The sequence below is a fragment of the Gigantopelta aegis genome, chromosome 10, assembly GCF_016097555.1.
Source record: "Gigantopelta aegis isolate Gae_Host chromosome 10, Gae_host_genome, whole genome shotgun sequence".
NCBI classification, from domain to species: Eukaryota; Metazoa; Mollusca; class Gastropoda; order Neomphalida; family Peltospiridae; genus Gigantopelta; species Gigantopelta aegis.
In genome coordinates this window covers 7,493,248-7,781,605 of record NC_054708.1, presented here as the reverse complement: position 1 = coordinate 7,781,605, position 288,358 = coordinate 7,493,248, and the positions used below count along the sequence as shown (strand labels likewise).

General features: G+C 37.7%; 8 protein-coding genes across 13 annotated transcripts; 2 read left to right on the top strand and 6 right to left on the bottom strand.

Annotated features, from left to right (window-relative positions):
• Nucleotides 1-8,216: 8,216 nt before the first annotated feature.
• LOC121383288 (non-neuronal cytoplasmic intermediate filament protein B-like) lies at nt 8,217-37,093 on the bottom strand. 2 transcript variants are annotated; one of them, XM_041513208.1, is made up of 12 exons: nt 36,476-37,093; nt 28,590-28,776; nt 26,633-26,728; nt 25,331-25,486; nt 24,165-24,290; nt 23,500-23,720; nt 22,614-22,699; nt 15,568-15,585; nt 13,159-13,289; nt 12,050-12,160; nt 11,311-11,433; nt 8,217-10,165 (listed from the first exon to the last, which is right to left on the bottom strand). In XM_041513208.1, exons 1-12 carry the CDS (start codon nt 36,970-36,972, stop codon nt 10,124-10,126), a joined length of 1,794 nt encoding a protein of 597 aa, XP_041369142.1. In that variant the 5' UTR covers nt 36,973-37,093; the 3' UTR covers nt 8,217-10,123. The 2 variants fall into 2 exon arrangements, with proteins under 2 accessions (XP_041369142.1, XP_041369144.1); XM_041513210.1 differs by lacking the exon at nt 15,568-15,585 and having other exon boundaries at nt 36,476-37,092.
• Nucleotides 37,094-157,601: 120,508 nt separating this feature from the next.
• Nucleotides 157,602-167,648, bottom strand: LOC121382924. Its single transcript, XM_041512604.1, has 2 exons — nt 166,349-167,648; nt 157,602-157,759 (listed from the first exon to the last, which is right to left on the bottom strand). Exons 1-2 carry the CDS (start codon nt 167,646-167,648, stop codon nt 157,602-157,604), a joined length of 1,458 nt encoding a protein of 485 aa, XP_041368538.1.
• Nucleotides 167,649-170,534: 2,886 nt separating this feature from the next.
• Nucleotides 170,535-191,416, bottom strand: LOC121383372 (guanine nucleotide-binding protein-like 1). 2 transcript variants are annotated; one of them, XM_041513363.1, is made up of 14 exons: nt 191,310-191,416; nt 186,869-186,945; nt 185,812-185,974; nt 183,060-183,147; nt 181,362-181,490; nt 180,354-180,494; nt 179,274-179,487; nt 177,139-177,231; nt 176,450-176,602; nt 175,378-175,430; nt 174,603-174,728; nt 173,211-173,382; nt 172,220-172,360; nt 170,535-171,187 (listed from the first exon to the last, which is right to left on the bottom strand). In XM_041513363.1, the coding sequence occupies exons 2-14, from the start codon at nt 186,939-186,941 to the stop codon at nt 170,985-170,987; spliced, it is 1,749 nt and encodes a 582-aa protein (XP_041369297.1). In that variant the 5' UTR covers nt 186,942-186,945; nt 191,310-191,416; the 3' UTR covers nt 170,535-170,984. The 2 variants fall into 2 exon arrangements, with proteins under 2 accessions (XP_041369297.1, XP_041369298.1); XM_041513364.1 differs by having other exon boundaries at nt 170,931-171,190; nt 172,222-172,360.
• A 177-nt stretch (nt 191,417-191,593) lies between these two features.
• Nucleotides 191,594-215,939, top strand: LOC121383091 (alpha-tubulin N-acetyltransferase-like). The gene is made up of 11 exons (XM_041512866.1): nt 191,594-191,793; nt 195,801-195,867; nt 196,443-196,534; nt 200,268-200,439; nt 202,570-202,717; nt 203,149-203,205; nt 203,497-203,672; nt 204,538-204,623; nt 205,407-205,534; nt 209,352-209,469; nt 210,192-215,939. The coding sequence occupies exons 1-11, from the start codon at nt 191,702-191,704 to the stop codon at nt 210,376-210,378; spliced, it is 1,323 nt and encodes a 440-aa protein (XP_041368800.1). The 5' UTR covers nt 191,594-191,701; the 3' UTR covers nt 210,379-215,939.
• Nucleotides 215,940-222,761: 6,822 nt separating this feature from the next.
• Nucleotides 222,762-234,614, bottom strand: LOC121382940 (calcium channel flower-like). The gene is made up of 5 exons (XM_041512626.1): nt 234,405-234,614; nt 231,778-231,850; nt 231,126-231,251; nt 230,401-230,508; nt 222,762-229,001 (listed from the first exon to the last, which is right to left on the bottom strand). Exons 1-5 carry the CDS (start codon nt 234,526-234,528, stop codon nt 228,905-228,907), a joined length of 528 nt encoding a protein of 175 aa, XP_041368560.1. The 5' UTR covers nt 234,529-234,614; the 3' UTR covers nt 222,762-228,904.
• A 2,803-nt stretch (nt 234,615-237,417) lies between these two features.
• Nucleotides 237,418-259,632, bottom strand: LOC121384050 (exonuclease mut-7 homolog). 4 transcript variants are annotated; one of them, XM_041514243.1, is made up of 18 exons: nt 259,508-259,632; nt 254,517-255,220; nt 253,496-253,549; nt 252,543-252,682; nt 251,946-252,043; nt 251,307-251,380; nt 250,630-250,668; nt 249,572-249,729; nt 248,641-248,824; nt 247,845-247,906; nt 246,359-246,495; nt 245,647-245,756; nt 244,066-244,342; nt 242,406-242,578; nt 241,792-241,956; nt 239,817-239,870; nt 238,634-238,762; nt 237,418-238,004 (listed from the first exon to the last, which is right to left on the bottom strand). In XM_041514243.1, the coding sequence occupies exons 1-18, from the start codon at nt 259,530-259,532 to the stop codon at nt 237,633-237,635; spliced, it is 2,955 nt and encodes a 984-aa protein (XP_041370177.1). In that variant the 5' UTR covers nt 259,533-259,632; the 3' UTR covers nt 237,418-237,632. The 4 variants fall into 4 exon arrangements, with proteins under 4 accessions (XP_041370177.1, XP_041370178.1, XP_041370175.1 ...); XM_041514244.1 differs by lacking the exon at nt 259,508-259,632 and adding an exon at nt 259,278-259,372; XM_041514241.1 differs by lacking the exon at nt 259,508-259,632 and adding an exon at nt 259,103-259,366.
• Nucleotides 259,633-261,078: 1,446 nt separating this feature from the next.
• Nucleotides 261,079-263,566, top strand: LOC121384477 (dolichol phosphate-mannose biosynthesis regulatory protein-like). Its single transcript, XM_041514886.1, has 4 exons — nt 261,079-261,134; nt 261,930-262,019; nt 262,930-263,032; nt 263,460-263,566. Exons 1-4 carry the CDS (start codon nt 261,132-261,134, stop codon nt 263,516-263,518), a joined length of 255 nt encoding a protein of 84 aa, XP_041370820.1. The 5' UTR covers nt 261,079-261,131; the 3' UTR covers nt 263,519-263,566.
• A 1,455-nt stretch (nt 263,567-265,021) lies between these two features.
• Nucleotides 265,022-276,641, bottom strand: LOC121384476. Its single transcript, XM_041514885.1, has 10 exons — nt 276,502-276,641; nt 273,303-273,398; nt 273,045-273,118; nt 272,401-272,461; nt 271,968-272,043; nt 271,436-271,504; nt 270,973-271,044; nt 269,796-269,937; nt 267,443-267,530; nt 265,022-265,161 (listed from the first exon to the last, which is right to left on the bottom strand). Exons 2-10 carry the CDS (start codon nt 273,385-273,387, stop codon nt 265,058-265,060), a joined length of 771 nt encoding a protein of 256 aa, XP_041370819.1. The 5' UTR covers nt 273,388-273,398; nt 276,502-276,641; the 3' UTR covers nt 265,022-265,057.
• Between the last annotated feature and the right edge of the window lie 11,717 nt (nt 276,642-288,358).

Genomic DNA, 288,358 nt, shown 5'->3' with positions numbered 1-288,358 from the left:
CCTCTGCCTTGGTCCATCCTCAGTGGTCATGGTGCCCCCTCCTCTGCCTTGGTCCATCCTCAGTGGTCATGGTGCCCCCTCCTCTGCCTTGGTCCATCCTCAGTGGTCATGGTGCCCCCTCCTCTGCCTTAGTCCATCCTCAGTGGTCATGGTGCCCCCTCCTCTGCCTTGGTACGCGAAATATTTTCTTTTGCATTTTCCATATAGCCAAGATGACTTTTATGACTTCGACTTTGGCCGCACATGTTTTTAAAACAAGCCATGCAGCATGCTACTCATTCAGAACAACATGACCTGTGTTAGTTAGAAATTAAACACAACTAATGGTCCAAGCCAACATATAGACCTTGCTTTAATGGACTATTTTAATAGTTTTAAGAGAAAGCAATGCAGTTTTTATTTACTAGGTGGGACCAGTAGTCTATGGGTTGAAGCTTTTCATTACAAGCACATTTCCCCGTTATTATTTGGACGATCTCTTAATTTTGTATTCAGCTAATGGCGAATACGAATTCAGCTATGATACAAGTCTCTGTTCAGTGCACCGAATATTCGAGAATATCATAACACTCCTAAGTTACTCCACTTCCATATAATGACAAAATTGTTCTAAAAGCTTTTTTTAATATTTTATCAATTAATATCAAAAACTACGAGCGAGTTTTAACGGTTCAGATGGGAGATGTTTGGCAACTAACCCCAAAATCTCAACGATAAAACCGTTATCCGCGATCAGTGAATGAATGAATGAATTAATGTTTAACGACACCCCAGCACGAAAAATACATCGGCTATTGGGTGTCAAACTATGGTAATTCAAAATATGAAGTGATTATCCGCGATCAAGACAGTATCTCTGCACATTGCAGAGTCGAATGGACATTTGAAAAAATAGTGAGTGATTCCATAAATATCTATCTAGTGCCTCGCCTATAAGAGGACAGCCACTCCCAAGGAGATCAATTACTGGACAATACATCTTTCCTGCACCGCCCAAAAGAGGACTGCCACTCCCAGACTAGTTTTCCAAATCAAGACTAGCATAGGACAGAGCTCACTGGAATAAAGATTTGCTGTGAAGACATGCACTCATGAATAACTATCAAAACTGATGATATCAGGTGTTTGCGATGAGGACATCCTACCCTACTGGTGGCTCCCGTTATGAGTGTGCCACCAAAATTGTTAAGTCTGTCACTTAATTAAAACGATGAAAAAAAAAGTACAAGATTTTTACCAAAGAGATGAAAAAGATGCACAAGTTCAAACCATGAAATAGCATCAGCCATCATTTTAGTCAGTGATGCATCGTATTTGGTAGATATAGTCTCCAAATGTCTATCAGAAAACATTTTGAATGCTCTTAGGAGTGCGTGGACATCGTAACCCTAATGGAACAACTTACTAGTATGTGCCAGAATGATATTTGGCAGTGTGTGAAACATGCATACAATGAGCATGCCCTGAGGTATCTTAGAAGTTGTAATATTTAGACATCAAAATCTGGAGCAGAAGGTATATTGCTCGACATAAGGGAAAATTGACTATTGGAAAATTGAAGTCATCCTCTTTGACATACAGCTTCGTTTGGAGACCTCTTAAGCATTCAACCTTAATGTCTGTTCCTATTTTTGAAGACAAATGTTGGATATGATCAAATTTTTGACATTCATAAAAATTATATATGTAGGTATTGAAGCACACATTCATGCTTCTTTTTAATTTACTAACCTTTTTTCAAGGTTATATATCACGGTCAAGGCCATATCCTCAAAATGCAGTATTTTGCATATATTTCCGTATTTTGAGGAAATGTGGCTGTGAATGGTGCGTATATTGCATTTTAAATAATAAGACTAACCATAATTATTATAAAATAAACAGGTAACATTTAATTTTATTCAGTTTCAAGGTCATACATAAAAGTTAAATCTATGTCCTAAAATAACGCATATTTTGCATGTGTTCTTATATGCTCACATCTATTCTTTGATAGTTAATGATAACAAGAGCAACATATCCAAATATCAGTAGTTTCATTTGATTATACAATCCTGAATTCGAACGCTGTAACATTGATTTTCGAATTTTATCATGTCACAACACTACTTATTGGAATTACATTGTACATTGGGGTAACAGCCGAGCCAAATAACCACGATATCAAAACGTAGTAACCTGATATTTGTTTTTATCATGCGACCGCTTTCAAGTTATATTTTTGTAATATGTTTCAGTCAAAAGCGGTATAGAAACTACTTCCCGAAGTTGGACAATAGCAGGTGCCCCAAAGCATCTTGGGAATGGCATAGCCAGCCTAAAATTTATGTGTTTTCAAATTTTAAATAAAATACTTTGATTATATTTCAAAGTCTGTTGTGTCACATTACAATTGTTGCACCCTTTTCTATGAAAATAAACTTAAGTTTATGTGTGACCTGAAGATCTACATCATTGGCTGCTAGTGACTCTGGCGTCAGACGCTGTTCCCAATGTAAACATTCTTTGCAGAAAGCTACTTGCGTTTTTGTTTCAAAATGCTTAAAACTACATTCCCTGGAATATTTTTATTATTTAAGCATATAGAACAGAAAATCCAATTACGTTTGGTGCATATATGACGCCGCACTCCGCATTGGTTTCACTACGCTGGCTTATCCAATCTAATTAAAATTAGTTCCACTATTACATGTGGATCTAACAGCAGCCAGTTGTAGCTCATGTCCACCAATCAAAACCTTACTTGCAGAATCATGCCAGTGATTTCAAAATAATTTGAAAATATTCCGAATTATCCTGAGGGTATACGATATGTTTCATGTGAATTACGAATGCCTTATTTAGACCAGTAGAACTAATTTTAATCAGATTGCTAACAACACTGCGTAGTCTCCAATGTCTAGGTAACAGTTCGTCTGTAAATAATAATTTAAATATTGACCAATCACACTTCGCCTTTTATAACGTTATTTGGGAGCATACAAATTCTAAAAATATCGGGCGAGTCTATTTCAGTGGCCGCAGTACAGCGAACCATGTCAATACGTACGGGATGGGTTATCAGTCTTCAGTTTTACATTAAAAATTATTTATTCATTTATAAAAAAACAACTAAATAAGTCTTCAGTTTTACATTACAAATTATTTATTTTATAAAATAAAACATGTTTTAAGGCATTCGTAATTTACACAAAACATGTCATATACCCTCAGGATAATTCGGAATGTTTTCAAATTATTTTTAAATCACTGGCATGATTCTGCAAGTAAGGTTGATTGGTGGACATGAGCTACAACTGGCTGCTGTTAGATCCACATGTAATAGTGGAGCTAATTTTAATTAGATTGCTGGCTTATCCAGGTCAAAAACAAAGCTAGTATTTTGAAAGTGGGACACTTTTGACGGGCTCGTACCGATCTCGGTTTTCATTTGCTTATCACAAGTATAGAATTCCCCAACAAGAGATCACGCGAGATTTCGCAATTTTTGAACAAATGTAACTGTCTTGATTGAGGGGTCGTCTCATATCTCCAAAACAGTGGTCGGTGAGTGAGGGATTTGCCTTGAAATTTCGACAGTGGCCAGCTGTTGGCATACGCGTTACATGTAAGGGGGTGTTACTAATTACGTAACGCTCTAGGGGTAGAGGAAGAGGGTACTGTGTTCGATTTACGTACCATTTTTCAAGACTATATGTTATATTTATTCATTACTTAGACCTAAAAAGGTGGGTTTTTTTAAATGCGCGGTGAGTCTAGGATCGATCCCCATCAGCGGGTATACAAAAAGACCATGGTATGTGATATCCAAGGCGCGTGTGCAGGGATTTCAGCGGGCTTGGGGTTATAGACTGTGTTGAGCGAAGTTTATATGGGGCCATGCTCCCCCATAAAATACATTTCAATTTTTTTTTAAGCTTGGGCAAGTAAGGGTTTCGACCTCCAATACCCTCCCCCTGCACATGCACCCGATTCCTCTCTAAGATTATATGTCAAAATTACCAAATGTTAGACATCCAACAGCAGATGGAAGGATAGGATATGTTTTATTTAACGACTCACTCAACACATTTTATTTACGGTTGTATGGGGTCGGATGATTATTACATCAATATGCTTTATCTCTGATGTCGTTAAACAAACCCCCCCCCCCCCCAACTTTACCCTTTCCAAACGAAATAATATTTATTTGAATTTGTCGATTTTAACACGTAAAATTAAGAAGTGAAAACGTTCATTGTCTACTTTAGTATATTTTATTTAAAAAATATATACATGATTAATGTGTTACTAGTATACAAACTAAACTTTGAAAGTTCTACTAACACTTTATAAAAGATCAATTCTGAAATAGGAAGGTACGACTGTCGATAATACGTTGTCAAGATCCAACCGGTTTGAACTAAAGACTCTAGTACCGTATCCTCAACCGAACGTTCTTCGTACAGCGCAAGATTTCTCTTTTAATTTTTTGAGACGAACCCTACAATTTGAAATCGGCAAACGCACGTGTTAACTGAAACTGACAACAGGCTGTCGTTTGTGCTTTGCCGAGCTATGGCGGCACAGGCGACGAATCAAGCGTATACGTTTGACGATATCCGTTCATAGCGAACACACACGACTTATTTAAAAGTGCATTTGAGCTTGTATTTCACATTTGTACATGATGTTATAATATGGTAACCAGATAATGTAACTTTAATTAAAAACACTGGCTAGTTTCGAATGGGAGTGAATAATGGAGAATTGACAAATAAGAGGTAATTTGACGTTACAGGAAGTGTAAATGTTGTATTTATTTATGCAGTTCAACAGTTATTGCTGTAAATGGATGTTTGAAAAATTAGAAAACGATCTATCTGAAAATTGAGCAAACATTCGTCATGCGCTTAACTCATTTCCTAGTGACATGATAACACTTCCTATAAAAAAAAAGTAGTATCGGAAATAGAATAAAAATGATTTTCGTCAATTATTTCTTTCATATTAAACTGACAAATAAATATTTAGTAAATACCTATTTAATGATACTGTACCTAATTTAGCATTTACTTGTTTGGACTCTCAATGATGTACAAGGGGGTGTTTACTCTTGAAATTAAAATAAAGATGTCAGTAAACAGGAGATTTGTGACCTTTATTGGAACAGACTATAACATATTTTGATGAATATGTGTCAATTTCCTAAAACAAACGTTTAATTTAAAACTGCAAGATAACTGATTATTTTGAATTGCAGCATAAATTATTAATTTTGACCAGCATATTTAGTGAATATAAATTCAATATAAATACAGTAGAAATGTACACAATCTTGCAACCACTTAAAGGTGCTATATCAGAAGTTATATGTGATCATTTGTTTGTCATAAAGATTCTCCAATAAAAATGTATTTTCTACTAGTAGATAAAATAATTTCCTATACTCTTAATTATGGGTAGGTGTAGTCTTTAAATGTTAAAGCAAAATTTAATAAAAACATGATTTGCAATAGCTGTCATTATGAGACTTTGAGATAGCACCTTTAATACCGGAAAGTAGATCACAAACTCAAAATGGTTATTCACAGTTTTGCTCAAAAGTTACTTATAAATGTCTACAGATATTTTGTTTTGGAGAGGAATAGGGGTAAACCATCATCAGAAACAGTCCCTCACATATTGAAACAACAATGAAATTGACATATGTTGACGAAACTTTGTTATAGTGTGTTCCAATAAAGTTCACAAATCACCTGTTTACTGACGTATTTCTTTTAATTTCAAGAGTAAACACCACCTTGTACATCAGTGAGAGCCAAAACAAGTAAATGCTAAATTAGGTAGACTATAATTAAATATATATTTACAAAATATTTACTGGTCTCTTTAATATGTAAGAAATAATCGATGAAAATAATTTTTATTCTATTTCCGACAGCACTTTAGTGACATGATAACACTTCGAATTATCAGGTAGGGGTTATCAGGTCGATAGGAAGCATGGTTGCATGATAAAAACATATATTAGATGCCTTTTCTACTACTACTACTACCATTTTCCCACGTGGTGGTAATAATACTAATTCGAGATGAAGGATCAGTGGGCTGACCCCACCTTATATTGTACTGATAATGTTATTTCACTACATTATGTTAAAGACAGAGCTAGTTATCACGAGTAACAGTGTGTGGTAATACAACGCTGTATGCAGTCAAAACGTACCAAAGCGGAAGAAAAGTAATGCATTTTAGGGCCAAAATGCAAGTTTGTTGGAGAGTGAACATTAGACATTCTTTCCATTCAAGCCATGAAACACATTACATGTACCTAAACTAGATACTAAGTGTACCGGTATTTCATTTAAAGAAACTTGGCTGTTTATTTAGTCAAAATAATAATCTTAATAGAGTCTTCATGTTCTTTCAACTTGAATGAACGAAGGATGCACTGAACATATTTTATTTACGGTTATATGGCGTCAGACATATGATTACGGACCACACAGATATTGAAAAAGGAAAATCATTTGCCACCACACAGTGGACTGTCCTTTCGATTAGTAGCATGGGATCTTTTAAATGCACCATCCCACGGACAAGACATCATATACCACGGCCTTTGTTATACCAATTGTAGAGCACTGACTGGCATTTAATGCATTTTGCTAGACGAGTGTTGTGCTACAGTTAAGAGTCTTCACCACAATCTAAACTGAAATGAACTCTTTAGACACATATGCAAACAAAGGACTGGGGAGATTCTAACACATTAAATGTATTTGACCAAACCTTTGACAACAACCTAATCTGTCTTTTCACAAAAACACCAGTGAGGATGTTATGAAAAAGCCCAACAAAAACAAGACTTTCTATCAAAGACATGAAGTTTATATTTAAAAACTGATGCTTGATCAGGATACATTTGGTAAACTATAGGGAATTTTACACAAATTTGTAATTCAACTGATCCAGGTTAATAGTTATACAGACTAACAACAGAAGGACAGAAAGTGTTACACAGAATCCTCAGAGAAAAATATAAAATACATAGAAATATTCATCCCAATATTTACATTAAAATAGCAGCCTTTTTTGTCAATAAGGAATTGCAAGTCACATCGAGCTATTTCTCGTTCCAGCCAGTGCACCACGACTTGTATATTAAAGGCCGTGGTATATGTTATCCTGTGTTCTGTGGGATGGTGAATGTAAAAAATCCCTTGCTACTAATGGAAAAGTGTAGCGGGTTTCCTCTCTAAGACTATATGTCAAAATTACGGAATGTGCTCTACTGGTGTCATTAAACAAAACCCCCTTTTCACATTCAAACTGTGACGTCACGTTATAACATGTTGGTGACCCGTATAGAATTTTGCAATAATATATATTTATAAATAGTAAAAGAAAAATGAAATTATTTGATATATATTTATTGTGGGCATGTAATGTAAGGTATAATCTTTGTATTTCACAAAACAAATTAATAAATATTTTTTGTCATTAACAACTTTGAGACCATCCCTTTAATAAGAAATACTAATTGAACGAGCTTCCGGTAAATACTAATATTTAAGAAAACCCCCATAAGAACATTCATTGGGCATGTAATGTAAGGTATAATCTTTGAGACAATCCCTTTAATAAGACATAACAATTGAATGAGCTTCCGGTAAATACTAATATTTAAGAAAACCCCCATAAGAACATTCATTGGGCATGTAATGTAAGGTATAATCTTTGAGACAATCCCTTTAATAAGACATAACAATTGAATGAGCTTCCGGTAAATACTAATATTTAAGAAAAACCCCATAAGAACATTCATTGGGCATGTAATGTAAGGTATAATCTTTGAGACAATCCCTTTAATAAGACATAACAATTGAATGAGCTTCCGGTAAATACTAATATTTAAGAAAACCCCCATAAGAACATTCATTGGGCATGTAATGTAAGGTATAATCTTTGAGACAATCCCTTTAATAAGACATAACAATTGAATGAGCTTCCGGTAAATACTAATATTTAAGAAAACCCCCATAAGAACATTCAGTGGGCATGTAATGTAAGGTATAATCTTTGAGACAATCCCTTTAATAAGACATAACAATTGAATGAGCTTCCGGTAAATACTTATATTTTTGGTCATTAACAATTTTGAGATTACCCCTTTAATAAGAAATACAAATTAAATATTAATACATCAGAAACAACAACAACAACAAAACTCATTCAGTGTGAAATATTTTATTTTAAAAAGTCGTAAACTTACAATAATGAAACCCTAAATAAAGAGCACCGCACGTACAACACAGAACAAGGTAAGTATTAATAAACTTGCGAATTGCTTGGAAAAGATACAGAATGTTAACAGTACGAACACTTATATAATATTGTCTGAAAAGCAATGCTGTACCGCGACGCATGTTAAAACAGCAATCGTAAAATAAGCTTTGCTTTTTATTTGTTAAATTCGCTGTCTACTACAGTACTAAACTACATACATTATAATAGATGTAAGTTCAATACATCAGTAATTGCTCCGTAATTGATACGAAAATAACAATATCGTTATTAGTATAGCTGGCAAGTCTGTACATATTATGAGAAAATAAAAATAAAATAAAAACAAAGTATAGATTTGTTTTAAAAATAGCTCTAACTATACGCGTATACATGTACTGCGTCTACAACGTCGAGAAAATATATTATAGCTATGTACCTATCTGGAACACGAATAGAAGACTACTGACACAAGGCCAGACAAACGTGATGACGTAGATTCCAGGACTGACATCGTTTGTACCGTGGCCCAACACCATTGTTTAAAATGTCAAAAATATATCGCTGCCATTCCGAGATATAAACAGGAAATGTTTTCGTTATTTTGTCTTCACAACCTCTGATTAAATACAATATGAACAAAGAAAGACATTGTGGTACGATGTTGCCATGATTCGAACAGGCTTAAAATTGTCGAAAACGTTATTTCGTTAGTTTTCTCAACATACCATGAGAATCACTTCTAGGGCCTATTTCACACAGCTCTCTAAGGCAGCGATGTATCATCTTTAGATGATTTAACTTCTTTTTTTTTGCACTGTACTGTGAGATCGCAAAGTTGCGAGGTTTTAGCGAATTAGGCCCCACTACTGTTAAAAGAGTTCTGTCACGCTCACAAATGTGGAATAGCAACAACTGTAATTTTTCGTAACTCGGTTGTATTCTTCAATCTAAAATAACCTCTCGAAATAGCATAAAGCTGTCGTTAAAGTGCTTTCCTAAAACAAAACCACTCACGCTTGGACACTTTAACAGTGCGTTTAGATCAACCCTCGCTATGCAATGACTTCAATTCATTAAAAGTGGACTGAAATACATTTGCAAAAACATCCCCTCGTTTTCTAACCGTGTCACTATAAATAAGCAAGGTGTTAGAACATAACAGTAAATACGCCGATGACTGATTGCTATGCACAATGAAAATATTTTCTTTTCTTTTTAATAAAGTGAAGAAAAAAAAAGAATGGTTATGTTCATTATGTTTGGTGTTTGTTTAAAATCGTATTATTCATGGTATGTTGACAAATATCCAACGAGTACACTGAAGCCCACAACCAGCTGCCTACATTGTACAGCACGATAGTTCGTGTTAACGTCCCAGTAACAACAATAATGCGTGCCAGTATAGTGACGAGTATGCCCAATACGTTAACGAAAGTGTCAAACAAGCACCCACCCCACCCACCATACCCGGGGATACCAGACGTACACTGTATCTTTATTCACAAGAATCAAAAAAAAAAAAAAAAAAGGGAAGAAAAAGAAAAGAACCCAGCAATATGTTATCTTACAGCAGCCACTGTGTCCCAGTCGGCCTATTTCACGATTCTGCTGTCTATACCTCTAAGATGCTACGGGTTGAGCACCATAATCAGAAAGTCTTTTACCAGTACAGTCTAAGCGCGGTTTATAGGATACTATCAGAAGCCAAAATAATAATAATAATAGAAGTAATAATAGTAACAATAAGACTACAAGCTACGATCTGTGAGCCGAGTGGACAGGTGGCAGCCGATAGTTCGCTCTATGCTAATTGGTCTTGGAATGGTGGCAGATCCTCGTCTTTGGAATCAGTTTAACCTGATCTGGGGATCTTCACGATGCAGGTGGCCTTTTCCTGTTGGAAGAAATAACACACAACACATTACAAACACTGATAACATAGACACAGAGGATAGAATAATTACAAATACTGTTAATGAACACACAGAAATACTCAATATCAAAGCCGTGATATGTGCTATCCTATCTTTGGCATAGTGCATATAAAATAACCCATGCTACTAATGGAAAAATTTAGCGGGTTTCTTCTCTAAGACTATATGTCAAACTCAGCAAATGTTTGACATCCAATAGCCGATGATTAAAATAAATCAATGTGCTCTAGTGGTGTCGCTAAACAAAACAAACAGAAATACTCAACTGACAGTATTTGCGCGCCAAATGGATAGATATAATCAGAATTGGAATGCATTATGTGAATACAGATTTCTGTTTAAACTCTTAGTCTACGTGATAATGTTTCTTAGAAAGCGATATTCTAAATTATAGTATTTAGCAGTTCCTTCATAAAATGCTGGACCTCAGACGACTACGTGTTAATATTTTAAGCCCTTAATATAAACAATGATCGGAATCCATTCATACGGAATGAAACTACTACTATATATTTTATTAGAGCCATAAGCTGTATTAAGACTATAATCGACCCCCGCCCATCACCTCGTATTCTCTACTATGTTCTAGAATCTAACCCCTGTTGCCGTGTTGTGTGGATCACTACTTACAGGTGGCATACTACCAAAGACGAAATTTCCGTGTCAAAGTTCGAGGTGTAGCGTCAAATATTTACGGAGTAAAAACAGCTGTGGCTGTGATTGGTAGCAATATGTGACATTGATTATTTGTGCAAATACTATTATCCATTGGCAATAAATAAATAAACTTTTATTTGTTACACAGTTGTTATGCAGTATACACCAGACGTTGAAACTAATGCAGGGTACCCCCGCCCCCCCCCCCCCCCCCCCCCGTAAAAGGAACAGCAATTTTCAGCAAAAATTACGCTTGCTAATAGAAACATTAATTAAATATCTAAAATGGTATATGACCTGCTCCCTCCCATTTTCTTGCAGGTAGATTAAATATGAGGTGCCACACTTTTTAATGGCGTACTGCCTGGATCTGTTGATATATATATATATATATATATATATATATATATATATATATTAGGAATTTATTTGGTCTATTGGAACCTACAACGTTCTGGCTATCGAGCAGATATATGTTTGTCAGCTCCTCGGCCAGGCTCCACAGGTCGATTTCTGCGGTGTCGGAATCACGTGACTTGCTCTTGCTGCGGTTTCCGGTTATGCTATATATCTGCAAATACATTGGATTCATTCAGTTATGCTACATGTCGATATACGATACGCCGTTTTGCAAAGATTTTAAACAACTATCTAAAAATAAAAAAGATGAGAAAGAAAAGAAAGGAAAAGCCAACAAAACACACGAACTTTGAAATAAAACTTTTGTTTTGGTTGTAATTTTTCAAACAAACTGGTTTGAATTTTGTTTTAACTTTCGCTTTACTTGGATTTATAGGAAATATGATCTAAGTGAAACTGTTATTGGAAACCAGCTAATGTTTAGAATGCATATAATTTAAGCAATATCATACTTCAAAGATCAGATTAATTTGAATGTGTATGTGTATGTGTATTTGATGGTGTGAAGTATATAATATGTTTAAATATATTGTTTATACACGTGGATATGTGTAAATGAGTGTGTTGCGTTGTATATGTATTGTGATCTGTGTGTGTGTGTGTGTGGTTCTGTTGTATTATGTGTGTGTGCGCGTATGTGTTGTGGTGTGTGTTATGGTGTGAGTGGTGTGTTATGTGTGTGCGTGCGTACGTGTGTGTGTTCGCGCGCGTACGTTGGTGTTCGGGTGTGTAATATTTAAAGTAAATTAATAAAACGTGGCTCTCACCTTAAACTTCTGTCCAGGTTTCAAAATCAAACCATCTGGGAACTTGTACTCGAACGGATGGGGCTTATTGTCTAAGACCCTTTTGATTTTCCATCCACTCAAATTCACTTCCTGAAAAATAAAACGCATTATCATATTGATGTGGAATGTGTGTGTGTGTGTGTGTGGGGGGGGGGGGAGGGGGTGTGTAGCGACATGAGGTGGAATACCAAGGGAACTTTGGGGGAGGTTTGGATGGGGATCGTAAAAAAAACAAGAGAAGAAAATTAATATATAATAAAATTATAACTATCGCAAAATTTAGGGGGGGGGGGGAGGCCTGGGTCCCTGCCCCCCTAGATCCGCCTATGGTTTCAGACTGTCGACTGTCACAACGAAGTTGGCCAACTCGACGTTTGGGTTGTAATTTCTGGAGTTACGCTCAGATTAACAAGTATCAAGTCGTTGGAGTTAAATACTATGAGAATCGAGTTGTAAGAGCGCTCAGACTAGCAACTGGACAGTCGTAGAAGGCGTGAGAGCAGAAAATTGATCAACTTTGTCGTGGCAGTTGGTAGTCTTAGCCTAGCATAAGTTGATAATTGTAGCCGTAACTATTACAATAGCTAACGATTTGTGCCCTATCCGTATCGTGATCCATATCCGTGTATGTGTCAACACAGCTGAAAGTGCTATGTTAAAGTTACAATAATGTCGATTCCCACCAAAAATATTAAAACAATTTTGCTTTGAAACATATATATATATATATATATATATATATATATATATATGTATATATATATATATATATATATATAAGGGGGAATCTTAAGTGTGTCACACCCATTAACTAGTGACGTCACTGTTTTATGCGCACACATTCAACACACTAAGTTTACCCAGAATGTTTTACGGTTAACTGACAACAGAGACAAAGATGGTGACCATGCCATATTTAGCCACAAATTATTCGGGAAACCCCTCTTGTCGTTCAGTGCAAGACTTGTTAAAAATAGTACTCTACAGTTAATTATTGAACGATTATGAGTGGGATCGATTAATTTGTAGTTATTTATTACTAATAAATATGAAAATAACGAAATATTGAAGTTTCAACGAAACGTTACCGGTGTGCCTCCTCGTGTGTTTCCGTTATGTTCGATGGTGATGTAGCGTCCCTGGGTGTCGACCTCGTTGAAGGCGATGGCTCCACGACACGACCTCTGAATCGTCATCTTCCTCTCGGATGAGCTCATACCTAGAACAAGTAAGCATTAGACACTGTAGATCTCCTGTTCTATACGGGATTCTAGTTAATACTGTCCATATGTCTCCCACCTGGTTATTCGTGGAATCATTTACACAGAGGTCAGTAAAAAGTATTCCCCTTTAGTGACAATGTAACGAACATGTTGTTTTCGGGGAAACGAGTCTATTTAATTTGTTAAAGGAGAAGGAAAAAATTAAAGAACGAAGATGATAACCGTTTTTGAACATAGTATCAAACGTCCATCATTACGCTCGTTTTAGGATTTTGATAAGATAGTTTTAGATATTAATTGTTTTTACTAAAACCAATGGTCGAATTTCTGCAGTAATTTGTACTTGAGGAAATGTTTCTGCCTTATTGGTGTCAATTATTTAAATGCACACTTTTTTGGTTCCTTAAGACTATTGTGTTAAAATGCATGCAAGCCGTTGACGTAATGCTTTATACATCAAGAAATATGTTTAATAAAATTGACGCATAATACACCAACTACACATCTGTAAGATGTATAATGTCATGCATATTTTCATGCAGTTTAGTTTCTTGTTTTTCATGCACACATACATTTGCACTGGCTGTATGTAACCACATTTATAAGGTCATAACATCAACGGCTTCAAGTAAACATTTATGATGTCTCTAATCTAGAGATAATGGACAAACAGACAGACAGTAACATACAAAATATACCATTAAAACATATCATACAGGTGACTCTTTATAGAGACACTATGTACACTTAAAAAACACACATTCATGAACAAGACGAACAACTGGTTTACTTCACTATTTAGTTATCGTCTGCTGAAACATAATGATATTCTTTAAATGTATGAACAAATTTATCCTTGCCCTAAGCACCAACCCCGTAATAAAAACCTGCTTGCCACGGGCCATCGGCAGCACAAACATGCAGACGACACACAGACATGCAGACGACACACAGACATGCAGACGACACACAGACATGCAGACGACACACAGACATGCTGTAGCTTAAGTATTAGTTTTGAAAAGCTCTTTTGTTAGAATCGTTGACATCAAGAATAGGTAGGCCTATTTTACTGAAGGAATAAGCTAGTATAGTTGGTTTTCAATTAAATTTGTAAATGATTTAAAATACAATATAACCATGTACTAAAAAAAACTATTTGAAGGAAAACACAGGGGTCGAAATTGGCTAAATGTGTGTCGGACATTCGGTCCGAAAAGATATAAAATGTACCGGCCTGAATCAAAAGCATCCGGACCAAACATGAATTACAAAAACTAATATGTGAATATAAAGGTAAAATAAATGTTGGCCCGACGGGACGACAGTCAAAAACATCTCCCGGTCGGGACGACAGCTCAAAAGATCTCTCTGTCGGGACGACAGTGTTTCCACCTCTGAATTAAACACTATAGTATAGATAGGATTCTGATCTTTTAATAACAAATGCTAGAAAACATATTATGAAGAGAACTTTTAAAACTCTAGTATTAAGAAACCAAGCTACAAAAATGTCTACTATTCAAAAAGTATTAAAGAAAAAACTTAATGTTTCTACTTTTTAAAACTATTGAAAACGTCGTTTCATCTGTTTCAACTGATCTATCTAACTATTGCAAAATACTAAAACAATGGAATAATAAAAATAAAAAAAATTACTAGAAAAATGTTATGACACTGAACATAAACAACTAATGTTTTATTAGGGTTCATGATGCGGTTTTCACTAGAATTGTATTAGAAAGCAACAAGCATTCAGCTAGATTTCTCCAGCTTACATTTACTGCAGCCGTCTGCGACAACGGGGGGGGGGGGGGGGGGGGGGGGGGGGGGGGGGGGGGGGGGGGGGGGGGGGGGGGGGGGGGGGCGGGGGGGGGGGGGGGGGGGGGGGGGTGGGGGGGGGGGGGGGGGGGGGGGGGGGGGGGGGGGGGGGGGGGGGGGGGGGGGGGGGGGGGGGGGGGGGCAAGTATGTAATTCACTATTCAGAGTTCTTTCCCTTTAATTGCTCGCCATCTCTGGCAAAAAGCTAAGAGCGTTCGACAACCATCGGATGTGTTCAAATTTTGATCTTCAACTTGAGCTAATTTATTATTATCATTTATTGATAATGAACATGTTTTAATAAAAAAAATTCACTCATATACCAAAGTCATTTTGAGATGCATGCATGCACATTTAAAAAAAAATTTTTTTTAATAGAAAATAGAATACATCAGATTGTTGCCGAATATCGCAGGGAATTTCATGCTAGGAACAATATTCAATCATCCTTACCTCCTCGATGATCCATACCTAGTGAAATCAAACGACAAAACTGTTACCTTGTCCAAACTCGTATTTTTGTACCAGATAGCCAATAAATAATTATACACTATTACTGCACCCACTTACCAATAACTGAACCGTTAAAACAGTTATTAGCGAAAAGTGAGCGTATCTGGTTCCATTGGTTCTGTTCGTGACGAGAATCCGAAACAGCCGAACTGTATGCGAAGCTATAGGACGTTGACGTAATTTACGTCAGGGCTTAGGAAGTTTCCTTCAAATACTGTACTGAATCTGAGGTGGCTTTTTTGTTTATCTTTAGTACCATGATACGCATCTAAAAATGTGAGGATAATGGAAACGAATACGAGTTTAAATTCTTAAACTTGCATACAGAACTGAACTTATGAATTGGGTAGTGGAAAGAAGGTACATAAAGAGTTACTTTCTTGGACTTGATGATCGTCTTAGGAATGTTGGTACTTTCTAGGAAAAAAAATCTTAATGTTTGTCCAAATAAACTTTATAAAAGGGTTTCTTTAACAACAGTTTTCTTGATGTTTTTTTTTTTTTTTTACATAAATAGATTTCGTCGTATGCATTCGATACGGGGGATCTGGGGTAGGAATTGTGGATCCTTTTTTGGTTTTCAAACAATCTAAAAATTTCACAGTTCGTTTTAAACAATAAGTGGAAGACAGCGATAACAGCCTCTTTATATGAAGCTAGATGACGCCACCTCTCTCCAGCACTGTTAAGTCCCGATCGTTTGTCTCGTGTTGATGTTAGTTGCTTCCTCAGACTTAATGATAGTCATAAACATATGTTGTACTTTTCGGTAAGGAAATGTTTAGTGCTTAGCCAAATGATCTTTATAAAATGGATCTTTAAAAACAGTTTTCCATAAATAGTACATTTCTTTTCTCCTTCCCTTTTTATTAAAACGGGAAACAATTCAACGTCTAGAGAATTCTTTTCGTGTGCACTTACTGTCGCCATATTATAGTATGATATATAAAATCATGAAGCATGCTAACAAGTTTTGTTTAATTTTGCAATTAATATGTAAATTATATGGTATCAATATGTTAAATGGCTCCACATCATCTGTGAGTCTGGGCTATAAAGTGTTTTGAATGTTGACAATCAGACGATACCTGTGTTTGTTAAACAGCCAGGTATAGCATTTAAACACCATCGATGTAGAACACACACGTGAGACCTGAAGCAACTAGCTTACGACGTCATCAATTTATCTAAACGACAAAACCGTTATCCGTTATCAAGACCATATTTCTGCACAATCCAGTCGAATGGACACTTGGTAAAATAGTTGTTGATTCCATATTTCTCTATCCAGTGCCTCGTCTATGGGAGGACAGCCACTCTCAAGGAGATCAATTACTGGACAATACATTAAAATAAACATGTACGATTGTCACTGATGCGTAGAAGTATAGGATGCACTGAGTTAGACATGGTCACGCATGACGTAATCACTGTTCTGAACGTGGTTCAGGGGCACGTTGTAATTATTCCATATCTCACGGAGTTTGTTTCGCGTGCTATGTATCTTGGCTGTCATTACGTGTCCCGCTTCACTACCAAAACAAAGCAGAACGAGTCTGGACTTAATGAGAAATGGACTGTCAAAAACAACAACGTTAGTTTCACCTTCGTGTAGAGCACCAGTCAAATATCTGTTTGTGGAAAGACAAAAACCGATGCTATTTTATTGCTTCTAAATTTTCCTGGTAATTGTATTAGTGGAATGATATTTTGGTGAAATAACTATAGTATTTGTGTCTTACGGATATCTAAAAGAGTTGATTCCTTTCCACTGAAAACATAAAAAGGGTGGGATCTAGCTCAGTCAATAGAGCGCCCGCCTGAGGTGCTTTCGTCGTAGGATCGAATTATCTCAGTGGACCCGTCTCTGATTGGGTTTCTTCCCGTTCCAACCAGTCCACCATGGCTGGTATATCAAAGGCCGTGGTATGTGCTGTCCTTTCTGTAGGAAAGTGCATATGAAAGATCCCTTACTACTTTCAACTCTAAGACTATACGTCAGAATACTACATACAATAGCCGATATGACATCCAATAGCCGATATGACATCCAATAGCCGATGATTAATAAATCAGTGTTCTGCAACTTTTTGAAAACATAAAATAATACACCACTTCATAATATTTTTTTAATTCAAACTGTTTATTATTATTATTATTATTGTTGTTGTTGTTGTTGTTGTTGTTGTTGTTGTTGATTTGTTGTTTGTGTTATTGTTAGATTTATTATTACAGAAATTTGGTAGAAAAGATAGCTGTTTTAAACAAATACATATTGAAATTTCCCAGAATTCCAGTTCTACTATACTCTGTATACAAAATAAAATACCTATACACGCCCATGTTTAATTTATGGAGTATTTACTCTGGTCAGTAACCGACTTTAAAAGTAATTTCCAGCATGCAATGTAGGCTATAATGCGACGTCAAACAATGTCTAATCTCACAAAATATGTCACGAACAAATCCGAGTATTTTTCAAGTCTTTAAATTGTATACACTAATACATGATAGCGTAATTTGTAATTCACGTAAATTAACTATATAATAGTGTTACTGTATATATGCTAGTCTTGTTTGACACCCAGTAGCCAAATTATTATTTTTATTGTGCTTGTGTATCGTTAATAATTCACTCATAATTATGCTAGGCCAAAACCATTATAGTTCATATGGTTCGAATATGAAAGTAGTTTTATTTTGTCACTGCAGTCACTTTACGCAGTATAAATAGACCGAATAATAATTGATTGTCTTTTAAATGTATAATTTTATTTCGTAATTTTTCTTATATTAAGTTTAATATTTATAAACTATCCAATATTAAAAGTAGGTTTTAAAAATATGCATTCTACAAAATCCAGAACCTTCTGTAAACATGCCATAGCATGCATTATAGTGAAATAAATTTAAATAACATTTTCTGTAAACATGCCATAGCATGCATTATAGTGAAATACATTTATATAACATTTACCTGTGTAATGTGATACAAGATACATGTATTTTGTTTTTACATTACACCTTTGAAAGCACGTAAAACACGCGTGGCTATTGGATGTCTGTGTGTACAGATGGTACAGAGAGCAATAATACACGCAGACGAGCATGAATAAACAATAATATGCTTTGATGATCTGAAATTGAAAGCAAACATAAAACATACACAATAATGACACATTGCAAAATTTATGCAGAGAGGAAAACCATTCAAATACTGGGTCAGTTGAAAACTAAATTAAAAACTGGTTGCATCATGCATTTCAAATCTCAATGTTTTCAGAAGTTTAAAAAAAAAAAACCCAACCACACACGTATGTGGTGAATGATAATATATGAAACCAAAAAATGCAACGAAAAATGATAGAAATCATTTTAAATGATGATTTATGTTAAATGAAATTTACTAAGACACAAAAACAAAACAGAAACAGAAACAAACAAAAACAAAAACAAAACAAAAACAAAGCAAAAAAAAGCAAAAATAAAACCCCCAAACCTCCCCACAAACAAACAACAAAAAACAAAATAAACAAAAACAACAAAAAACAAACAAAAACCCAAGCAGATGACATCACTGTTTAACTGAACGACGTCACATCGTTTACCAGCGTAATACCAGGGATGTTTAACTAGTGAACGTGATTGATGTTTTACTCAAGAACGCCCCCGGACCACCGTCACGTGACCCGAAAAGCACGCAACAGTGATTAATGAGAATCACTCCATCATCTAGTGTGTAAAGAGATCTTTAGCTTGTATTAAATCGCTCACATAAAAAAAAAAAAAAGAAATTGTGTTAGCTCCATAACCAGAGACGAAATGTATAGTGGTTAGAACATAACAAAAAGTATTTATGTAGAAACATATATGATTTAGTATTAGACTAAAGAGAAACGATTTTGAAATTTATCATATTATATTTAGTAACAAGATTTTGTGCTGATGTGAGTTGTTTGCCTGCAACAGAAAACCCCCGATATCTTTATTTGTGTGATCTTGATTTCAAGATATTAAGTTGAATAGTAACCCTTTTGACACTATGCTAAATAGGTGAATCATCAAGTAGTCCCTGCTGAAATCAATGGACCGTGCTCAGATTAATAACCGTGATATGAAAAGAAAGCCAGGCAGGTTTGTACTTATTGCACAAACTTTCCCATGGCCCCGCATAGACTCCATTGTGCACTCGATAGGTTTTTATGTACGATCCGGCGTTATTCGCCTGTAGTTAAATTTACTGACTGCTAGTTTTACAATGGGTGGATCGAAGTGGCTGTGTTTGCGCTCACGTCGATCTGTTAGCATACGTGTGCCTGTAGCAGGTTGTCACTGGGCTGATAACAGGTTCTACTGCTTACAAAACAGACAAGATAGATGTCTTGTTTGAAGCCACAGTTTCGTATTCGAGCAAATCTCGTGGCGGGTCTTTTGAAAGAAGTAATCTTTGAAAAATGTTTATGTTATGTTTAACTAGTCATCGTTTCTTTTTGATATTGTTTAAAAATGTATTATGTGTCATTTAAAAAAAACGTTTTATTTGTTTAATTGAATGTGCTAGTGTATATGTATACGTTTTCACCAGTCTTGTAACTCTTGCCAGACATTGTCTTAATGGTTGCTGCTGTGTCTTGTAACACTTCGAACTTGGTCTTGGTTTGAGATCTGCAACATTGGAGATTATCGCACTTGTCCCAGACCATCCTTTGTGAATAATTATTCAGCTCTCAGACTTGTCAAATGATTAACTGACCTTCTTGATATCCACGTAGATAATGAAGGCTAAGCAGTACTTTAAATGGAGTATTTATTATACAACAGAAGGTCTGTTGTGTGAATTACAACTGATGCCTCCTAAAGCAGGATTCCATTTTAAAACCGATTTAGTTCTTGTGTTATCTCAGATGCTCCTTTTTTGAAGGTTCAAACATGATGGGAGAAATCAGGTAGCGAACTTCAGTAAAGTGCACGATTCAAGGAAAAAACCCATCCTGACCCTCCCAAACTGATTTGTAACGAAAGGAATGATTTTTAAGTGTTGTAATTAAAATTCGTTTTAACTACAAAATGATTTGAAATTGTCTGACAATAGATTCGCTGAAGAGTAACTTAACATGGCTCTGGATTCAATGAAGATGGTTAACGATGAAACAAAAACTATTCAATTAAAAAGACTTGTTCTTTTGCATAATTATATTATGGTTTGAGTATAAACCTATTCAGTAATATTGGGTACATTTTGTAAATTTGATTTACATTTCTTTTTTATGTATGAATTTCGAAAACATTTGTGTTGATGTTAAATTACACATATCTAAATTTAGTAGTCAAAAAGAATTGTATTCAAATACGAAACATTTAAAATACATATAATGTAGACACCTGCAAAAATTAACTTTGGCTATATCCCTTTAACCGTTTTAATTGTGAACTAGTTTAGTGCATATTTGTTAACTTTTGCACTCAGTTTAATGTCGTGGCTCGTGGTTAAATACAGACCATGCAATACATGAATTTAGTTAAGTGAAAACTATAGAGTATAATGTTAACACAGATATATTATACACATATCCCAATAACCACAGCTATTGTTTATACGAATATATAGTAGTACACACACACATAGATCCGTGACTGCAAAGGGCAATGATAACATTTAATAATCTCTGATCAATGTGCTGTAGTGGTGTCGTTAAATAAAACAGACTTTTTAAAAATAATCTTTTCAACAATATTACTCATGTTTTAATCTTTTGAGCCAATTTAAAATGAATAATAGAATTAAGATTTAATTAATTAAAAATATGAAATGAATGAATAAACGATGGTTGATCCATTTTGGAAGACATGAAACAAATTCGATTTTAATATCATTTTAGGTTTCTTTGTAAGGACGCTCTACGCAGGTAAACGTAGCACTGACCAGAAACCAAGAAGCGAATTCCATTCAAAATCCTTTTTTTCTACACTGAAGAAAAAAAGAAAGCCCAAAGCCCAAAACGAAACAAGAACACAAACAAAAATATAAATTATCATAAGACTGCATCATTGCACTAATATTTTCCAGTCCTTTACAGAGTCTGACTATTGTATTTAGAAAATATTCCATATTAATATTTTCTCCCGAGAAATGTCCGATATTGTGCTGCCCCATGGAACGCGTGTTTTCTTGAAATAAAGCCTGCAAGACGGTGGCAGTCTTCAAATAAGAGTTTATTCAATTTGAAGCTTTAAAGTAAATAACAATATGCTAAAAACAATCTAAAATATTCAAATATACATCTCTGCTAAATCTAATATACAGATAAATACCTTTTTGCGTATAACAATACCAAAAAAAAATCAATTACAGTTTTAGCACGGGCAGTAGTGGTACCCTTTGAGGTCGCCAACAATGAAAAAAGCGTTAAAATGCATTGCATTATGCGATGCCCCTAATGATCTGCCTAATTTGATAATGAAACGAATAGTACAAAACTTCTCGGTGGTATGTTCAAATATATCCCACAGAGTTCTATGTCACAACCTATATGACAACTCGTTGCAAAACTTCCACAACTGTTGGACGCTAGAACCGAGTTATGGCAAACACTCAGTCATGCCTTGCATCACACTAAATATGATCACGTGTTATCACATCTCATTTAGGGTTATATATTATAATATATTTGTATCACAAAGACAGTCAGTCGTATGCATCATAACAAGGAAAGACGTTAAAAAACAAAAACATATAGAAACAAGAGTATTGCAAAAGAGTTAAGGCGGAAGAAGCGAAACGGTTTACAGGCTGGCCAAAAAGATGCGAGTAAATACACACTGATACTACAGATATTATAGAGTTAGTTTCTGGTCCATGATTACATGACAGGAACAACCGTATTAACACGTTAAACGTTACTGGACCCTCAATCATCTATATGCAAAACGGGGAATGGTTTTCCTCTCTCTCCTGCCACCTCTGGTGAACTAACGTTGATACTAACTGCTTTGTCCGATCATGTCCGACAGCTGGGAGGTGCCTTGGCTCTGTATACCCATGGCCTGCTCCACGATCTGGCGAAGTCCGGTCCTAAAATAAAACAATCGAAGCATGTCACTGATGTATCTGTATTGCAACCGTAACAGGTTCTGAAACAAAATAACCAGATCTACAGAGGACAGTATCATTCATACTCACAGCTGGCCTCAACGTATAGTGGTCAAGCGAACGAAAAGAAGTTCTCTTTCCAAATAATGACCTAGCAAGGCTCGCAATTCCACTGACTACTTGCCAGTCTTACTTACAGATAATATTGAACATATTCTATGCTTCCTCACCCAACACTTTGAGCTCTTGGTCTGAAGAGTGAAATGGAATCGACTATCGCCACATACACTATTCATATCAAGTAACAACAAACCTGTTATCCATGATCAAAACCATATATCTGCACAATGCAAAGTCGAATAGCAATTTGGCAAAATAGTGGTTGATTCCACGAATCTCTATCTAGTGCCTCGTCTGTAGGAGGACAACCACTATAGAGGATATCCTTTACTGGGCAATACACCCTTCACGCATCGCTCACAGAGGACTGTCACTACCAGACTAGTTTACTAAATCGAACCTAGCACAAGACAGAGTTCAAGAATCTTCCATATCTACTTTTCAATAGATAGAAACACATACCGTGCAACCTTCGATATACTAGTTGCTAAGCACTGGTTGGTATGGGAAAGAACTCTAACCATAATGTTCAAATTTAAAAAAAACCCCGTAAAACAAATCGGTACCAGCGTTTCGTCGTCAATGGAATTACAATTACAGCCTGGATATGTTCTTCCCGGGACATATGATGAGGTACAAATAGAGTTTACACAAACACCGACCTGTTCTCTTCTCCCTCCAGCAACTGTCTGTAGCAGCAGATCTCGAGCTCCAGGGAGAGCTTGGCGTCCATAAGATGACGGAGTTGTTCGATGCACGCCTCCAGCTCTTGCTGCAGACGATCCACGTCGTCCCTCAGTTTCATGCTGGTTTCCTCGTATTCGTTCCTCAGTTCCATCAACTGCCTCTGCAGGTCAGCCACTTCTCCCTCGAGGATTCGTGCCTGGGGAAACCAAGTCACAGTCATTAGATGCCGAATAATAGACTATTACTATAATGCTACATTTATATATTTACAGTCTGTAATTGGAACAGAATAAAATATTCCAGAATAAAAAATAATACCCCCCAACCCACCAACCCCCCCCAACAACAACAACAACAAACTCAAACAAAAATAAAACAAACAGCAACCCTCCCCCCAAAAAAAACCCAAAAAAAAACCCACCCACTAAAATATGTTTGAGTTTGAATTCTTTACAAAAAAATAGACATTGTCAATTGTATGGGTATGGGTACCGAAAATCACAGCTGTTATGATATAAAAATATCAATAAGAAGTTGTTTATTATTTTAATTACACTACATAGTCAAGGCGTATCAGTTGACTCTAAGTCATCTGTGGCACTGTGAAACGACGGCGGACAGTAAACAATGGTATTCTTACTCTGGCCTCGGCATCACTGAGGGCAGACGACTTTTCACTAAGCTGGTTCTTGAGCTTCTTAATCTCGTCTCGCATGTGACTTATCTCCAAGTTATCCTTTACAGCACCGCCTTGGATCTGTCTCAGCTGAAATAGTGAATCAATGACACAGTCAAATAACAATCATATACATACCGCCTTGGATCTGTTTCAGCTGACAGTGAATCAGTGACACAGTCAAATAACAATCATATACACACCGCCTTGGATCTGTTTCGGCTCAAGCAGTGATACAGTGATGCTGTCAAAGAACAATGATATACCACACAACGAACTGCTATACCATCTAGATGTCAAATTAAGTCTATAAAAAAGTTAATATTTCTCAGAAAAGTCCATTTATACATAGGCGTCAGTCGAAACACCATATTAAAGATATCAGAACATTTTAGCAGCAACGTCTCGAGATAAATGAAGACTAGAATGGATAACACATGAAGTAGCCAGGTAAGTATGTATGTTAAAATCACCACACTGTAAGAGATGCTATAATTCCTGGTCTGAATACAGATGCGTCAAAACAGGAGTGAATTTTTGAAACGCCAAATCGTTATCACCTACCATTTGGTCAAAACATAATTACATTCGTTTAGTACAAACTGTCGTGATCTACATCCTGATCTAAGCACAGACGCGTCAAAAGTGGAGAGTTCATGAAACGTAAAATCGTTATTTCCTACAATCTGGTCTAAATGCAAACACGTCAAAGAATACTGCATTCATGTGACCTATATCCTGGCAGAAACACACCAAAAGATCACTGAAATTATATAACGCCAAATCGTTGTGACCTACATCCTGGTCTAAACACAAACGCGTGAAAACTTGATTGCATTAACGTAAGACAAATTGTCGTGACCTACATCCTGGCCTGGTGCTTATAACGTTTTGGAGTCTAGACTCAAAGACTCAGTAGAGTCTGAGTCCTTAAAGTCATTGCAACGCCATACAAATTGTAAACGTGTGACGTCATTAGATATTTGAGTCTAGACTCCAAAGTGTTTTAAGCTTTATGTGAGTAGCTTCCTTACGCACTTAAGGTGATCTTTGCGCTAAGATCGCTTCGTAAAACAGGCCGGAGTCTAAAAGATCTAGGCGTCAAGGCGTGATGTGAAATGTTGACCCACCTGCATGGCGTATCTGTTCTCGATCTCGGTCCTCATCAGCTCCACAGTGTTCTGGTACTCGCTGTTAAGGTCGTGCACGCACTCCTTCAGCTTGCTGTCCCAGTACGACTTCATGTCCAGACCCTGGATCGTCAGCTTCGTCTCGCCCTTGGGCACCTGAGACATCAAAACAGCATACAGTAATAATAACACACAATAATGAATACTCACACAGAATACCAGTTAGTAACATTTTCATTCTAACATCAAAACAACATACGATAATACTCACACAAAATACCACTATCCACGAGTCAGTAATATTTTAATTCTAGCATCAAAACAACATACAATATTACTCAAACAGAATACCACTATCCACGAGTTAGTAATATTTTAATTCTAGCATCAAAACAACATACAATAATACTCACACAGAATATCTCACTATCAAAAGTGTACCACTATCCACCAGTCAGTAATATTTTCATTTTAAATTTGTGAATGTGTGTCAAAGGTCTTGAAATGTGTTGCATGAAATGACATTTTATATAAATCAATTATGATTAAAGGAAAATTATAGCATCGCCACCAGGCCGTGGGGCAACGTTTATTGCTGTGGACTAGTTATGATGATGCAAAACACACGCAGAATGGCACGAGAAAAGTACGCTACTCCGATGTACCAGTCAAACGGTATTAACACAATCATAATACAATGACACAATCAGACAATGACACAATCAGACTACAATGACACAATCAGACCGCAAAGACGATAAAATAACCACATTGACACAATCAGACCACATTGACACAATCAGACCACACTGACACAATCAGACAATAATGACACAATCAGACCACATTGACACAATCAGACAATGACACAATCAGACCACATTGACACAATCAGACAATGACACAATCAGACATTGACGCAATCAGACAATGACACAATCAGACAACATAGACACAATCAGACAATGATACAATCAGACAATAATGACAGTCAGACCACAGTGGAACAATCAGACAACCATACTCCCCCCCCCTCCCCCCCCTCCGCACAATGACACAATTAAATCACACTCATGAATGATCAGTGATAGTTTCTGATCTCTGTGAGCTATCAAACACAGAAGGACTTTACGCACTGACTGAACGACGTACATACACTGATAAAAATTACGTCAATCAGGATATTAAAAAAAGAAAAAACAAAAGAAAAAAAACCCAAAAAAACCCCATGTAACTGTGATTACCCCCCCCCCCCTCCCCCGTGCACTGTAGACTGGAATGATATGAAACGTGTTCGCTGACCTTGTCGAGGAGAGCCTTGTAGAACTCGCACTCCTCCTCGAAGCTCTGTGCACGATTGTCGGCTTCAATATGGCACTGAGTCTCATGGTCCAGATCCTAAAAAACAAGCAGAGTTTAGTTGTAAAAGAGGACGAAGAACATGACACAATCTCTAGATACATTTACAATATCGTTATAAAAAACTTTTGTATTGTATAGGGTCGAAATACTGAAAATAATCCGATAAATGTATTTCACAACTCCAAGGAATTTAAAACATCTGTTTTCTTCATTAATGATACACGTCCACTAAATTTTAATAAATAATACATATATAATTTATAATATATAACCCAATACAGTGTCTATTAATTCGTTAATAAAATTAAAAATTTCAAAGTCACAGGTATTGGTAAAATAACCGCTATCTTTTTTGCATATATATAACACAAAATAATAAGTAAACATCAGTGTTCTGTTTCAAGAACAAGTAGTTACTTTGCTGCTTCTGTGTGTGTGTGTATGTGTGTATGTGTGTGTGTGTGTGTGTGTATGTGTGTGTGTGTGTGTGTGTGTGTGTACATATATATATATATATACTTGAAATTATAGCTGTTTTGGTTCCCAAAGTTAAATAAATATTGAGCAAAGTCTGTTGTACAAAATAACAGTACATCAGTCATAATTTTAAAATTCTAATTGGTTCTTTGTTGGGAAGGTGGGTAAGGGTTGCAATCCATTCGCTAACAGATTTTATATTGTACTAGAACTATGTGACTGAAGGCGTGGAAGGTGTAGTGCAGAATCATATGTCACGTGTTTCAGACAAGCCATAAAACTGAATGACAAAACCATTATCCATAATCAAAACCTTATCTCGAATAGAGTCGAATAGAAATTTGACAAAATAGTGGTTGATTCTGTGAATCTCTATATAGTGCCTCGTCTATAGGAGGACAGCCACTCCCAAAGAGATCTTTTACTAGGCAATACATCCTTCTTGCACCGATCAAAGAGGACTGCCACTCCCAGACTAGTTTACTAAATCAAACCTAGCACAGGACAGAGCTCGTTGGAATAAATACAGCTGTGATGACATGCATGAATATGACGGCATATATGTTTCGACGACCAGGTCAAACATTCTTATCGCAACACTCGTACTTTACGGCTGTTCGGCCCGATTAGTGGTCTAATTAACCTGACACTGATCTTGAAAAACTACACAATACACAGAAGGAAGAGTTCTCATAATAAAACATCAATTCTCTTTTCCATAATACAATTATTGGCGTTTCAAATCAGTTCCATACCTCAACACTAGTTCCCATAATTGCTTTTGACTTGCAGTACATGGCGCTGACGTCCCCGTTCAGACACAACCATATAGTACCATCACAACACCTAAACACCCACTTACAAAATGTTCTTGCGTCTTCTCAATATTAGTAAAATCCAATTTTATCTAAGGTTCTGACAATTTTGCAGAAGGATGTCTATCTATGTGTGGAGGCAAGAGTTTAACTAGCAAGACAAAATGAATGAAAAACATAGGGAGATAATTCATACGTTTGCATCCAGCGTCATTGCCGTGTCAAATCGTTATTTTATATCTGCCTTGTGAAAAGATACGACTTTGCAACATACTACCTACCACAATGCAAGAACATTGATTGCATTGATGGATAGGCACCAGAAACGGGCGGGGTTGGGGGTGGGCAGTAACACTGACTCACCTACTCTAAAGATAACGCATTACCTTCCTTCCAGCTGAAAGGCGAAGTAATATATAACTGCTACTCCCATCTCCAAGCTGCTGGCATCGTTCGGCGCCCTACTGTTTAAAATGAGTGTTCTCCGGTCAGGTTTAGTTGTGTTTGTTTAAACCAATATCCTGGGAGAAGGAGCTGGACAACAGGGGCTGTCCTTTTCAGGATATGTTGACCCATGCAGGCAAAGGTGCATACACAATACTCACAGCTCTAAGTTTCCTGATGTCATCCATGGCCTTGTTGTAGAGTTCTCTGAGTTTGTCATTGTCGGCCTCTGTGTTCTTGATGCGGACCCGCAGAGTTCCCAGCTCGCCCTCGTACTCCCCGATCTGCTGAGTCAGCTGGTTGATCTTGCTCTGGTAGTCCGTCTTGTGACGGAGCATGATGTCGATCCTGTGGAAACATAGCACCAGTTAGTATGTATTCATTCATTCATTTCAACTTAATAGAAAATATATTCATTCGTTTGAACTTGTTTTCGTGCTTATACCAAATTAAGGTTCAAGCACGCTGTTTTGAGCCAGACTGTCTGTTCAGTGGGTTAGTGAGAGAGAAGTCGGTGTAATGGCCTTACACCTAGCAATTGAGTCGTTAAAACTCGCCTTAGGTGGGAGCTAGTACCAGGCATACATCATGTGGCTTAATAGAAAATATATGCATTCGTTCAATTCAACTTATTTTCGTGCTTATATCCAATTAAGGTTCAAGCACGCTGTCCTGGGCACGCTGTCCTGGACACACCTCAGCTATCTGGTGCTGTCTGTTCAGGACAGTAGGTTAGTGATTAGTTGTTAGTGGTTAATGGGAGGGAAGTCGGTGTAGTGGACTTACACCTACCCATTGATATGAGTCCTTAAACTCACTCTGGGTGGGAGCCGATACCAGGATACGAACCCAGTACCTACCAAACTTAAGTCCGGTGGCTTAACCACTACACCATCGATGCCGGTGGAAAATATAAAATGTTGTAATAATATATATATACTATTTGTTGTATATATGAAAATGGTGGATAAAAAGTTGAAAACAATAAGAAGTGTTATATTTATGACATAATAGTTACCATTCTATATAATGTGAAAAAGAAATAGATGTAATACTATTTGTTGTACATGTGAAACTGGTGGATAAAAAGATGCAAATAACAAGAAACAATTATTTATGTATCACATATTACTTCTACCATTCTATATATGTGAAAAAGTAATAGATTCTAACATTAATAAAATGTTTTTATTTAGTGAATATTTTACACATGTATATGCAAATGAACATAATACTTAATAAGACCATAGCTGACCTTTGTTTTTACTCAGATGTGAGGTTAAAGGAGTTAGGAATATGAAGGAGCAGTAACAAAGTCAACGAAAATACTGTTATTATGTTATTAACAACTGCAAGACCCCGGCCATATTCCGCTATCTTAACGCAGTATCGCATGCTGCATTAGCGGTATTCATATAAATTAATCAAATTGGTGTTATTTATTAAGCCCCAAGCAAATACCCTTGGCTCACGCGTATTCATTAAATAGTTTCAAAACCTGTGTTTAGCGTCTGAAGGGGAGTAACTAACAATTTGAAAAACGTAAGAAGTGAATTATTTCCCTTGATAAATATTTGCGTCTGTTGGCGAAAGTCTACGTGACTAGGAAATGTCAGAACGACCAGACGGCTCAGTGGCTACTGATTAGTCTCACAAGGAGAGTCCAACACACAGACACAGATCAACAGGAAACAGATGAGTTTGCTGCCAAGACTTGTATTTACTTATTTAAGCTAGTCCCAGCAGAAGCTAGGTCTGTAAATGTCTCCCAATTATTGTCCATCATTACTCAGTATTTAGTGACACGTTACATACGGTCATTAGTTAGCTATCACGCGATGGTTTAGGTTTCAGAAGCAAAGACTACAAACATATCATTTCATGTCTTGATATGGCTTATTGTTTTACTATACAGCACACCTCGCCGTAATAAAAACTGATGGGAGTGATTAATTCTTTTCCTAAATTAGATTATGGAGAACCATTTAAAATATTATCATATTGATACCATATAAATTCAAATTACTCTCCGTGAACTCCGCCTGTTACCGACCCCGGTCGGGCTGCTGGTGCTCTCTTGCACCTGCCAGTGCAGGCGGTCTCCCGCTCCACCCCTACCCTTTCCTGTCCTGGGCAGAGGAGCCGGCCGAAGCCGACACCTGTGCCCAAGACAGGCGTGCGCTACAACAGCTTGTTCTGAATGTGCACGCTAAAAACTCTGACCTGACCGGACCTGACCGGACCGTGAAATAGAGTCAGAGGAGTGATTGGGAGCGAGAGGGGTAGCTCCATTTAAATGGCGAGGTCTGTTCTAGTGGTACAGTTATAAATGTTAGTAAAAAAAACCCCAGCCTTTGCATACCAACAAGGCATCACACTGTTTGACCAGCAGATATGGTATGTGAACCATATTGTTTATATTAGATTAGATTTTAACGACACCCCAGCACAAAAAAATACATTGACTATTGGGTGTCCAACTATGGTAAAGGCAAAACATTAAGTGATGTTCAACATCAATATAAAAATGCAACTGTTAAATTAAAACACAGTGTAAAGAAGAACTGTGGAACCATTTTGTAGTAGTTATCATTTACGATCTAGAGCACTGACACATGGGGTATTCTTAACATAAGGGATCTTTAACATGCATATTGCCACAGACGAGACCAGGTGTATCATGACTATGCTACTGTAGACAAGATACTTTAAACAGATAGGTATTACCAGGAAACATGCCGTCATGTGCAATATAACTAACAGTCTACATAGTAAGGAAGTCTACCATCCACAGATATGATCCATTAAAGAGTGAATTAATCACGCTTTTAAGAGTCACATCAGACAATACCATAGTCATAGACTCAGTTCTCACAAGGGTGACATTTTCTGTTTCAACATATGAATCGGATGGTGATCTAGCAATAAAGCAAAATCACTCAATAGCAGCTAAGACATGAAATCTACTTCAAGTCTGTTATTGCATCCAAAATCGTAAAACAGTGATGGTACACGGTGCATAAGAAAAGTAAACATTCTGTCATGCAATTGACATTCACCATGAAGTCACATTTAATTTAATCAATGTGCTCTGATGTTGTCGTTAAACACAACAACCTTTAACTTTGTTGTTTTTATTAAACTAACGGAAGCAAAAATGCGAGGTCACCTAACAGTAGTAAAACAGGAGCAGACGGGAAATACTTTGTACTAATAAAATTAACACTTTGATGTTAAATTCATCTCTTTAATCATATAACTTTGTATTTGGGTTTGTTCTATTTTCAGTCTGTATGAAACAGATGATATACATTTTGTACCATAGTTTTAATTGGTCCCTATATTTCAACATCTGATAACTGGATTACTAGACTGCTTGTTATATGATAGTTTCAGTAGCATGAAGTAAATTTATATTTATTCTTTTGCTAAGATTCTCTTTCTTTAATTAAGCCGGGTTTATTCCCCTGAAATTCTGATCAAATGAATAGAGAAATATTAATTAAAACATTGTTATCTACGACAACCCGTTTTGACATAGATTGTAGGAAATGATTCAAAATATCAGACATGTCAAAACCATGGTGCTTGGTTAATGATCAGCTTTCATACATTTATTTGTTAATCCAGTTATATCAAAGAGTAAATTTGTGTCAAGATTAAGGATGAGAACATTCACCCTAAATAGTGATTATGACAGCAGTTTTGTTTAGATATGAAGTTTTCAGACGGACATGTTCAGTTTTTAAGAGATGAGGTTTTCAGACGCACATGTTTCGGATTGCAGACGTGTTTAACTTTGCCCCGAAGGGACGATGACTTGGTGTTACGAACTACACCTCTCAAACCCCGGCTAGACTGCTGATCGATATGTCGTCTCCAAAATGAATTATGACTGTTAACTAATGCTTAATGAGATAATGGATATCACATACGTGTTGGTCATAATACAAGTATACTATAACTGGAAACAGTAATAAAATGCTTGAATCAATAAATATATCAGTAAACGTGAAAAAGTATTAGTATTAGTATGTAGTATTAGCGCTCCAGTTCCCAAGATATAATGTCGATCTTAAAATAGTATTCAAGGACATTCAAGGTCTTGTATACATTATATTTCCTTTTGAAATAGTAGACGTTTTCCTGTTATTAAAAAGGTAAGACTTTGAGCCGGTGTATGTGATTAAATGCTCAAAGAAATGTAATAATACAACAGCGCTGTTTCTATGAATGTTAATTGCATGTAATGCATGATTCTAGACCTTCTCAATAGATTTGTTTTGTACTGGGAATCATTAACAATTAATTGTGAGGTCGAGAGTTCATGACTTTGCCCCATGTTCTCTATTGTCGCAGTCATGGTGATAGTAACAACACAGTACCGGGGCAGACTTATTAATACAAATTATCATAATTTAGAATCATTTCCTTTCTATACGGTCCAGTATCTCTCCACGTCACATTCAACCTGAAAACATAAATTACGTCGACAGTAGAGAACCGAAGACGATCCGCCCACAGGCCGCGCTACCGGCGAAAAATAACCGATCAATAGTGAACGCTTCACTGCACAAACCCGTTGACGTGTCAGAACCAATAAACGTCCAGACCAGTCATTCATGTTCATCCGGCCTCGGTGGTCTAGTGGTTAGAACATCGGCCTTAAGGTTGGTTGGTATAGGGTTCACCCAGAGCGAGTTTAATGACTCAGTGAATAGGTATAAGGCCACTACACCTCTCTCTCACTAACCAACTGTCCTGGACAGACAGTCTAGACAGCTAAGGTGTGTGCCAAGAACAACGTGTTTCGACCTTAATTAGATATAAGCATGAAAATAAGTTGAAATGAAAGTCGTGTTAAACCGGCCTCAGTGATCTAGTGGTTTAGAACTTCAGCTTTAGGATTGGTTGGTATTGGGTTTACAACCAGGTACAGACTCCCACCCACGGCGAGTTCTTACAGTTCAGTGGTTAGGTATGAGGTCACTACACCGAGTGCACGACCAAGTGATTGGCAAAGTGTCATTCGAGTCACACACTGAAATAGTGCACGAACAAGTGATTGGCAAAGTGTCATTCGAGTCACACACTGAAATAGTGCACGACCAAGTCACTAGTAAGTTGACATTCAAATAATACACAGAGCCTAGTGCCCCATGACTCAAAGGTATAGGTATGTGCTGCCATGTCTCTGAGTAAATGTGTATCTGGAGAATCTTTTACTACTGCTAATATGTATATGTGATAGCCTCGGGTTTCATTTCTGTTCTAGGTAGGAAGCCCACACCCACTGAATACTAGTATCATGTCCAGAAAGAAAGAAAGAAATGTTTTATTTAACGACGCACTCAACACATTTTATTTACGGTTATATGGCGTCAGACATATGGTTAAGGACCACACAGATTCTAAGAGGAAACCCGCTGTCGCCACTACATTAGCAGCAAGGGATCTTTTATTTGCGCTTCCAACAGGCAGGATAGCACAAACCACGGCCTTTGTTGAACCAGTTATGGATCACTGGTCGGTGCAAGTGGTTTACACCTACCCATTGAGCCTTGCGGAGCACTCACTCAGGGTTTGGAGTCGGTATCTGGATTAAAAAACCCATGCCTCGACTGGGATCCGAACCCAGTACCTACCAGCCTGTAGACCGATGGCCTGCCACGACGCCACCGAGGCCGGTAGTATCATGTCCAGGTTAACCAGCAGTAATATAAACATGTTTAAAGTCTGGAGACTATGTAATGACCTCGCCATGCAAATTGCATGAGGCTGTGCAAACTGTGTAATGACATCGCCATACAAAACTGCACGAGGGAGTACAAATAAGACTAAAACCTCTGAACATTATAAAAGTTTGTATGTATTGACCCATGTGTCAGAATTGCTTTCATGACTGGTGTGGTGTGAACATAGCAACGTAGCTTCCAACAAATTCAACGAGACTGAGACATTGGAAAATAATTTGTCGTAATATCAACAGGTTCACGAGCAAACATTGTCAACGTGATAATATACTAATGACCGCCACTGTTTTATATTTTTACTTCAGATAAAAGCTAAGTAATATAACTTTTATTGTCGGCTGAGGTTTTATGACAAAAACCAGGCACAAGGGAGGTTGTTATAGAATACAGACACTTAACATAAAGCCATTTGTCATTTCCCAGGTACATTTTAGTTTATTTTTAGATTACATGTATTCGATGAAAGAAAAGACGGACGAGACATGACTGTCGTGGATATAAACGATGATTAATGAAGACGTGAACAGTGACAGCGGCTGGGGAGACGTTTGTAACTCCTCGACCTCATGTGGACTTCTTTCATACAGTTGAAAAACATTTCAAACCGTGGAACTATTCACTAATAATTATTATAATACTAGTTTAGAGAATGTCAGCGTGTGTATAAACAAACGTGTAAATAAAGTGCATTTGAAATCTAACTGTTCAACTAACTTTTTAAAACTTCCGATTTACCACTGTGTAAACAGTGACATGAATGCATGCGAAAACGTGCGCTCGAATTAATATATTTAAGTTTATGTATGTGAGTGACATGTTAGTAATCATGTGTTTTTAGCTTATTTATTGTTTAAGTTTATTTTCTGTCTCCAACTTTTATTTTGAAACTATCTTTAAAGTTGATAAAGGAATAGCTACTTTGGACTTTAGACTAAACCCCCATCTATAAATTTGCTCCTCAGACGTATACCCCTCTTCAACCACACCTATAGCGTCTCCCTGAGTGGCCTAGGACCCCGTGGTCCACTACTAACTGGAAAACTAGAAGTCAATTAAGAAACGCGAGCCAACTCGGTTCCACGTTACAGCGTGTGAACGTATGCGACCTGTACTTCAATCGGACATGTTCTGTCAATAAGGGAATATTTGCCGAGTTAGCAGGCAGACAGGACAGCACGATCGACTGACATTTGATCCTAGACGTTTCTCATTCACCTCTGCATCATTCTCGTTAATAGAGGACACCGTGTTTATTTATTCGTTACAGGAATTTCGACTACAACTTACTGGACAGGTAAGAAGAAAAAAACTATATGGCATTGATATAAAAATAAGCTCATTTTAATATTTATAAAGGAGACGGTTGCGTATTTACTGCAAACGGATCGATATGTATGGTTTTATATATTCACCTATCACAGCTTAACACCCACATAGCGTTAGAATTTCATTTGACAGATATGGGACAATAAATGACATCATAACAAGAATGAAAAGTATAGCTGTTAACAACAGGGAATCGTACATCGGTTTCCGTCGTACGTACGTTGTGACACGTTGTGCATATTAAATATTGGTTACGCATGGTGGAGCGATTTCTCACAGTGTTACAGCGCCATCTACCGGTTTAACGAGGTACCAGGTATACAGCGACCTTACACCCGACAGTAAATTATAATGAATGACGATAAGAGGACATGGTATCTGCCTCGCCTAAGGTGCCCACAAAAGGAAATACCCCGGCTGTCAATCATCCACGTAATGCCTACAGGCTTACTACCTAGATTCTGCTGGAGGTAGAAAAAGGAGGCGTGGTTCAGTAAACAGTTTGCCGGCCGGCATCAGAATTTTGTTTGTACAAGAAGTGATTTAGCTGCAATATTTCCAAATACTGGCAGTTGCAAGTAAAATATAAGTATTGTGATTCTATGGGTTACAATTATTAATCAAATTATATGTTTTCTTGGTTATTTGCCAACAAATTCTACTGTATTAAAAACATTACTTGCCAAAATTGTTTAATATAAATATCATTTCGTATTTTTTTTTATTTCGGCACATTTTCTCGCTCGATATAGATCTTTATAACGTAGCTTCTATATTTGTTTTACGAAGCTAATATCAGGTAAGATCTTAAGAGATTGTTTTTAACTTTTTAATCAAGTTTTTTAAGAAGTAAAATAATGTTTTAAGCAGACCCATAGATTCCCCCCAGCCCGCAAACCAGGCCAATTTACAATTCATATAATTTTGCACATATACATACTATTATAATGGTGCCAAAAGGTACTTACGTGCCCTGGAGTCGATCCACCTCATCCTGGAGACCAGCTAGCTTGGCATCCGTGCCGGCCTTCTCCTTGGACAGCTCCTCGATCACCTTCCTCGCCTCGGCCAGCTCGGCCTCGTACATATCCCGGATGGGCTGCAAATCGAACTTGCCCACCCCTTGCAGCTGGTTCAGCTGGTCCTCCAGCATTTTGCATTTTGCCTCCAAGAAGCGCACCTTGTCAATGTACGTGGCAAGTCGCTCGTTCAGGTTCTGAAGCTGCGTCTTCTCCTTCTGCCGGGTGTCCTTGAAGTCGGCCACCCCAGAGCTGGACATAGCCTGGAACGTGCCGGCGGACAGAATTGGACCGCTGGACATTCTCAGGGAACCAAAGTTCTGTCGGGTCATGGGTCCTCCATAGCTCTGGCGCTGGATGATGGTGGTGTTACCACGCGATCCCACGAACGGCTTGAGAGATGAGCGAATCTCCAACGATTCGGTCTTCTGACTGGTCTTCGACATGGTGAATTCAAGAGAAGCTAACAAATGACAAACGGTGAACCCTCTCCTTTACGTATCCGTGCACAAAATCCAAACAATACCGGCTCCCTCGGATGACACACAACCGACTGACGTTGAACGCTACAGCTGTCAAACCAAATCCGCCGGTAGCCCGGCGATGGGAGGTGACAAATCCATATAAGGCCAGGCACTATTTCCGGTCGCTCATGCTCAGTAGGACCGTCACATTGCACTATACTGTACTTACACGACAGTTTCTCTTACTCATTTGTAAAACTTGCAGAACTCGTTTTAAAAAGAATCAAAAACAAATTTTGCACGCATTGCTGACTACGCATATGAATTTCTTAGTCGAGTAGTAATTCACAATGATCCTTTTCCATGAACGTAGTCGTTTCTTGCTGTCGTGCATATTCTGGGAAACCGGGCCTTTTACACCGACTACTAAACCGATCAATATCTGCCTACTCTCAACACAGACTACTTCAAGGAGAAAGTAAGGACGTGTAGATGGATTGTGGTCGTGGACAGTAATAAAACAATCCACATTATGCCGTCTCACTCGTCTCCATTAACCTGTAACTCTCCCAGAAATCATCAAATGGGGGGGGGGGGGGGGGGGGGGGGGGGGGGGGGCAAATGGTGGTTGGGGTGGGAGACAGCAGTTTTATTTAACTATGAGCCTGCAAACAAATCAATTGGGGAAGGGGGTGGATAGTGAACGACAGCAGACTTATTTCTCTCTGAGTTTCAGGTCAACAGAACATCGTTTTATTTACTATTAATTTTCAGATATCTGACCCCCGCCATGTGAGCATTCATGAACAGCTCCTAATATCACACTCGCCTATTGAGTAACACAGCTGCCTTTCTCTGCATTTAGTTCTAATGTAATATATCAATGTGCAAGCAGAGACGGTAATTTACCGTGACAGAGTGAAAACACAAAATTGTTTAATGACGGTTTGTTTTCGCCAGCTGATAAAAACCGAACAACCGTTGTTAACTCAATTAATTAAATTCCCAGGATAAGGACAGTTAATTACCGGCAGTTTCTGCTTCATTGCAAACGAGTTGCACTAGAAATATGCGTGGGTCACGTCAACCGAAGACACATTTTTATTTTTAACCTGTTGTGGACACAACGACTGCGCAGGCAAACAAGAAGTTTTTAAAAAAGGAGAAAAAAAGCCCCTCGCTTGTTAACAGCAGTAGCAGGCAAGTTGGCAAAATTGGCTACGTGTACCTGTGTAAGATTTTTAAGCCCAGGCTTTACCTGTGTTTGGTGTATCACCTGAGTGTAGCGCCAGGTAACGTCATGCCGCGTCATGGTCTGTTGGCCACACTTAACTATTCATTGGCTGAATATAACCACTGATATGGCAATATTTCTTAAACCGAACAGCTCAGCTTTACGGCTTTTTAGAGAATCGACAATAATAACTGGCTGGACCATAAGTATACCTGTTTTATTGCACCCTCACACCTCTCTCTCACACACATTGTATTTGTATACATGGAACATCTACACAAAAAGGTCACATCTGTGGTTTCTTAGATGAACTTACAAATAGGTTTTAACCATTTAGGAACATTGGAGTCGAGGAGGCGGCGAGTGAGCCATGCACCACACTTTTTTTATAAATATTCCAGCATGCACTTTATACCATTTTCTACAATCTGGCAGGAGAGAATGCCTTGTTCCCTTTAAAGCGACAGAACCTAATTTTTAACTATGGCGTATTTTTCACAACTAAAGCCGTGTTCCAATAACTGATATACATATATATATATATATATATATATATATATATATATATATATATATATATATATATATATATATATATATATATATATCAGACATTACCTAGATTTATTTGGTTACATTATTCATTTCCGTACATCCAAAGTGTTTTCGGTCGTCTTGGTGTTTCTAATACTACAAAATACATTTTCATATTTTTAAAACCGCACGTACGTCTGAGTTTATGGAGACTCTTGTTTTACTCTATTGTACTCTATTGTACTCTACTCTTGTTTTACTCTTGTTTTACTCTATTGTATATTTGTCCAAGTGTGTTACAGGTTTGTAGATTGACTAAACATAGTGTCCATTTTCACGGGTTGAAACTAAGGGTCTGCCTCTTTAAACAGACTACGCCTTTTCATTATTATTAATATTAATAATTATTATATATGTATGGACCCCAGTAAAAAAAATATCTTTGAAGTACCTGTTATAAACCCGCACATATACACGTGTGTGTGTGTGTGTGTAAGAGCTGTGAGGGTGCAACATAACAGGTGTGTATGTGTGTGTGTGTGTGTGTGTGTGCGTGTGTGTGTGTGTGTGTGCGTGCGTGTGTGTGCGTGCGTTTGTGCGTGAAATACGAACCCATCTCCTAAATACTTATAATGTTGTGGACGTAATGTGTGCAACAAAATAAAATAGTTATGTACTAATATTAAAATAATATATTTTAAGAGAACTAGAAAAAAGCAATTAAATTGCTGATTATATTTACAAAATGTAGATACGTTTTGTGATGGCTTCTTTCTGAATATCAGGATCTTCCAAAGCTGGGCGCGGGGGGGGGGGGGGGGGGGGGGGGGGGGGGGGGGGGGGGGGACGCATATTCTTGTCATGTAATATTTAGATTTGTGGAGCCAGTGCCCATTTCGACCATCTCCTCTGTCCCCGCTTCCAAAGCCTAGCATGTGTTCAGAGATTATAAATAAATGTCAACACGGAACCGAATTACGTTGCTGTCATTTACTCGTTTAATCGTAACAAAGTCAGCATATTGTATTACAATCACTGGATCTTAATTAAGATATTGCCAAGACTTTTTCGCCATGACAGTTATTAAAATTACATGCCAGTTACACTTTATTGGTGTCCAAATCAATATAACAATTCAAACGTTAAAGTAAAACAGCGTAAAGAGCTGTGCAAACATATAATATCACAGGTGACTAACAGTAATATTTAGAATTTAATATAATATCACAGGTGACTAACAGTAATATTTAGAATCTAATATAATATCACAGGTGACTAACAGTAATATTTAGAATCTAATTCAGTATCTCGGAGAAATGTCAAAACAAGTTCACATTTCTCCTACCAAATGTATCTTTTCTCGTTTGCTTATAATAATTGCACTCCACCAAAAACAATGCACAGAGCTGTACAAATATGGGTCCACATTGGGGATATTACTATCTTTATTACCCATGTGGTTAAAAATATCTTGGTACATATCAAAGTGATACGTCCCACAAGAACGCCAAGTGGGACGTAACACTTCGTGACGTCATCGAATGGTGCTCTACAACCTTACGGGAAAGTTAACCAAGCGGGTTGAGTGATATAAATTAAGATCGATTATGGGTAATAAATAGTATATTAAACTCGCTACCATTTCGTATCATGTTTATGTCCCTCGTGAAATAATGTCCATTGTCACTCGCTAAAGCTCGTGACAATTGAAAATGATTTCACTCGGGACATAAACATGATACGAAATGGAAGCTCGTTTCATATCCTATAACTACATAGCTGAAGCAGTATACGTACCTGTATCTCTGTGTACTAGGACAAGGGAAACAATATTTATTTAATGCCATTTCAGCATATTTAAACTACCTATGTGTTCAACTACACACTAGTGGGGAATATAATTAAATAGGGATGTTACTATAGGAATATGATTATTAAGGCTCAAACACCGCACTAGGGATTTAACTATGAACCAGTGCCACTGAACATTTGCATGATTATTTACAGGCCTATGCAGCTACACTCTTTGGCTATTAACCTCTATAGATTAAAAGAGCTGTAAACTAGAGACTACAAAACTAATTACTATATGACACATTCTGGACATATACCAACGGTCTAGTTAGCTGCACATTAGTGCTATGTCTGTAAGAGAAGAACCAATTCAATTGTATTAATATGAATGTAACTACAGTCTATTGCATTATTAAATTAGCATATATGTAATATGTGCAATGGACAAAGGTCACTGCGGTACAATTAAATATCTTCTTCTTTTACTACAATTGGACACTATATGTATAATGTTGACTAGAATGAATGGACACGTATGGTGGTACGGCTATAAGCCACTACACTTGACTGGATACCGTGTAGGTAGTAGCGTGTAGTTAGACCTATACACTCGTTAAAATATGTATGCAGTGTATTTATTATGTGACAAAGAACCTGCTAACACAGCGTGTTTGACAAGTCTATTTTTAACAGGTCTTCATTTATAACGTACAGGTCGGGACTGTCAAGGAGAGAGGCGTTCTATACGATGTAGGCGAAACGTAAACATCTGCACTTTTATTTCGCGAGTATTTTTCAAACATCTTCTTGCCCGTACCAGTCGCTTGGTCAGAACCGGTTATATGTGAGTCATACATAACTAGCTGCGAGATACAGGTAACTGGACACATGTGAGCCATATGTAACTGATCGTATTTGAGTCATATGTAACTGATCGTATTTGAGTCATATGCAGTTGGTGATATCTGAGTCATATGTAACTGGTCGTATCAGAGTCATATGTAACTTGTCGTATCAGAGTCATATGTAACTGGTCGTATCTGAGTCATATGTAATTGATCGTATCTGAGTCATATGTAACTGGTCGTATCTGAGTCATATGTAACTGGTCATAACGATCATATGTCATCTGTCGTCTTTGAGTCATATGTAAATGGCCGTATCTGAGTCATATGTAACTGGGCTTAGGTGACTCATACGTAACTGGTCATATGCGAGTCCTGTAACTAGTTATATGTACAACATCTGTAATTAGTTATGTGAGTTATATTTAACTGGCTGTACGTATATGTAACTGATTGCATGCGAGTCATATGTAGATGGTTGTGTACAAGTTATATGTAAATGTTTACTTTATAATCATATTTGAGTCATATGTCTGGTTATGAGTCATATGTAACTGGCCAAAGTACGAAAAAATGGCTATAAAAATAAAAGAAGAACTGATTCAGCAATGGTGCTATTTTGTCCCCAAACTAGTCTGTCCTATGCAATGGACTCTACGTTTAGGCACCAGTTTGAATTCCGTAATTCCTGTTTATATACCAGCTTAAAATCGATCAAGGTCACATTACTACTATACTATACTACTAAACATGTTTATATTAGAGTGTAATTTATAGAATAAAAACTATATGAGAGTAAAATCTTCAAGGTTTCTTTCTCACAAATGTGACACGCAAGCTATAGCACAGGACATCAACAACCGTTATCCAGACCGTATCTCTGGCCAATGCAGTCAAATGGGCATTAGGCAAATGGTGGTTGACTGAATTGATTTCATAAATATCTTTCTAGTGCCTCGTTTATAGGAAGACAGCCACCCCGAGGAGATCATTTACAGGGCCTTGTTCCACGAAGCAAACTTAACACTAAGATCACATAATTACCGTATGCACTTAAGGTGATCGTAGCGCTAAGATCGCTTCGTGGAACGAAGCCCTGGACAATACATCCTTCTTGCAACGCTTAAAAGAGCACTGCCTCTCCCAGACTAGTTCACTAAACCAAAACAACGCGATGACATAGTGACATCAGGTACCGCACTCCCAAAAATGCCATACGTTTACTGGATTACAGAAGAGTTATTTCGTTTGAAAAAGCTTTGTACATTGTGCACCACCGTGCCTCTTGAAAGAGAGTCATTGCTGAAGATGTCGGTGCCGCCTGTAGGCACGTGAAGTCTGGTGGATGATGGAGCAGCGCGGCACTTGGCGGTCTTCATCTTGCACACGATGGATGTCCTTGTGGGCGCAGAGTGACACGTCACGGTATTTCCTTGACCCGAAGCAGATTCATTATCTTACTAGACGACCTGCTGGTCGTGGTGGTGACGAGATACATGGCGTCAAAGATGATGTGATCATTTGTTGTTGGTCATCAAAGAACCATCAAAGAATAACAATGGTGTGTATAATACATCTCAGTCTCTCTCTCTCTCTCTCTCTCTCTCTCTCTCTCTCTCTCTCTCTCTCTCTCTCTCTCTCTCTCTCTCTCTCTCTCTCTCTCTGTGGTAAGGTGGTTAAGTCATCGGACGTAAAGCTGGGTTCGCATCCTGGTACCGGTTCCCACCCAAACCGAGTTTAATAACTCAATGGGTAGGTGTAAGACCACTACACGGACCTGTCTCTAACTAACCACTGACAACTAACCACTAACTGAGCTGTGTGCTCAAGACAGCGTGCTTGAACCGTAATTAGATATAAGCACGACAATTAAAAAAAACACACACAAAAAAACACAAAAAAAACCCCAACAATAAGTTAACACATAGAGTTGTGGACGGGACGTAGCCCAGTGGTAAAGCGCTCGCTTGCACCGCGGTCGGTTTAGGATCGATCTCCGTCGGTGGGCCCATTGGGCTATTTCTCGTTTCAGCCAGTTTACCACGACTGGTATATCAAAGGCTGTGGTATGTGCTATCCTGTCTGTGGGATGAAAGAAAGAAATGTTTTATTTAACGACGCACTCAACACATTTTATTTACGGTTATATGGCGTCAGACATATGGTTAAGGACCACACAGATTGTCTGTGGGATGATGCATATAAAAGACCCCTTGCTACTAATGGAAAAATGTAGCGGGTTTCCACTCTAAGACTATATGTCAAAATTACAGAATGTTTGACATCCAATAGCCGATGATTAATAAATCAATGTGATCTAGTGGTGTCGTTAAACAAAACAAACTCCTTCATACAAAGTCGTAATGTGGCATTGAATGTGAGTAGTGTCAAACTGACTGTCAGTAACACGGTCAGCTTGTGACACCATGAATTGAGAGTCCTGGTTGCAGTCACTATCTTTTGTTAATATTTGAATTATCCTTTAAATGCCGTTAGAGATCAGCTATTGGAGCAAATTGGTTAATATTAACATTACTTCTATTTATTTAGTATAGTACTATTCGATTACATGCATATTAGACCAATGATACACGTATCTCTCAGTATACTTAATAATGACTTATATGTATTAAATAATAAAAGTCAATAACACCTTAATTTATTAATTATTATTATTATTATTATTATTATTATTTACTAAATCATTACTCTCCACCATAATTCTGTACATATCCTGTATATATTTATTATTTTGTTGTACATTGTATTATGCTCATAAGTTGTAAAAAGTTAAAGCAATAAAGAACTTGAACTTTATTTCTTTCCATCAGTACATCTCAGTCGCCCCCTCTTATGTTAAAAGTATATCCAAATGGCTGAATTAAGACAGTAATAAAGGGTTGATGTGATTTTCTCATAACCTCAGACGAACGCTGTGTCATGATGACTCTTGCTTGGGGATATTATATTTGCAGTAATTTACTATGCTCCATATAACTACCTTCAGCATACTTTGATGACACGCGTCTGTGAGTTTCTTGACCTGTAAAGCAACTGAGGTACGATACGTGCAAAATGTCAAGCTAGTCTAGTATAACACGGTAGTGTGGATTTGACCTTGATCCATCTGTGACAGTATAGTGGTATTCAGACTGACTTTCACATACATCATGAATAGATCCTTTTCTAGGGAAAGACTTACGGCTATATAGACCGAATGCGGCGTGTGCGTGCGGTTTAATTGTTGCGTCTAATGCGTCTGCGGCTTACCTTTTAGGCATATACACCATATACGATTATGTTTTTTTGCGGCTGGAGGCAAGCGTTTTGCAGACGCACGCATCGCTCGCATCCAATCTAGACGCTCTCATTAAAACTAATGTTTTTTTTTTTAGCCGACCGCACACACGCCCCGCATCCTGTCTATATGAGCCTTCAAACTTGCTGCCATTTAAAACCATAATTAGCTTGAACCATTCTCCACTCCGAGTGTAGTCTAATGACGCAATATCAGTTTCTCTCGGTGAACCCAATGTGTTTGTTCCCGTTTTAATCAGTACCAATGGCGGACCAAGGAGATATTTTTAGGGATGGGACCTAGAGAGAAAGTGCACATTGATCAACCCATGGCAAGACCATCCCAACATATAATTTTGGCATTCTGAACTGAAAAATGTAAGACATTGTTCAAAAGGGGACACAGATTGTTTTAGGGATGGGGCAGATCCCCTTGTTGGTGCTTTCCTGTCTGTAGGAAGACATAGTTCCAAAAGGGACACTGATTGTTTTAGGGATGGGGCAGATCACCTTGTTGGTGCTTTCCTGTCTGTAGGAAGACATAGTTCCAAAAGGGACACTGATTGTTTTAGGGATGGGGCAGATCCCCTTGTTGGTGCTTTCCTGTCTGTAGGAAGACATAGTTCAAAAAGGGACACTGATTGTTTTAGGGATGGGGCAGATCCCCTTGTTGGTGCTTTCCTGTCTGTAGGAAGACATAGTTCAAAAAGGGACACTGCTTGTTTTAGGGATGGGGCAGATCCCCTTGTTGGTGCTTTCCTGTCTGTAGGAAGACATAGTTCCAAAAGGGACACTGCTTGTTTTAGGGATGGGGCAGATCCCCTTGTTGGTGCTTTCCTGTCTGTAGGAAGACATAGTTCCAAAAGGGACACTGATTGTTTTAGGGATGGGGCAGATCCCCTTGTTGGTGCTTTCCTGTCTGTAGGAAGACATAGTTCCAAAAGGGACACTGCTTGTTTTAGGGATGGGGCAGATCACCTTGTTGGTGCTTTCCTGTCTGTAGGAAGACATAGTTCCAAAAGGGACACTGATTGTTTTAGGGATGGGGCAGATTCCCTTGTTGGTGCTTTCCTGTCTGTAGGAAGACATAGTTCAAAAAGGGACACTGCTTGTTTTAGGGATGGGGCAGATCCCCTTGTTGGTACTTTCCTGTCTGTAGGAAGGGGCGGGATCTATCCCAGACGACAGAGCGCTCCCTTGAGCTGCTCTCTGACTGGCGTTTGTATTGGTATCGTATATGCTCCAACCAGTCACCCTCGATTGGTGTATCAAAGGCCGTGGTATGTGCTGTCATGTGTGGAACGGTGTAACTATAAAATATATTTTGCTACTAATGGAAAATGTAGCAGTTTTGCTCTAAGACTATATGTGAGCATTATCAAATATTTGACATCCAGTAGCCTGATGGTAAATAAATCAATGTGCTTTAGTGATGTCGTTGAAACAAACTTTGTAGAAAAAATATATAAACAATTGCTATTTGGTAAGAGCGGCCCAAGTAGTGACAGCGGGTTTCCTCTCTTGTTATACCAAACGTGACAATAATTGTACATTAGACACCAAGGAACAGTAGTTTAAAACGTGCTGAGGTGTCAATAAACAAAAAAGGCACGTAGCCCAGTGGCAAAGCGCTCGCCTGATGCGCGGTCGGTCTAGGATCGATCCCCGTCGATGGGCCCATTGACCTATTTCTCGTTACAACCCGTGTTTCACAATTGTGGTAACAAAGGCCGTGATATGTGCTATCCTGTCTATGGGATGGTGCTTATAAAAGATCCCATGCTCCTGCTGAAAACAAATGTAACGGGTTTTTTCTCTAAGACTATATCAAATAATAAATCAATTAATAAATCAATGTGCTCTAGTGGTGTCACTAAACAAAACAAACTTTTAACTTTAAATACAAACATTCCTTTCTTATCATTTTCACTATGTTTAAAACCACGAATACCAGCCGCTATAGATTCGTGTTGGCGTGAATGCGACTCAACTACGCCAGGTCGAGTACACGTGTAGTATGTTGAACGAGTTCACACACCTGTGACGGGGAGAACAGAAATAATTCTACTGTAGCAGACACACATCGATCCGTGTGATTGACACGGAATTCGCCAAGCTGTCTATTTTCGATGGATATAAATATATCAGCCGGTATAACATAGTGCTTGGGTCAGTCGATTTGAGGCTTGTAGGTAACAAAATGGCGTCACTGAACATGGACGAAGTGCCCGAAACCCTACCCACCAAGACCTCTTAAAGGTGCTCTAAGAATCCATTTTCATTCTAATACAGAGTTTACGTGATGCCCAGGCGTCAATATACAACTTAAGATGAGGTATACTCACTCTCTCATTTTAATTCTCTCTCTCTCTCTCTCTCTCTCTCTCTCTCTCTCTCTCTCTCTCTCTCTCTCTCTCTCTCTCTCTCTCTCTCTCTCTCTCTCTCTCTCTCTCTCTCTCTCTCTCTCTCTCTCTCTCTCTCTCTCTCTCTCTCAGAAAGATTGAACAAATGACGAAAACACAAAATAAGCGAATTTCCTTTGCTTGTTTTGGATGGTGAAGTTACACCCGTTTTCTAAGTGTTTCGTGAAACGCGTTGCGTGGCCTGGAACGTCGTCGACAGCTGACTTGGCGTATTAGCAACAGCAATATCCGTTAATCTTCGTTAATCTCCGTTGACAGAACTTTCGTAAGTTTACGTTGGAGTAGGTACGAAACGATTATTCAAAATATCCGTAGCTTATGATATTTACTATAGATTTTTATGTAAAGCAGAGCCACTGGAGCCGTTTAAAATACTTGTCAAGCTGTTAGATGTGTCACAATATCGCACAAAATCAAAAGTTTTTATTAAGAAAACATAACGATAGATGTTTAATGTTAGTAGATCGTCTGTTGTGCGAGGAGTTGCAAACTCATAGCCATCGATCGATTTGGGTTTTTCAAGGGCCGATGTGTGTACTATTTCGCCTGTGTGAGACTGCATTTTAAAGCATTTTAAATCTCCCTTGCTGCTTTTTTGATAGGAGTAGTCCTTGTTGCGACAAGAAGATTGCGCTCTCTTGGTATCTAGACCAACTATCCAAATAACCAAATATACTAAATAACCGTCGTCAAATTCCCCCAGAGCATTGGATCCCATAATAATGTAACAGGATTTGTTATGACCTAGGTATTGTTTCGTCTGATCAGTAATCTCAGTATAATGTGATATAAACGTATTTATTGTACTATTTAAACTAGGTGTTTGAAACGTGTGAGTGACAACTGGAAGTGGCATAACATTTGTTTTTAACGGAACTAGAATCATAGCCACCATTCTACGACAGCAAAGAACTGTAACATTAACGTTTGCGAACATTTGCGAGTTGATAATTCGGTTTAACATGAAGTAAGCCAGTTTCCTGGTCTGCTTCCGTGTTGTGTTCAAAACCAGTAACGTCATTTCAATGCCCATTTTCCCATATATACTTCAAAGTGACAGACCATGTTGTGTTCAAAACCAGTAACGTCACTTCATTGCCCATTTTCCCTTATATACCTCAAAGTGACAGACCTTGTTGTGTTCAAAACCAGTAACGTCACTTCACTGCCCATTTCCCCTTATATACCTCAAAGTGACAGACCCTGTTGTGTTCAAAACCAGTAACGTCACTTCATTGCCCATTTCCCCCTATATACCTCAAAGTGACAGACCCTGTTGTGTTCAAAACCAGTAACGTCACTTCATTGCCCATTTCCCCCTATATACCTCAAAGTGACAGACCCTGTTGTGTTCAAAACCAGTAACGTCACTTCATTGCCCATTTCCCCCTATATACCTCAAAGTGACAGACCCTTTTGTGTTCAAAACCAGTAACGTCACTTCATTGCCCATTTCCCCTTATATATCTCAAAGTGACAGACCCTGTTGTGTTCAAAACCAGTAACGTCAATTCATTGCCCATTTCCCCTTATATACTTCAAAGTGACAGACCCTGTTGTGTTCAAAACCAGTAACGTCACTTCATTGCCCATTTCCCCCTATATACCTCAAAGTGACAGACCCTTTTGTGTTCAAAACCAGTAACGTCACTTCATTGCCCATTTTCCCATATATACCTCAAAGTGACAGACCATGTTGTGTTCAAAACCAGTAACGTCACTTCATTGCCCATTTCCACTTATATACCTCAAAGTGACAGACCCTGTTGTGTTCAAAACCAGTAACGTCACTTCATTGCCCATTTTCCCTTATATACCTCAAAGTGACAGACCCTTTTGTGTTCAAAACCAGTAACGTCACTTCATTGCCCATTTCCCCACTATATACCTCAAAGTGACAGACCACGTTGTGTTCAAAACCAGTAACGTCACTTCATTGCCCATTTCCCCCTATATACCTCAAAGTGACAGACCATGTTGTGTTCAAAACCAGTAACGTCACTTCATTGCCCATTTCCCCCTATATACTTCAAAGTGACAGACCCTAGTTTTCATACACTACGGCGTATGTTTCACTATTAGAGCCGTTTTGATAAATAAAATTAGAAGTCGTCTATATTTGATTATTTAGATCATCCATTTTCGTTTATCCGAAGTGTTTCTAGTCATCCAGGTTTTTGTAATACCCGAAATAAATGTTTTTATAATAAATATTCTAAAAACACACTTTCGTCTGAGAAGAAACGATTGTCGAGCCAAACTCTAATCTATTTGTAGACATTATATCCCCGTTTAAAGCTCACAGACTTTAGTTTCACTCTGTTATACCTTTATCCAGACGTGTTACAAGTTTGTAGACATTATATCCCCGTTTAAAGCTCACAGACTTTAGTTTCACTCTGTTATACCTTTATCCAGACGTGTTACAAGTTTGTAGACATTATATCCCCGTTTAAACCTCACAGACTTTAGTTTCACTCTGTTATACCTTTATCCAGACGTGTTACAAGTTTGTAGACATTATATCCCCGTTTAAACCTCACAGACTTTAGTTTCACTCTGTTATACCTTTATCCAGACGTGTTACAAGTTTGTAGACATTATATCCCCGTTTAAACCTCACAGACTTTAGTTTCACTCTGTTATACCTTTATCCAGACGTGTTACAAGTTTGTAGACATTATATCCCCGTTTAAACCTCACAGACTTTAGTTTCACTCTGTTATACCTTTATCCATACGTGTTACAAGTTTGTAGACATTATATCCCCGTTTAAACCTCACAGACTTTAGTTTCACTCTATTATACCTTTATCCAGACGTGTTACAAGTTTGTAGACATTATATCCCCGTTTAAACCTCACAGACTTTAGTTTCACTCTATTATACCTTTATCCAGACGTGTTACAAGTTTGTAGACATTATATCCCCGTTTAAACCTCACAGACTTTAGTTTCACTCTATTATACCTTTATCCAGACGTGTTACAAGTTTGTAGACATTATATCCCCGTTTAAACCTCACAGACTTTAGTTTCACTCTATTATACCTTTATCCAGACGTGTTACAAGTTTGTAGACATTATATCCCCGTTTAAACCTCACAGACTTTAGTTTCACTCTATTATACCTTTATCCAGACGTGTTACAAGTTTGTAGACATTATATCCCCGTTTAAACCTCACAGACTTTAGTTTCACTCTATTATACCTTTATCCAGACGTGTTACAAGTTTGTAGACATTATATCCCCGTTTAAACCTCACAGACTTTAGTTTCACTCTATTATACCTTTATCCAGACGTGTTACAAGTTTGTAGACATTATATCCCCGTTTAAACCCCACAGACTTTAGTTTCACTCTATTATACCTTTATCCAGACGTGTTACAAGTTTGTAGACATTATATCCCCGTTTAAACCTCACAGACTTTAGTTTCACTCTATTATACCTTTATCCAGACGTGTTACAAGTTTGTAGACATTATATCCCCGTTTAAACCTCACAGACTTTAGTTTCACTCTATTATACCTTTATCCAGACGTGTTACAAGTTTGTAGACATTATATCCCCGTTTAAACCTCACAGACTTTAGTTTCACTCTATTATACCTTTATCCAGACGTGTTACAAGTTTGTAGACATTATATCCCCGTTTAAACCTCACAGACTTTAGTTTCACTCTATTATACCTTTATCCAGACGTGTTACAAGTTTGTAGACATTATATCCCCGTTTAAACCTCACAGACTTTAGTTTCACTCTATTATACCTTTATCCAGACGTGTTACAAGTTTGTAGACATTATATCCCCGTTTAAACCTCACAGACTTTAGTTTCACTCTATTATACCTTTATCCAGACGTGTTACAAGTTTGTAGACATTATATCCCCGTTTAAACCTCACAGACTTTAGTTTCACTCTATTATACCTTTATCCAGACGTGTTACAAGTTTGTAGACATTATATCCCCGTTTAAACCTCACAGACTTTAGTTTCACTCTATTATACCTTTATCCAGACGTGTTACAAGTTTGTAGACATTATATCCCCGTTTAAACCTCACAGACTTTAGTTTCACTCTATTATACCTTTATCCAGACGTGTTACAAGTTTGTAGACATTATATCCCCGTTTAAACCTCACAGACTTTAGTTTCACTCTATTATACCTTTATCCAGACGTGTTACAAGTTTGTAGACATTATATCCCCGTTTAAACCTCACAGACTTTAGTTTCACTCTATTATACCTTTATCCAGACGTGTTACAAGTTTGTAGACATTATATCCCCGTTTAAAGCTCACAGACTTTAGTTTCACTCTATTATACCTTTATCCAGACGTGTTACAAGTTTGTAGACATTATATCCCCGTTTAAAGCTCACAGACTTTAGTTTCACTCTATTATACCTTTATCCAGACGTGTTACAAGTTTGTAGACATTATATCCCCGTTTAAAGCTCACAGACTTTAGTTTCACTCTATTATACCTTTATCCAGACGTGTTACAAGTTTGTAGACATTATATCCCCGTTTAAAGCTCACAGACTTTAGTTTCACTCTATTATACCTTTATCCAGACGTGTTACAAGTTTGTAGACATTATATCCCCGTTTAAAGCTCACAGACTTTAGTTTCACTCTATTATACCTTTATCCAGACGTGTTACAAGTTTGTAGATGAACCAATCTCAGTGTCCATTTTCACGGGCTGAAACTAGAGTGTGCGCCTTTAAGAGTGGGGTATAGTACAGACACGTACATTAACGACGAGAGATTCGGGTTTTTCCTGTCCCGATTACTACCCACTCCCCAAATTCAACTAGCGAACGTTTCGCTAACGTTCGCGAACTATTTGATTGGTTCCCGACGTGTCAATTTGGTTTACCATGAAATGCATAGACTCTATGAGACGTTTTTCTGCTCTGTCTGGCTGAACTCATCCCAGGAACATCAAAGGCTTATGTGGAAGCACCGGGATTCCCATCTTTATCGACCAAGTGTAGAAATAAGCACCAAATAATCGTGGCTTAAAATGTGCTGAGGTGTCGTAAAACAAATATAGTCCTTCTAATACTGTTGATTGAACGGCTTTAGCGAGCCACATTATGTTATCACTGTAGTCTCTGGGATCTAAATTGGTGGTGTGCACCCCACAGTGTCAATGTAGGCCTACTACTGCCGTAACTCGACAAAATCGAGTGCTTAAACATTTATATTGCTCGCCATAAATTTAGCATATCGTTGAGGCATTGTTTGAAAACCTAGAAACACGCCCATGCGGAGATCTCTTGCGTGGTTGGTGTGGGGGTTTTTTTTGTGCGTCGTCTTTTACACGTTTCTGTGTCAAACAGTATAAAAATAATATCCTAGAAACTGGTGTTATCGGTTTTTTTTACCTAGTATCGAGAAAGAAATGTTTGCATAACTACGCCTCAGCACATATAAGTTTCAAATATTTTTTCATTGAGATATTTGGTCCAAAATGGTAGATAAGACTCATTTGACTCCTTTTGAATGGCAGCAAGACAACTATTCACCCCACAAACAAAATAGCTGATACCACGGCTTTTGATATGGCAGTCGTGGAGCTTTGATCGTAACGGGATATAGCCCAACCAAGGGGGTCACTCCTGCGACCCATGGCGCCAGTGAGGTCCACCAAGCTCCCAGATTGACAGTGCTGTAACAACTTTGCAGTGTTTACTTTATATTCGAAAAAAACAAATACCAGAAGTTGTAATTTCGATCTTCCGTTCGTGTACTAATGTGACGATCAATTTGAAAGTCTAATATGCCAGTAGATGACAACCCTCCATTACATGGGATGCAAGTTAATCATGCACCTTTTCCCTTTGTACAGCGGATGCGTCGGCTGACCTTTTACGGTCAGAACGTTTAGTACGTTTAGCTAGATGATATTTAGTGTTTGCCATTTCACTGTGGCACTTTCACAGAAAATCGCCGTCTGTTGAAGCGCTGTTATGTCATGGTGTTTAAATGATGTTTTCTGTTCGTTCATTAAAAGTACAACGTGCATGTAGATACAGTACAGAAGACACTTAAAAGGAAAGCATCTCAAAAATGGATTAAGAATTGATTGAATAAAAATATAAAAAGCAGGCAGCATTATGGTAATAATGGTGGGGGGGGGGGGGAGAGAGAGAGAGAGAGAGAGAGAGAGAGAGAGAGAGAGAGAGAGAGAGAGAGAGAGAGAGAGAGAGAGGATAGAAGAGAATAAGAGAATGACAGCGACGAGAGAGAGAGAGAGAGAGAGAGAGAGAGAGAGAGAGAGAGAGGGGGGGAAGGAGGGAGGGAGAGAGAGAGATTACATATGCGCGTGAGTGATTGTTATGCAGAATGAAATAAGTACATTGATGTGTAGAATAGAAAAGAATAAGAAAAAAGATGTAAAGATTTAATGAGGGATTAAATACGATAACATAGTGCTGACTCTTCGTTATACATGTTTTTAGACCTGCACAATGACCGCGAATCTAATATCCTATTCATAACCCAATAGTTGTGCCCTGGGAAACTGAAGCCTATGGAACAGAAATAGACAGTACATTTTAAATCCAATGATAATTCATGACGGCATGACTGCTGCAGTGGGAGATATTCGTTCCTAGAGGGACGTATGGGTATTAAGGGTTCTTTCCTCAGTTTGCTGCAATTCTAACATTTTTACCACTGACGGATCATTTTTTATGACTAAAATTACATTTCAAAACAATTTCCTGTTTAGAATATCAGTGTCTGTATAATCAAGATGCTTATAATTGTCGTCCTAATGTTTTGTACTAGCTCAAACAGGATTTTACTATTCAAACATTTTGTACATGTGTATATATATATATATGGGGTTTTTTTCGTACATGTACAAAATATTTATATATATATATATATATTGGATATACAGACACTGATACTCTTAACAAGAAAATGTATTTAATTAGTAAACTTTAGTCGCGAAAAAGGCTCTGTTAGTCGGAAGGAAATGTTTTATTTAACGACGCATTCAACACATTTTATTTACGGTTATATGGCGTCAAACATATGGTTAAGGACCACACAGATACTGAGAGAGGAAACGCGCTGTCGCCACTTCATGGCTACTCTTTTCGATTAGCAGCAATGGATTTTTTATATGCACCATCCCACAGACAGGGTAGTACATACCACGGCCTTTGATATGCCAGTCGTGGTGCACTGGCTGGACCGAGAAATAGCCCAATGGGCCCACTGGCGGGGATCGCTCCCAGACCGACCGCGCATTGAGCGAGCGCTGTACTACGTCCCGCCCCCATGTTAGTCAGAAACGTCTTATAAGGGCTGCCAACTCAGAACAGTCCCTTTAACAATGTAAACACTTGACAACGTTTTCCATCCATTTACAACGCATTGCTGTATAAAACAACAATATAGCATAACATAAAAGTAGTCTTCCTTTAAGATTGTTGACCCAATTTAAGTAAATTTGTCACATTATAGTTTGTTTGATCTTTTACTCCATGTGCTACACAATAAATACATCATAAAATCTAACGATTCACTGACTTTCAAACAGACAAATTTAATTAAAAAAACATTTAAAGTCACGACTTTCATTAAATACATAAAATAAAAATTAACCATAGCCTTTTACTGGCAGACTTATGTCAAGCATCAAAGAGCCGCAAAGAGCTACCGTTGACCACATTACGCGATAACCTGCCGAGGTTGTTCTACGACACACAAGTATACGCAGGCGCTCCACTGTGTTATTTATGACTTAATCAAAGACTATGACTTTATTAGCGATCGGGCTATCGGTTTCCCTATCCCGCCCAAGAGTCGATCGTCACTACTAGCATATCGCAACCGAGGATAATAATACTAGGAAGCCATTAATTCGTGATAAACAAAGCTTGATAGATTGAATGAATACGTGACCTATCCTGGAAATACAATCTGCGCTGACGTATGTCACATTATGTACCCGCATCAGAACAGCTTACACACTTACTCAGTTACAGTGGTCCGGAAAAGAACATTATAATTTACATATAAATCTGAGTTCATTTGCGTAATGGTGTAGTTAATGCCAAGTACAGAATTAAAATCGACATCAAACGTCTTAAAGGCATACTGTCACGGATTTAAGGACCTTATTTCTCTAAAAATGGATAATAAATAAAAATTACATTAATTGTTGGAAACCAAATCTAGCTATCGCATCACTTTAACTGAACCATGATGGAATGAAATCCATGTCAACCTTCTCAGCAATTTTAGTTTTTGAATTATGGACCATTGCCATAATTCAATTATATTTACAAAATATAATTAATAAATGGAGTATGGTGGGTTATGAAGATGGTTGATTAAAGTACATTTAGGGACAAATCAAATAAGTTTTGTTCGTTATGTTTTCTTAATAAAAACTTTAGATTTTCCGCGATATTGTGACACATCTAACAGCTTGACAAGTATTTTAAACGGCTCCAGTGGCTCTGCTTTACATAAAAATCTATAGTAAATATCATAAGCTACGGATATTTTGAATAATCGTTTCGTACCTACTCCAACGTAAACTTACGAAAGTTCTGTCAACGGAGATTAACGAAGATTAACGGATATTGCTGTTGCTAATACGCCAAGTCAGCTGTCGACGACGTTCCAGGCCACGCAACGCGTTTCACGAAACACTTAGAAAACCGGTGTAACTTCACCATCCAAAACAAGCAAAGGAAATTCGCTTATGTTGTGTTTTGAGAGAGAGAGAGAGAGAGAGAGAGAGAGAGAGAGAGAGAGAGAGAGAGAGAGAGAGAGAGAGAGAGAGAGAATTAAATTTTGTTTATTTAACGACATCACTAGAACACATTTATTTATTAATTATCGGCTATTGGATGTCAAACATATAGTCTACGTTTTTCATTAGCCGGAAGGGACTTTTTTGTATGCACCATCCCACAGAAAGGACAGCCTATACCACGGCCTTTGATATACTAGTAGTTGGGCCATAGGCGTACGGGATCCCATTTTTGTAGGGTGGGGGTGGGGGCAGACTGGCTTTTGCTCGAATCTGGATCACAGCATTTATTCATATTAGCATTGCTACAAAAAGCTATATATGGTTACAAACGAATCACTACGCATTTTCACACGGAGTACCACTAATTTTGAGAGTAGAATGATGGAAATACACGTTAACAAGGTCTCAGGTTAGCACATTTTGCCCGATTATCTGTATAATGTTTGCCCGAATTGGAGGTTGTTCTCCAGCCCAGGAGGGACAGTCCCCCCTGTCTCGTACGCTTATGCGTGGGGCACTGAATGGGACGGAAAAGAGAGACAGACAAGACTTGTTGTTGTTTTTCTTGTTTTCTTGTTTTCTTCAAACGCTCAGAGACATACTTATTCAATGATGCCACCAATATTGTAACACTGGGTCTAGACTGTAGTTTTGATTCACCATGTAATCATACACAACCAGCTGACTAGTCTGCACCGCTACCTACATAATCACATCAAAATCAGAAGCACTGCCTGACTTCCAGTTTACTGATTGCGTCATCTGAAACCAGCGGGGCGGAAAATCCGGTGATCTAATAATTACGTAACTTAATTCCCACGCTAACGGCCAATTGACAGAACGGGAGAAGCCTAACAAGGCAGATCATCTCAGAAAGGCCTGTAAAATTAATATTGATATTTAAAGTCGAATCAACGATGGGTGTGTAAACACGCCAACAGATTATATTAATATGGTCACCTTGAAGTTATCCAAATCGATCTTAATGCAGATAACAAGGAAAGGGATATTTGTATGACTACACCTCAGCACATTGTTTTGCGGCTATTCAGTGCTAGACATATAGGTCACGTCTTTCGATACAGCGAGGAAGAGATCGAACCTCCTCGCCGTCCTCGGTGGACCCATTCTCTGGCTGATCCCCCCCCCCCACCCCCGTTTCGACCAGTGCCCCACGATTGGTATATTAAACGTCGTAGTATGTGCTGTCCTGTCTGTGGGAAAGGGAATATAAAAGACCCCTTGCTGGTAATAAAAAATGTCAAAATTACCAAATGTTTGACATCCAGTAGCCGATGATGAATAGATATGTATGTTCTAGTGGTATCTTTAAACAAAACAAACTTATCTCTTTGAATATGCAGCAAGGTTTATTTTAAGTACCTACACTTTCTTCGATGACATACCACAGTTATCGATATACTAGTCATGGGATATTAATACAGATATATAGGCTTGTTGACGATCAGTTCTACATACCACGGTATGTCAATGGAATACTAAAACTCCTGTGTTGGTGCTGAGGCGCCTGTTTATGATCCGAATGACTGAAACACCTCGAATCTACCCACTGCGTTGCCTGTCGTCTACCCACACGCCGAGACACAGTCAACAACTGTTTACAGTACTGAAACTCAATAGCGTTACCCTTGAAAAGGCTGCAATAAATTAAATTCGCTATAATTTATGTCAGAAACTTGAATGGCCAGTCTGGGTTTTTTTTTACTTTTGTTTTGTAGAACATGTGTATTAGTTATCGTATGCATGATATTGTCATTTTGGTAGTGGATGGCGATATTCCTTCCGTTTACTTTGTAGTCCTCGATATTTGTTTACCTTTTTGCTACATCTCCCCCCCCCCCCCCCCTTCCGTCTCCATCTATCTTCATATTTGCTTTTGCCTCTGTAAACACTGCAACCATCTCTCTCTCTCTCTCTCTCTCTCTCTCTCTCTCTCTCTCTCTCTCTCTCTCTCTCTCTCTCTCTCTCTTCCAATCTACCCCACAAACACACACACACTCTCTCTGTCTTTGTGTCTTTGTTTCTAAAAATCCTTCGCAGATGTCGATTGGTCGAATATGTTGTTAGTAAAGTTACCAATCGCAAGTAAAACATCGACATGAAAGCAAATTTCCGTATGTTATGGACTCGTATCCCTTTTAAACCTTATTTAAACAGCACAACAAAGTTTTACAAATATAAGTTCACTGTTTATTGAAACCTTCACCCTAATTACTTTTTGCTTTTTGAGGTGGTGATGATGGGCGTCATTTTAAGAAAAGCCATACTGTTCGGCAAGGTGGTTCCATTGTATGTCAGTATCAAGTATAACAAGAGGTAAACTATTCTTCAGTGTTTTCGAACATGAAGTAAACGGCTGGTAACCAGCTAATACTAATACTGTCGACAAGGCTGCGCAACACAGAACAATCGTCGCGAGAGGTTCTTACTTCTTTGCCCAGAAGGAAATAAAAATGGAGGAAATTACAGACTACAAATAATTCTGCCAGAGATTGTTGGGTCTGTCATTGGTTTTGTTTCGAAGGCTAACTTTAGGGAATAAAACAAATACAGAAGTAAATAATATTTAAAGAAATAAATACAAAACATAACTCTTCAGGTTGGATTTAGTAAGTTCACAGACATCTATTGATCCGAAATTTTTTAGGTAAAGCCATACTGTCCGGTAAAGTGGTTCCATTGCATGTCAGTATTAAGTATAACAAGAGGTAAAATATACTACTGTGTTTCCTAACAGTAAATTTTTCGTAAGCTCCGAAAACCCCCAACCCCAGTCAGCAATCTCCGGGGTGTTCCGTCGCGTCGTAGATTCGACCTGGCGCCATCTTCCAATATCTATCCACAGAGGCGTCGTCATCGTATCACATTAAATCAGAAACAAATCTAGCGGAATAATATAGGCAAAATGACCGGATTCATAAAAGCGGTCCACGTCTGTTTTGAAAAGGCAGTTAGCTGGTTCCCAGCAGTTTTGATAGATAACCAGCATGCCACCAGCATCAACAAGGCCGAGGACATACTGAGAAAAACACTGCTGTAAAGATATCGCCCTGTCTTATTCCAGCATGAGATTTTTCATCAGAATTTTGTACAATGCTGTGAAGCATCTACATAACCGGTGTAGATAACTAGTCGGTTCCTAGCATCAATAGGGTTAAGTAAATATTAAGAAAAACACTGGTTTAAAGATATTGCCTTGTCTTATTCCGGTATAAGCTTTTCATCAGATCGTTGTACAGTGACACACATTATTTACCTGACTGGTATAGATATCTAGCCGGACCCTAGCATCAAAAGAGCTGAGAAAATCCCGAGAAAAACACTGCTCCAAAGATATAGCCTTGTCTTATTCCAGCATGACGTTTTTCGTCAAATCTTTGTACAGTGATTTGAAAAGTGAAAATAACTGTGTAGATAACTAGCAGGACACAACATCAATATGATTGAGAAAATGCCGAGAAAAACCCTACTCCAGCATGAAGTTTTTCATCCAATATTTGTGCAGTGATTTGAAGCATTTACCTGATAACTAGCTGATCCCTAGCATCAAGAGGACTGAGGAAATACCGAGGAAAACACTTCTCAAAAGACATAGCCTTGTTCTATTCCAGCGTGACGTTTTGTTTCAGATGTTTATAGTGTGACTTGCAGAATTTACCTGACTGATGTATTCATTATTGATGAAGAAATAATCCACTGAATGCTTTACGCGTTCTTTTGTGTGTGTGTAGCATCGATAAAATACCTGGTCCATCGATAAATCTTGAGAGATTACACTGTATTTCACCTCATACTAATTGACTGGACTGGACTGGACTACGTTTTATTGATGAAGCGATTACTTTATCTTATATGTGTTCTTTAGTGAAGAAAATCCATATCATATTTGTCTTCTTACAAATTGCAAACTCCTTGATTATAGGCCCGTATTTATACAACCTTAGACTGGGAGCTTAAAATTACTACAGATTTTGAATACAGGTCAGCTTACCCATTCAGTTTTAATCAAGTCTGGAGTTCTTATCTCGGTTTAAGCTTTGAGTCTAAACAATAAATGAATGGATGAATGTTTAACGACACCCCAGCACGAAAAATACATCGGCTATTGGGTGTCAAACTATGGTAAATGGAAAAATAATGGGTATGTCTAAAAACTGCAGTTTTATAAGTACAGACCTACTTGCCATCACCACACCTTGCTGGGGGGGGGGGGGGGGGGGGGAGGGGACAAGGTGCAGATTCTCTCTCCTCCCAAAAATATTAAAAAGTGCCCTTTTAGTTTAGAATTGCACTATTTCTAACGGGAGAGGTCCGTATGTTAGTGTGCCCCAATTCTTCTCAAACTGCGTTTATCGAATGAATAAAAACGAGTTACTAGCCATGATGACTTGGCACGAACACTTAAACTTCAATTCACTCTTACAAAAGAAATCCTCTATCTTACAGGTGTATTCCGACTTTTCAAATATTTTGTTCAGTCATCATAATGCAAGTTTAGTGTTTTCATAAATCAAGGTAATTGAAATACTCGAGTGGTCCAACCCACGCACCAGCCAGATAAGAGGACACGATGAGCTATATTCTGAACGATCTTGCATGTAAACGTGTACATGCGCAATGCTACGTCTAACATTTCTTAGGGGTGGGATAGGGTGCTATTAATTACTAGTAGGCTATGAAACACTCATCGAAGTTTCTTATTTATTTAAGAACTTGTTTCACTTAGCATTTTGTTCTTAACTAATAGGGTGTCTTTGAAAGAAAAGTTCGTTAGTAATCGAGTTTGTCAGTTACACATTACCAATGTCACGGGGCAAGTATACCGATAGTCGTGGTATATGCTATCCTGCCCAAACGAAAGTTCGTTTGTTGGTAATCGGTAAGAGTTTTCTATATGTGGCAAGATTTCTTCTAATATTAATCCAATGGCATCTGGACAAGTAAAACGTGCTTGAATCTTATTTATTCAGTAAATCATATTAGTAAAGTCACGATTACTAACTTCCTTGCATTATGAGTTTTGTTAGCCTGCTCCAGATAACTAGTCAGACATTTGTGTATTACCGTGATACACGATAGTCAGTGACTAACAACATGCTACACGGGGTACGGTAACAAACATTGTTTTCCTCCTTTTTATAGGTTCATTTGACACTAATGTAGGAAATGGATACAGGCTTTCAATCTTGCACCTTGTGTCTCAGCCACATAACTTTACAGAAATATTTTTCTCGTATCGGTGACTTTATTTTTGTGGGTTTAAACTTTCATGGTTTAGTTACAAAACTCATTTCGCTGCATACTTAAATTCGTGGATCGAAAAGGTAGTATCATAAATTTATATTACATAAACACGTGCATTATGTTTTCGTTGTGTTCTTAAATTCGTTGACTGCACTAAAAAAATGAGACCATCACAAACAAAAGTGATTTCATAGTATACTGATTGTGATGTTATGATCAAACACTGCCTCTGAGAGTTCGGCCTAAACTTTTATGAGTAGTGATAATAATATGTCATTTCTTTTTAAAAAATGTAAAATTCATGACTTTATTACACTGACAGCATTATACGTTGTGGTCGGCAGAACTATCGGCAGCAACAGTGCTGGTCAGATCTTAAAGTGACGATTTAGCCCGACTAGCGCCGACCATAGTGAGCCATAGTAAATTAACCACGTGCCTCAACTCAATTAATTCATTTCATTTTTACTTATTTTAGTCCTCGTGAATTAATGTTAAGGAACACTATCCTGGGCACACACCTCAGCTATCTGGGCTGTCTGTCCAGGAAAGTGGGTAAGTGGTTAGTTGTTAGTGGTTAGTAAATGCGAAGTCGGTGTAGTGGCCTTACGCCTACCCACTGAGTCATTAAAGTCGCCATACCCTGCCCTCCCAGTACATTAACCACGTGCCTCATCTCGATAGTTCCTCGCGTCAAGTTTACACGCTTTTCAAGGCTAATCATTTCTTAACATCAAGTACCGGGCCCCATTCTTTGAATTGGCTGATCATGAGACAAGCATTTCTTAACTTCACTATGGATACGGATCTTCTTAACGTGACACAACCGCAGTACTGGTGCCCTGATCATCTGGAAAGCCACAAGTACCTGTTGAGGCCAAACACTGCCAACAAGAGTGTTCAACACTGCAAACAGGGCCAGTCTGTTGGTGCGACGGATCAGCCGAAAACCAATAAGGCGTTATGAATATGTTTGCTTTGTTTTGTGTCAACACAGACTCCTATTAAAACGGTCGTCGATATTGCTGTCATAACAGAGCTTTACGGGTTTCTTATTACCGTTCCGCTGAGCTTTTGATGAAGCATCGATTACCAATTGGAGGTCTTTCGGCCACTTGGTCATCAGACTGGAGGCCATTACGCGATAACACGCTCTGACACCTCCCGTGACCAAACAGAGCAGGTGTCGGGTTAACAGCCACAGATACGTAGCCAGTATGGCACGGCGCAGGTACAGCCATTCAGTTTGATGGTCATTTCTACTTAAGATACCGAAGTTAAGCAACGTTAAGGACATTCACTTGAATGGGTGGTCACCTGGGACAGTTGAATGTGGCGGGCTTCAACAATGCTCCACAGCTAATTCTGTATGTGGGGAAATGCATGTGTAAGAACCATTGTGCTAATCTACCTCTCAGCGAGTCTCACTCCCACAATTATACCTACACCCTTGTCCTGGACAGAGTTCCCGAACAGCCGAGCATCATATCCATGAGCGAGAGAGAGAGAGAGAGAGAGAGAGAGAGAGAGAGAGAGAGAGAGAGAGAGAGAGAGAGAGAGAGTTTAAACCTGTTTTGGATATAAGGTGTGTTATCATGATGATCTGGTGGATATAAGGTGTGTTATCATGATGATCTGGTTGTCATCGTTATTATTAAGGAAGGATTCTTTTCCCTATCGCCATTGCCGTTGTCATCATCAGGATCATGATCATCATCATGATTATGATCATAATCATCATCATCATCACCACCACAACTACCACCACCACCACCATCATCGATATCATCATCATCATCATCACAACTATCATCATAATCATTACCAACACCATCACAATCACCACCACCATCACCATCACTACCACCACCATCATCTTCATCATCATCTCCTTCATGAGCAAGTCTTTCCTCTCCGTCATCATCATGGACAGATCTAAAAGACTACCTCTGAGGAGGATGACGTAAACCAAGCCTTCTACACTCTCACTGTATTATCTGAAAACAAAAGTAGAGTAAAATACAAAGGATATGCTTTAAAACACCCCTTGTCTATCAAGTACGAGACACCATCGATATACGTTTGGACATTAATTTGTCATTTCTTTTCACATCGAGCAAACACTAACCCTCTTAAATGAGTTTGAAGTCAACTTGTCTTGATGGAGTACACGGAGTGTCTAAAACTGATACTCGCCTACAGTACGCGTGGAGTTAGAGATGGAATTAGTTACGTAACTGAAGAAACACCGTGGCGCCTGTGGCAGACAGATCTTTGTGGAGTTCACTGTACGTCAGCTGTAAAGCTTCTATCTGAAATGTGATAGGTCAAAAGATCGATACTCCTCAGTGGATCTATTGGGTTATTGCCATGGGGACTAGAGGATCTTAAGTTTCATCCTCGTCTAGACTCAACCATATTAAACGGACAAAAATACGTACACACAGACAGACAGACACATACATACACGCATACGCACACACACGCACGCACACACACACACACGTGCACACACACGTAGGCAGGCACACACACTCACGCACACACGCGCGCACTCACTTGCACACACAAACACACACACAGGCTGAGACACAGACACCCATATACAAAGGGACAGACAGACAGACAAACTGCGGTCAAACTGACTGTTGCCGCTGTTCAAGTCGACTGAGTTTTAATATTACAGACTGGTATCGATTGCAGCGTCCTAGTCCAAATGTTCTTGGAATTGTGTTGTGAACATGTGGAATCAATTAAAGTAAAAATAATACACACATACAATGTATCACATGAAGTAGCTTTAAATGTCTGCGGCCACGTTGTTGATTTTGTTGTTATTATATGTATCTTTTGACTACATTGACTTGGAAACAGGCATGTTTTTTATCATTTGTTTATAAATACGTGATTTGTAAACAAGCGGTTTGTAAACAGGTGTATGTCTCAAAATATACATAAAAAGGGGATTTGTAAACAGACGTGTCTTTCATCATATGTAGGCTAAGTAAGTGACAGTTTGTAAACAAATATATCCTTTGAATCCTTCCATCATCTATATGACTTATATACAAGGTATCAGTAAGCAGGGTTGTCTTCTGTCACCTACAGAATGGTTATTTATAGACACGTGATTAGTACCCAGGTGTGTCATCTGTAAACCCGATATATATATATATATATATATATATATATATATATATATATATATATAAAGAAGAGTATCATCCATCATATGTTAACCAGAGATATATAAAGAGCAGTATCATTCATCATTCGTAAACATACTTAGAAAACGGGTGTAACTTCACCATCCAAAACAAGCAAAGGAAATTCGCTTATTTTGTGTTTTCGTCATTTGTTCAATCTTTCTTAGAGAGAGAGAGAGAGAGAGAGAGAGAGAGAGAGAGAGAGAGAGAGAGAGAGAGAGAGAGAGAGAGAGAGAGAGAGAGAGAGAGAGAGAGAGAGCGTACGACCCAAAGACAAAAGAAACTAAACAATTAAACTAAGACCTTACTAGGTCCCTCTTTTATTTTCGGCGGGGCCTGCAAAAATGCGCCCAATTTCCTTCATTCAAACTGCGCACCCTTTCCCTTTAGAGTTAATCCTACTATACGGGACATTCCAAATTTCATAGCACCAAAACCAACCCTACGCCTGTTACCGGCTCCGGTCGGGCTGCTGGCGCTCTCTTGCACTTGCCAGAGCAGAAGATCCCTTCTACAACCCTCCCCAACTCTTTCCTGTCCTGGTCGGAGAAGCCGGCTGAGGCCGGCATCTGCGCCCCTGACAGGCGTGCGCTACATCAGCTTGCTCTGAATGTGCACGTAAAATCCTCTGACCTAACCTGAACTTAAAATAGAATATAACTTTTATTACACTCTTAAAGGTAGAGTAAACTCAAACAAGAGATTCATGTGTTGGAAAGATGCATACCCGGACCACCAACACATACTGACACTTTAACAAATGAAAAACGCGTAATTTTATAGTTAATAAAAAAAACATGATTATTCATGCTAACTGGGGGCAGCCATTTTGTTTCGTTTTTGTGACGTCCGGAGTTATAGCTTGGGGCGATGTTACGTCAGCTCCGTCCATCTGCTCTATGCACAGTGTAAACAAACGCTCTAATTTACGACAAGGCGCTTCGCTTTCATCAACTTGACTTGTAAAGCAACATAAATGACTTGATAGTATAATAAACTATTTAACTAAATATATTTCAATTTGCATCAATAGAACGAAATGGAGTTATAGTATTTTTCTTTTTTAAAAAATCCAAAGAAAAAAATGCATATTATTAAGTCTATTGGTATGCTAAGTTCTAACAAAAACGACCACTCACGATACCCAAGTGATAATTTTCTTTTCTTTGGGACTACGTAATTGGTCAGTTTTGTTATTTTAGATGGGAAAGTCTACTTAATTAAGGGTTTTACAGAATTACTTACAGTAATAAAACAAGACGGCTGATTGATTACGATTAGAGGGATGTCCGTGCGATTAACACACAATACCCTGTGATCTTAATAAAAGAGGCACGTCTTTTTAGTGTGTCTAGACACAGTGTCTGGGGACCGTCTAAATATACACCTGCCAATCAGGAACCACAGGTACAGGCCACGGAAAGAAAATACCAATTAACTAAGAAAACACTCCGATTATTATTTCAGTACGTGGGTTAATTTATGTACAAACCATAATACAGTTATTTCAACACTTTGACAATGGTGGTTTATTTTGTATTAAAAGTAATATATAATTGTTGCTGGCTTACTGGGATGACTATTATTACAGAATATTGCGATGCATCCGCAAAAATCAAGTATGTTTTGTTTCTTCGGTTCGAAGACTAATTCCTGACGTGACACGTTAGGTATTACGTAACCACGAGCTTGCCCGAGGGCGTATTCACTGGAATGGTACAAAATGGCTGCTCCCGTTATATATAATAGCCGTCACATTTAACCGTTTTATTAATTAACTATACGATTATACTTGTTGATATTAAGCAATAATGTGCATTATATATCGTTGAATATGCATACAAGGTCAAATGCCTTGATTGTCCCTTCCTTGAACGAAATTGCTTATACATGTATATGCATGTCCTCAATCTTAAGAACGAAATTATTTAAACATGCATGTCCTCAAATTACTTATATTATTATGTATATTCTCAATCTGAAGAACGAAATTACTTATATATGCATGTCCTCAAATTACTTATATTATTATGTATATTCTCAATCTGAGGAACGAAATTACTTATATATGCATGTCCTCAATGCTAAGAACGAAATTACTTATATACTCTTCAAAAGAAGAAACGCAAAACCACATTGTCGTAACATTTGGAGAATTGATTTAATTATTGAATGGCGAGTCCGATAATTACCAAATGTTGCAGGATTGTTCACAATTCACTCTAGTCCATTGTGAGTAAGTGATAGGACACACCACCAAGGTCAAGGTCATCTGGAGTCAATACCGGGTGTGGCCTCCGCGTGTGTTGACAACTGCCTGGCACCGCCTGCCCATTGAAGCAACCAGAGTACGGATGACGTCCCGGGGGATGGTGGCCCACTCGGCCTGCAAGGCTGCTGCCAGCTCGGGCAGGGTCTGGGGCTGTGGTTGTCGCTGTCGGAGGCGTCGGTCCAACTCGTCCCATAGATGCTCAATTGGGTTAATCCGGTGATATCGATGGCCAAGGAAGGACATTAATGTTGTTGTTCTGTAGGAAAGCCGTTGTGAGACGTGCTGTGTGAGGCCTGGCGTTGTCATGTTGGAACACTGCGTTGGCGTTGGCCATAACTGGAACGATGTGTATCTGGTCAATGTAGCCCTGTGCATTCAGGTTGCCCTGCACGTGGACCAGGTCAGTTCTGCCAGTGTGTGAGATGGCTGCCCACACCATGACATTACCCCCTTATCTGTCCACTTCCTGCACGCAGTTTGCCGCATAACGTTCACCACGACGCCTATACACGCGACATCTTCCATCATGACGTCGGAGCAGAAATCGGGACTCGTCACTGAACCACACCTGTCTCCATCGCAGTTGAGGCCATTGTCGATGAATCTGGCACCACTGCAGTCGGAGTCGACGGTGTTGTGGTGTTAAGATGACACCTCGAACTGGACGTCTGGCACGAATTCCCACCTCACGTAGGCGGTTCCGTACGGTCTGGTCGGATATCCTGCGCAAACCTGGTATTGCTGCGGCTGTGGAGGTGGCAGTAGTCAATCGTTCCCGAAGGTGGCGTACCCGGATGTAGCGGTCCTGCCCGGGGGTAGTGACCCGTGGTCGACCGGATCTAGGGAGGTCACGTGTTGATCCATGTTGCTGGTAACGGTCCCACAGTCTTAGATGGTGCTTGGGGACACATGGAATGCCCTGGCAACGGCCGTTCTGGATTCGCCTGCGTCTAATCGGCCGATGGCATTGTTTCTCTGCGGTTCACTGAGACGTGGCATGTCCTGGATTGTCAACTGTCGGCCAGATACAGAGGCCAGGCAAGCGAACACCCTGCACTTTTATACTGTCGGTGTTCATGTTGCACGTGCAGACAACGCACGTGCAGTGGTGACATGGTTTGCACGTGGCTGCGTTTTTGCGAATATTCACATTTTGGAATTTTATTGTACAGTAGCTGCGTTTTATCGAATGTAACCGTGGCAATGTGTTTGGGACATGCAATGACCTTATATTCACAAAGCATGAACCGGTAGGAAACATAAAATCGGAGTTATAACCCATTTGTACCCTTTTGCGTTTCTTTTTTTGAAGAGTATATATGCATGTCCTCAATCTTAAGAACGAAATTACTTATATATGCATGTCCTCAATGCTAAGAACAAAATTACTTATATATGCATGTCCTCAATCTTAAGAACGAAATTACTTAAACATGCATGTCCACAAATTACTTATATTATTATGTATATTCTCAATCTGAAGAACGAAATTACTTATATATGCATGTCCTCAAATTACTTATATTATTATGTATATTCTCAATCTGAGGAACGAAATGACTTATATATGCATGTCCTCAATGCTAAGAACGAAATTACTTATATATGCATGTCCTCAATCTTAAGAACGAAATTACTTATATATGCATGTCCTCAATGCTAAGAACAAAATTACTTATATATGCATGTCCTCAATGTTAAGAACGAAATTACTTATATATGCATGTCCTCAATGCTAAGAACGAAACTGTTTATATATGCATGTCCTCAATGTTAAGAACGAAATTACTTATATATGCATGTCCTCAATGTTAAGAACGAAATTACTTATATATGCATGTCCTTGATGCTAAGAACGAAACTGCTTATATATGCATGTCCTCAATGCTAAGAACGAAACTGTTTATATATGCATGTCCTTAATGCTAAGAACGAAATTACTTATATATGCATGTCCTTGATGCTAAGAACGAAACTGCTTATATATGCATGTCCTTAATGCTAAGAACGAAACTGTTTATATATGCATGTCCTTAATGCTAAGAACGAAATTACTTATATATGCATGTCCTCAATGTTAAGAACGAAATTACTTATATATGCATGTCCTCAATCTTAAGAACGAAATTACTTATATATGCATGTCCTTAATGCTAAGAACGAAATTACTTATATATGCATGTCCTCAATCTCAAGAACGAAATTACTTATATATGCATGTCCTTAATCTTAAGAACGAAATTACTTATATATGCATGTCCTCAATGCTAAGAACGAAATTACTTATACATGCATGTCCTTAATGTTAAGAACGAAACTGCTTATACATGCATGTCCTTAATGTTAAGAACGAAATTACTCATATATGCATGTCCTCAATGTTAAGAACGAAATTACTCATATATGCATGTCCTCAATGTTAAGAACGAAATCACTTATATGTGCCTGTCCTCAGTGTTAAGTACGAAACTGCTTATACATGCATGTTCTCAATGTTAAGAACGAAACTGCTTATACATGCATGTCCTTAATGTTAAGAACGAAATTACTCATATATGCATGTCCTCAATGTTAAGAACGAAATTACTCATATATGCACGTCCTCAATGTTAAGAACGAAATCACTTATATGTGCCTGTCCTCAGTGTTAAGAACGAAACTGCTTATACATGCATGTCCTCAATGTTAAGAACGAAACTGCTTATACATGCATGTCCTCAATGTTAAGAACGAAATTACTCATATATGCATGTCCTCAATGTTAAGAACGAAACTGCTTATACATGCATGTCCTCAATGTTAAGAACGAAATTACTTATATATATGTGCATGTCCTCAATGTTAAGAACGAAACTGCTTATACATGCATGTCCTCAATGTTAAGAACGAAACTGCTTATACATGCATGTCCTCAATGTTAAGAACGAAACTGCTTATACGTGCATGTCCTCAATGTTAAGAACGAAATTACTTATATATGCATGTCAATGTTAAGAACGAAACTACTTATACATGCATGCCCTCAATGTTAAGAACGAAACTGCTTATTCATGTATGTCCTGAATGTTAAGATATGTGCATGTCCTCAATGTTAAGAACGAAACTGCTTATACATGCATGTCCTCAATGTTAAGAACGAAACTGCTTATTCATGCATGTCCTCAATGTTAAGAACGAAATTACTTATATATATGTGCATGTCCTCAATGTTAAGAACGAAACTGCTTATACATGCATGTCCTCAATGTTAAGAACGAAACTGCTTATACATGCATGTCCTAAATGTTAAGAACAAAACTGCTTATACATGCATGTCCTCAATGTTAATAACGAAACTGCTTATACATGTCCTCAATGTTAAGAACGAAATTACTCATATGTGCATGTCCTCAATGTTAAGAACGAAATTACTTATATGTGCATGTCCTCAATGTTAAGAACGAAACTGCTTATACATGCATGTCCTCGATGTTAAAAATGAAACTGCTTATACATGCATGTCCTCAATGTTAAGAACGAAACTGCTTATACATGCATATCCTCAATGTTAAGAACGAAACTGCTTATACATGCATGTCCTAAATGTTAAGAACGAAGCTGCTTATACATGCATGTCCTCAATGTTAAGAACGAAATTACTCATATATGCATGTCCTCAATGTTAAGAACGAAATTACTCATATGTGCATGTCCTCAATGTTAAGAATGAAATTACTTATATGTGCATGTCCTCAATGTTAAGAATGAAACTGCTTATACATGCATGTCCTCAATGTTAAGAACGAAACTGCTTATACATGCATGTCCTCAATGTTAAGTACGAAATTACTCATATATGCATGTCCTCAATGTTAAGAACGAAACTGCTTATACATGCATGTCCTCAATGTTAAGAACGAAATTACTTATATATGCATGTCTTTAATGTTAAGAACGAAACTACTTATACATGCATGTCCTCAATGTTAAGAACGAAACTGCTTATTCATGCATGCCCTCAATGTTAAGAACGAAACTGCTTATTCATGCATGTCCTTACTTAAAGTACTAGTATCCTTGTTTTTTAACATTGTATGCTGTACGAATTCGTAAATGAGCCTATAACTAATTTAATAAATTTAATAAGGAGTTAACCAAAATACAGGACTCTTTCTAAAGCTAAGTTCAGACTGTCAATTGTTATGACAAAGTTGGCCAACTCAACAAGACGGGTGTGCTGAGATTAAGAACTAATGGGTTATACGATGAGAATCGAGTTGTAAGAGTGCTCAGACTAGCAACTGGACAGTCGTAGAAGTCGTAAGATCAGAAAGTTGGCCAACTTTGTGGTGGCAGTTGGTAGTCTGACACTAGCATTACACGCTTTAGACCGAAATCGCTTATTCATGTATATGTCCCAGTGCGTCCACATTGCGTGGTGTAGGAATTCGTAAACGAGCCTATATAACTAATTTAATAGAAACACTAACCGAAATATAGGACTCTTTCTTTAACAACTGCAGGTGCACAAAATTTATTACGTACATAAATTAATTATTTAAAAATGACAAAATATACCGCAAACATACATGTTCTCGTACTTGAAAATAGCCTTAGTATGCAGCGACCTGCTTGTGCACGCAGGCATGAAATGAAACGGTAATCTGATGCCAGTGTTAAGATTTTATGAAATATTTTCGTACAAATTATGTGTAGCGTGACCAGCCCGTAGATTAGGGCCTACCTAGGTCAGACTGCCACAAACAACAACTCCTTTCCAAACCTTGTTTAGTTGGTGAAAATTTAGTAACGTCACTGCGGTATCGTTTTGCAGACTGGCCAGTGATTTATGAAAATTAAAAATAAATAAATGAATGTTTGTTAAACCAACACCTCCGCGTATTATTTAATCAGCATAATATTAGACATCAAACATACAGCAGTGTGTTACCGGCCTAGTCCCAGTACTCTGCCGTTCGACAGCTAGACGGCCATTTCGACGGTTATGGTCGCTCTCTGTAGTGATATGGCGAGGGTTGAACGAATATCCATATGCGTTTTGAAAGGAGATTAAAATACACCTGCGAAGTCACATTTTTTTTTCAGTAATGGAGAGATGACACCCTACTTAATTAACCCACCAAAATCTTTGGTGTTAAACTGCATACTAACATATATTCACATAAAATTATTATTTAGTGGTGTATTTTAAGTAGGGGAATATCCTCGTGACTCTCCATTCCTGAAAAACAATGGGACTCGGCCATAGCGGACCTTGTCTCCATTATTTTTCAGGAATGGAGAGTTACTCGGATATTACCCTATACATAAAACCAATTTAAAATGTTTCTAACATTCCCGTCCCGGGATCCCCGATAAAGTAAGTGTCGAAATCCTTGGAATAAAACCAACTTTCAATATAGGACAAGTTTAACAGTCATTTAAATGGTCTCAATTCAAAGATATTATGCACCCTCCATTAATTATTTGACATCCAGTAGAATTTAACCTTCTGTTAATTAGCTTCTTTTTTTTAGAATGTCTAGTGTTTTTACACGTTCAAGTGTCCCAGTTTCCTAATACAGTACACACGAAGTGCACTTCACTCTCAATAATCGGCAACATTAAACTTATAACATATTCGGTTGAATGGCGAACATACAGAGGTGCATTTCATTTTCAATAATACCATGCCTGGTGCCATCCTGTCTGTGAGGTGGTGCATAATACTCTTCAAAAAAACGTAGGGGAACTCTAATAGGAATTTACAATTGCCAAAATTGTAAGGTATATTAGCTGTGGGGAATGGTTATATGATAATAGTGAATTAACTGGGTAAACATTACAACCGGTAGTTCAGTATTACAGTAGGTTTTATGACCACCAAAGATCTTGAAGGACGATTTGGGTCAGAAGTGAAATTTGAAAGTTGAAATTTTTGTTTATCAGTAAATCGCAAATTCAAACAATAAAAATGACTAAAAACGAAACAGTAACAACTGTATGATCAACAGAATGAAAAGATTGACAGAAATAATGTTCCACAGTGATTAATGGACCTTCCTGGAAATTGTCAAAATCGAGAATGACACCCCACGCACGTGATGCATGTGCAAATTATGGAATGTGTTTCAGTGTGTTGATAAACAGACCTGAACGTTCTTTACTAAGATGTCTGTGGTCAAAACGTATATTCGGTTTAATAGTTGATATTAACATTAATATTTCAGGTTCCCCTACTTTTTTTGAAGAGTGTATATAAAAGATCCCTTGCATCCAATTGCCGATGATTAATAAATCAATATGCTCTAGTGGTGTCGTTAAACAAAACAAACACACATTACTTTCAATAATCGACCACGGTGAAGGCTGGGTTGTGTGTCCAGAACAGCGTGCCTGGACCATAGTTGGACATAAAACGAAAATTAATTTAAAATATAAAAAAGTGCTAATATTAATTTTACGTGTGTATGGACGTAGGGAACATTAGAAACCCCCCACCCAATTCCGTTATAAAGAGAGATAGTAGTTGTAAACCATCAGACGGAATCATGGCATATTCATATCGGACTTTTCTCCGTGGGTGACCTTGGTGTTTTCACTATGACCTTTCCAGGATCTCTTTCTATATCTGAATGAAAAAAACACCGAACGTTACCTGTCGGGCGTTCCCATGAAAAAGAAATAGGTCGTACCTGGTGAGAGATCGACAAACAAGTTTGAAGAGGCCTGGTAAAAAAAGTGCTAATAGCTGAATTTTACGTGTGAAACTGTGCTGACGTAGGAGTAAACACATTTACGAAACCCAGAACCCATTTTTACTTTATAAAGAAAGATAGAAGTGTTTAAACCATCGACGGAATCAACACATTTCATATACGGACTTTTATCCGCGGGTGACATTGGTTGTTTTTCACACAGATTTTGAGAGGAACCCTTTCTATACATGGGAACTCTTCCGATTAGCCGCAACGATTACCTGTTGGGCGTTCCCATGAAAGCAAGAAATAGGTCGTTGAACCTGGTATGGATCACTCGACGGTGCAAGTGGTTTACACCTACCCATTGTAGCCTTGCGTAGCACTGCAGCAGGGTTTGCTTACGGTATCGTAAAAATCCCATGTCGACTGGGATCCGAACCCAGTAAACAGCCTGTAGACGATTGTCACGACGCCACCGAGGCCTTTTCATATAGATATATAAATATATGCAAGTAACAGAAATAAGATAAGGTTAACAAGAAAAAAGTTGCATGTTACAGAAAGTATAGTTTATTGTACACATATGCAAATACATTGCTTATTATACCTATGCAAGTACATAGGTGTATGGCTGTTGGCTAATCCCCAAACCGCAAATGTGGCGGTAATAAAATATTTTTAAAACCATGTACATGAAACATAATTGCGTGGGAGGTAAATAAAATTGTTTAAGAGAAAATGCATTCATACGTCTTAAAAATACTCCATTTGCATTATATCTGTATATGTAATCATATTTAGAATTGAGGGAAGTGATTAATTGCTCTCCTAACTTGAATTATGTGGAGTCATTTAAGGAAGGAAATGTTTTATTTAACGACGCACTCAACACATTTTATTTACGGTTATATGGCGTCAGACATATGGTTAAGGACCACACAGATATATAGAGAGAAGAAACCCGCTGTTGCCACTTCATGGGCTACTCTTTTCGATTAGCAACAAAGGATCTTTTATATGCACCATCCCACAGACAGGATAGTACATACCACGGCCTTTGTTACACCAGTTGTGGAACACTGGCGGAAACGAGAAATAGCCCAATGGGGCCACCGACGGGGAAGAGTCATTTAAGATACTACTACATTGATACCATATAAATTCACATACTAAGAGAAGCTAAAAATTACTGCCCTTGAACTAGTCTCAGGGGAGTGATTGGGGAGCGATCTAGTGAGACCTGGACTTGAACAGAGAGGTCTTATTTTTCCCACACTAGCTATAGACGGTTGAAATGAATGCAGGTTGGCTATTGATGAACTGCAGACACATGTACAAACCCGTCAACGCGTCACAAAGAAACCCGCGACAACGGGTCTTTATCAATATACTGTTTTACATGAAGGTTAAGCATGCAACACAGGCTTTTGTATTGTACCAGACGAGTCCATATAGTCAAGGTGGTGTTATTTTAGGTGCGGCAAATAGCTCGACCGACTGAACAAATACCGAGATGTAACAGTCTCCCTATAGGAGCCTTCCCCCACCCACCACCAAAGTCAGACGCGCGTGTAGGGATTTTAGCGGAGGAGGGGGCTAAACTGACGAACGAAGTTTAGGGTGGGTGGGTGGGTGTCGAGTCATGCTCCCCGGAAAATATATTGAAAAAAAGAGACAAAATTTGCTTAAGCGTCTCCGAAAACGCAACTGCTACCATCGTTTTCACACCTTCGTACCCCATTGGTTACTGATCTCCAGGGGCGTAGCGTGATGCGAACTTGAGATGGGGGGGGGGGGAAGGGGGAGGGAGGGAGGGGTTGGTGGTGGTTCGAATATGAATCAAGCGGATCAATCTGTCTACAATTTCCCTGGACACATATAGGAATAGCCGAATATTGCAGTGCAAAAAATATATTTTAGACTCAGCTTGAGGTTCGTCCGAACACCCTCCCCATCCTCTGACCTCCTCGGAAGATTCTACCCTAAACAGAATTGCAGCAAAGTTACAAGCTAAGGACAGCACATATTGTTTTTATTTCACTTGTTGTGTATCGAGGACACGGTAAGTACCGCGCATGGAGATTAGGGGATCGATGTGTGCTAAGTAATTTTCTATTCCACCAACATTCGTCAGGGTCTACCGGTGCACGCCACGACTTCGATTTGTCAAATCAACGAAGCCATGCGCTTGCATAAAGTAGTACAAGGCATCTCGTAACCTAGCGACAGTTGAGGCGAAGTAATCTGCTATGCATAAGTATGCAACAGCACAGATGCTTAATAGTACCCGTACTTATCCTATGCGAATTCCTAAACATAATACATGTACGTTGGTTTCTGATTTGCTCGGTTTTAATCACATTAAACAGATATACAGACTGACCGACTGACGATAGCAGATGTGAGAGAGAGACAGAGACAGAGAGAGAGAGAGAGAGAGAGAGAGAGAGAGAGAGAGAGAGAGAGAGAGAGAGAGAGAGAGAGAGGAGAGAGAGAGAGAGAGAGAGAGAGAGAGAGGAGGAGGTGGAGAGAGGGAGGGAGGGAGAGAGAGAGAGAGAGAGAGATGGGAGGAGAGAGGAGGAGAGAGAGAGAGAGAGAGAGAGAGAGAGAGAGAGAGGGGGGGGGGCATGAAAAAGAAAACGAGTCAGAAACGAAACCACGCACACACACACGTACACTCATACGCACACACACATGCACCCACACGCAAACATACGTTAGGATATGTATTTACCACTTGCAGGCGCTCTCAACCACTCACATGGCATTAGAGCTTTCCAGAACTTGACGACAGTGGATTAGGAAGTTTATTTCCAGTTCCCACAAGGCAGTCTTTCCTAATCTTCCTAATCCTTTCAAGTCCTTTGGATATTTACACCGTTCAACATGTCGGTTTTAATTAACTTTCATTTTTCTGGACTGTCTTGTAGCTCATTTTTGCATGAGGAGCGATAAGTCATTAAAGTTTGTTTTGTTTAACGACACCACTAGAGAACTTTCAATTAACAATCATCAGCTATTGGATGTCAAACATTTCGTAAATTTTGACTCATAGTCTTAGAGTAAACCTGCAACATATTTCCATTAGTAGCAAGCGATCTTTTATATGCACTTGCCCAGAGACAGGACAGCACATACCACGGCCTTTGGTATATCAGTCGTGGTGCACTAGTTGGGACGCGAAAGACCCAATCAGAGAATGGGTCCACTGAGGTGATTCGATCCTACGACGCAAACACATCGGGTGAGCGCTCTACCCGCCGAGCTGAATCCCGCCCCCTAGTCGTAAGATTACCTCCCTTCATTATACAAGCATTCTATTTTTTACCCATTCCAAGCAGTGTTTAATGGTTGTAGGCATGCGTATATATCGTAAAATAACCAGTGGGAGGTAGTGAAATCAGGGTACAGTAATATAGTTATCGTCTCGTCATGCCGGACAAAAAAGGAACTTTTAAAACTAAAAGGTCATATTTTCATATTTGTTTCGCGGGTGGCAATGACTCTTTGCCCCTCCCCCGTCCCCCCCCCCACTAGGTACGACACTGGTACATATACGATGGGATAACAAGTAGCTATGTAATTAAAAAAAACCCATGTGTATCTTGGAATATACAATTAGCTATTAAAGAAACACACATTGTGTGAAAACTATAACATACAAGCTATCGTCTAGATATCCTTATCACGTACAAGTCGCGATTATCGATTTTACCGCAGATAATTACACAAGATAAGATACTGTGTGTTTGCAGACGCACTATTACTGACCTATATCGGTCTCCTTGAGACGACGATACAGACGCGGAAAGTAATTATTTTACTGGGAACTGGGAAACTCTTTTTACGTGCCCCTATCCACAGAGGTTCAGGCACGCCCACCACGGATTTAGCCTCTGACTTCGCCAGTGACTAACTCCGGAGCAGGAGGGGGGGGGGGGGGGGGGGTAAGTTTGAGGTGGGCGGAATTTGGAATAAAGCCATTTAGTAAGGTCGACGCGAGCGCGGACCAAATAGCAGACACTTCGTAAACTTGAAGTACACCGAGTGGGAGCCGTGCTCTGATTGGCTGAATTTCGATTCCTCGGTGAAACCTGTATTTTACCTAAGTCTACAAAGAGTAACTGCATCCAAAACATGTCCGGACTCTAAAATTTAACCAAAAATAGTTAAGACTGCTCAGCCAAAAGGTTTTTAAGGTGATTTTGAGCAATTGAACGGGCGCCAAAATAAAATGCGTTAGACTACTTATAAAAAAAATAAACATAAGAATTTAGAACTGCTTCCAAAACCGTTTAAAGTCTAACTAGCCCAAAAAAAGAGGTTGTTACCTATCCTAGGAAAGGTTGTTAGCGGGGATGTCGTCACGGAGAGGCGATGAATAGGGACGAGTCCAGATGGGTGAGGGCGTACCGGTTTGCGGACTTGGCGATGCTCTCGGTGATTGGACGGTAGTCATCCCCGGCAACGGTCTTGATGACGCGGTGGATGGTCGGGTTGTCCATTTCATCGAGAAGCATCCCTTGGTTGAAAAGTCCCTTCCGGCGAACGGTAAGGCAGATCCCTCGCCCATCGTTTATCGTGATCCTACGCACCGAGAACTCTCCCTCAGTTCGTGGCAGAGGTTGGTAGGACTCCGGAGTCGGTCCACAAAGGAGCTGACGGACATCCCCAATGTTGGTCTTGACCAGCCTGGAGTAGCGTGTTGGGAGCTTGCCGACCTGCAGTGACCAAGGTTCTTCAGGGGGCTGGTCGTTCACTGGAGATGATGTAGGTGGGGGCGGTTGTATCGGCGGACTTGGCTTGGCTGTCTGGTCGCCTGGTGACACCATCGCCTTTCGTTTTCCAACGAGTACCAGTCGGGCCTGGGTCTCTACAGCGCCACTCTTCCTGGGTGGGGGTGGCATCGCTGGAATCCCGGGGGTTGAAGTAGTCGGAGTTGTTGGTGGCGACTCCATCTGGGCCTGGTTAGGGACCGTGTCCGCCACTGGCGAGTCGTCGACTGTATCCTGCAAAGCTGGATCAGCTGGCCTCGCTGGGAATGACTTGGGCTTGGGGGGTTCAACGGGAAAAGTCGCCGCCGGTAGTTGAGCTACCGGTTTTGACCTCCCCCGGTCCGCCCCTGGCGCGTCCGTCTTCCTCCTCCTTCTCCTCCTAGTTGGTTTCTTTACCGGGTCGCCGTACACCAAAGTCACGGTTGCCCGTGACCCGGTGTACGCGACGCGGTATTCCAGTAACGTCCCGTATGAAGCAATGAGTCCCCCCAGGTGGGGGGGGGGGGGGGGGGGAGGGGGGTAGCTCGAGAGAGCAGGCACACACGTCCTGCTTCATCTTTGCTAAATTTCGGAATGCAAGAATTATTTTACTGTTAGCCAGACTGCTCAACTAACTGACATAGGTTTGGATCAGGTTTTATATTAACATCAGTGTTTATTTAATAAACAACAGTTAGCCACTGGTTCCGTTTAACAATGGGAAATTGATCTTAGGAAACTGTCGCCATGTTTCCAGTTCCCTCCTGCAGTGATTGGGGGCTATTTGTGTCTGGTTATTTATAAGTCATAAAGAACAACAGCTAAATTCTGTAGTCAGAGAAGTAATGATTTAAAAATAAATACACGATGTACTTACTTGCACTTTAAGCAATGGTGACGAGTAATATTAATATGTGATTCATGTCAATAGTAAGAATGTATAATTAACGATCCTTAAAATATTGCTTCGAGTATTAAACAGCAGATGAAGAAATTGATCACAATTTAATATTTTATATTTAATCAACATTCAGAGGTTTTCAGGAAACATCAGTTGTTTTTTTTTTTTTTTTTCTGTTTGTTTATCAGTAAGTATCCGTTTCGTCACAGTTATAGTTCAGTTAGACGTAACAAATGCTAGGTTGATTGTCGTTAATATTAAATATATAAAAGCAGTGGTGATCATGGGCGTTGGAAGATTCCAAAAACTAGTGGCGGAGGCAGGACTAATCAATTGTTTTTAAGGTGTGTGTGTGTAGGGGTATCATTGCCATCCCTAGTTTCCGACGTGTATGGTATAGGAGTTCCAAAGAATCATGTTGTAACCCATGTGACGGTTAAGGCAACGCTACACAGTACGAGTGCCTTGTACAAGAATAGCTGATTGTATAACAGCCCACGAAATCGTAAAGCTATGTTGGGACTCGTATCGTGTACTATCGCCTTTAAGGCGAGGCCACACGATATGAGTGCCTTGTAGGAGAACAACCACGAGAATGACCAATTGCATAGCAAACTATAAAATCGTAATGTTACCCTGACACAATCTGCTATTCTGGTACGAGACACTCGTATTGTGTGGCGTCGCCTCAGCATCTCAACAAAGGCCGTGGTATGTGCTATCCTGTCTGTGGGATGGTGCATATAAAAGATGCCTTGCTGCTAATCGAAAAGAGTAGCCCATGAAGTGGCGACAGCGGGTTTCCTCTCAATATGTGTGTGGTCCTTAACCATAAGTCCGACGCCATATAACCGTAAATAAAATGTGTTGAGTGCGTCGTTAAATAAAACATTTCGTCATCACTGCAGTAGAGCAATCCTCGACCAAACTGTATACAACATAGATCTATTATGTTCAAGGACAGCAGAGAATCGCGATGTTTCCTTGGCCATCAACATCCCCAGATCTCAACCCGATCGTGTATATTTTGGATGACACTGGTAATAGGTGTGTGCAGCATGATCAACTTGACAATCTCAGGCTCAGATCGAGAGGGGATTTCAAGTGTTTCGACCCCCTCCCGCTTTTGAAAACAATGTGTCTGTAAGCGCAAAACGTTTGTTTTTATTCCTTCTATTTGTTTACATGTATAAGTAGTTTTGGCTCCCATTCCTGCAAAAATCCCTGTATTCCTGTCTGAATCTGTACTCTAGTGGTGTGTCTGATACCTGTCTGCCTGCTCGAACACCCTTAGACTCAAGACTCAAGCTGGTACTTAAAGTATAAACTGTAGCATACATATTTAAAGTTTGTTTTGTTTAACGACACAACTAGAGCATATTGATGAATTAATCATCAGCTATTGCATGTCAAACATATCTAGCCTTTAAAACGCATGCAACATAAGTCAAGACATCAAATATGTCTAGAACCTATTAAGGACAATGATTTTGTTTACAATAAAGAGTTATGTTGGTATTTCCCGGTTAAAACAAACAGCAACCCCCCCCCCCCCCCCCACCTCTGAACGTTGCATTCTTATTTCAATTCTGAGATAAAATATTTTAATAGGATCTCACAAAGCACCCTATATTGGAGAGGAAAAAGAAATAATAATAAATATATAAACAAAAAAAAGAGAGCCAGTATATATAAGGAAAGGGGTCAGTGGGATAATATATATATATATATATATATATAATGTCACTGCCACTTTCCTTTCCCTCCTTTGAATTCCGTCTCATTTATTCACGATCCGGCAACTCCTCCTATCTTTCAATTTCTTTCGCTGTCCATCTCCACATCCCAGTCGTGGTCTCTCCAAACTCGACAGGTGCTTGTCTCTTGTGGCTATCTGTGCCACATACCACTCCGATATTTGTTTTATTATGCCAGTTTCAGGCCCAAACTGGTGTTTTGCCTAAAGCACCGTAAGCTTAATTAAGAAGCAGGCTGTTTCACTATACCATGGTCCACCATGTAGTGAGTGTACAGAGAGCTTAAACAACACACGGTCACGTTTAAACCGGCTGTAACTGGCGTCTACGTGAACACGGCATGCAGCATGTTGAATTGAACTATAGCTACTAATCATAACCCAACTACAAGACGATCCTCACACAATATACCAAACCATAGTTCATAGATGCTTGAATTAAAATTGTGTCTTTAAGTTTACAATCAGTTTAGCGTGTAATCACCAGATATGCATGAAGATACACCTTTCTTTAGACAAAAAATCCTATTATTCTACCAGGCACGTGTACGGGTTGGAAGTTATGGTCGAACCTCCCCTGCTCGAAGAAACTTTTCGGTTTTTCAATGTGAAAAGAAGTGAAAATAAAATGAATGTGTACAAAATAAATGACAAGTCTTGTCAAATTAAGTGTGTATACTATTTTGTCTCACTATCTGAGCCTTGATTATAAAGTTACAGAAGTTAGCACACATGTATATTTAAAGGGTTTAGCATTACTAAACATATTGAAGGCAATCTTTTATGTATGGAGAACTCTCTAATGTTAAAAAAGTCACAGTCATCGACTTTTGTCCAACTTAATTATCTGTATCCCGGTGTCTGTAACACTTTAGGTGGCCACAGACCACACTTAATTATCTGTATCCCGGTGTCTGTAACACTTTAGGTGGCCACAGACCACAATTAATTATCTGTATCCCGGTGTCTGTAACACTTTACGTGGCCACAGACCACAATTAATTATCTGTATCCCGGTGTCTGTAACACTTTACGTGGCCACAGACCACACTTAATTATCTGTATCCCGGTGTCTGTAACACTTTAGGTGGCCACAGACCACAATTAATTATCTGTATCCCGGTGTCTGTAACACTTTAGGTGGCCACAGACCACAATTAATTATCTGTATCCCGGTGTCTGTAACACTTTAGGTGGCCACAGACCACAATTAATTAGCCTATATGTTTCTAAGTAGCATTAGTGTCTATAACATTTTTATTAATATCAGCAGGCCCATGAATTTTTGTATGCACCTTTATCTGCCTGGGGGGAACATACCCTGAAAAGGACAACCCATGTTGTCCAGCTCTTTCTCCCAGGATATTGGTTTAAAGAAATACACCCACTAAACCTGGCAGGAGTACACCAATTTTACACAAAAAATCCACTTTTGCATGGACCGGAATTACCACAAACAAGTCTTCAATGTCAACAAGTTACACATGTTTACAAACTACATGCTCTCCCCTGTCAACTTCAGTCAAATAGTTGCCACTTCAAAGCTGTCTGCCATGAAATAATCACAGTCAAACAGCAGACTACTTGCACGGACAAATTTCCGACAACCAAAAGGGAAGACAACTGGGATCTGAGGCCAGGTTGTCCCGCAGTGCAGATTGTAAAGAAAGAACGTGACTGGGAAACTGTCTGGGAGATATGTGTGTATGTCTGTTAGCGAAACACTGGTCTGTCTGGGAGATATATGTGTATGTCTATTAGCGAAATACTGTTCTGTCTGCGAATTATATGTGTATGTCTATTAGCGAAACACTGTTTTTCCCATTTCATATTACAGAATGCAAGTTGTCAATAACGTGACAAATCATAGTGCAGTCATTAACCATATGTCCCACACAATAAAACCGAAAATAAACATGTGGCGTATCGTTAAATGGAACCTTTCTTTCCTACCGATAAAGCAACAAAGATATGTTATTGTATATGCACAAGACAGGATAGTACAGTTCACGGCCTTTAATGATATGAAAAAGGGAGCTAAACAAATCTATGAAAAGTACAGTTTTTCTCCGGTAAATACCACTCAGATGTCTCCAATTAAAGCTTATGTAAAAACAAAACCCATCCCTCTAAATATTTCATTTCAAAAGCGATTAATGACACTGAACTTGACGAAGCGAGATGTGATTGTGTGTGTAGAGCGCCCTTTGTGGTGTGATAGAATGTAGGATCTGGACCCCCCCCCCCCCCCCCCATAGTGAACCCAGCGGGGTACTCCCCATTCCATCCCTTACTTATTAAATATACTTCTCACAAAAAGTTAAGTAACACGCAATGAAGTTTGAAAATGAAATATGAATTGACACTATTCTTTAAATAATTTGATATAGTATTAAACCTTCACCATTCAGTAAACACAACCAAGTATGCCATTGAGCTATCATGTTTGAGAGAAAGTAAGTATAAAGGATACCTCGTTATTAATCTGAAGGGATATGTTATCTTGTGGAAACAGATATCTCACAGTAACACACCAGTATCTGTCCTAGGCAGGCAGCCCAGACTGCTGAATTGCATTTCCGGAACAGCGTGCTTATACCATGGTCGTTTGTCAGAGAAAATCATTATATGGCACATGTTACCTAACTGCCATTATTCGATCATCGGCGATTCCATTTACATGCATATATGTGTGAAAGTATTCAGTGGTATACTGACATATCCATTTACATGCAAAATACATTTAGCAGCATAATGACAACTGTATTCAAGAAAAAATATATTTATAAACAAACCTCAAACATCATGCAGAAAATTCATAAAACACTGTAAGGTAAATACATTTTCTTATTTCGATTATCAGTACCGGTATCCATATATCCAGTGTGTTTCTGATCACCTTAATATTTGTAGTAGACATATAGGATTTTAGATAGTGATCATTTTGTACGTACTAAAGAATATACATTGGGAATTAAAATGAAGTTTGCGATATTACAAACATTAGTGTAGCTAGAAAATTACACTGTATAAACGGATATTGAGTTAGTCGAACATGTGTTACAATGGCAGTGAACTCAGGACCGTCCCTTTAAAATATAAACATGACACGTTTAATTTGTTCACCAAATCACCTTATTAAAGCAGCTACATAGTCATCATATTCCACATTACAGATATTTTGGTGTATTATGTACAAGAGATTGCGTCGCGTGACATCAATCACTCACAAAACTTTATAAAAGCAGTGACAGTATAAAATGTTTACCGCCCCTGGACTCGACCACGGAAAATATTAGAGGTTGTTTCCAGAACCTTTTTGAGGATAGGGTACACCAAAAGGTCTGTTTAATTCACTCAGTCACTCACTCAGTCACTTATTCACTCACACATGTGTATGCGGCACTCACTAGTGTAAAATACCATACTGTGTGGGTGGCACTGATATTATTGCATGCGAAACCAGGATAGTTAGACGTTTCTTGTTATATATGGTCATGATCATAGGTTTTAACGTGTTCATTCAGAGCAAGCTGTTGTAGCGCACGCCTGTCATGCGCACAAGTGTCGACTTCCGCCAGCTCCTTCGTCTAGGAATGGAAATGATTTGGAGGAAGTGGGAGAGGGGGTCGTCCGCGCTGGCTGTGCAAGAGAGCACAAGCAGCCCGACCAGGTTCGGTAGCGGACGAGGTTTGGTTCTTGTGCTGTTGAATTTGCAAATGTCCCGTAGGATTAGGTCCAAAAAGAAAAGGTTGCGCACTTTCGTGAGGTAAAAATGACGTATAATTTGGAGCGGTTCATCAGAATTAAACTATGGAGCTATTTGATTGATTTGATTTAGTTGGTCAAAAGTTAGTTCCTTGCTGGAACCTTGCCTAGCGGGGGGCGTCGTGGTTGGTCTCCCATAGGTGCCCCTTGTTATACCCGAAACTAGCAGCACATATCCTCCTCCATTTTCTGCAATTTACTGTAATGGTGAGTGATTGTAGTGTTTATGTCCGTAAAGGATCTACTCGGGAGTGGCTGCCTTTCTATAGACGAGGAACTGGATAGAGATTCATGAAATCAACCACTATTTTGCCAAACACCCATTCGACTCTGCATTGAGCAGAGATACGGTTTTGCAAGCGGATAACGGTTTTGTCGTTCAGACAAATTGTTTGAGAAGTTGCACGACCCAGCTTTAGCTAAATGTTACTATTGTCACTTAGAATATTTGAATTGGCAGTATACACCCTATGACAGTCAATAAATACATAGTCTTATGCACATAAAAGATGTGTCATACGCTTATACCAATAAAGTATATTGATTGTTATAAATGTGTTTCGTACCTGACTGTGCAGTCGTCTGATGCATTGATACACAATGATCTCAAAAGATTTCACAAATGTCACCGCTTGTGTTCAAACAGGAAAAATGGACGAATTGCAAATAAAGAAAAGCAATTCAGTTAAACTTAGCTAATGTGAATACTGTTCCAATATTTATCCAGCAATTTTAATAAACATTTGAAGTAACCGTGGCCGTCTTTACCAGAAAAGATACTATGCATTTTATCACTTCAGATTTAATTCCTATATTCGATGTATGCTTTCTTAACACACGCATGGAAGAAAATACACCAGTAGATTTTATATTATATAAATCATCATCTAAAACGTTTGAAAATAGCTGTATCAACCAAAATTGTATAGCTTGTTTAAACCTTATTTTTATGGTAAGTGACCAAACATATTTGGATAAGAAGGAGCTATTCTGTGGTATTGCACCCCCCTCCCCTCACCCAACACCCCCATCAACAAACAAACAGGCAAAACAAAACACGAAAAACAACAAATAAATAAATAATAAAGAAACAATAAATCAGTAAATAAATAAATTAAATATATATATATATATATATATATATATATATACTCTTCAAAAAAAGAAACGCAAAAGGGTACAAATGGGTATAACTCCGATTTTATGTTTCCTACCGGTTCATGCTTTGTGAATATAAGGTCATTGCATGTCCCAAACACATTCCCACGGTTACATTCGATAAAACGCAGCTACTGTACAATAAAGTTCCAAAATGTGAATATTCGCAAAAACGCAGCCACGTGCAAACCATGTCACCACTGCACGTGCGTTGTCTGCACGTGCAACATGAACACCGACAGTATAAAAATTGCAGGGTGTTCGCTTGCCTGGCCTCTGTATCTGGCCGACAGTTGACAATCCAGGACATGCCACGTCTCAGTGAAACCGCAGAGAAACAATGCCATCGGCCGACTAGACACAGGCGAATCCAGAACGGCCGTTGCCAGGGCATTCCATGTGTCCCCAAGCACCATCTCCAGACTGTGGGACCGTTACCAGCAACATGGATCAACACGTGACCTCCCTAGATCCGGTCGACCACGGGTCACTACCCCCGGGCAGGACCGCTACATCCGGGTACGCCACCTTCGGGAACGATTGACTACTGCCACCTCCACAGCCGCAGCAATACCAGGTTTGCGCAGGATATCGACCAGACCGTACGGAACCGCCTACGTGAGGTAGGAATTCGTGCCAGCCGTCCAGTTCGAGGTGTCATCTTAACACCACAACACCGTCGACTCCGACTGCAGTGGTGCCAGATTCATCGACAATGGCCTCAACTGTTCGATGGAGACAGGTGTGGTTCAGTGACGAGTCCCGATTTCTGCTCCGACGTCATGATGGAAGATGTCGCGTGGATAGGCGTCGTGGTGAACGTTTTGCGGCAAACTGCGTGCAGGAAGTGGACAGATTCGGTGGGGGGTAGTGTCATGGTGTGGGCAGCCATCTCACACACTGATTTGAACTGACCTGGTCCACGTGCAGGGCAACCTGAATGCACAGGGCTACATTGACCAGATCCTCCGGCCACATATCGTTCCAGTTATGGCCAACGCCAACGCAGTGTTCCAACATGACAACGCCAGGCCTCCACAGCACGTCTCACAACGGCTTTCCTACAGAACAACAACATTAATGTCCTTCCTTGGCCATCGATATCTACCGGTTTTGAACCCTTTTGAGCACTATGGCACGAGTTGGATTCCGAAATCCGACAGCGACAACCACCCAGCCCCAGACCCTGCCCGAGCTGAGCAGCAGGTTTTTGCGGGCCGAGTGGGCCACCATTGTTTGGGACGTTGCATCCGTACCCAGCTTCAATGGGCAAATGTTGCCAGGCACTTAGAATACACGCGGAGTATACACCCGGTATGACAGATGACCTTACCTTGGTGGTAGTCTATCATGCACATGGACTAGAGTGAATTGTGAACAATCCTTATACCAATTATCGGACTCACCATTCAATAATTAAATCAATTTTCCAAATGTTACGACAATGTGGTTTTGCGTTTCTTCTTTTGAAGAGTATATATATAGATATATATAGATATATATATATATATACTCACTTTAAAAACAACAAACAAACAAAACAAAATAAAATAATAAAATAAAACAAACAGACAAACAAACAAACACCTACACACGTTAAACTACTTATTTATGAAGGTAACATAATTTAAAAAAAATACACTTATAAAATAAAATGATTTAACATAGAATAAAACATAAATTAGTTAATTATTTATTTTATGGGAATATGTTTTACTAATATCTATTAAGTATAAAATTCCAATCATAAACTAGCATAAACGATGTCATGAGAAATGCCGAGGGAACACAAAGCTAAATAATAACTATATTCCAAATTTTAAATTATGACCTGTCTATAACATTAGATGCGGTTTTTGGTGTGCTTTGATGCGTATTTAAAGATAACTGAAATCGAATAAGAATTAAGGTTGAAATTTGTAAAATATGTCTAGCATTTCTGTTCAGTGCAATGGTCACGTTTACAAATCATTTGTGATGAAAACATGCTAATATAATACAATACTAGCAAAAAACTGACCAAAACGTCAATTGGTCGTTACTTAATTTTTCTGAGCATACAAAACGGTTTTCGACACTAGGTTAGTTCCTGGAGAATCAAGGCCACAAAGATATTGTCCTAAATCTGGTCGCAGTAACACATCCAGTGAAAATCGATATGCATTAACAAGTTTTCACACACACGCGTAGCTCGGAGCGTTTATTAGAAAGCGAATAGCAGGAAGAGTTAAGACGAGTGAAATAATGGATTGGATCTCTTTGAAGTATCTTTTTTATTTTTCATTTTATTGCTCGTCCTTTATTAAACAGAGTGCAGAGATGAAGTAAATTTTCAGATTCTCCACTGATCTGTCGTCTTTAATAGAACTGGCCATCGTTTCTGAGAGAAATTTCTGGTTTTATCACAGGAAAACCTCATGACAAACAGATGGTTCGTTCTGTTTGCTGTTCGTCAGAGCGTGACAATCATTCCGTTATGGTCAACCAGGGAGTGCATGGCCTAGATTTCTCTCAGTTTCTCATTAGTTATTTAGTTCAATTTAACACTGGCATCCATGGAAATGATGACTAACTTTTATTTATCACAGCCTTAATCTGGTAAGGGCGACACATAACCCGTTAGTTTGATTTGATTTAAATTAATGTCTTGTCCGCACTATCACGTTGATGAAGGGCCATAGGGCCACTCAGCTAAAATTGAAGAAAACCGACCACATATAACTATATACGTAGGTAGTGGTTTGAACTGAATTGAACTCTCTGTGATCACTATACGTTTAGCAGTGTGTTTATATATCATCTTTAAATATAATACATCTGACAAGAAAACCATTAACACATTTAACCATTTGTACAATGCAGTCCAAATGACGTTTTATTAATATTGTAAAAGTATGTGAATGTTACATGTATTCTTTCTGCTTCTTCTAGTTCAATAAAAGCATATGTACACTATTTTCAACAAATGATGAACACGTAAGTACAAGACATAACGCTTATCAGTGATACTTCTAAATATCTATTCTAAAACATTTTAAGTGTTCATGAGTCATCGAATGTATAACCCTAATGAAATAACTTGAGTTCCTGAACGATTTGACGTTGTTTGAAATCGGGATATAGTAAACACACCTAATGAATCTCAGAAGATGCGATTTACAGACACCAACAATTGAAGCATGAGGACTATTACTGACTACAAAAAAGATGCATTTATTTCTCTTGTCAAACAATATGGTTTGGATGCCAGTTTCGCTTTGACAGTATTTGTATAGATCTGATGGGTAATCGATGGAAGGTAATCTGTTATTTCTATCCAAATAGAACGCCATAGTGACTTATGTCATGGACAGGGGGGCCGGCCAAGGCCGGCTCCTGTGCCCAAGACAGGCGTGCGCTACAACAGCTTGTTCTGAATGTGCACGTAAAACCCTATGACCTGACCTGACCATAGTGACCTGAAAATGGCCATAAACACCTTGCGATCAGTGACCAGATATGGTTTGAAGGCCAGTTCGCTTTGACAGCATTCGTACAGATCGAGGTATTAAACTAATTTAGCAGTTTCTTTTATTTCCAAGTCTGATGGATAATCGATGGAAGGTAGTCTGTTATTCCTGTCCACAAAGGAACACCATAGTGACCTGAGGTAATGGCCACAAAATGCTTGCCACCAGTGAGGTAGCCTATATGCACTTACATACAAAAAGGACCTGTTTTAAGGTAGTACAATATGACATTGATAATGAGTTCCACTGTTTGTAAACACATACATAATTATAGTAATAAAGCTGAAGATATGTTTCTTCTTCCTTTACTTTGATACAACTACATTGATGTAACACAGAACGCCCCCGATAAAAAGACAGAATTACAATGTTAACAACTGATATCTGGAATTAATCAATGGCAAAGTGCTGATTAAGTGGGTTTTTTGGTTGGGAAAATCAATATATCTGTTGTTTAGTAGGACATACACGATCAATATTTATTGACTGAACAGTCTGGCATCAACGTTTCGTCAAAAGCTGTCGACTAATAACAGATCAAAATATTGCGCAATAACTCGTTCTCATGTCTTTCATGTTTCACCCTTAGAAGAGAGCGAACGTTTTGACCATAGATAACAACGATTGATAAGCATGATTTACGATTTATGATCAGTAAGTATTATTAATTGCACAATATTTTTGTATTGACAATATTATTGACCGTTTATAAGTGATATTGACAGCTTGAGTACAGTATTGAAGAAATCAAATCGGGTTGATTTTTAATGACGCTTGTGCGGCAATCTTCAGTAGCAAGGTCAACAAAATATTATGTAATATTTTTCCAGTCTGAGCAGGGCACGTAAAGAGCAAATATGTCTTCAGCGCGAAGGCACGAACGACAGTTTATTTTGGAATGCATCCAAGTTTATCGTGATCTGCCGGCTTTGAGGAAAGTTAAAAGTCGTGATTACAGCGAGAGAAATACAAAGAATCAATGCTATGGCATTCTGCTGAAGAAGTATCAGAAGAAATTCCCGGAAGCCACGAAAGATGATGTGAAAAAGAAATTTAATTCTCTTTGGACAAGGTTTAGAGAAAAAGTTATTAATTTGCAACAGCCATGTTCCAGTTTTGATGACACCTACGAATCGAACGTTTGGTATTTTGGAGAAATGGACGTCTTGGAAGAGCAGGACACTCGACCAAACTCTAGAAATACCGCAATGAGTTACACCCAAGACGAATCAAGTTTATTACTGATGAGAAGCTTCTCATATTCTTCTTCTTCTGCGATCCCGGCCATGTTAGATGGGTAGTCCGGTATTGCGGACGAAGTCCACAGTCAGCCTTAACGACGTCACCGGTCCCCACATCTTCTCCCTTAGGTCCACTGCACTGGTCCACGTTTGCTGTCGCAGAGCGTCGAAGGTGGGAAGGTATGAAACTATTTCTAACACTAATAAGAAACGTTTTCACCAAATTGGTAATGTGAAGGAAGGAAATGTTTTATTTAACGACACACTCAACACATTTTATTTACGGTTATATGGCGTCGGACATATGGTTAAGGACCACACACATATTGAGAGAAGAAACCTGCTGTCGCCACTTCGTGGGCTACTCTTTTCGATTAGCAGCAAGGGATCTTTTATATGCACCATCCCCCAGACAGAATAGTACATACCACGGCCTTTGTTACTCCAGTTGTGGAGCACTGGCAAGAACGAGAAATAGGCCAATGGGCCCACCGACGGGAATCGATCCTAGATCGATCGCGCATCAGGCGAGCGCTGTACCTCTGAGCTACGTCCCACCACTGGTAATGTAAGGCAATGAATTTGTTATACTATTTAGAACATGGATAAGATGAGTTTTTCCCAAATTTGTAACGAGTACGCATTGAATAATTATTAAAGCAAAGCAGTGTTGGAATGCACCGACAGACGTGAATTAAAGGACCAATAAGTAAACAAATCTGAACGACAAAACCGTTATCAGCGATCAACACCAAGAGGACAGCCACTGCAAAGATCCAGTACTGGACAATACATCATTCTTACACCGCCACAAAGAGGACTGCCACCCCACACTATTATATTTTTACAAAAAACACAGGATAGAGCTCATTGGAATATATACAGCTGTGTTGACATGCACTCATGAATTACTGTCAAAACAGCGATGATATCAGGTGTTCGCGAAAGTTGAGCATATCCTGCCCCACCGGTAGCACCCACCATGAGACAACCTGCCCCACCGGTAGCACCCACCATGAGACAACCTGCCCCACCGGTAGCACCCACCATGAGACAACCTGCCCCACCGGTAGCACCCACCATGAGACAACCTGCCCCACCGGTAGCACCCACCATGAGACAACCTGCCCCACCGGTATCACCCACCATGAGACAACCTGACCGACTGGCTCGTCATTCACCAAACAGTTGATCGCCTCGTAAGTCAGTTACACAACCAGAAATGTTACCAAATCTGACAACAATTTATAATATTAATACTATAAAGATGTTGACAAATTAGACATATAATTTGCGCTAATTACACGAAATAAGAGTGAGAGCAATGATTTTATTGGTACAACATTATCAGTATTGCAGCCAATACGACTGTTCAGTAATATTGCTTGTCCTTTGTGAATGGAGCACCCTTTAGTTTGCCACAAGACAGCATCTTGAGCGCAAACATAACCTTATGACAGTGATTCACGAGTGCATGCCATCAAAGCTGTACTTATTCCAGTGAGTTCTGTCCGGTGCCAGGTGTGATTCAGTAAACTAGTCTGGGAGCGGCAGTCCTCTTCGTGGCGATGCAAGAGGGATGGAATCTCCAATAAAGGATCTACTTGGGAATGGCTCTCCTCCTACAGACGAGGCACTGTTTTGCCAAATGCCCATTCGACTCTGCACTGTGCGCAAATATGTCCCTGGTCGTCTGTTTTGGTTGTTTTAGTGAGTAATAGAGTTTCATTTCTCCAAAGGCTTAGCCAAAGCACCCCTGTTCGAAACCCTAGACCGTCTTTGATCCACTCTTCCTTTATTCGTGGTAACTGAAACAATTAAAGAAGTAATAACAATATAAACATACCGTTTTAGGTTGAGAGCATGCTAATCCATCCGCATGTAAACAACAACTAAAAGGACAACAGCGGAAGGCGACATGTAATTAAGATTAAAGTTTGTTTTGCTTAACGACACCACTAGAACACATTGATTTATTAATCATTGGCTATTGGATGTCAAACATTTGGTCATTTTATTTGCGCCATCCCACAGACAAGATCGTCCAATGGGTCCTCCGACTGCGACAGGCCGTAGATCGACAGCGCATCAAGCGAGCGCACTACCACTGGGCTATGTCCCAACATGATCAACACGAAGAGGTAACACTACCACTGGGCTATGTCCCAACATGATCAACACGAAGAGGTAACACTACCACTGGGCTATGTCCCAACATGATCAACACGAAGAGGTAACACTACGACTGGGCTATGTCCCAACATGATCAACACGAAGAGGTAACACTACGACTGGGCTATGTCCCAACATGATCAACACGAAGAGGTAACACTACCACTGGGCTATGCCCCAACATGATCAACACGAAGAGGTAACACTACCACTGGGCTATGCCCCAACATGATCAACACGAAGAGGTAACACTACCACTGGGCTATGTCCCAACATGATCAACACGAAGAGGTAATACTACGACTGGGCTATGTCCCAACATGATCAACACGAAGAGGTAACACTACCACTGGGCTATGTCCCAACATGATCAACACGAAGAGGTAACACTACCACTGGGCTATGCCCCAACATGATCAACACGAAGAGGTAACACTACCACTGGGCTATGTCCCAACATGATCAACACGAAGAGGTAACACTACCACTGGGCTATGTCCCAACATGATCAACACGAAAAATGCTTTTATTGATATATTATTTGAGTGTCAAATGGGAGCTTTACATCGTCATGCAGTTCGTTTAAACGATCCATCAAGCAGATTGAGAATGCCGTACAGTTATACATCAACTCGTTATCTTTACAGTCATATACAGCAGTTCCTTCTGGTTCCAGTGATGGCCACAACATTTATCGAAGGTCGCATAACCTCCATTCGAAATTCAGTGAGCTCGAGGTCCCTTGCTGAATATTTCGTCAATTTTCAATGACTCCAAGGTCCCTTGCTGAATATGTAATCAATTCTCATCCCAGTTGGAGACACCATAAGATTTAATTACAGAATATAGTTCTAACTGATAAATAACAATTAAAGTTCAAAAGCAACGATTATTAGCGTTCCATGTACGATTTTAAAACAGCTGCTTCTCTCAGCATAAGTGTGCCTGTTTCTTAACAGCAATACGGTGAAACATATTTTGCAGTAGATATTTTCTAAGAAACATACTTGACACATGGTGAACGCAATGTGAATACAATGTTGTGCGGTGTTTCGATCCGCTTGTGGCCGCCGGATTTTTAAGACATATTGATGTCCATAAAACTGACCAGTGCGTGACAGGCCAACTAATTACACATATCTTACAGTTTACAAGACGAGTCGCCGCGACCAATCTAGTGAATTAAGATTAAACAGTGTTGCTCTGAAGGTGTAATATCGACCAGCTATCATTATTCATGTAGATAACTCCCAGAGGAGGTTTATTTCCATCACGAGTTCAGATTTAAGGTGCCGGTGGAAAGGCTATGAACCAATAACCCTGTTCAGGAGGCCGAACGCTTGCGGTCACTCGCTGGACTGATGTTTTTTTTACGCCTAACGTTAAATGAACGTGATGGGATAGGATATGATCAAAACCAGTCAAGTTTGTGTCCGAACGCTCTCTCCCCTAAACACACCTCAACCATAAACTCTAAAGAAAATAGATTTCAGGCGAGTGTGTAAGGATTTTACCGAAGAGAGGGTCTGTCGAGACTTTGGCGAGCGAAGTTTATTTATTCTCTCTTTTTTTTTTTTTTGGGGGGGGGGGGGGGGGTCGATACACGGTATACCGGAAAATGTATTGAAAAGAAGAGAAGAAGAAATTTATCTCGAGCAGGGGTGGGGGTGGGGTGGGGGTGGGGTTCGATTCCAGAAACCCTCTTCCTGCGCGCCAACCTACATATCCCCGTGATATTTTGTAACCGCATAGCTATGCCTGGGTGATGATGATGTAAGACATGGCGATGTTGTAAGTAAGTTTTCTGTGTAAATAGCTCGAGTCTGGTGGAAGTAATGTCTGATCCAGATTAACAGCTCACGAGGAGTAAATTATGATCTGACGAGCTTAAACCACAGGATCCGAGAACAGCGCTACTAAGACGGTTAAGACTGGGAAAGGCTTCAGTCAACAGATAATTATCATATAAAATTTCCGTTCAGTATTAAAACACGAAGAGACCGCTTAACCTCCATCTATTTATTAGCACAGTAGACAGACCTGTGGTCACATGTATCAGATTCATGGAATCAACCACCATTTTGCAAAATGCCCATTCGACTCAGCAGTGAGCAGAGATACGGCACTGACCGTGTAGTACGGTTTTGTCGTTCAAATATAAAGAGATAAAAACTGAGAGACAAACGGAAGGAGAACCGCTTACAGACTTTTATTCTCCCAAATTACATATCCTCATATGCTTTCCTCCATCCATCCATCCATCCATCAGTCAATCTAAATTCCACCAACTCAAACGCCTGCGAACATCTGATACTATCACTTTGAATGGTGATTCACAAGTGCATTTTATCACAAATCTTTAAATATCCAGTGACCTCTGTCTTGTGCAGATTTAGATCTGCTAAGCCAGTCTTGGGAGTGGCAGTCCTCCTACAGGCGAAGTGGGAAGGACATATCGTCCTGAGAAGTGGCAGTCTTTTGGGAAAAACAGTTAACAGAAAATTATGAGTCGGTCACATCTTCAAAACATCCTTTTGGTTCTGTCTAGTGGCTAGATTAATTTTCAATATGTAAATCCTGTACAGACCGATAGCTTATGACTGTTATCATATTTTAATTACTTTTCTTGCCTCCACGTTGATAAATTGGATGTCTCATTAGATTGGATTTTGAAGTAATACGCCTAGACCTAACAACTGTTACTTTTACTTATAGCTAATCGTAGCTATATCGTCTTAGTTCTATATGCTTAGGTGTTAAAGTTAATCGTTAATACTTCGTACGCGTTAAGCTGAATATTAATCCAAATTAAGCAGTGTATTGTTACTGTTCCAGAGTGTAACAATATGTCATACATCTAACTCATGTAGGCGTAATTAAGGTAATACTGTAAAACAAACGGATATTTATTTGTAAACACATTTTTAATATTTTATATTATTTTCTTTGCTTATGTCGTGATCACCATTATGACCATCTTCATAAATCAAGGCTAATATTCGTTCCTCGTATTCAGCCTTGATACATGTCGTCAAGAAATCGTGCCACAAAATGCTTAAATTTCATTGGATGCGATGAGATCTGATTGCAACGAATCGCAACGCTCCTTATAGATTCCCTTGTTATTGTAAACAAAGATGGCAGCGTCAGCGTCCGTGGAAACGTGTCGTGTTTGTCACGATATGTTAAAAAAAAGGTTTCGGCGGTTAATTTTTGATATTGCTTTCAAGATTGTCACATGTTACCGATGCTGTGATTGGTCAGCGATGTCATCGTGTACGGGACATAATCGGTGTTACAAATTTTCTTCCAATAGAGGGCGCTAGTAGTGGATATCAGTAATCTTGACTACATGTATCAAGGCTGAATACGAGGAACGAATATTAGCCTTGATTTATGAAGATGCATTATGACCCGTGTGTGTGTGTGTGTGTATGTGTGCGCGCGCGCGCGCGTCTGTATGTGGTGCATCAATATTTTCCCAAGCATAACCACTATATTACCTTCTGATTATCAACATTTTTCTCGGAAACAGAGAAGCACACACCACCTTCAAAGTCTATGTAATAGGAACGGGACAACACCAACCAGGGCTCTGTATGTTCTTGTATAATATCAGTTTGCTGTCATCGCTGATTTGACAGTGATTCAGGAGTGCACTTCGTATACGATCTTAACGTACACTCGTACAGACCTGGTTTTACATTGATGGTATATATTCTGTCGATGCCAACCTGAGACTGAGATAACCGTTGAATTTCCTGAAGCTATTTTCTTAACTTAGCTTGTTCATAGGATACTTGACAAGGGAATAATTGAATTTATTAGAGTAGCCTAGCAACAAGTAATGAGTTTCTCTTCTGAAGGGCAGAGGTGTTACTGTCCAGACAGCCTGGGCAGAATGTGAACGACAAAACCGTATTCCGATATCAAAATCGTATCTCTGCACAAGGCAGAGTGGAAAAGATGTTTGGCAAAATCGTAATTGCTTCCACAGTCCACTATCAGATGCTCGTCCTTAGTAGGACCGCCAATCCCATAGCAGATACTTAGCAAGATGTTTGTAAAACTCTTGCATCACCCGTAGGAGGACTGCCACTCCAATGACCAGCTTAGAAAACCCAAACTTGCACAGGATAGAGATCAATGGAACATATACAGCTATGTTGTCATGCACTCATGTCATGGAGAGGGGAGCATGGAGAAGGCATGGGGATGGGGAGATATTTTGAATTATTGTTTGTGAAACATAGAGCAGATCACTGCCTTGACAAAATTTCCTTTGGTTTCCGCCTTAGACATGTTAATGGTTTGTTTTTCAGATTAACACTTCTGCTTCGGTTCGGTCATTCAAGTGCAAACTGCCGAAGTTCGTGACCTCAGTTGACATGACAGTGACACCACAGGTTAGTGCACGGTTTTCGATAACCAAATAACCAAATAGCCCTGGGTGTTCCACTTGCCAGGTATTAAATAACGGCCTGGTAAAGAGCTTTGATTCAAAACTTGTTACCGTGGCGAGTTGACCGCTGGTTTAAATGACGTCCTGGTAATAGGTTAGCTTTAAGGTCGGTACACACGCCTCAACATTTATTTGCGCCGCAAGGGAAACAACAAGATGCGTTAGTGCGCCACAAAGTTAAAGTTTGTTTTGTTTAACAACACCTCTAGAGCACATTGATTTATTAATCATCGGCTACTGGATGCCAAACATTTGGTGATTTTTGACATAATAGTCTTAGAGAAGAAACCTGCTACATTGTTCCATTTTTAGTAAGGGATCTTTTATATGTACCATCCCACAGACAAGATAGCACATACCACGGCCTTTGGTATACCAGTTGTGGTGCACTGGCTAGAGCGAGGAATAGCCTAATGGTCCCACCGACGGGGATCGATCCTAAACTACATCCCGCCACTAGTGCGCCACAAATGCTGATACTTGTTGCCAAAGAACAGACATGCACCAGCTTGAACATCTTGCAACATGACTAACAAGCTTCAAATTGCAAAACAAAATAGCTTCAACATTAATTTTGTGACGCTACATGGTGTTTCCATTGTAGCCCCAAAGGTTGGAGCTTGTATACCGAGCTTTATTGAGAACTCGTGTTTTTGTGGCTAAATAACGGAGAGCCAAGTTAAAGTGATCTTCGATCTGGCTGAGGTAATCGCGGAGAGGTTCGCTGTATCGATCGCGGCAACAAGACGCATCCTGGACTGGTATTTGACAAGCGGAAACAATAATGTGCGGAACAACCAAGGTGCTGACTGTGACGCCTAGTCCGCGACCTTCCAGGGTGAGGTATTTGAAATTAATGCAGATGACTAGTCAGTGAGCACTGGTGGTAAATGCCAATAAACGTTTTACATTTTCCGGAGGATGCATTTTTGTCACTTAGCAGCTACTGAAATGAGTGCTTTTTTATATCGTCGTTAATATGAAAACTTATAATAAAGTTGACATGACATGTTACCACGTGGAAAAGTACAATAGTATAGGCATGAAAACACAGAATGCAGTGCATGAGTTATAACAATATGTGAAATATGACAGCACAGGTACACACATATCTTACAACATGCTCTGTAACAAGATGTCTGTAATTCATTACTAAATTAAACATCTTAAACATATATTATCTACACAGTTGATCGACTAATCGTTTTATTTCTGCTTCAAACAATATTTATTTCTGCCAGTGGAAAATGTAAAAATATCCAGTCAACATTTCGTTAGATACTATCAACAATACTACTTTCAAGTAAATGGCGAAAGACTGGTAACCTTTACGAAAATCCTATCAATATGATTAAAGAAAGATAAACCCTGACAGTTCCTTACTAATTTGGGTGGTATAAATCATTATTTAAGAAAGACCAAAAATTATGGAAAAAACAACAAATCAGGTAACAGCAAAAACCTTATATTGATGAGTTTTTTCCTCCGTCACAACTGGTAAGTCAAAGGCCGTGTTATGTGATAACCTTTTTATGGGAAAGTGCAAATATAAGATTACTTGCTGCCAATGAAATGATGTAAAGGGTTTTCTCTGAAAGAGTTTCCTCTAAAAAGTATGTGTCAGAATAACCAAATGTTTGACATCCAAGGGCTAATGTGATTTTCTGAACAAAACAAACTTTAACTTCTCTATACTGATGAAATACCAAAAGGTTGAGAAAAAGACATAATAAAATGATAGAGAAACGTTTATGACACAGCTGTATTAATTCTAATGCGCCCTGTTTGAATTTAGAAAACTAGTCTGGGAGTGGCAGTCCTCTTTTGCAGGTGCAAGAGGTATGGAACCTCCAGTAAAGGGTCTCCTCGGGAGTGGCAATCCTCTTTTACAGGTGCAAGAGGTATGGAATCTCCAGTAAAGGGTCTCCTGTAGACGAGGCACTAGATGGAGATTCATGGAATCAACTACTCTTGTCAAATACCCATACGACGTTACGTTGTACAAAGATATGGACCTGATCATGTATTACAGTTTTGTCGTTCAAATTGTATCTATTGAAGTAACACTTTGATATACAAGGAACCAAAAGAACTGGGCTGCTTAAACGTTTAAGGTATAAAAGTACTAGTGGATTCGATGCTGGGAAGGACAGGTGTCACTAAACCAGTTTCCACATTAACTTACAGCAGTGCTGACTTCAGCTATTTTAGAGTTGTTAGATAATAGCTTATGTATAGGTTGCAATCCAAGGTTATAAAATTAAAACAACTTTTAAAACGTCTGCTGTCCCTACATGCATGCTCATCCAACATTTGTAACGTTAACACTCTTTAGGTAGTACTATACCAAATAACTTCCGGCTGGGTCAAAGTTCGAGGTGCACCGAACTTTTGATAGAGAAGTGAACACCACAAGTCCTGTGATTGGTTATAAATGTGAGTGTGTTGGTTGTAAAAAATAATAGTTTCATCTGGGTAAAATAAATGTGCAATTTTATTTCATCTAGTACCAATGTGTCAAGTAGCCTTGTGCTTGAAACATGTATGGGGTACCTGTGAAAAAAAGTACTCGAATTTTGTGCGAAACTAGGGTAGTCATAGACGCTACCCGTTATCTCAGAAACGAGCAGCTTGACCCCCATTTTTTTCTGATTCACTTTAAGTGTAAGGGGTGGTAGTATTTATATCCGTGGCGTTTATGTCGGTTGATACGTTGCAGGTAGGAGTTTTAGCCGCATATGTTACTATTGTCGTCTATGGGATTTGATTTGGTAGTATACACCCTTTAAACACTTTTCTTGTTTATCTTAACCAATTACATTTGAAACTGCATGCACGCACATTTCATTTGTATACCATTTGCATACTATTTGCCGCATTTGACACCAGACTATTCAAACAATTCTATCCCGGGAAACCGCGACTTGAACAACAGTGAAAGAAATACAACGACGTCTGAATGGAATGCAAGTGACCCGTGTAGCCTGCACATTAATAGTCCTGCTAAACCTGTTTGTGTGGGAAGAAAATTTCTCTCGTTATCTACAAACAACCAACTGTTTGCGCAAGTATACAGAAAGGTATGCACAAGTGCTATACTGAATAACATTGGAAATGCACTACTTAAAAAGTAATTCTAACCCACCCTCCGCCCACAAGTACCCCCCCCCCACAAAAAAAAAGCACAAAAAAACAACAACAACAAAACAACAACAAAAAACAAACAAAACAACAACAACAAACAAACAAAAAAACAAACCACACACACAAAAAGAGGTGCATATTTATTCGTAATTCATTCAGTTACAACTCATTTATATCCCACCCTTCATTCCAGTACCCCTTCTGTTACCCCTTTTCTATTCATTTATCCTTCCCACTGTAACACAATATTCCATCATCTGGCAACATATTGCCAATCAATTTCACATCAAATTCCTTGTTGCTCCAGTTATATTGCACACTTCTCTATGTTCTGTGGGCATACGCGAACAACATCTTTTGAGAGGTGCAGCAAGGATGCCACATTCAAAGATACGGTATTGATCACGGATAACGGTTTTGTTGTTCCGATTCTATAGGTACACGGTGGCCGCCGATTCTACCACTGCCAAAGAATACTTGGAACCAGTTACAATACTACCCTAAAACTAGCACAGGCAGTCATTAGGTAGTGCCGTTGGGCAGGCAATATTTATTAACGGCAGAGAACGAGGACGTAAATAGGTGTTGCAAAAATTGTGACACCTAAAAAAAGGATTTGGAGAGCACTGACAAAACTAGATATTCCGTAATAAAATAAAGAAAACAAATATGTTGTGTGTCTCACGATTATAAACTGCAGCCAAACAGCAATAGCTAAGATTGATCTTTGATAATGTAAGCGAACAAGTAGTGTCTAGCGTCCGGTCACGGAACTCTAAACGTGGCTGACTCTAAACGGCTTGAACTTACTCTAAGAAATATCACAAGTTAAATGTCATCCAGAAGTTATATTTTGGTGAATCTTTTTTTTATAAAGATAACTGTATTCTTAATTGTACATTAATTTACCATCATTGTAATGATATAGCTACACAATGTAAATTCGGTATACTGCCAACCTGACGGTGTATTTCATTATTGTGTTGATGCGGTCCTCACGCAGGTAACAGACTTCATCGACACCTTAGTCATTGCTTCAGCTTGCCAGCCTTATCTCAGCAATATTAAAATGTATCTAAATGAGAAAGTGCCAGTCAGTCCAGAATGATGTCATCGCCAGTAGATGTCGGCCACATTAAGTAATGAACTCTTTTTCTAGATGGCTCAACGCCACGGTATTATATATATATATATATATATATATATATATATATATATATATATATATATATATATATATATATATATATATATATATATCGATCGTTTCACACAGACATTTTGGTTATTAGCCAAACACGACTGTATTAATAGATGGTCTAGGATTAGATAGTCTGACAGCTGGAGATGAATAGGAAAAAAGGTACATTTAATAGACTGGAACAACCACGATCTAAGCATTAATTCCAATACATTTATTTCTGCCACATTGATTATGTAGTACAGCCATAGTGCTCAAATGTGAAACTCTTCAAGATGGATTGTTCTCGGATCATTATGTTGACGCAGTGTCATTTGTGACGCAGCAAACTTAAATGACAAATATGCATGAGCATGGAAACCTTGTTCTGAATTCGACAATATATCAAAAAGTAATACTTGAGTTTACTTGTCTATAGTCACCACCTCTTTGTTTTCAGTGATAATACAAGTATAAAGAAATTCTTTAACAATGTAATGTACACTTATATATCGACCATATGCAGTCTATTTAAAATAGGAATTGGTGACTTCTTTGGCCTTCCATAGAACTTATAAGTCGATGACAGTGTTTTGTACAATAAATGAGTAAAAGTTGAATAATGACGATTTTGAGTCAGGCATATTCATGCTCCCCCACCTCTGGATTTTTTATTTTATAATTAAATCTGAATTTAGTCTCGCCTTCTGCACTTACAGGTTTTCGTACCCCTCCCCCCAGCCCTGCATTTCGAAACGCTATCAGAGAGGCAGCGATACCACGATGACTTAACAGAAGTATTTATACTGAATGATTTTAATTCAAATTGTTTTTAGTAGTTTACCATGATTTGCAAAAACTCGACAGTGTTAAATAGTTGTTGATAGTATGTTTTCAGTAAAAGTGAAACATTGAAGAAAAAACATAGGGGTCTTTTAAATATTTAATACTTTAAAACATTTCTCACGAACTTTTAAAAACATATTTTGCTTTTATTTTGTTTTCAAAACCTATAACTATTACATGTACCTAGAAACACCAGGTTGTTCCAGTCGGTGTTTGTTGTAATTAGGTTTGACTTTGCAAGGTGTTGCAAGGCCTAACAAATGCTGAATTTTAGAAAAACACATATATACAAAGATTATATGGCTATGATTTGACCTTTACAAAATAAACGAAGGATTTAGTATTGCATACACTTCCTAACACAGACGAATCTGATAACATTTCACAAATTGTAACCATGCAAGTTACGATGTAGTTAGGTATACCTGCTCCAGTCTTTTGTCACAACAGTGCAGTATTGTTTAATAGGTCAGACAGGTACCCATTATAAATACGTTTAACTGCCCATGTACTTTAATATCACATTGACCTTTCACAAGTCCGGGTGGTGTCCTTGATAAAAAAGTTTATTGTATATTTTAAATTACATTAATTTTAATTTTATCACCACCAAGACCAACTCCCAAGCCAAATCATTTCACTTTGGTTATTGTTCTTTCTACAATGTGTCTTATTGTATTATCTTTAAAATTAAAACAAGTATATGTTATCTCTCCGACAGACACCTACTCTGAATAAACAAACCAATACACCTGATTACACAGTACTGACCCACATAGAGTAATTATTATATCCATAGCAGACAATGGTGCTTCGAGTCTGACAACTCAAGTAGCTTTTATTACAAGTACACATACCTGTGTCTCGTAGCTAACACAAGAACGGTGTATTTACACGCCCCGTTAGAAAACACTGAAAAACAGTAATTTACGTTTACCAGACAGGGGACAGGGAGGCAACTGCCCCCCCCCCCCCCCCCCCCCCCCCCCAGTGCTGGAGCAGAACCTCAAATTCAGGCAAAAATTATACATATATTCGGGCAAAATGTGCTCTAACCTGAGACCTTTTACCATGTATTTCCATCATTTTACCGTCAAAATTAGTTGTAATCCACGTTAAAATGCGTAGTAATTCGTTTGCGACTGTATATAGCTGTTTCGTAGTAACGATATTATGAATAAATGTTATCCAGATTTGGGCAGTTTCGTTTAAATCAGGCAAAAGCCAACCTGCTCCCCCCCCCCCCCCCGCCCCCTACAAAAATGGGAGCCCGTACGCCTATGAAAATACATAGTGAAAGCGTATATTAAAGTTTCTCTTGTTAGAAACTCCACGCTTGTATTCACGGTTTAACCAATGAACTATTCGGTGGCTCTAGATATGGGATTTTAAGTCTAATTGATTGTGTCTGCTTTATTGCAGTAATATTTAGGTCACTAGTCCATATGGGTTGAAGGCACAGATTTTCTCAGCTTTGTAGAAAAAACTGTATGCTGTCCAAAATGTTCAATATTAAGAACTAAAGACATATATTGATTGAACTAGTCTCCATATAAATAGCGCTCTTGTTCGCGACGAGAAGGGCGAGGCCTCGTTTTCCACAACCACAGCTATTATTAATATATATATATATATATATATATATATATATATATAAAAAAGCTAATTTAACATATTATTACATAGCTCAGCAAAATGTGATATACGTTTTTTTCCCAGATGACGATATGTCTGTGATTTTCTGTTGAGAGGTATGTAACAGGTGTATGTATGTGTTAGTTGTGTGTGTGTGTGTGTGTGTGTGTATATGTGTGTGTGTGTGTGTGTGTGTGTGTGTGCGTGCATATGTTTGTGCGTGTGTTTTTGTGTGTATGTGTACAACATGTACATGCGCGTACATGTGTGTGTATGTGTACAACATGTACATGCGCGTGCATGTGTGTGTATATGTGTACAACATGTACATGTGTGTATGTATGTGTACAACATGTACATGTGCGTGTGTGTGTGTGTGTGTGTGTGTGTGTATGTGTACAACATGTACATGTGCGTGTGTGTGTGTGTGTATGTGTACAACATGTACATGTGTGTGTGTATGTGTACAACATGTACATGTGTGTGTGTATGTGTACAACATGTACATGTGCGTGTGTGTGTGTGTGTGTGTGTGTGTGTGTACAACATGTACATGTGCGTGTGTGTGTGTGTGTATGTGAACAACATGTACATGTGCGTGTGTGTGTGTATGTGTACATGTGCATGTACGTGTGTGTGTATGTGTACAACATGTACATGTACGTGTGTGTGTGTGTATGTGTGTGTACAACATGTACATGTACGTGTGTGTGTGTGTGTGTATGTGTACAACATGTACATGTGCGTGTGTGTATGTGTGTGTACAACATGTACGTGTGCGTGTGTGTGTGTGTATGTGTACAACATGTACATGTACGTGTGTGTGTGTGTATGTGTACAACATGTACATGTGCGTGTGTGTGTGTGTCTTGGGTGGGGTGAAGGGGTGTGTGTGTGTGTGTCTTGGGTGGGGTGGAGGTGTGTGTGTGTGTGTCTTGGGTGGCGTGGTGGGGTCAGACAAGGAGACACAATAAGAAATGGTTTGTTCCAGTGGGATAAAAAAAGGTCAACACAAAAGCTTTAAAACTTGTGATGGTGGTGGAGGTGATAAAGGAAACAAGTTACAAGTATATATATATATATATATATATATATATATATATATATATATATATATATATATATATATATATATATATATTGTGAATAATCACTGTCGTTATTGGTATTGATTGTGTGTGTGGACACATGTTACACGACGCGGCGCTGTGTGTACATACACGAGTATTTGGGGCCGGGTCCTGGTCTGTAGTGCACGTGTGTTATAACAAAACTATTTACCGTCTGTGAGCTGCAACAAACAACAATATATATGCACTATAAGAAACAGTCATCCCAAATGCACAAAGTGAAAAAAGTTTATTTTATTTAACGACACCACTAGAGCACATTGATTTATTAATCGTCGGCTATTAGATGTCAAATATTTGGTAATTTTGACATAGCCTTAAAAAGGAAACCCACTACATTTTTGAATTAGTAGCAAGGAATCTTTTATATGCACCATCCCACAGATAGGATACCATGAACTTTGATATACCAGTCGTGGTGCACTGGCTGGAACGAAAAATAGCCCAGTGGGCCCACCGTCGGGGATCGATCTTAGACCGACCGCACATCAGGTGAGCCGTCTGTAAGCTACCATAAACAACAGTATACATGCGCTATAAGGAACAGTCATGTCAGAATCACCAAGTAAATAACATATCGTGCCATGCACTGTGCTGAAGACAAATGGTTCGAACCCCACCAAGAGCTGGTTCACACACTCGTGTTTTTACACCTATGACTCTCTGCCTTTCATTTTCGATATACCGAACAACAAAAGAAATGTGATTATTTATTTAGTTTTCTTGAATTTATTTTTAATTATTTGAATCCAGTTAGCTTTTGTGTCTATTAATAATATCAATGTCTTGTGATCCATTTGGAAAGTATTTCCGAATTAATTTTGTAATGAAACAAAATATATTATAAATACCACAATAATTGCGTGTCTTTTATTGTTTAGTAAATATTAACAAAGTTTCACTTTCTCCATCGATTTCGATTCTGTTCTATTCACATGACTGTTTCTACGTCCTCTTTTGCGCGTAGAACTACTTCCTCAACACGTGCAGTTCTTGCGTACTTCCCTGCACACACCTGGCATCGCCGTCGTGGGGACCTAATCAAGCTGCCTACCCCACGGCACTATCTAACGGCAGTTGACCTCTAGTTGGATATGAGCAAAGTTACTGTGTATATAATACCACTTACTAGGAGACCATTGTTGTTTTTCATGACTTTACCCGACACCCACAAGCCGTTAAACTACCACGTGTTTTATGGTTATCGCCTTTAACTATCATTACAACGACAGTTTATCTTTATGCATTTTTATACTGTTGCTGTATAATCGATAGCACGCATAATATGTGAATATATCTGATTTTATTGAAGTTTTATCATGCCTTTGTTAAAAATACACAGTGTCTACGAACAACAATAGATAAATAAATAAAAACAAATTGGTTGTATTTATTGGGTAGTATACTTGTGTTATAAATCTCGATGCGCTATAAAACGCTGACATGTCATTACCTACCCGCTACCCGGCGTTAGCACCCTCCCCACGTATCGCCAACTCGATACGTTATTAGGACAGCGTATATCAGACCGGTTTGGCTCTTTTCCAAAGTGTTTCCTTTCATAAAAGGTGATCTACCTTGAGTCATGCTTATGGCAAGGTTACATTATTTGTTAATTGCTGTTAGACTCCTCGAAACCTAGTTTCTCTTTCAAACGCCTCTTAGAAAGCTATGACGCTTATAGGATTGGCGTGGTTTTAAACCAGTGAACCACTATGGTTATACAGTCGTAGGCGTTTTGGTATTTTAATTTTTTAATTTTTTTTTAATTTTTAAAAACTATTTTTTTTGGTAATTCTAGTACACTAGCTATGTTCTGAACTAAAATACTTTGATTTTTAAAAAAATTAAAATAGGCTAATATAAGTTATTTTAATGTTTATATCCAACAAAGATAAAAACACACATGGACTGATAAATCACGTGTCTGGACGATTTATCCAAAACAGGACTTATTCAGTTAATGCTAATGGATTAACTCCCTTTAACATACGAAACGTGGAGCACCAATCAAATTTAGACCATTCGGTGTCCACAGACAGACACGTGCTCTTGTGTTACGTTCATATAATGCAGTAACATTTCCAGGGTCGTATTATAGGGGGTTCGGGCTCTGAAATGGACCTAGAAGAAATCGGCCATGGCAGAGAAAATCTCATAGCTCAGAAATCACTGTTCTGCAAATCATTGAGGGCACGTCTTTTCACAATCTATAGATTTTATATTTGGAATTTTACTGTAGACCTAACTGAATTAAAGATAGATCAGAATACATCCATCAAATTAATTATGTCTTTTTTTAACCAAGTAAAATCGGGAGCCCTGACCTCTGTCACTGTCGCATCTTATATAAAGGTGCAAGATGGGCATGTTGTGACCGGATTCGCTGTTCAAACAAAACCCACCACATTCCAGAACGTCCTTCGATCGTGGCCTAGCAAAACTCATATAATTGAGCAGACGACATCCGTTTTGTCACGAGACGCGGGGAGAAGCAACACTTGAAATAATCACTTTCACTTATCAGCGCCAACCCGGTGGCTTATGAACAGGTTCGAACAATAAATCATTAAATAGATCTTTTAACATGCTGATTCAGCTTAATGCGGTTTGAACAATTTTAAAAGAGCAACCCTTCCTTCAACTTCCACCTCCAAACAAAAATATAGACTTCTATATTATATATGTAATTTTAAAGAAAAATCTTCTTTATTACTTTATATCCTGTCATTTAATAGAACTACCGGCCTCGGTGGCGTCGTGGCAGGCCATCGGTCTACAGGCTGGTAGGTAGTGGGTTCGTATCCCAGTCGAGGCATGTGATTTTTAATCCAAATACCGACTCCAAACCATGAGTGAGTGCTCCGCAAGGCTCAATGGGTAGGTGTAAACCACTTGCACCGACCAGTGATCCATAACTGGTTCAACAAAGGCCATGGTTTGTGCTATCCTGCCTGTGGGAAGTGCAAATAAAAGATCCCTTGCTGCCTGTCGTAAAAAGAGTAGCCTATGTGGTGACAGCGGGTTTCCTCTAAAAACAGTGTCAGAATGACCATATGTTTGACGTCCAATAGCCGATGATAAGATACAAAAATCAATGTGCTCTAATGGCGTCGTTAAATAAAACAAACTTTACTTTTAATAGAACTGTTCAGCTTTGAACAATGGTCAGTATTTGTACCAAAACTGTTTATCTTGGTTCGTATGAACTACTGGAAATATCCGGCCAAACAACAGTATCGTCAATGAAATGATTAATTCGAAGCACTACCCCATCCAGTACACGTCATGCTCCACTGCACACGTGCGAATTTCCATCCTGATCTCATTGTTAAAGCACCGCGGGGAGTGCAACATATGGAAAAATATATACTCGATAGTATTTATTTAGGTCGTGTCTTTTCAAAAGCTGTTTGCAGTCCCTAACGCTAATTAGTTCTGGTGTTTTATTGAAATTTTTTTTTTATTAAAAAAAAACATTGACGACTATTTTTCACATTTGAAAATAACTTCAACACAAACATGGTTCAAATAGGCCATCTTGTCTACAGCGTTCTCGAAGTGTCGTCTCGAATCACTTCAAATTACAACTGTAACACTATTATATTCCAAAATTAATTAATTAATTTACTTTCATTAAAAAAAAAACCCATATATATATTAGGTGTTGAAAACTAATATATATATGGTAAAAAAAAAAAAATCTATCAATTTTCATGCAAGCGGCATCCATTTTGAAATTTATGTGGACCTAAAATCAAGAATTGTTACGCATGGCCTTATCTGAGCGTCAGGTCGCTACGAGCTACTGGGAACAGTCGTGTGAGACTTCCCGCACGGTTCCCCGGGCACTGGTGTGACACACATGACTAATGGCAAGGACAGCCTCATACCTTGTTATTCCAGTTTTGCTGCTACGCATAAACTTTTAAAAAAAAAAAAAAAAAAAAAAAGAGAAGAAAAAACATTAACCGGCAACGCTGTTGATGTCATATGCATAACAGATAACAGATAACCGTATGAAAATAAAATATGGAAGCCACGTAGAAAATGTTTTAAATAATGAGTTTATACACAGCAGATCCCATATATATGTGGTGTATACCTATGAATGTAGATAAGCTAGAGATTTAATTTTAAACTATAAACATAAACTAGAGGACTACCTCGGCAAACATTTTGTGACAGCCCACGTAAATATCTGGGAAGCAAAGTGTTACTTGATTTTGATATAATAGAATGATCTCATTGGGGAGGAGACTGGAATGATAAGCGTACGAGACGAGGGGTCAAGCACATGTTCACATTCGAACCACCTCGGTGGATCCATTCAGCTGATTGTGTTTTCTCTCGTTCCAACCAATGCACCACGACTGGATAAAGGCTGTGGTATGTGTTTTCCTGTCTTTGGGAAAGTGCATATAAAAGATCCCTTGCAGCATTAGAAAAAATGTAGCGGGTTTCCTCTGATGACTACGAGTCAGAATTACCAAATGTTTGACATCCAATAGCCGATGATTAATTAATCGATGTGCTCCAGTGGTGTCGTTAAACAAAAGAAACTTCTTCTTTGGCAAAAACGACGGAGACATTCCGGCAAAATATTAATGAGCTTTCCTGAAACCTTTTCACCATGTATTTCCATCATTCTACTCGTAATATTAGTTATAATTCATATAAAAATGCGTAGTGATTCGTATGCAGTCCTATGTGGCTGTTTGATAGTAATGCTAATGTGAATAAATGTTATCCAGCTTTTGGTATTTTCATTTAATTCGGACAAAAATCAGCCTGCTCATCCAACAAAAATGGAAGTCTTTGACTGTGACTGGCATTTTAGATATCTACCGTCCATATATCTGAATATAAAAGCCAACATGCTTTTGTAATGTGGAATACCCACCCCACCCCAGTACCATTCCATGCAAACGTTTCAGCACCTACACCATGATACTGAAAAATCGGGATCAAATTCATTATAGGTTTAAGCTCACTGTCCTGACCACACACCTCAGCTATCTGAGCTGTCTATCCAGGACAGTGGATTAGTGGTTAGTGAGAGACACGTCGGTTTAAGCTCACTGTCCTGACCACACACCTCAGCTATCTGAGCTGTCTATCCAGGACAGTGGATTAGTGGTTAGTGAGAGACACGTCGGTTTAAGCTCACTGTCCTGACCACACACCTCAGCTATCTGAGCTGTCTATCCAGGACAGTGGATTAGTGGTTAGTGAGAGACACGTCGGTTTAAACTCACTGTCCTGACCACACACCTCAGCTATCTGAGCTGTCTATCCAGGACAGTGGATTAGTGGTTAGTGAGAGACACGTCGGTGTAGTGGCCTTACACCTAGCCACTGAGTCGTTAAAACTCGCTCTTGGTGGTAGCCGGTACCGGGCTGCGAACCCAGTACCTACCAGTCTTATGTCCGATGGCTTTACCCACGACACCACCGAGTCCACTATCGCAATAATTGAACAGCTGGCTGGTACATGTACACATTAGTGATAATATAGTTATTACTACGTGTTTAACAAACCAGAATTAACACAGTTGTCGTTCTTTGCTTGTAACAGACGCACAGGTAACAACAGAAATTGTATTTGCATAGGCGATGGGATCCCCTGTTTTTGAAGGGTGAGAGGGTGGGAGGCTGATTGTTTTGCTCGAATTAAACAAAAATGTCAGAAACTGAAAAACGAAGTTTATTCATATTTGCATTAATATAAACAGCTAAACAGGGTTCCAAAATAACACAAATTACCATAAGCGTACGAAGGGGGAGGGGGGGGGGGGGATACAACAGCCCCCCAGGCCTGGAGAAAATCTTCAAATTCGGGCAAAAACAATAGATATATTCGGGGAAAATTAGCCGAACTGAACACTATTCACTATTTTCATTATTCTACCCAAAATATTAGTTGTAACCCATGTAAAAATGCGTGGCGATTCGTTTGCAACCTTATATAGCTATTTGGCAGTAATGCTAATATGAATAAACGTGATCATCCAGATTTTATCACTTTTGGCTGCCCCCTACAAAAATTTGAGCCCGTACGCCTATGCAGATTATGTAACTAATATTGTGAGTAGAATGGTGGAAATACGTGATAAAAAGGTTTCAGGTCAGCTCACTTTGTTTGAACGTGTCCATCGTTTTTGCCCGAATGATATTATTTTCTCCATCACTGGAGGGGAGTGAGTTGACCCCCCTCCCCGCCCCACGCATCACCACCGTCTCGTCCGCGTATGCGTATTTGTATTCATACGTTTGGGTACATCACTGTACAAATTCTGCTAAAATGGAACCTACTTTCTGTGTTCTTGCATCGATGGGAAATAACCCAGATATAAAAGAAATTCAGTCCACTGAGTGAAATTGGTATCTTGACTGTCGCAACATCAAACAAATGTCCTGCATTGCGGTTTTACATTTTACAACACGCCTCACGACCAATCTCCTGCACAACCAGTACTCTGGTCTTGAAGGCAAATATCGATATAGACAGACGAACGGACGGACACAATGCACTAATTATTTTGCAATACAAAATGACACCAAAAAGTGTAAATATTGATCAAGAATTTACTGTCAGTAAACTATTTAGTATTCTAATTGTTTTCATCACTAATTTGTATTGAAAAACACCTTTTTATTTTACTTACAAAATAACATTTATAGTTCTGTAAAAGATATACGCTATATATTGTTTAAATATTATACAAACATCTAACCATTTCAATTGTTTTAAAACTGCTTTGGTTACCGAAATATAATACATCTATTACATGTATATGTATACGTTACATATTCATGTCTGTGGAGACAAATATTGAATGAAAAAGCTATAAAACTATCTTTATCCGTATCATAGATAATACTGCCTTGACGGAAAAAGACACGAATAGAACTGTGTATACCGAAAATCCTTCCCATTGAAAAGGTTTTGTGTGCTAGGAATTGAATCCCTTACTCATCACAGTGGCTGACAAAAAGACTTATTTACCGTTACCAGCTTAACGCCCTCGACATATTTGAGGTTGGGACAAGTGAACAGAATGCTGGAGTTCGCCGTTCATTGTTCACAGATGCTTGTTCTGTTTGTACCGGAGCACTGACCACTAATGTAAGGGCTTAAACCGACTCGGTGGCCGTGCTTTTAACATAATTTCGTTACATTCTGTGTTATCGTTGAAGCCAAGGTAAACATCCCATGTGATGTCTACATAACGGGCAATATCCAAATTTAATATAAAATGTACTAATATGTAAAAATATTGATGACTCACATTAATAATATGTACATTAACAGAAACTGATGTATATTATTATCACGGAGAGGAAATACTCATAAAATCAAGCAATATGCCGTGTATTATGATATACTAGATTACGATTTTAGGATTAAAAAACAAAAAAAACAACAACAACAAGTTAGTCAAGTGTTTGGTATTGTTGGGAAATATCCCCGAGACACTTCTCACACAACTAAATTGCGTCTAATCTATATTATGTGCAGAGCCCCGTTCCACGAAGCGATCTTTGTACTAGGATAACTTTATGTGTATCACTACCTTATGCACTTAAGGAAATCTTAGTTCTAAGATCGCTTCTTGGAACGGGGCCCTGGGCATCGAAAGAATTGCAGCTAAGGTTATAGTAACTTAAGGTCAGTTTTACAACTGGCATCATAAAATTTACAGCCATTACACAAAGCAAACTTACCGTAGTCGCCCATTAAATGATTAAAATCTTCTTTGCGAAGAATGAATGAATGAATGAATATTTAACGACACCCCAGCACGAAAAATACATCGGCTTTTGGGTATTAAACTGTAAAGAACTGTGCAAAAATACAAATATCACAGATAAATACAATTAAAATTTATAATAAAACTCAGTATCACGTAAAAATTGTAATAAAAGTTCTGGATGGAATCGAATGGATTCCATCACATTTTTTTAGATGCTTACATTCCACCAAAATGTGGCGTACCGTCAGAAGACACCGGCATTGCTCACACTGAGGTGGAGGATCTTTCTTCAAGATAAATGAATGGATCAAGTAAGTATAACCGATGCGAGCACGACACAAGAGTATTTCATCTTTCCTGCACTGCCTATAGGAGGACTGCCACTCTCCCAAGACCGGCTTGATGGCATTAAGCTTGTTCGCAACCGCACTGTCCCATTCATGTTGCTACGTCGAAAAGATAAATTGATAAATTACTATGTTCAAAATCAATATAAGGTACACCAACCCTGGCATGAGGCAAATCCAAAGCAGACTTGGAGGCTGAATCTGCCTTTTCATTACCCCTTCTTTGCGAAGAAATGCGAATTAGTTAAATAATAAATTGGTTACCGACTTTTCGGAACATCTTGGATGTATTAATTGGTATTGTACATCCATAAAATAACTTTGTCAGTTTATTTGCTAAGCGATAATTATCGAATGTATAAGACATGAGAGTTATCTCTCGTATTTTCGTGTCAAGGTCGTATGGTCTAGAATGTTTATCATCGAACGCCAAGTTTCATAAATGGTATTTGCAGAGCTGTCAACCTATGACAATTCTTAGGCGTGAGAAAATTGGAAGTCAGGGGCCAGGGACTGCAGGCTCTTGATCAGGTCCAGGTCCCAAGCCCTGATCAAGGGATCCATGGGGCTAATCACCCTCGAAAAAACGGGGTTTTTGTTTGTTTGTTGGAAGCCCAAAATGGAGATATCTAAAAATCGAGCGAGTGCAGGTTTTAGTAATTATTACGCTTAATGTTAAACCATATAAGTCGGTCATTGGTAGTGATTGTTGGTACAGAACAGTGGGCAGGCTTCATATGCTGTATTACTATTAGTAGGTAACTAATAGAGAGACCCTGCACATAATTCCATTCAGCTCCAAAATACAAATCACTATTATAAAAACGTTTTATTTTTAAAAAGCGTGAGATTGTAGTAGCGTTGCGTGAGAGCGTGATCATTCTTACAAATATGTAAGACTCACGCCAAATGCGTGACAGTTGACAGGTATGTATTTGGTATATATTAGAAGCATTTTTACACAAAACGTTAGTATCCTTCTTAGAAAATTATCAAATCATCATCTAACTGCCAGTTGACATCTACGGCTTACAACAGCCTCGTACCTGTTGTAAATGTTCACAGTAATTTACGACGATAGTAAGCTACGCCGCATCGTGGAACGTGCTGGCGTTCGTAGAAAAAAATAAGAGGTCGCGGTGGTAGGTATTTACGGTGACAGTAGTGCTAAGATCGTTTCGTGGAACGGGGCCTAGTGCACCAGGACTGGTATATCAAAGGTCGTGGTATGTGTTATTCTGTCTGTAGGATGGTGCATATAAAAGATCACTTGCTTCTACTGGAAACATAGCAGGTTTCCTCTCCATGATTAAATGTCAAAATTACCAAATGTTTGGCATCCAAAAGCTGACGATGAATAAATCAATGTGATCTAGTAGTGTCGTTAAAAAAACTTTAACTGTGACTTGCCTAAACCGTGTGAATGCTGCCGGTGACATTATATTAGGTGCAAATACAATACAATGCTGTTCGGGCACTCCTTCGTGACTGGCATATTTCCCGTGAAGCGAGTAGTACTACCCACATTTTCCAGTGCACATGTATTTGTGTGCGTGGGAGGAATGCCTTTTCAAACACGGGTGGTGGTATTTCTGTATGTACCTGTCGTTCCCACAACAACGGTGCTATATTTAATACGAACAAGTTTCAGAATAACAAACCCACGACCATTTAACAAAATGACTGCCCCTGCACTATATCAACAGTTGTAATGTACCTGTTGCTATGCACCAACGTTTCAGACATGTTTGTCCTGGGTTAAGTGTTATCGTCACATAAGTCTTCTTCCCAAAATAAAACTTAAAAACATAAAAGTCAAGATCAACTATTCGACGTGCTTATCTCATTACGGGTCTGTGGGGAACAATAGCAAGTTCTGATCTAACAAGTGTATGTTATGTACCATTTGTTTTGCTGTTCCAACCAGTGTTCCACGACTAATATATGAAATCTGAAAGACAGAACCGTTATGCATGGTCAAAACCGTATTTCTGCACAATGCAGAGTCGATAGGGTATTTGGCAAAATGGTGATTCATTCCATTTATCTCTATCTAGTGTCTCATTTAGTGATAATAGCTGTATATGCATGGCACTGTGGTCTATTAAAGTGCGCCTTTGGTACCCCAGCCTTAGTCCACGTCAGTCCAGTCTCTACCCATCAACCAATCCAGCTTGGGTATTCCTATCCGGAACTTAAACTCCTTTCGGCACAGCTCTCTGGGTCATTGAGACATACAAGCCCCTCACCACGTCAAGGAGTGGACAATGAATGGGTAAGTGCCTCGTCTACAGCAGGACAATCACTGCCGTGGAGATCATTTACTTTGAATCGCTCAAAGAGGACTGCCACACCCAGACTAGTTTACTAAATCAAAACTAGCATAAGGATAGAGCTCATTAGAATAACTACAGGTCATGACTTTTGCTGTATTGTCTACGAAAGAACAATAAGGATAGAGCTCATTAGAATAACTACAGGTCATGACTTTTGCTGTATTGTCTACGAAAGAACAATAAGGATAGAGCTCATTAGAATAACTACAGGTCATGACTTTTGCTGTATTGTCTACGAAAGAACAATAAGGATAGAGCTCATTAGAATAACTACAGGTCATGACTTTTGCTGTATTGTCTACGAAAGAACAATAAGGATAGAGCTCATTAGAATAACTACAGGTCATGACTTTTGCTGTATTGTCTACGAAAGAACAATAAGGATAGAGCTCATTAGAATAACTACAGGTCATGACTTTTGCTGTATTGTCTACGAAAGAACAATGAATAGAATAGAAATGTTTTATTTAACGATGCACTTAACACATTTTATTTACGGTTATATGGCGTCAGACATATGGTTAAGGACCACACAGATATTGAGAGAGGAAACTCGCTGTCGCCACTTCATGGGCTACTCTTTTTCGATTAGCAGCAAGGGATCTTTTAAATGCACCATCCCACAGACAGGGCAGTACATACCACGGCCTTTGATATACCAGTCGTGATGCACTGGCAGGAACGAGAAAAAGTCCAATGGGCCCACCGACGGGAATCGATCCCACACCGACCGCGCATCGAGCGAGCGCTGTACCACTAGACTACGTCCAGCCCCCTAAAGAACAACGAAGACCCTATATATGGGATGTCTTAGTGCGTGTGCTTTTTTTTTTACTAAACATTTTATACCAAATATTTCAATAACCACAGTTATGTTAAGACACCAAATAACTTTTGATTAAACAATGCGCTGGGATTATTGGTTTGAAAACATTACTTTTGTTTCCTTCACAAAATATTACATAGCGAAATGTCTTAAAGTGATGTACCAGGAAGAATACGACAAAACTAGTATTTGAAGGAAACATCAAACGAACAACCTCCCACCTAGACTAGCAAGTTTCACCAAGAAGAAACAACGTGATGTGTATCCATTGTCCGACAGCGTGGGCAGACGAATACTGTTTACTGTGATCACCGCACGCTCTGATACATTGGGTTTTACAGAGACACGACAGGACGTACCACGGCCTTTGATGAATCAGTTATGGAGTACCAGTTAAGAAGTCACACGTCAAAGGAGTGGCATCAATCACGAGCTTACAAAGAAACACTAGTTTCAGGTAGAAAACTAGCTTCAAGAAGAAATCTTGTCACTTCTAATTGTGACAGCCATTATATTTCGTCACTCCAAAGAGCAACAGTGACCTCTGATGGGAGACGAACGCCACGTCGACAAATTATCCCGTGTAAATATTCGCACATGCATTTAGGATGAAGTGTCACTATCGTCTAACTTCAAGAATATCTCGTCAACTTATAAAAGTTAAAATTCTAAAGTGACGTGACGTCACAATCAAAGTCTATGGTTCCAGCTTAAACCTAGATGTTCCTAATTGTTGTTATGTCATTCCTAGTTATTAAAACTCAGTGATTATAAAACAAGTTTTACAAACTTACGATCAAAGGCTAACGTTACTAAAAAGCAAGTATTTTCACCTGTAAGTAATTTTCAAGCTTGTATCTGAACCACGAAATTATGCGGACGTTAATAATTACTAGCTTTGTCTTTTTAAAAAAGGAAAACAGAGAAAAAGAAACAACTAGTAGTATTCTACAACTTATTTATATTAAACGTTTATAAATACACAAAGTATACACAAGCTATGTGTTTAATGGCAATGGAAGCAAATCAAATCGTTTTTAACAAATTATTTACTTGTCAGTCGTAAACACTATGCGTCTATTTGCAAAAATATGGTGTGTCCACACGAGTAACATATTTCAACCATTTACAAACTTTTCAATTGGTCTGAAACCATTTTATTTGGTGTACAGGAACTTTTTTCTCGATCGTATATAAATCTGTAATGCACTACGCTGACCAAACACAAATGGGTAAAACAAATTGCTAAGAGGATCCATCACCCAGTAAACCTAGCTTGAGAGTTTTTGTGCCCGTGGTATTATTATATGTAGTCCTACATTAATACAGTTTATATATACAAGTTAAGACAAATCTTTAAATATATTTTTTTCATCCGCAAAAATTACAAACTGCGATGTCCATGCAGGCCCATATGAACCGAGGGGTGGGGGATGTGGGTGTAGGCCTCTGCCCCATACTTGAGGACAAACACATACGTTTTTTTGTGCTCAACTCTATATAAATAAATATTAAAATATGGCTTATGCCCTCCAAACACCCACACACAAGGGACCGTGCCCTCTTCGCTGGAGATTGTGCCCCCTCCATATATTGTTCCTACAACCCTGCCATGGTTCAAATCCTTTCAGAGAACGTTGATTTAGAATACATTTGAAGGCTGCGTAGGAATACAATTATAACCCAGTCAGGACATATAGCAGTTAAATTATCTTCTTCTACCTTAATCATATGTCTGACGCCATATAACCGTAAATAAAATGTGTTGAGTGCGTCGTTAAATAAAACATTTCTTTCTTTCTTCTTCTTTTGCGTTCAGTTTCTTTATGCTCCTTGAATTCAAATGGTCAGTTTTACCGCCTCCATGAACTCCACAGTCATCAGCAGGTCGTCTCTTTCACCCAAAAGTTTTTCTCCGATTGGTCTGGGTTGTGGCCAGATGTTTTTTCTGATACTGTCATATGTTGGACATCTTTGCAGTACATGCTCAGGAGTTTGGGGTTCAGTGTTAAGTGGCATTGAGGTGTTGTTACCACTTTGAGTTTGTAGAGATGTGCACCGAGTCTGCAGTGTCTTGTCCTCAGTCTGAATATCATTGTTTGTTCTCATCGGTTGTCTAGGGCCCACAGCTCAGGGCCGTAGCTTCAAGTAGAGGAGCATGCAGAAATGTTCGTTTATCATTCTGCTACTTTAATTTATTACTGGTTTAATTTAGTTGGGTTTTTTATTTATGCACACGTGACCAAACCAGTGAAGCTAGTAAAAACGCCCTTCAGCAGTATTCATACACAAAAGATTCATAAGTGTCAGATGTACATGGAGAAGAATTGCTGGGAGCATAAAATCACATACCACACTGACTGACAACAAAGCACATACAAAACGTACTTAAGATAATACAATACTCTGATCGTGTCGGTGTCTGTCGCTTTATGACAATGGGTTCATGACCAGTGAATGTTTGTCAGATCGACTGAAGAGCGATGCTCATCTTCAGTGTTGTCAAGGTTTTCAATATCATAATAGGTTTGCCATTTAGATTAAAATCTTTCTGACAAGACAAATCAACAGTTTCTTCTTCCTTTTCTTCTTTGTCATCATCGTCATCGACATCATCGTCATCGTCATCATTTTCTTCTTTGTCATCATCGTCGTCGGCATCATCGTCATCACTTTCTTCTTTGTCATCATCATCGTCGTCGTCATCACAATCATGTCATCATAATTATCATCATTACCATCATCGTCGTCGTCGTCATCATGATCATCAAAATCATGATATCACCATCATCCTTTATGTCGTCGTCATCAACATCATCATCACAATGTGTTTTTAACACTGGATCACTTAATTATGTGTGTTGGAAAAGCAATCCAGTGTTTTTAAGTTTGAATTTTCTGTGTGTACGTGTGTGTCTTTGACTTGTTAACTCACCCCACAGGGGCTTGTGGTGATCTTTGCAGCGTCTATCTTTACAATGTGTATTTATTTAAATGAAATGTACTAAAAACCACTGCACGTCCCCGTGGCTCACTCTTGTGTAAAATCGAGCATCATATAAAATCTGACCCCTCTCCAGACCCCACACGCCAGTTATGAATAAATGACGTATTCAAGTTATGCTGCACACACAAACAACGTTTACTCTAAGCTTGTTTCTATCCGTTTCTTTTGTCACCCACGAGAGCAAACAGGACAAATTAACCACGGGTGACAAACAGAGGTTGTCACGGCGGCTTACATTACGACACCGTATCTGCTGTATACCACACGGCAACAGCACAACAATTCATATGCGTTATCGATACCCTCCCCCGAAAACCACCACCCTAACCCCAAAACAACAACAAACAACGACAACAAACAAACAAACAATAAACAAAAACAAAATCATATCAAATGAATGCCAAAAGCAGAAGCAGAACTCTATTAACATGCCCATATTCCACTTGAGTTTCGGGTAGGTCTATACAAAAACCGGTCTCCAGCAGGGGCCAGTGGCCTCACTTGGAACAAACAAAGAAATGGTTTATTTAACGACGCACTCAACACATTTTATTTACGGTTATATGGCGTCAGACATATGGTTAAGGACCACACAGATTTTGAGAGGAAACCCGCTGTCGTCACTTCATGGGATACTCTTCCGATTAGCAGCAAGGGATCTTTTATTTGCGCTTCCCACAGGCAGGACAGCACAAACCATGGCCTTTGTTGAACCAGTTATGGATCACTGGTCGGTGCAAGTGGTTTACACCTACCCATTGAGCCTTGCGGAGCACTCACTCAGGGTTTGGAGTCAGTATCTAGATTAAATATCCCATGCCTCGACTGGGATCCGAACCCAGTACCTACCAACCTGTAGACCGATGGCCTAACCACGACGCCACCGAGGCCGGTGACTTGGAACAAATGCCAAAAACAAGTTATTTTTTCAAAACTCCGATATGTATACAATAGTCTATGATATAATTATTTAAAAACAGAAAGCACGAAATCCCGCCATGATGTTGTAAACCGGCCCTTTCATTCCGTTAAGTAACGTAGCATAATATGTTTATAACGAGATAATCAAAAGCAAGGAAAAGCCATTATTCATGATAGTTTGGTTCTGTGCATTGTTTAAAGTGGTGAAGTGTTGTTCTGCTAGTTAGTTACATATCTTTAAGGCGAACGTAATGTTTATTCCAGGATCAGACTATCAACTGTCACGACGGAGTTGGCCAACTCGATAGTTGCGTTGTAATTTCCTCCACTCCCAACTGACGGCGGGTGCGCTCAGATTAACAACTATTCGGTCGTAGTAGTTGTATACGACGAGAATCGAGTTCTAACAGCGCTTAGACTAGCAACTGAGGTGGTCAACTCCTTCGTGACAGTTGGTAGTCTGACACTAGCAGTAGTCTTGAAAATGTGCGAGTCTTTAGGGAATGCGTCACCCCAACTGCCTGTTTGGCCAGATGGTGATAAGGGCCCACATGATGGAAGATCCTTCAGCCAGCCAGACACTGATTTTGAACTGTGTGTCATGTGCCGACGGCTAATCAGTTTGCATAACTAACCAGGGCGTGGATGACAATATACCTCTACACACTTATATTTCATACCTTAAATACTTCGTTTAAGGTCTCATCAGTGTGGTTAAAGTATGGAAAGAAACAAACAACGTAATTACAGTGGAATAGGATAGGTCAGCCATCGACATGTGCTGTGGGTGGATATCTTCAGGGCAAAAAGTACAGAGCTGTCGTTAAAATGACAAATGGAATAAATCACATAACAATCACGTATAGTATTAAATACCCACCAAATCAGACAAAGCAGTGTATAACTGCAATATTAAATACATGGATAATAACTGAATATATATGATATGGATAATACTTGAATATATGTATATTTGTTTTCAAAACTCGTTTTAACCAGAATTGGAGAAAATGAAGATTATTGACATAAATTACTTTTTTTTGCTATAAACTATGGGGGTTGTATATATTGTTTTATTGTAAAATTGATTAAATTCCTTTATATGGCTAACATAACTTAAACAAAAATCGTTTTCTCAAATTGAATTTAAAAGTTTGTTTGGTTTGATGACACCACTAGAGCACACTGATTAATTAATCATCGTAATTTGGACGTCAGACATTTGGTCATTCTGATACGTGTCTTCAGAGGAAATTTGCTACATTTTTTTTTCATTAGCAGCATGTGATAAATTATATACACGGCACATATTTGGAAATCTGGTGGAGTTAACTTTAATTTACCATGTATAGTTTAAAACTTGACTGTGTTGTCGTTCTATATATAGTGAAATCAAATATGTAGTGAAATCAAAGATATACGAATGAGAAGTTTATCTCGGGTGGATATTAAATTGTTAAATGCCCAAGAAATATTTTATAATGCAATTCCCCACAGACAGGACAGCACCAATGTGGTAATGTGGTGAACATAACTTCACTTGACCATGTATAGTTTAATCTTGACTGTGTCATCATCCACTGCAGCATGTAATGGAATCAGACACAGGATTGAAAACTATATCTCGGGTGGATAAAGCATGACTGTTTTTAAAGGGACATTCCCGAGTTTGCTACAATTGTTAAGATGTTATCGACTCACAGAGACGTTTTAACGATTGTAATTACATATCAAATATATTTACAAATATTAAAACCACCAGAAACACATTGAATATACAGACACTGATATTCAAAACAAGAAAATGTATTTAATATGCAAGTTTAATCGTAGAAATATTTTATTAGTCGGAAACATTTTACAATGCAGAAAACTCAGGAATGTCCCTTTAACATTCAAATGGCTGTTTTGTGGTCCTTTGCAAAATATTTTTGTCTGTTCTAAGATTAATACAACAAAACGACCACATGGGCTATCTGGACTATATTCTTCAAGTTCAAGTTCTTTATTTGCCTTAAGTTAAACTAACTTATCAGCATAAATACATACATATATAATCACGGTATATATACAAATATACAAATACAGGTGGAGAGTGATTTAAGAATTAATGGTAAAATTAACATAGTATACTAGTAATAGTGGTGGGATGTACATATATATGTGCTCTATAAACATTATCGTGGTATAGTGATAATTCTAATTCTAAATATATAGGTATATATTGATGTATACCAGATGAAATATGATTAATATACTTGCTAATGAAACGGCAGGTTTGTGGATGTCATATTTTAAGTAAGCTTCAGTAAATCGTCTCTAACTTTATTTGCCAAAACTAAATATTTTCCCAGGTTATTGATGTCTTTATTGTTTTCAGTTGTTAATAGTTCAATGGGATATCTGGACTATATAAGCACTCAATTGTAATTAAATGTACGCAGTCAGCACACTAGTAAAACCTGCTTGTGTTCTGCTATTTATAAAGCTCTTTGTACTGCCAGCTAGGGTATGCGCTGACCTGCACCGCCGCCTACACAGTGGTGTGTTCGAGTGCTAAGCCCCCACGTGCACCGCCAGCAGACGACAGCCGGGTTCTTTCTCCGGGAGTGTTTACCCACCGAATTAGACGTGCGCTTGCACACCGTACACCCGAGGAATCCAGGATGTGTTTTAGCTCCCGTGACATCATAGTGTAGACAAACATATATGTACATTGTTTGTAACCTTGCAAAGATAAAACAACTGGCTAATACGTAGCTCGCAAGGTTGTGCAGGTGTAATTCGGAGATAACGCGTGGGATTTTTTTGGTGGGGCTTTTTTAAAAACAATTTTGAGTATTAGGTCAGGTCATAAGTGTTAATGTGCACATTGAGATCAAGCTGTTGTAGCGCATGCCTGTTATAGGCGCAGGTGTCGACTGACGCCGGCTCCTCCGTTCAGGACAGGAAAGGGTTTCGATGAGCATGGGAGGAGAGACCTCCCGCGCTGCCACACTAATGCATTGTTAACTGTGCAGCGAGACTGGATGGGTTGGTATGGTAGCTATGCTATGAGATATGCTACTATATGAAGTGTGGGTTATTTTTTTCTCTCTAAGTATGAATTCTCGTTTAATACCGGTATTTGTGATACGTAAACAAAGAATTAAACCGATGTACTGGGTAGTGGCAGGGTTCCTTAAGACGAACCACGAGCTAAATTAATATAATAGTTTTGTCGTTCAGAACTGTAGTGAAACCTTTCTACACCGGACACCCATTGGGACAACTAAAAACTCCGGTTTTAATGTGTATCCGGTTTAGACAGGTTATGTTCTGTACTGATATTTAAACAGGGGCAGTAAAAAACGTCTGGTTATGAAAAAATTCCGATTTATAGAGGGTCCGGTTTCGAGAGGTTTCAAAACATAAAATTTAACGCTATGCATCAATTATACCGAACAACAAAAGAAAAGCAAACCGGGTCATGGTCAGTTGTATGTAATTAGAATAGGTTTACTCGATTACAGCAGGTCATGGTCAGTTGTATGTAATTAGAATAGGTTTACTCGACTACAGCAGGTCATGGTCAGTTGTATGCAGTTAGAATAGGTTTACTCGACTACAGCAGGCCATGGTCAGTTGTATGCAATTAGAATAGGTTTACTCGACTACAGCAGGTCATGGTCAGTTGTATGCAGTTAGAATAGGTTTACTCGACTACAGCAGGTCATGGTCAGTTGTATGCAGTTAGAATAGGTTTACTCGACTACAGCAGGCCATGGTCAGTTGTATGCAATTAGAATAGGTTTACTCGACTACAGCAGGCCATGGTCAGTTGTATGCAATTAGAATAGGTTTACTCGACTACAGCAGGCCATGGTCAGTTGTATGCAGTTAGAATAGGTTTACTCGACTACAGCAGGCCATGGTCAGTTGTATGCAATTAGAATAGGTTTACTCGACTACAGCAGGCCATGGTCAGTTGTATGCAGTTAGAATAGGTTTACTCGACTACAGCAGGTCATGGTCAGTTGTATGCAGTTAGAATAGGTTTACTCGACTACAGCAGGCCATGGTCAGTTGTATGCAGTTAGAATAGGTTTACTCGACTACAGCAGGCCATGGTCAGTTGTATGCAATTAGAATAGGTTTACTCGACTACAGCAGGTCATGGTCAGTTGTATGCAGTTAGAATAGGTTTACTCGACTACAGCAGGCCATGGTCAGTTGTATGCAATTAGAATAGGTTTACTCGACTACAGCAGGCCATGGTCAGTTGTATGCAGTTAGAATAGGTTTACTCGACTACAGCAGGTCATGGTCAGTTGTATGCAATTAGAATAGGTTTACTCGACTACAGCAGGTCATGGTCAGTTGTATGTAATTAGAATAGGTTTACTTGATTACAGCCTGTAATTCGCTTCAATCTCAGTATCTGTTACTCCCTACTTAAACACAATTTAATATTATATCTAGATATTATATTCGCTTTTCTCTCGGTGTTCGAGGCGGGATTTAGCTAAGTCGGTTGAGCGCTTGTCTGAGGTGTGTGCGTTGCAGAATCGAACAAACTCGATGGATCCATTCAACTGATTGGGCTTTTTCTCGTTCCAACCAGTGCACCACAACTGATCTAAGGCCATGGTATGTCTGTGGAAAAGTGCATATAAAAAAAAAATCCCTTGCTGCTAATAGAAAAATGTAGATGTAGCGGGTTTCTTCTGATGACTACGAGTTAGAATTATCAAATGTTTGACATCCAATAGCCGATGATTAATTAATCGATGTGCTCTAGTGGTGTCGTTAAACAAAAACAAACTTTAAACTTTCCCCTGAATCTCAGTGTGTGTTACTCCCTTCTTAGCAAAGCAGAATTTAATATTACAGCTGGACTTTATATTCGCTTTTATCCTGGTGTTCAGTATACATCTGGCGAAAAAAAGAAAGAAATGTTTTATTTAACGACGCACTCAGCACATTTTATTTACGGTTAAATGACGTCAGACATATGGTTAAGGACCATACAGATATTGAGAGAGGAAACCCGCTGTCGCCACTTCACGAGCTACTCTTTTGGATTAGCAGCAAGGGATATTTTATATGCATCATCCCACAGACAGGGTAGTACATACCACGGCCTTTGATATACCAGTCGTGGTGCACTGGCTGGAACGAGAAATAGCGCAATGGGGCCACCGACGGGGATCGATCTCATACCGACCGCGCATCGATCAAGCGCTGTACCACTGGGCTACGTCCCGCCCACATGTGGCGAAATATCGGTTCTTATATACACGTATTATAGACTTACGTACATGAAACGTTTAAAATGCACTAAATATGTATATGTTATATTAATAATATATGCACGAATATTTATAATTCGAAACTTTTATCTTGTTTCCCCATAGCATAACATTTATGTCGTTTCCCATACCAGAAATTAATTATATTAATAAACACATTATAATGTCAGAGGTACTAGTATATTTCGAATTAACAGTGCATGACTTTCACAAATACTCGAAGCACATACATCAAACGTGAAATGTCTACACAGCACTTACATTACTGCGGGATAATTACCAACAGGTTTTGCTGGCTGTGCTACCCATTTCAAAGTTGTTTTTAAAAATGTTGTCACGAAACATTAAACATGCTTAGAATTTTCTTTTGTGATAATATTCATAGCATGGTAGCGGTTGCACAGTTTGACCAACAGTTAACTGAATTTCTTCTCTCACCCATAATAGTTAAACTCATTATTTATATACAGACAATGAATGGGATGGCTGGAATGAATTAATGAACTATAACCGTATACGATTCCCCGATTTTTTAAAATAAGCACCATGCCCCGTGCTTATAAACCTTAAAGTCTAGACTTTAATAAAGTCCAGACTTTAACGTCATGGCAACGCCATTCAAGTAGCATTACGTTAAAGTCTGGACTTTTATAAGCACGGGCCCATATCTGGCATCAAATAACACAAACAACAGAGATAACAAATAAATGCTTAGCAAAAGGCACGTAACCCACCTCAAGCAATAAAACCCTGGGGATTACAACGTATTACATGTAGATGGATATTCCCTAGATACAATATTCGGCCAGAAAAATGCTCAATTTCCCATTCCGAGTGTGGGTAGGGTGGGTGGGTGGTGGGAGGGGGGTTAAAACAAAACATATGTATATGGATACTTTTATACTTTTTATATTCAAACCAAAACACATTTCGTTTTGGTCAAATGAGATCATTAAAGACCTAGCAATAGTTAGGTAGCTACCCATAATAGGATAGATGAATGTCACTTAGCAGTGTGTGTTTGTAAAAATGCCATTGAAATATACGTAGGCCTGTACATATATTATCATTGCCATTTAGGGGATAATATCACTGTGTTTCGTTGTTAACTATAAGGATTTTTTTTTTTTAATAAATCCTGGGGTGGGGGTGGGGGGTGGGGGTGGGGTGGGGGTGGGGGTGGGGGTGCGTACGCACCCCCTCCCCCCCCCCCCCCACACACTGCGTATGGGCCTGGACATGATTTATTGTAATATAGGTTACACTAAAAGAAATATTTTCGTTGGTTGTCAATTTCTTTTGCAAGACATGGATATGATTAGACTTTACATTTGTGAGCGGTGTTTCTGCCTCATGTTGAATTATTTCGAGGAAATCTCCTGGTTTAAATTTGTACGAAAACCACGTTGATGGGGTAGGTCTAGTTTATAACTTGCTAACATAGTTTCACTTAAAGTCCAATCAAGTCAATGACGCTGTCAACTGACAGAATTGTATGACTACGTCAACTTGCTCAACAAAATTGTACGACGTCAACTTACACAACAACGTCAAGTTGTACAGCTGCAAAACAATGTCAATTTGTCGTGTCAGTAAAATCGTGCTTTAGAATTGCGCTGCTCACGTCTAGGTTTTGATTTACATAAAAGTAACACTAGTAATGGCCATAATGCAATCGAGTGGATCTACGAAGGTTACGAACAAACGTCACGCTGTATTTCTCATGTATCTTTCGACGTTGAATGAGCAAAAACCTGTTCATATTTTATTCAAACCAGTACACGTACGGTCTGACTGTCGCAGACAGTATTTTCTAGAATAGACTGGATCATGGTTGACTGGTTCACGACATTAATATAAGCTGCCACGTCTCACTAACGCTTTTTGAAGACGCTCAGACCCCCTCCTAATTAGACCGTGGCTGTTAGCACTCCTACCCCACAAGGTAAGACGTGCAGCTAGCGTTTTGAAGGTCAAAACTAGACTCATTCATAGGAGAATATCAGGTTCTGACATCACAAGTCGTCTGCAAGATTACCATTACCAATTACTGAACGTGATTACCATTACCAATATTTATTTACATGCTCATATACCATTAGAGTTTCGAGCATGTCTGTCCCGAGCCCGATCTCTGGATAGCCAGTGATTTCGCCCGGGACAGAAATATAGGACAATTTTGAATTTTAAGTACCGAAATAAAACAAGGGAGTTTAAAAAAATTGTTTGCGCAGTCCAAATAGTTAGAACTCTGCCTACTTCTATTAGAACATTTATAAATTTAGGCGCTTTTTGGTTGGGCAATCTAAATAAAACCAATATAATTATTTAACCATAACCCCTTTAATGGTTGGGGAAAAGGTGGTTGGGAGGAAAGGTTGGGGTTCCAGTCACAGGAATTACTTAGTGGTAGTTGATAGGAGGGGCAGCACTCATATTGGTAACCTTGGTGTGGCCAGCCGGGGGAGGAGGGAGGATGGCACCCCCCCCCCCCCGGACATACCTTAACTCTCCCTACGGCCGAAACCGCGCACGCCTAGGCGCCCTACCCCTAACTTCCGGTGGTATACCCCCCACCCACCCCTCTAAACGTGATGTAAATTTCCTTTCAAAGAATCGCATCCAGACTAATCAGCAAGCGTCTGCCTCCAGCGGGATGTAGCTTACGGTAAAGCGCTCACCTGATGCGTGGTCAGGTATAGGATCGATCCCCGTTGGTGTGCTCATAGGTTTATTTCTTGTTCCAGCCAGTGCTCTACAGCTGGTGTAACAAAGGCAGTGGTATGTACTATCCTGCCTGTGGGATGCTGCATATAAGAGATGCCTTGCTTCTAATCGAAAAGAATAGCACATGGCGTGACGGCAGCGGATTTCCTCTCTAGTTATTTGCGTGGTCCTTAACGGTATGTCAGACTCCATATAACCATAATTAAAATGTGTTGGGTGCGTCGTTAAATAAAGTATTTCTTTAATTCAGAAAATCGGTTGATGTTACAGGTTTCCTCCAAGACTACCGAAAGTTACCAAATGTTTGACATCCAATAACAGATGATTAATAAATCAATGTCGTTAGACAAAGCAAACGTTTCCTTAAGAAACGCATATGCTGCTAATTGGAAGGATTACACAATGCCGAAGTGTCTTATTACTCAGGAGCGGATCCAGGAATTGCTGTAGGGCCTAAGGGAACAGAGTATGGACCAACTCTTGAACGAGCGACCCCTGGCCCACCCCTTTGGATCCGTCACTGCTACTACTAGATACTTAAAAGCCTCTGATAAAATAGTTTGTTGTTGAAGACGCGTCTTTCCTATTTGTAGAAAATGAACCGCTTATAGTCCGATATTAGTCGACGCCCTCGTACCAGCCGCTCGCCCTTAGGCTATACTTGTAGTCAATAGACCACATTCCTCACACTGTAATATCGCTTCAAATGATCATATTATATATATGTTTATTCTCAATGGGAAATGCAAGGCTATTACGAATTAACAGACGGGTTCGTGCATTCACACAAAAACTATTTTCGCATGGTAATCTTAAAATGATATTATGTGCATACCTAAACCGTGATTTGAATTTAATGCCAATTATAAAATCTAAATGTAATAATGTTGATATAATTTATATACTAGTATATATTTTTATTAAGGACACCACTACAGCATCGGCTATTGGATGTCAAACATTTGGTATTTCTGACATGTAGTCATCAGAGGAAACCCGCTACATTTTTTCTAATGCAGGAAGGGATCTTTTATATGCACTCTCCCATAGACCGGAAAACACATACCACGGTCTTTAACCAGTTGTGTTGGACTGGTTGGAACGAGAAAACCCCAACCATTTGAATGGATCCACTGAGGTGGTTCGACCCTGCGACGCAAGCACCTGAAGCGGGCACTCGACCGACTGTGTTAAATCCCGCCCCCTGTTGATGGTATCAAGTAATCCTACTGACAAGAGTAGTTAGCGGGAATCTCCTTACTGGCTCATATCAGTTGACAGAGCGCTGTATTCTCATACTGAGGGTCTGTGGTTCGAATCCCCTAAGTGGAAGTTGATATATTTCTGTCTGTTTGCACTTTTATCTGTGGTAGACTTTGGTCGCTACACCAGCAAGTATTATTTACAATAACAACGTCGTCAATAAAGAACAGCAGCCAACATTAAACCATTCATGCTTGTGAAATTATTATTATTTCTATGTATAAAATTCCTTGACCATTCGGTTGAACCATCCGTGACAAACGTCCACATTACTGAGATGGCAGGGACCCGGATTGGTTTCACGTGGCACGTTACCCGTTATGTGACCCGAACCGATACACGTCCTCATGTACACACTGCAGGCCATATGCATGACAATCCGTTCACCTGTTACGTAAGACAATAATAGCGTCGAATACAAAACAACAACTGAACCCATCGGGTCAAAAGATTTATTTTTCAAGAAATAATAAGAAATAGCGTTGACTAATTATGAATAAAAACAAACAGTAAATTTGTTAAAAATCAAACAAAACAAAAACATAACTAAAGCTATTTATTAGGTAACGCTCCATTTAAGATCAGGTGCTCGTTTTACGATGCGATCTTAGCGCTAACATCACCTTAAATGCATAACTATCTTAAGTACTTAAGGCGACCGTAGCGCTAAGATCGCTTCGTAAAACAGGTCCCTGGTCTCGTTTCCAGATGATTCTGACTTTCAAATACTTATTATAGTCGCTGTTATATTTCTTGCCACTAGATGTTAGATGGTTACAAGCTACTTAACAAATAAACTTAGGTGGCCAATAATTGGTAGTGACAGACATTACAAGAATAGCATTTGTTATCAGTTTATAACACCAGTGACGATAAATGAAATGGGCACCAAAGACTTATAGTAGTCAGCTGATGAATTCTGCTAAGTAATGGGATCGTCAAAATGTAACATGCAAACACTAAACTCTTTCTTATTACAATACAATTCTGTTACAATTTCATTACTGACCATATGTTTAATGTTCTCACTTTATTATGATTAATTTTGAAATGCAACCAATTATCACATCGCATCACATCATATATAGCAAAGCAGAAAAGTATATTCATAGCATATATCATGGGTACCAGATGTTTTCTCCCAAGCCAGTTCGTCCCCCAGGTCTGTTCGCCCCCAGTCAGTTCGCCCCCAAATAGGATGTCAGTTCGCCCTTACGTGCATAACCAGTTCGCCCCCACAAAGGTAACGATTCGCCATATCATACCATTTCGTATAAACCATACATCATATCGCATAATATATCATATAAACTATTGTAGACTGCAAAGTTAGAGTACAGTTATTAGCATCAGCGTATTTATTGTCTGGGTAACGTACTAATACTAGTAGTTTCCTCAGAGACAAGTTTCAATTGACGCCCAATCCAGCTAGCGGTGACATCAACCATGTGGGTGAGAAAAGAATGTGCATTAAAGAGATTCATCAAACAGGAAAAGCACCAAGACAACATGGTCCCAGACAGGAAACGACCGTTAACCCGGCATCAGTGCATCTCTTACGTGGACAAGCTATACTTTAGTTCACTTTTATTCCCGTCGCTGTGTAGGTTACCACCATACGTGTGATTTGTGGCAATTTTATTAATGCTGATTCTCCCTGTTAGTGATAAATGGGCGGGGATGTAACGCTTGTTGATGCGTTCTGTGCTAATAAAATGCAGCGATTGCGCTGACAGTTGCAATTATTAAAAGTCGGCTTAAGTAAACTTTATTGTACTTAAATCCAACGGACGATGACACAAAGAAATGCGTTAAGCGAGACATAAAGGTGATTTAGAGTGCTATGTGGTAATGTTGCGAAAAAAAGACCGTTGATATAATACGATGTCATCACGTATCATCTAACTGAATGCACGAGTAAATAACACTGAAAACAAAAACCTTTAATCTGTGTGTATACTGTAGCTAAAAATTAGCTCATGTTGTCGTTTTGTGTGAAAATCTTTACCTCGACAAAGATACCATCTGCTTATCTTTAATACCTAACATAATGTATCAATAATGCACAAATTACTTTATTGACAACGAAATAAATACATATAGCGAATCTACTTTTAGGTGCCACGTTTATTTTCTTGCGAAGTAGGCCAACCTTTGTGAATGTATTCAAAGCCCGTGAGCTATATTTTTATATTACGTTTTGTATAATTCTATAGTATCACCACTTGCAAACAGGCAATGACTGAGTCATTCTACAACATTTTCATTAATTCAGTAGTGAAATATGGAGATACCCGTCTGTCACATTTACACTGTACTATCAGCGTCGTGTTTCACATGTAGATCACTATAACAAAAAAACCCATTCAAGTCAAGTGATGAATCATAAATATGATATGCCCATTACCGACGTCGACACAAAAGTTAAACTCCTCCACGCGAAGATATGTTACCTGTCCAGCACATCAAAGGTATAACAACAGGTTTGACATTCACTCCAATAACAACAGAAGGTCACTTGCACCTGGGCACCTTAGAATAATGGGTGGGCGAATAACACAATTTCATATTAGGCGATCTGGCCGAACCGGTTTCATATTAAATATTGTCAACTTATTTCATTCGTGATGTCGATAAGCTCATTAGCATAATTTATGCCATTGTAGGTGTGTTTGTACTTGGTATTAATAAATAGGGTTAATATATGATGAGTCGAGATTGTAGATTTAATACTTTTAAATTGACCACCACCATCACCACCACCTCCAATAACAATGATAACAACACCACCATCATCAGCACATCCAAAACACCACTCATGTTGTATAATAAACCAATATCTAATAATGCTTGGACCCGTGAGAAATGAGCGACGCGATACTTTGTCAAGTCGTTTACCTGAATAAGAAGTGTATGGTGACAGGTAGCTGTAACTGTGGTTGAGACCTATCACATACAACTTGACGGATCATATCAAATGAAACACAGCGAGGTTGCCATCAGATTTATTTATGTCTCCGTTCAGGAACACGATTCCTTTAGATCAAAATAGGTTGTAAAAGTTATTTTCTGTGTACATTTATGTATAAAACTATATCAATATTATTCAATACTAAACCATTGATTAGCACACAATTGCTACACACCACACCACATCACACTGTGTTTTCTGATCCTGTATTACGGTTTTGTCGTTCTGAATTACAGAACGTCTATATACACCGGTGAAGGAGAAATGTTCCTAAAACAAATATCCAAGTCATACAATATGCATACCTTTTAAACCTTTATTTTGTTAATTATTTGTCATATTCCAATAAACAATAATTCTGATTTGAAAGGAAAGTAAAACATAATCAAACTCCCGGCATCTTGGATACTGATTTAACATGTGTTTACGTTTCTCTTGTTTGTTAAATCGCGGAGTATATACATATGTCCACAGCTAGCACAGCACATGCCATAATATTTGAAATGCAAGTATGAGCAACTCAGCATTAATGGTTGGGACGTAACAAAAGACTTCACTGGGAAGACCAAACTTAACTGTGCCATCCAAGCTCGTAGGCATCATATTTGTAGTGCGGGGAAGAGGGAAGAGGGCATTTAGGGTGATTTTCTTCAAATGTCATATCCTGACATCTGGATAACAAACAGCAAAGATTTAGATGATAAATTTCAACTGTTTTAGTGAATATTTTTGTTTATAATTAATAGTATGTGTGTGTGTGCGCGTATGTGTGCGTGTGTGTGCGTGTGTGTGTATGTGTGTGGAGGGGGGGGGGGGGGGGGACTAAATTTTGTGGTTCTCATCTCCCATTTCTCCAGTTCCAGTTCCTTCAGGCCAGCGATCGTAGCCAGACGTTATGTCACTTCTAAATCATGACCATCACATACACGACAGTGAAGAAATACTTTGACGTCTAACAAGAAACCTGCAGGTGTGTGCGTTCAGCGGCTGTCACCAGGTGGACTTTGGTGAAGACACTTGTTGAACTCTGGACACATGGATACATCGACAGGTAGACATGTAGAACCCAGCTGCACGTACAGGTGGAACTGGTTGGGTCAGTCTGGAATGCTGTGTTACTAGCCGAGAGCCGTGCCCTCCGTTTCGTCGTGCAGCACCGGCGACGTGTTTATGAGAAACACGGGTGAAACATGTTGTAGGCACGACCTGGAGGTCGACCTGCCCTCAGTTCACACACACTTCCTGTCAGCATTTGTCTTCCAGCTCTTTCGTCCGGCCGGAAAACAAGCTCAGTGACAAATGACGATTACGAGAATGACGACAACGACAATGATAATGTACTAATTTGAGCTCGGTGACATATGATGATAATGACGACGACGACAACGATGATGATAATGATTACTAACTTGAGCTCAGTGACATATGACGATGATGACGATGACGACAGTGATAGGCGCGGGACGTAGCCCAGTGGTAAAGCGTTCGTTTGATGCGCGGATGGTCTGGGATCGATTCCCGTCGGTGGGCACATTGGGCTATTTCTCGCTCCAGTCAGTTCACCAAGACTGGTATATCAAAGGCCGTGGTATGTGATATCCTGTCTGTGGGATGGTGCATATAAAAGATCCCTTGCTATTAATGGAAAAATATAGCGGGTTTTCTCTCTAAGATTATATGTTAAAATTACCAAATGTTTGACATCCAATAGATGATTAATAAATTAATGTGCTCTAGAGGTGTCATTAAACAAAACAAACTTCTTTTTTACGACAGTGATAATGATGACTAACTCAAGCTCAGTGCTAGATGACGACAACGATGCTAACGATGACGACAACGATGATGATAATGATGATATGATGATAATTCACTCGAGCTCTGATAGATAACGATAATGATCACGATGTCGACGATGACGACTAACTTGAGCTCAGTGACATATGACGATAATGATGATGACGACGACGACGGTAATGATGACCAATTTGAGAGGACTGATAAATTGCACCCAAACTAACATTATAGGGAGCCATTTAAGATATTACCATATTGATATCATATAAATTCACATGCTAAGGCGAGCTAAAATTACTCTCTTTGAACTAGTCTCAGAGGAATAATGGAGAGTGAGAGGGACAGCTCTCCTTAAACGGTGAAATCTGACGACGATGATGATGATGATGATGATAGTTATATAATACGATGATGACGATGACGGCGACAACGACAACGATGACTAATTTAAACTCAGTGACAGTTGACGAACATTATGATGACGACGACGTTGACTAACTTGAGCTCAGTGACAGTTGACGAGCATTATGATGACGACGACATTGACTAACTTGAGCTCAGTGACAGTTGACGAGCATTATGATGACGACGACATTGACTAACTTGAGCTCAGTGACAGTTGACGAGCATTATGATGACGACGACATTGACTAACTTGAGCTCAGTGACAGTTGACGAGCATTATGATGACGACGACATTGGCTAACTTGAGCTCAGTGACAGTTGACGAACATTATGATGACGACGACATTGACTAACTTGAGCTCAGTGACAGTTGACGGACATTATGATGACGACGACATTGACTAACTTGAGCTCAGTGACAGTTGACCGACATTATGATGACGACGACATTGACTAACTTGAGCTCAGTGACAGTTGACTAACATTATGATGACGACGATGACTAACTTTAGCTCAGTGACAGTTGACAAACATTATGATGACGATGACATTGACTAACTTGAGCTCAGTGACAGTTGACTAACATTATGATGACGATGACATTGACTAACTTGAGCTCAGTGACAGTTGACTAACGTTATGATGACAACGACATTGACTAACTTCAGCTCAGTGACAGTTGACGACATTATGATGATGACGACGACATTGACTGAACTTGAGACAACCCAGTGACAGTTGACTAACATTATGATGACGACGACATTGACTAACTTGAGCCCAGTGACAGTTGACTAACGTTATGATGACGACGACATTGACTAACTTGAGCCCAGTGACAGTTGACTAACGTTATGATGACGACGACATTGACTAACTTGAGCCCAGTGACAGTTGACTAACGTTATGATGACGACGACATTGACTAACTTGAGCCCAGTGACAGTTGACTAACGTTATGATGACGACGACATTGACTAACTTGAGCCCAGTGACAGTTGACTAACGTTATGATGACGACGACATTGACTAACTTGAGCCCAGTGACAGTTGACTAACGTTATGATGACGACGACATTGACTAACTTGAGCCCAGTGACAGTTGACTAACGTTATGATGACGACGACGACACTTTGACAGTTGACTAACTTGAGCCCAGTGACAGTTGACTAACGTTATGATGACGACGACATTGACTAACTTGAGCCCAGTGACAGTTGACTAACGTTATGATGACGACGACATTGACTAACTTGAGCCCAGTGACAGTTGACTAACGTTATGATGACGACGACATTAACTAACTTGAGCCCAGTGACAGTTGACTAACATTATGATGCCGACGACATTGACTAACTTCAGCTCAGTGTTGATAGAACTTTATAGTCTATTTTCGAGCTTGTATGTAACATTCAAGCACGCTGTTCTCGACATGCCGCTTGTTCGCCTGGTCTCTGAGGACTAAGACTAAGGGATAAACACAATAATATATAAAAAGAGGACACGCAATGCCGCCATTTGAACAACTCTTACTCAATACCAACACGTGACCACATGTATGCTTCTTCCCCCAGGACGTTATAAATATATATACCCCATATGTAGCATGGGTGATAGGGCTTCAGAATTCAAGTTGGGGGCGTAATAGGCAAATGTGTCAGGCATCTATAACATAACTTGTGTATATGTAGTGCACGTACAATAAAAAGGTAATTGGGGAGGTTGGGATACGGAATTTCATACCTGCAATAAGTTAAAAAAAATAAAAAATATATATATATTTATTTTATTTTTATTTTTTTTATTGTTTGTGTGTGTGTTTTATGTGTTTGTGTTTGTTTTTGTTGTTTTTTTGTTTTTTTTTATTATTATTTCTTCTTCTTTTTCTAACAATGGCATTTTGTTTATTCTTTTTAAAAATGTCTTCCATTTGACATACTTTAACGCTGATATATGTAATACAGATAGGAAACTGCATCATTTGACAGTTGAACGCTTTAAAGTTGAATCTCTCCCCGTCCTATATGCAAATGACATTATTTACCTGAGGCAGGCGAAACTACCTGACGTCGTTAACTTCGTTTCCAGGTCACGGTTAACTAGGGGCGCTTCCCAACATTCCGAGATAAAACCCCGGCTGTCAATTACCTGCCATACTTTCAATAACGCGAAAACAGCAATAGTGAGCTCAGCTGACACCTACCGTGTTTAGTGGTGTTGTCGAGGATAACATCTACCAATCACGTCAGTAACAGCAGGTCAGTGAGTACAATACAACAATTAATGTGGAAAGTAATACGTCGTTTTTTTCTCCCAATTTGTAAATCTGAACGACAAAACCGTAATACGTGATCAAGGCCATATCTCTGCATAATGCAGAGTCGAATGGGCATGTTGGCAAAATAGTGGATGATTCCATGAATCTCTATCCAGTGCCCCACCCACAGGAGGACAGCCACTGCACTCACTAGAGATGCCATCCCGTGTTCACCATCACAGTAGGGGTGAGGCATAGCCCAGTGATACAGCGCTCGCTTGATGCGCGGTCGGTTTGAGATCGATCCCCGTCAGTGGGCCCATTGCGCTATTTTTCGCTCCAGCCAGTGCACCACGACTGGTACATCAACGGCCGTGGTATGTGCTATCCTGTCTATGGGATGGTGCATATAAAAGATGCCTTGCTGCTAATCGAAAAGAGTAGCCCATGAAGTGGCGACAGCGGGTTTCCTCTCTCAATATCTGTGTGGTCCTTAACCATATGTCTGACGCCATATAACCGTAAATAAAATGTGTTGAGTGCGTCGTTAAATAAAACATTTCCTTTCCTTTCCTTTCACCATCACATAGGACTGCCACTCCCAGACTAGTTTACTATATCATAACTAGCACAGAACGAAAACCATTGTAATAAATAGATGTTGTAAGATGTTTCACTTGCTGACTGACTTGTAATAAATACAGATGTGATGGCATTCACTCGTGAAACACTTTTGTAAGATGTTTCACTTGCTGACTGACTTGTAATAAATACAGATGTGATGGCATTCACTCGTGAAACACTTTTGTAAGATGTTTCACTTGCTGACTGACTTGGAATAAATACAGATGTGATGGCATTCACTCGTGAAACACTTTTGTAAGATGTTTCACTTCCTGACTGACTTGGAATAAATACAGATGTGATGGCATTCACTCGTGAAACACTTTTGTAAGATGTTTCACTTGCTGACTGACTTGGAATAAATACAGATGTGATGGCATTCACTCGTGAAACACTTTTGTAAGATGTTTCACTTGCTACTGACTTGGAATAAATCCTAAATCTTTTGTGGACAACACAGCTTTTAAGATTTGCCTGAATAGAGCTATCAAATGATAATCAAATCCGTGCATTTCATACCGTAAGCCAACATATTTAGAGTACAATAGGCGTATAAGGAGCCACCACCAAGACACTGGAATTGGGCAGTTTCCAGGTCAGTGACCGATCTGTGGCGCAGGTCCTTCTATACGTGTAGCCTACGTTGTATTACTGGGAAGGACAGTGCTTGAGTTAAGCTAAATCCTTTCTACTACGTATGTGATTAGCTTCTCAAATCAGCGAACCTTAACAATGTTAGGGTAAAGTGCCATCCAATACGTCTTTCGTTCTAGGGAGAGTATGTTCATATACTAGCGCGGTTTATATCATTACACACAGTAAACGAATGAATGAATGAATGAATGAATGAATGTTTAACGACACCCAAGCACGAAAAATACATCGGCTATTGGGTGTCAAACTATGGTAATGCAAATAAATAAAGTGATGATCAACATCAATATAAAAATTCAAGGTTTAAACAAAAACAGTGTAAAGAACAGTATAAAGAACTGTGCAAAAACACAAATATCACAGAATTTTACGAATACTGAATTTTACTCAAAACTTCAATTGTGTGCTGTATTGGCCATTCTCAAAGAAAATGTTACACCCCTGCACCACGGTGAGGTTACAGCACGCGCAGGGGCACAGTAAACGAAGACCAGAATGAATTAAACGTAATTCTCATGAACATCTTACATCATCAAAAAGTGTGAAAATTATAAGATAGTTTCAAAACATCAATATGTTTGGTGGTGGGGTTTTTTGTTGTTGTTGTTGTGTGTTTGCTTGATGGTTTTAATCTACATTCATATATTTTTAATACAAAATGTAAAATGAAATTGCACGATTACGCGTACAACACAGTCTTCCATTACGTATTTTTCTATGCAATACAATCATCCTACTTGACTGAGAAGCAGCAACAACTAGTGTACGTCTACTTAATAAAGGATGATGTATAACATAAATGAAATATTTCAATGTAGGATCCACATCAGTAATTGGTCTCATTAGCAATTGTTTTGTTGTTGTTGTTGTTGTTGTTTTCACATAGGTATTTATTTCAAGATATACATATTCTTATTACCATACACAACTTCCGGTGTCTTTGACAGCTCTCACGACAGACTTATAGGTTGTGTGTACCTGGCAGATACCTGACACGTAATGTAGTGCAGTGATTAATCTCTACCTGGCTGACCTGTCACTGGACCAGGGAACTGTCCCCGCCCTGGTCACCATGCATCATTTCTCTTTGTTCGTTAAGGTTACACGACAAGCCTAGAAGGGAGATAATCGCTTACCCACTGTTTTGTTCGTGGGTAGGGGCGGACAGACGGATGCAGTACGGGACAAGACCGTTTGAAGTGAGGACACTGACATCCACGTGTTTCCTCACACTGATGAGACATGCACATCCTTCATGGGAATTAGAAAGGTAAACTTCGTTTTGTTTAATGACACCACTAGAGCACATTGATTAATCAACCATCGGCTATTGGATGTCAAACATTTGGTCATTATTAGTCGTAGTCTTCAGAAGAAACCCCAACATCTTTCCATTACTAGTAAGGGATGCCTTTGATATACCAGTCGTAGGGCACTGTTTTGGACACTGAAAACCCAATCAGAGAATGGGTCCTCCGAGAAGGTTCGATCCTGCGACCAAAGCGTTCTACCGACTGAGCTAGATCCCGGCCCTGAAAAATAGAAACACAAAACGTCTCAAGAGGAATGACCAAGGATACATGCGTACTAGAGGTATAAGTAAACTTTGATTTAGAGTAAGCTTAGTTTACTTAAACACAGCGATATTAAGTATTAGCGAAAGACGAGTACCTCCTGTTATATAAATGACAGTTTTAACTTTGACACCCAATAGCCGATGATTAATTATTTAATGTACTCTAGTAGTGCCGTTAAACGAAACAAACTTTAACGTTCTATTTTTCACGAAAGGTGTGCGTCTCGTAAAACATTCATTCATTGATTCATATTTTGTACTAAAGACTTGGTAGTATTCATACCTAATTTAGATGCATGTTAACCCCTGAGTTTGCTGCATTGTAAGATGTTTCCGACTAATAAAATATTTCTACGATTAAACTTACATATTAAATATATTTTTCTGTTTAGAATATCAGTGTCTGTATATTCATTGTGTTTCTGGTCATCTTAATATTTGTTATAAGCCCAAATATTTTTGGAAATAAAATGAAATTTAACCTAATACAAATATTAGAACGATCAGAAACACGTTTAATATACAGCCGCTAATATTTTATGCAGAAAAATATATTTGATATGTAATTACAGTCGTTAAAAAGTCTCTGTTAGTCGATAACATCTTAAAAATTGCAGCAAAGTCAGGAATATCTCTTTAATGAATGAATGAATGAATGAATGAATGAATGTTTAACGACACCCCAGCACGAAAAACACATCGGCTATTGGGTGTCAAACTATGGTAATGCAAATAAATAAAGTGATGATCAACTTCAATATAAAAATTCAAGATTTAAACAAAAACAGTGTAAAGAACTGTGCAAAAACACAAATATCACAGATAGATACTGAATTTTACTCAAAACTTCAATTTTGTGCTGTATTGGCCATTCTTTAATGATGTCAAATCAGAAAAAGTGATGGCAGTTCTATACCGTGCATATAATTAGTGTGCATATGACATGTGGGTTAATGTATTATTTTATATTGTAATTGTTCCACCTTTTATTACGTTATCAGCTGGGAGATTTGGGATGCCCATGGATGTCCTACCTAATGATGTCTCTCCATGAACAGTTCAGTCACACAAGCTGTAGGAAAATACAATGGAGCCTAAAGAGGTACAAGGTCTTTCACTGAAAGATTATTTGTCTGTGCAAGCGAAGATGTTCCTGCCTTCATTATATCCTTGGGTTGAAACTGGAAACAAGCTTTCACGCAATAACTGCAGGTGTCTGGCTAGACATTCCCAGTCTGGAGCTCCACGCGGTAAGACGTGTTTGTTTCGCTTGTGCACACTGCACGTGCTTTCGTGTGCTCGACTTGGGGGTCCTTCATTTCGTTGTTTTTGTCAGCGAAATGAAGTTTTCTACTGGGATGTATGCGGCCATTGGAACTGATTGAACGCTGGAACGCTTCTCGTTTCGACATCCTGCACCACCAGGTTGGATTCTTTTTTAGCGAGATTCCTTGCCTCCACGTCATGTCTCCGTCTGACTGTCGAATTGTATTTTTCGTGACTCGTATGACGGCCATTCTGCAGAACGCCACGGTTGTTCGCGTTTAGTCTCTACATGTCCGAGCCTGTCCTAGCAGCACTGGAAGATTGACCGCCCCTCTCTAAGAAGAAATAGGAAGCGGGGTCGGCCCCTACTACTCTTTTTCTAGACTTTACCTTGCTTTATAGTGATACCATCTCGTATCCTCCGGAGTCGGGCCCGTCCGCACCACTATACCAAACCATGACGACTGGACTATACCCTAGTCTGATACTCTCTCTCGTTCAGACGGATCCGGCTTCTCAAGATCTGTATTTCAGCACAGCACTACACCTTCAACGTCTATCGACTGTCAATCTAGGGGTTTTCTTGACGGGATGCAACCCATCTCGTCCCTTTAAGCTGTGCACCCAAACGGCCTTAACGAGGCCACTTTTTTTTAATATTATTAAATAGTCCGAGGCCACTTTTTTTTAAATATTATTAAATAGTCCGATCCTCTCTTCTTTCTCTTATTTAATTTTGGACTGTCCTTCTAAAATGCTCCAAATTATATAAATATTCGGCCGAGCAGTCAATTCTTTTTTCTTTTTGGCTTGTAACCTTTTTTTCTTTCTTTTTTCTTAATCTATTAACTTCTTTACTAATTGCTATTTTCAAAATTCTGCCCAAAAAGTGGGGACACATGCACTCCCCCCCCCCCCCCCCCCCGCTTCCTACGCCAGTGTGTAGTAATAACAAATAAAAATAGAATGATTGTTAGAAAGGCTGTTCTACAAGTCATTCTGGGGTGGGAAGGGCAGTGTAGATATCGGCGCCGATTTCATTTCATGCTTGATGCATTTTAAAAAGCGCACATAAAACTGTTTATTTAATTTTATTCAGTGGATTGAGAGTATAAAGGGAAATTGTCTTCGTCCCCCATAACAATTTTGTAAAAGCCCTGGTTTGTTATTTTGGTCCTGTTGTAAATCGCGCATCCCTACCGGCAACTTGTGTGTAACAAGATCTCTTTATGAAAACATGACTCACACGACATTATAAATGCGTACCGGTTACATTTACATATTCAATGAAACGTGTCAATCTCCCTGGTGTATACTGTACAAAGAAATCACTGAAGTACTTCTCAAGAATATTTGTGCATAACACAAAGGCGTCTAAATTTTAATGGACCAATTGTGCATCGTCACTTTGCTGTTAAGTATAGCGTCAGTATAATAATTTTGACTTCTAACTTGTTTGATTCGTGATCTTCATCATCATCAAAACAAAACAAAAAGCGAAAAACAATGCGAAAAAAAAGCGAAAAAAATCACACAACGATTCTTGTATTCTAATATCATATTGTAAAAACATGATAATGGTTATACCGGTATTATGACCATCACAATTTTTGGGGCATAACAAGCCGTGTGTGTGTGTGTGTGTGTGTGTGTGTGTGTGTAGGATTGGCAGTTGCCTCACTCAGAAAAATACGAAAAAAATTCCGTATAGGCTAAAAACGTCTGCAATAAGGCCTCTATAACCAGTGCCCTGGTTAATATTTGTTTTACTCTCAGCTTTCTCTCGATATTTTAGGCTAGGTAATATTAGCTGTTTGGACTGTTTTGTACCGACATGCTGGCTAACATGACTTATAAATAAATATATGCTGAGTTAGCTTCCTTTTTTTTCCTGCATAGTACACTGTATTTAGAAGACCTTCTACAAACCTGTATATATAATTGCTTTTCAAGTACGCTGTGCACATAGATATATTTCTTGTTTTCAAGGTCATCCACTCAAAAATAATGGGTTGCTTGCGCATGTGTCGTAGTGACCTGAGCAAGAGTACGTGTATGTGTGTTTTACCATATATGGATATAACAAGGTCCCAGTGGAGTCTTTACGTCCACACCAACACAACTGTGCGGGACTGACAAGCGAGTTATTGATATGTTAAATATCGTAGTAAAAGCCTGACGTTGGCTATAAAATTATATATAATCACACACACACACACACACACACACACACACACACACACACACACACACACACACACACACACACACACACACACACACACAGACAGACAGACAGACACACCAGGTCTCGATATTTCAAAGAAAACTTTTGGACTATTTCTTTCCCAGTCACGCAAGGTCAGCCCCGACTGTTCTCATACACAAACATGAACAATCAAACTCTTTAAATACTTTTTTTTTCAAATGCTTTAACAAAATCGTGCTACACCTTAACTATTTTCGACATTAGACCCAGATAGCATAAACACGTTGCTTGTCCAGTAAATATGTGTGACATGAATTGTCATCTCCGCAGCAATTAAGTATCCGGACAGACGATATACTTCTTTGCCTCAATGTCCGGATTTGAAACTGACCTCAACGTGGATGCCCCAAAAATAAAATAATAATAATCCTACTCCACACACCCATATATAGCCGCGTCCTTGAAGACTCAACTTATAACGAATACAATACATAATACCCAACAGTAATTGAACGTGGAAAACTATTTTTAAACCCTTTGAAGCATGACCGTATAAATTGAGATTATTCCACCAAGTTAAGCCAAAATTGTGCGTTGAAAACATTAATCTCCCATGCAATATTGTATGTAGGTTAATACTGTGGACCGTTATATGAAAGGACTTTTGATTATGAGGTGCTACAGAAATGATCCCACATTGGAAGCAGATAGTTTTTCGTAGTACATACCACCTACAGAATATACATACCACCTACAGAATACATACCACCTACAGAATATACATACCACCTACTGAACAGATCTAACTTGCATACCAATTTCCCACAAACTCAATGGGGCACGTATATTATAGTAATGTATATGCCCAGCTCTGGCGTGTGATAATGACTGAAATAACAGTAACTGAATAGCACGAAAAGTGTTATGTGAATCGGATCATGGGATTAGCCCAATGATACGGAGTTGACCTCTCTCGGTTGTGTAACTTGCGGGCAATAAAATCATAATTTGTCGTCAGCTGTACCCCAGTTAACTGGCACGGCAAGAATGCCATTCTCACGAGGGGAGCGAGTTAGTATGGAAATATGTTCACCCGCCAGTAATTTCATAATGTGTTCCTCAATTCAACTTTGCTATTCGATATTTTTCCATCGCAGGAACGGATCCAGAAGGTGATCACACCTCTTCTGTCAGTCATTTAGAATTTCCGTAAAATGTTTTGTATTTGTTTTGTTATGTTTTTTCATTTGATTGACAATATATCGTCTATTTTTCATATGGTGAAAATATTTCATATGAATTCATTTACATTTTAATGAAAAGGTCTTCCCGTTAGATGGAAAATATATCACCTGTTTTTCATATTATGGTTAAAACATTTGATATGAAATAATTTACATTTTAATGAAAAAGTCTCCCAATTTGATAGACAATAGGCCTATATGACCTATTTTTCACATGGTTAAAATATTTCATGGGAAATTGTAAAAGAAAAGGTCCATTAAAGGGACATTCCTGAGTTTGCTGCATTGTAAGATGTTTCCGACTAATAAAATATTTCTACGATTAAACTTACATATTAAATCTAGTTTCGTGTTTAGAATATTCGTGTCTTTATATTCAATGTGTTTATGGTCGTCTTTCTATTTGGAAGAAGCCCAAACTGGACTTTGTCTTCAAATAATTTCGTACGTACGAAAAAACTATATTTTAAGAAATAAGATGAAATTTAACTTAGTACAAATATTAGAACGATCAGAAACACGTTTAATATACAGCCACTGATGTTGTATGCAGAAAAATATATTTGATATTTAATTACAATGGCCAAAAAGTCTCTGTTAGTCGATAACATCTTAAAAAGTGTAGCAAACTCAGGAATGTTCCTTTAATGTTATGGACAGTATGTCGCCTATATTCCATATAGTCAAACTATTTGATATCAAATCCTTTAGAGTTTTAACGGAAAGGTCTTCCAAAATGCTAAAAAACAATTTCAGATAAGGAAATCCTACTGCATCTGCGTCTCCCCTTGGACACGCTTGTGGGTCTGCCGGTGAGTCAGATTAATTGATGCACAGCAAAAACCTTTGGGGCAGGAAGAAACTGTGCATGATTTTAATTAGGCATACTTTGCACTTAGGCAAAAATGATACGTCCTCCAATATTTTCTTAATATAGTTGTATTAAATATTGTGTAGGAGGACTCTTTTAGAAATAGCCTTAATATAATATTTGTAGTGGCTCAAACACGATTTTATCTTTCACTAATTCCATTCGTACGAAAAAATAAATGATGAAATGAGGATGACAGACATTAAAACCCCCAGAAACACATAGAATATACAGACGCTGATTTGCTAAACAGGAACACGCATTTAATATGTAATTTTATACTAAAATGTTTAGTCATTAAACGGTTCTATTAGGAAACATCTTATAATGGCAGCAGACTCAGTAAAACACATTCAGTAGAGTAGCGTGGAGTGGACCTGAGGGGGTTTCAACATGAACCTAGCGTACCCTTTTCTCTACGTTTTCCCTGAAGACCCACATGAATAGCACAATACTCATCTGTAAAAAACGTTTTTAGCCCTCAGCCTGCGCCATTGTCACAATGGCTCTTTTATTCCCCTGCAACAACCACCCTGACTTGGTGACGTGGTGGTCGCTGTTGCAACGGAAAAAAAACCTTTTTTACAGCTACTAACGGTGGCATTGTATCATCCTTGTCAAACAAGTAAATCTATTGATATGATGCCAGTAGAAAGATGTCTAGGTTTATATATGTATTTGTGTTGTATTTGTAACTGGATTACAAGCAACTCTACAGGCCTGTAACTGCAAGTTGCATGCGTGCTGTTTTGCTATTGTTTAGATATCATTATTACAGGGGTCGAAATTGGCTGAAATTATGCCGGACCGAATTAAAACCTGCCGGACCAGACATGTGCATAAAGTATAAACGCAAAGTGACTGACGGTGCGAAGGGAGGGCAATAAACATAATTTTCCGGCCCGTGAAGATGTTAAGCGGTAAAAAGTAGTCGGTATGGTAGTATTTCGACCACTAACTGCTATACATTCCATACATGAAGAGATGTAGATAGATAAAAATATAAACACATATGTACACGTATATGTAATCGGGATGTACATTAACACACTAGTGATAATGTAATTGAACATATAAGGCCTAGGCTATATCTATTTTCCATTGATGACTCTAAAAAGACCTAAAAATGTTTGTCACGTTAGTTTTTAAAGTTTTTATTAATAAAAATGCCAAAGGCTATATGCGAACTCTGCTGGAACACTAAACCCTATTGGTTGAATGGGTGATATTTTTCTGAGCATGGTTATACTACCTTGTAAAAGTTAGCCTTGCGTGAAAATGAGTTCTATACACCATCACGTACGAGAACAAAAAGCCATTGTGACGTCACAGTTGTGGCTGTAAGCTCTTCAGAATTCTCACAGGCAGGTAACTTTTCCAGGGAGTTTTGAATAATAATAACATAAACCCGACTCACGCTGTTCACATTAGAATTATAACACATTCGCGTCCGGATGGGTCGACGAGATGGATTCAAACAGCTCACGGGACTTTTACTGCTGCTATGGCAACTCAGCGTTGTATATTTGAACTATTTCCTTTGAACGAATACAATAAACTACAATAAAATAACTCGTACGTACGACTTCAGAACTCGTACGCGTTAGACCTAAAGGGATTACAGTGGCGGTTCTAAGGGGGGGGGGGGAGGCAGGAGGCCGCCCTGCCCCTACATTTTTCTACAGTTATATTTATATTTTATATTTCATTTTTTTTTACGTTGCAGAATTCGAAAAAATTCCTTTTGTGGCAACGTCATTACTCCCCCCCCCTCCCTGGATTTTTTTGATATGTCACTGGATTGTCCTGATTTGTGGTAATTGTGAAATGTTTGCAATTAATAAGACCGCTGTAACGATTGCAATTACACTTTCAATAAATGCTCTTCTTTAGAACCTCATTGTCTCTCTATATAGTGTATTTCTGGCCGTTCTCATGTTTGTAGTAGCTTACATTTTAATCTCCTTTTTCGTACGAAATTATTGGGAGAAAAAACAATCCAGTTTGGACTAACTAGCCTGCCACAGATCTATATTATGAAGACCAGAAATATTAAATATACAGACATCGATATTCGATACAAGTAAGAGTAGTCGTTATAAGGCTCTGCTATTGGGAAATATCTTACAATATCAGCAAAATCATTACCAGTATACTTGTACCTCCTCACGACCAAGATAGCACATACCACAGCCTTTGATGTACCAAACACTGGTTGTCTGTGGTTTACACCTTCCCACTGAATCTAAGCTGTATTAGGATACAAACCTAGTACTTTCAAGCCGTAAACCCTTTCATATCACCATTGAGCTGCAGAGGTCAGTCATCCGATATCAGGGGTAAGTTCAGTCTCCCGTTTCTCGCAAACGCTTGCAGACGTTTAGCGAAAACTGCTGGATGAACTTGGGCCTTCCCCTTGTTCAGTGACAGCGAACGACGCTACCGTCAGCGGATAATTTGAATGGTCAACCATGTGATCATTTGGTTTAACGTTTAACCTAAAAATGATAAGTAAACTTGGACTAAATCACTACCTTAACTTATAGAGCAGCTATAGTAAAAGAAAAGTATGTAGTCAACAAGGACTAGCGAACGTTTTTCTGCCCAGTCTGGTTGAACTCGGCTCTGGATTAATCAATATCTATTTTGAGAATCTGTTCAAAGTACTGCTGGGTCAAGTCATGCCAGGGCATATCATCGCAATGATATATAATTTAAAAATTGATTCCAGTACGAGTGACCTATAGATCTACGACCATACAGAGAAAAACTAAATCTACTTGCTGAGTCAGTCCTTCTGGTCGACTATCTGAACAGACTGAATTGATCAGACAGTTAACAAACCGTGCTCCGCTCACCATCGTGAATAACACGGGATTCAATCGCAGTAAGTGGCGGCCAATATGGAAGCTGCAATGGCCGACGTACGTCATTATTGTATTTGGGAACTCAGACTACCAAAGAAATGAAAGCGTCTGCCGGCTGGAGTTGAAGGTTAAGATCATTTCGTCTGGGACTAAATGCTTCCAGACTAATAAACAGTGAACTAGACTTGACGAGTTTGAGGTTAAGAGATTGATATGTCTTATAGAGGCAGCAACGGCCCCCTTTCTTGCTGGCTAACAGTTTTAACAAAACTGGTAACCGATTTTAGCTCTGAAAATATAACCTCAAATTATTTAAGCTAGTCAAAGTGTTGAAACAATCTAAAATATGTTTATACGATATAATAATAAGAACAGATCGACCAATATTATCAAGCATACATTTTGACTAAGTGAACCCGTGACATTCCCCCGATACTGGATAATAAATCAATCCCAACATAAGTCCTAGAATTACTGGCATAACAAGGACACCAACCAAATTAGCTTTAGCTAGGATTAACTGTGGATATGACACAACTTTCTTTTCAGGCTAAATATCATATGACGTTAACATTAAGCAAACACAACTGCGACTAAGAAAAAGACGACGAAGACGACGACGACGATGATGATGATGATGATGATAATTCTTATTATTATCATCATATTTAATTTCCATGCCTATTTCCAGTTAAAGTTTTGACATGCTGTTTGGGAAATCCCTTCATAAGCTCCTCCTACCTACTGTCAGCAATTAAATATCCATTTTCCACAGGCCGGTAGGATATTTCCAAATGAGCCTATGGGTACACTCTTTCTGGGTTATATGCCTGAGGTAGCTCAGTGGCCGAGGTGCGATGGGGATACAGGATCGTTTTCATCAGTAGCTCTGCCCCCACCCCCCACCCCCCCCTACCACCCCCTTTGTTGCTACACTTTACAATGATCTTTTTGCGCTCAGGTCTAGTCGACTACCGTGCACACATCGTATTAATTATTGCGTACAAAGATGAATTCCATAAATACAACGGCAATGAAAGCAGCCATTTTTGTCACTTAACATAGACGTTGCTATATACACGACGACCGTGGATATAGCCTTGGCTAATGAAGGCTGGCTATCTACACGGCAGGCATATTACGGTGGTAAAGCCAACTGTAAGGCCACCATCCCATCTAAACTTCCCCGTGGTGAGCACGGGTTACATCTAGTAACCATATATCAGACACCAAATAGCCGTATATCAGTCTGTTTGTTTTCCGTTTCTATCACTCTGGTTAAACCAGTTGAAATAATAACCGCGCCACTGACAATAGAAAGCGATCATGTCCGATGCGTTACATCACTACATTATCGACATCATCCGAGGAGCTGTCACGTGCGAACCATAGTCGTACATTCCAATTACGCCTGCTTGGATATATCCTTGTTTATTTGTTTACAATTACAGTAAAAGCTGAACTCCAAGTAATAATACATTCCGGTTAGACAGTTTGGCTGGTCGGGGCAAGGTCAGATCGCGTGTTAATGGTGTAGATATCACAGGTTTAATACCAGAACTCGTGGGCAAACTGGGGACGTAAAAAGTATATTTAATTATAATATATTAGTGTCTGGGATGAGCTTGTTCGTACCCAAATGGGATTCAGTCACGCTATTCTGTCATCCAAAACAAGGCTTGGCTGGTTAATCAAATACACTACTCTTTTTGTTTTGTGGAATACAGGTTTTGTTTGGGTTTTTTTATAAGCATCAGACAAAAAAAAAAAAAAAAATAATAATAATAATAATAATCTTCTCATATCCCATTTGGAATGGAGAACAATATCTGGTTCTTCTGAAGGAGTTGAACATTTGACCTATCTCAGAGCAAGCAGACGACCTACCAACGAGTTAGGATCCGTATTTGCCGAAGAGTAATAATATACCATTGTTTTAATGAAGTTGGGGGGGGGGGGGGGGTGGGGGTGTGTTAGATGTAATTTTATGTAACAAGCTTAGTTGTCTTTAAAATACAATAAAAAAAAACAAAAAAAAAACAACAACATGCAAACTAACAAGCAAAAAACCACGATTAAGATTGAAAGACATTTCTGAAAAAAATATTTTAACATATTTAGCATAGCATAATGAATATTATAGCTATTTCTGAAATAACAATAAGGAGTGACACCATTAATGTTATATTTTATGATTGCCTGGGTTTAGTTTTATTCACATCTGGTTCATTAACATGCGTGCATGTAGGAATTTATGCAAAAGGGGTTAGATGGACAGCGGCTGGCGAAGTTTAGGGGAGTCAAATTATGCTCCCCTAGAAAATATATTGAATTTGTTTTTAGAGAATTTACTTCGACGTCGACTCCTACACCCTCGCTCCGCCCTGCACACAAACATTTCAAACAGAGATTAGAATATGTTTTTGATTTGTCAAAATAGACGCTTAATTGGTTTTGGATATTGCAAAGACATTTTGCCTAAGTATACCAATTATTAAAATGTATCCATATGCAATGGCTGATAACATAAATATCTCCCCTCATGTGATCTTCCGTGGAACTATCCTTAGAACCTAAGACCGACAAAGGGTTGCAGGAAAAACCATTGTAAAAGTATTGAATCTGTTCAAATCCCGAGTGATCCGAGAGACTTTTCTTCCAGTTGCCATAGCAAGTCTTCAGAGATATTATTCTAATTTCTTGTTAGATCCAGTTGTTCAATGTGGAAAATGCACAATTTGCAGCGAAATGAATCACAAGGCCACCACTCGAAACAAATGACTGCTAACAAAGAACCCAATAACTATTGTGAGGGGGAAAAATTAGATCGATCTGGCGTCTGGTCAGCAATTTGACCGAGGTTGGCCTTTTTGTACCAATATCAAACTGTCTTGTTGCTGAAGTCGGTGTTTGTAATTCGTGATTTGACATGGTGAAACAAGTCAGTCTTTGTGCATTGTGTTTGCATGCACAACAAGGTCAGTATTACGTGAATGGTGAGTGTTCATGGAAATAAATTAAGATCCAACATTGTTAAATTTACCCCCCCCCCCCCAACAAACAAACAAAACAAAAACAACAATAACAACATATATCTTATTAACGTTTTTTTTTGTAGTATTTATTTATTTATTTATTTATTAAATATAAATTACTTATTTGTTTGTTTATTTATTATTATGTGTGGTGTCTATCTCATTAAACATTATTAGTACAGGATCCTCAAAAGATCTATACGTGAACCCCTATTAAGTATATCATATAATTCTGGGTAGTCAGCCGTTGACAAAATAATCCGTCCAGTTTCGAAATGCCTGCAATGGACATCCATTACAGACGAGACGTTTCGTAATCGTCTGGTTTAGGTTACGTCTAACGTTCTATAATAACCTTATCATACCGGAAGTGGGTAAAGGCTTTTTCTATTTATTGAATGATAAATGACGGGAGGAATCACGTTACTAATATTACTAAAATATTCAATCAAGAACCAACCAATCAACAAACCAACCAATGAACGAACCAACCAACCAACCAGCCAATGAACAAACCAACCAACCAACCAATGAACAAAACACTCAATGAACAAACCAACCAACCAATGAACAAACCAACCAATGAACCAACCAACCAATAAACCAACCAACAAACCAACCAACCAACCAACCAACCAATACATAAATAAATAAATACATCATCATCAACCACCCAACCAACCAACAACTAACGAATCATCATTACACCTTCATCATTGTCATCATCATCATTACACCTTCATCATTGTCATCATCATCATTACACCTTCATCATTGTCATCATCATCGTCATCATCATCATCAGCAGCAGCAGCATCTATATTTTATAACATAACACAAACAGTCTAAAAGCATATTACTTTTTCAAAGCACGAGAGAACCATCCATCTCCCCCAAAAATCAGATGTCCATATTTGACATTTTTACGATGTTCTAAATAACAATTTTCAAAGTATTTTATTCACGGCTTAATTTAATGCAAATATATTTACATAACTCGGTTACACTGACACGAACGGGGCATAACACTTCAACCCCGACTGGACGGCAGTTTCGGGACGGACACCCTTTCGACCTTGGCCTCCGGGAGTTTATTAAATGTTTAGTCTATTTTCACAGCAGGGTTTCTGCGCCATTCCACCATTGACATGCATTTGCGTGCGATAAGCACGGTTGGTTTGACGACACCGGTCAGGTTACACGCTGGTTAATGTGAAACCGTCCGACACAGGTGTTAATAGCCAGTCATTACCTGCAGGTATCTCCAGGTCTCTAACAACAATATATTGCTGGCCAAAGAAATGTGGTCCGTTGACATGTCCAGGATAAAACCAGTACTCAAGTTATTGTTATTATTGTTATGGACTTAATACACACATGGCATGGTGGCAGTCAGAAATATTTGGTTCAAACCGAATACTTCAGTCCACCTTCAACAATATTGTTGTAAAACGGTAAATGATGAATCTGACAAAAGACGAATTCCTCGAACATTGTATTACAAATGTGGACAATAGAGTTCATAAAGTTATAATTCGTCATCGCCTACTGTCCCCTGCCCTGTCTCTCCCGCTTCCGACGCCATGTGCGTTGATGATCATAAACAAGATTTATATACCCGGTATTGTGAAGTTTGCTACACCTGGAACATACAATGACAAATAGTCTGAGCGTAGATGTGGTGGAGTGTTACCTGGAAGAAGTAATAGGAATAGTATATGTGTGCAGCTGATACCCTCTATGTGTGTGATCTGCTTGTTGATTTGAATAGAAGGGCAAAATTTTATTTTTGGATTATTTAAAAAAAAAAAAAAAAATTCATTGAGGGACCCCTACTCATTTTACGACATATATTTTTATTAGTACACAGAAACGTAATAGGTGTTGTTGTTTTTTCTATGAAAGTTGCAGTGACCGAGGTACAACACAAAACATTTGAGCTACCCAAACTTTATAGTTGCTTCACTGTCGCTACCACCGACATCTATTCATGGACACATTTACTCAGTCTTATATGTATCTCTGATCACATTGCGTTGATATGAGCACTCGTGGGAAAACAGACATATAATTACCGTATATCATATTTTTATTTTTATTTTTGTTTTCGTATTGCGACACTCCAACCCTTTTGGAGCTTTGAATTTATATACGTTTTATATGAATAGGTATCGGAAGAGGTAAGAGGGGCAGGGGGACACTGCACCCATAACTGAATTAATATATAGCTGCATCGCCCCCCCCCCCCCCCCCCGACAACTTCCGCAGCCTATGTTCTGAACCATAGTAACAAGCGATGGGCACGCATGTTAAAATGGAAACACGAACTATTTACATGCAACAATATTAATATCAGTGATGTTTAATATGTTGGAAAGCAGTAATCATTAATAATGATATAAAACCCATTTTTATTTTTTAAAATTAGGTTAAAGCTTGTCGTTGTTAGCCGCATTGTAGCGACTGCTAGATGATATGGAGGTACTAAATGTACCCTGTCGATACAGCTCGCAGCCGGACATATAACATGCATGTGAGTGTTACTTTCATAAAACGTTCCCTTCTGGGGTTTTATTTTAATATATATATATATATTAAAACATTACAACCACATGGGTTATCTACTGATAAAGAAGCAAGGGATCTTTTAAATGTGCACTTTCCCATAGACAGTACAGTACATACCACGGGCCCTGAAGAACCTGACGGGCGAGCGCTCTTCCTGTGAGCTATACCTGGCCCCACACTAAGACCAAGGGAGATGTGGTGCCTCATACTGAAACAAAGGGATACATGGTGCCGTGCACTGAAACCAAGGGATACGTGGTGCCTCACACTGAAACCAAGGGATACGTGGTGCCTCGCACTGAAACCACGGGATACATGGTACCTCGCATTGAAACCAAGGGATACGTGGTGCCTCACACTAAGACCAAGGGAGACGTGGTGCCTCATACTGAAACCAAGGGATACGTGATATCTCACACTGAAACCAAGGGATACGTGATATCTCACACTGAAACCAAGGGAGACGTGGTGCCTCACACTAAGACCAAGGGAGACGTGGTGCCTCACACTGAAACCAAGGGATACGTGATATCTCACACTGAAACCAAGGGATACGTGGTGCCTCACACTGAAACCAAGGGATACGTGATGTCTCACACTGAAACCAAGGTATACGTGGTGCCTCACACTGAAACCAAGGGATACGTGATCTCTCACACTAAAACCAAAGTATACGTGGTGCCTCACACTGAAACCAAGGGATACGTGATGTCTCACACTAAAACCAAGGGAGACGTGGTGCCTCACACTGAAACCAAGGGATACGTGATGTCTCACACTGAAACCAAGGTATACGTGGTGCCTCACACTGAAACCAAGGGATACGCTGAGCTAGCATTGTATTCAGAACCACTGCTCTAGGCACATTTACCATGTTTGAAATATAATAACAGCTTATTTAATAGTAATTATGCTTTTGCGCTGCATTCGAAAACTATTTTCGTAAATTTCTCAAGGCAAACACACACCCGTGTAATAACCTTTGTATTACACACCTCGTCTACTCCATTCACACCGACTGCTGCGTCGACAGATTCCCACCCGGACGTCCTTGATAGATAGCCGGCGTTCTGGCGTTGAGACGGACACCCTTGAGTGATCAGCACAGAACATGTTACACATTAAACAATTATGAGAGAGATACAATCAATTTAATAACGTGATACCCTCCAACAAAAGCTGCATTGTTATCTCGGTGCTGCCGTAATTGAAAATAGTTACACACCACAGGAGTCCTATCCGACAAACAAACAGTTTATGTTTACTCCAATGTACCAAGAACCCACCATTGGAATAAGATACAATATCGTTTTGCAAACAAACGACAGAAATGTGTATCATCAGAAGAGTATTTTGATTGCTCATCAGATATTCATAAAAATAAAAATAAGATTTTGAAAACATACTGATTACTTATTTGGGAATACCGAGCTGAAGAACACGCTACTAGTATATACTATAAAGGTTTGTTGATAATGTATTGTGCATGAACCGTAATCTGTGTTTTAAACAGTTAAAGTTTATTTGGTTTCACAACACTACTAGAGAACATTGATTAACTAACCATCATCAGCTACTGGATGTCAAACGTGTGTAATTCTGACACGTAGACTTCAGAGCAAACCCGCTACATTTTCCATTAGCAGCAAGGGATCTGATATGTGCATTTTCCCAGACAGGACAGCAGATACCAAGGTCTTTAATATAGCAGTCGTGGGGGACTGGTTGGGACGGGAAAACCCAATGGATCCGCAAAGGATATTCAACAACATTTGACAAAACATGTGCCTGGGGTTGGGTATCCACATTTGACCTTTTGGTTGTTGTTGGAAGGATATTCAAACACGCTAAAATTAAAATTCATAACATATAAGTGAGAAAAGATTATCTTACTTATGTCTAGTTATTTATTTCCCATGAATCTTACAGTATTGATGATCTTGCGAATTTAGTTTTTCTTAAGGCTCATATAGACTGGATGCGGCGCGTGTCTGCCGCGGCGCGATTGTTGCGTCTGCGGTTTGCGTTTGGGCATATACACTATATACGATTATGTCATTGTGACTGGCCGTATGCATTTTGCAGAGGCACGCATCACACACATCCAGTGTAGACGCTCTCATTAAAACAAATGTATCTCGACTGTTTTAGATGGACCGCATGCACGCACCGCATCCAGTCTATATGAGCCTCTAGTCAAACGGCTAGAAAACTGATATACCCAGGGGCCAAATTTGTCTAGTCTAGTCTAGTCTAGTTGATTGTTAAACTGCGTGCTACCACCACATTCTTTCCAAGTGTTACTAATGAAACTATTATAATGGTAGCAAATCACTAGCAAGATATTAAATCGTTGGTTTACTTGCCGAGTCAACAGGAAATCAATAAATTCTAAAAAAAAAAATCCTCTCATTTCAATGAATTACAATTGCTTTTGAAAGAGAGAAAAAAAAAGGATCTAGCTCAGTCGGTAAAGTGCTCTCTTGATGCGCGGTCGGTTTAGGATCGATCCCCATCGGTGGACCCATTGGGCTATTTCTCGTTCTAGCCATTGCACTATAACTTGTACAAAGGCCGTGGTATGTGCTTTCCTGTTTGTGGGAAAGTGCATATATAAAAGACCCCTTGCTACTAATGGACAAAAATTAGCGACTTTCCTGTGTAAGACTATATGTAAAAATTACCAAATGGTTGACATCCAATAGCTGTTGATTAATAAATCAATGTACCCCAGTGGTGTCGTTAAACAAAACAAACTTTAACTGTTACAAGCGAATGACGGCGAACGCTCTACCACTAGACTACATCCCACCCCGAACTCCACAGAGACAGGCTGATACTTGCAGAACGAGTTTTTTCATTGACAACCAGACGACCTTCCTCCACACTGTTCTATTCTGCTGAATGAATACACTATACGGCTGATGCTTTCTTCTGGTGGATCATATAACCGTATAGTAGTCTGAATGTGTGTAGAGCTTGCGTACATATTGACATTCCGTGGGTCAAAAACGTGTGTATAGTCATAAGGAAAAAAGAAAAGAAAGAAAGAAGAAACATGGCTTGTTTTATTTAACCATAACTTTAGAACACATCGATTAATTAAACATCGGCTGATCGATGTGAAATAATTCTGACACAGTCATCAGAGAAACCCTCCTACATTTTTTTCATTAGTAGTAAGATAATGTTTTAACGCATTTTCCCAAACAAAGTAGATATATACTGAACAGCATTGAAAACGCATCACCAAGAAATGTTCGGATTTCGAACATGAGCAATAAATGTTTTTGTTGTAAACAGCAATAGATGAATGATTGATAATGATAACAACAAAAAAGGATGCACAATCATTGATTAGTTTTAATTCATCTACATATGAAAGACACGTGAGGTCACAATGAACAGTAAATAGCGCGTATGACCACCATCTGTAGCAACACAAGCCATACAACGTCTTCTCATCGACCCGATAAGTCTGCGAATAGTGTTCTGGGGGATAGCATTCCACTCCTGCTGTAGTGCGTTTTCCAGTTCTCTAACGTTATTCATTTGTGGACCACGTGAGATGCGTGGACCAGGGTAATCCCAAAGATTCTCCATTGGAAATAAATCAGGGGACGGTGCTGGCCATTCAAGCAAAGGGACATTATTGATCGCTAGAAACTGTGTTGTAACACGTGCTGTGTGCGCTCGGGCGTTGTCTTACTGAAATATGTGCATATCCCGATGCTGATGAAAGAAGGGAATGACGTGATTTTGCAAGACGTTGTCCCGGTAGTAAATGGCATTCATTCTACCACGGCAAACATGGAGTGCTGTTCGGTGATAACTGATCCCGTCCCACACCATGACACTCCCTCCACCTCATCGATCCGTCTGGACAAGGCAGTCATTGTGGTAACGTTCTCCACGCCTACGCCACACCCGCAACCGACCATCAGCATTCCTTAAATAGAAAAGGGATTCGTCAGAGAATAGTACACCATTCCAACGTTGTAATCTACAATGACAATAGCTTCCTGCCAAACGTCGGCGCTCATTTCGATGTCGATCAGTCAGGATAGGTCCAACATATGGTCGTTGAGCACGCAGCCCAGCAGACAGAAGACGGCGACGCACAGTGTCTGTGCTGATAACCCCTCGTCGATCTTGAACAGTTGGTGCAGTCCTGGCAGCTGACAGCGTTCGATCACGAATAATATGGAGGCGAACAATATGATGATCTTGTCGTCGTGGTGTCGTAACACGTCGTTGGACGTGGACGGTCCTTGGTGGTTCCTGTCTGCTGGTATCTCCTGTGGAGTCTAGTGATTGTTGAATGGTGGCATCCAAACCGCTGTGCGATGACTCTACTATAAATGCCTACTTGAAGCATGCCTAAGGCACGTTCGCGTTCCTCAGCTGTCAACCTTGCCATCACTTGTTTAACGTTCCCTCAAAGACTACTTCATGAATGAAAGTGGCTTTTCAGAGACCATCTTTTATAGCCCCAATCAGCATGATTTGCACATTCAATTTACGTTTTCCATGCTATGCATGCGATATGTTGTGTTTTGGTGTTGTTTTTTCATGGAGGCAATAATTTTTGTAAGTTATTTATCGTCATACATGGTCTATAAGGTAGTACGGTACTTATTCATTGATATTTTTAATGCTGATATACGCCCCATTCACATTTGTTATCATCAACTGGTGGTGCGTTTTCAATGCTGTTCAGTATATTAGTCGTGGGACACTGGTTGAGACGAGGAGAAATAAACAGCTCTTCCAAGAGGTCTACGAACTGAGCACATTGATTAATTAATCATCGGCTACTGGATGTCAAACATTTGGTAATTCTAACACGTAGTCATCAGAGGAAACCGGTTACATTTTTCTTAATACAGCAAGGGTTCTTTTATATGCACTTTCTCACAGACCGGTTGTGATACACTGGTTAGGACGAGAAAAAAGCAAGCACCTCAAGCGAGCACTCAACCGATTGAGATAAATCCTGGCCCCAATATATATATATATATATATATATATATATATATATATATATATATATATATATATATATATATATATGCCTATATTGTCATGGCTGTCCCAACAATTTTCGTAACTGCTGTGACGTGGACCTTTCTGAAGTAATTTTAATATTGGACAAAACACAATATTTATTTTTACATTTAGTAGTAATTATTTGCATATTTGCTTGTATTCAGTAATGTCTGGAACGATGCCATTTATTATAGTTATTGTTTAATGAAATTCTTAGTAGTGCCGTTTGTCGTGTCGCGTACTATAGGCAAAAACGAAATTGCGTAACTATTGTTATTAGTGATCGTTTGGATGCACAACGCGAGCTACATTTAGTTGTATTTCATAATAATTTGTTTATAGTGTAAGAAATTATGTTTGTAAATAGTTGCCGTAATTTATTTATGGGATATTAGTATATTACGATCGCTAAATGTGTTAATTTAATGTTTGACGTCCGTGTTTTGGTCTTGCGGTCTTCGACTTTATTTAATTCCCAAAGTCCTGTGCATATAAAAACTATGACACAACGTTGACATTAATATTATTGATGTAAATATTTCCATAACTGCAAAGTGTGTGTACTTACACACTGAAAACATTCCATGGGCTCATAAATAAGCCTGGGATACATTTCCGTTTGATCGACTGTTTTGACATGGCTGCCGGGATTGACCTTGCCCTTCAGTAAAGTTTATTTTCCTCCAAAACTTCAATCTAATTAAAATTAGCTCCACAATTACATGTGGATCTAACACCAGCCAGTTGGAGCTCATGTACACCAATCAAAACCTTACTTGCAGAATTCTGCCAGTGATTTAAAAATAATTTGAAAACATTCGGAATTATCCTGAGGGTATACGACATGTTTTGTGTGAATTACGAATACCCTAAAACATGTTTTATTTTATAAAATAAATAATTTGTAATGTAAAACTGAAGACTGATTTAGTTGGGTTTTTTTTATAAATAAATAAATAATTTGTAATGTAAAATTGAAGACTGATAACCCACCCTTTACGTATTGGTATGGTTCGCTGTACTGCGGCCACTAAAATAGACTCGCCCGATATTTTTAGAATTTGTATGCTCCCAAATAACGTTATAAAAGGCGAAGTGTGATTGGTCAATATTTAAATTATTATTTACAGACGAAATGTTACCTGGACATTGGGGACTACGCAGTGTTGTTAGTTTTAAATCACTGGCAGGATTCTGCAAGTAAGGTTTTGATTGGTGGACATGAGCTCCAACTGGCTGGTGTTAGATCCACATGTAATTGTGGAGCTAATTTTAATTAGATTGCCAAAACTTGTACGATCGATTAGCTATTTTCTTAGTTAAACGTATCCTAATATTCTTTGTACATTATGGCAAATCATTTTATTAATTAAGTGAAGTAATAACTGTAAAAGTGATTACTGTAATATTAGTGCTTTTAGTAACTATATCCTTGTACGCTGAGAACCTGTTTAAAACATACTGGTTGCTAAGGTCTGATATATCGGTACACAATGTTTGTAAACAACAGTATAAAAATGTTGTTTTTATAATATTCCCAAAGGCTTTTTCATTAAAACTATTTTATATGAAATCAGACCAAAAAAGCAATTGTGTAGTAATAGTCTCGTATTTATGCACATTAGAATTTGTTTGTATTATTAGCTCGAATTCCCAATGTATTTGCAATGCACTTTAGCGTGTCTTTGTGCCTAGTGAATAATGTCGTTTTCACAATAATCCCAAAGGCTTTTTCATTAAAACTATTTTATATTGAAATTAGACCAAAAAAGCAATTGTGTAATAATAGTCTCATATTTATGCACATTAGAATTTGTTTGTATTATTAACTTGAATTCCCAATGTATTTGCTATGCAAAATGAGCGTGTTTTGTGCCTGGTTAATAATGTCGTTTTTATAAATATTCTAAAGGCTTTTTCTGTAAAATTGTTTTACGCAAATTTTAGACTAAAAAAGCAATTAAGAAATGTTAGTTTTATCTTTATGCACTTTAGAGATTCGCAGAATTAATTATTTCAAGTTGGTAATGCTTTTGCTATGGGCTAAACTGACGTATTTACAAAAGTTGAAATTTGGTAGGATTTAAAGTGTGCATTTACAAACTGTAAACTGCAAACGGAAGCTGGACCAAAAAGCATTTACTTTATTTATTGAGCAATTGTGTGCATAACGTAATTATTAAATGAAATGATATTTATTTTGTAACGGTAGATCTCTTCCTAGCGTGACGTAATTTCTGATTGGCTGTTATGACGTCACGTGGTACTTAAGAAAAAGTATAAAAGGCTGACGTCAATGGACATCAACGGTTGTTCTCTCACTTGTTCGCGGTCTGACAAACAAACATTAAAGACATGTCCCCTTGTCCAACTTTCTTACATTGCATACATTTAAACTGACACTGGAATAACTTTTACTTATATTTTTAAAATCAAATTTTATTAACTTTACCATCTTTATTTAATTAACTTGTTTTATGGAAGCAATATTTATAAGCAACTGCAAGCTGTTTACATTTATTGGAGATGGTCCTCACTGGTTTAATATAACTATCTGAAAGGAAGAGATTTATCCATCTATATGTTGGAAACTTACCTGTGAACATTAACTCTATTTCCGTTTACTCATCACCTTTAAATAAATTTATAATTCAGAAAACTGGAAAACTTCGTCTTTGTCACTTGTGGATGTTATTTGTATTCTCTGGACTTTGTTAATATCCTTGGGACGCGGCCACAACACTATATATATATATATATATATATATATATATATATATATATATATATATATATATATATATATATATATATATATATATATATATATATATAGAAAGAGAGAGAGAGAGAGAGAGAGAGAGAGAGAGAGAGAGAGAGAGAGAGAGAGAGAGAGAGAGAGAGAGAGAGAGAGAGAGAGAGAGAGAAAGAGAGACTGTACGTGTATTATTTACAAAATACGTCGAATAAAATCTGATCAATAATCAGATCTTAATACCAATTTTACCTTGAAATCCTCCTGTATCCAGATGGATGATGAACTTTGCAGCTTTAAGTATTTATGAAGGTTTATTATAGCAGTGTTTTGATTAGTCGAGTGTAGGGTCATTAGGACACGGAATAACGTTGCTTTTGCTCTGATCTATTACCTCTCGAAGGCAGTATAGACGCCATGATCCGATTTAATTTAGATACTGTCAATTGATAACAATGAAATATGAAAACAAAATAACTTTTAAAAATCTAATTTTTTCACGCAATTTAAGTACTCTCTCTCTCTCTCTGTAATTTCCTTTTGGCAAGAATTATACGATTATCTTATTATAGGGAGAATCCAGAATTTCATTCGGGAGTGGGAAGACATATAACTAGTCAACAAAATTCTAAAAAGGGTAAGTTTGAGTTACCGAAATCAAATGAGTAGAGCTTCCAAAGGGAACAAGATCTGTTAGAGAGGGGCGGAGGTTATAATAAAGATGCTCAACTACGGATTTTCAGGGCAGTTTAGTGCTGTGTATCAGTGATGATGAATTAGTTTTTAAATCATTAAAAATGACAAGATTTACAAACGCAGTTTCTTTTTTCTTTTTAAGCAAGTATATATTCCCTAATGCTGATCACCTCGTTGAACCCGTATACGAGGTTTCCCACTTGTGATCGAAAAGCTCTAGTCAAATATTTAAAGAGGTGTTTGAGAACACTTTCATTCGCCGGGTATATACGCCGCGTGCTTACATCAATAATACACATTTATAGGTTCTGTTAGTGAACTACTTCTGCTGGTCATAGTTTGGAACCTACCTTTTCCAACACACCGGTTATTAACATAATAACGAAGTACATTCAAGACATACTACAAATGTTTTCAACGGTGTTTGTACAGTTTAAAAACTACACCTGTATAAATGGTCACCGATTTTAATTCGATACCCAAGGTCAGTAATGTGGATGTTTGTAACATCTGATGTAGTATTAATGATGATATGAACCAGTGGTTAAGGCTTCAGAAAAGCAGTTGTGCACTGGTTGGAATAAACCCAATAAGGCGAGCACTCAACCGAGTCAAGGGCTGTACCCTCCGGGGGGAATCTCACTTTTTCTTTTTACTCCTGACAATAGCATACACATCTCAGGGTTTAATTTATATAGTGTTTCATTTGTTTATAAAAAGTAGTGCCCCCCCCCCCCCCCCCCACTAGGATTTTTATCAGGGTACGGGGTCCTGGCGTCTCATAACAAGGATAAATTTCAATATTTTATTATTGTGTTGAGACACTCAGCTACTGTACTATTTCGATTTCCTCCATAGACACTTTAGGTTATTTCCCATTACAATAGTATTAGGTCTGTAGGAATGGTATGGGGGTGGTGGCGCAAACACGTTTTTTTTTTTTTTGGGGGGGGGGGGTTATACAATCACATAGTAGGACAAAAATACCTAAATGGTTTAGGCACGTATATTAAATATATCTCTCTATGAAAATACATCATTATTAAATTTCCCTTGTTGCCGATTGGTGTTAAAGGGACATTCCTGAGTTTGCTGCAACTTTTAAGACGTCATTGACTAACAGACTTTTAACGATTGTAAATACATATAAAATATATTTTTCTGCATAAAATATTAGTGGCTGTATATTAAACGTGTTTATGATCGTTCAAATATTTGTACTAGGTTACATTTCATTTTATTCCCTAAAATTAGTTTTTTCGTATGTACGAAATTATTTGATGACAAATTCCAGTTTGGGCTTCTTACAAATATAAGACGACCATAAACACATTGAATATACAGACACTAATATTCTAAACAAGAAAATATATTTAATTTGAAAGTTTAATCATAGAAATATTTTATTAGTTGGAAACATCTTACAATGCAGCAAACTCAGGAATGTCCCTTTAAAGGTAGGCTTAATGATGAGTATATTAACCCAGTCATTTCAAACATATCATCTAAGGTTATATAACTGTAAATAAAATGTTATATAACTGTAAATAAAATGTTATATAACTAAATAAAATGTTATATAACTGTAAATAAAATGTTATATAACTAAATTCTTCTACTGTATACTGCTCTCTAGTTCCGGTCACATGACTGTAACTTCCTTCTTTTTCCATGAGCGCATCGCACGGAGAACAGGAAGCGGGGAGGCCCGGGCGGGATGAATCTTGAGGACAGGTAATGTATCTATAAAAGAGAAAACACTCAAGTTTTCTCCATTTCTATAGACATTACCTGTCCTCAAACAAGTGCAGCATTCAACAGATGGTGGTGGGTGCCGAGATCCGTAGATGCTTGTGATAACTCCCCAACCGGAAAGAGGCTGACTAGTGGAAGAATAAGGCCAACCTTGGTAAACCCTCCTCCTAGGGATGCCCGTCACAGACCAATGCAGGTGATGTTAGTAACAACAACCAGAATGGTGGCATCCGTCAGCAGTGGCGGTACGGCTCCTAGAACACATGAACCAGGAGGCGGAAGCCACATCTTATGCTGGTTCTGACAGGGTGGGAAGACGTAGCCACCAGGGATGCAGGTGTTAGGTAACCCTCACGTATTGAAGTGTTATAGTTTTTCAATAACAAGCGACAACCTAATGAGGTGCATCCGTCAGAACATTGAACAAAACAAGACCCCCGAATGTTTTCTGTCTAGTACACCAAAGATCTGTTAGTTCAATAACGACAGCCAATAACCACATGCAGTGAAGGGTTAAGGTTATCGAGACAAAAGTTCCGGCACCAGTGCGTGAACTGTGCAAAAGAACAAAAGTCTAAGCAATCCTCACCTGTCGATTCGGTGGACATCTCGGTATGCAGCCCAGAATCAGACAGACATCAACGGCGACGAGGATGGCTTGTATTCAACAGAGTCTGTGCAGCAACAACCGGACCCAGATGATGGAACCCCTCAACGTCTTCTGTGGAGATATCCCTCAGATAATAGTTGGCAAAGATGGAGTCCGTCGCCCAGAAACAGCCAGTGATGATGTGCTGAATGGATGTGTTGCAATGCAGGGACATCGTGGCAGCCAAGGCACGAAGTTCATGCGGATTGGAAGCAGACGGAGCAGGTAAACCCTCCTTCTGATACGCGGTCAGGATAGAAGACCGGATCCAGGTGGCCACCGTGTTCTTGGTAATATCCCTCAACCGACTCTGGTTACAGGAAAGGAAAAGTCTTTTACGATGTTGTCGAAAAGATCTGGTCCTCTCGATGTACTGGTGCAAGGCTCTAACAGGGCACAACGCCAAGTCCTCAACGTCCGCCGGACCAACGATAGAGGAGAGGGCCTGCACAACATACGAGCGAGGCGCTTGGTCTGGTAACTGATTCTTTGCAATAAAGTTCATGAGTAACCCCAAGTTGACTGCACGCCGATCTCGGTGAAAACGTACCAAATCGACATCAAGAGCATGAAGTTCTGAGACACGAGCAGCTGTGGCGAAACCGAGTAAAAACACCGTCTTCCGTGTCAAATCTTGCAGGGAAGAGGACTCGATCGGCTCATAAGGTGCAGTCGATAACGCTCGTAACACCAAATTCAGGTCCCATCTTGGTGGCCGAAACCGGTGTACTTGATCTTCAAGGCGAAAACCTTTGATCATTTTATGGATCTCAGGAATACCCGATAACTTCGTTCCAGTAGTTACATCACGAACAGTAGCGATGACCGAAACGTACCCAGCGATGGTAGACCCCTTCAATCGTAAAGTGGTCCGCAGATATAGCAAAAAATCAGCAAGACGAGGTATCTGTATCGTCTGAGGTTTGATCTTTTTTCTAACACACCATCGGTGAAAGCAAAGCCATCTGACGTTGTAAGCCGCAGTAGTAGATGATCTGTGCGCTTTCAAAATGGCCGCCGTAGACTGTGAAGAAAAACCTTTCTTCCTCAAACTCTTGGAGATAAAGTCCACGCGTGCAGTTGGAACAACTGCGGACGTGGATGGTACAGTCTTGACGTGGGATGCAGCAACAGATGATCCCAGTCTGGCAGCGGTAAAGGATGTGGATCGGCAAGACGTATTAGATCTGGATACCACATCCTGGATGGCCACATCGGAGCAATGAGCAACAGGCGACAATGGTACAGCTGAAACCTCTGAAGCACCCTTGGAAGGAGGATTGGTGGAGGAAAAGCGTACGCGTCCATCTGTTCCCAGCTGATGGCCAATGCGTCGAGATCCAGAGCTTCGGGATCCGGCACCGGAGACACGTAAACCCTCAGCTGATGGTTGAATCGTGTGGCGAAAAGATCGATGTTTGGTGTCCAAAGTCTGTCGCACACCCATCGAAACGCTTCCGGATGGAGCATCCACTCCGTCGGCTGTGGAGACGACGGCCGGGACAAAGTGTCGGCTAGTACATTGCAAACCCCTGGAATATGACGAGCCCGAAGTTGCAACGGAATTTCGTCGACCAGCTTGTAGAGACGATAAGTCAACTGCAGCAGACTGCTGGAGTGAGTTCCGCCCTGACGATTGATGTAAGCCGCCGCGGTCGTACTGTCTGTGGCCACCATGAGAGAGGCTTCCGTCAACATCTGTCGCCAATGAAGGATAGCGTAGTAGACTGCCAACAACTCTAACAGGTTGATGTGGAGTCCGAGTTCGACGGGAGACCACAGCCCTGAAGTAGTCTGGTTGCTTAGATGGGCTCCCCAACCTTCCAGTGACGCGTCGACGAATAGGTGATGAGTGGCTATGAAGGCCCGCATAGAGACACCTTCTAAGACGTTCGATCGGAGCTGCCACCACTGCAGGCTGGAGCGTAGATCGTCTGGAAGTGAGATGATCAAGTCCGGATTGTTGAAACGAACAAACGGGTTGAGAAACATCTGCAAGCGCCGCAACTGGAGACGACCTCTGAGTGTCAAATCCTGGGCAGAAGTGAGGAGACCCAGGAGACTCTGCCAACCGCGGAAGGTCATTGGAGCGGTGAGGGCTATGACAATCATGGTCTGGATCTTCTCCCAACGGTCTAAGGGAACTTGAACGAGGCCCAGGTCGGGTCGAAGCCAAGCGCCTATGAACTGTAGAGACTGTGTGGGAGCCAGTCGAGATTTCTCGATGTTGATAATCCAACCCAGCTGCTTGAGAAAGTCCATGATGAAGGCAACATGTGCAGTCAGCCCTGTCTTGCTGTGACACCTCATCAGGCAATCGTCGAGGTATGGGTAAAAGGATATACCTCTGCGATGCAGGAAGCGTGACATCGGAGTCGTGATTCTGGTGAACAGCCATGGCGCTATGGATATCCCAAAGGGCAGGACTTTCCATTCGTAATGCCGACCCTGTAGCACAAACCGTAGGTAGTGATGGAAATCGGCATGCATCGGAACGTGCAGGTAGGCGTCCTTGAGATCTAGCGAGGCAAGCCAATCCCCCGGTCTGATCACGGCTATGATATCTCGCAACGTTAACATCTTGAAGGTCGGAGGAGGAGACAGATAGCGGTCGTTGAAGACCGCCAAGTTGTGAATCATTCGCAGCTCTGGAGAATCTTTCTTTGGTACGAGAAAGATGTCCGAGTAAAATCCGGGTGTTAATTGTACTTCCGAAATGCTGCGAACGGCTCCCTTCTCCACCAGCTTGTTGACGGACTCCTGTAGAACCTTGATTTGCGCAACGGAATGCCGCGGTTCTCGAGGTGAAGTGGTCAATGGAGGGATGGCAGACAATTGCAGACGATACCCTGTCTTCAAGATCGACGTGACAAACGGATCTTGGCAAAGTGTCTGCCAGTTTCGCCAATAACGGCGAAGTCGACTTCCGACCATGGATCTTTCGACCGGTGTGGTACACACCGGAAGCGTCAAAACCGAATCGTTGTTCTGGTTCAAAATCAGGGGCAGGCGTAGGTTGAAGCAATCTGAGCAGTCCACGATCTGTTGGCTGGCGTCAACGTCGACCAGGCTTCCCCTGGGTCCGAGCTGGCGGACCGGATGGTCGTCTGACCGGAAACCTTCGAGAAGGTTGACCTCGAAAGGAACCTCTCCAGCGTTTAGATGGTGGTTGTGGTGTGAATGTAGACTTCCGCTTTGTAGATTCCAATGTTGAAATAAGTTGCAACGCTTTGACAGTTGCTGTCGACTGTTGGTCCTTATCATTGGCCTTCACCACCTCAGAAATTTTGCCTGCAAAAAGCTTAGTTGCTGACCACGGTTGAGCTAACAGCTCCTTCTTATGCTGAAAATCCAAAGTGGATTTCTTTAAATAAGCCTGGCGACGATATTGCATTAACATCGAGGACATCGAAGTCACCGAAGACGTCAGGAAAGCTAGCATCTGCGCTGATTGCTGAAATAGCGCGTAGCACCGTGCATCTTTTGCCTGGGTGGCCATCGCCGCAAGGAAAACGTCCAAGTAAGATAATACAAACAAGCAACGTCTCTGGGCAGTATCCATGGCTTGTACTTGTTTGTCTGTCAAATCCACGGTTGACGACTTCCCAAGACGGTGAACGTCTTCATCCAAGGACGGAGCTACATCTGTAAAGGTCATGTCAAATACCGGATACATACGGTGACCCCAAGTCGGGAAGGCGACGAAAGACGCTGTGTCTTTAAAAGTGCGGTCTAAATCCGTCGCCACCTCGGATACGAGTGTACCGGCAGCCAAGGAACGGATCACCACATCTTCCGGAGGGACATCAGTCGCTATCATCGGTGTCGGTCCCTTCTTGGACGGCGTTGGTGGATGTGGCAAGGACGGCAACATGTCATAGACTGCCGCCAAGCAATCCCTCATATTCATATGATCAGAAGATTCAGTCTCATCAATGACGGAAACCGCTGTAGGCGCTGCATCTCCAAAGTCTCGAAGCACTCGAGCACAGGCTAATCGATCCGCCGAAACAGAATTCACTGGTGAACCGGACCGTGGACGGTCCCGTCGAGAACCCTCTGAAGCGTCAATAGAAGGTCTGCGCTGCCGATCCACGGAACCCGTAGGGAGACGTGCAGGTCGTGGGGAACGGCTACGAGCCCGGCTCCGTTCCCGGCTCCGCTGCGCCGAAGATGACTTTGAAGATCGGTGATCCTTGGAGGCCGTGGAACGCCTAACTGATTGAGTCGGCTTGTCCGAGGGCTGCGTAGTAACTGCAGGCCTGTCATCTGAAGTCTTGCATCCTGGAGCCGCACCCCCCGAAGAGGGGACTTGAACCGGACCTGGTCCCAAACCCGCCGGTTGTGGTAAGGCCGCCATTGACGCCATAGTCTCTTTCAGCATAGTAGGTAGCATCGAACGTAATACATCTGCTATGGAGTCCGCAATTGACGGCGAAGATTCCACTTTCTTGGCTCTCGCCGAAGCAGCACCTTCAAGTAAGCCGCGAACTCGACAGTAGACAGGCCCGAACACAGGTCGCATCTCGAAGAGAGGCTACAAGGAACACGGCAACCCGGACATAATTCATGAGGGTCGCCGCCTGCAGTGAACTTCTTACAGCGTAGGCACGCTCGTACCTGACGCTGAACATTAACATCTGACATGATAATAAGTTTTCAATCTGTGAAAAGAGAAAGAAAAGAAACCATGACACAAACACAAAGTCGGTCAACAAAGACGCCATTTTGCAAATGGCGTCCGACACGACAACCGGCAATATAATAACATTTCATGTAATTAACACTTGGCAAGTCAAGCGAAATACGCGAAACATACGAAAGGTAACGAATAAGGTGGAAAAAAAAAACATTCCACCTAACACCAAGCCAGTCAATACAGACGCCATTTTGCAAATGGCGTCCGACACGACAACCGGCAATATAACAACATTTCATGTAATAACGCTTGAAAGTCAAGCGAATACGCGAAGAACATACGAAGCTATACGAAGCTAACGAAATATAAGGTGAAAAACATTTCACCCAACACGAATACAAAACCAAAGGTCTTATAAAAAAAGTTGACTCCAAAACAGAGCCAAACAAAAGACGTCCAGACCCTTTCGCGAAGAGAAAAAGAAGGAAGTTACAGTCATGTGACCGGAACTAGAGAGCAGTATACAGTAGAAGAATTTAGGCCATCCCATTGGCTGTTGGGATGTTCGGACCAGACCACTTGCGTGGGGGGGAGGTGCACTTGTTTGAGGATTTTCGTATCACCTAAGTTAAATGGACCATAACTCTGTCAAAAATGGGTAAATCGCCATAAAGTCAAACTTGATCTGTAACAGTACATGATAAAGCTATACACAAAACTTCAGCTCAATATTCTGTTGTTGAAAAAAGATCCGGAAAACTATATGTGGGACAGACAGACAGACAGACAGACAGGACGGAGATCAAAACAGTAGGGATTAATTAACATTTCTTCCTTCATGCATGCCCTGGACAAAATGTTTAAACCATAGCTGGATGTAGGTAAGAAAATAATTGGTAAACATATTTAAAAACGGATAACAACATAAGATGTATGGAAACGGAATAAAAAATGGTAATGGACATTTTTACGGATTGTTTGAATTCTTGTGGGTACAAAGTACTTCATTATTCACCACAATATTTGTTTTATAAAAGGAATAAGAATTTTTACTAAAATAACGACTGAAAAACTCAAAAACAAAACAAATTTGTCTTAATACAGAATTTAACGCTGGTGATCTACTGTATGTAAATCAAAAATAGACAAACATTAGAAATAAAAAAACAGGCTTCAATGTATTACTGTTTTCACACCTTTATTTCTGCTTAGTGTTTCAAAGCCAGTAATATTTTCATTTATTTGAAAACAAAACAGAAAATAACAAAGGACCACTACTCTTTTAACACAGAATAATGCCCACAGAATAATGCCAACTGGTTATAAGAGGTACATGGCTTAGACAGCAAAATGTCTATTTGCATATTTAATCACAAATAAAATTCCACGATTCCCCAAATGACAATACATTATTTACTGAATGATCATAATGCAGAAAGTAACTCAAGCTTGTAATGACATCAAGCCATCCAAATACACACAGTATACCTAAACCTTGTTATACTGCAGTCAGTGAAAATAGTTCCCTGTTCTCTTTCATTATCACAAAGAGAAGATAAATAAATTAAAGGATATACTGAATTTTCTTGTCAGACGATAGCTGACAACAGTTTGTTACAAAATCAAACAGATCATTCATCTTCACCCAGTAATGCAAATGGATTAGATGACACAAAGTTTGTAACAGGTTTCGTCTGATTGGCTACAGGACGTGTTCCTTCATCACTGCTATCTTCGCTGCTATTGGCCGATATATCTTCGTCAGAATTGTCATCTTTGAAGACTTTCTGGGATTCCAGTATTTTCTGTGTTTCAGGATGACTTTGCCAAAATTCTTGAAAAAATTTAATAAAAAATACAAGTTGTATTCAGTTAGATATAATCATACATAGTTCTGTTAGTTTTGTTTATTTGTTTAATGACACCACTAGAGCACATTGATTTATTAATCATCAGCTACTGGATGTCAAACATTTGGTAATTTTGATACAGAGAGGAAACCTGCTACATTTGTCCATTAGCAGAGTTGTATTCAGTTAGATATTACAAAAAGATATAATCATACATAATTCTGTTACAAGCAAAATAGTTTGTTTGTTTTGTTTAACGACACCACTAAACAACTTTGATTTGTTAATCATCGGCTATTGGATGTCAAACATTTGGTAATTTTAATACAGAGAGGAAACCTGCTACATTTGTCCATTAGCAGAGGTGTATTCAGTTAGATATTACAAAAAGATATAATCATACATAATTCTGTTACAGTTTTGTTTATTTGTTTAACGACTTCACTAGAGCAAATTGATTTATTAATCATTAGCTATTGGATGTCAAACATTTGGTAATTTTGATACAGAGAGGAAACCTGCTACATTTGTCCATTAGCAAAGTTGTATTCAGTTAGATATTACAAAAAGATATAATCATACATAATTCTGTTACAAGCAAAATAGTTTGTTTGTTTTGTTTAACGACATCACTAAAGAACTTTGATTTGTTAATCATCGGCTATTGGATGTCAAACATTTGGTAATTTTTATATATAGTCCTAGAGAGAAAACCTACTATATTTTTTATTTAGTAGCAAGGGATCTATTATATGCACCATCCCACAAACAAGATAGCACATACCATGGCCTTTGGTATACCAGTCATGATGCACCAATGGGCCCACTGACGGGGATCGATCCTAAACTGACAGTGCATCAGGTGAGCACTTTACCACAACATCAATGGTAACATATTATGTATCTTACAACTCACTGGTTAAAAACTTAACTGACTTGCTTTACATATGTTTTAAAACAACAAATGATGTCAAACAGCCACTCATGTCAAACAGCCACTCAAGTCTATGTCTCACCTTTTTTCTCCACGTACTCTGGCGGTGTGAAACAAAGCCTCAGTCTCCCCTCTACCGCCAGCCGCAAGATGAAATTAGCCGCTCGGTAGACATCAGGTCTTCCGCCTTTGGCCGTCATAAAACCATTCTTGATAGCCCATGCTGGTCAAAGTACAAAGACTTTGTAAATCAAAGACTCTTGAGATTGTATTAAGTTTCATATTCAGTTACTTTAAGTTGCATACTAGTATCATATTGATGATGAAACAAAACACAAATGACAAAGCACAAAGGTGTGTGGTAAATAATGTATGTTAGACATTAAATAAGTGTAGTTTAAAATGTTCTGAGGTGTTGCTGAACAAATCACAGGTGATCTCTCTACCATAGAGTTACATCTCGTATTGTCGGGCAGACCTCCCCATATTACTCTCACCCCCTCCCCCATCACTCCTCTGAGACTAGTTCAAGGAGTAATTTTTAGCTCACTGTAACATGTAAATTAAAATATATAGAGAATACTAAACTAGCTTGCCTGTCATACCATTTTTATGAAATGAGTGAACAGGTTTGGTATCTGACGAGCGAAAGCGAGTCAGATACCAACACTGTTCACAAGTGTCATAAAAATGGTATGACAGGCAAGCTAGTTTAGTATTTTATTTATTACAAACCAACTGTGAAAAAGCCGGAACGCAGAAGTAAGCAGATGTCGGGACCTACTACATGTTATTTTTCTACGAATTGGGTCAGCAAGTGATCTACGTCATGCTCACGTCACGCTAATATTACACTAGTTAGATGCTGAATGATTGTTATGACATGAGCAATATCTTACACTGGTGTGTAATAAATATATATATATATATATATATATGTCTTAGAGTATTAAATATCAATGCTGAAGATGGCAATACTTAAATGGCAGTTTATAATTTACAGCAATTAATTACTCCTCTTAATAGTTTTTACTGGGGGTATGAAAACAAACACAATAAACCTGATATTGTACCTTCACAAATGCCGAAAGCTGTCCACTCGTATTTGTCCTCCACCTGTGATTTCTTTGGACTGCCTGGTACCTGCAGTTTGAGGATCTTGGGGAGGTTTATCCGCTCAGCCAGGTACAGAACGGCTGAGTAGGGTTCTCGCACCTGGGCTATTGGGTAAATCCCGGACAAAATCTGAAACATATTCACATATATAAGATTTGAAACATAATGACAGTCATAGGAATTGTACCTGATTTAATCTGCTTTGTAATTACTATAAAATATATTGGCAGGGCTTTCTGTAAGGTTCCAAAAACATTAGAACTGGCAACAAACAGAATACATTATGAACTGAAATAAGTACTTCGTTACATAACATCATGAGGACTAACACAGTGAGAGATGAAATGTTCTCAGATGTATGTCTACAACTTTAAGCACAATGCAAGAATTAAATATAGACTACAATAAATTAAAATTTTCATGGTTTGATGTCAGTGTCTTGAGTTATAGCCAAACTCGACTTCTATGCAAAGATATATAGAGGCTATTTCATGGGGGTTTTCGAATACGATTTACCATGAAATGGTCTATTTATTAAATAAATACCTATTTCCTAATTTCCACATCACGAGTTGACATAAAAATCATATTCGGAAAAACACCATGAAATGGTCTATTTATTATATACCTATTTCCTAATTTTTGACAATATCTTTCGCTCTTTGGTAATATCTTTCACTTATCCTATCGAAAACACGTAACGTCATGATATATTTCTTCCTATGGAACTTTGCCAGAAAATTTACTTTACCATAGACTTTTAAAAAGAAATTTGATTAAAATTTATCTTTATTAACATTTATTTAACAATACTGTGGTGCAAACATACCCGACAAAGCGATCCTCTAAAAACTCCCACAAAAACAAAACGAGTCGAACGCCGTTAAATTCTTACACTTACTCTCGATGACACTACATTGTGTCATCATTATTTAGTTTCATATTCAATTTGTTTTATATATTTTATCGTAATTGCACTTCGTATCCCGTTTTTATAGGTACAGTTGTTTAAATTACATTTTTTATTTTTCAAATACGAGCAGATGCATTGGTAATCATCAAATTTAAATACGAAGAACAGAGACAAAGGGAGATAATTTAATCATGCACGTTTACAAAAAAGTAAATATGACTTCTATATTTTCACTGTAGCTAAAATACAGTGAAAATATGACTTTTCACAGGATATGACTTTTATGGTTTCCGTAGATCTATATATTTCATTGCTATGTATATAATAAATGGTAATACTATCATAATAATACTAGGGTATTTCTCCTACACAGTCTAATACTACTTCAACCCAATCTATATGTTTAAGTTGTATTCTCGATATTTCTCCTACAAACCTGTAGTGGTTTCTCCACCAGTGACGGGAAGACCAATCCAGGACAGTCACACAACTTGACGGTAGGTGTGAGGAAAATAGTCTGAAAGTGTTTGGTGTGGCCTGGAGTCCTGGAAACACTCACCACCTATAACATTCAAGTAATCCACATATTAACAAATATCCATTTTATTGTTTTAAACAATGTTTTTACCACTACATGTCATTCTTTAATATTATTTGTCTATAAGCATCACTAATCCAGATCACTTAAAATATATAATACTCCAGTTTAAGTCTAAGTAACTGGGTGCTATTCCACTGATTTGAGCCACAAAATATTTACAATATAAAATGGCGATATACTTGGATAAAGGCAGCTGACTATCAGTTGATAATGATAATGTTTATTATAACTGCAGTTGTGTAAATGATGTTATAATGTTGTGAGGCAACATTACAGCTTTAAAAGAAGACAGACGGAATCTGTATCTTTGTTCTTTTCTCTTTTTTTTGGGGGGGTGGGGGGTGGGTGGGGCATGAATGAATGAATGAATGAATGACTAAATGAATGAATGAATGTTTAATGACATCACAGCACAAACAATCCATTGGGTGTCAAACAGAGGTAAGTTCTTGGGTCTAAACAAAACTAACAATAAATGTTAGACTACTAAATGTTTACAACTGTGCCTTTCTTTAATAACTGGATACAAAATGACCATCATATCAGATGTATCATGAAAGAAATAATATATTCTTTACCACATTTGACATTTTAAACTGTTTTTAATCACCTTTCTTCCAACAAGACCATTTATCATTGATGACTTTCCAACATTAGGATAACCTGTTGATAAAACACAAATGATTCATATAGAATTATACAACTAAAGACCATATTGTTTTATGTTGATCTTAAAAATATAATCATCAAAGTTATGCATTATTTGTAGTGAAAAAATAAAAGTCGAATAAAACAAATTCTACAACCTAAAAGCAGAACTATACTGTGTCCAAATCATGTACCTACTGGGAATACATTATAACCCTGCTTTATTCATTATCACACGTCAATTTTGCAAAAAGCCTATTAAAAAATTGTGTCCCAATATTCAATCAATGAAAAAATAACTCATGAAAATTCCATAAAATATGATTGTTTTTTTAACATCAGCAAAATATCACATTAGGTACGGGTTTGAAATGAGTGAAATGACTTGTTCAAGGGACTATCCTGAGTTTTCAGCAAGTGTTAAAACGATGTTGACCAACAGACTCTCTTTAACGTTTGGAATTACATATTAAATATATTTTTCTAAACCAAATATCAGTGGTTGTATATTAAATGTGTTTCTAACTGTCCTAATGTCTGCACTAAGTCATCTTCATTTTATTTCCTAATATGTATTTTTTTGTTGTACATACAGAATTATTGGGCTACCAAATCCAGTTTGGCTATTTCAAATGTTAGGATGATCTGAAACACACTGAATATACAGACAGTGATATTCTAAACAATGAAATACATTTAATATGTAATATGTAATACTAGTTGTTACGAAATGTTTTTAGTCGAAAACATCTTACAATGCAGCAAACTCAGGACAGACCCTGTAATAAATGACAGGTTACAAAAATTTTATCATTTCCTCCAAGACAATATTTCCTTCTTGTTTAATGACCACTGAGAAAAGCAAAGCCTGCTGTATACACTGGCATAGCCAGGATGTTAGATTGGGTGGGGGACCCACACTATGTATATATGTACTTTATAAAATTTAGTATTTTTTAAAAGGTTTGATTGGGGAGTGGGTGTGTCCCCCTTGCCCTCCCTCCCTACGCCACTGCCTGTATGCAAGTACTTACCGACACAGCCAATCGTAAGAACCCCATCTCGGTACTGAGCATGATGGGTAAACGACGTGTCCACCTCACTCTCGGTCTCAACATGACCAGAGTCAATGTTCGTATCTACTTCATCACTGTCATCATACAGCGACTTCCACTTGTCCAGGTCAACTGCAAAATAGCTCATTATATTACTAATCAGACTGTTAACATGAAACTGGAGCCATACATATTATGTCAGACTGAGTATACTTTTGAATACTGAAGGTCCCATTTTAAAACAATGCCCATAGTCCGTCCCACAGGGATCGCATTTTTTTCATACTATGTAACTTACTACAAGTTATTTATTTCCAAGCTGATTGACTTGTAAATTGCAAACACAAATTGTATTTCTTTGTTATTTCCAAAACACTTTTACTTTTCTTTTTACGTCAAACCAAACTGAAATTATTTACAAAAAAACATTTTAATAGAATGATGGGACGGACTATAGATCAAGTGACATATTTCATTAAAGAACACATTTTTATTTCCAGGCTCTTAACTTTCCCCTAAAAACATTTCTTCAGAGATGGTGGAAGGCTGAATATAAACAAAATTAACTAAGTTATTAACTTTATTTGCATTTCTAACCAACACTAAACCTACAAGAGACTTCAAACCCCATGTGATAATTCTTGGGACAGATCTAGACAATGAGTAACCTTTTCCTTGTACAATCTGTTCACATGCTTCATACAGCTCTCTCGGTCCTGTGGCGGGCAACCTCTTGCCTTTCCGTCTCTTCCTGTGCAACACTGAAACAAGCAAGGTTAAAAAGTTACATTTGGTTTGTTTAAAGACACCACTACAACACATTAATCATCGGCTATTGGGTGTCAAACATTTGGTAATTTTTACATTTAGCCTTAGAGAGGAAACCTGCTACATTTGTGCATTAGTAGCAAGGGATCTTTTATATACACTATCCCACAGACAGGATAGCACATACCATAGCCTTTGATATACCAGTAAATGATAAATGTAACAGATAAAAATCAACCTTCACCGAGAGGATTCGAAACATGGTCTCTCAGTACAAGAGTCCAGCGCTCTACCAACTGAGCTAATAATGAAATTCCCACTAGTTACTGTCAGTAGGAGAACTGTATACTAACACTACCACACTGGCTGGAAGGAGAAATAGCCCAATGGGCCCACCGTCGAGGATCAATCCTTGACTAATTGTGCATCAAGTGAGCACTTTACCACTGGGCTACATCCCGCCCCTCTCATCAAATGATAAATGTTTTACAATAAGACTGGCTATAGGAATTCTTATGTATATAACAAGATGAGAACAAGCACATTACATCAAATGATAAATGTTTTACAATAAGCCTGGCTATAGGAATTCTTATGTATATAACAAGATGAGAACAAGCACATTACATCAAATGATAAATGTTTTACAATAAGCCTGGCTATAGGAATTCTTATGTATATGACAAGATGAGAACAAGCACATTACATCAAATGATAAATGTTTTACAATAAGCCTGGCTATAGGAATTCTTATGTATATGACAAGATGAGAACAAGCACATTACATCAAATGATAAATGTTTTACAATAAGCCTGGCTATAGGAATTCTTATGTATATAACAAGATGAGAACAAGCACATCACCAAAAGGAGTTTGATAATTCAAACAAACCTACATTCAACAAATGTTTTTCTTTTACAGATTTTCCTACATTGAAAAGTATTAGCATTGCCCATAAAATCTACCAGCTCTTTACAAAAATGATGCTCTTTCAAAGGTTTATGGTGACATTCATATAATGTATGTTCCAATCTAGCAAATTCATGATCTTAAGAGACCAAACATCAGTATGAAGATCATATAATGTTTCACAACTGCATCAAATTCAATAAAACAAATACCATACATTCAATTTTACATGACAGACATTATTAAATTTAATGGTTTTGGATTAGACAGTAAATAGACGATTCATCACAAGTGTTTTTTAATATGTAAAATATCAACTGAGTCTACTATGTTAATTGGTATTTGCCGAGGCTCTACAAATACTGATTAATTAGACGAGGTTGATATTTTACATATTAAAAAACACAAGTAGTGAATTCTATTTATCCTATAAAAAGAAAGAAAGAAAGAAATGTTTTATTTAACGACGCACTCAACACATTTTATTTACGGTTATATGGCGTCAGACATATGGTTAAGGACCACACAGATTTTGAGAGGAAACCCGCTGTCGCCATTACATGGGCTACTCTTCCGATTGGCAGCAAGGACATTTGCACTTCCCACAGGCAGGATAGCACAAACCAAGGCCTTTGTTGAACCAGTTATGGATCACTGGTCGGTGCAAGTGGTTTACACCTACCCATTGAGCCTTGCGGAGCACTCACTCAGGGTTTGGAGTCGGTATCTGGATTAAAAATCCCATGCCTCGACTGGGATCCGAACCCAGTATCTACCAGCCTGTAGACCGATGGCCTGCCACGACGCCGGTATTTATCCTATAAGTCTTCTATAATAACATTTTCATTTGATATTTAGTAAATCAAAGTCCTGAAGTTGCCTTACCAGTGAAATGATGTCATCACAATTAACAGAAATGTAGTTTGACTTCAATTAAATCTGATCAAAACGTTATTTTAAGATATACAAGTCTTGTTGGCTGTAAACAAATGACCCATTGACAGCAAAATGTTATTAACTGAGTTAATAATGGTAAATATCAGATGGGTTTATGACATGGATATTATTAGTAAGTTATAGGATAACAAACAGTTATTTTGTAAAAACATGTCATTATGTTCTCACCATCAACATCAGATGTCCTATCGTCATTTGTCGGTTGTTTTGTGTGCGAGGTGAAACAGACGACATGAAGTTTGGGAAATCTGTGTTTGAAGTAATGTTTCCAAGCTATGACTAGACCAGGAGGCACCAGGTCGGTTTTATTTAAGATCAGTATCATGGGTTTGTTCAGTTCTGTGGTCACATGGTCATACAGAGCTGGGGGGAAATGAAGAGCCTGAAACAAAGAGTTTTGTTCTTTACTGAAATATGGAACATGACACCGTAACTTTATAATATTTAATGTAAAGAAAGAAATGTTTTATTTACACACTCAACATATTTTATTTATGGTTATATGGCATCAGACATATGGTTAAGGACAACACAGATATTGAGAGAGGAAACCCGCTGTTGCTACTTCATGGGCTACTCTTTTCGACCAGACGTGGTGCACTGGCTGGAATGAAAAATATCCCAATGGTCCCACTGACGGGGATCGATCTCATACAGACCTCGCATCAAGCCAGCACTGTACCACTGGGCTACATCCCGTCCTAATATTTAATGTTGGCATGTGGTTATTGGTTAAATTAACAAATCATCAGAGCACCTAGTCTAAGGCTGTTCTAAACTAAGCTGGAATCTAAAATAATATCTTCAATCAACATCTGCAGAACATTAAAAAGAGATATGAATATTTTTTATCTTTTCTTTTCTTGTGCAAAATAAACAAGTGCAATAAATTAAAATAAGAAGTGAAAACAACGTATGTGAACTTCTGTATTTATTACATACCTTCTTTTATTTTTTTACAAAAACGGTTTTAATTTAACTACACTTTCTTGAATGTATTATCAATACTCCTTTCAGGGATTTACTTAACATTAAAAATCATGACGTACATGTAACTTGTAAATCAGACATGACTTCAGTAATAAAAAGGCGCTAACTCCCATAAAAATAAAAAGTGCATTCCCCATTTAATAGTTCCAGTCCAGATCACACATATTTGTGATACAAGATAAATTTATTACATGGTTATCACTATACTAAGATTGAACAGGTATGTAATAAATCCTATGAAATACACAAGATACTCACTGGGTGTCTGATATCTGTGATGAGGAGCAATATATCAGACATTTCAGTAACCCTCCACAATTGCCGCCATGTCTCCAAGTTCAACTCAAAGTAACTCAGATCATGTAAGCTGTATTTTTCAAAAATCTTCTCTAAATAACCCTGTTAACAATATACACAAATTCAATAATTCTGAAGTAGGAATTCTTTTTCATATATGTATATAGTCATCTGTAGAATGCTAGTAACAAGAGGTGGTGTATAACAATGGTAACAGGCTGGTTATTTACTTTACTGGTATTGCCCTCCTGTGAGCAACATAAACCACTACAAAAACAACCTAAATGCAAAGACTTGTAATGGCCATGTAGATCAATGCCATAAACTGCTGAGAATATATTTCCTAATAAATCTGGTAAAAATTGAATTCAAGAATCAGCAAGTTTAATGAGCTTTAATACTATTGCATTTTGTTTGGGTAAGAAAAATTGAATTTAATGATATATTTTGAAAATGATTCACTAAATTACTAGGAGATTAAATCCTAAATTTAGCAAATAAAAACATACTATAAAGGCCATACAGGTAGCACATTTCATTAACATGTCTGCTATCTGACATGAACAATCAATGGATGTAAGTTTTTAGGATGAGTTTGACTAAAGGAAAGTCTATTCGGTCAATAACTTTAACTGTCTAAGTGGAAAAAGGTAGAACATTAAAGGGAAATAACTCAATTTTTGATTTCAGTTTCAGAGTGTTCATTAACTGAAAGTTAATTGAATTTTGAATGTTTTAATAGAAAAATGATTCAACATTGAAGTCCTATGGGTCACTGGTCCATTGGCATAATGCTGTTATTCAACTACTTATCTGACAACTCCACTTGCAATGGAAATTTGGATGATATGTATATTATAACATTTGTGTCTTTTCTAACAGATGAGACCAATATGACATCTTATAATGTATCAAACATTGAAATATTTCAATGTCCAATGCATGTTCAATTTGCTTGTATAAAAATACCTTGAAATAAATCTCCTCCTGGCGTTCAAGGTCGTGCTTGGTTATGGTGGTATCCCATGGAGGTCTCTTCGGAATGTCAAGGACAGTCCCTGGTTTGTAGATATCATCTATATCAACCTCCAAACATGTCTGAAAACAATACACAACAGTCTTATTAGAGGTAAAAGTCAAGGACAGTCCCTGGTTTGTAGATATCATCTATATCAACCTCCAAACATGTCTGAAAACAATACACAACAGTCTTATTAGAGGTAAAAGTCAAGGACAGTCCCTGGTTTGTAGATATCATCTATATCAACCTCCAAACATGTCTGAAAACAATACACAACAGTCTTATTAGAGGTAAATATTTTAAACAAGAATATTCTGCAGAATTATTTCTCATCTACCATTCACCTTTTCAGTGCACTGTGATGAACATCCATAGGTGCAATATAAACCAAATTTCACTTACCTAGCACTTATAGTTTGTAAGAAACTGATGTAAAAGTGAAACTTTAACTCAGACCTTTTAACACAAAAGTTGATGCCTTTGGTGGTGCTACCACCATTGGAAATAAAGTTTGTTTTGTTTAACAACACCACTAGAGCACATTGATTTATTAATCATCAGCTAATGGATGTCAAACATTTGGTAATTTTGACACAGTCTCAGACAGGAAACCCGCTACATTTTTCCATTACTAGCAAGGGATCTTTTATATGCACCATCCCACAGACAGGATAGCTCATACCACGACCTTTAATATACCAGTCGTGGTGCACTGGCTGGAATGAGAAATATCCCAATAGGCCCACCGACAGGGATCGATCCCAAACCGACCGCGCATCAAGCGAGCACATTACCACTGGGCTACGTCCCGTCCCCGCCACCATTGGAAAAGTAATACATGCACCTATAATACATGCACCTATAATACATGTCCACCGTTTCACCAATTCACCTTTTTACTTTGTAAAGGTGGGGAAAAACCCACTGATGAATACCCACTACTCTAATTTACCACTCTGTACTTTCAGTCAGTCTAGACTTTTTACCAAGTAATAATATTTTGTCAGTAAACAACTTGGTTTTACAAATATACACTCATCACTTGAAATATTAAGAAAAATTATTCAAAATAGCCCAAAATGCACTTATGAGCATAAAACCATATATCATTAAAAATATATATATTCATGTGTGGACTGTCCTCAAAACAACTTATAAATCTTTCTCAACACTCAAATGTGTCCAGTAGGGCCTCCACGAGTCCAAAATACTGGACTCAAGTACTCAAGGGTCAAACTCGACCTAGACCTGACATTTACACTAAATAATAATGAGACTAAGGAATAAAGTAAAGTAGTATTATGCATCCTAATTCCAGCACTGAACATGGATGCCAAATCATGCCATCGTATTGCATTCAGAAACCAGTGGACATGTTCAGTGTTGTGACGGATGACCAAATAAAAAGAGAAACTAGTGCATGATCATATAATTATTGTGCAACTTATACCGTTGATTATCTACTGCTGAAATTTTTGGCCTACATTGTCCATTGTATTATAGTTGATCATTGTATTCCACCTTGTATGGGTACTCAAGTCCTGTGAATGGACTCGTGCCCAAGTACTCATGGAGACCCTAGTGTCCAGGCACAAGCCTGTGTTAGACAATCAACTATGTGCAACGACTGTCAATAAAACACAAACCTCAGAAAGCATCTTATAGGGACTTCTTGAAAGTTCTTTTCTTTTCTCCAGTTCCTCTTTAGTTTCTTTTAAGAAAAGCAGTCGATACCTGGAATTCAAATGACTCTGTTATGTATTTATGATATTTACACAGACTGACTGCATAAAAAGCAACCTTCAGGTTTCTGTTGAATACTATGGGCAGTAATTACAGCAGAAAACTAAAGCAGCATACTTTCCAATAAAAGTCTCTCTTATCCATTGAGGGATGGATTTAGCTCAGTCGTTTGTGTGCTCGCCTGAGGTGCTTACGTCACAGGATTGAACCACCCCAGTGGACCAATTCAATTGATTGTGTTTTTTCTCGTTCCAGCCAGTCCACCACAACTGGTCAAAGGCCATGGTATGTGCTTTCCTGTTTGTGGGAAAGTGCTGCTAATGGAAACATGTAGCGGGCTTCCTCTAAGACTATAGTATGTCAAAATTACCAAATGTTTGACATCCAATAGCTGATGATTAATACATGTATGTCAATGTGTTCTAGTGGTGTCGTTAAACAAAACAAACTTAATTCTGATAAAAGTGCCCGTCTCTTATCCAGTGACCTCCCAAAACATAGTGTTTTGTTTGTTGAAACCCTCAACATGATCTTATTAGTGGTATTGTAGGTTTTTATTTTTATTTGTCAAATGTTGTATAAAAAGCACCGTTTGAATGAGTTACCTGTCTGTCATGCTTAGCCATCACTTTGGCTGGCTTTGAGTAACCCAAATCACATAGAATCATGCTGTAAATCTTTGAATGACAGTACATTTCACTCAGATTAAAAATCAGGGTGATCCTCATCTTCAAAATATGAGGCTGTTTACTTCAGTAAAGTTCACATCTATATCTACAGAGTCCACAGAAAGCATGATTAGTAGTTGTCAGTGATACTGACAAAAATCAATCACCTACTACAGTAAAGTACGTTTAGAACGAACACGCTTATAACAAACTACCGGTTAGAACGAACTGATTGTAAAGTCCCGATTTTCTCCCCTATATATTAGTAATACATTTTAATGTATAGAACGAACTATGTATAGCGAATTAACTGTTAAAACGAACCAATTTTGTGGTCCCAAATAGTTAATTCCAGTGTAAATAAGTGTTTACATAACGAACCGTGAATACCGGAAGCATTACGTATCAAACCAATCAGTGTAAAACGCTGCAAAGCCGTGGGATCGACCGCACGACCGCACTAAAACAACAGCCTAAATAACTTTTGTTTGTCTGGACTTGGGAACAGGTATCCATTAAGGGATTAAGTCACTAATTATACCGGAACCGTTAAATCTCAAACCAATCAGTGTTAACGGACAGCTGAGCCGTGAGATCAACCGTACTCCAAAAACAGTCTGACACGTTCAACTCAATATATATATACAATGACATGGGCGGATCCAGGAAATATTTTTAGGGGGGGACCAAAAAAGAAGGGCACATTGACTCGTCAAAAGGGCACCTTACTACAAATTTTGATATTTACAATTAATATGAATTCCTACAGTTCTACGTCATAATATACTAGCAATAATGAAGTAAATTGGCGTCACTCGCGTTAGAACCTCAATGGGGCCCCATTGAGACTCAATAACACAGACACATATCTGCAAGCTTGCGCATGTACACGAAAATCTTGATTTCATTTATCTACAATATAATTATTGTTTACTTAAAAAAAAAAATATTCTACAAACAAAAAGGGCACTTGGACATTTTGAGGGCACTTGAACAATTTTTGGGGGGGACGCGTCCCCCTGGTCCCCCCCTTGGATCCGCCCATGAATGATATTAATCAGCGGTAATTAATGGGATTCTCTTTGTTTGTTATAAATCCGTGTCAGTTTTTCGTTCAGTATGCAATCATGACGGACACGAAAACATCACGCAAAAGAAAAGCGCTCGATCTAGATGTGAAATTTCAAATCGTTGCAGCTGTTGATCTCGGACAAAAATCAAAGAAAGACATAGCAGCTGAGTTCGGGATTCCCAAATCCACTCTCAGTACCATCTTGAAACAGAGGGAAACGATTTTTGTCAATCCTCAGTTTCCATCTTGACGGCAATCAACACAGCCCATCGTGCTTGGCGTCACGTGACCTCATCGTGTATCGTGAACTGTTTTGCAAAGGGTGGGTTCAAAAGTGCTGCGTGTTCTGAGAGTTCTGACGACGAAGACGACAACACCCCGTTAGCAAATCTACAGACAGTGTGGAATGAACTCGTGAGAGCCATGCCAGTGCCAGATGGCACTCGAGACAGTCAGACTGTTTTTCCAGAGCAAAGGAGATATTCGATTGCCAGTATTTGACAGCATTGCAGACATTGACTCGGCATTAGAAGTTATGCGTCCAACGCTAAGTAAACAAACCACGATTAGTGATTACGTGACGAAACGTGATTAGGTACATGTAATTCACTAAACTCTTTTGATGTGATCTTTCAGTAATGTTTTGTTGTATTTATTGATTGTAATAAATGATATATTTTTTTATAAATGTCTTATAATCACCAAGGCATTTTTTATTTTTTTTTACTATTATATTGAGTTCAAAATTCAAAATGGCCGACTTTCGGAATAAAAATTACCAACTTCTGCAAATGTGTACAACGAACTACTGTTATAACGAACCAATGAAGCTGGTCCCTTGCAGTTCGTTATAAGCGTACTTTACTGTATCCTAATAACTGCACTTTAGGGTGAGAAGTAAGAAAATCAGTTTACCTGTTTGGGTCATGCTTCAGGTCTTTTAACTCCTGAATTTTTCTCAGGTTACTGTCAATATCTTGTGATATGTTCGTGTCTCCCTCACTGCTCTCCGACGTTCCAGGTCTTTTATTGTCATCGTCCCTGTATTCATCATCATCACTATTCGTATAGAGAGCATCTGCAAATATTAAACAGCTAGATAGTACAATTGTCACTGATTGTTATTAGTTACGTCATAAAAAAGTAATGCTCTAAATATTATGTACATGTACCATAATTATTTACAAGTAACCTGAACAAAAGGAAAGAAATATCACACAGGTGTTTCGATGAAACCCTGACCACGGTTTAATTTAGCATATATAACTGAGGTATTTGGTCTCCAGATCAACTTCAATCAATAAAGGTAGGAACGAGAACATAAATCTCAATACACTGAACCCCTATAAACTGGACACCTGTGGAACCAGGTAAAAAGTCTGCTTTGAAGGGGTATCTGGTTTAGAAATATTACATAAATATGTATGTTCAGCTTCTGCACTGATGTTTAAAAAGGGACTGTGAAAAATGTCCAGATTTGAAGGAAGTCTGGTTTACAGAGAGCCCAGCTTTTAGGGGTTTAACTGTAGTACTGAAAACATCATGGACAAACTCATTAAATGTAATATATTACAGCACCATTTAATTTAATTAGTTAAAGCTGCAATATCACCTCACTTGACACTATATTGTTACCTCAATTACTAATGTAAAATACAAACACAACTACAGTTTTAATAAACGTGTGTGTTGTTACACATGGTTATCGACCAAGAGATTAGAGGTAATGAATTTTTATGACCGATTATTAGACATCAAATAAGTATTCAATGATAAACAAATTCATGTTAAAAAAATAAAATATTATTACTCTACTATAAAATCTAATTTTAATATTACTACCAGTATGACTAAAAGTATAATCTACTTCTACTAGTAACAGAATCTACTTCTACTAGTAACAGAATCTATATCACTTGTAACAACATCTACCACTATAATTATAACTGTACATATAATAATGTACAACAACCTTGCTTCCTGTGCCGTCTTTCTTGAAGTTGTTTTTTCTTCTCTTTTACACTGAAAGGCTTCTTCCGCGGCATGTCTCTGAAAAATTAAAGGGACAGACCCTAGTTTTTAAACACTACGGCATGCTTTTCACCTAAACCCTAGTTTCAACCCATAACAATGGACACTTAAGTTTGGTTAATTTACAAACCTGTAACAAATTTGAATACAATAGTCTGTGACTAAAACGCGATTCAATAATCTTTTCTTGTTTTTTTAAATATGAAAAATGCATTATGTGGTAAAAGAAACACCAGGATGACCAGAAACACTTCGGTTGTATGGAAATGGATAATCTAAACAATAAAATATAGGTAATGTTTGATTTCAGTGATCATAAAAGGCTCTAATAATGAAAAATATGCCGTAGTGTTTAAAAACTAGGGTATGTCCCTTTAATGACAAATTATTTGTCACAATTTTACCAAACAAATCTCAATTATATGGTCAATTACAAGTATTATTTTTCAACAACTTAGTTATAACATCATAATTAAAACGATTCATTGTAATATATAATTTACATGCAGCAATTAAAGTTTGTGTGTGTTTAACGCCACCACTAGAGCACACTGATTTATTAATCATCGGCTATTGGATGTCAAACATATGGCAATATTTTTTATGCACCATCCCATAGACAGGATAACACATGCCACTGGCTGGAGTGAGAAATAGCCTGATGGTCCCATAGATGTGGATTGATCCTAGACCGACCGCACATCAAGTGAGTGCCTTACTACTGGGCTACATCCTGCCCCCTGCAGCAGATGATATTCATTTAGACACATTTTATTGAAAATAGAGAAATGCTTATAGATACTAATATTAAATCAATGTCTATTGAAAATTCTATTTCCACAAATGCCACTTACTCAATTTTGCACACATTTATTGATACAGTGCATGTACATGTACATAGTACCTTTTCATAACGTGCAGTATTTATTAGCGGTCTAAAATATAGTAAAAACCCCACTTTGACAATATCTCATTTGTATAGTAATTCACTTGTGAAAGCAGAGTTCCATGTGTGAAAAGACATTAATGGAAAGTGTGCTTCAAGACAGAATGACCCCACAGCAAGACTCTACACTGCGACCAATTTGGTCACATATGCAACCATATTTTTTTTTTGGGGGGGGGGGGGGGGGCGACTACAACATTTTATATGGTCTGAATCAAAGTTGATATAAACAGACAAGCAATAGTCGCTTTATACCACTAAATTTTGCCTTGTTAAATGCATAGGCAAAATCAATTTTGTGGAGATAAAAATCATTATATCATCGATAATATGATCACCACGAAAACAGACAGCAGCCATGTTTTCACCAAATGATCAAAGTTAAATGTTAACAAGTATATAATATCAGAGCAAAATATCTAAATAGTTATAAAACATGTCTTGGTACACCTTATAAAACACTTCATTTAAAAGGAAAGTAAAAGTTTGTAACAAAACATTATAATCGTATCAAAAACTTTTTTTTAAATGTTGATCATGTGATTAACATAAATTGGGATCTATGTCAACCTTTTATATGCAACATGTAAACACATCATTAGCATAAAGTAGAAAACCAGTTTACTATCGGCTAATCCTGAATATAATACAAAGATTCCCGAATGTATTACTTGCAATGTTACAACTACAAGGCACTTTTCCCATCTTTTCCATGGAAAATACTTAGTACTTTTTTTTTAAAATCCAATTTGTTACAAATAAAATGTGTCATTAATGCATGAATTAAATGCAGAGGAAAAGTCTTTTCAAACTTGTATTTCTGCTTATATCACATATTTATAACAGCATATATATCAATGAATTTAAATAAATAATTTGCGTTTCGTAACTAGGAAGCTTAATTGTCCCTCTGCAGCGTTGCAGTTTAGTAAAGTTTTTAAAATCAGATTATTCGAATTTACTGCCTGATGTAATACTCAACAGACCATTACAGATACTAGTCACCCAGTACATATATGCATTGCACAAATTTCAGGGCTCGACCTTAGCGGTAGCCCGGAATGTTTAGACTTCCAATTTTTCACTAAGGGCTACCAGATATCTAAAACCGGTAGTACTTTGGGCTACCAGATTTTTTTTTTGGGGGGGGGGGGGCACATCCTCCGGTTACTCCACAATTAACAAGAGACTTAAGTCATTGGTGTCTGAAATCCCACCATTCACGAGTCTCTGTAAGTGTTAACGGAAGGACTTTCCTTTGACACTGTCACTAACCATAACCCTAACCATAACCCTATTTATGATAAGTATTTATAATGTTCTTTATACGTGACAGTGCCAAAGGAAAGTCCTACCCCGATAATGAAACATGAAATACTCAACAGGTACGACAGAGCAAGGAGGGAGGGGGGGGGGGGGGGAGAGGGCTCAAGACCCTCAAATTTTCTAAATAAAAAATATCATTGGTATTAAATCTGGAGGCAGATATGAATTTTACTTGTAGAATTCAGGAAATTGCATTTCAGGACGGTGCGACGATTTACCCAATTTACCCAATACTACCCAATACTTACCCAACACTACCTAATATTGTTATCGTAGATCTACATGCATGTTGAAGGTGTATTTTTACTTTTCTCACACCTGTTTTAATTGTTTGGGGGTTTTCTTGTGGGTTTTTTAATGTTTTCTGATCACAGTAATGTGATAAAAATTGTCCATATCATCAAGATTAGAATTATAATTTTTTTTTATATTTACCTCTTTTTTTATTTTATAAAAATTATTCGTATTATAGAAGGGTGAACGAAGGGAGGTAAGTCAATGTACTGGAGTCTGCAGTGTATACAATTTGCCGCAAACAACATGTGTAACTAATATCCAGGTTTAGGGGTTCTTGCGTGATGATATAATAGTTAGTAGTGGTATTGGGTAAGTATTGGGTAAATCATTGCACCCTTTCAGGGGATTCCTACTCGAGACAGCACAGAATGCAGTTGTGTTTATCAAACGTCAAGGTTTCTCTAAACCCCCCCCCCCCCCCATTGGGGCTGTGCTGGGCTCTTCGTCACCAAGAGCTGGAGACCAAAACCAACTGGTCAAGGGCGGTACCAGTTCCAGTACGTCGAGGGAAGTCGCACCTACTACCTGACGTCGGAGCGGAACGGGATGTACCGGCAAAGCTTGCTGAAATCAGACATGGATAATCCAATCGTCCATCAGATTATCAAGCTGATACTTCCGGAAGACTACTTAGCAATACTTCGGGGAGAGTGCTACATCGACCTGCCTCACTTCTTCCCGAAGTTCGGAGCCGATCATCCCATCAACTCGCCATGAGTTCCGCTGCACACCCTCTCCTAGGATATGTACTTTCTTTTTTAGGGCTTAGTTGGACTTTAAAAACATTTTTGGCCGCAGTTCAAAATTTTATGGTGGTTTTTTTTGTAAACAGTCCAACGCAGTTTATTTTGGCAGCCCGTCAAAATTGCTCAAATCACCTTAATACCTTTTCGGTCGAGCACTCTAATTTTATTGTTTGGACTTAAATTTTTGTAGCACATTTTGGTCTTCGATCTTTGATCTAACTACTAAATTTGTATTCCAAATTCCGCCCACCTCAAACTTACCCTCCCCCCTGGCCCGGACCATATAGATCGGACTTTAAACTTTTAGACCTTCATTCAAAATTTTATGTCGAAATTACTTCTTTAAAAAAAAAATATTATTAAATAGTCCGATCCTCTCTTCTTTCTCTTATTTATTTTTGGACTGTCCTTCTAAAATGCTCCAAATTATATAAATATTCGGAAGAGCAGTCAATTCAATTATTTTTGGCTTGTAACATTTTTCTTTCTAATTTTAATCCTACTAATTTCTTTTACTAATTGCTATTTTTAAAATTCTGTCCATTTTAAAGGCCCACTATTTAATTTTTAGATGTAAATTTCAAAATTATCCCCTTAATTTTTTTCTGTCCCGGAGCAAGTCACTGGCTATCCAGAGACAGGCCCCGGGGCGGACATGCTCGAAACTCTAGTGGTATATGAGCATGTTAAAATCATTCGCACTCATGCACTCGCACCCTTTCAGTTTCAGGATATCTAATTTTCTAAATTTTAAGAGTATGAAAATTAATTTAGTATCATTTATTAAATTATCTTCATAACATTTTTAGAATAAAAAAAATTCTTCATTCATTAAATGGACCCAGTTGCAATGGATATATACGCGGGCGGCAGCGTGTTTCTGCAATAAATGTAAGTTATCGCAGTGTACCTAGCCCCAGTCGAATGGAAATAGGTGACATTCGGTTATAGATAACTGTACAGTGTACCATACAACAGCTCTTATTTTTAAACTAGGTACTGTTTTAATGTGTTACATGATATATAAATGTTTTATTTACAAAATACCATTATGAATCTGTATTTACCGCAAGTTAATAAGACGCTAAATCTATTAATAATGTAGTATTTCTTCTTGAAGGAGGAGAAGAAAAACATGTACTGAAAATGGACGCAGCCATATTATAGAACCGCACACACTGTACTGAATAAAAAAATATATATTCACATTAATTCAATATTACTTTAGTATAGTAGAAGACATTGCTACACGCAGCTTACTAGTTCATATTCTGGTTTAATTAATATTTTGATAAACATCTGTATAATACATTTGCTGCGAATCTGGCATGTTTGCTTGGAGAAGTAAACATGGCGACATACCAAGAAAGTTTGTTAGAAAGACAACTAAGGCAGCTATCCATAGTGATTTGCAGATAGTATTGATCAGATTAAGACGTTTTTGGCAATATTTTCAAAAATGGAATTCGATTTTAATATAAATCTTCTGTTGGGAGATGTCATTTCAAAACTTGATAACCGCGTAATGCCCCAAAGACACCCAAATAACAGGTAAGACCGTAAAATACTAAGATAATATAAGATTGAACTTGAAAATTGTTAATCATTTAATAACACTGTCACTATTAATACCGATAGAGTACGATCGCAGTACTTGGCTTTTGAAAAACAAAGGCGAGTGAAAAATCGCACACCTCAAAACTCTTAGACTAGTGAAAAATCGCACTCATCAAAATGCTAAGGCGAGTGAAAACCAAGCATATTGATTATTAATTTATGAAGTAATTGGTACATGTAAATGCAGAGACATATGTTGCAAAAATTAAGCAATAAACAAATAATGTTTTCTTCTAATCTTATGTTTTGGTTCATTAGTGTAGTCTGACTTCTTTTCCCTTTCAAGAATGGAGTTATAATTTATAAAACCGTTTCAGGAGTAGTACTATAGAAATATAATTATGGCATGTATTGTAAACACTGATGCAGACAATTTGATTTTTAAATTACAATATGTACTATTCAGATAATTTGATGCACACAATTATATATATACCTTTTCAATGTTAGATGGTTTGATGAATGTGCAGCTAAACATATAGGAATCAACTTGTTTTGAATTTTATTATTATGCACAATGAACATGATTAGGATAGTTGGGATGGGAAAAACCCACTGGTTCAGAGGTGGTGGTTCATGAACTATGACCCAAGCATCTCAGGTGTGCACTACCGACTCGTATTATTAAAACATTGTTTTAAATAACTCGTGAAATGTAGGCCTACATTTACTTTAAATGATAGTGTTGGTTGGGACATTGACATTCACTTGGCATTTTTAATTCAACAATTACGTAACCAGTGTCCTTCCCTCAACATTTTGTAATACGTCATTTGACCTACTGCTACAGGTTATGAACGGCTCTGACAGCGTTACGTCATTGATCTAGAACAGCCCCAATGTTGTTCATAAAAAAATATACAAACTCTGACAAAATCTGTCATTACAAAGGATTTTATTCCAAACGTTGGATGCCATAATAAAGATAATAAAACCCCCATAATTTTAAACACCATCATCAGTACGTAATAAGTTGTCAAGTAGACCAGCATGTGTGTGCAGAATTCCAAGAGTAAAAATAATCTGACCCTGATAGCTATGATTGGCCAATATGCCACAGAGTACTGCGCATCAAATCATGTTCTAGTCACATGGTCTGTGACTTTCTAACAAACGAAACAAAAATTAAATAATCGGCAATGATAATTGATTACTTTTACTATAGTGTGTACATATATACATATATAAATAACATGCACATTCATAAACCTCTGGCTGAAATACAAATATTTAAATGAAGTTTTATTGGATTTTTTTTTAAAGATAAAAAGAAAAATAATAGACGTAAACAATACCTAGGCTTATTCATACATACCTATTATCATTTCTTTTTCTTCTTTTTATTATTCCGTCTAAATTTCATTGCTTTTTTAAAAAAAGAAGAAGTATAAAATGAAACGATTTTCATTTTCGGGACCTTAAAAGTAGGGTCAACTCAAACAAGAGCCTTATGTGTTGGAAAGATGCATACCCGGACCACCAACACATACTGACACTTTTGCAAATGAAAAACGCGTAATTTTAGAGTTAATAAAAAACCACGATTATTTCTGCTAACTGGGGGCAGCCATTTTGTTTTGTTTTTGTGACATCCAGTGGGATAGCTTGGGGCAAAGTGATGTCAGCTCCTGGCCATCTCCTGTATGTAGTGTGTAAACAAAAGCAGTAATTTTCGACAAGGTGCTTCTCTTTGATCAACCTGACTTGTAAAACAGCATAAATGACGTAATAGTATAATAAACTATTTAACTAAATATATTTCAAGTTGCATTAACGGAACAAAATGGGGTTATAGTAGTTTTCTCTGTTAAATAATCCAAAGGAAAAATGTACACTATTAGGCCTATTGATATGCTACGTTGGAGCAAAAACGACAACCCACGATACCCAAGGTATAATTTTCTTTTCTTTGGAACTACATGTATGTAATTGGTCGGTTCTGTGGTTTTAGATGGAAAAGTATACTTAATCAATAGTTTTACAGAACTATTTACAGTAATAAACCATGTCCATTACCATTTTATGGGCGACAGGTAATATTCCACAATACCGGTATGTATTTTTGTGTCTAGACAGCAACAATTACTTGTCTCGTCTGTTTACCAATCAAATACACACCTGCCAATCAGGAATCACAGGTAGAAGCAACTAACAGCATAGACCAATTAACTAAGAAAACACTCCGTGTAGCATTTCAGTACGTAGGTTAATGCATGGACAAAACATTGTTAATTATTTCAACTTGTTGTGTAGCCACTTTGACAATGGTGTTTTATTTTGTATTGAAAAATAATATATATAGTGCTGGATATACTTATTGCTGGCTTACTGGGATGTGTTTTATTACAGAACATTGCAATGTATGACTATTTATCATCCCGCAAAAACCAGGTAGATTGTGTTTCTCTAGTTCTAAGGCTCATTCCTGACGTTATGCGTTAAGTATTACGTAACCACCAGCTCGCCAGAGGTTGTACTCACTGAGATGGTACAAAATGGCTGCGCCCGATATATATAATAGCCGTCACATTTAGCCGTTTTATTAATTAACTATACGATTATACTTGTTGATATTAAGCAATAATGTCGATTATATATTGTTGAATATGCATACCACTGTTACCAGGCCAAATGCCTTAATTGTCCCTTCCTTTAATTAAGCTTTGTAGGCTAACAGTTATGAACTAATCGAGACAATTTTACTGACTTCGCTGATTTCTGTAACGAGTTCATTTGTGTAGGCTACAGAAGCCGCTATTTAATTCAATCCCTTTTGTCATTTTGTCATAACTATATGAACAGTATAAATGAGTTATCATTATCACACGCTGTGATCTATTACCTTATAAAAATGGACTGTTTCTAATTAATAATAAATTAAATAGGCAAAGAAGTTTTGATCGGATTGGTACATCTTCGAAGATTTCTATTAAACCTGTGTTTTCGGATTTGTATAGCAAAGATAAATACCAGTCATATTTTAAAATCGTGCATGGATGCTACCATTCTCGTAACTTTTTTTTTCTGGTATTATTAAACAGATCTTTCTGTCAGCTACATAAGGTAAATAATGGCAATCAATATACAAAATTATTTTACATGTGCTGTTTGCTAAGTGTAACATGCATTATTTTTCACACTTGTCAGATTGAAATTACGTGTGCTGTACGAGCACGATCGCACCCGCGCACCTTAAAAGGCAAGGTCTGCGATCGTTTGTTGATCAACAAATGGATGTCATTCATTTGATAATTCTTATACTCTGTCTTCAGAGAAATCCCACTAATGTTTTCCATTAACAGCAAGTGATCTTTATATAATATATGCACTTTCAAGCAGAGCGGACAGCACCTACCATGGCTTGTTTACACAAAAATATTGTGGTGGGTTTCTGTGCACACACAGTTTAATGTATCATTGATATGATGATTCATGAAATAATGTTTTACATGTTCATTTTACAATCGATATGAACCAACAAGTGTTTATAACAATGTCAGTTTCATAAAATGTTTACATTGTGTTATTTCTAAAAGACTTTGTTTTACACCAAGCTTGGAATTAAGTACAACAAAGATTTAAAGTGTTTTTCTGATACATGATATAGTGGGTTACCATTAGCCATAAAGGAATTGAACCTGCATGTATTGCACGTTAGCCTAGCCAGCACTGCGTTACATCTGTCTTGACAGCATCCACACACAGTGCCAGGCATAATTATACATAGTAGTTCATGGGTTTGATATATTTCTGTTAATCTCTTATCCTGCTTGAACAGAACATATTTGAGAACTAATTTTATATTCATATCCTATCCCTCACCCCATTCACATGCAATGATATCAGTTGTATGATAAAAATTGATTTGTTAATTTGTTAATTTGATGACATGCCATTCTTTCCTAATTCTAGTATTTTTCTCTCCTCAATTTCTATTTCAGTATTATGCGTGAACTAAGAAGAAATTTACTCCTTGTCATTGACAAAATGGGCGAAGCATCATCAAAGGTATAAATGTTAAATATTTATTTTTAAAATGTTTGTCCCAATTATAAAACAGTAAAATTATCATCATTTATTTATTTATTCAAAAAGTTGTTTCCATATTTCTACTTTTTTAAATAATATTATATGTGCACCTACTAGTTGTTTTAGCAAATGAAGTAATTTGGTAATGGAATGCAAATTTATGTCAAATATTCCACTTCAGTTTCTGTGTTTTTTATCATTTGAAAGAAAACAGTTTAATTCTAATATCTCCAGAATGTGTTACTTGGTTAGACAGTTCTGTAATATTCAGTACAACGGTTTGTACATTTGTATTTAATCTCTTAGACATCATTGCTTTCTGATTTAAACAATATTTATTTCTCTTTATATTAACAGATGGGAATCATTATACAATTGAAATATTAGCTGGTCAACATAGAAAGTACATCATTGCTTTCTCACTTTTATATCATTCTCAAATTTATAGAAGATTTAACAAGAGATAGATCTATGTAACTTACTCTTTTTTCATTTCAACAAAGTAATCCACAATAATTTGTATGGTTTTATGATTTTAAGTTATATTTGTTAAGGCACAAGGTCTGTACACTATTATTACTGGAGGCCGCAAGCTAGAACTATCGGAACATCTTCTGTACATCATGAAGGATGCAGGTGCTAACAAGTGAGTTTCATCTTGATATACTTGTACATGTATGTATAGGGCCAAATTTACAAAGCCTCTTTTACAAAGCTTAAACACCTGCATTTAAAATAAACAGGCTACAGAACTTCGGCCCATACAGTATAATTTTCATTTAGCACCAACAGGCAATTTTAACACAATATGTAATATAATTAAATTTAGTTATAATTTCTCATCGGTCACGTTTTATAAAATAAAATTTGTTAATGATACTATAATGTTAAAAATGTGAAAATAAAAATGTATAAATAACAAAATACAAGTTTATTAATTTATTTTTCCCATTCTCAAGGGAAGTTTTGTTTCTGTGAAACGTGCATTTACTCTTCTGTGAAGTTAATAACAACACCACTAGATCACTTTGATTAATTAATCTTCGGCTACTGGATATCAGACATTTGGTTATTCTGACACATAGTCATCAGAGGAAACCCACTACATTTGTCCATTAGCATCAAGGGCTATATGCATTTTTCCATAAACGGACAGCACATACGACAGTCTTTGTTTTACCAGTCATGGGACTCTGGTTATGATGGGAAAACAAATTGGAGAATGGGTCAACTGAGGGGATTAGAGTCGACGACATCAGGCAATCACTGTACTGACGGGGGGGGGGGGGGGGGATGTAGCTCAGTGATACAGCGCTCACTCAATGTGGGATCGATCCCCATCAGTGGGCCCATTGAGCTATTTCTCGTTCCATCCAGTGCACCACGACTGGTTTATCAAAGGCTGTGGTATGTACTACCCTGTCTATGGAATGGTGCATATAAAAGATGCCTTGATGCTAATCGAAAAGAGTAGCCTATGAAGTGGCAACAGCGGGTTTCCTCTCTCAATATCTGTGTGGTCCGTAACCATATGTCTGACACCATATAACTGTAAATAAAATGTGTTGAGTGCGTCGATAAATAAAACATTTCTTTCTTTTCTTTCTTTCTACCATGGCTGTTAACTGTCCGTCGTGAGACGGATTTCCGTCGTCAGAGAAATTGTTGAAATTATTTTTTCAGTCAGGTTTTTTTTTTTTTTTTTTCAAAATGAAAATCACTTCGACCGTTTTCGGTTTCCATAATGTCAACCCGATCGCTTCGGATGTTTTCTTCGCCCCACTGACCCCCTTTAGGGACCCATCCCAGGGTATAAACTACTATACATTTTGGGGCCGGTGAACGGCCCCATTACCCTAACGTAAATTCCCAATCCAATATCAAACTTTTCCCCAATTAGACCCTTCAACCCAACAGTTTCCCAATAAAGATTCCCAAAGTTGCTCTTATCGTGGACACTTGAACTCATAAAAATGTTTACAAATTTAGCTAATTACATCGACATTGGTTTTCCGATCGATTATGAACACGTGACGAACAACTCTGACCTAGATATGCAAATTAGGTGTATCCTGTTTTGATACAGTCTGTTGTATCGTAGTTTTTAGTAATAATGCCTACATTGTCTGATATAATATATTTTTGGTAGAAGAATATAACTTTTTGTTTTAATCATCCATTTGCGTTAACACATATTTGGGATGTATCGCAACACGTCCAACCCTAGTGGTATATGGGCACATTAAATTGTTATCTATCTATCTATCCAATCCGCTATTTACGGATGTAGAAAGTAAAAGTATTGACTTAATGTTCATCCTGCACTACCATTTGCTGTGCTATTTTAAGCAGACGATCTTATTTTGTAAAAAGGTGTGTACATATGTTTCGTACTTTTTCCCCCAGATATTTTATTATTATTATTTAAAAAAAATTAAAATCATGTTTGGTACGGTTTTTGTAATTAAACCCCCTAAAAAAAACCCCGTTACTACAGTAGTTGTAAATTAAGTGAAAAAACCCTCTAATTTAAATGTGCTACTCACTCCCTTTGAAGTAATGGCCATACCCGATGTCACACCATGTGACGAACAGCACGTGCGAGTTTGAACACTGTTACAATGTAATAGTTCTGCTGGGAGATTATTAGATTGCGTATTATAGATATTGAGACTTAATAAAATTGATCCGGTGAAAAATTAACATTTACCGACCAGTGGTATGTTACTTCTTTATTATTTACGATTGAATAATGGGGTCATTCGAGAACTACTCAACGTGCACTAAGGAGAGTAGGAATTATGGGATGTGTCACAAAACGTAATGGGGGGGGGGGGGGGGGGTTATTGTACAACGTAATGTTAATTAATAAAGTATGCAACCAGTCATTGCTGTTTTATTTTAACATATATATATTACTAAAGACCCCAAAGTAAAATATGACATGGTCACAAAACGTTACACGAGCGAGAGGGGTATTAAAACTGCAAGATTTTGCGTTACATATTTGTTAAATGGACACAAAGATCAACAAAGGACTATTCAACGTTAGCGTAATGCAGTATCAGACATTGGCTTTTACCCCATTTTTTAACGACCATAATGAATTTGCAATAAGACTACGGCAACCCAATGTAAATGTATTTGAATATTTGATTTGCCGTCCATTAGCTGGCGGTCAAGCCTAAATAAATAATATCAAGTAATAATGCAAACTTTAAAAAAAATTTCCATAGCAAACCCCAGCAAATGTCAGCCTAATAGGACTATTTTTATTAATATAGGTTCACTGCAGGACCCATCAATTAATGTTTTTGTCAAAAATAAAAGGGTTTGGGTTGGGAGAAATACATGTTTAAAGTGGACTACAATTGTCATGTAAAACACTACCATTTTGAATGGTGATATAATCATGGCACTGACATCCGCCATCTAAACCCACAACCAGGACAATGCCCTGTACCTTGAAATTTCAGTCACAACATTTTACTTTTGTTAACAGCCATGTTCTACTGATGGAGATACCTGTACATTTAGATCCCATCCCCTTTATGTATAAGACCGGCCTTGGTGGCATCGTGGTTAGGCCATCGGTCTACAGGCTGGTAGGTACTGGGTTTGGATCCCAGTCGAGGCATGGGATTTTTAATCCAGATACCAACTCCAAACCCTGAGTGAGTGCTCCGCAAGGCTCAATGAGTAGGTGTAAACCACTTGCACTGACCAGTGATCCATAACTGGTTCAACAAAGGCCATAGTTTGTGCTATCCTGCCTGTGGGAAGTGCAAATAAAAGATCCCTTGCTGCTAATCGGAAAGAGTAGCCCATGTTGTGGTGACAGCGGGTTTTCTCTCAAACTCTGTGTGGTCCTTAACCATATGTCTGACGCCATATAACTGTAAATAAAATGTGTTGAGTGCATCGTTAAATAAAACATTTCTTTCTTTCTTTCTTTATGTATAAAGTCTCGTGCAGCCAGTGAACCACAACTGGTATATCAAAGGCTGTGGTATGTGCTATTGTGACTGTGGGATGGTGCATGTAAAAAATCCCTTGCTACTAATGGAATAATGTAGCAGGCTTCCTCTCTAAGACTGTCAAAATAACAAAATATTTGATATCCAATAGCTGATGATTAATAAATCAGTGTGCTCTAGTGGTGGCATTAAACAAAACAAACTTTAACTTTAACTTTTATGTATAAAGTTTCTTGTGTATATTATTTAAAAGTTGGACTAACAGATGGAAATTTATTACTGCCAATTAATCTTTGTTTTCGTAAGGTGATTTATTAACTCATATGATAGTGTAGCGTTTCTATAAATGTTTTGATCAATCCAGACCGTGTATGCTGATTAACTGTTTTGTTGTTTATCTAGTGGTAAGGGTGCAGTGATTGGCATTCTAAAAGTGGGTCACAAGAAACTGTTTGTGTATGATAAAAATGGTGTCCAGCATGAAATGCAGCCTCATTGTGTTCTTGATTTCTACGTCCATGAATCGCGGCAGAGAATGGGGTGTGGAAAACAACTCTTTGAGTTTATGTTAAAGGTCAGTTCACTTTTATGTAGTTAATGTTAAATTTCTGTTTATTTGTCTAGATGTATGTAACAATATACATGAACATCATTGGGGGAGGGAGGGGGGGGAGTAGCCCAGTGGTAAAGTGCTCACTTAATCGATTCGCGTTAGTGGGCCCATTGGGCTATTTCTTGTTCCAGCCAATGCACCCCGACTGGTATATCAAAGGCTGTGATATGTGCTATCCTGTCTGTGGAATGGTGCATATAAAAGATCCCTTGCTTCATTTGGAAAATTGTAGCGGATTTCCTCTGATGACTACGTGTCAGAATTACCAAATGTTTAGCCAATTAGCCAATGATTAATTAATCAATGTGCACCATGGGTGTTGTTAAACAAAACAAACTGAAACTCCTTTTTAAACATCAATGAAATTGTATTCTCTATGATATATGAAGGCAGTACTTTGAGTTTGTGTTAGAAGATTGGTCTTCTTGAATGTAGTTTATATGAAATTATAGGAACACAGAAAATGCACCAATCTGAGAAGAAAAAATAATACATTAACTTATTGTGTGTTTTATAGCAATAACAACTGAAAATTATGTGGTGTGTTTTCAATGAAGTTTGGTGTATTACTTTGAAAGTGGATTAGTTTCTGTGTATTTGTAAATACAGAGAACTCTGTCCAAACCAGCATCTGTGTAATCCAGATTTCTGTTTTCACATTTTCAAAGTTTCATCTAGTGACAATAGCTTGGGTGAATATGTTTATACCAGCACTCTGTACATACCTGTACATATCGTCAGTCTCCATTGAATTTGGTTTAGGTTAACACTGTACTCCAGACTTTATTTAATGGGAAATATTTTAAAGGCATGACTGATGTTACTTCTTAAAGGGACACACCCTAGTTACGTTTATTTGTTAACCATTACGGCGTTGTTTTTCGCTATTAAACCCCATTTTTCACAAATAAAATTGCACTTTACTTACATTTTATTATTTAGAATACACATTTCCATTCACTTGAAGTGCTTTTTGGTAATCGTGATATTTGTAAAACCACGAAATGCATTTTTTGCATTTTTTCACAAGACGTGTTGTCGAGAAAAAACCGTTAAGCAAGCGAGGTCCAATCTATTTTTAGAGGGGATATTTCCATTTCAATGTTTTAGACGTTGGTATATCACGTGACCGTTATCATTTTGGTTCGGTTTGTTTTCTCGTGCACGGTTCGCGCAATCAACATCCGATTTGTTGTTCATTTGTGAGATTTTTCTTCACAGTTCGTGAACATTTTCAGTAACAATAAAGTTCAGACAAGTAAGTGTCTCAATACAAAATGTTACAAACCCTTAAAACCAATAATAGTCTTACGATATCTGAAGAGGGGATACAACCAGGACAGAACAGTTGGAACATGTCCAGGAGAGGTGAAACGAACGCACCCCCAAGTCTGTGAAATTTGTCGTGACGTAGGCATTGTTGTGCTTCGAGCGACATCTACCGGTGACATCAGAATACTAACTTTCAAAATTATTTCAAGCAATTGGGACATGGGGATTCCCATGGTATTTATTGATATAAAACCTGCTTTTTCACTCCATTTGATAAAAACGTGATCTTTGTGTGTTACAGGTTTGTAGATTAACCAAATTATAATTTATTTTCGCTGGATGGAACTAGGGTGTGCGGCTTTAATATGTGCCCTTTGCTGTTAATAAAAACAGTGTACCATTTTAACAAGCAACGTCATCTTCTCTCACGCTGCAGATCAAGTGTCACATCTGCTTTGGTTAGGAGAAGGCCCTGTAAGCTGGAGAACGTCTACCCAATCCTTTTGTATTATATATGCTATAAAATGTTTCAATCAATCTACTTTGGTGTTTTACTTTTTCTTTATTTTATATTGTTATTAGGACAGGAATGTAAACCCACTGCATCTCGCTGTTGACAAACCATCTTATATACTATAAAATGTTTAAATCAAGTCTACTTGATGTTTTACTTTTTCTTTATTATATATTGTTATCAGGACAAGAATGTAAACCCGCTGCATCTCGCTGTTGACAAACCATCTCATATACATTACTATAAAATGTTTCAATCAATCTACTTAGGTGTTTTACTTTTTTTAAATTTTATATTGTTATCAGGACAGGAATGTAAACCCACTGCATCTTGCTGTTGACAAACCATCTCACAAGTTTTTATCCTTCCTCGCCAAGCACTACAACCTGAGAACGGAAATACCACAGATGAACAATTTTGTTGTGTATGATGGATTCTTCTCACAGAAACTAGGTGAGTGTGTTGCTAATCATTTGTCAGACTTTGTCCATATGCACCCATTAGCCGATGGGAATTTTTGTGCTGGAGTTTCATTAAACATTCATTTATTCATTCATTCCATCCACATGCAGGTTTGAAAATGTTGCAAGAATTGAGAACAGTCTGACAAGTTATACCTATTTATGAAACTCTTTGAAATATCATGTCAGATTCTTTGTTTGCCTGCTTTTCTTTTGTGTGAAATATTTTCCTATTATACAGGGAACTTTAAAAAACCCATAATTGAATAGCAACAATTAAAAATTGATTTGCAACTACTATTTAATGTTTAAGAATTGCATAATAATCTCTGAAACTTGCGTAGCTAATGGTGACATGATGTAGAACAAAACATTCCCTACACTAACAAGGCAATATTAACTTGTATTGTTATGTTGTTTCAGGCATGAACAATAACCAGAATGCTTCAGGCAAGCCTCCAATGTACAGGACAAATGAAGGTAATCTGGAAATGGAAGTCTTAAAGACAGAGTCATCAATAATTCTTTTACTTCTTATCTAAGATCCAATGTATAGAAGAAATGAAAATAATCTGTAACTATAAGTCTTAAAGACAGATTCATCAATTTTGTTTTCACTTCCTTTAATGGTGGCTAGATTCAGCATAGATGTTTGCTTTGTTTTTTAATTAGTTAATTACATGTATTAAATATAGTACATTTAAAAATGAAAGCATTTCTATGTATTTGCAGCATTTGTAATACTGGTATTTATTTGTGTATAATTGGTAGATCCATACAGCTCGAAGACGTCGTATGTTCCTGGCTATTCTAAGAATGGCTCTCAGTCATCAGGGAAACTGAGCCGTCCGTTATCAGGGAACGTGATTCATCAGTCCGCTGGGAAACCAAGCCGTCCTTTATCTAGGAACAGATCTATCAGTGTAATTGATGGGTATCGGGATGAGGTGTGTTTGCCATGGCTTGTCCCTTGTTATTCAGGGCTGGGAGATAGCTGAGTGGCAGAGTGCTCTCTTGAGGAGCGGTAGGTCTTAGGATCAACTACCAGTGGACGCTAATGTTTTCCCATCCAACTAGTACACTATGACTGGCACATCACGATTGGTGGTATCCTGTCTGTGGTGAAGTAGATATAAAAGTGTTCTATGAGGATACAGTGGGTTTCCTCCCAACCAAGTATTGAATTAACAATACATGTATATATTAGGTGTACATGTAAAATGTGCTGAGTTAGCATTAAGCTAATAATCCTTTCCTTCATTATTCAAAATATTTGAACAGTCATCATTGTTACTAATTTCATTATATTGCATACCTTATCTTAAATAAAATACTATTAGATCAAGAATAGCAACATTTATGTTTTTACATAATAGGTTTTAGACATAAAATATCTATTGTTGAAATAGATACATACATAAATTATGCATGTAAGAATTGATTGCGTTTACTTCCAGATTTAATTTATTCTAAATGTGTGTATTGTATTTAGTGATTGACATAATTTGTTACACACCCATTGGTGAGAACACCATGTGTTATTTATGACTTTACATACTTGTTAATGCATACATTCATGGCCGTTAGATACCATTTATCTCACAGCTCGTTTAAAAATGTATCAAACTCGCTTTTGCTTGTTTGATACATTTTAAAACAACTCGTGAGATAAATGGTATCTAACGGCCACTCATGTATTATGCTCTATATCTACATTATTTTGGAGAACTTTACAAACATATTATCAGCAAACTACACATATTGTGCCTCATTAGTTGAGTTTTTGCAATATATTTACTCTCTTTTTTGTAGGATAATGCAATAAAGAACTTGATGATATCACCAGTACCCACCATGCTTGCACAGAAAACAACGGGACTGGGATATGACAAACAGAAGTAAGTACTGTATTGCATTGGGATATGACACAAAAGTAAATACTGTATTGGACTGGGATGTGACAAACAAAAGTAAGTACTGTATTGGACTGGATGTGACAAACAAAAGTAAGTACTGTATTGGACTGGGATATAACAAACAAAAGTACTGTATTGGACTGGGATACGACAAACAAAAGTACTGTATTGGACTGGCATATGACAACCAAAAATACTGTATTGAATGGGATATGACAAACAAAATTAAGTACTGTATTGGACTGGGATGTGACAAACAAAAGTAAGTACTATACTGGACTGGGATATGACAAACAAAAGTACTGTATTAGACTGGGATATGACAAACAAAAATACTGTATTGGACTGGGATATGACAAACAAAAGTAAGTACTGTATTGGACTGGGATGTGACAAACAAAAGTACTGTATTGGATGGGATATGACCAACAAAAATACTGTTGTCAACTGGGATATGACAAACAGAAGTAAGTACTATATTGGACTGGGATATGACACAAAAGTAAATACTTTTTTGGACTGGGATGTGACAAACCAAAGTAAGTACTGTATTGGACTGGGATATGACAAACAAAAGTACTGTATTAGATGGGATATGAAAAACAAAATTAAGTACTGTATTGGATTGTTATATACTTTTTTGGTATATTATATTTTATAATAAATTTAACATATTTTAGCAGACTATAGAATGTAAATAATTTAATTTGTTGTAATTAAACTTTAACCTTAGTTTTAATGGGGTTTTTTTCTCCAATAATAAAGTGTCCCTAATGGATACGACCAGCAGACAGCTGATGCAGTTTACAATCGGTACAGTCGCCATGGTGCTACACCGTCACCACCGCCAACACTGCAGTTACCCAGAACACTCAGGAAACAGAACAGCAGAGGTAAGATTTTAAAACTAGAGACAGATCTAGACACACTTGGGTGTTGGTGTCCATTTCAACTGTGTGTAACATATTCTGTTGTTAATTACATGAAATAGCATCAAATTGTTTCCATAATTATAGACCTACATGTACGTTGCATGAATTATGTTTCATCCGTTGAGAGCAAAAAGGGGCTACCTCTACTCAGACCTGTCAACCCTCCCGGATTCCGCGGGAGTCTCCCGGTATTTGATCAAATCTCCTTTTCACCTGTGCGGGAGACAGTTTCTCCTGTTAAATGACATTTTTGTAATCATAAAAAAAAAATTGATCCTCTTTTGTCAAAATAACAGAAGGGAAGTAACTCTGCCTTTTTTTCTCATTCGGAAAATGTCGACTACTTTCGGTTTCCGAGAATGTAACAGGCCGAATTGTCCCGACTGTTTAACCTTTGCTGAAGTGAGAATTGTGGGATAGCCTATTTATATTGTTAAAAAAGCACATGGAGTTTATAAAATGACATGTTATTATAATGTTTGTTGTCATCGTAATGGCTACGAAGCGTGTTGCCGCTAATTCAACAGGCTATGTATTGACATTCATTGTTGCCATATAAAAAAAAAACACCTACCCAATTTAGTTCTAATAACACCTCTGAATTGTAAAATGTCTTCCCACTGGATTACATAATGCAACTATGACGAATCTGAACTGCCAGACTCCCGAGTTGACCAATACACACATGCTTGTTAAAATCACATGTCACAGCAAGACAACGAAAAGACCAATTAGCTGTATAAACATACTTGTGTCAGTTAATTTTGTATATTTATGCGGTAAAATGTTGGTTATAAGGGTACACTTCAAGAAATTATTTTTGTACAATTAAAAAAAATTGTGTTTGACATTGACATAAAGTTACTCACGGAAATGGGTATAATTCCGGTATATTTGGGAATACATAATTGTCAGTAATGTGATTTTACTTGGGATTAATGAAAATACAATGTTTAATGCATCATTATAATGATTTTAAATAAGTACCATGCCACCGTTCATCATTATAGTAAAAACTGAATATTACTTTATAAGATTTATATAAATTTGTCTTTAGTACTTAGGTACACTAACCACAAATGATAATTTTGTATATTTATGCGGTAAAATGTTGGTTATAAGGGTACACTTCAAGAAATTATTTTTGTACAATTAAAAAAAATTGTGTTTGACATTGACATAAAGTTACTCACGGAAATGGGTATAATTCCGGTATATTTCACACGATGTCCGTAATGAGGTTTTACTTATGATTAATGAAAATACAATGTTTAATGCATCATTATAATGATTTTAAATAAGTACCATGCCACCGTTCCTCATTATAGTAAAAACTGAATATTAATTTATAAGATTTATATAAATTTGTCTTTAGTACTTAGGTACACTAACCACAAATGATAATGTAACGCAACCTGTAAGAATGTAAGTGTAATACCGTAAATGTACTAATTAATTATTTTTTTTCTTGTTCATGCACTTAACATTTTTGGATAAAATATTTTTTTTTTTTTAAATATGTATTAAATCATAATAATATTTAAACTTAAAAAAAAATAAAAAAAAATAATATATATATATATTTTTTTAATGCCAAGATCTAAGGTTAAGAAGTATATATGACATTATAAAGTATTCATATAACTTAATGTAATAATGATTTTTTTAAATCTTGCGATTTTGGGTTAAATTGTGTGAATTTAAAAAATCTCCTGCTTTTTGACAAAATCTCCTGCTTTTTCAACACGCACCTCCTGCTTTCTCTTGACTAAAGGTTGACAGGTCTGCCTCTACTTTTTACTTTATACTTTTTAATTGCAGATAGCACCTTCTTACTCTCAACCCACAATTTTTTATGCATGGATGTTTTGACTAATTTTTGTAATGAACTACCGTATATCTTCGCCTGTAAGTCGATCTCGGCTATAAGTCGAGTCCCTAATTTCAAGCCCTGAAAAGATATTTTTTTTATTGACCCGTTTATAAGTCGACCCATGAAAAACAACTTATAAATATTGAAATATTTCTTATTTTCAGCACATGAGAACAATAATGTACAATATTTGAACAAAAGAAAATTATTTTACAAACTTCGGTTTTCACGTTTTGTACATCGCAATATAATCAGACTATTCCAATCAAACTATCATTATTACATAGCATCAAAACGAAATATTCCCTTAGTAGAGAGTGAAAGCTGTTTGACTGTTACTGTATGGTACTGTACAGATGGTTTTGTGCACAGACAACAACTTTATTTATAAACACTGACAACAGATCACTACGATAAAACTGAAAGTATCACATTTTGCCGCCATATTAATACATGTAAGGAGGATAACTCTGTTGAAGTACACTGTTTTTGTACCAAATGATGTGTGTTGTACATATACATGTATGTAGTTATTGCTCTAGTGAACTGCAGAGATCAGTCTATTTTAAGGGAATGCTCAGTAATATTCATGAAGTTAATCACCGACAAAACATTGTTTGAACAACCATTAATGCCAGTGACCAGATTTCAAAATAAACTCAGGCAACAGGTAGTTAGTATTGTTTACATTTTTACTATTAGTGATGACTGTTAATTTAACCAAGTGGACTGTTGTCTTTGGCATGTGAGTGAGATCGCACGCTTTTTCGCATAACCAAAACCGTTCTAATGCCAAATAAAATAGGTTATAAAAAATAAATGTGTCAAATTAACATATTTGAGTATAACTACATGGCATACTTCAACAATAAAACTTGTAAAATAATCCCCAAAACAGTAATATTTTTTGGTGAAATTTTTTTACCCTCTTATAAGTCGACCCCCCAAGTTATAAAATAATTTTTGGGTGAAAAAAATTTGACTTATAGGCGAAGATATACGGTAAACTAGAATGTTTTATTCATTAATGTTTTAAGTTTTTCAAAGCAAATAACTGTTTTTAAAAAATCATGCATGGGTGTCATTTGCACCCCCTGAACCCTCTTTGACCCGTTTTGTGTGATATTAGTATATTTGAAACTTGTCATTTATTTTCTAGTAAAATATGGTGTTATCAATAGAACTTGAAGACTTATAATTGGCAGTAATCAGTTAAACATAAGGGGTCGAATTTACGACGCCTGTTTTTCATAAATGCAGGTGTCTAAGCATTGTAACTGTATGTAGTTACATGCGTGTAAGACATAAACAGGCTTTGTAAATTCAGCTCATAGTGTATAGTTATTAACATGATTTTATAGCATTAAACATATGTACAGTGTTTAAGCATTGTAACTGTATGTAGTTACATGCGTGTAAGACATAAACAGGCTTTGTAAATTCAGCTCATAGTGTATAGTTATTAACATGATTTTATAGCATTAAACATATGTACAGTGAAACCTCTCAAAACCAGACATTTTTCACAAATTCGTTTTAAATATTAGTACAAAATCAGTGTTTGACAAATGTTTGAGAAACCTCACAGAAGCTTTGGCTAGAGCCCAATATATTACAGTAATACAGTTAATAATTTCCACTAGCCCAGACCAAACATTCACTAGCCAGGACTGAAGGCTTGTCGAACCCTGACAAAACCGAACCTCTCTGAAATGAATAACCCTTTAAAACCAGACATTCCAGGGCTCGAACTTTGTCTCCCACAGCAATTAAAAAAAAAAAATTGTTGTAACTGTTATAATCTGTTACAAAGAGAGTGTACAACTATTATAGTTATTTACGTTACATTTTTTACCCAAATTATGTCTATGTTTTTACGTATACTGTCGTGTGTTTGTTTTCCAGACAAACTACCTCCTCTAGTTCGAGACAATCCACCTGAGAGCTACTACAACATGCTGAACATGCATCAGGATTATCAAGGAAGAGGCGGCCATCTTAAAGTTTTACAGAATACACCTAGGTACAGTCGGAGAAAGCAGTTTGTTTCTACAGCTAGACTAGACAAAACCAGTGTTGAATTTTTTAATGTGTTATTCAGAAAAACAACCCATAAACTAGTAAATGAATTACCAGGCTGCAAATTTAGCAGGATTCTGTGAATCTCAGATTTTGGGTCAGAAGTGTAAAATTATGAGATGGAATCCAAAAATATTTATCATTTTGTTTTATTACAGTGTTATATATATATTTTTAAACCCCACAATTCAGTGTCTGATTAGTATATCATATATATGATATATATGTATGATGTCCAGACAGATAGTCAGTATTATAACGGGCATGTATGTGATGGTCACAGTGACAGTGTTATATATATATTTTTAAAGCCCACAATTCAGTGTCTGATTAGTGTATCATATATATGATATATATGTATATGTCCAGACAGATAGTCAGTATTATACGGGTCGTGTATGTGAAGGTCACAGTGACACACACAATTAAAAACTTATAATTATGGTAGGCTATTAAAAGTAGTTGGTAAATTATGCTTTTTTAGGCACATATATTCCACAATTGCAGAATTGTGAATTTTAAAATAAAAATATATCACCTTACTAAAAATGTGACATCACAGGTTTTTCCTGTGGACTTCATATGTATACACACACACCACACAGATATACACCATTTCTTGTACATAATACATATATACATGTTTATATATTTTTTCTTTTTCAGTCCAAGTATCCCACGTGAGCCACCGTCCCAGCCAGTGATACCTACAGGAGTGTACCGAGGCTATTCAGCCCCGCCTGTGGTGTACAATCCTTACACAAATGCAGACACAGCGTGGACAGTATTCGGGGTTGTGCCCAATCACAGAACTATAGCATCAAAACACAATGCTCACAACAGGCTCTGGTGACAGCCCATTAGAGTTTGATGTGTTTGGTGCACCAGTTAGCAGCAAGGCTTTGTGAGTTTGTTCACAGGCGCTGGATGCACAGCTAAGTAGGGTTATGCCACAAATTACTCATTGAAGACATCATTAGGGCTCAAATTAGCAGGGGTGGGCATGAGGGTGGGGGTGTTTCTTTCTTTGTTAAAAAGAAGAAAAATTACCATGATTTTAGTTTTTAAAAGTGCCTTCTCTGTCTTACTAGTTATTTAAAGGAAGGTTGAGCTGGCATGAAGGACAGATTTGCTTAAAGTATTCTGTCCCATACAGTGCAAAACAATAAATATTTTACAGCTGTTTTTTGAAGTCATCAATGAAAGATTAAAAAAGAATGCATTGCATGTGCTATAGTCACATATTCACTTGACACTTTGTACTAAGCTGTACAGGTGCTGTTTGCCACAAGTAGTGTACAATTATAGCTTTAGACATTGGGACCAAGACCTGTGCTTATAAAACGTTTACAGTCTAGACTCGAATCTGTGATGATGTCACATGCATGAAGTTTGTATGTCATTGTCATGGCCTTGAAGTCTTGTGTCTAAGCTTTAACAGTTTTATAAACACAGGTCACTAACAAACACACTGTGTTGTCATTTGCTGTTACTTAATGTCACTAGTTACGTTGGTTTCTTATGTTACGTGTTTCTAACAGTCTTGGTAGCCAAGCTTCACCTACATTCATCGATGTAGTGCAATATATAACTTGTAGGTTTTCTTTGGTCTTTAATGATAAGCAAAAGGGTATAGAATTAAAGCTATAATATTGCCACACCACACCATGCTATATCATTTACTTAATAAGCAAAATACAAACATCATTAGTTTTAGTAAACTCAAGTCTTTATTGCTTTCAGCGTTTACCATAAGTAGTCTTTATACAATATATCTCCGACCAGGTTTGTAATGCAGTGAAATCCCTCCAAACTGGACACCCACCGTACCAAGTAAACAGGCCAATTTTAAAAGGTTTCTGGTTTAGCAAGATTATATTCGGTACTGATATTTAAAAAGGGACTGTGGAAACAATCTGGTTATGAGGGGAATTTCTGGTTTACAAAGGGACAATTTTCAGAGACTTCTGGTTTACAGAGTCTGATTTTAGGGAATTCCGGTTTATAGAGAGTCTGGTTTTTAGGGAATTCTGGTTTACAGAGGGTCTGGTTTTGAAGGAATTCCCGTTTACAGAGGGTCATGTTTTGAGGGAATTCCCATTTACAGAGGGTCATGTTTTGAGGGGTTTCACTGTATTTTGGAACACATGACAGCTGGAAAGTGCCCCATTCCTGTGTGTTAAAGTGAATACACTTAATTATGTGACCCAGAGTGACGAATATAGCCAAAGGATATGGAAACAAAATGATATGCACTGGTAAGGAAATTAATGTGGATGGTCTGTTTTGCTTAAACAGTATAAAATATATTTGAGATTGATGCTTTAATGTTATTGACTAAACATCTGCTAACATGAAATTCTGTCCAAGTTTCAAGTTCGTCCAACATTGAAGTGCCTTAAGAGACTGTCCTGAGTGTGCGGTCATTGTGAGATGTTTCTGACTAACAGAGCCTTTTGGTGACTAAAATTACATATTAAATACATTTTCTTGTTTAGAATACCAGTGTCTATATTTCCAATGTGTTTGCGTTATGTGCTAATGTTTGTATCAACCAAGGTTGATTTTATTCATGATTTTTGTTTTTCATGTGTACGAAATTATTGGGAGATAAAATCTGGGTTGGGGTACTATAAACATTAGGTTGACAGCAAACACCTTGTTTATATAGCTACGGATATTCTAAACAGGAAGATATATTAGTATGTAATATTAGTCATCAAAAAGGATCTGTTAGTCGTAAACATCTCACAATGGCAGCAAACTCGGGACGGTCCCTTTATAATACAATGTAGATATTAAAAGCCACTTTTCAAGCTAGTCTGTTTGAATGAATAATTATAATTATATGTTTTGTTTTAGTCTGAAGTGATACGTTCATCCTTCAGAATTGTTATTTTGTGATATCACACTGTTAATTATGACAATAAATCACTTGATTTTTTTACATGACCACATAGATGTATATATGTTGTAATGTAAACGTATGTTATCAGATATTAGCAGCTCCATGTTAACTAACCTGTGGATTTACTATTATTAATTAATATCAATACTCAATAATGTATTCACATTTTAGCTACTTATATATTCATAATGGAATGTAGCTCTTTCTTTTTTCAGTGGTTTTACTGTAATATTTGGTTTTAATAACAATGAATAGCAAATCATAAAATGATTCTAGTAATTTCGATTGTGCCAATATAAATGTTATGTGTGTACAGAGAACCTCTCTAAACCAGACACCAATGGTACGACGTAAACAATCTGGTTTAGAGAGGTTTTCTTCTGTACTCATAATATTAATATTTTAAAGATACAATATCTTCTGTTTTTGTTTCTCAATTTAATACATCAGCAGATGCAGTTTGTTAAAACTCAAATAATTGTATTGTTAACAGAATTTCAATATAAACATATCAAGATATCTTTGATTTCATTATGTTTCCAATTTTAATACCTCAGCTATTAATGAACTATTTTATTGAAGTTTGATGAGTACAGATTGAAAATGTTATGTTTTAAACATGTAAAATTAGCTACTTTCTACAAGCACTTAAAGTATATTCACTTGGTCATTTATGAGCACCATAATAAATTGTAAGCAATTGCTTTTTTATCATTTATTCTTTTATTATAAATTCCATTATATTCTTGCAAAACAAAATTTAGATATATTCAGATGAAACTGTTAATACATGCTATATTTATATGACTTACAAGTGGAATAAATATAAAATATATGTGATTCCTCAAACTTCGTTTATTGATATAAACAAAAATAGGATGAACATCTCGTTAATCAAAATATGTAAACAGATTCATATTACCTCAGATCATCAGGGGAAGGAAATATGGTTTTTCATAAAAATGGTCATTATATACTACAGATACATACTGGGAGAAATTCCATTGTACTTTGTAATTAGTTTGAGAAATTGTAATGTTTTTGTTTTTTCCTTCACAAATTTATATGTATATTCTAGAGCAGTATACTTTTTTAATCTTTTATTTTTAGTACTGGTATGTAGTCACCTTACATAATCAAAACAATAAATTGCCAGCAGAAAAATCAAATTTTGAAATAAAATGAATGGAATATTTGTTTAATGACACCTCATCAAATTTTAAACTACAGCTATGTAATGTCTAAAATTTGGTCAGTAAAAAGAGAAGAAATCCATAGAGGCTAGTCCTAATGATAAAGCAGGAACACATTTTTATATGCATTTTTCTACAAACAGGACAGTAAATATGTTTTTTGATATACCAATGTGGGACTCTGGTTGGGATTGGGGAAAGCCTAAGACCTCTGAGGACAATAGATCCGCTGACCTATCATAGCTCAGGTGAGCACTCTTCCACTAAGCTAATTCCCACCCCTCATATTTAGAATGTTAACAGATTATTGTATATCAACCGATTGCCTGTTTCTGCTAACCACACTGGTGGCGCCTTGCTCATGTGTGCAAGACTAATGAGATTTGTTTTTCTGCCAGCCGAGTAATAATTGTGCTGATATTGATTCAGACAGATATATCATGGATAAATAATGAAGAAGCATCGATTATTCTTAACAGTACACTATGTACAAAGCCAGCCACTTTGTATTATTGAGGATAATCAATGCTTTCAAGTTATTTACTTAACATTAATAATATGTGATAGTTAATGATTTTCTCTTTGAAACGAGTACTATCTCCCTAAGTACAAAAATAGAGTAAATATGACACATGGTCAATGTGACATGTTAACTATAACACATAGTAAGTTTGAAATGTTAACTATGACACTTGTAACTGGAATATTTTAAGTGTGACATATGCTGATTGTGAGATGATATGCTGACTGGTAATTATAACACACCCTTAATGTGATATGTTAAGTGAGACATGGTGATTGTGAAATGCTAATTTTGATGCATCGTAATTGTGACATATGTCAATTGTGACACATGACCAAGTATTGGAGAAGAAAACCACTTGTGCCAGCAATGAGTGATAACTCCATAATTCACTCCCCTACCATGTCTTTCATACATACCATTTGTGAGACCTCAATGGAATGGAATAAAATAACTCGAGTTATTGATGATGACCTGTTACAACTCGTACAAGTGTTCCCCACAAGACTGATATATAATTGCCTTGGTTTCAGAACAACGGATCAGTGCTGGTTCACGTACATATCTCAGTATATCACTCATTTAAAATGGTTACTATATTCTCCTTGATGACTTACTTAATGAGAATTAGTAGGTACTGCTAGTATGTGAGTCGTGGAATTGTTAATGTAAACATTTAATTAAAGTAGAATCTCGTTGGCTCGACCTCGGAAACGGTCGAACACACCGCAATGCTCGAACCAAAAATGAAGTCCCAAGTTTTTTGTTCGGCAAACCCTTATATTAACTGCTGATGGGTCAAACATGTCCAGAGTCGACTATAAGCCTTCACTCGAAACTAAATTATCGGCCCCGTCTGTGTTATGAGCTATATTTCCTTCGAACTGGTGATCCATCAAATATTAAATGGGGAAACCACAGAAAAGGACGAACTATTGCTGCGCTTACGCAGTTGGTTATTACAACTTTGGGATTAATTATTTAGGTGGAATGAACTATAGATGAATCGGGGAATCACAACAATAGCCATGCAATCCTTTCTTTATGTTGTTTGTTAGGCGCCTATCGGTAATGATCTTTCAAGTACAGCTAGTGTTATGGTAACTGTTAGATGAACCGTGATACCAATCAAACAATTGGTGCACAAACGGGCCTTGGCATAAAGCATTACTTTGAACATGTCTGCAAGAGCAGTTTGAAATGAAACAATGTTTGAGTTAATCAGCTGTCATCACTTCAGCAACCACATATTTAATTAATACTGTCAAGGGCTTCTGCATCACAAAATCGGCATAATTTCAAATAAATTCTTTCACTCAGAAATGTTGCTATATAACACATTGATGAAATTTTAAAGTTTGCAGTTACCAAAAATAATATGTATCAAATTCAGCTTTCTGATGTTACGGAAATATCCGATGTTGATCAAATGGTTCGGTCGAACTACCCGATGGGTCAAACACTTTCTCGAGCATCGATGGGGTTCCAGTCAACGCGTTTCAACTGTACTTAAATTGTACCATTGTTACGATAGCTACATACACAATGTATATATGACCAAGTTTGTTTTGTTACTCCGTGTATCTAGCAACAAGATGTCAGCAGTGTGGGTGGGATGTTTGGCAGAAATAGTTGTGAGTGGGGGGTGGTTGTGGATGCATTATCGTTACTTGGGGGCCTATGTGTAATGTACTCAATGTCTTAACATATGCATAATAAGTGTATTCCTATTATTTTTTAATGTTTTACTATTACTACGATGTCTTAATAAAATAATATATTACAACTTTTAAAAGTTTTATAGATTTTTTCGTTGGATTTGTCTATTAATATATATTTATATATGGGATACTGTTCATGACAGGTAGGCTACATTGGATAGGTCATTGTGAAATGATAAAGTGTAATATGTCAAGTGAATGCAAATGTCTGATAATTATTATTCCTTATAGATTATGTGATTTGTACAGCTCAGTAGTAATTTGTAGCACAGACGTGTGACGCATTATATTTCAAGTCACACGGTGGGTATCATCCATCTAACTGTACACTATCAAAATGGCTTACCATGCTCCTGCATCAAGAAGGAAGGGTTTTATTTAATGACGCACTCAACAGATTTTATTTACGGTTATCTGGCGTCAGTCATATGGTTACAGACCACACATATTGAGAGAGGAAGCCCGCTATCGCCACTTCATGGGCTATTCTTTTCAACTAGGGATAGTACATACCACGGCCTTCGTTACACCAGTTGTGGCTGCATCAAAAATGCATGGCCATCTTTGGTGAAGTAGAGAAGACCAAAAAATGAAAAAACAACCACATTGGCTACTCTTACTTATACAGTAGCATCTTTTATATGGCGTTTCCTATAGACAGGACTGTACCTACAATGCCTTTGATGTTCCAAAATTTACAAAATGTGGTTTCAACTGATGCTACATGTATACATACATTCTGAATGGAGGCTGCCATTTTATACTATTGTGCAATCCAAACCCGTGGGCCAATCTCAGTACCCAATTAACTAGTAAAAATAATTTTGTTTTTGTAACCCACTTTGATCTCTGCCATTATCTATGTATCAAACCTATCATCAAAGATTTGTCACCAGTCTATGAAGATCTACATGCAGCATGGAGCATTTCACAATAGTAGTAAAAGATCTTATTTTGATGAAGATTTATAAACTGCTTCACATAGGATACAAAGCTTTATGCCACTTTCTTGCACGCATATAGGATGTTGAAAGAAGTAGCTGAATGTCTTCTGTCCAATTAGACAGAATTTCAAGGAATACCATGATACATTCTTGTATCGGACAGATCATTATTACTCCTTACAATTCTTGTCACAAACGTAAGTGTTTATTGCAGCACACACCACTAGACATATCGAGGGGTTAGTGCCAGAACCACTTATCTTCTTTCCACTTCAATTTGAGAAAACTGCACTGAAAAATCGGAAACTTAATTTTTGCTAAATATTTAGCTTTTAGATGCTAGCAGTTATTTGTTTTAGTATAAACCTTAAAAGTTTTGTCTGCTAATAATAATAAATCATGATGTAATTTGATGAAGAACTATTTAATTTATTCTGGCTCCTGGAACAAACAGCTCCAACCAGCATGCCAGAGCAAGCTATTTTATAAACAGTTTTTCTTACAGTCCAGCATATGTGACAAATTGTGTGAAATCTTAAGTCAAGAATAATGTTATCTTGCAGTGTCCACGTGGCATACAGTAAATGTTTAATTTCGTAGTAGCTCTGAGACACCTAATTGGGTCTGTGTTGTTAATACTTTGAAAATGTACTGGCGGCAGGAAGTAATTGTAAACAATAACAAATTATCTTTGGATGGCAGACACTGGAAATGGTCGTGGGTGTTTCCAGCTGTGTGCACAGTAACCTTTTCCTACACTGAGATGGTGAATTGAGCTCCCTGGTATTGTAGCAGGTTGCTAGAAGCTCTTAATAACTTTAGAAAAACAATTTGTCAAACAAAACAAAGCCTTAAAACCAGTTATAATAGATACATTTGTTATACTAATTATTACATTAAATGTAAGCTATCATACCAGTTATAACATATATATTTATTACACTAATTAAATACGAAATGTAAGCTATCAGAGTAAACTGCTCCATCTGTAGTGTTGAGCTACTGACTGAATTAATAATCAACCGTTAAAATAAGTTAATACGTTTAATGATTTTTAATACACAGTAATTTAACAAAACAAAAGGAATACAGGGTCAGTAACTATATTCGGCATTTTTCCTTAAAAGTTTTCATTCGTTCTAAAGTGTCTGCGTTTTTACATGTTCTAAAACAAATGTTCTTCAACTTAATGATTTAAACAGCAATTTAGAGAGAATAAAATGACAAATATATTTACAATCAATGTGTAATAATTCCTAACAGAATGCGCATTTTCGTAGGTTTTACAAAAATGCACAAAAATCTCATCGTGTGTAAGATGTTTGCATGTAACATAGGTCAGATGTTACTGAAACAATGTTTAGAAGTTATATGTGATAAAAACTTACTAAAATAATATGACATTAGCAAATAATTACCACAATTCTACTGTCCCTTAATTCATTTTGTTGAGTTAAATATGCAAGTAATACTACTAAAGGTACCCGTGTTGAAACTAAAATCTATTGATGGATATACTTTAAATTGCACATATATGCACTGGCGTATCCGGGTAGCCAGGGATTGGGCACAAGAGGACGTTGCCTTCTCGAATATACCTCTTTTTTCACAATACCAACTTTATAATGCGTGTCACCCCATAACGTGTAAAAGCAGTGCCCTCTATCTCCACTCCACCCCCAATAAATAATCCTGGCTACCCTAATATATATACATATATATATATATATGTATATGCCCCGTTAGGGTTTATTGACTAGTTGGATATTGGCATGGATGGGAAACATATATTTAATGGCACACCAGCACATGATATTTTTAATGCCTTCTAGCCTATACTTGAACAGACAAAAACGATTCCTAATAAAACTCGCCATTTTATTGACACTGGTACTCAAACATGTGTTATTCTTAGTAATACACTGTAGGCGAAACGCAGATGGTCAACAGTCAAATTCACAAAATTAGATTTCATTGTTGATAATGTAAACATTTTGTAATAAAACATTTATCTGATAAAAACAATGTATCGATTTACTCAGGCAACACATATAACGTGTGGCACCTTGCATTTTATTTTACCAGCACATATTTTGTCTCGTGGCATTTGAGATAAAATAAATGTGTTAATTAGAAACCCCCAATTTTGTAGAAAGTAAAGTTTGTATTTTTAAATTTTGTCTTAAACAAATGTCAATCTCAGGTGAACTGTAGATGCATTGCAATTGTACATTAAATGGAATTAATTTACTGGAATAGTTTTAACATGGTATGTGCACAAATATTTCACAAATTGCGTGCTAATTATTAAAGTGATTATAAAAGTGTTTTGGTCATGTTGGATTCTGGTTTTATGTTCTACTTGTAGTATTATTAGCACCAGTGTACAGTACACACAGGAGAAGGGCTGGTAGGTGTTTTACTATGGTTAATGAATTATTAAAATCACATATTCCATGTTCAGTGCATTGTTTTTTTTAAATCCTCAAACTCTAGGCGTTTGGTGCTTGTGGATAGTTGTGTATCAACTTTTAACTGTTATTTTTGTTCCCCTAAGTATTCAATTTGGCGTAGGTGGGAAGGTGTATATGTCCCGCCATGATCGTGACTATGTGGATCTACAAAACAAAGCTGGCTATGACACAGCACAACTTGAAACGAATCCGGCAAGTGACATCTTAAAATCTAAGCTGGATTATTATCACATTTTAAGCCAGTGTCTTTCCGCAACGTTAATTTTTAATCCAGACCCCGGCAACCTGATCTGGAAGTTGTTTAAACCATAGTTATCATAATCTTTATCATAAACTAAGGGCAATCAATCATATATCCCATCGCATCTTACCTGTACCACTAAACTATGCTGACATGGGTGGTATACTGCATGTGTGTACAGGAATGAACTACTCTACTAGTCTTATCATATATAAATTTCAAATACATTGCGGTAAATGTAGATTCAAAATAAGACATTTTCAGGTATAGATTCATGTTTTGATTGTCCATGTTTTGAAAACAATTTGTTAATTGAATAAAGACTGTTGATTAAAATATTTAATAAATTGATGTTATAATAATGATAACAGTGAATGCCATTAAGTACAATAAGACCAGGTGTAAAAAATATCCAAATACAGTTTAATGCATTCGTCATCAGCATTGAGGTGGTGCGTGATTAAGTATAATGTTTGTCTAATGCGCTTGTAGAATAATATACATGTACACACACATTTTATTTAAATAGCAGTAACCACTTTGTTATAATGACCAGAGATCTCTCATCATTGGAACATCTGAAATGTTACAATTATTCCAGTTAATGTAGTAATATCTAGATATTTTAGCCCAGAAAATATGAATGTGCATACATTTCAACTACTACAATGAACACCATTTATTATTAGTATGCATATTTATTTTATGCCATTTATATAAAGGGGTTGCTTCTTCTAACCAATTAGTTATAATATGAACTACCATGAACGGACTCCGATTTAAAGAAAAAATACTTGACCTTTATCTACTAATTCATGTTCAACTATATGTCAAATATTATATAATGTCTATAAAATATACAATGACTAGAAAAGTTACAACCATGTGATGATGCCTTTGAAATAATATAAACTAATTTCCCTCTATGCTAAGTAAATTAAAATATTTTATTGCGTATGGTCATAAAACATTTATCATCTTTGGGCCGGCATCCTTTTCACAATAAACAATTCCCAGGCATTTTCATTTTAAATTGCAACTTAAATTTTTTTTTTTATATAATATTCAAATTATCTACAAAATACAGACAGCTCGACCATAATTTTTAACTAAGGTTGTTGCATATGGGAACCATGTTTAAAAGAAAGAAAGAAACAAACAGACAAAGAAAGGAATTTTATATTTAATGACACACTCAACACAACTACACATGTACATGTATGTGGTGTCGGACATGTAGTTAATGACCACAAATATATTTTAGAGAGGAAACTATGGGCAACTATTTTGTTATTAGCACCAAGGGATCTTTAATATATGCATCATCCCACAGACAGGATAGTACATATCATGGTCTGTAACACCAGTTGTGAAGCACTGGCTGGAACGAGAAATAGTCCAATGATTCCGTACACCAGGCCAGCACTTTACTACTGGGCTACGTCCTGCCCCCGGCAAATTAATTTAATTATAATATTTTTTTCTGAAATACACATAGTAATTATTCAGACTAAAATAAGGAAAACAACCTTCCTGTTTAACTAGTTTCTCTATGTCTCTGTTCAGTTAATATTTTCTCAACTGCGTGTTTCTTCTGTAGAACTAAATGAACTCTGCAATCACTTCTGATTAAACTATTTACATAACCAGCATTTATTCAGCAACTAGTTGACAACACACACACATTCCAGATGTCTATCCACTACACACTTCCAACCCATGGGCAGTCCATCTCAGATTACCACCAACGGACTGGTCATTGTCATGCGTAAACAATCACTTCTAGCTACTTCTGCCAGCATTGTTATTTCTTTGTAAGCCAAAACATCCAGCCAGAGATAGTTTACATAAAACACCATTGCTGGATGTAAACACTTAGAGCTAGCATGTGTCATTAGCGTGTCATGAGGTATGGCACCTAGGATTCAATTTCCTCAGAGTTTACAGCCCACAACAATTCAGTGTTGTGAGCTAACGTGTTATGTCTGTCAGCTATGGGTAATACTACAAAATTCTAGAGAGACAGAATAAGGTAGTGCTGAAAACATGGTTTTGCCCTTTTGTGGAAATGGACATAAAAGATAATTGGTTTGGGTTCTGTTCTATAAAAGCATAAATAAATGATTGGTTTGAATGAGACATTGTGAAATGATAGTACACCTTCCCATGATTCTGACAAGGTGATTAACTAATTTTTGTATAATTCATCATGTAATGGGTTCTAGCACTAACCCCTCGATATGGGTAAACATTCATAAATCGAAAGATCATTATTGTCATAAAACATATTCAGTGGACTTGTGTGTATTTAGCTTGAGTATTTACATTGCTGACTGCAGCATTCAAGAAACCAGTTATAGACCATTATTATGTGTTTGAAACATTTCAAAGAGAAAACACTACAGTATTGATCTTAAGACAAATATTGAGTTACTGTAGAGTATTGGAGGTCTGATCACATCATTACTGTCAAACATTAACAGCAGACTATGAGAAAACATGCAGATCTGAATGAAAAAATCATGAACACATTCAAATTGAAGTCTAATGGACGTTTTAACTAGGTCGTGGTGCCATGCTCTCATGAACTGCCATTAGATGCTTCATCTATAAGATTGCCACATCCCTGAATGAAACTTTCTTCCCATTGGGTCTTTAAAGATGCACTGAACACATTTAAAGTACTTGTATGGTGTCAGAGATATTTAGATGAAAAAACCTGCTACACCCACTCATGAGCTACACCTTTTGATTAAAAACGAGGAATCTGTTATATGCATCATCTCACAGACAGGAGAGTGCATACCACAACCTTTGTTACACCAGTTGCGGAGCACTGGCTGGAACCAGAAATACATGTAGCCTGCCTACTGATGGAATTTGATCAGATAGATATGCATCAGGTGAGCGTTTAACCATTGGGCTATGACGTTCCCCAGGTCGCCATGGTGACTGCCAATCCCAAGAATGGTCAGGCAACTCAACCTGCACAAAGATCTTCACACGTTAATATCCAGTGAAACTCCTCTAAACCAAACACCCTCAGAACATGTAAAATGTCTGGTTTTAAGAAGTATCCAGTTTAGAGAGGTTCTCTTCTGTACAGATATTTAAAAGGGGGCCGCAATAAACACCCACTTTTGAGGGAATTCCAGTTTACAGAGGGTCCGGTTTTCAGAGGTTTCACTATTTATAAACTGACAAAAGACAAACCATTAACAAAGAATTGGTGTATTGGTCTACATCATTTTTATTAACATAGGCATCTAAAAATGAAATGACACCCACAACTTGAATTTATTCCAAATAAAAATTGAATGGCTATATGTAAATAAACATCTGTACACAATGTCACAGTATTGCACATAAATAAATTATACAACAGCTATATACACAAACACTGTAACCAATAACTATGGAATCTGTTACAGTTAAACAGTGGGGCATGACAATTATGCACTTAATGTTTGAAAATGTCATTTTACAATCAAAGAGTGGATACATTTAGTTAATGTGTCTTGTATCATGACCGTGTAGAAATAATAAAAAAAACATGATTATTTTTTTAATTTTTTTTTTTAAAAACCCGACACTGATAGCATACAAGCACTTAAGAGCTCCGGGTAGATCTAGGGATGAGTGTTTGGGGTGTGTACCCTCCTCCCAAACTCTATTTAACACATGACAGATATACCGGGGACTGTGATGTCTTGATTGTCTGTGCGTTTCTCAGGAAGACTGCCTAGTATATAATGCATGTTAGTGTAGTTAGGAATTTAGTCCAGGACTGGTGCTTATAAAACTTTTAGAGTCTTAGACTCGAGACTAATAAGTCTAAAACAGTAACGTCATGGCAAAGTCATACAAACTGCATGCATGTGACGTCATTAGAGATCGAGTCTGGACTCTAAAGGTTTTATAAGCATGGGCCCTGGACGGAGGAGCTGGCCGAGGTCGACACCTGTGCCCAGGACAGGCGTGCGCTACAACAGCTTGTTCTAAATGTGCATGTTAAACACTCTGACCTGACCTGACCAGTTAGGAATACTGTATGTGCTCACTTTTTAAGCTGTACTCCTACAGAATACTTCAATCACCTTGGGAGCTATGCTACCATAAACACAAAATACTTTAGCATGTTGCTTATTAACACAGTTTTTACTGATCCATTTAAAAAAAAAAAATTAATTCATCCATTTTTACTCATTAAACTGTTTAACAATGTGTGATTGCAATAATCATGTGTGATTGCAACCATGGTAACTCAAGGAACAAACTTCTTGCTATCGTCAATGAAACTCCTTTGATTGGATGTACAGTCAAACCTCGTTATATCGCCCACTTTAAGACTGATTTTGGCATTGTAGCGAGTTTGGCGTTATTAAGAGTTTTATTATTTCCACTCCGGTAAGTGCACTAAAGCTCAGTATCAGCCCCAAAATACCCTAGTTGTGTTACAGAGTAACAAAAAAATATGCTACACTATTATTACAGCCCTCTTTATTCTGATTAATATGCTTGCAAGTACTGATGAACAAATGCCCAAAGAGAGGCTAAAATAGGGTATGTTATAAAATTTGAGGATGGGGCATTTGTTTACAGTTACGCAACATTTTCAAAACAATTTCTATTATTTATTTGTAAGAGTTAATGAAGTAATTTTGGAAGGTGGCGGGGACTTAACTTTACATACTATTTTAAAAGATTAAAAAATATATATAAATAAATAAAAAAGTAGCAATCTTGATTTTTGATTACGAAATTGTTGAACAACCATCATTTGAGACAAAACTGGCATGTACCTCATGATATTGTATATCGGGTTGTTTTACTGTGCTTTCGTATAGGAATGTGTCACCCAATGTGTTGGCGGATAATGAGGGTGGGGTGTTGGGTAGTTAGGTAAAGCAGAGTAAAGTTATGTCAATTTAAATACAGATGATCTGTGCTCAAACATTTTTAGGCAATATGAGTGTACATAAAACATCTTGGCTAAGCTGGTTTTGTAATGATTTCTGGTTATGTTAAATATTTGTTGTGGTTATGTTAAAAATTTAACCAATTTGTTTGGTGTAAATACATGAATTTACAGAAATTCCTGTGACCGATTGTCACTTATGACCACACAATGTGTACAAGTAGTGTAATTCCCTGATATGATATAACCAGTATAGACATTCAATGCATAAATATAACACATTTCATTCTTATATATGAAACTCTGCCATCGTTCAACATGTAAATATGATGAACATACAGGTAATTACATGTTAAAACATGCACAGATATAAATAACTCAGTTTAATATTTCTTACACAGTAAAAATACAAATTAGTTTTGTGAGCATCTTTTCACTTCAGAAAAAAGAGAAGACAGATTATTTTATTTGATTAATGAACCCAATTTACAACCATTACCAAACACAGTTATGCAAGATAAAGACCTACATACCAAGTCAACTTCATTAAAGGTGTTGGTTTAAAAAGTTACACAGACAGACAGATATACGGGTAATGTTGGGTTTTGTTACAAACTTTAAAACAAAGGAGATAACCTGAAAACTACCTTTCTTGGTACAATTATTAAAAGAGATAAAAGGTCTAAAAAAGAAAAGAAAAAAGGAATCCATGCTAAAACATAAATAGAATTTTTTTTAATAACTGTTTTGAACACATCTCTTTTTCTACGGTCAATGTTTGTAATTCTCAGTCATCAATTGTATCTCTTCAGTATCAATAATATATGATGTAAATTATGTATATACTGTTAAAAGCAGCTTTTGAATTGTATTATTCGGTTCAAACCAGAATGGTTTGTTCATCCAATGTCACTTTGAATACCGGATGTGGTTAATTCCATAAAATATGGATAAACTGAAAACTGAAGTAAATAAATATATAATTTCTTATTCACCATACTGAAGTCCCAGATACAACAAGACTCTGATAAACAGTATGAAAAGTTACCTTTCAAAACATAACAAATCATTTAATTAACATAATTCAGAAGTTATCCTGCATCATAAATGTCTTAATAAAGTTCATATACTGGTAATAAAGTTTAGAGATCTAACATCCATACAAACGATTTATATAATAACTAACACATTAGATTTAATCAAAATTAAAATAAGTCAATAAATGATGGTATTAAATGTACAAAATGACTGGTAAAATTACAAATAAAATCAAATGCACCAAAATGATGTCCAATCATGGAATCAAACATTTTACCAGACTAAAATGTAAGTTGGTGTGATGTTAATGGACTTTAAAATATAATTACAACATTAACGAACTAAGAAAAACAACCCTTTAACATTTTTATTCTACACGTTTATTTTTTATATAATGTGTGGTTTTAAAATGTATATATATTAACTTTTTATTATAAATTATTCATAAAATGTGCCTAAATTTGAATAATATAAAACAGAAATGCTACAAGTTCCACTGTTTCTAAATTCAGTTATACAAGTTCTGTGGTGAAGAAAAATCAATTTCATTGAAAATAGTGATCCAATGAAAACTTCCTGTTTCAAATGAAGCTTATAATAATAAACAAATCCTATGATCCAATTAAATATACAAAAAAAATCATAAAGTAATTATAACAATTAAATATCTTGCATAACAGGTATAATAAAAACTTGCACATCTGCAAAGTTTATAGATAATCATATAAAAACATGTAAATATAAGCTTTATGTCAACGATGGGAGAAATCATTATTAACAGTAACTGAATAAACTAAAACATAATCCACACTAAAATCTTTCACTCAATGCTGATTATTGATAACATGGCCTTAATAATAATAATAGCAGCTAAAACAAATCGCTGTTTAAGATAAAAACATAATAGTGTCAAATGTTCAAATTAACTTTGTATTCAGCAGAAAGCAAACAAGACATTGCATCCAAAGTTAATAAATAAATATTAATAATAACAGTTTTTAACTGACACATTTGAAATCTTTCAAGTGAATAAAAAAATTATAAAATTATCTAACAATACAAGTACGAGTAACTAATAAAGGGAGATAATCCAACAAACCAGAATTTTTTTAACGTAGGCCTGTGTGAATATTAATACTTTTTGTTATCCAGGGAAATCATTGGTTGAAGTAGACTCAATATAAATTACATGGAGATACATCCAGTAGGTTAATTTGAAATGTGGCTGCTATTAAAAACCTATGTATAAATACAATCTGCCCCAAATGCCAAATGTTTGTTTTAACCATGAAGTACACGTACAACATACAACAACAGATTCCATAATTTAAATATTTCAAATTTTGGCAGCTAAGGGAAAGAAACAACCACGTGAACTATGTTTAGTATATAAACACAGTTTATAGGTGCATGAAATATTTACTTCATGTATGACATAAATTGATATTTACAGCTTCCTCTCAAAATTAAAAATAACCCTGTTATAATTATTAAAAAACCTAACTCAAACCAGAAAGTGTTAACTTAAAAAATAAATTATGACCAATACCTTTGGGAGAAAAAACATATTGGTGGGGGAATTCCATTTAAGTACATGTATGGTGTAAACCCTGTGAACATTATGTAAAGTTTACCGTGTGTGCAGTATGTCACGTCTGTTATGTATCTGATGTCAATGTTTAATGAAAGTCACTACTGATGTTCGTTTATCTATAAATATATTATCTAGCACTTGTAATTGTGATGTCATCCTCAGAAAATAATGTATAATCTATATTTTTCTTCTGCACCTTTTGTCACTGTCAAGTAAAAATTGAATTAATGATATATTTAAAGAAACTATGTCAGTGTCCTTTTTGTCATTTTAATTCTTTAACAGTATCCATTTATTTATCAACATGTAAAACAAAAAAATATTTTTAATTGCTTCCATATCAAAAATTACTTGCCAGTTTTGCAAGAATTTCTCAGCTGTCAGTTTGACAAGTATAGTCGTGAAGTAAAGTCATTAACATTGGCCAAGGTGGAATAACTAAATTCTTATAACTGAAAGCATTACTGTCACAAAAATGTTGATTTTTATGCAAAAGAAAGCAACGCTAACATTAGAATACCTATCTATTATGACATAACACTTCGATTGTAAAAATTGCATAGGGAAACTAAAAACAACTCTACATACTAGCAGTTTAATCAACATAATGGTCAGTATTGCAAGACTTTAGGAATTATACATGCACCAAACTGTACGAAGGAATTCCGTTAATAAAGGAAAACGTTTTGGAATAGTCATATCATATATAAACAAAAATACATGACGTTTGGTAACTGAAACATTCATGACGAGCTACCTTACATGTATATGCTAATCTACCAGGGGTTTCCCCACATACAATAACAACAATGGTTCTCCTAACAAAACAAAAAGTAGAATATGTGTGAATAAAGAATTTAGACAATAAATATTTAGACCGTTTAATTATCATTTATAGATATACATTTTCTTTTTTGATGAATATTTAGCCCGACTTCTGACTTAAATCGTGGAAATGCCAGGCTAGGTTGAAAAGAAAATATTGTTAGATAACCCTTACAATTATTTAAATTATCATTATGAATACAAATCAACCTCAGCCTCAAGTATATGGTATCTTCATAGCAAATATTGTGAAACCGAGCAGAAATAGAGAAAACACAATTAAGATTTTCTCATTTCCTAAGCTTTAAGCTTATAACAACACCACAGATCCAAAGGAAAATAAATAATACCAGATACATTCAAAGGTGAATTCACAGACAAACAATATGAACTATGACTAAATGCACAATACCATCTTCACAAGCCATGGCAACAACCCAGCTGCCATATAACCTGATATCATCCTCTGTTGGAAAAACATTAAAAAAATGAATAACATTCCATATTATTATTAACCAACCAAACCATGATCATTTGACATTAAAACTATGATTATCCCTCTCAATAACAAATTTGTTTTCTTTTAATCATGTTTATATTTGTCCAACATTGGCACACACTCATTTCAAATGTATAACAAACAATATGATTGGATCCTACCCTCTTACAGGCATCCAATGAAAATGCATTGTTAGTTGATACAAGTGTGAACCATAGCAGACGGGGAGTTTATATACACAGGCACGGTAGAGGGCTGGGGGGCTCTAGCCCCCCACCAATAATTCCGAATCAAATTTTACAGAACATACCACTGAACTCTCCTAGAAACTTTGCTTTGCACCCTCGATCTCAGTCAGCCCCCCAAAGACTACTTGCTTCTACCGTACCTAATTCAGAGTAGTACTGCTGGCTTGTGAAGACTTGTAATACCAGTTAAGTAGCCACCTAACATACAATATCCAATGACCCAACTGACAATCTGTCCTAAAGCAGAATGGGGTCAATTTGCAGTCTGTGCTTCCTCGTTATTAATTAGATCCGACTTCATCTCCATATCCTGTCCTCTAGCCCGCAAAGCCATCGTCTCGCGGTCAGCTCTGAAACAATCAAAAGAAAAACAATTGTCTATTGATTCAACTGTCTGTACAGTACAGGGATGTTATATCCCCTTAAAGACAAAAGCTGAACTATTTGAAAAGCTCAACATTCTATACTATAAATAAATATAGATTATTTATCAACATTTTTTTTTATCAAATTCAGCCTATTTTAAAAAAGAAGAAAAAACTAATAATAAAAAGCTGAAACGTGAGTACCGATGAGGTACATGATACGTCTGTCAAAAGTAGGTTGTTGTGACCTAGTTATGATACGCAACACACCGCCATCCCAAGTTGTACTTGCATAAAAAATTTGATGATCCTATATAAATTGATAAAGATATGGCCCAGATAAGGATTTCCTTTAATGTGCAATAATGAGTGAAAAGTAGGTCATGGTGACATAGTTAATAGTTATGTAATGGAGAATGTACCAAGAAGTGTAGATTCGCGAAAAATAATTCATGAATCTACACTTCCGAATGCATTCTCCAACTTATCCATTATTAATTTTTTTTTAATTATGTGACTGCTAAATTAACTTCTATTTGATATTTTTTTAATGAAAATATTGGTTAAAATGGCAAAGAATATTGACAAAACTAATAACCCAAAATGGTAGGAACCTTTCGGATCTAACCTGACCAATTCGTTCAACAAAACTTCAGCAGTGGATAGCAGACATTAAGCATGATGCACATGCTAAACGTGTAACCTCTGGTTTCCCCCCAAAAAAATTGTGTTCTGCCGGAATACATTACTATCATTAGTATCAGGTTTACATGTTTATTTGATGATGCAGATGCCTGGCCTCGAGGGCTAAAGCATTGTACTTGTTTATAATGTACAAGTTCTATCAGTAGTGGGTTCGAATCCCTGACCTAAACTCATAAAAAGTTCAAATTGCATTGTTTCACAGGTGTTGATTCTTGAAAAATAATCTACACCTTGAACAACAATGTGACGTCACAGGTATGGATTAAGTTACATGACACCACACCATCCCCAGTTGTACTTGCATGCAAGGTTTGATGATCCTTTATGAATTGATAAGGAAGATATGGCCCAGAAAACTAAACGTTTATGGACGGACGAACGTACATACGGACAGTCCCATACAATAATACAATCGGTCAAAGATGGGCGTATAAAAATCACACTCCTAAAAGCTGAAAATAACTAGAAAAATTTCTGTTGAACACTGCTCACCCAACCTGCTCCGTACAACTGATATAAATATATTTTACGGAATGGATATGTACATTATATAATAAAACGTGATCACATTTGTATGAGTTGGTAAAATAATGGTAAAAAATTAAATCTCTGATGAATAAAATAATGGAATAAGCTGATGAATGGCTACTTGTAATATACTTGGCACTGTTAGACCTACTTGTTGCCGACACTCATCATCATGTAGAAGACGGCTGATGCAAACACGAGGCCACACCCAAAGAATGACGTCAGCGTGAAGCAAAGTGCAACTGGCAGAATGGCTGGTCTACAAGAAAAACACAAAAACATATCATGAGACAAATAGTTCCACTGAGTACTGATTGAGTTAGTCAACAACCCTGCAATGCTGTGGAATGTTTAATTCTCCACGACACTTTTTGGGGGGGGGGGGGGGGGGGGGGAAGGGGAGGGGGACTATATTTGATTTTTATTTTTTTTGCTCTGCATGTTTTTATGCTGTGGACATTTTCTTAATTGCAGGGGTTGGTTATATCCAGAATGAGTGCACACAGACACAGGTCTGACAAGAGAGAACCAGAATGAACCTGACATGGTATAAAATCTGGCTTCGGTTCTGAGATCTTGTTAGGACAGCAGATCTCCCAGTGAATAAAATGTAGACTAGTGATTACCCTAACTTAGATTATGGAGCATATACATTCACAAGTTAGACATGTAACTCTCCCTCCCCAATAATGTTTAATAAATGTATCACATGATACCTACTTTTCCAAGAGGATTATGTGACTGTTGAATGGTTAAATAAAATGTTATCGCATGTATGTGTGTTAACACTGTATGTGTTATAAAAAATAACAAAATTTTCTTATTGAACTGATTTTTATGTATCAAATGAAAATTGAAAGTGAAATATTTACTTACATTCCATACAATAATGCCTTCTGATAGTATGGACGTCTCTCTGAGAAGCGGGTGATTGGTTGGATAAAATCAAGAAATGCACAACAGCAAGGAGCCTCTAGAAGAACCACAAAGAACCCAAGGAGCCTGTAAGAGAAATGGTTTGTAATGATCACAAACATGGAACTGGTCTGTATATCGCATGCACACAGGGTGGGAAGTAGCTTAGTGGTAGAGCACCCTGCCTGAGCTGTGATGGCTCGTTCTCAGATCTTTCAGGTCCTAACCAGTGCCCCACAACTGAACTGGTATATCAGTGGCCATGGTATGTACTGTCCTGTCTATAAGAAAGATCCATCACTTTATCGTTAGGAATAACTTACATGACAAAAACAAGTTTCTTTTTTTCTCTCTAACGAAGCCGGTTTTAGCACCCCCCAAAAATCTAATTTTAACATACATCACTACTCTAAAATATTAAAAACTGGGTGGGTTTTTTTTAAATCCCCAAAATTATACTTTATCCTTTCACATGTGAACATTATTTTATAAACTACTTTTGCTCCCTCACAAAATGTTTTTCTGGGGTTGTTTTTTCCTCAAAAATTAATCCAGTAGTCTAAAAGGGAAATATTATAAATAGTCTAGAGAAGACAGCTTCAAGAATACTCACATTAACAAGATCCCGGATACCAAACATAGTGGAGTAAATGTGATCAGTGAGACGATCCCTGTTATCACAGCAACTGAAAATATATTTAATATATAATTATAATCATCATGTTATAAATATGTTATAATGGCAGCAAACCTTTTTGTTTTCAAAATCTTGATCCGCGATATTTCAAGTCAATTGAACATGTATTAGCACCAACTGTTCAATGTTTTAAAACTATGTAGTGATCTCTGAAACTTGCATAACTAATCGTGACACAATACTCAACTAAATGTTCATTGTCACTGTCAGGATTATAAGACTCCATCATATGCGGTCATGTGGGATAGAAAGAGTATACACGAGGTGGTGGAAATTTCTACCTGGAACGAGGCTTGCAGAGTCCCATGGTCGAAATGTTTCACCACTGAGGGTGTACTTTTTCTATCCCACATGATCGCATATGATGGAATCTTTTTGTATCAGTATCATCTATTCGGTAAATAAACCATTATTTTACACGAATAGACAAAGATGGCTGAACAACTAACTTTTTTATTTGATAATTTTGTCATAAATAAACTATGCTATCATATTTGCCATGTTTGTTTTACGAGTTAAATAAAATTAAACACAACAAATTAACAAGATAGCTTTTATCATGAAGGTTTTAATAACAAAATATTAATTTAAAACAGTGTCTAATGACCTCATGTCACAATCTCACATTAATATGACGTCATAAATTACTAATGATGTCATGTTAAACGAGTGCGCATGATATCCCATGTAGGATAGAAATTTGTTACATAGCTTATTTTCATGGGATAGCTCTGTCCTATATACCTAAGGATGAGACAAAGTCCCATTAACAACTCATGTTAAGCTGTCACCTTCACACTTCAATTTGCAAATGACAGCTGCTACAAACCATTTAAGAAGCAAATCAAGCAGACTATGGATCTGTAATAAATAAATAATAAATCAGATTATTACCTATTATTATCAGATATTGCTTTTCACGTCTTGTAATCCGACTGATAACTGGTCACTTACTAATATATCAAACGAGTCAGAATTATGATGCTATTATTGTCTGTTGTCCTGCTTCGGTGGTTGCATTGTATATGGTCCATATATGTTTTAACATAAATATCTTTCGGGATGTTTTCTAATTCACTTTACTATTTTACTAACATATAAAGTACAGTTTATATGTTAGTAAAATAGTAAAGTGAATTAGAAAAGTAGAAATATAACTCACCAATTATTCCAGTTTAAGATTAAAGCAGATGAGTGCGTGGCCTGTGCAGCTCGTGATGTGTCAAGGAATGTCAGGTGAGTGACAGTGAATAGCCACCAACTGGGTCAAACACAGCTGGCCAGTCTATTGGTTGATCGTCACTGTCCCTGGTCAGAGGTCAGATGTAAAGACAGGTAAATGCATGTCCCTACAGCTCCTAGCCAAAGGTTTAGGTGCATGTGCGTTGTGCATAATAAAATCATTAAAACAATAAAACCCACATGGTTACATATGCACAGTGTAAACAATTGCTTTAATTTACGACAAGACGCTTCGCTTTCATCAACCTGACTTGTAAAACAACATACATGACTTGATAGTATAATAAACTATTTAACTAAATATATTTCAATTTGCATCAACATAACGAAATGGAGTTATAGTATTTTTTTCTTTTAAAAAATCCAAAGAAAAAATGCATATTATTAGGCCTATTGGTAGGACATGTTTGAGCAAAAACGACCATTCACGATACCAAGTGATAATTTTCTTTTCTTTGGGACTATGTAATTGGTCAATTTTGTGATTTTAGATGGGGAAAGTCAACTTAATCAAGGGTTTTACAGAATTACTTACAGTAATAAAGCAGGAAGGCTGGTAAAGTCCATTACGATTTGAGGTTATCACACAATACCATGTGATCTTAATAAAAGACGCACGTCTTTTTAGTGTGTCTAGGGACCGTCTAAATATACACCTGCCAATCAAGAACCACAGGTACAGGCCACGGAAAGAAAACACTAATTAACCAAGAAAACACTCCAACTATTATTTCAGTATGTGGGTTAATTTATATACAAAACATAATACAGTTATTTCAATACTTTGACAATGGTAGTTTATTTTGAAAAATAAACCACATATACACGTTGCTGTGTTACTGGGATTATTACAGAACATTGCGATGCATCCGCAAAAATCAGGTATGTTTTGTTTCTTCAGTTCGAAAACCAATTCCTGACGTGACACGTATTACGTAACCACCAGCTCGCCAGAGAGCGTATTCACTGGGATAGTACAAAATGGCTGTGCCCATTATATACAATAGCCTTCACATTTAACTGTTTTATTAATTAACTATACGATTATACTTGTTGATATTAAGCAATAATGTGCATTATGTATTGTTGAATATGCATACCAGTCCAACAGCCTTGCTTTAGCATTCCTTTAAAGCACTCCCTATTAATCCACGATTTGTACATGAATATATTATAAGAAAACCAAATTATTATGGTTATTTTTCAGTTAGGCTAGTTCACCAAGATTAACTTTGCTACAAGTGCAAGCACTGCATTTGTAGCCAAAGTTAATCTTGATGAACTACAGTCGTCAGGCCTACCTGAACCACCAATAACGCCAATCCCACGAGCAAGCATTCGACACCACCATGCTCCTTTTTTTTCTGGCACGCCGGATTCCTGCTGCTGGGCAGCACTAGCGGTTGCACTAACTAACTGCCCCATTAGCTGATTATTATTCTGTCAACTCATAGTATATTTAGGGTAAATAAATAAAAATAATGATCGCAACGTGTACAGTTGTTGTCACTTTTTTTAAGACTATGATCTGCGCATGTGTAACATTTAGAGTTATGCCCCTTCGCTCGTCTCATTCCGTAATTTTTGTTTTTGCCTGAAAAGAAAGCGAAAGTATCGATCCCAGAAATACATTAAAAATGGTTTGTTTTGTTTAACGACACTACTAGAACACATTGGTTAATTAATCATCGGCTATTGGATGCCAAACATTTGGTAATTCTGACACGAAGTCATCAGTGGAAACCCGCTACATTTTCCCTAAGGCTAATGCAGCAAGGACCTTTTTGTATGTACTGTTTCACAGATAAAGGAGATCTAAGCACACACCACAGCCTTTGGCCAGTTGTGTAGTTCATCAAGATTAACCTTGTGCAAGCACAATGCAGTCAAGGTTAATCTTGATAAACTAGCCAGTTGTGTGCACTGATTGGAATGAGAAAAAACTTAATCATTTGAATGGATCCAAAGATGCCTGATCACAAAAAAGGGAAGATTTCAAACAATATTTTTTTTATAAGGGTTGGAGAACATTTTCTCCATCATTGGAGTAGCCAAAATTATATGTATTAGAGGGAGCACACATATTGAGGTGTGTGTGTGTGTGTGGTCACACTGTCAAAGCTGTTTGTATTAAAGGTGGTGGGGAAACAATCTGGGTGTAAATGGAGGAGAGCATGGCCTCTATGGTGCCTCTGGCTATGCCAACACAGCAATAATAAAATATAAATAACTGGTATTTGTAGCACTTTAGAGCAATATCATGTTAAAATATTAAATCTTCAGTCTCAAGTAATATTTATTACCCCAGCAGGCACTCATAACGTGGAAAATAAAAATCATAATTTCTCACTGAGAAATTATCATGCATTGGTTTAACATACACAACTATTGGACGATTTCACGCCAACAAACTAATCACCATGTCAGTACTAAATATGAAGTCATCACGATTTAGCAAAGCACAACAATGATGTCACATAGTTTACAGCGTTTGCATTTACATCTTTCTGGTTTCAGTGTTAAAATTGTAATAAAATGGTAGTTTAATGCAGTTCATTATAGATTTGTTTTTCACAGAATATATAGAACTTAGGGTTTTGAAAATTATCTGTGAACTGTGAATAAAATACAAAGTTAAAGCAATACCCAGCACAGTAAAGTAGTTTACTTCATTTCTATATTCATGGACGTGTAGCCGATGTAGGCTATATAGAAAATAAAGGCTTTAAAAAAACCCTCAAATAGTTGGGGTAATAAATAAAATAACAAACTCCGTACCAGTTATTATCAAATTTATGTCCCTCGTGAAATGTTAAATTTTAAATTATTTCACTCGGAACATAAATTTGATAATAAATAGTAACTTGTTTATTATCCTCTATTTATATTATTTAATCATATTTTAGAATAGATCATCCACATTAATTAATGTTCTTAGCCTTGCATGCCACTCTTCGGTATCTTTGACCATAGTAACTAATCTACTTCACATACATGTAACAATGGTTTTTTCCCCAGTCTCAGCCAGTGCATCACAACTGGAATATCAAAGGCTATGCTATATGTTGTCCTGTCTGTGACAAAGTGGATAGAAAAGATCCTTTGCTTTGTTTTGTTTAACGACACCACTGGTGCACATTTATTTATTAATCACTGGCTGTTGGATGTCAAACATTTGGCAATTCTAATACATGATCTTCAGAGGAAACCTGCTACATTTTTCCACTAACAGCAAGGCGTCTTTAATATGCACTTGCCCACAGATGGGACAACACATACCATGGCCTTTGATATGCCAGTCTTGGCATAGTGGCTGAGACGGAGAAAACCCCAATCAGAGAATGGGTCCACCGATGAGGTTCGATCCTTCAACCCAAGAATTGCACTGTAGTTGATTACTAAATGGCAAAACAAAATGGTGTCCAAATTTGTCTTCAAAGATACTTTATTATTTTGGCTACATGGTTGTCACAACCCAGTAGTTATCAATATTTTGGTATTTAGCTAAATTATGGCTAACTATATAAAAAAACAACCAAACCCACAATACCTAACAAACGTTTCAAATGTTTGCAAAACTGCTTATGGTGTTAGCTGAAGAGGAACATTACACACTATATATATTTCACAGAGGCAAGTGGGTCCTGAATTTGGACCGGAAAATACATTGTGAAAAATAGATTTTTAAAATGTTGCATTTATCAGCATTCATAATGTAAATTTTACTTGTAGAATGCATGGAAATGTAATTTCAGAACATCTAGTTTTAAAGATGTTCAGGGGAGCAGGCTTCTAACCCACCCGTCTAAAAACTAGGGTGACTCATGCCCTCAAAATCGATAAGTAAGCCCCTCCAGTGTTCACTTGCTTCTGCCCGACTACGCCTAACCTTTATTATGTGCCAACATGTCTCCCCACCCTCCCCTGGAAACTTTCCATTAGATGCCCATGCTGAAACCAATGCAAAGTTGTTTCCATCTTTTTAAAGATATGTGAGGAGAGGAAGTTGCTCTTATAATTTCATCTGAATGTCACAGATAAAAGTAATGTACATACTAAGAATAGGAAACAACCCGAGGTTGTGTGTCGTACTGATTTTTATGAAACGAGTGTCAGGATGTTTGTGTACATGAATCCTAACACAAGTGAGTGTAATATTACATGTGAGTGATGACAAAAATTAAGTCATATTTCACATGCACAGTCTGAGTGTGACACTTTTTATAAAAATTACACTGCATTCAATCTTGTGAGACAGGAGAAAACTACAACAGAACAACAAAAAGCAAAAACGTACATCATAACAAAGATGTATTTCATGTTTTTAAGTACACATTTATTTTATACTTGTCTCAGAAGTCCACATTTAATATAATGCTTTCAGTGGGACACAATCAACATGATTTTTGTCCAATGATAAAATGATGACTGAACTTATAATGAGTACAAAAGTTGTGCAAAAATAAACATTTAAGTAAAATATTTTCCAATGTTAAGAAGTGAAGAGGTTTTACACAGAAAATGTCAAGTTACTTTTCCTGCATGTGACTGTTATACACAGTTTTAGATTTATCGTTTACGTCGAGTACATGTTTGAACTGATCACAGACTCGAGTGAAGTGGGTTCCTTCCCAGAACACTTTCCCACACGTGGCACAACAGAAGAACAAGTCAACCTTGTCAAACATCGGCTTCGGCATGGCGTCAACCTGCAGCAAGACGCCGTTTGAGACGAGACGAACAGACGACCAGTCAATGCCGTAATCGATGAGAAATCGTGACACATTGTCTGGAATACTCTGTTCAGTAGAGTTATTTCCCTTCTTCAGCTGATCCAGCCTCTGATACAGAAGTTTAAGATCAGGGCTTGGAATCTTGATGTAGTTGTCGCCATTGCAAATCTGACAAAAAACACAATGAAAACAAATGTTCATAAAATCATTAAAATTAGTTATTAGGCAGTGTAAAATACTTTTAGCAACTACCATTAAATTACACAATATTTACAATTCCTTCAGTTATAATTTTTAATTGATTTTGTTTTTCCAAATTCAGTATGTTTGTGGTAGTCCTAAAGTTTGTGATACCTAAAAATACATCTTATGTGAAAGAGAAAAGTTAAGTTCTTGGAGAACTAATGTCAGCGAATTTAAAAATGAGGAATTTGTCAATAACCCATTAAAATACATAATGAAACAGCCAAGGATTTAATAAAAATCCTATCTTTGAAACAGTGATTGTTAACTAATAGTTACTGATGTTCCTAGTTTTGTGAAGTAGTTAATGATTTCATTCAATATATAATGGGGTTTTTTTTAAAGATAATTAAAAAGTTGCCAAAGCATGCAGTTAAAATAAATCTTTGTATAAAACACATTAAAAAAGAAGAAAGGGTACATGGAATAACTTAATGGTTAAGGAGATTATTAAGTCAAATCATAACGAGCACACAAATTTCGTGCTACATTTTATTTTATTTTAAAATGATGATTAAAATATAAAAAAGTAAAAACTTATATTTATTATTCACCTGACAGCGACTGAAAATGTCTTCCTGTGTGACAGTGACATTGAAATGATGTAATACTTCAGCAGCTTGGTCTCGCGCTTTTTCCGACTGCACGTTGTAACACATTTCTGGCAATATATGAGCACGTATCTGAAACACACAAAAATAACCACCTCATCTGTATAACAAATCTTGTACATGCTGTTGAACATTTATTGATTTGTCACACTTAACACAATGAATATTAATTATTGAAGATATTAACTAATCATCAAATAACTATCCAACCCTCTTTATTTACTAATGGTCACATGGTGACATGGCCTACTGTACATCTGTCAGTACTGTTTTAACAGCGATATTTGACTTAAACATACACAGACTGGATAAACATCTTTCAGCTCTGGTTTATGGATAAATACCTACATTTATTTGACAAACATTCCTTCATCCAGTGAAGATATTAATTTTGGTTGTCGACCCATTTTTGAAATATAAACATTAAATTCTGTCAATACAACTATGAACTGATAATTGATGCAAATGTATAATTATTTATCTACATGTAAGTTTGTTTTGTTAAACGACACTACTAGAGCACATTGATTTATTATTAACATTTAGTAATTTTGACATATAATCTTAAAAAACCTGCTACATTTTTCCATAAGTAGCAAGGGATCTTTCATATGCACCATCCCACAGACAGGATATCACATACCACAGCCTTTGATATACCAGTCGTGGTACATTGGCTGAAACGAGAAATAGCCCAATGGGGCCCACTGACAGGGATTGATACAAACCGACCACGCATCAAGCGAGCGCTTTGCCACTGGGCTATGTCTTGCTCCCCTAAGTGTACGAAGACAATACAGTTAATACCAGATTAGGGATGCCAAACACCTAAGTGTACGAAGACAATACAGTTAATACCAGATTAGGGATGCCAAACACCTAAGTGTACGAAGACAATACAGTTAATACCAGATTAGGGATGCCAAACACCTAAGTGTACGAAGACAATACAGTTAATACCAGATTAGGGATGCCAAACACAAAAACAAACCCCCACAAAATAAAAAAATTAAAAACTACAACCAACCTGAAAACAATTAGTATAAACTTCTAACTATTATTGTGGTAATACATGGTATACAACGTTCAGTAGAAGTTAACATAAATATTAACTTGTGGTACTTACCATAGCAAAGGGCTTACCACTACTAAGTACAAGTCTTCCCTCTTGTCGACAAATCTGTAAATAACACATCTTGAGTTAAATCACCAAATTCTGTCACTTATGAATATTACAAAAACAAATAATAGACTGTATTGTAAACATTTAAGGTAAGTCCAGATAAACTGGTTTCCACAGTAGAATCTAAAAGACAAACTTATGCAAAACAAATTGTAAAAAATTAACAAAATGTCTTTGTTCCAACTTTTGCTTAGAATATTTGCTGACAATGTATATTATTTTTAAAATTAATAATTTCACTCTCTTTGTAGAGAAAACCCACTGCTACCACACAGGCTACTCCTACTGAAACGTAGCAAGAAATCTTTTATATGCACTTCTCCATAAACAGGACGGCACATACCACAGCATTTGAGGGCACTGATTGAGATGGAATAAAACCCAGGTTCCATTGAACATAGCTAAAGAGGTGAGTGTGGGTGGGTTGGGGAGAGCAGACCCACTCAAATCACAACCCCCTCCCCAACCACCACATTTAATATTTTACTGTCACACCAAAACATGGCCCCAATCCGCCAAAAAACATTGCTGGCTATGCCAGTGATTGATCCTACAACCCATGGCACCTGACACAGGCCCTCTACCACTGCACTACATCCTGCCCTGACTGACACAAGCACTCTACCACTGCACCACATCCTGCCCTGACTGACACAGGCCCTCTACCACTGCACCACATCCTGCCCTGACTGACACAGGCCTCTACCACTGCACCACATCCTGCCCTGACTGACACAAGCCTCTTCCACTGCACCACATCCTGCCCTGACTGACACAGGCCTCTACCACTGCACCACATCCTGCCCTGACTGACACAGGCCTCTTCCACTGCACCACATCCTGCCCTGACTGACACAGGCCTCTTCCACTGCACCACATCCTGCCCTGACTGACACAGGCCTCTACCACTGCACCACATCCTGCCCTGACTGACACAGGCCTCTACCACTGCACCACATCCTGCCCTGACTGACACAGGCCTCTACCACTGCACCACATCCTGCCCTGACTGACACAGGCCTCTACCACTGCACCACATCCTGCCCTGACTGACACAGGCCTCTACCACTGCACCACATCCTGCCCTGACTGACACAGGCCTCTACCACTGCACCACATCCTGCCCTGACTGACACAGGCCTCTACCACTGCACCACACCCTGCCCTGACTGACACAGGCCTCTACCACTGCACCACACCCTGCCCTGACTGACACAGGCCTCTACCACTGCACCACATCCTGCCCTGACTGACACAAGCACTCTACCACTGCACTACATCCTGCCCTGACTGACACAGGCCTCTACCACTGCACCACATCCTGCCCTGACTGACACAGGCCTCTACCACTGCACCACATCCTGCCCTGACTGACACAGGCCCTCTACCACTGCACCACATCCTGCCCTGACTGACACAGGCCCTCTACCACTGCACCACATCCGACACAGGCACTCTACCACTGCACCACATCCTGCCCTGACTGACACAAGCCTCTACCACTGCACTACATCCTGCCCTGACTGACACAAGCACTCTACCACTGCACCACATCCTGCCCTGACTGACACAGGCCTCTACCACTGCACCACATCCTGCCCTGACTGACACAGGCCTCTACCATTGCACCACATCCTGCCCTGACTGACACAGGCCTCTACCACTGCACCACATCCTGCCCTGACTGACACAGGCCTCTACCATTGCACCACATCCTGCCCTGACTGACACAGGCCTCTACCACTGCACCACATCCTGCCCTGACTGACACAAGCACTCTACCACTGCACTACATCCTGCCCTGACTGACACAGGCCTCTACCACTGCACTACATCTGCCCTGACTGACACAGGCCTCTACCACTGCACTACATCCTGCCCTGACCGAGATAACAGAAACAGTGTTAGTACTCTTCACCTGTACGGTTTTCTCGTGGTCTTCGTTATTTTCGAGAATCCTCACGTCCACACCACAACTCCTGAGGTGACGTCCAAGACCTTGCAGCATCGTGTCAACCACCACGCGCAGCTGGTTTGGGCGCATCGGCGGACCGGAGCGAGGCACACACCACGACGTCTCTGTCTGAACACAAACAAAGACAACAACTGTCAGGTTAATAGTTATAACATGGCCATCACTATTAAAATAATAAGTACCAACTTAAGAGCGCTATCATAAAAATGTTAAGTCCAAAATTGGGAAAAATGAAGATAACCATATAAATTACTTGTTTAATACAAAGTGTATGTTTACATTTTACATGGTGACTTTTTAAAAATCAGTACAGAATTTAACCTCTCTAAACCAGATACCTCTTAAAACTGAACGTTTTACTTGATCCCAAGATTGTCCGGTTTAGAGGGCTTTCACTGCATATAAATCAGTGATATATACAGGTTCTAAAAACACTGAACATTGGGGGTTTTTGTTTTGCTGTGATCTGTTTGCATTTGATTTTAAAATTAAAAGTTGAATCCAGTATATTTTATCTTTGTGTTCATTTCTTATGTATAAATGGTTAAAACACAAACCGTTTCAGGTTTTGGAAGTTTCTTTCCTGCTGCCTTGGCCTTTTTCTTGTCGTTGCGTGTTGGTTTGCACCACTTGTGAGATAGAAGTGGCTCTGGGTCAATGTCAAGGTGGTTAGCATCAATGTGCTTGAGGAGGACACCATAAACTTCTAATAGAACATAGGCATCTAGAGCTGCAATTCACACATATAATAAACATTAGTCTTTAGCATACAAAACACCAAAAATCTCTAACAGAACAAAGGCATTAAAGAGGTGGAAATCACACACAAAGATAAACATTAGTCTTCAGCATACACAATGCAGTATTCATTCAATAAATATATTATCTCATGTAAAATGACTTGACTTGAAGATTTTTCCATGCTCATGTACCACGAAGGTTTCGAGCATGTCTATCCTGAGTCCCGTCTGGATGCCAGTGGCCTGACTCGGGGCAGAAAACTTTAAGGGACAATTTTGATATTTAAATCCAAAATAATAAAACTTGGAACTTTAATATAAAAAATAAATAAATTAAATTGCCCTTTCCAAAAAGGTGTCACTAATAAATACAGAGCTCTAGGATTTTAATTTAAATTTAAAACTTTGGTCGCAGTTGGACTGGGCTGCCTAAAAATAAATTAATTTAACATATTTAATTTTACCAATTAATTGCCCCATAGCCTAATCCGAAAAAAAAGAGAGGGAGAGGTTACCAGGAGAGGGGGGGGGGGGGGGAGAGGGACAACCCGCGCCCAGGAAGTTTTGTTGTGTAAAATGAACCACCTTTGAAGGACACATTAGATATTTCTTCTACATTTAAAAAATATATAATGGAGAGTTTTACTTGAGAAAATGTGGAGGATATATGAACCAGAAACAAATTCTGGTGCAAGCCTATAATATAAATAAATATCTGTGTGCCTCATATACCCATATATACTTTTATAATACTTAAAAAATACAGTGTACGTTTGAAGATTAAAACAAGCATTTTCAATGTACTGCTAAAGCAATACATGTCCCCAACAGGCCCAACATGTTTTCTAATCTTCTAAGTTCAAGGGCCATAATGCTGTTAACAATGAGTAAATTGAAAATGAAAGTGAAAGTTGATCTGAAACTGGACATGATATAACTATACACACAATTTCAGCTCAGTATCAAGACACTGGAAAACTAGTATGTGTGACAGACAAACCGATGGACAGAATAGACAGAAGAAAGGGCTGAAGGACAGAAAGAAGGAACGAAGGAAGGAAGGAAATGTTTTATTTAATGACACACTCAACACATTTTATTTATGGTTATATGGCGTCAAACATATGGCTAAGGATCACACAGAGAGGAAACCCGCTGTTGCTACTTCATGGGCTACTCTTTTTGATTAGCAGCAAGGGATCTTTTTATATGCACCATCCCACAGACAGGATAGTACATACCACGGCCTTTGTTACACCAGTTGCGGAGCACTGGCTGGAATGAGAAATAGCCCAATGGGGCCATCGACGGGAATTGATCCAAAACTGACTGTGCATTAAGCGAGAGCTTTACCACTGGGCTACATCCCGCCCCGACAGAAAAATGGAGACAAAACCTATAGTTCCCTCTTGTTGGACCAGTAGGAGACTAATAAACTGTATTGTGTTTTAATATCAATGAGTTTGACGTGACGAACCTGCGTAAACAAGTTGTTCTGTTCTGAGCGGTCTCCTCTCCCAGTCTGACATCTGTTCTATCTTACACAGCGGCTTCCCGAGACACCGACGAACCAGCTCACTCAAACCGCGCTCCTCTTTCTTCTGAAACTTGAACGGTCTGGCCACCATAGCACCTTCGTCATCATCGTCGTCATCCACATCAACATCGTCCCTGTCCACACAGCTCGGACCTGCTACAGCCTCATCTCCTTCCAAGAGCTTTTCATTCAACATAACCGGGCCATCACCAAACATCTGTACAACAGAACACAAACACATGAAAGGTTAAGTGGAGAATCAATCCATTGGTTTGTGGCCTGTTTACAGAAAGGAAAATAATCTGTTAGCATTCTGAGAGTCCTTCTAACATAGTACATGTTTTCACACAGACCCAACAAATTTTAATATCTCCTAAATTTAAGGGCCATAACTCCGTCAAAACTATGAACTCCCCATGAAAGTCAAATTTGATCAGTAACTCTTCATGATAAAGCTATACATAACATTTCAACTCAATATCTTGCAGCATTGTCCAACCTGTCTATTGACTTGAGAATGAGAGATGCAGCATTGTCCAACCTGTCTATTGACTTGAGATTGAGAGATGCAGCATTGTCCAACCTGTCTAATGACTTGAGATTGAGTGATGCAGCATTGTCCAACCTGTCTATTGACTTGAGATTGAGAGATGCAGCATTGTCCAACCTGTCTATTGACTTGAGATTGAGAGATGTAATGCTCTGCTGCAACATTGGCTATTCCTACCAAACATCTGCAAAATATTTTTATATTGCAAATTTCCATAACGAGGATAGCAAATACCACATGTTCATTGAGGGCTCTCAATCTTATGACCTATCGCTCATTTAGTAAGGGACTCTTATCGGTAACATCACACAAATTGAGGCTATAATGTTCAACATAATACTGGTAACTGCAACACTTAGTAGACACAGAAAGATCCATCATTTCGTCACTGACTATAATTTTAAAAGTTTGGCTCTAATGTCCAACATATGGTAAGTGCAACAAATGGAAGAAAGAAAAATTCACAGAGTATAATATTAAATTTTGGCTCTAATGTCCAACATATGACAAGTGCACCACTTGGTATAAAGAGAAAAATCCACCATTGTGACACAGGCTATAATATTAAAGGGACATTCCCGAGTTTGCTACAATTTTTAAGATGTTATCGACTAACAGAAACTTTTTAATGATTGTAATTACATATCAAATATATTTTTCTGCATCAAATATTATTGGCTCTATATTAAATGTGTTTTTGATCATTTTAATATTTGTACTAGGTTAAATTTCATTTTATTTCCTAAAATATTGTTTTTTCGTACTTACAAAATTATTTGAAGACAAATTCCAGTTTGGGCTTCTTACAAATATTAAGACGACCAGAAACTCATTGAATATACAGACACTGATATTCTAAACAAGAAAATATATTTAATATATAAGTTAAATCATAGAAATATTTTATTAGTCGGAAACATATTACAATGCAGCAAACTCAGGAATGTCCCTTGAAATGAAGAAAGAGTTACCTGTTTTGTGAGATCTTCGATGTTTATCACTCGTTTCATTTCAAGAAGAGGTTCCTTCATGCTAGGAAATGTGTTCACCAGCATCTTCAAGTCTCCCTCAAAACCAAATCCTATTAAATATATCAATTTAAATATCATTTTCTCTTCTTACACACAAATTATTGAATTTAAAACAAGAAGCTGAGCTACATTCAAAAAGTCCTAAGCAACAAATAAGTATTGAGCTATGGTTGTAGATAAAAACAACATCTTATCCCTATAATCTGAAATCCAATACAACCTATAGTTACACGGTAAGTGTGACCTAGTTACACTCTAAAGTAGTGACACAGAATGGAAGGAAGGAAGGAAATGTTTTATTTAATAATGAACTCAACACATTTTATTTACGGATATATGGCGTCAGACATATGGTTAAGGACCACACAGATATTGAGAGAGGAAACCTGCTGTTGTCACTTCATAGGCTACTCTTTTTAAGCAGCAAGGGATCTTTTATAGGCAACATCCACAGACAGGGTAGCACACACCACGGCCTTTGATATACCAGCCGTGGTGCACTGGCTGGAACGAGAAATAGCCCAATGGGCCCACCAACGCAGATTGATCCCACACCGACTGCACATCAAGTAGGCGCTGTACCACTGGGCTACGTCCCACCCTATGACACAGAATGGAAGACAACTTGTCTACAAAGGAGCAATATACTTACCAAGTTTGAGAAGAGACTGGTTACAGAAGATGCTGCTGGTGAAGTGAGACCAGTCTTCCGAGTCCATCACAGAGCTGAGGACGTGACAGTCAATAAGAAAAACGTGGTCTCTCACCGCCATCTGTAACAATGCCACTCTGAAATGATAAACATCAAGTGACAAACACGTGGTCTCTCACCGCCATCTGTAACAAGGCCACTCTGAAATGATAAACATCAAGTGACAAACACGTGGTCTCTCACCGCCATCTGTAACAAGGCCACTCTGAAATGATAAACATCAAGTGACAAACACGTGGTCTCTCACCGCCATCTGTAACAAGGCCACTCTGAAATGATAAACATCAAGTGACAAACACGTGGTCTCTCACCGCCATCTGTAACAATGCCACTCTGAAATGATAAACATCAAGTGACAAACACGTGGTCTCTCACCGCCATCTGTAACAAGGCCACTCTGAAATGATAAACATCAAGTGACAAACACGTGGTCTCTCACCGCCATCTGTAACAAGGCCACTCTGAAATGATAAACATCAAGTGACAAACACGTGGTCTCTCACCGCCATCTGTAACAAGGCCACTCTGAAATGATAAACATCAAGTGACAAACACGTGGTCTCTCACCGCCATCTGTAACAATGCCACTCTGAAATGATAAACATCAAGTGACAAACACGTGGTCTCTCACCGCCATCTGTAACAATGCCACTCTGAAATGATAAACATCAAGTGACAAACACGTGGTCTCTCACCGCCATCTGTAACAAGGCCACTCTGAAATGATAAACATCAAGTGACAAACACGTGGTCTCTCACCGCCATCTGTAACAATTCCACTCTGAAATGATAAACATCAAGTGACAAACACGTGGTTTCTCACTGCCATCTGTAACAAGGCCACTCTGAAATTAGAAACATCAAGTGACAAACACGTGGTCTCTCACCGCCATCTGTAAGAAGGCCACTCTGAAATAATAAATATCAATTTGAAAGTAAATACTAATGAAATGTATGTTTAATGACACCCCAGCACAAACACAGAGATCGGCTGTTGGGAGTCAAACAAAGGTAAGTACATCAATATGATTAAGTAAATACTAAGTGATGTGCCAGACATCTTTTAACCATTTCAGCTCTATAGTTTTTGGATAAGTTGTTTTAAAATTAAAATAAATAGAACAGTAATAAGTTTAGCTGGGTATAAAAGGGATAACACAGTGCCAAACTGAATAGTTGCAATCAATCACTATCGCTTCACTAGCCATTTTCTCCTTGAAACCATCTCCCTGCCACACACCTATTCCTGTCTGTCTCTCTCTCTCTCTCTCTCTGTCCGTCTCTGTCTGTCTGTCTGTCTGTCTCTTTCTCCCCCCAATTTCAAGGGAATTTTTTTTCATAAAGTATCATCCCATATGCCTGTGATGACAGTGCTATTATTAATCATATTAAATATACTGCCACCAGGTTCACATACGACACATACCTTGCAGGCGTATTGGCAAAAGCAGGCCTCCATTCAGAATCAATCCCAATAACAGTGCCGGGCTGAAAGAAAAACAAATCGGTAGACATCTTCATTCTTACAACATTCAACATGTAATGTTTAGTAGTTTTGTTAACTACCGGACAAATTTGAAACTCACTTTTAATAAATATTCATAAGTACATACTATAATCTGCGAGTATCTAAATGTCAGATCCCTTTAACCAGATACCCCAATCACTTTACTGCTCTTTTTCACTCCAAAAATAAGAGAACTGGTGCTAGTAAATTACAATTTTTTAGGTAAATTTGAACAAAATTATTCAAAACTAGCATATGAATGTGATTAGTAATTACGTTAATTTTTGTGTGTTATTTTCTGCTTTTTTTAAACCAAGAAAATATTTTTGAAAAAGAAAAAGGACTGAAAATATTAAAGTCTATTTAATAATTTTCACAAGATAGTTGGTTATTACAAACATACTTTTTTTTTTAGAAATGTTTTCTCATCAATTTAGAAAGAAGGAATGCAGGAATATATGTGGAATACGTCACCAGGATCTTATGTCTGGTGGGATTGTGAAAATTAATGTGAGTAAATCATACTTGGGATATGTTTTCAAGCCACTAAACGATGCAGTACACCACTGTTAAATTAATTTAACAGACAAAAGTAAATATATATATTGGGAACTTTTAGTACAAAAATTGGGAAATTTCAATGCCACTTTGTTTTGCCCTATGTTCTGACCCACAGAATGCCTGTATAAATCCCTGGAATGTGTTTAACACTGACCACTGTCAGATGCTGGACACACGTCTTGAGTTTCTGTTTGGTGTCGATGATGGTCACCTGGTCCAGCGTGACGGCCAGACTGTGGTAGTGTTTGTCCATCTCCTCCTGGGGAATACACTCGTCATCCCAGTTCTCATCGCCCTCATTGAATGTCAGACTCGGAACCGGCTCATCAGGCTTCAGTCTAAAACATTCACAACTCAGCTTTAATACTTGCTTTTAAACATCCAGAAAGATTAATATTGCTTGCATTATCCAGGCCCTAATCTAACCTGTGAAATGAAGTTTTCTCTATTAACAGCAGTGAGAAGTTGTTGTTGTATTTTGGACCTAATCCGATTTCAAAAGCAAACTAACACAAAAGACATCAAGACCCTGACTTGTGTAGTGCCACAGCTCTCGTAAGACCTTCTCAGTCCGTGGTTTTACTTTGGTGCCTGACTGTACATCAACACATGTCATGCCCATTTGCAGTGACCAGTCAAGCATTGTTCATTTTCAGTCACAATCATTTCAGTAATGACAGAAAATACTCATTATTACTTTGATATTGAAGTAACAATGACATATTATCATTTCTTTAATACTATCACATTTTAATGAAAATATTTAATTGTTTTGTTTAAATTTTATTACTGGAAGTAATGATGTTTGATAATGAAATATTACGATTCAAACCAAGAGTCTAATTGGGAGCGTTTCCAAATAAACGCGGAACATGACGAAATATTACAAAATGAACTGATAAACGTTCACTTCACCCGTCTTTATCACACTTCTCTCTTTTCTTTTGGGTATGAAGAAGTCATTCTTTTACTTTTTCAGTTGTAAATTAAGGCCTGATTATCTAGTTTAACTTTTGGAACATACACTTTTACATTACCACAAGAAGATTATGTGTATTTTGAGACAAATGTTTAAAGCTACATACTGAGCGAGTCTGGCCCTGGCTTCTCGTACCGGCACTGGCAGGGAGGAATCCTCCAGGTTGTAGTAGTTGGCCCACTTGGCGGCCTCAGTGAGGTCGTTGTAACACATGATCTGCTCCACCAACTGCTGCCGGAGATATGCACTCGACCCAACGGCAGACTGACATGCAAGTAAATATGTGGAAAACATCAAGTAAATATGTGAAAAACATCAAGTAAATATGTGGAAAACATGCAAGTAACTACGTGGAAAACATCAAGTAACTACGTGGAAAATATCAAGTAAACATGTGGAAAACATCAAGTAAATATGCAGAAAACATCAAGTAAATATGCGGAAAACATCATGCGGAAAACATCAAGTAAATATGCAGAAAACATCAAGTAAATATGCAGAAAACATCAAGTCAACGGAAGGACTTGGTTAATTAAGACATTTATAACAGGCTCACCCTGTCCATGGCAAAATTAGCCAATTGCTAATTTTTATTCAAGGTGGCTACAACACTTAGCATTTGGTTAATTTTTATTTATTTTTAATTAGCCACTTTTAAAACATTATTTAAAAGGGAAAACTACATATGTAAAAATTGGCTAAAACAAAGTTTTTTCCAGTGTGAGCCCTGCATAAATAAACACACATCCTGCTTTTTCCTCTTTTTTAAAACATTATCTTACCATGACATGTTTTATACTAACATGACATGGTAAAATAATGTTTTAAGTATAAAGCATTACATTTAATTTGATAAATACATTAATTAAATTTGTTATAACCTTTGGCTGAATTATTTCAAATTTAGTTTGATTGTTGGAACAAATAATAAATTTGTATGTACTAAATGTTAAAATGTCCAGAAATGCATTGATTATAGAGATATTCATATTCTTAGTAAAATTGTAAGTTTAATCCTGTAAAAATATTTTATTTGCAAAAAAAAAAGTTTAAAAGGCTACAAACTGAGGATATTCCTTTTAATGGCTAAAACAATGCATTAGTTTGACTGCCATTAACCTCTAGTTTACTTCACATAACATCAAAAACAAGTCATACACTAACCTGAATCATTTCATCCCAGCTTCCAGACCCAAAACTTTTCTGAATTACAAAACAAAAGATGTTCCACAATTATACTGGTTAATTAATAGATATAATGTTGGTATTTAACATCAGTTTAATATATACTTTCGAAAACCAAGTGTTCAAAGATGATAAATGTGGTACACGTTGGAGGCATATTAATGGATTTCTTCTCCCAATATCATTAACATTTTACATTCTCAGCAATGCATTTTGAGTGATTATACGGGAATGTAGTTTCTTGGTTTTTAAAAATCTAAGCAAAAATGATCAAACCTGAAGGAAAAAACCCAGTCCAAAACCACTGCGAAATAATTCCTTTAAAATTAGGACACCATAGATGGTTGTAACAGGTTATATCAAATGAAATGGATTCCACATTTTCTACACTCCATGCAACAAAAAAGATAATGAACATTTAAATAAATGAGGTAAAACATACACTGAGACATTATGTACCCATAACACACGAGGTTGAAAATATCAGAAATGTACAGCTTGATCAATGTTGGGCTACATAGAAATGGAATGGATGTTATCTAAGTAGTGGACAAATACTGAAATAAAGGATGTAAATATAGACAGACAGAAAAATGTGAATGTACTAGTTAGCATGTAGCACTATCTATAGGACCTGGTATAAATATAGAACCAACCTCGATATACTTCTTGTACATCAGATACTTCAATGCTCCCAGTCCTCGAGCATTAGAAATATTAGGACACACCTCTAGAACAGTGAATATATACATATATTAAATAGCGTATTTAAAGGCACTAACCCTTGTTATTTGGCACTGTAAAACAAGGAAAGTAATGTAACATCAGCACGTTTTAAACTATGTCTGTCTTGCGTCTAACATAACATACATTTTATTGTCAAAGAGACATGTAAGGTACATGGAACATCTGATGTAATCAAAGCAAACCATCCTCTTTGGAATACCCACAAAAAGCCGATACATAACTAATCAAGAAAGTTATGGTTTAACTGTTACACTTGCTTTACTGTAAACAGTTTACTCTGTCCTTTGTTAAATCACTAAACAAGAATTAAAGTTAAGTTTAGGGATTATATTTATAATTAATTCACCAAAAACCTAATTCCGTTAACATTGTTAATTACAGTGTTACATTTTGCTTGCTTACATAGTTAAACAAAAATCAACCAATTACTACTCAAATGTTTTATGCTCTTAAACTCTGTTAGATGGAAAATAAAGATAACCACATACATGCTTAGAATATGGTAGATACACAGAAAAAAAACATCTCGACAAAAACTTCCTTCTTACCATATGGTATCTGGAACAACTTCATCAATCGACAAGCAAGCTTACTAAGGGTCTTCTTTTGTAGTTTTTGCATTTTTACATTTTCTACTCCAGATAAACTGCAATTTAAATAATAAAATATGATTACTGTCATGAACAAGAAAGCCTATGAACTTAATAAAATCTGCAAATTATTTACATTTACTTTTATAATATGTTACATCTTGAAGAGTATTCTATAAAAAAGCAAAATGTCAAAACAAAAAATTGACCTCTGTAAACCTCGTCCCTCATAAAAACATTTTGTCCCTCGGGCTGGAATTGCCGTATCTATACTAAATAGTACAGTACTAATCTATCACTGTTTTGAGGTATAATACAGTGAAACCTGTGAAAACCAGACCCTCTGTGAACCGGAATTCCCTCAATACCGGACAATTTTTGCAGCCCCTTATTAAATATCTGTACAGAAGAGAACCTCTCTAAACCGGATACCTCTTACAACCGGACTTTAACTTGGTCCAGAGGGTGTCCGGTTTAAAGGAGTTTCACTGTACATCAAAACAGTAATAGATTCTATTAGTCCTGTCATTAAGAGTTTAGTTTAGAAGTACGTACTCGACTAGTTGATGCAGGTTTGTCTGTGGGTCACACATGTGGTCAAGCAGCTTGACGGCCAGTTTCTGCTGCTCCGCATTCCCGGCCAGATAGTCCTCCACAACGTTTACCTTGTCTTGCAGGATCAGTGGCAGCACAATCTACAAAGTGACGGTCTTCACATGAGAAACATTCCTTCAGAATAAACACAACTTCACACTGCTGCAATTACCCAAAATCAGATATCATCTGTTACCAGTATGATTATCTTCCAGATAACTAATTAATGGAAGAAGGAAGGCAGAAAATGGTTTATTTAATGACACACTCGACACATTTTATTTACGGCGTCGGACATATGGACACACAGATATGGAGGGAGGAAACCTGCTGTCGCCACTTCATGGCCTACTCTTTTCGATTAGCAGCAAGGGATCTTTTATATGCCCTATCCCATAGACAGGATAGCGAGAAATAGCCCAATGGGCCCACAGACAGGGATCGATCCCAAACCTACTGCACATCAAATGAATGCTTTACCACTGGGCTACGTCTCGCCCCAATTAATGGAAGATGTAACTTTCTAAGTTACATTGGGCCGAATTTACGAAGCCTGTTTTTGACTTACATGTGTGTAACTACATACATTTACAATGCTTAAACACCTGCAGACTTCGTAAATTTGGTCCATTACGTTTATGACAAAAATTCAAGAAACCCTGGTTCTTGTAAAAGATCATTTCTTAATAACAAATACACATGTGTAAATAACATTAAACAATTTAATTTCATGCCTGAAAATAGAAAACAAACTTAAAACATGGCATATCTGTCTAAATCTGACATCTAAAACTGTAATAACTGTTAAGTAAACATCACATTATAAAAATATCAACATATACACTCTGAAGTATTTGGGTCACATTAAAAAACCCACCACAAAACAAAGAAAAAACAAAACAAAACATAATTACCTCCTCCATAGTGAATTCGGACTGTAACTGCAACTTGCTGATACATTGAGCAGCCTAGAAACAAATGTAAAATGAGGTTAGTGAAAGAAGAAACCAGTCTGAAATACAGCAACATCAGACAAGTAAACGTTACAGTACACAGTATCAGCTAACTGAACCCCATGGACAACAGATTAAACAGATACTTATCTTCCTTTAGAACTTGTAAATAATCCTTTATAGCAACATTAGTATAACATAGCCTTGAAATAAGCTGCAACTTCTTAACAGCTTATCCTACTTTCTCCTAGCTGATCTAGTATCATAGTAATATATTAGTGATGGAAATCGGTTGAAATTTCATCACATAGATATCATCATTTATAATCGGTTGGCACCAACTTATCAACTTTCAATTACATAATCAGTTAGAATTATATGAACATAAGAAGGATTTCAATTATAAGGACCATGCACCTCTTGGCGTGTACACCCTACAAATGGCTAATTTTACATTTATTAACTATTTAATATCTTCTTTTTCCATTATGTACACATGAAAACAAACCCAAACACCCGCAGATTTACCCTAATTTTATCATCTGAACTAGAGGAACAATTACAGTTTACATTTTCCTGCAGAAGCGTTTATGTGTTTTTATAATCGATCATCACATCTGTAGAGTCAAAATGATCAATTTTCGATTTGAATCGATCAATGGAGCATCACTTCAATATGTAGAATAATAGAACAATGAAACCTGCATTATGCTAGCAGTAGTAACTGTCTTTTGATATTCCCCTAAGTGACCACTGACCACTTGTTTCACAGTTGTAGTATCTGCATGTATATCCTGGGAACATTTTGCTTTCAAAATCTTGATTAGCGATATTTCTATTCAAATTGAAAACTGTATAGCCATTATTTTAAAAAATTGTGTAGAGATCTCTAAAAGTTGCATAGCGAATCGCAATGTGATACTGAACAAAATGTTCCATGCATACAGCTAGCCCTAATCTGCATACATGTAGATCTACCAACCTGGTTGTACTTCTTGTTGGCCAACAGTTCCTTGACGACTGGCACACAATACTCGTTTCCACTGTGGTTGAGATTAAACGCCTTGACCGCCAGATCTAACAGGGTGGTGTGTGGGGCGGTCACCACTCGCAAGACACTGAAACGGAAACCATGAGTCAGCATGGAATCCGCCGTTCCTCTCACTGTATTGTTTGGCGACTTCAGCCACTGGTCAAACTGTTTTAGGATAAAATACGACAATGTATTTGATTTGCTCGTCAGATAATCACGTGACCTCTGTGTGAGATACAGTGCCAAAGCAAAAGGGTTGGATGCAGTAGAGAAGTATTGTTTGAGAGTTTCCGACGTCCAGTTTATGACCTGACTCTTACTCTTGATACTGTCGTCAAACCAAACGGATTCCAGTCTGTCGTGCCAGTCGTTCATCTGATGTGCCGACGTGCCACCCTGTTTCTCCTGCAGACTCAGCAGCCACGATAGGGATACATCAGAGTTGTTCTTCTGAATTTCTTTCAAAGACTTGGCAGTCTTGGGGTTTGATCTTGACATAGCCATGGGCCAACTTTGTCTGCCAGGTTTACTGTGATTGACTGGATGAGCACTATTGTTTTTGTTAGATTTATATCCACTGAAGGACTTGTTTTTTGTTGTATTATTATTTCTTGTTCTGGAGTGACAAGATTCTTGTTCCTTTGAACTGAAATCTGAAAAATAAATATTAAATGTTATCTTCTGAATTACATTTTAATATTTTTATAATAATTTCTTCTTTGGGGATTCAAGTTCTAACTAGATCCAAACAAATATTTTGTAATAATTTGATTATCAAATATTACATTAAATAAGGCTACTGCTGTAAATATTTTAAACTGTTTCAAACCAGCCAAAATGCCATCATATTCTTGGGAGTAATGATTATTTGGCTCCAAACTGCCGAGCTAGGTGGTGAAGTTGAGTCTTTTTGTAAATGATAAAATTCTCATTCCTGCAAAATTATTTGCTTATCTTGAAAGACGTAAGTTAATAAGTTGAATGTTAATAACTTAATGGTAAATGGGAATCAACATTCAGGGAACTTTTTTTTTTTTAATTTTGAGTAGCGACATTTCTAGCAATTACTGTTTAACATTTTAGAATTGTGTAGAGGGCTTTGAAATGTATGTAACGAATCGCAATGGGATACTGAACAAAATGTTCACTAACATTGGCTAGGTCCTATCAAAAGGTAAGTCTGACTCTCATATAAATTTTATATTGCAGCCACCTTGGATTACACACATTTTGTTTTGCATGAAACATCTTTAATCCTTGACCAAAACTCATAGAATGTGGCTGTAATCTATAATAAAATATCCTAGGCTAATTTATCAGTTTCATATCTGCTTTTCCTCTTTCAATTTATATGGTCGACCACCTTCTGTGTACTTGTCCCAATGCCACATTTCAAAAGGATCTTTTTGCACTCAGGTCCAGTCACCCACGGTACACAAATAATGCTAAACACTGCATACAAAGATCAATTTCATTAATTAATACAACCGCAACAGGGATTGTCATATTTGTTACTTAAAAAAGAAGTGACTATCTACACAGCAACTGTGCATATATAACCTCAGATAATGAGGGCTGGCTATCTACACAATGATATTTTTAGTTCGCCCCCATGTGCATAATCAGTTCGCCCCCACAAAGATACCACTGTGTCGATGTGAATGTGTGGTCTGGACCCATCTGTGTGTGCCGAGCTTCCTCTAGTGCAACCCTATATGTGTAAAAGTGCTTTTTAATTTTATGAAACACTTTATACCTCTAAGAAAAGAAACACACACACACACTTTAAAATGCCTCTAAAGAAACAATACAATAATTGTTTAAAAGTAACAAGTAATTGGGAGTTGGGGGCAAACTGACTAAATGTTTTGGGCAAACTGACAAATAGTTGGAGGCAAACAGTTGGGGGCGAATCGACTTGGGGGCGAACAGGTCAAACTGGGGGCGAACTGCCTTAGAGGTGAAACATCATGGATTCAAAACTTTTTCATGCTTAGAACTGTGGGTTACATCTAGTATTTAAGCATGTTATCTAAAAGGTGTTAACAATTTCATGAATTTGTGAGTGACACATTTCAAACTTTGTCATCTCAAAGACAACTTCAGTGCAGTTTGGAATGTTGACCATAAATGTCAAACCAAATGACTGTGAAAACCAGTCAAAGCAGTTTACAAATGTTTGAAAAAACCTTCCGGGTGAATTTAAGCCAGTTGTGGTGTATGGTAAATGGAAAGAAAGAAACAGGAAAGAAAGAAACAATTTTGGCTAGGAAAAAAAGAAACGGAAAGAAAGAAAGTTTTATTTCATACTTTGTTGACAATTTTATTCTCATATATGAATTTCTTTGTATAATTTAGGTCATAAGCACTTGGTAATGCAAATGTTGTGTCCAACTCCATGCAAAAACTCAGGAATGGACTTGGAACCATTGACACGGTCCTGGCACAAGGATTTGAGTCTCCTCTGGAGGTGAATCTGACCCTTGTTCTTGCGCTTCTTCGAGGCGTTGCCGACTGCATCCTTTTGAAGAACGGTGCGTACAGTGGATTCTTCACGTTGGAACCACTGGATAACTTTCCAGATAGAAGGATGATGATGGCCAACCATGCTGAAAAACTTATTGTTCCACCCTTCACAAATGTTGTTCGTTCGGTGGCCGTCATTGACAGTGGCCTCATGCACATTCCATACAGAAGGTGGAAAGAACTGGGAACTGGGAAACTCTATTAACGTGCCCCTATCCACGAAGGTTCAGGCATGCCCACTACGGATTTAGCCTCTGACTTCGCCAGTGACCAACTCCGGAGCGGAGGGGGGGGGATTGAGTTTGAAGTGGGCAGGTTTTGGAAAAAAGCCATTTAGTGCGGTCAAACGCGAGCGCGGACCGAATAGCAGACACTTTGCAAACTTGAAGTAACACCGAGTGGGAGCCGTGCTCTGATTGGCTAAGTTTCGATTCCTCGGTGAAGCCTGTCAAATACCTAAGTCTACAAAGAATAACTGCATCCCAAAACATGTCTGGACTCTTAAAATTAAACCCAAAAGGTTGAGACTGCTCGGCCAAAAGGTTTTTAAGGTGATTTTGAGCAATTGATCGGGCGCCAAAGTAAAATGCATCAGACTATTTATTAAAAAAATAAACATAAGAATTTTGAACTCGATCGAAAACGTTTAAAGTCCAACTAGCCCAAAAAGGAGGTTGATACCTGCCCTAGTAAAGGTTGGCGTCTAGGGTGTTCCGATGTACCCGGTGGTCTCAAGTTGTGGGAGGAACTGCAGGTAGGCGGAGTCTGCTAAGGCCTTGGTGATGGCTCGGTAATGAATCCCCGCGACGGTTTTCAGTACGCGATGTAATGTCGGGTTGTCCATCTCCAATAGTAGCAGTCCTTGATTGAATATTCCATCCCGGCAGGTGGTGACGCAAACTGCGTCGTGTCCCTCCCGCATCTTGAGTCGATGTACCGCGAACTCCCCTGCATCCGGATTGTCTGGAAAAGGTTGGTAGGCTGTTGCTTTCGGCATGCTAATAAGCTGGCGTACATCTTCGAGGTTGGTTTTAACCAGTTGTTGAAAATGCTGTGGGAGCCGGCCGGCCTGCAGTGACCACGGCTCCACTGGTTGTTTGTCTGGCTTTGGCAGTTGAGAGGGGCGACTTGGCTTGGCTGGCATGGCACTCAGGGGAGTGGTCGCCTTCCTCTTAACCACAGCCGTCTTCCGGGCCTGGTTCTCTACGGGTGTCGCCGGTTTAATTGGCGACACATCTGGAAAACCTGAAGTAAAGGCCGGTGGATCGGGTCTGTTGAATGGTGTGTCACAGATCTCTGTGTCGAACTCCTTCAACTCCTCGTCCTCTGTTGAAGAGACTGCAATGACTGGAGCCGGGGCCACTTCCATCTTCGTCTTCGGGTGAGCGGCGTTGGGCGGTCTAACAGACGGAGTCGCTGCCGGCGGTTTAGCCACCGGTTTTGTCCCCCCCTGCGCCACCGCTGGCGCACGTCTCCTCTTCCTCCACCTTCCTTTCTTCGGTATCCTATCTCCGTACATCAAGGTCACGGTTGCCCGTGACCCAGTGTACGAGACGCGATATTCGATCAGGCTTCCATACGTTGCAATTAATCCCCCCAGGTGGGGGGGGGGGGTAATTGCACAGCGCACTCGACAACGTCTGGTTGGATTGGCTGCATATTTGAAACTCGAGGTGGAAAGAGTGGTGGTGTGCTCCCTCACATCTTTTATATTGATATCATGGGTAATTAAGTTGGAAGCCATCTGGGAGGCCATATATGGGATAAGATAAAGGAATAGATCTGAGGACATAAAGAGATGGGATTATCCTATGAATGGGTCAATTAGAGAATGGCTTCTTAAAGACAATGATAATTAAGACATTTAAAGAACCCATTGGATAGGTCAAGGACTCAATGACAATTAAAACTCAATTGGGTAAGTTAATTGGGAAATATTATATATAAATAAATTTTAAAAAAAAGGAATTTTAGTAAAAATGTAGTGTTTCTTTCTTTCCGCAAATTACCGCAAAAATTACAAGTAGGCCTGTTGTTTGTTCGTTCTTTTACGTGGTCCGGTTTTACTTTCAGTTTGAGTTCATCAAGACCTGAAGTTGAACAGTGACAGTCCACTTCTGTCACAACCTGAACAGCTTTGTCAGCTGTACTTTTCTTAAAAATAAATTTACAAATATAACACACGCTGATCCATATGACATGAACTACAACGAGCATGTCCACATTGTTAACAAGTGATGAAAGTCCCGAGGCACATTAACTTCTAAGCCAGCTTTTTCCCTCTCATGGAATGGCTATAAAAACGGAGGTCGGAGTACATAATATCAGGTTATTATTTACACGGTAACAAAAAACAAAACAAAGACAGCCGTCATGGCTTGTCATGCCTCAAATACATACACGATGATACTTACAACCGACATTATCTTTTGTATTCATCAACTGCCAAGGCTACATCATACATGGTAGCTATGCGTATTGACAGTCTTGAATTATGCACGGTGGCCGTGTATATATAACGTCGCCCTTTCCGCTTGTTGGTAAATACACGCAAAAGTAGGAGTGTTGATTGAACTTAAATACTAATGCATAATCTGGTCTTGTTTAATTTCTGTTAAAGTTTGTATTTACTGCATTTTAAAAACGTAAATAAATTAGAATCTTAATATAAAATGACTTTTTAAACTATAGTTATGAATGAGAACATATTTAATGCAATTAAGTATCGTATAACGTGTTGAGAAAACGATTCCACATTTTACATTACACGTTGGATCCAAACGCCAAGGCTTCATTAATGCTGTCGGGATTTCCCGTCAGTGAAGACAGATCACTGACGTTCTATATAATTTGCCAACATTAAAACACTGTTTGAAAACACATTAAATAAAATAATTTATAACACATAGGATTACGATTTCAGTAAGAACAGCTGTGCTCTCTTCCTTTGTATCTGAATGCCCACACTCCCGTTAAAAACCCTGTCTATACCCCCCCCCCCCCCCGCCCCCGTAGGCACGACAGATCTGACAGTATTCAGAGTTGTCAGGATTAAGACACTTCCTACATATACTAGTAGTGACTTGACTGCACACCATCACTCCATCCCACCAAACCTCCACCAAAAATGTGACATATGTTAATTTCTTAAAATTAACTTTCTCCAAATAGCGGAGACATGATTTGATCACAATCAATTTGTTCCTGATAATATAGGCTAACAATCACCTTTGGAGAGTACGTAGTATTTTAAAATTATGCCCAGTTTTACATGTACTGTTCAGATTAAAGTCCCAATTACAAACACAATATGAGGAAATAGCATTTTTATTATATCAGTCTCTCTCTCTCTCTCTCCCTCTCCGTCTCTCACACATACCCACACGGTGCACGCAGTTTAGATATTGGTTGGCGAGTCTTTTCTGTTAAATTAACCTCTAAATTAAGATGAAATATCTCGTCTGGGAAAAGATCCGGTTCTGCTATTCCACAGAAGTAACCTATGTGGTGACAGCGTCGAAATAACTGCAAGTTAAGACACCCAGTAAATGGGGTTAAGGATTTTAGACCAAACCACTATTTTATAGGTACCATTAGACAAAATCAATTCCTATTGCCGATAATGTTAACGTTTACTAATAAAACTAATATAAGCAGCGTTTCAACACACCCAGGAAGTACAGCAATAGAAAGTGTGGCACCTCACATCTAATCTAGCTGCAAGAAAATGGGGGGTCACGTATCATTTAAGAGATTTAATTTATGTTTTTAATAGCAACTGTCATTTTTGCTGAAAATTGCAGTTCCATTTTTGGGGGTACCCCGCATTAGTTTCAACCTCTGGTATATACTGCATAACAACTGTATAACAAATAAAAGTGTATTTATTTATTGTCAATGGATAATAGTATTTGCACAAATAATCAATGTCACATATTACTACCAATCACACCCACAGCTGCTTTTACTCCGTTCACGTCGAACTTTGACACGGTACTCTCTTCTTTGGTACTATGCAACCTATAGCGCTTCTCCAAAATGGTAGGTAGTATACTCCTTAGCATTTGTTTAAATTTTTCAGTTTTACACGTTACAACATGCAATTCCGAGAAGTTCACCACATAACTCATACTATGTTGTTTATTACACATCTCAAAAACATGTCGAATGGTCTTTGAACAGTGGACAATCCGACATGTGCCTTACTAAGTTACTTCAATTTAACTTTAAGGCGGATACAGGATCGCTGAAAGGGGTAGTATACATTTCGCACCCTCAGGTTCCTGCTCAAATTAGCCAAAGATATTCCAATATTAAAAACAGGTTTGATGTAACAACTTGATATTCAGTATGCTATGCTGGGTCTAGATTTTAACACCCCAGCACACTCTACTAAGTAGTCTGTAGTTGGTGGCTGTAACTACAAGGTGTCCAGTATGTCAAGTGATTGCAACACTTGGCCTAAAGAACAAGGCAAGTAATTCTACAGTAGATCTAACAATTATGGTGTTTTAATAAGCATTTTGTCTCATGGCGAGGTGCATGCACCCATCTAAGTTAATTCATCAAGATGAAAATTTTGGCCCTTCAATTATTGTGACATTGCAGGCTACATATTTAAAAAAAACAAAAATGAAGCGTAGAGTTTACCATATCAAACTACCCTCTAGGTATGAGTCTGTATATATTTAATGATTTGTTTAAGACGTCTTTGATAACATGTCATATAACTCCATCCACCATTTATGTTGTGGATAAGTACAGGTAGGCTTATAGTAATTGATATTTACGAGTGAATGCCAGTGCCAAATGATATATGACAATGTTTTCTTGCAGGCGACCAGCATGGACCAAGCAGCAGGTTGGGGAATGGTTGGTTTAGCTGGTGCCATCTTCTCATACTACACTATCTGGGTAATCATCTTGGTAAGTTGTCTCCCTTCAAATTTGAGTGGAAAAAGCTGTTGTCAAATATAAATAATATCATACTAGAGTTGGCAAAGAAAATAGAACAAGAATTTATCTACCATAAAAAAATTATTATAAGTTTTTTTTTTTTAAGAAAGTTTATTCCTGGAAAACAAATACGGTAGTTCCAGAGTTGGGGACCCTGGTATCACTACCATACATTGATGTTATAGGATAAACAATGTACAAGAATACATATGATATGTTACAATATAGTAATACACACGTTACCACAAAAGGAAAGAAGAAAGATTAGAATGAAGTATAATAAACAAACAGTACCCCCCCTCCCCCCCCCCCCAAAAAAAAAAAATAAAAAAAAATAATCCCAAGCATTGTTTTTCAGCCAATGTTTATCAACAGTGTACTTTACATAATTATCTACCATGAAGATATTCAGTGCTGTTTACAGTGGAATCCACAGATGTTCATGATCTCAATGCATGTTAAACAAAACACTTTAAAAAAAAAAATATATATATATATATAATTATGTAATAAAGTAGTTTTTTTATCCATAAGTGCAACTATAAACCAAGTTTCATTGATGTAGACTACGTTTGTGAGAAATAAGAGCTGAATGTGAAACTAATTTTTAGTTGAACACAAAAGTTGATGCTGTCACAGACTGAAAAATAATACCTCTATCCGACATTTTTACGTCACAAAAAGAAGAAAATTAAAAACGAATACTCTCAGAAATTATAAGTATTGTAGCCCAAATATTTAAAAGTAATAATTTAATCAGTCAGTCCTGACTCATAGTTAAAATAAGAAGTGAAACTACAGCAATGTTTGCAGCACATAAAATATCTACTCATTGATATGTAAAACCTTTTCCCTGATTTTTTTAATTTTTTATTTCCAGCCGTTTGTTGATGTTAACCAGAATATTCACAAGTTCTTTCCACCCAGGATGTATGCTATTGCTGGACCACTGATTGCAGGAGTTGTTGCCCTTGTCCTTATAGGTTATTATCATTATTGTTCACAGTAGGAATAGTTGGGGCTTTAGTTTTGTTGATATATGCTAACGTGGTTATTGTCCCCCCCCCCCCCCCAATCCACCCTGTTTGTTACTTGTTTTATGGTCAATATCAAATATTGTGGTTCATATCGGTGATATGTCACACCATCATAAAATATGAACATGTATAATTTCACTGGGCTACATGTATAAACATGAATGTGGGCTCCAGTTCAATGTCATTAGTTATTAGCTAAAGCTCTTGACTAATGAAAATTTACCCAGGATATAAACTTGATATGGAATGCAAGCTCATTTAATATCAAATACCTACTGTTCTGCCAATCCAGTTAGAATCCAGTTAATAGGTATGAATACTAATAATAATCGGTAGTTTGTAGACATTATACATAAACTGTTTTAATTTTCAGGTTCATTTGTGAAATATTCAACTTTCAAATCCAAACAGAAGAAAAGCAAGACACAATGACATCATCAGTGTAAACTACAAAATATAATGATTAAAAGTTTGTTTTTCTTTGCCATCTTTGTTTTTGAATTACACACAAGAATGGAAGTCATAGGTATAGCTAAACACTTCCTCTTTGTAGAATGAAAAATGTGCTTTAAAAAGAAAGAAGGAAACAAAAACAATTGGATGCAAACTCATCAAATTGGTAGACTTCCAATTACATTGCAATGTAGGTTATGTTTGGTCACCTTCCTCGAGGGGACGGGACATAACCCAGTGGTAAAGCACTTGCTTGATGCAAGGTCCATCTAAGATCGATTGGATCCCTGTTGGTGGGCCCAATGGGTTATTTCTTGTTCCAGCTAGTACATCACAACTGGTATATCAAAGGCCGTGGTATGTGCTCTCTCGTCGGTGGGATGGTGCATATAAAAAATCCTTTGCTACCAATGGAAAAATGTAGGACTATAGGCTACATCAAAATTCCCAAATCATTGACATCCAAAAGTCGATTAATAAATCAATGTGCTCTAGTGGTATTGTTAAAAAAAAAAAACATTCCTTGAATCAAATTTTGTTCTCATGGTAGGGATATAGATTTGAATCTCACCAGCCACATACGGTCAACATAACCTGTCATCATTGACTTGGACTTCATCTTCTGAGCTGGTCAATCTGCTGCAGAATCCTGTACATGAGCTGTCGAGGTGTAGTACCCAACACTCACCTCCGTTTCTCGTCCTAAGGCCATTAGTACTTGGGAAGAACAGTAGGTGGTTGTACGGGAGAAGTCTGTGTAGCCAGACTAGGACCACACAAGTATGGAAAAATGTCACTTGTGAAAGCGAAGTTTTGCACAACCCATTTTTTGTTTATATATTCAGTTTTAGAATGTCATTGACGTGGTTGTTTATATATTCAGTTTTAGAATGTCAATGACGTTGTGAAATGGATAATTCAATAAGCAGTGGATTAAATGAAGTCTTTCTGACATAACCCATAATTGTAGGTTTGTAAAATATTACCTGCCTTTTATCTTTACCTACATGTAGGTAGAGCGCTCGTCAACGGTACGATGGATAGCCATATTGACTGCCCTCCATGGATGTGGGGGGTTTTGCCTCCATTTGATTGCCACTCAACTTGTACATAAATGTCCATAGTATGTACTATTCTGTCAATACAATTTAATCTTTATTGCAGCCATTGTATGTTTACACAGGTTAAGGGGACATATTCCAATTAAAAAATTAAAATTAAATGATAATGTCTGCCACTGGGAATATGTATATAAATTATTCCTTGCATTTTTTTTTAAGGAATAGTCTGTGTTTGCAGGGTTTTCTTGTTCTCTTTCTCTTTCAATTTGATGAGTGACCATGTTTTAAAACAACAAATACCTGTACTTTGAAATGTGCTGAGGTGTTCATAAACAAATAAATACATGTATATTACCTTTCCTTTTTATCTTTACTTGAGAATTACTCTCCTAGTTAACCAAACAATAAAACAAACACAGACTACTATTTACAATATGTATATTTTTAAAAATCCAGATTACATTTCTCCATTAATGTGTTGATCTGAACTGTGATCTGGTACAGCCAACCGACTCGTTAGTTGCTGCCGTGGACTCCCAACATCCTGAAATGATTCTTTCCCTGAAAATAAAATGATCAGATGACAACATAATCCACATTTTGGAGGGGTAGGGTGGTTTTGTTTTGTTCTTTGCAGGCCAACGAAATAAACTTACAACCTTGCCATTTAATGGAAGCTGTCACCAAGTTTTAGCTCCCCTTAGTGAATTAAAAAAAAAAACTTTCACAAAAGGATTAAACCTGAATGCTCAGTATGGTAATATCTTAAATGACTCCCATAATCTAAGTTGGAGGACCAGTTAATCACCCCCTCCCTCAATGTTTTCACTGCAAGGTCTGTTGTAGAACAAAGTGCATGATGCACAGTCGGTTTGGGATCGATCCCTGTCAGTGGGCCCATTGGGCCAGTGGCATACCTAGGGTATGGCACGTGCCCTGGGCGTCACTTGAAAGGGGGCCCCACTGAGCAGTTTCTATTAAAGTCAGGACGTCTAAAAGATGGATATCAGATGTTTGGACAGGGGTGCAATTTCAGTGCTTGCCATAGGCGCTATTTTCCATAGATACACCACTGCATTGGGCTATTGCTCGTTCCAGCCAGAGCTGCAGAGTGCATCATGACTGGTATGTTTTATCCTGCTTATGGGATGGTGCATATAAAAGATCCCTTGCTACTAATGGAAAAATGTAGCAGGTTTCCTCTCTAAGACTATATGTCAAAATTACCAAATGTTTGACAACCAATAGCTGATGATTACTAAATCAATGTGCTCTAGTGGTGTCGTTAAACAAAACAAAAATTGTTGCAGAACAAGAAGCCCAAGTACTGTAACATTTGGCTGATTATGCACATATAAACATCTGTACATACACACTGTTCATTCCAATTTCAAAGGCTGTGGTATGTGCTGTTGTCTAGAAAAGTGCATATAAAAGATCCCTGCTGCTAATGGCAAAATGTAGCAAGCCTTCTGTGAAGACTACATGTCATTATTACCAAATGTTGACATCAAGTAGCCAATGATTACTAAATCAATGTGCTCTAGTATTGTTGTGTATACATTAAAACTTTCAGGAAACCAGAGTTGTACATTTTATCTGAGCCAAACCAACCCAAGGTTGCCAGTACTGGTAAGGGGGCATACTTTTAGTACGTACGCATTTTGGGGGTGTGGGGGGGTTAAAAATTTAACAGCCATTTTGCGTACGGCGGGTGTGTGTGTGTGTGTGTGTTATTAGGGTAAAATTACAATATATATATATATAGTTAATTTGATTATTTACTGATGTTCTAGATCGTCGGCGCCTGTTTGGCTTTGACATCGCGTGTACCCCAAGTACTCAAGATATACAAGGAGATCCCGTACGATTCATACTGCCCTACAATAATGAAGGACATTGATGGGCGTGTGTGCAAGAAGTGTGGAATCTATTTCCCATCAATAGCGTCAGTGACCAGGCATCGCCGTGGAGGAGGGTGTACGGTTGAAACAATGGATGAAGGGCCGGATGTCTATGAGGCCATTCATGATGATCCTGAACACCTCAACGGCGACGCAGTCTTAACTGAGGAAGCAGAGCCTGTATTTGCACCGCCGATCTACAGAAATATTTTTGAGGCCCTTGGTGTACCTTGGGAGGCATTGGATGAATAACACTACAAATTTTCTCATTGATCTAGGCAGTCCTATTGTTTATCAATATTTTGTTGTCATGTGCCCCAAAAAGTTGTACCTACTGGTACTAAGTTCCGACTTTTAGGTTTATAGTTCCGAGTTAGTTCCAGTTTTATAGTTTTGTGATTAAATCATTAAACATGATTTGAATTTTTTTGTAATTAAAACAGAGCAGACGTTCCGGTTTATAATACATTTAGAAACATTTTATTCGTCGTCAAGCGTTGTTTAATACATTTGTACAATGAGCAGTATTCATTAATTATAGTATACAATGATGACATCGACGGTGGCATGGTCTACATTTACTGGTACTGACTGACGATCTTTTGCGTATGTACGCAAGGGGGGGTATGGGCACTGGCGTACGCATGCGTGGGGGGGGGGGGGTGTGTGTGCAAAAAATCGGAAAATTGTGCGTACGTACTAAATGGATGACCCCTAATATTTAAAAAAATGTGATTTTGTCAATATTACTTAAAAAAAATTGCTATGATCCTTTAATGTTTCGTTTTCTTTTTCAATACAATAATAACCAAGGCTCCGATTACAGCAAAACCTCTTTCTCTAAAGATAGCCGTAGCAGACTTCAGTGACACCTACACTTATAGATCCAACAAATATGCTAAATGTATATTATTAAAGTTGTAAGAATAAATACTTACAGAGCTGATTGCATCCGGTCTCTAGTAGAGCTGAAACTTTCTGGTGGCTTGTTTGAAGAAGGTTTACCGAACAGCAACTTTCTTCCATCTAAAAACATCCATCCTGATTAATAACTGTCAACAAGCATTCTGAGAGTACTGCTAAAACAATACATGCCCCCTACTGGGTCCAAATTGGTAAATGTCTATGATGGTAAACTTCATAGTACATGATAAAAGCTATACAAAACAGTTCAGCTCAATATCTTGAGGCATTGACAAAAACACCCCTGGAAAACAAACTTTCATATCTCCTAAGGTCCATGGCCATAACTCTTAAAAAAACAAGAAGGGGCCAATTGCCATGATCTGCATCATGATAGCTATACAATTTTTTTTTAAACTCGTATCTGGAGGTATTATGAAAAAAACATCCTGAAAATTATATGTGACAGACAAACCTATAGTCCCCTCCGGTTGTACTGGTAGGGGACTAATAAATGTGTGTCAAAATCTTAAAGTGTTATGTATCTGACAGGAGTGCTACTTTTGTTGTAAACATGGTAAACTGCAAAACTATGTAACACTTGAAGAGTCTATTCTGAGTTTGTAGTCTGTTTAAAAAGGTTTTTGGCAAATAAAATATTTTGTTATTAAAATTACAATATACAATATATTATTACAATGCTTCATGACATTAAAACGAAAAGTGGTCTACTGACTTTGACCACTGTCAAAATTCTATAGAAAGCAGAAAACGCTGTTTACAGGTCGATATGTTTTTATTTTTCTTAATTCTGGCGAAAATATTAAATTTAAGTTTTAATAGATTAAAGAAATAAAAAGTACCTTTTGTCAAATATATCAAAACTTTACTGTTGAATATGTTTTATTTATTGTGTACGAAGCCAAAACAAGGGTACGAAAAGTGACTGTCGTTGACCTTAGTTCAAAACGAGTAATTTTTGGCTCCCCATAGCATGTGAATTTATATGCTATCAATATGGACAATATTGTAAATGGATCACAATAATGTAATTTTAGCTCCCCTTAACCAGAGTTCGACAAATCCGCTAGCCCGACGCCCGTGACTAGTGGTTTTTAAGTTCGGGCTAGTGAGAACCGCAAAACCACTTGCCCACAGGGCTAGTGGTTTCCACCCCCCCCTCCTTATCACTCGATCGTGTTTTTTTTTTTTTCTCTCGGCTGAAATTTCGTTGATTGTGACGTTTGTCATCGAATAATATCAACAACGCAATCAGTATATAATGATAATCCACTTGAACTAGGTCTGCAAACTGCATCGCCACAGTTACAGCATGCATTGTTTACTTTTCCCTTTCAAGTTTCTGGCACAGGAAATAAGTTTAATGACATGCGTGTTTTGATTGGTTGGACACGTCACGTGGTAGTTAATCTCGCACATATGAACTTGGAAATCTCGCACTTAAGAACTTGGAAATCACCAATTGCGATGACAGGTTAATCTCAATCAAGTAAACCCCGGTCATGCTTTGAATTTCAGTGTTTGTTTTATTTACCTGTTGTTTTCTAATTTTACACTTCGCTGACATGTGGTTATCGGCAATCAGGAAAACAATTTACTTTAATGGTAACGCACATGCAATGACTGCTTAACCTATTTGTGTATCGGTCTTGATAATGCGTCACAGCTGCCGATACAAGATGATACCTTTTTTGTTCATCAATTAACAACGGATTAGATGTCGCCGTTATATTCTTTTGATATCGGTCTGACACGGGATAATGCCCTGTATTTGAGCAATTGGCATCACCGTTCCTGGCGACATAAATAGTAGGACCCTAAATGTATAACCCACTACTGAATACACTGAACCATCTATTACCGTGTGTCACACTGTCGTAACCTCATTTAAATTTAATTATTTTGATCGTGGGTTTAGATATCAACCATGAGTTTGCTCAATTATTTTTCCCCTGGGGGAGGGCAAACGCGAAAACGCGGATGACGATGGATCACACTTGACAAAAAAACAAACGTACAACATGATAAAAAACTGAAAGTTACAACATGTTTTAAGTGTTTGTTTTATTTTACTGTTATACTCGTAAATGTGTAATGTTACAAAAAATTGTATAAAAATCCAGTTATAATTGATCAGGAATTTGGGCTAGTGCTTTATCTTGGTGGGCTAGTGGTTTTCACAAACCCACTAGCCCTGTGGCTAGTCTTTTTCAAAATATTTGTCATACTCTGCCGTAACATGTGAATTTATATGCTATTGATATGGCAATATTTTAAATGGATCACAATAATGTACAGTAAGCAATTAATCACTCCTCTTAATTTTTTTCATGTTGAGGTCTGTTAAAGGTTGGTAGTCACACTTACCGACAATGCGGCTTTGTTGACGTGTTGCTGGACGTCGGTTACCATGACCTGGTAATCAGAAGTAGGAGTGTAGTAATCCCTCGACTGAATCTTCACACTGTCAGGCAGGCGGGAAACATGCACTTCCTTCTTTTCCTTTTCCCTGATATAAGTCAAATACTGGTATACATTATCTACTACACAAAGACAAATCTAATCATTCAATTACACATTATCTACTACACAAACACAAATCTAATCATTCAATTACTCATTATCTACTACACAAAGACAAATCTAATCATTCAATTACACATTATCTACTACACAATCATTCAATTACACATTATCTACTACACAAACACCAATCTAATCATTCAATTACACATTATCTACTACACAAACACAAATCTAATCAGTCAATTACACGTTATCTACTACACAAACACAAATCTAATCATTCAATTACACATTATCTACTACACAAATATAATAATTCAAATGCAGGGCTCAAAATAGGAATTAAAATATAACCTGCTGGTAAAAAAAATTAAGTAGCACACAAAAAGAAATATGGCCTGCTAAGGACAAAAATTACCTGCTGGAAATAAGACAGCATAGGATGAGTGGAGGGTTTGGGACAGTGTGCGGTAAATCAGTTCCATTGAGATTTATTTTAGAGCATTATAAAGTTAAAATACAACAGAATCAAGAATCGGCTACATGGAAGATGAGATTATCGTACATACAAGTGTCACTTGAATAATGACCTGTGATGTTTTAGTAATTTTAGCAGGTGAATTTTTATTTTATCTGCTAAAAAATGGACCGCTTTTCGCACCATTTAGAATTACTGAAATAAGAAATATGAATAAAACATGTTACTCCTATACAAACAATAGCATATATGTTCTTAACTTATTTAAAACTTATAATATAACAAAACAAATATTCTCCAACATACAACAAATACAAAATAGTTACTGTAATATTTTCAAAGGCAATAGTAACATATAAACTGAAGATAGATCAATGTTAATTTATAATCAAGAGTGTACAATTTTGTAAATATTGTGTGCATTTAGACAAGGCACACCAAAGATGAATATAATATAAATTCCAAGGAAAGGAATAATCCGTTCTACAGGAACAGCGACTTAAAGACTCGATAATATACAAGATTCTGAACAGAACTTACAACTCGGCTTGTTTAACCTTCTCATCAAGTTCGTTGGAAATATCATCCCATTTCTGCTTTTCACTTTCCAAGCTGAAAACCATAACGATAAAGTAACAAACAACCAAACAACATGTAATGAGGGGACATTTTGTACTGAAGAACAAGGATTTTTAAAAATGTATATTATACTTGAATATTTCTGCTTCAAACATGAAAATGCTGACCCCAAAGAGGTAAAACCACTTTAACATGCTGCTTTTTAAAACAGATGAAAGAAATAAACATGTAAATATGAGGCAGCTGTACAATAAATAATCAAAATCACGTGGAGCCACTGGAACCTTTGCTCATCTCAATATTAAAATATTAGAGAAGCTATTAATGTTTTTTCCAGAATGCTGCAATTGAAAATGAACCCTTCTCTTGATTGGCCTATGGTGAATTATGCCGAGGAAAGGGTTGTAAATTCTCCAATTCTTACCCATTAATGGATAATTCTGCATCTGCTATTCTTGCATCCAGGTCTTCATTAACAGGGTTTGGTAGTAACCTAAAACAGAAATAATTATTCACTTTAAAGTTTAAAACACACACACAAATCAGTGTCAATGTGTATTCAATACCAAATGACCTTTTGTTGTCCGACATGAAGCTTGTTTATTCTGTTACTGCATATATGGAAATAAGATGATATTTTTGACGTTGAATATAACTTTTAAAAAATAAATAAATAACAAGCAATGAAAATAACCAAAGTGAAATTTATTGAAGTAAGTATATATTTCTAATTTCTGTTTGAAATTGGACCTTCTGACAATTATTTAATGATTATGGTGTATAAGGTGTGAATTAATCATGACCTTTAGACAATGGAACTTTGGAATCAATGCATAAATTTTAGTTTAACTTTTACTATAACTTTCACTGTGCTTAAAAATATGAATACAGATCTATAGTCTAGACTAATAAGCAACTAAGATAAACAAGTTCACAAAACTAGGTGGGATATAAACCTGTCTTTTTGACAAGCTTGTTCAAAGACACCATCCTCCTGTAGTTGAGAAATTAGACTTCCAATGTTTTCTTGTGCTGAAAATAAAACAAAACATTTACAAGCATGTTAAACTAATTTGGCAATGTACAGGGTGAGCTCTGAGCTTCATCATTCATCTCATCATCATTCATGTTCATAATGTCTCTGTGTTAAATGTTTTGGGTATTTTGTTTATTTATAGTTGAAGAATAATGTCATACATTACTATTATTGTTTAAAGTTTTTTTAAATTGATATCATACAAGTGTCCATTTTCTGATTCCTAAACTCGGCATTCCATGAAAATGATGACTATTAGTAGTAGTTTTGATGAAATTGTAAAACACTTGGACCGTTTTCTCTTTTCATGAACACATGACCCAACCACTAAATAGATGAAGTGATGAAAATACCTGTCTTCTTGAACCAGTCAAAGTGAGGACAGTCCTCCATGCCCATATTCTGCAGTGTGTGCTGAAACATCAAATACACAATGCTATACAGCACAGTGGCAACAACATCATAATATGATTATTTGTTTTATTTTTTAAATAATATTTAATATTTATATTATAAGACCATTTACAACATTTCAGTTTGTGTCTGCCTGTCAGTATTTTATTTATATATTTGAAAAAAAAGAGAAGTAAAAAAGGAATTATATCTTCAGAAACAATATATATTCAGAAATATATGTGTATATGTGGCAATTGTTATGAGTTACATAAAGTGTTTATTCATATACAGTAATATACATTTGAATTAAAAAAAGTACCATCATGTATTTCAAATATACATCGGTTTATCCAAAAGTACTCTCGGACTTCAAATAATATTTCTAATGCATATATAACTACTGGTTGTTTCCTTATCATTACTTGGATAAAGGCAAACAAAATTTAAAAAGTATTATACACATGTATGTCTTATTATACACAGTTCAATTTCTATACAAAAAAACGAAGTTTTGTTTCAGTTTTTTTATACCTTAAGTAAAAGCACAATGTAAGAAGAAATGAAAAAACAATCACTAGTGTCATTAAGTTATAGCACAAACCTCTAGACAAACAGAAGACAGCTTAGCAAGCCTAATTTCATCTGGAAGATCAGGATCAATCAACCTGTGAAGTTCTGTTAAACAAAACAACACCACAGCCATTAGTGTTATCAACATATACAAAATAAATGCTAAGTGGGTTTTTTACAATAGCAGTTGACTACATACATGTGGTAAATAGAAATAACTGAAAACTCCACAAAAGTCTCCACAGCATTGCTAATTACTTATTCAGTTCTAAAAAACATAAATTATTACCTGGACCTCTGGAATCTGTGACAGTTACCATAGATACTCGGTTTGGAGCCAAACTTGATCGTCGACGGTTCTTTTTCCCACTCATCCTAGTATTATCTATATGTTTGTAAAAATATAAAAACATACATTTTCATACTGAAACCAGAAAAACTATTTTGTACTGCTTTCTAAGTTCATGCATATACATGTATGTAATATCTATATAGTAGTAGTAGTATATAATATGTAGAATATATATTTTATTAAGTCAGTCACATTATATGATTAATTTACATACTAAAAGGCAATCATTGGACAATGTCATGATGTTGACAACTACAGGTACAATGAACACGAATAATGATAGAAAAACTTTCGACGGATCCAGTATCTACAGCCTGTTAGTTATTGTGGAAGATTTGTTGTATTAGAGTGGAAAACTTTGCCTACCCAGTTGTAGGCAGAAATTCTGTGTTTTTGCTATAAAGGTATTTCTGGTTAAGAGAGTGATCACAACTGTCCAAAGGTCCGTCTAGTTCTTGAATGGCACAGTATTGGCCTATGAGAATGGAACATTTGTGTAAACCATTTAAATACAAAAACAAATTCAGGTAACTCATTTTCTTGACATAACCCATCATGAACATGCAAATGATTAGCCAGAGTACTCTGGCAATAAGAGAGCTAGATGGACATATGGACAGTTATCAACACTCTCTTACTGTTGGAGACCAATCTATATATATTCTGGCCTCAGATTACAGTTATCTTCCCATTTGGTTGTCCAAAATCCGGAAGTTTCACCGCGCAAGTAGTCTGCTGTTTGACTGTGATTATTTCATGGCAGACAGCTATGAAGTGGCAACTGTTTGACTGAAGTGACAGGGGATAGCATGTAGTTTGTAAACATGTGTAACTTGTTGACATTGAAGACTTGTTTGTGGTAATTCCGGCCCATGCAAAAGTAGTGCTTTTTGTGTAAAATGGGTGTACTCCGGCCTGGTTTAGAGGGTGTGTCTGTTTAAACCAATATGCTGGGAGAAAGAGCTGGACAACAGGGGTTGTCCTTTTCAGGGTGTGTGTCCCCCATGCAGGCAAAGGTACATACAAAACTTCACGGGCCTGCTGATATTAATAAAAATGTTATAGCCACTAAGGCTATATAGAAACATATAGCGAAATTAATTGTGGTCTGAGGCCTTCTGTGCAATCGCTGCCTACCAAACAGTAAAATATTTCTGCACTAATAAAACAATAATCATATATGTTTGATGTTAGATACCTTTACATCGATCATTTTCGAGCTCCCTGATAAAAAAATCATATATTAATCACTAATACACACACTACAGGCAAAAAGTTAAAGTATGTTTTGTTTAACGACACCACTAGAGCACAGTGATTTATTAATCATCGGCTACTAGATGTCAAACACTTGGTAATTTCTGACAGTCTTAAGAGCAAACCTGCTACATTTTCCCATTAGTAGCAAGGGATCTTTTATATGATAGACAGGATAGCACATACCATGGCCTTTGATGTAACAGTCGTGGCACACTGGCTGGCACGAGAAATAGCCCAATGAGCCTACTGACAGGGATTGATCCCAGACCGACCACGCATCGAGCGAGCACTTTACCACTGGGCTACGTCCCGCCCTTCTACAGGAAGAAAGAAAGAAATGTTTTATTTTAACGACGCACTCAACACATTTTATTTACGGTTATATGGCATCAAGCATATGGTTAAGGACCACACAGATTTTGAGAGGAAACCCACTGTCATCACTACATGGGCTACTCTTTCCAATTAGCAGCAAGGGATCTTTTAGTTGTACTTCCCACAGGCAGGATAGCACAAACCATGGCCTTTGTTGAACCAGTTATGGATCACTGGTCGGTGCAAGTGGTTTACACCTACCCATTGAGCCTTGCGGAGCACTCACTCAGGGTTTGGAGTCGGTATCTGGATTAAAAATCCCATGCCTCGACTGGGATCCGAACCCAGTACCTACCAGCCTGTAGACCGATGGCCTGCCATGACGCCACCGAGGCCGGTAAACCCTGAGTGAGTGCTCCGCAAGGCTCAATGGGTAGGTGTAAACCACTTGCACCGACCAGTGATCCATAACTGGTTCAACAAAGGCCATGGTTTGTGCTATCCTGCCTGTGGGAAGCGCAAATAAAAGATCCCTTGCTGCCTGTAGTAAAAAGAGTAGCCTATGTGGCGACAGCGGGTTTCCTCTAAAAACAGTGTCAGAATGACCATATGTTTGACGTCCAATAGCCGATGATAAGATAAAAAATCAATGTGCTCTAGCGGCGTCGTTAAATAAAACAAACTTTACTTTTACTCAGGGTTTGGAGTCGGTATCTGAATTAAAAATCCCATGCCTCGACTGGGATCTGAACCCAGTACCTACCAGCCTGTAGACCGATGGCCTAACCATTACACCACTGAGGCCGGTCTCTACAGGAAGAAAGCTGTCAGCAATATGTATTTAACCGGAACATTATTGAAAGGGGGTGTTGTCTTCCTGTAGTGTGTGTATTAAAGATTAATATGTAATGTAGTTTTTTCAGGGAGATTGCAAATGATCGATGTAGAGGTATTTAATGTCAAACATAGGATTGTTGTTGTATTTTAGCTGGAATATTTAACTACCGTAAATTGGTAGGCAGCGATTACACAGAAGTTATATAGACTGCTCTCTGACGGTAAGAAAGTGTTAATAACTGTCAAAATGTCCATCTATCTCTCTTACTATCAAAGTACTCGGGCTAGTAAATTATGTCATAAATTAAATGCGCAAACAAAAAATGTGTTACACAAACTATACTTATGTGAGTGACGCACTAACAAAACTATCGCTGTCACAATTTCTGAGGCCTGGAGTACTCTGGCTAAATCACAAGTATGAAGTAACAAGAGGCTGAGCTGATCACTTCATAGATTTTGACTAAAGTAAGCAACTTAGAAACGATTTATTATTTGTTTGCACTGCATTGAATAAAGTAAATAATAATGTGAAAAACAGCAGATGACTGCAATGGACAAACGCAGTAGCTTTTTCGTATAAATCATGGCATGGGGTGATAGGTCATGGGACGGTTTTCTGATAATAGTGATATTATAAACTTAAGTCTTAATAAAGTTTTACTGCAAAGGAAAACACGTCAACGCTTCTTCCTGAATATATCAAAAGACGTTCAAAACTCACCATAGGTAACTACAACTAAGAAATATACTAGCTATAAATATTTTTTTCTTTCTTGATTTACTATTTATATTCATTTGTCGTTTGACTTGCCATCGAAACTTAAACAAGGCGCCATTTCCTCTAAAGGGTAGTTAACTCTGTAGGATCAAGTTTTTGTTTTTGTATTTCTACCGCAATAAAATGGAGTCCAGTAGTAAAGATTTCTAAGAATAAAATACTTTTTTAAAACAAAAGAGAGAGAACGAGAGAGAGAGAACGAGAGAGAGAGAGAACGAGAGAGAGAGAGAGAGAGAGAGAGAGAGAGAGAGAGAGAGAGAGAGAGAGAGAGAGAGGGAGGGAGGGAGGGAGGGAGGGAGGGAGAGAGAGAGAGAGAGAGAGAGAGAGAGCTAGAGAGAGAGAGAGAGAGAGAGAGAGAGAGAGAGAGAGAGAGAGAGAGAGAGAGAGAGAGAGAGAGAGAGAGAGAGAGAGAGAATTTCTGTAGATTTCTGGTCAACTAGTCTCAAGCAAGTGCGTGGGTGTGGGTGTGTGTGTGGGGATAACTGCCTTCTTCGTTTAATTTTTATCAGAGCAGGGTTAGGTACATTATTAAGGTTGCACTATACCAATTAATTTCCGGCTGGGTCGAAGTTCGAAGTTAACACCACAAGTCCTGTGATTGGTTATAAATGTGAGTGTGTTGGTTGTAAAAAAAATTAGTTTCATCTGGGCGAAAAATGTATGCAATTTTATTTGATGTAGTACCACCGTGTCAAGTAGCCTTGTGCTTGGAACATGTATGGGGTACCTGTAAAAAAAAGTACTAAAATTTTGTGCGAAACTAGGGGTGTTGCAGAAACATCTGGTTATACCGAAAATGAGCCATGAAAGGTACCATTTTCTGCAGTTAATACTTTGAGGTAGGGGTTGTAGTACTGATATTTATGGGTCACAGTTTGGTTGATATATTGCATATAGTGGTTTTAAACACAAACGTTAACATGGTCGCCTATGGGATTTGAATTGGTATAGTCCAACCTATATATATTTTAAAATACTATTTAGGGGCGACAATTCTTTAAATAAGTACTTTCTTAATTCCTGAAAGTTACTTCCCTTATCTGAATTTTTAGTGATATGCACATGGAATGGGAATGGAGGTGTGGTATTTGTGTTCCATAGCAGAACATAGTAGATGTGATGGGTTGTACGAACTATCACCCTCAATGCTCTCGTGGTTTTTTCTCCAACCAATCATCTTCTGGGCTAGTACACCAAGACGGGTACACCAAAGTCCGTCACATGCACTGTCCGATTTTAACCACAGTAATCGGCAATGCCATGGAGATTACCTCGGTGATTTCAATTTTCCGTGACCTCTAAAAAAAAAAAAGTCACTTTTCTTAATTATTTATTTTATTTTATTTTATTCGTATTTCTGAATTCAAGCTTAAAATTTCGTATTACATCTTGGGGGTGCAACTGAGTAGTTAACAGTCTAAAACTCCTTAAACAAAAAAAGAAAGAAAGAAAGAAATGTTTTATTTAATGACGCACTCAGCACATTTTATTTACGGTTATATGGCGTCAGACATATGGTTAAGGACCACACAGATTTTGAGAGGAAACCCGCTGTCGCCACTACATGGGCTACTCTTTCCGATTAGCAGCAAGGGATCTTTTATTTGCGCTTCCCACAGGCAGGATAGCACAAACCATGGCCTTTGTTGAAACAGTTATGGATCACTGGTTGGTGCAAGTGGTTTACTCCTACCCATTGAGCCTTGCGGAGCACTCACTCAGCGTTTGGAGTCGGTATCTGGATTAAAAATCCCATGCCTAGGATCAGAACCCAGTACCTACCAGCCTGTAGACCGGTGGCCTAACCACGACGCCACCGAGGCCGGTAAAACTCCGTAAACAGTTAAGAAGAGAATTTTCTTTACGTTTCTATCATGTTTTCCGGATTTTTTTCTTGGGGAGACCTTTTTACCATGTATTTCCATCATTCTACCCTTAAAATTAGTTGTAATCCATGTAAAAATGCGTAGAGATTCGTTTACCCTATATAACTGTTTGGTAGTAATGCTAATATGAATAAATGTTGTTTTGCAGATTTGGGCATTTTTCTTTAATTCGGGCAAAAGCCAGCCTACCCCCCCCCCCCCCCCCACCACCACCACCACCGTACATAAATGAGAGCCCGTACGCCTATGTATTAGTCCATGGCGTAGCGACATAGGGCTTCCTCTCTGATTATCTGTGTGGTCCTTAACCACAAGTCCGACGCCATATTATAACCGTAATAAAAATATACTGTGCGTCATTAAAACATTTTTTCCTTCTTCCTTCTGCACTGGTGTGAATTACTCTATACTGAATCTACTATCAAATTATGGCCATTTTGACAATATAACCATATCCATCATTTGGCTTTCAGTTCATGCTTTAAACTGTCGTTCTGAGTTTGGAATATATATTCCATTATGAACTCGCCAAAAAAGCTAATTTGGAAATCAAAGAAATACATTTTCAAAGAGCATTCATAAGAGGTCGGAGTAGTTTTCCCTAGATGGCGAGATCATGGTTGTATAGTTTCATCACATGTACGTAGTATTTATTAAATCAGAATATGGAATGTACAAACATTATTTTTGTATGTGTATTTCATTTCTTTATTTAATTTGAGCTGAACAGCTAATCTCTCAGGTTTGTTGTATTGTATAAAACAAATCTCAGATTACGTACAGGTCTGTCTAATATTATGGATAATAAACGACTTAATAAATTTAAATATTATACAGGTTTTTTTCTAGTAATAAGATTTGATATTAAATTTTCTTGTCGTTATGTACTCTTCAAAAAAAGTAGGGGAACCTGAAATATTAATGTTAATATCAACTATTAGACCGAACATACGTTTTGACCACAGACACCCTAGTAAAGAACGTTCAGGTCTGTTTATCAACACACCGAAACACATTCCATAGTCTGCACGTGCATAACGCAGTTACCCCGTACACGTGCGTGGGGTGTCATACTCGATTTTGACCATTTCCAGGAAGGTCGATTAATCACTGTGGAACATAATTTCTGTCAATCTTTTTCATTCTGTTGATCATACAGTTGATATTGTTTTGTTTTTAGTCATTTTTATTGTTTGAATTTGCGATTTACTGATAAAAAAACCCGTCAACTTTCAAATTTCACTTCTGACCTTAATCGTGGTGATAATACTGAACTACCGGTTGTAATATTTGCTCATTTAATTTACTATTATCATATAACCATTCCCCACAGCTAATATATCTTACAATTTTAGCAATTGTAAATTCTTATTTGAGTTCCCCTACTTTTTGAAGAGTATATATAAAGGGCAAACCAATATAAAATGGAACTCGTCTTAGATATCATTAGCACAAGCACAAGCTGTCAGTATTATATCTACCAGTCTACAGTCTCAATAGCCAAATTATAAGATGACAGATGCAATTTAGTAATACATTTTCTAAAATGAAGAGCAATAAATTTGGAAATATAGTATTGCAAAGAGTAGACATTAGTCGGGTATTTGTAATAAATACACATGACTTCATATGGGTATAATATACATGTACTTATGATTTAATTTAACAATGACAAACGTTTAAAGAAGAGACAAGTTTAGACAAAGAAAAACAGGAATGAAAGACGGGATGGGTGCTCAAACAATTATAGAATCAATATAATTTCATTTCAACTTATTTTCGTGCTTATATCCAATTAAGGTTCAAGTACGCTGTCCTGGGCAGACACCTCAGCTATCATGGACATCTATCTAGGACAGTGGGGTTAGTTGTTAGTGGTTAGTGAGAGAGAAGAGGGTGTAGTGGTCTTAGACCTACCCATTGAGTCGTTAAAACTCGCTCTGGGTGGGAGCCGGTACCGGGCTGCGAACCCTGTACCTACCAGTCTTATGTCCTATGGCGTAACTACGACACCACCTAGAAATACGCCCAAAGTGGTTAGAGGCTAGAATTATTTTGAAACCATGCTAAAGATGTATTTTTTACGAGTCACTAATAATTAGTAATTACTTGGTGTGTTTTGTTTCCTGATATTCATAGGTAGCCCTGAGTGAGTGTTATTGTTAACACTGAGCGATAGCAACTTTGACAACTATATATGTTTGGATGGCAGTTAAAACATCTATATATTACTTGAGATTATTTTAAAATTGCCACAATGTAAATGTTACCGAATATATTATTTTCATTTTATTTATTTGTTTATTTATTTTATTTATTTATTTATTTATTTATTTATTTATTTATTTATTTATTTATTTATTTTAAAATTGTATTATTAGTACTTTTTATTTATTTATTTTTAAACAAAATTCAGTAATGCTTGTTTGATGTAGACGTAGTTTGAATTAAAGAATTAACAATTACAATGAATTGCATGTTACATGTATTCAATACCATTTCCGTCTGACTGAAATAAAAAGACGTTCTAGGATACATGAATTGAAGTACATATGAGTGTACTTGAGCAATTCTCTCGTTTCAGATGGTTTCAACGAAAGGCTGTTTGCTCTATACCTTCTCCCCTTCAATTTCAGACTATACTGAGACTGTATATTATAAATTGCATGTAACAAAGTATGTCATGTCATGTCATAGGGTTTTACGTGCACATTCAGAACAAGCTGTTGTAGCGCACGCCTGTCGTGGGCACAAGAGCCGGCCTTGGCCGGCTCCTCCGTCCATGACAGGAAAGGTGGGGGGAGGAGAGAGGAGGGACCGCCTGCACTGGCAGGTGCAAGGGAGCACCAGCAGCCCGATCAAATCGGTAGCAGGCGGGTGGGGGTGGTGGTGGTGCTATGGAATTTGAATGGAGCAGTTAAATGCCAAAGAGAAAAGGGTGCGCAATTTTGATTCAGGGAATTTGGCGCAATTTTGAACGGTCGGTCGAATGGTAAATGGCCGAGCTAATATAGGTTTTGATATTAGTGAATCGAGAGTAGCTCGTTAATTTTAGACCTTTACGATGCTGTGGTGATCCCTAGATTGCCCATAGGGCCCTTATAAAGGGCCTGACCGCTTCTGGTCGAGGCATCACCAAGTACCAAGTCATTACCAGCAGCAAGTATTGGGGGTTTGGGTGGGGGAGGCCGATATTCTTTTGTTCAGCTTCCCCCGGGTGCATTGCAATTGTGTACTCGGAACGGTATTCTTTTGTCTTAACAAAGTATGTGTGGAAAGGCATTAATGGCCTGTTTGCCAATCCATTTCTTTTGTGAAATAAATATAGTTTAAACTAATTTGAGACTAAAAACATGTTTTTACCATAATTAGAAGAAAAAAACACCCTGCAAATTGTGCTTGTGCGCTCCCCATCGACACTATTAAAATATTATATGAACATATAATAGCCTGCATTTACCACATATTTTATACCGGCCTCGGTGGCGTCGTGGTTAGGCCATCTGTCTACAGGCTGGTAAGTACTGGGTTTTGATCCCAGTCGAGGCTTTGGATTTTTAATCCAGATACCAACACCAAACCCTGAGTGAGTGCTCCGAAAGACTCAGTGGGTAGGTGTAAACCACTTGCACCGACCAGTGATCCATAACTGGTTCAACAAAGGCCATGGTTTGTGCTATCCTGCCTGTGGGAAGCGGAAATAAAAGATCCCTTGCTGCCTGTTGTAAAAGAGTAGCCCAAGAGGCGACAGCGGGTTTCCTCTAAAAATGTGTTTGACGTCCAATAGCCGATGATAAGATAAAAAAATCAATGTGCTTTAGTGGCGTCGTTAAATAAAACAAACTTTACATATTTTATAAATTGTTATCTATTGTCCATATTAAAAACAAAGGCCAAACCACAAAATCAGATTCAAGGAACGGGTATACTGAACCTATTGATGTGAGATAACAATTTAATTTCACTGCATGGTTTTCTTCTCACTGTATGGCCAAACCTAGTTCTTTCTTTACTGTTTACCGTGTTTACCACCAATTCATGTCCGTACCGCGCGCTGCATTTCCAAACAACATTCATTTATTGCATGAGGGGGCGGGACGTAGCCCAGTGGTAAAGCGTTCGCTTGATGCGCGGTCGTTCTAGGATCGATCCTCGTCGGTGAGCCCATTGGGCTATTTTTCGTTCCAGCCAGTGCACCATGACTGGTATATCAAAGGCCGTGGTATGTGCTTTCCTGTCTGTGGGATGGTGCATATAAAAGATCCCTTGCTGCTAATCGAAAAGCGTAGCCCATGAAGTGGCGACAGCGGGTTTCCTCTCTCAATTTCTGTGTGGTCCTTAACCATATGTCTGACGCCATATAACCGTAAATAAAATGTGTTGAGTGCGTCGTTAAACAAAACATTTCCTTCCTTCCTTATTGCATAATTATTTGTTTTCATATTTATATGCAAGTAAAGTCCAAGCACGCTGTCTTTGTAAATAGCCATAAGCGTACGAGACAGGGGGAAATGCCCCCCCCCCCCCCCAATTCTGTAGCAAAACCTCAAATTCTGGGGGAAATTACAGAGATATTCGAACAAAATGTGCTAACCTGAAACCATTAATTTTTACCATATACGTGTATTTCCATCATTCTACCCATAAAATTAGTTGTAATTCATATAAAAATGCGTAGTGATTCGTTTGCAACGCTATATACCTGTTTGGTTTAATATAAACAAATGTTGTTATCCAGATTCGAGCATTTTCATTAATTCGGGAAAAACCCAGCCTGCTCCCCACCCCCCCCCCCCCCCCCCACCCCCACCCCACCCCTACAAAATGGGAGCCAGTACGCCATCATCCTACAAACAATATTTTTGTAAATAATTTCAATTTGGTTTAACGTAAGAAGAAAAAGTGTTTTGGAAATAACTACCCCTCCCAAAAAAAACACCCAAAAAAACAACAACAAAAAACAAACAAAAAAACAACAACAAACAAAGAAACAAAGAAACAAAAACATTTTAAAAACCCCACAAAAACACACACCCCCCCCCCCCCCCCCCCCCCCCCCCCCCACTATTTTTGTGTGTGCAATTTAGAAAACAATTGACTTAAAAATAAACAACTATAGTAAATTCCATAGTATAAAAAGGCGTTCAATGTGGGAATAAAATAGGAAACCTAGGCTACACTTATTTATAAGCAATAAAATATCTCTTTTTGTTTCCCCATAAACAGGACAGCAAATTCTATTGCCTTTAATATGCCAGTCGTAGAACACTAGCAATTATATTTAATTTTTAGTGATAGCCTACGTTTAGACTCGTTTTAATCATAAATAACACAAGGACATTTTACAGCATTAGATAGTTGCAAATTGAATATTTTCTCCATAAATCGATATTACATTAGAGTATTTTATTAGACCATTTAAGGTCGAACGTGACATCGCAAGATACAAATCGATCAAGGGATATATTATGTGCCGTCACTCACTCCGGCTTTCTTGTACATGTGAAGCAATAATTGAGTAATTTGCGTGCGAAGCTGTTTGTTTCTCACGACTAGCTAGACTGACCACGGAGATACGTTCCGCCTGCTGGACAGTGGCATGGGAGATTAATTACCGGACTGGGTAACGGGCGATCTCGTGGGATCTCGCGGGTTCCTCGGTTGGATAAAGAACTGTGGGAACCCAGGATGGTGCTGATAGAACAGAATAATGATGAGTCCCTTGCTGAAAGAGCGATTATTTTCAATTGATAGTACGCTGATTTACGGTCTTCAGTTGCAAGACAAATAGATAACATCCTTCTTCAATTATAGATATTGCCACTTCACAAGGGAGAGACAGTGAATAATGAATGAATATTTAAAATGTATTTGTATTATTTATTTATTTTATTTTATCATCCAATATTTTTTTTGTTTTATATACAATACACGAACGAACGCGTAACGGCACCCATGACATATTACATCAATGAAAGAACCGACGATATGCAACATAAAATAAATATTTTGTAGTAGCTTTTTCAAATCTTAGGTTTCGTCGTATTCAAACAATTAAACCATGATCAACCTACGAACAAAACATATAGAACAAAAAAAAATATACGTCTAAATTTCACGGATTAATGCTGCTGAAGTTATTTTTAAAATTCTAAGATATTATGTGCCGTATTCGTCATAGACTCGTACTCATGGAGAATGGAGACCCCTGGCGAGATAACGAAGATCTCATTGTTATAATATTATACGAAATTTATTTCACATTGTTATATACGAAGTTTATTATACATTGTTATTTACGAAGTTTATTACACAGTGTAATAATATACGAAGTTTATTACACATTGTTATATACGAAGTTTATTACATACTATAAGGTGAGTTTTAACAAACGCCTTCCAAGAACTGTAGCTAGTGATAGTAAGGAATGAAGAAACAGTATTTTATTATTTCAACAACATAATATGTTTGCTGCTTTTCAAAGTTATATTATGTCCAATTTTGATTCGGCACATTCAGCACATTCATCTCTGGAAATATGGTTAGAACCTCGATACAAAGTTTAAATAAAATGAGGTGTTAGATTTAAGAAGATAACGTAAATATTTGATTTGAAACTTGTAGTGTGTGGTGCGTGTGTGCAATACTGTCATTTCGTGTAATCATCCAGTTAAATAGATTCTTTAAGTTTAGAAATTTCTTACAACAAGATGTACAATGAGTTATTGCTTTTTCAGGAAATCATTTGCTTGTTGTCAGTATCTAGTATCATCGCATACCTATTAAACTGACGAGATCGCAAGACGGGGGCCCTGAAGTGGAGGAGTTCCCCAGAGGGGGTCGGCTGGAAGCTGAGAAAACGCCTGTACCTTTTGAACCTGTCGGTTATGTCATGACCACTCTTCCCGCGCTTGAGTGCACGAGGTGGTGTTACAATATTATCTCTTTTTGTCGGCGAATTCTGGGAACGAGATAATTACTATGAAGAACGATAACGAGTAATGGGGGTATAGATCACATTGTCTGTGAGTGCTGGTGTAGTGTGGGAAAATACCAGTCACCAAACAGTCAACTGGCCATCTGATGGGGTGCAGTACATCTCGATGAAACCAAAGTGCTGAGAAATAGGCATATAAACTACTAGTATTTCATTGTTTAGATTATCCATTTTCGTACATCCGATAGGGGCGGATTATGCTTTAGGTAAGGGGGGGGGGGGGGGTCCGAAACAGTATGTAACTGTTTATGATTTGAAATTATAAATTTTACGTGGACATCAATTTAGATCTACATGGTGGGTTTGGGGTTTTTTTAGCCCGGGGGGGGGGGGGGGGGGGGTCCGTGCAACTGGGAAACCCCCATAATCCGCCCCTGATCCGAAATTATGTTATGTACTTTTATTAACGTGCCTGTATCCAAACATGGGTCAGGGATCCGAAGCCAATGGCTGAATGACAGCTGTGGCAAATAAAATTGATTGATTGATTGTTTTTTGTATTATGTCAGATTTTAGGATAAATAAAATAACCGTTGCTGCCATAAGCTATCGACTTTATCCTGTTCAGGTCGAATGTCCACTGCCGCTCGACAGAGCCTCGCTGCATTCGCCATTATAACCGAATCAGGATAAAGCTGAAATATTAAGACAGTAACCAATTATTCTCTATTTATACATCGTGAAAATGTATTTAAAAAGTGTTGGATTTGTAATATCACAAAATGCATTTTTCATATTTTTTAAAACACATGTACCTCTGAGAAGTAACGGTTGTGGAGACGAGCTCTAGGCTATTTTTAAGGGGTTTAACCCGTTTTACCGTTACAGACTCTTATTTCAGTCTATTGTAATTTTGTCCATAGGTTCGTAGATTAAATAACTTAGTATCTATTTTCACGGGTTGAAACTAGGGTATGGAACTAACCATTTTAATAAAATAATGTGAAACAAATAGACAACTGAAACCGTTTCTTGAACGTTTGGTGTAACATGTATTAAATTACCAAAATTTACAAAAAAAACAACAACTGTGTTATGAATTCATTCATAAAATTCATGAAGTGATTAATATATTCGTGAGATGACTGTTTCGTCAGTGATTTAATAATATCTCTAAAATTCGTAGGAATTTAATAAAATCTCTGGAAAATAATTCCAGACTTCATGAAGTGTCAAACAATGTATTTATATAAACATCACTAAGTATCTAAGTATAGACATATAATTACAACAAAGCTATCAAATCATTTTAAAAGTTTTTTAAAATAGCATATACATGAAATAATGCCAATTTCTTGTTTAACACTGTTTAGGGCCATCGCAGTTGCACTTGACGAGTTACTATCGTGTACATTATCTTCATTTAACAGTTTGTTGGGGGCAAAGATAACACTGATTCCTATCTGTGTCCAGTACATCGTGCTTGAACCGGAAATGGATATAGACACAAAACATGAATTAAAACGAATTTATTAGAAACGTGTTCGTCGTAACCTGGACATTCCAGACATTCTTTTGTCACAAAATTTTCACTAAATTGAATGCTTGAATGCATTAAATTATTATTATTATTATTATTATTACAAAATAAAGGAAAGGAATGTTTAATGACAGCTCAACACATTTTAAACTAAGTCTGTTAGGTGTTTAACACTGACACTTGAGAGAGAGAGAGAGAGAGAGAGAGAGAGAGAGAGAGAGAGAGAGAGAGAGAGAGAGATAAGAGAGAGAGAGAGAGAGAGAGAGAGAGAGAGAGAGAGAGAGAGAGAGAGAAGGGGTGTTCGCTGCACCACACAGGCTACTCCTTCCTGATCAAAGGGTTTTTATATATGCACTTTTCAATAGACAGGACAATACGTACCATTGTCTAGAGAATAAAATGAGAGAAAAATTAAATTGTCACATAGTCTATTCTTTTCGATGAAAGAAAACAATTCGTCTTTAATATGTACTTTCCCACAAAGATAATAGTACATACAACGGCCTTTGATATACCAGTCGAGGAGCAATAGTTGTAATGTGAAATAACTTATTTATTTTGTACTCGCCGCTTTCTACCTTTGACGAAAAGTATTCAGCATTCTTTCTGGAGGTTTTTCATTTTATTCAACCATTTTCTAAACGAACCATTCCCGTTCCATCACCAACTAGGCGTATGAACATTAAGCGCTCTGCTAATTTATTGATTGTCGTAATTTATGTCTGCGTTCTGAAAAGGGAACAGGGTCACAAACTTACACTGTATGCACAGCCATTTCCACGTATTTTTAGCACAATACAATAGATATGTGCTAAATTTGGTACAAAATCAGTGATGTGTTTTGAGTGGGTGGTGAGGTGAGTGCTCGCGAACAATTTGACTGGTTCCATTGACATGTATTTAACATTATGCGGAAGCAAAAAAAAAAAAAAAAAAAAAAAAAAAAAAAAAAAACACCCAACCACGCTCGAACATTACATATAAAAGTAAAAGTATCAACCTTGTACTTTATTCTTGCATCAGTTATACTCATATAGTATGAGGTGTACACGATTTTCCGGGGATGCAGCCGATTAGACATATACGTGGTCTACGTGAATAATCTCAATGAAACAGTACCATTTTAAACTTTAAAAAACCCTGAATAACCCGGATCACGGTCAGATCTACTGCTTGGTTAATACCTAACATTAAGTTCAAGATTTTTTAATGACATCGCTAGAGCACATTGATTAATTAATAATCATCGGCCATTGGATGTTAAATATTTGATAATTCTGACACGTAGTCATCAGAGGAAACCCACTACATTGTTCCTACTAATACAGCAAGGGATCTTTCATATGCACTTTGCCACAGACAGGAAAGCACATACCACGGCCTTTGACCAGTTGTGGTGCACTGGTTGGAACGAGAACCCAACATTAAGATGCAATT

Excerpts from the sequence above, each read along its gene's own strand:
- LOC121382924 (XM_041512604.1), bottom strand. The coding sequence starts at position 167,648 with ATGGTCGGAAGTCGACTTCGCCGTTATTGGCGAAACTGGCAGACACTT. Across the intron at positions 157,760-166,348 it reads CGCGGCGGCTTACATCAATC|GAATGCTGATGGTCGGTTGC; the intron begins GTCAGGGCGGAA and ends TTTCTATTTAAG.
- LOC121384477 (XM_041514886.1), top strand. Across the intron at positions 262,020-262,929 it reads CTATCTGGGTAATCATCTTG|CCGTTTGTTGATGTTAACCA; the intron begins GTAAGTTGTCTC and ends TTTTATTTCCAG. Across the intron at positions 263,033-263,459 it reads TGTTGCCCTTGTCCTTATAG|GTTCATTTGTGAAATATTCA; the intron begins GTTATTATCATT and ends TTTAATTTTCAG.
- LOC121384476 (XM_041514885.1), bottom strand. The coding sequence starts at position 273,387 with ATGAGTGGGAAAAAGAACCGTCGACGATCAAGTTTGGCTCCAAACCGA. Across the intron at positions 273,119-273,302 it reads CACAGATTCCAGAGGTCCAG|AACTTCACAGGTTGATTGAT; the intron begins GTAATAATTTAT and ends TTTGTTTAACAG. Across the intron at positions 272,044-272,400 it reads TGACTGGTTCAAGAAGACAG|CACAAGAAAACATTGGAAGT; the intron begins GTATTTTCATCA and ends TTTTATTTTCAG.
- LOC121382940 (XM_041512626.1), bottom strand. The coding sequence starts at position 234,528 with ATGGGGCAGTTAGTTAGTGCAACCGCTAGTGCTGCCCAGCAGCAGGAA. Across the intron at positions 230,509-231,125 it reads AAGGCATTATTGTATGGAAT|ACCAGCCATTCTGCCAGTTG; the intron begins GTAAGTAAATAT and ends TTTTTCTTGTAG. Across the intron at positions 229,002-230,400 it reads ATGATGAGTGTCGGCAACAA|AGCTGACCGCGAGACGATGG; the intron begins GTAGGTCTAACA and ends TGATTGTTTCAG.
- LOC121384050 (XM_041514241.1), bottom strand. The coding sequence starts at position 259,310 with ATGCTCGTTGTAGTTCATGTCATATGGATCAGCGTGTGTTATATTTGT. Across the intron at positions 244,343-245,646 it reads TCGAAGATCTCACAAAACAG|ATGTTTGGTGATGGCCCGGT; the intron begins GTAACTCTTTCT and ends TCTGTTGTACAG. Across the intron at positions 238,763-239,816 it reads GTGGTAAGCCCTTTGCTATG|ATACGTGCTCATATATTGCC; the intron begins GTAAGTACCACA and ends TGTGTGTTTCAG.
- LOC121383372 (XM_041513363.1), bottom strand. The coding sequence starts at position 186,941 with ATGCCGCGGAAGAAGCCTTTCAGTGTAAAAGAGAAGAAAAAACAACTT. Across the intron at positions 177,232-179,273 it reads TAGGACATCTGATGTTGATG|TGTTGCACAGGAAGAGACGG; the intron begins GTGAGAACATAA and ends TGCTTGTTTCAG. Across the intron at positions 174,729-175,377 it reads ATGGTCTTGTTGGAAGAAAG|GTGGTGAGTGTTTCCAGGAC; the intron begins GTGATTAAAAAC and ends TGAATGTTATAG.
- LOC121383091 (XM_041512866.1), top strand. The coding sequence starts at position 191,702 with ATGGAATTCGATTTTAATATAAATCTTCTGTTGGGAGATGTCATTTCA. Across the intron at positions 203,673-204,537 it reads TTGATGGGTATCGGGATGAG|GATAATGCAATAAAGAACTT; the intron begins GTGTGTTTGCCA and ends TCTTTTTTGTAG. Across the intron at positions 209,470-210,191 it reads GTTTTACAGAATACACCTAG|TCCAAGTATCCCACGTGAGC; the intron begins GTACAGTCGGAG and ends TTTCTTTTTCAG.
- LOC121383288 (XM_041513208.1), bottom strand. The coding sequence starts at position 36,972 with ATGTCGAAGACCAGTCAGAAGACCGAATCGTTGGAGATTCGCTCATCT. Across the intron at positions 26,729-28,589 it reads ACATCAGGAAACTTAGAGCT|GATCTGGACCATGAGACTCA; the intron begins GTGAGTATTGTG and ends CTTGTTTTTTAG. Across the intron at positions 22,700-23,499 it reads CTGGAGGGAGAAGAGAACAG|GACCGGACTTCGCCAGATCG; the intron begins GTCGGTGTTTGT and ends GTTTTATTTTAG.